This window comes from Gouania willdenowi, chromosome 3, assembly GCF_900634775.1.
Source record: "Gouania willdenowi chromosome 3, fGouWil2.1, whole genome shotgun sequence".
NCBI classification, from domain to species: Eukaryota; Metazoa; Chordata; class Actinopteri; order Blenniiformes; family Gobiesocidae; genus Gouania; species Gouania willdenowi.
Window position 1 is genome coordinate 32,310,971 of NC_041046.1, and position 228,750 is coordinate 32,539,720.

At 38.1% G+C, this 228,750-nt stretch overlaps 1 protein-coding gene and 1 long non-coding RNA gene across 2 annotated transcripts; one reads left to right on the forward strand and one right to left on the reverse strand.

Moving 5' to 3' along the window:
- Positions 1-25,970: 25,970 nt before the first annotated feature.
- gpc5a (glypican 5a) lies at positions 25,971-226,598 on the reverse strand. Its single transcript, XM_028476307.1, has 9 exons — positions 226,254-226,598; positions 219,291-219,452; positions 192,300-192,760; positions 191,996-192,229; positions 190,643-190,776; positions 190,411-190,536; positions 141,961-142,081; positions 103,351-103,513; positions 25,971-26,359 (listed from the first exon to the last, which is right to left on the reverse strand). The coding sequence occupies exons 1-9, from the start codon at positions 226,411-226,413 to the stop codon at positions 26,187-26,189; spliced, it is 1,734 nt and encodes a 577-aa protein (XP_028332108.1). The 5' UTR covers positions 226,414-226,598; the 3' UTR covers positions 25,971-26,186.
- On the forward strand, positions 153,687-159,193 carry LOC114481567 (uncharacterized). Its single transcript, XR_003676252.1, has 3 exons — positions 153,687-153,842; positions 156,598-156,603; positions 159,183-159,193. It is a non-coding gene; the product is annotated as an uncharacterized LOC114481567 (long non-coding RNA).
- Positions 226,599-228,750: the final 2,152 nt, after the last annotated feature.

A 228,750-nucleotide genomic window follows, 5' to 3' on the forward strand; every position in this document is an offset into this window, starting at 1 on the left:
TTTGTCTAAATTTTCTTTCTTTTTCATTATTATTTTTCGTTGTTTGAGGGCATCATTCCTTCTTGTACATTTTGAAAACCAAGAAGAGTTTTTCAGTGTTTATAAGGTGATTATTAGAGCCCCATGTTTTTTTGTGAACTCTTGTCAATTTGGATGTTAACTGTTTGCAGCACTTTTGCTAAAACATGCTGTGGGTGTGGCACTTGTAATTTGCTAAATGGGATAAATACAGAGCACATTTTGGATTTGTAATGCTGTCAGTGCACGCTTGTTGAACTGTTTTTGGGGGGAACTCAATGGTTTTACAAGCAGACATGCCTTACCATTTTTAAAAGACAAAAAATTGATTGCTTATTTGGCTTTTGTTACACATTCTTGTATAATGAAAAGATACGATGGTAATAAAATAGTTTTAATTTAAAAAAAAAACTGTTTTTTTTTATGGTGTTTGTGTGTATTTATTTAACCAATTTCTTTTTATAGCAGAATTGTATTACTCTTTAATGCCAATGCCCACAGATTAGAGCTGGGTATTGCTAGGTAACGATACAATATATCGCAATATATTATTTCTAAGGTTGTGTGCCATCTGATGATATTAGATTGTTAAAGATTAAAACATGATGACGATCTCCCAAATCACGGAGATCGTATAATCGTCTGTAGTTCACATTTTAACCCTTGCGGTGCCGTGTCTGTGTCATGTCTCTGTGGTTCATACCAGGCACATCCAATGGGGTTTTTTCTCTGCCAAATCACACATTTGCTAGTCAGCATGTCATCATTACATACAACGAAAAATTATTAAGCGCTTCCCCCTCCCCCCCAGTGCACGGACACACAGAGTTAGCTGTGGGATGCAATATGGATGCAAGTTATTCCTGAATGAAAAAATACATAAAATACATACATATATAGCTTGTTTTGCAAAAGCTGTTGAGAAGAACAGCAAAATGTACACTAGTGCTGTCAAGAGATTAAAGAAATTGTGCGATTAATTAATCATTATCTATTTTATAATTGCACCTAAAAATTGCTGAGGAATGCCCTTGACTTGAGGTATTTTCAATTAAATTATATTATTGTGGCAGATCAAAAACGATGATATATAACAAAGTGGCTTATAAAGTCATTTATTGTTTGTTTTTTAACAGACTACAATAGATGCCTTACATTCCTCATAAGTTAGCACATCATAAACAGTAAGAACACTTTTCTGACACCAAACTTGTTGCTTTCTCTCTCCTTCAGATATTAATATTTATCAGTTAGTTTGTTCATTTGTGGCATACTTGCAGCATGTAGCAGTTAGCACTGTCTTTGTGTCCACACTAACCGCTACATTCAGGTGGTAGTACAGGCTGCAAAAGTTCTGGTGATAAATGGACTTGATTTATATAGTGCTTTATCCCTACACTTGAAGTAGTCCCAAAGCACAATTCTCACACAACTAGGCTTTTGTTTTCCATCCGGTGTTTTTAAAAGGCAAAATTAACGCAAACAAAGCTAAGGAGCACAGCAGTCTCCTGTCTTGTGCATCAGTGTTATGGGTATACCGGGAACTCTTAAAATAAGAAAGGTTCCGGGCTGTTTGAAGTGCTAAAAGAAATGCAATTAACACAGCATTATTTTTTAGCACGTTTATTTTTCCTGTAATTAATGAATCGCAATTAACGCGTTAAAGTGATAGCCCTAGTACTCTCATCTTCATCAAAACTTTTCAAAACAGTGGCATGCAAGTTTTTTTTAAATCAGCTGAGGTAAGATTAGTTACAGATTATTACTGTTCAACACACAAACTTGACTCAACACATTAAAACACCCATTCATTGAATCTTTAATAGTTTAAAACATCTTTAAAGGAAGCAAAAAACTAATGCTTTAAGTGTCACCATGGCATGGGTAATGGATTTTTAAATCACTAAAACACATGAACCACCAGGCTAAAATCACATGGCTTAATTGAAAAGTGTTTGATAACCTGCTTCATAGTACAGCTGCTCTGTTATTTGAAGCCTGCTAGCAGAGAAGAATATCCCGGATATATTTATCCAGCTTTGTAGTACAGGCCCCTAATGTTGAATTGTCTCCTGATATTATTTGCTCTTGTGTGTTAACATTAGCAGCTTGTAACTGAGCAGTGTCATATCATACTAGTTAAGCTTATGCAGTAAAAAGAAACATAAAATGATATGAACTTACATTTACCACGTTGTGCTTTATCCAGAGTCTTTGAGCTCAGCTAGCTTTGTGCAGGCCCATGTTTTCAAAGCAGTCCTCAGTAAAATGCCAAGCCCCACACATACAAACATTTGGGAATGTCTCTTGGTACACAACAGCAAAGATAAAATTCAGCCTCTGGGTCCTGAGAGGCTCAGCTGAGGGGAGGAAAAATAAACTTGTGCGTGGCTCATACTGCCTTCACCATGTCTGTTTACCAGTCAACTAATAGTGAGGGTGGAGCTCACCTCCCTGTGGGGAGGGGCAGTAGGAGGAGTTATTCCTCTTAAGATATCATAAACGGAGCAAACTCAGACTTGCTTGTCTGAGCACACATTTCACAAATCTGGGGCAACCAAGGGAGGGAGAGGAGGAATCATAAATGTTCCGTTTGTAGCCCCATAATGAGGCTATGGAAATACATATGTTAAAGAGTAACTAAACCCCAAAACCAAATGTAATTGGGCATGAAGTAGTGTTTTTTGATTTATCCTGGTACAACTCTCAAAATTTTAGTCACAGTATTTAAATTTGTTGCATTTTGTTGTAAAATGTGTGAGCTCTCTTTATTGGTTGAAACCTGGTTATTACAATTGGATTTTGCCATTGGCTGAGATTCTGTGACATCATTGGACCATCGTGCGTCACAAACAAGCACAGTTAGCCCCGCCAATTTTATAAAAACTAGCAACCTGTGGGCTCTACAATCTGTGGTCAGTATGTTGGACTGAGAAAACTGTGAATAGAGAGGTGCTGTATATTTGAGTTAGTTAGCATAGCATAGATTGTTCTTTGGAGATTTTATAGTATAGAGTGGACATGTCTTAACTGCTCCAAGAGCCACGCCCATATTCAAGGCATTTTTTAGATGTCCCCCTAGTGGCAGGTCAGCAAAAACCTGGGGGTTTAGTTCCACTTTAAAACAATGAAACTTGTATAATATGGGACCTTGTGTATGTCTTCACCAACATTATGACCATTGGCAGGTGCATAATATTTATCAATGTGCCTGACATGTCAGAAACTGGCAAAAAGAAAGAAAGTGACAAATTAAATGAAAATGACCAAATTTGACTCGAGGGGCGGGGTCATGTCCAACATTGCAGCCCCTTGAGTGTGTCATGATCAGTAACCAACACGTGCATCAAGACCACGGGATGATAATGTTGAAATGTGGTTTCTTCAACAAGCTTGTCGTCAGTAATAATTGCTTTGGAGTGCAAACTTTGGATTGTAGAAACACACTGAAATGCAAATGTTGAAGCTCAACACAAAAAAAATCTGTTAACAGCACCAAAAGATTAAGTGTACAAGAAAGCAAAGTAGACACAAAAATGGTAGCGTCAGGCTCTGTTAGGCGTAGCAGAGATTAATGTATTTGCAGCTACCTTTCCTCGAGAAGCCATCAAAGCTGGCTCAGTGTCACAATTTGTCAGGGGAGGCAGTAGAACGTCTGGCAGGCGGAAGAGAACACACACACATACTCACACACAGTTTCTACATTGCCACATTCAATAAGTCTTCATAGCCTCTTTCCCAAAACATCCATTTATTCATTTTCACATGACAATAAAAAAGGAGGACAACGTGAAGCAACTTCACATCTGAGCTGGAATAATTCATTTGCATTCTCTCTACTTGTTGTGTATAATTATTTATGTGCTTTAATTATGGATAGAGAAGTCCGTAAGGGCCACTGTGGATGAATTACAGAAAGTTTGTGGGTTTAAAAGAGTTCAAATGTCGTACCATCCTAATAGTTGGGATTTGCTCTAATTAATAATAATATAATAATTGCTATTTCAAAAGCGCTGAAGTACAGTATGATTGCTGTTAACCTTAGACGTAATTTCTGGTCTTGTGGCGCTTTCAGAAAATGAATTGAACCCATTTGCTCTGTGCTTTATCTCTGCTTTCAGAATATTTGAACAAACCTCTCAAGCCCTGGCAGCTTTTGCTCATTTTCTGATTAGTAGTTTTTAATACTGCTTTAACAAAGCGCTGCTTGGCTTCATTGATGCTGCCCACATGGAATAAACGGGTAAACATTAAATTGCAACAAGAGATAAAGAATTATATTCGTTTTTTGGTTTTGAAGCCAATACACTTCTAAAGTTGTGTTTTTCAAATAGCCCAAAAGCCTCTCTCTATCTGCATGTCTGTCTGTCTGTCTGTCTGTCTGCATGTCCTGTCTACCTGTCTCTCTGTGAAAGTCATTCCAATTGGTGAGTCACAGCAGCGGAGGATCAAATAGCTGTGTGCCCAAATGGCTAAAAACATGAAACGCAGTGACATTTTACCTTCTCCTGATGATATTTGCAGTGGAGTCAATTTGCTCGTAGCTAGCAAAGAAAATCAAGGACTTAATATGAAAGCATGGATCCATCCAATTGGCCATGTCTGAATGACTAGTTTTACTTTTAGCCTATAAAATGGAGGGAAGACAATTATAAGGTGCCGATTGTAGCATTGCAGATGCCTAAAATAAACAGCAACTTTTTTGCAAATTTAGCAACAAATCACTTTTAAAAAACACGTGAATTTTTTTTTTTTGTTTGTTACTTTGTTACCAGATATAAAGCAGTATTTGTAATATTTACTTGATATTTACATTGTTAAATCTAAATTTTAAATAACAAATCGAAATGTAAATGTTCAATATTAAATCTAAATGTTAAATCTAAATCTAAATGTTAAATCTAAATCCAAATTTTAAATCTAAATATTGAATATTAAATCTAAATGATAAATGTTGCAAAAGGTTGCTGTTTATTTAACATGCGCAACTTTACAACTGGCACCCCATAGAAAATTGTTTCCCTTTCACAGTGCAAAAATCATATATGTTAGTGAAAGAAAGCGTTACTGTGAGATATTTAATTCTGTGTTTTGACCATGTGACCAACTGCTGTAGGCTATACTGTGCACATGAGGCTGGTAATGCCAATGCTACTAGTAAAAAGGCTAAGTGCTAGTTAACTAGTTACCAGAAACAAAACACAATGATCAGGTGGGAGGAGCATACACTGAGGCTTCCTATTGACTCCCCAGTCCAAAATGAATTCAGCATTTAGTTTGTTATCCCATCTGATCCATTTGCACTAGTGCATGAGTTAAACATGTTTCACTCCAATAGAAAACAATAATTGGATGGATGAGGTGTTTACAGTCAAATGTGTGTTTGACCTCATCAATCACGTGATTTCAAAATGACGGAATACAGGATTTAACAAGTAACAGAAACAGTGCTTACTAGTTAGTTAGGGTAGGGTGACCAGATGTCCCCATTTACCTGGGACAGTCCCAATTTTCAGAGTTACTTCCCATGTCAGGGGACACCCTTGATTTGTCCCAGTTTTTCACAAGCTCAGTCTCGTTGGTCCCGTTTATTAAGAAATGAACGTCTGTTGTCGTTGACAGAAAAGACCCTGAAAGCAGAAGCACATTTTGCTTAGAAACGTGATCTCTGTGGCCTGCAAGCTGTCAATCACAACAGTTGCCATAGTATTGCTTGCAAATAAACCAAATAAAAAGCTCAAAAGCCGATGGCATTGACAATATTACTTGTTGGCTTCCTCTCATGCTTTTTCCTTCAACATGCCAAAAAGAAGTTTTTTTTTTGATTATTCAAAACAATTTTTTGTTAACTTAAAATGTTGCTTTTTTTTACCGATGGCCATTTGAAATTTTGTTCAGCTATTGCAATAATGCATAAATAATAAATGTAATTTATGCAATCTTTTTTCATTACAAATAAAAGCATATGCAAATAATTTATTTTGAAAATCTGTCATATTCTTTGGTAAAATTACTGTCCCGGTGTCACGTACTGAGTTCACATCGTGCTGAGATTGTATATGCGCATACAGTATATGCGCATGCGTGCACATGCGCACTACCAAAAAATGAATTTTTGCTAAAAAAAATTACTTTATTTTTGTTTTCAAAGTGAACGGACACGTGTTTTATTTGTTTATTGGATTGGGCTAGGATTAGGGTTAGAGTTTGGGTTAGGGTTAAGGTTATAATCATACCTGTCAAGTTTTGGACTTGAAAATAAGGGACATTTTCACTCACAGCCACTCACATCCCAGCTCTCCCCAAAAGATGCATTCAAAGAACACACAATTATCAGAACCATTAACATTAACATTAGAACAATAACACTACAACTATAACACACTGCAGAGATGTTACAATATGTAAATGTATGCACTAGTTACCTATACAGACCTAATTCATGATTTATTAGTCAACATGTCAAGAGTTTTTACAGTGTGTTTAGGACATAATAAATAATACTACACTTGGTTTTCATAGCACATGATAAGCAGGTACATAAGGTGAATAATGACTAGCATCACTTTTTTTTTAAAGAATTATAGCTATACTGTAATTCAAACTGTATCATCAATTCTTCATTAAACAGAACAAAGGCTAATATTTGTATTGGTAATTATCAGATTAGGGGTGGTCCCGGTGAATAATTACCGCATTGAAAATCTCCTCACTAATGCTTAAATGCCTTGTAGTGCACAACACAATTATTGTAGCAGCATTTCCATAATTAAAGAATAACGAGAGGGCAAAACAGCTTTTCTCCATGTCGGACGAAGAAACACAACAGCAACACATGTATTGTTTTATGTAATATAATAAGTACAAGAGGGGAAGTACAATTGCCTCAAATGAGTCGCTTATTATGACTGATCCGACAATGAGACCCGTGTCTTTTAATTGTCCTTCACAACTCATAAAACTCTGTTAGCCCTGAAAGTAGGGAGGTGACTGTAAATACTACTGTCTGAGGACATTGTTAATGGATTCTCTGATGACACATTTCACCCAGGCTCAGATTGTAATAGCTTTTTACATGACAAGTAATAGTGTGAGGGCTTTAGAGACAGTGAAAAAGTCCCTTGAAAATAGAGACCTATGAAATTAAACTTTGGTTTTCAATTTCCACACCCACAAGAATTAAGCAATTAAATGGCTTTAACCCAGTACTGTATAATATGACATAAATAATTTTCTGAATGAATGAGAGGTATCAGATTTTCTCTGGAGATTTTCAATGAAAAAGTATTAATTTGAATAACAGGGACCATGCTTTGTTTTCTTCCCATTCACTGTCTTTGTGTTTATGCTTCACTTCAAACACGAAAACACCAGTTCAACATACAGACACGCCCACTGAGGTCTTTCTCCTGTTCATGGCCTGGAAAGACTTCTTTGACAACTGACGTCAAAATAATTTCACTCACACAAAAATAATATATTGGTTTCTGAGCTTCTTTATATCACTGAGTAATAAGTATCTAAAGAGATTTGCTTCCAACTTCATCTGAAAAGCGTTCCCTTGCCAGAGCCCTTAAGCTCTTTGCAATCATGTGCAAATGTGCCTCTATTCTTTCTTATTTCATACATTAGTGGTTTTTAAATGAACTTCCCCTCCCCTGTCTTTGTAGCTGTTGTCTTTCCCTCCCTGGGTTTAGGATAAAGACTGAATTACACAGCAGAACAGTCCTGGATAGCAAAGATTCAGACTCCCCTCCATGATCTTACGACAGACAAGAAATAGTTTGGTGTAAATCCCTCCCTTAGGGCCTGGCCACCTTTGTACTGACAGAGTGTGCATTAGTATGCATCAGAGAAGAAAAGGAAAACACTTTTATCCTTTCTGACCCACCGCTTGACTCTGCAATGAGAAGGAACTAGTGAGCCAATGTAGGGGATGTTGGGGCGTCACCACACTGATCAGTTCTCTGGAAGAAAGTCAGGAACAAGGTTTGGCACACTGAACCTATCGACGGCATAAAACCTCAGTGTGCCAAAAAAGTGCAGCATGTTGGCATTTTTTCAGTCACAGCTCAGCTCCCAAAGCAGCTGGACTTTGTCAGTTTTGGAGCAATTAGTGTGTGTACCCAAGCTTTGTTGTGGTATAAATTTCTGTTCTGGTGGTAGTTGGGTGGTAATGGTTGCCCCACAGTTCCCAGATTCAAAATAGTCTAAAATATGTACTTGCTAAGCCAGATGTTGCGCTATAATGTTCTTATTGTATCAATTTGACTCACAGGGTCATAGAAATCTCATCATAATTGAATTTTACCAGTTTCTTAATTAAAAATAATAATACAATAAATTCGCCTTCTGGTTTAGTGAGTTAAAAGCAAGGCCGAATAGTAGCGTGTGACACAATGACGCAATCAAACAACGTACAGTGATTGTGAGTTGGAAAAATGTGTGCACGTTGCTGCACAACCAGCAGCAGCATCTCATCCTTTCCGCTTACATTCGTAAAAAGTTGGAAACCGTCCAATTCCACGAACCCGTAAACATCCCCATCGTATCCTCCTTACACTACATCGGGTCTCGCTGCATAGGCTTGGTGTAGCATTAGCATAGCGTGCTAACAGCTGATGTGTGTAAACAATGGGTCCGTGGCTCCAAGCAGTGACTCTCAACCTATCAGCAGCAGAAAACGTAGTGCAGTTTGCATTTACATATATGGCAATAAAGTATAATATATATTCTTTATTAAACAGCAGTGTTGTTTTAGCTGTTAGATAGTTGGAGAGGGAGGAGCTCACATTCTAGGAGGCGTGTTAGGTGTCGTCACCTACCAACGTGGGCAAAATCTAAATCGCCCATTTGGAGCTGACTTTTTACAAAATGTTGAAATAACAAGGGAGGGAGGAAACAGAACATTTTCAACTGTGGCCCTCTGAATGAGGCTAAAGGATGCATATCACTGTAGCAAAACCATTATAAAGTGGAATGCATGTTTGGTTTTGTTTGAAGGGACGAATATAAATTAAAAACTTTGTTGTGCTTTTTTTGTAGAGCAAAGGGCAACTGGAATATTTAAAAAATGTCATAATATTCAATAAAAAAAAAACATGTCTAAATAGTGAAAAACTTAACAACCGCATTTGATATTCGGTATTCGGCCAAGCGTTTACATTTTATTCAGCTTCAGCTTCAGCCTCAAATTTTCATTTCGGTGCATCCCTAATGGTAATAACATATTCAATAAAATTTCATTTTCAGTCCAAACAAACTGAAAAGAGAATTCACCACCTCACCCTCACACATCAAGCAGATGAATAAATGTAACATTTTTTTCTTTCACGGTGACAAAAGCTACAGACTGTGGCCCCAGTAAGTACATATAAACAATGAAAGTAAACAATTGCACTTAAATATATAAGTTCACCAGCAGTGACCCGAAAATGCTTTTTTTACTCATTCCACTCCACCAGGTTGCAAAGACTTGATTGCGTGCCCGCTTGTGCATAATCAAAAGTCTCAAATGCAATAGCTGCAGAAGCTGCTGTCATGAGGACTTTAGCTTCAGACAGACGCCGTCTCATGGCTGTTTTGATGGTGTTCTTGAGGCTGAATCCACGTTCTGCTGTCACGCTGAGACTAGAATTACAAGTGCCACTTAAGCAAATTCTTAAATCAGAGAACATTTGTTCTAAGTGACATTATCACAAGTCACAATCCTGACCCCACAAGTTCTCGCTCCGGCAGGATGAAATCCTACAGTATAGCAAAATAATATGCTCACTCGCCACCAAGTGGTCAGGAACACAAAATAACGAATGGCATTAACAGTTTTCCATCACCATTTTTAAAAATCCGGTCAACGACAGAAAACATTCGACCCCTGTTACAAGCTAACATCTTAGTCGGCGCAATCAGGCATACTTAAAGATAATGAGTTGCGTTAATAAGATTTCCATAACTCTATACTTTTATTGTAGCTATCAAAGAATTTTCAAAAAGCTTCAGACTTAAGAAGCTAAAATTAGGCCTGGGAGTCAGCCTATGAAATGTAATTACGCTTTCATTGAATGTTGAAATAAACCTTCTAATAAGATATTTACCAACACATACTTTTCAATTTTTTATTTGCATTTATTTATTTATTTTTGTTGCAGGAGTAGGCCACTCAGGTTCATTCAGGTTTTAAGAAGTCACATATTCATTATTAAAATACATCGAGTGTACATCTCACTTGTTAAGATTTCTCTCGCCATCGTCTTTAGTTTTGCTTTAAAGCAAAAAATAAATAATAAATAAAATCCCTCCTTAGAAACTGGCTACTAAGACAAGCATTCAATGATGTCTAACTGTTGAAAATGAAAATATTACAAGCTCAATGAATTACTGTTACACTTTAAATGCTCTCTTGAAGTGGAATACACCAGGGTATATATTATGTGCTTATTTTTTTTATTTTTGGCCACAAATTAAATGTAACTGTAATGTAATTGTTGGAAAATAATGACATAATAAGCAGGTCAGGTGCTGCTGCAAAATGGACAAAGATTGAAATTGAAGTCATTGATTAATATATATATATATATATATATATATATATATATATATATATATATATATATATATATTATATATATATATATATATATATATATATATCTATTAGGGATGAAACGATTCACTCACTCCCGATACGATTCGATTATTCACGATACTGGGTTCACGATATGATTCTCTCACGATATTTTACAAAATGGGACTGTAGACAAATTTTTTTTTTGGGAAAAAATACTGTATTATTTTCCTTTTATTTTTCATTGTCAAAAGAATCCCTTGATAAACTATTCAAAACAATGCAATTAATTAAAAATAAATCTTGAATGAAATAAATAAAGGAATAATACAAATGAAGAAGAAGCCTATTAATTTAAATTCTGGTTCTATAGTAACAATGCAAAACTGCATAATAGTTCTTTTTCCTTTTAAAAGTGCAACTGAAAATGTATTTTGTGCCTTAACAATTGGACTTTAAAAAAAAAAAAAACGTGATTGCACTGATTTACATCATATTTGTTGGGACCAGCAGAGGGTGCTGGTAACACAGTGGTTGGTTGACATGCAGATATCTTGCAGTGAAGAAGAGAAGCTATGCTAGCAGACAGAGCTAATAGAAAAACGTGACTTTTACAGATATTCAAGTAATATTACAGATATTCTTTCGGTGCTACAGGGTAATGAATCATTTATTAACATATTTAAGAGTAGAAGGCAGCCAGAAAGAAAGTATTAGCAGACTCCGCCCGCCGCCTACACTTGTAGATAGCACCCTCTGCTGGTTAAAAAAGTACTGCGATTCAATTTTCAGAAAATCGATATCAACCGTGATACCTATTAATCGATTTTTAACTGCCTTACGATTAAGCATTACATCACTGATATATATATATATATATATATATATATATATAATATATATATATATAGATATATATATATATCTATATATATATAAATTATATATTAAATTTATGCCCAATAACAAAATAAAAATGTTGGAAATGAGAACATCTTGTAAACACTCAGTAATGCCATGTTCTGTACAAGTACTTTCACAGCTCTGAGTTTGGACGCAGGAGATATTGGATGCAGGGAACATCATTTCTCATCTTACCCGGATTATCCGTTGCTATTTTATTCATGTCCAAATGCTGCTCAGATCTGTCGAATGTGCCTGAACATTGTGAGGTGTTCACTGCCACTGGCATTTGGTTCTTATAGTCCAGATAACCAGTAAGTCGAAGCAATCTCTTCTCATACATCATTTAAATGGTGAAAAGAGGAAACTTGTTTTGTGGTTTGTCTCTTATGTAAACTGCATGAGCTGGGGTGAGTTCCAGCTTATCTGTACACCATGTCTAGGGTTTTTTAGTTAAATATTTGATTTAGTTTTGGCATGGTTCGTTGAGATTATGTGGACGTAAATAATGTCAACTAGCAATAAGATAATATACCGTATATACCTAGTTTCTTGTTATTTTCTTTTTGCACAATTGGATTTCTGTTTTTCTAACTTGGACTCATTAACAGCATTCAGTGAATAATATTAACATCTTATTCGTTTTGTATAATCTTCAAATCTTTGATGTGAGAGTCACACTGTGTGCCAGGATGTCTCATGAACATCTGTGTACTTATTTGTACATGATCAGAGTAACAAAACGGCTTGTATCTAAAAATACACACTTCTGTTCCCACCTCTGTCACAGAGCCATTTCTTACCAAGTTTGCTTTAGTATCTGGTGGCAAATTCTTATTGAAAGTGTCGACCTATAGACCAGTGGTTCCCAACCTTTCTTGTCTTGTGTACCCCTTGAGCCTTTTTGTCATACCATGAGTACCCCTTCACTCATACGTGTTCATGATTCTCCTAAAGTAGAACATAACACAACTGAATATTCAACGCAAGTCATTTTATTTCATCTTCACAAATTGAATAATTAATATTCAGGGCATTATCTTCCTATTAACTCAAATTACACATGAAATTATGTTGCCTTCATGGCAATAAAAATGATAAATATAAAAAATTATATTATAGTAAACATTTTTATTAATACTAATATATTATGATATATTGTTATTGAAGAAAAATAATAGTTGAAATTAGAAAAAAAAATAAGAATAAATAAAAATAATAAGTAATATAAATACATAAATACAAAACAAATAATTAACCTGCCTGTGTTATATATAGCTTTTATGACATTTACCACAAAAGGAGCTTCCTTGAATATGTCTCCTTTAAACAGGCATTTAAATTTTCAAAACAAGTCACAGCGCACACGCACCATGTTATTGACGGACTTGTATTTTTTATTATCTTGGAAAAAAAATCTTAATTTTTCCACTTATCCCTTGCAATGTGCTCGCATACCCCTGGTTGGGAAACCCTGCTATAGACCCCAATTAATTAAATGACTCTTTTGCATAAGCTTTCACTTCACTGTGTAATTAAGAGGCATGAATAATATATCAACTTCTGTCATAAATGGAAGTGGCAGAACATGTGACCTGGAAGCAGAGAGAAAAGATGTGTCAGACCTCAGTCAAAAACTGAAGTTAAGCAAACACCCACCTTGCTGTCAGAGAACAACAGTAGAGAAAAGGAAGGAAACAGGAAGAGGGCTGTGATCGTGTGGCTTGCAGCACCGAGGTTTCATTAGATGAAAGATTTAAGAACCAGTTGTGTGCTCGGAAAATTACAATTTTTAAGTATGGCAAATGGGTCAGTGCCCATGGGGAGTGTTGGAGATGGTCTTAGTGGTGGCAACCACGTTTGTGTGAGCTGTGACAAGTAGGTCAGTAAATAAATAGAAGGAAAACTATTTAAAAGTGTTTCATTTCTCTATAGTTCATAATCTTGAAAACATGAATGAAATAGAAAGAAATATTCTGAACAAAACTTAGTTTTTTTATTCAATCGAAAATAAAACAATGCATCACCGATTACCAAAAGGTGTCTTTAAAAAAATAAATAAATAAAAAGACTTTATTGCAATAATGAACAAAAAAGTTCATTTAGAAAATACATCATTTTTTTTTTTTATAACTTTTGATGAAATTATGTAATTGTGTAGTCTCCTCAGTCTATTTTCAGAGTAAATTTCAAAAGGCATTTGAGCATAAATTTAATATCAGTGATATCAACCATAGTTAAGCTCTACTAGTGTTCAAATCTGGAGTACTATTGACACGAGTAAGACTTGTAGATTAATAAGGGGGTGTGGAAAAGCGTATTTATGTTTGGCTCGATTTTGTTATAATCCTTCCTACTTTATAGGGCTGGATGACATATCAAGATTCAAGATATATAGAGTTTTCTATTTTGGCAATTTAGAAAATTAAAATATTGCCTATATGTGTGTGTGTGTGTATATATATATATTGTTTTTTCAATTATGTATTGCAAGTTCAATGAATAGCTTGAAATGGTACAAAGGTATAAGTACTGAACAGCCAGAGGTTAAAATAAAGGTTTGTCACCCAAAAGCTGAAAAATAATGTACATTTCAGAATTATGCAAATAGGCCTTTTTCAGGGAACATGAAGTGTGTTAACAATTTAAAGCTGTTCTGCAGCAATGAAGGTTGAATCAGCCTTAAAAGCTGGTGCTACTCATTCCTAAAGGTTACTTCCAACCCTCTGTCTGCATAAAAGCAGTGTAGGAACACTGTACTTTGATGAGTCAAATGTTTAGAATACATTTTGGCCTATAAATTCATTCCATTATTTTTTTTCAACTCAAGTTGCTTATTTATTCTATGCTTTTATTTCAGAGTGCAATGACACAATAAACTGAATGATATTGTTCTAAAACTATATATATATATATATATATTAAAATACTAATTTTAGGAAAGCATAGTTAGATGGATTGTGTCCTAACCCAGATGCACAAAGAATAAGTCATCTTTAAAGTGATAAAAACTAGTAAAACAATAAAAAGTAGCAAGTTATTTCCCAGTTTTCATACCAAACATCGATCAGTTAACATATTCTCTGGTCATCTCTACAAATCAACATTTTGTTTTGTTTTATAATTGTTTCACCTGTAGGAATTAATTTTCAACTTTTTTATGTACATATTTTGCACATAACAGATTAAAATAGATTTTTTTTTTTTTTCAGATGAAGTACAGGTGGCCATTGCCTGTGGTTGACACGCATGCATCAGATACACAGCAAATAAAAGGATGGCTATTTGTTAGCGTTCCCTTTTCATTGGCCATTTGTTCAGGTGTTGTTTTTCCAGAAGAAATATGAAATACTTTTTTCTCCACACGACAGATAGCCCACATGACATCCCAGCAGTATATCAGATGGCATTTATACAAATGTTACGCTGCCCGCACACATATGTCAAGCTTTTAATGGTCAGTGAGCCTCACACCTGATCCCAGGTTTCTGCTCAGGGTGAATAAATTGAAAGCTCAACTGAGCAAAATTTGATTTGATATATTTCATTTTTTTGTGTGAAACAAGGTCTAATTTTGAGGGAGATAAGCTGTAAATGGGGAGTGATATGGTGGTGATAAAAAAAAAAGAAATCGAGTGAAGAGAAAAAACTAGGAGGAGAGGAGGATTTATTGTTCAAACCGTGCTGCAGTCCTGCCTGATAATCTAGAACCAGTGGGTGGGTAGATAGCAGGAAAACACCATATTGATGGAACTGTTTACTCCATTAAAAAGAAAAAAGCTATGGGGTGGGGGTTTGGAGCATAGAAAACCAGAGATTGCAGAGGCACATCTTTGGAGGCGTTATGTGTACATGTTGAATGAGCCTTCAGCAATCATTAAGATCTGAAAATGCACATCAAGTAATACAAAAAAAAGTACCAATGGGACAGGAAGGAAGGTGGCTCGGTTTGGTGCTGGGTGATGCCAGGTGCTCTCATTCTGTCTGAACTTGAAAAGTGAAGTAAATGAATTATAGAAAAAAAAAAAAGGCTTTGTCATGAATAAATGCACATCTTAACCTTAAACTTTGATTCAAGCTGTGGTTGTTCAGTCAAAATCAGATCAAATCTAGAACTGTTTGCTGGTGACGTGCTGACGTGGTGACGTATCGATCATTTCCTGTTTACGCTCTACCGCTGCTTGCAGCGCTCTACTATTGTGTTCTGCTAACTCTAATCAAACTTGTTATCATTGATATTTTAGCCTTAAAAACACTTGTTTTAATTTTTTACCGTACAGTTAAACGTACGAAGGTTAAGTAAAAAGCAATCTCGCCTCTTATAGGCAGTGTAATCTCCTTTAAACTTCCTTTTGTCCTTAGCTTAGCTTAGCTTAGCTTAAATTTAGCACCTATGGCTTCTCTCTCCTCCCCTCCGCTCTCCTGCCCGGTGTGTCAGATGTTTAGTTACTCCTCGTTCTCCTTTAGGGACAATGGTAGTTGCATAAAGTGTAGCGTACTGTTAGATATGGAGGCGAGGATCAACAATCTGGAGAAGCGGTTCCGCACCCCTGATACCATAACCGAAGCTAGCAAGCAGGACCTAGCCGGTGCGGACCGTGCTAGCTCTAGCTTAGCCTCCCCCCCGGCCAGCAATGACTGGGTTACTGTCCGTGGTAAGCATAGTCGAAGGTCAAAAAGCTGCTCGGGACACCACCATGTTCACGTCTCAAACAGGTTCTCCCCCCTCCGTGAGGACAACACACTCACCGGGGAACAAACTCTGATAATTGGCGACTCCATAGTGAGAAACGTGAAGCTAGCGAAGTCAGTGGGCATCATGAGGTGCATCCCAGGGGCCAGAGCGGGCGACATAGAATCAAATCTAAAGTTGCTGGCAAAGAGTAACCGTAAGTTTGATAGGATAGTCCTCCATGTCGGCACTAATGACTCCCGACGTCGTCAGTTGGAAGCAACCAAAGTGAACATTGAATCAGTTTGTGCTTATGCTAAAACAATGTCGGACACTTCCCTTGAAAGCCTGGTTCTAAATTTATCTCATACCGAATCAAAAACCTGCCAGCCAGTCTTATTTGCGATAATTTACCGTCCTCCAGGCCCTTATTCTGAATTTCTATCAGAATTCTCTGAGTTTATATCAAACTTAGTCCTCAGTTCTGATAAAATACTGATAGTAGGAGATTTTAATATCCATGTTGACAAAGATAGTGATAGCCTGAGCTCAGCCTTTATGTCCCTAATAGACTCAGTTGGCTTTTTTCAAACTATTAATGAAGCTACTCATCGTTTAAATCATACTCTTGATCTTGTTCTAACAAATGGCCTTGATATTAATGAACTAAAAGTCTACCCTGAAAATCCTCTGCTATCAGATCACTTTTTAATATCTTTTAACATTATCCTAGAGGATCTTGCACTGTGCAATAAAATAGTTACGAGTAGAAATCTGTCCAATAGTGCTGTGGCTAAATTTAAAGAGGCCATTCCTGCTGCCTTAAACTCAGTGCACCATCCAATAAATAACTATGATATTAATTATAACCCCTCTCAACTGGATCTGCTTGTCGATAGCTCTGCTAGTCTACTAAAATCCACCTTGGACTCAATTGCCCCATTGAGGGAAAAAACTATTAAACGTCAGATGAAAGCTCCGTGGTTTAGCTCTGAAACTCACACACTCAAACAAACAACCCGTAAATTAGAGAGAATGTGGCGCTCCAATAAAACAGAGGAGTCACGAATACTCTGGCAAGAAAGCCATAGTAAATACATGACAGCCTTACGACATAGTCGATCTACATACTATTCCTCACTAATTGAAGAAAATAAAAATAATCCGAGGTACCTTTTCAGCACTGTAGCCAGGCTAACACAAAGTCAGAGCTCTATTGAGCCCATGATTCCACTAGCCCTCAGCTGTGAGGACTTTTTAACGATAAAATTCATAAGATTAGAGATAAAATTAGCCACTCCCTGCCTTCACCTGGGCCTGCTGTACCATTAAATGTAAATAGGCCTAACCTAAACTGTTTCACACATATAGGACTTCAGGAACTTAACTCTATTATTTCATCCTCCAAACCATTGACCTGCCTTTCAGATCCGATCCCAACTAAGCTGTTTAAAGAAGTTGTTCCCCTGGTCTGCCCATCTTTGTTGGAGACAATAAATATATCCCTATCAATAGGCTACGTGCCACAGTCCTTTAAAGTAGCTGTAATCAAACCCCTTCTCAAAAAACCTACTCTTGATTCCAGCACTTTAGCAAACTACAGGCCTATATCTAATCTTCCTTTTATTTCAAAGATTCTTGAGAAAGTTGTGGCGGCTCAGCTCTGTGACTTCCTTCAAAACAACAACCTGTTCGAGGACTTCCAGTCAGGCTTTAGAGCTCAACACAGCACAGAGACTGCTTTAGTTAAAGTAACTAATGATCTACTCTGGGCTTCAGATGAAGGACGACTCTCAGTGCTGGTTTTATTAGATCTTAGTGCAGCTTTTGACACTATATACCACTATATTCTACTAGAGAGATTAGAGGAATTACTTGGAATCACAGGGACTGCCCTAAACTGGTTTAAGTCCTACCTATCTGATAGGTACCAGTTTGTACACGTGAATAATAGGTCTTCTGTGTACACTAAAGTAAGCTACGGGGTTCCTCAGGGCTCTGTGCTAGGTCCAATCCTCTTCTGTATCTATATGATCCCCCTTGGTAATGTTATGAGAAAATACTCTGTTAACTTTCACTGCTATGCTAATGATACCCAACTGTATGTAAGAAGGAAGCCAGGTGAGACAAATCAGCTATCTAAACTTGAGGCCTGTCTAAAGGACATTAGGGCCTGGATGGACCAAAATTTTCTTCTTCTTAACTCAGACAAGACTGAGGTCATTGTACTGGGCCCACGACACCTTAGAGAAACCTATGCTAGCCTAACTGCCCTAGATGGCATTACTCTGGCACGAAGCACAACTGTTAGAAACCTTGGGGTTCTATTTGATCAGGATTTATCCTTCAACTCTCACATAAAACAAACTTCAAGAACTGCCTTCTTTCATCTCCGTAACATTGCTAAAATCAGATCTATCCTGTCTCAGGGCGACGCTGAAAAGCTAGTCCATGCTTTTGTTACCTCTCGACTGGATTATTGTAATTCTCTTTTAGCAGGCTGCCCGAGCAAGTCGCTAAAGACACTTCAGCTGGTTCAAAATGCTGCAGCACGTGTACTGACTAAAACTAGGAGAAGAGATCACATTACTCCTGTATTAGCCTCTCTGCATTGGCTTCCCATAAAATATAGAATAGAATTCAAGATTCTTCTTCTCACTTATAAAGCCCTAAATGGACAGGCACCAGTCTATCTCAAGGAGCTTGTAGTGCCATACAATCCCCCCAGAACACTACGCTCTCAAAATGCTGGACTACTCGTTGTTCCATTTGTCTCTAAAAGTAGTATAGGAGGAAGAGCTTTCAGTTATCAGGCCCCACTTCTCTGGAACCATCTACCAACCACGGTTCGGGGGGCAGACACCCTCTCTACCTTTAAGGTTAGGCTCAAAACATTCCTCTTTGGTAAAGCTTTTAGTTAGGAACCAGCTCATAGCTCATAGTTAAGATGCAATAGGCATAGACTGCCTGGGGGGTCTGGCATGCTCGGTTGGAGAGAGGTTGGAGAGGGCATTAAGAGAGAGGTCATTTAGGTTAGAGAGGGACCGGAGAGGGTCCCATTCCTCTCTCAAACACTCCCTCTATGTCTGCTTCTTCCCTTGTGTGTTTGCTCCTGTACTCCTTCTGGCTTTTGTCTTGCAGGTCCGTGGGATCCTCAGTGTGGAGTTACAGAGTCTCAACAACTCTGTCTCCACCCTTTCCTCTGCACACACCCAACACAGCATAACGTGGATGGCTGTTCATCATAGGAACGGGATCCACACAAGGTTCCTGCTGCTTAACAGAAGGTTTTCCTTGCCGCCATGATGAATTCATGTTGGGTGTGGGATACATATGTATGTGTATATACGTATATATGCCTATGTGTGTATCCATAAAATGAAGAGTCCGTCCGACTGCTCTACTGTAAAGTGTCTTGAGATACCATTGGTTATGAGCAGCTGCTCTTATCCATAATGTCAATGTATTTTCACACGTTGCGGGTCAACAACAGCACTTAACTCAAGCTCTTTCTACCCGCTGCTCTAAGCACTGTGTGTCTCACTTACATGCACTATTCTCTGCACCCTGATCTCACATGGGCAAAGTGAACAGATAAATGTTGGCTTTGTGTTTGACATGCTTCACTAACAACCCTTAAACAGAGGCTATTTTTTTTTTCTACATTTATGCACAAAGAAAAATAACATTCTGACATTTTTATGCTGTCAGTTGGAATAACTATAGAGTCAACAGTTCAGCAGTGCAACCAGGCTGAGGATTCTTGAGGACCAGTGTGTGCTCAGGCTTCACTTAGCAAACACAGCCAGTATTGACATGCTTATGTCAGGAGGTATAATAATATACTTTGGTGCATGGAAGTTTACCACTGTGCAACACTCACCACGGGGAGTTTTTGTTCAACCTAATTTTTTATGAATACAAACATCCTCTTCTCCATGCATTTCTATGGAAATCTAGTATTGAATAGTGCTGCACTTGTTTTTACATGTGTAAAAGCCTCCAAAGGCTAGTACGAGCTGTGGCCTATACTCTTTTATGACTTCACTGTGAAGTAATACTGGTAGATTGTTGGTCTAATACTGGTTGATATTATATTGATATGATATTGTACATTTATTGATAAAAATTTGTGGTGAGCGGATTCTAAGACAGTGATTCTAAACTGGTGGGTTGGGACCTAAAAGTGTACTGGATGGGTCGCGGACAACTGGTCAAAAATAGATGCTTGTTGTCTCTCATCTTTGACTTGTCTTTTATTTTGGCACGCATGCTGTGAAATGCATGTTGCACAGGAAAATATATAGATTTATGTTTTAAAAAAGATTATATGTGTGTTTTTTGAAAAACTAAATTTAGTTGATTGAATTCTAGAAAAAGTTCTAAAAAACAATGGATTGGAAGAAAAGATTAAACATTTGGATTTGATTAATTCTTCAAGAGCTTTTTTTTAAATCTCGTTTTAGTTTCATGTCAATTTTGTCGTCAATTTTTTTTGTCAGTGTGCTTTTATCACATGCTTGTTGATGTAATCTATGATAGACTCAATAAAATTAATACAGTTTTTCATACCATAGGTAGCCTATTCCTATTCTTTGGAAATGAATTACTTCAAAAAACAAGTTTATTGAATACTATAGAGTCAATTTTACTGGTATATGTGTGTTTGTAAAGCATTTACAATGCAACACAACTAGTGTTGCCTATGGCCAGCCATGCATTTAAAAAAAATATCTGTCGTCAAAGAAAGGGTCTGTGTTAAAATATTAACTTCTGGAAACACTTCCTTTGCCGCAAAGTACTTGAAAAATGATCCGGCACTTTGTCTGTGTATGCACTCTATAGATTAAAGCTCTAAGACGAGGCTAAACGTTAGCCATTGTCAAGGGCAGACTAATAATTTTGAGTGAAACAGAAATCTCATCGCGGGAATATGAAATTAATCTCTGTATATGTTTAAGCCGTGCTCAGCATTATTCTCCTCCGGGGGTCCCAAGAGGTGCAGAGATAAAAAGACTCCAAACTCAACGGCTAACACTATCTGAAGCTTTACCTCGCAGAAGCTAAAGTATACTTTAAGTGAAGAGACTTCACAAGAGGAAAACTACATTTTTTTTTTTTTTTTTTTAAACTTAATGGAATCTCTTTTTTATTTTTATTAAAACGCTCAAGTTTATTCATTTAAATAGTGATTCAAATCTTGGTTCTATCCCATCTCTGTCCACGTTGTCTGTAATAAATGACTGCATGAAAATCAACAAAGGCCGTGTTTAGAAAGACTCAGACTTATGTCATATTATTACAAGATGTTTGATATTAGCTTCTCGTCGCTATCTGATGTACCGATATTGTCCAACACTAAATTTCCAATATTAACCGTTATAATGTACTCACAGACTCAGACTCCCTCCACCCTTACCTAATTTTAGGTCAAAATACATACATTTATGTATATATATATAAATTTATTAAAATAATAGGTTAGGCCTACTATGTAATGCCAATGGATATATTCTACATATAAACTCCATCCGTGCAAGATATCCATACATATTCCACTTTAAATCATGAAAAAAGCACAATTTTTGTTGTTAACATGTCCCAAAAAATTGTATAAAATAAGATGTTGACCGATATTACATTTTATGCCTAATATTAGGTGATAGTATCACCCATTTCTAATAAAAAGGTAGACATCTTACTGATTTATGACACATGTTTAGTACTTGTATCCCACTTTTTAAACAAAAAAGAAATCTAAGCAGATGCATGACTATCCATTTCATGTCTTGGTGTTTTAATGTGAAAGAGTCAAATCAGCTCATGTACAAGCATTAGCTTAATTATTAAACATTCAATACAAAATAGCACAAATGTTTTGCAGGGGGATAAAAAAAAAAAAAAAAAAAAAAAAAAACTCAAAGATGTTGGGTTAAAGTGTCCGATCCAGCAAACACAAGCAGCAGAAAACCCACTTAGGAAGGAAACAAGCTCAGAGACATTTTATTCAGAAGGAAAAGTAAATAGTGATACCATCCACTGCAGAAAAAACTCAATGCAGAACCAACACAAGAACAATGGGTCAAGGTTAAGGCAGGTTGTACATCTATTAGCTGTAATCGATCTTAGCTCTGGACAGTTTGGATAAATATTTAGCCGTCTGGCTTCATTTCCTCTCATGGGCATGTTTTACCGACCCAGAGCTTTGTTTACACCCCATGCTTAACTGCTTTATAGCTGTTACACAGTCTGACCCATTTTTAACAAGGAAGCAGCTTTTCCAGATCTTAACAATCAGTTTAGTAACAATGATTCACCAGGCTTTAAAAACTCCCCCAGAGTGGCATTAAAGGAGTCCAGTGATGGGACACAGGAACGCATGAAGTCCCACTTAGGATGGTTTTTATAAACTATACAGCTCCTCCACAAGCAGAATGTTCCACATCCACAAGCAAACAAATCAATATTTTAATCATTCAGAAATATCGGAGTAGATGTTGATGCTGAATCACTGACACGTCATTAACAGGAGCATCTGGCCTCTGATTCCTTCCTCCTCAGAGTGTCTGCTGCTGCAGTCTACCAACAATACCTAAAAGATTAATGTTTTCCTTTAACTACAGGATCATCAGCATAACCTGAAATCTATATTCAGCCTTAAGGCACACTTACATGCTCCAGCCATGTCTTCAAAGACAGAACACTCTGGATTAACTGTGCTATTAAGTCGTTCAAATGGAAATGGAATAAACTCTGAGGGTGTTAACCTCCAGTATAATTGGTACAGCGAGGACAAGGAGCCAGGAGTTGTTAGGCAGTTAGAAAAAGCATTTGGGCATGTTCTGCAGTCACATCTCATAGAGAAATACAAGCCACATGAAAAGAGCTTCACTTGAATACAGGGAATTATAAAAGGGTTTAGTTTACCATAAACACCAGGGGACAATAGGTGTAAATACTCATTGCTTTTATACTGTATAAATAGACAATGTTTTGACATTTTCTCTAAACAATTAGAAACTTATCTCATAAAACAGTTTAAAATGCTGGTTTTATAGCAACAACAAAGCAAAAAAACTTAAAAGAAGCAGTAATTAAAAAAAACAAAAAAACGAGGGAAATGCTTGCAACACAATGGCTGTAAAATGTTGTGCATGTGCAGAAGACAAATAGGCTGACAGACTGTGTCTTTATATAATGTAATTTGTATTTTTTTTAAATCTATTAAAAGATTAAGTAATCAAAGATGTTGGTTTTTCTTTCTTTAAACATCATAATAATATAGGGTTGGGTAAAAATGGGTACAACAGGGTAAGTATATAATCACTATGCTAATTTCCCTTGGTATAAACTTTATTAAAGTCATCCAAACCCACATCCTCCTTCCTCTGCCAATGTAATGAAGGTACGGAATTAAACATCAATAGAACAGCTTGACTACAGGAAATACCATGAATCTCTTTGTTAGTTCATCTTGGTTGTTTCCTCACTCTCCCTGATGAGACATTAGATGAGCTCCACTCCAGTGCAGTCTGGGTGGGATTCTTAATGTATTTGCTGTTAGAGTCTGGTAAAAAAAAAAAAAATAAAAAAAATAAAAATAAAAAAGTCCAGCAGCTAAAGAGACTAGAATAAACCCTGTATTTAGGTTGCATGTTAAAACAAGGCTCCCTATTCAGTGACACACAAAGCACATTGATTGCATCTTACACTGAAATGTATTGACTGGCTAAAAAAAAAAAAAAAACCCACTTGAGATGTAAATGACTTAATATATTCAAGTTTTTCACAAACATCTCAGTTTTTGATGACCTGCTTTTTAATTATGACTTTCTAAAATCAGCCGCACAGACTGTATTTTCTAGAAGTGACAGGGTGTGGAGTGTGTTTAGGTGTGTGGGTTGCAATAGGCACTTCTGTCAAAGTCATTTACTAGAGGGATGTGAGCACAAGCAGAAGTAGTATATTTTCACAATAAAATACATGGAACTTTAAGAGCACTCAGAGATCGCAAACCTCTGCCCAGCACCAAATATCCTCTGTGTCAAATATTGGTAGTTACCTGGATCAGTGATCCTGATAGTGATACTATGGTCATTCACATTTTAAAGACTCGGAAGAACCTGGTGGTGTCATTGAGGAACAAACCCGACATGAGTCAAATTTCATAAATGTCAGGCAATTACGAACCGAGATATTAATTCTTAGACGTACTGTATCGTTATTATTGGGGGTAGAAATTTCTTACTGTTGTATATCTATATAGTTATTATTTTTTTCATTTGATATCCTTTTATAAGATATCGATGTTATTGGGTACAGCTTTTGAAATGCATCAGGTCACATGATCTAATATGATCTGTATGAAAGTGCAAATGCACGGTTTGTTAGTTCAAGTTAAGAAAAACAAAAATACCTTTATAAAATACGTAATATTGTTGACTTTATTCAAAGTATATTATAGTTTAAATCTTTCTTTACATTAATTATGATACCAACAATCGAGCAGAACGTCTCACTTTCACTGTCATCTATTTACAGAAGCAGCTGGGCTGTGTTTCTTCTACAAATATGAATCAATATATTCCAATATGTACAGAGGACGTATACCCAAACACTTTTCAAAAGTACAACTTTTAGCTTCTTCAGCATGTTACAATGTGTATTTCTTAGCTGCAAGGAACTCAAAGAACCAATTTTCAGTACCACAGAGTACTTTTCTTACTCAGTCACTGAGCAGACATGCATGGACGATGTGAAACAAATCATTTTACTTTTTCCTCAACCGAAACCTGTCTGTAACACATCGGCTGGATGTGGTCAGGCAGCAGGAAGCAGCAGGCAATCACAGTCCTATCCGACCTATGAAGGCAGAGCGGGATTGAGTTTGAAAGATGATAATAGACTTCTGAGGAAACTAATCTATTTTAAAAGAAGAATAAAGGGTTGGGAGTATTCTTACTTGCCCTCTGCCTCCTTTTCTACAGCCATACTTATTGACCATCTCACTTGACAGTAGCTTTAAAGTATAATTTAACAAACCAAATATCCCAATTAAGTAAATTCTGGTCAGTAAAGGTTTTACTGCATTTGAGGAGAGGCAGATGTCTGGTTTCTTCTCTTTTTTTAGTTTAAAATGTACAAAATGTGTTGTTTAAATGACTTTTTGTCAGTGTAGTTTTTTTTTGGTCACACGTCATTTGAAGTTTTATACATAAGGCTGACATTACGCTGTCATTAGCATGGATAAGGTCTCATGAAAGCTGTCATTAAATGTTGTTTGCTAAATTATGGCACCATAGGAGCTATGTTGGCATTTTTTTTTTTTTTTGGATTTTTTTGGCTCTAGTGGCCTTTATATGACAGTTGCTTGACAGGAAGGGGGTGAGAGAGCAGGGAATGACACGCAGGAGAGGGTCCCAGGCCGGGAATCGAACCTGGACCCGCTGCAGGTGAGGAACTACAGCCTCCGTACATGGGGCGGGCGCTCAACCCACTGAGCTACACACCGCCCCGATGTTGGCATTTTTTTGAGTTAGGTGGCAAGATCCAGTGCGGTTAGGGTAATAAACGAAACTTGATGACGCCTTCATGACACCTTATTCATGCTAATGACAGGTGTTAATTATGTGTAAAAATTCAAGTAAAGTGTTATCGTATTTTAATTCCATAGTTCAGGAGAAAAACAGTCATAAATTTGGGTTATCAAGTTCTTCAGCCGTCTCAAGAAAAAAAAAAAAAAAAAAAACACCTACAATGTGTGGTATAATATGAAGGTGAGAGATGAAATACACCTACATATCTACAGATAGAATACATCTGTCTAGGTGTGCTTTAGTTGTCTGTTTTTTTTTTTTACATGATCTTTTTAAAAAGGTTCCACATTTGTAGTGATTGAAATGTTTACAGGTGCCATGTGCTATTTCACATCAGTCACAGCAATCAACAGTGTTCACTTGGAAGTCTTTGCGGTTGTTTTTCCTTCCACTTGCACTTGCAATTTTGGATAAATAAGCTTGAAATCAAGGTTCATGCTGCAAAAAAACACAGCTGTTCCAGAGTCAGGAGGACTTGTAAACAAGGCAATATCAGGACCCAGATGGTTCTTGTCAGTCTGAAGCTCCTGGATGTGCCCTTTATTTCTGAATCCTTGGCAGGTGGTTGATGATATTGATGATGGTCACCGGTCTCATCTGAACCCACTGAGGAGAAAGACATAAACACAGCTATTAGACTGATATGTTGAATACAGCAATGTGCAGAGTACTGCATTCTTTGCAGTGTACATAGAAAAACAACACTGGTATTACTGATGATACTGATAATAATTTGCTAATGTCTTCTTGGTATGATTATATCTTTCTCGTGCATTGTCTAGAGCTGTTTGCTGATGCATAGGTCATCTGATACTGGACAAAAGGCATGGTACAACCTACGTCTGTCAGCCAGTAATCACAAGGTCAAAACAGAAAGGCAATCATCTTTACACATTCACAAATATGGTGTTAATTATTAACCAGTCAGGCTCCGATTTGTTCTGCACATGAAAGCCTGCAGAGATTTCCCTACATATTAAGGGTGAGACTCCAGTACTGATGGATGGATGGATGGATGGATGGATGGATGGATGGATGAGTCAATCTAAAAAAAACCTGTAAATTAATAGTACAGAATATATTTCTCAATAGGATGGTATAGTGACACAATGTTGGGCCCCACGTATTCTCGGTATTTTACTTTAATTTGTTTGGCTCACATCAACGCAGTATTATTTCATTGATTAAGTACTTTGAAAACTGGTGCTGAATAACATCTGTTAACTAGGAAGCTGCACAATAATAACTAAATCAGACAAGGCTAATTGTTAATCATGTAAACAATGTGTTTATTTTACAATTTTAGCCTCTCAAAATGTAATTTTTTATAACCTGTTTTTGATTCGAGGTGCTTATATTATTTTTATTTAATTTTTTTTTTTTTTTTTTGCCTCAGTATTTATGATTTTGTTGCTCCTTGTGTTTATTAAAACACAAAATTATTAAAAGAAAAAAAAGAATGTTGCACCACAGCCAAAGTTAAATGACCCATTAGAAAGATAGTTACTATTCAACTTCCCTATTATTATCATCCCTTTGAGGTGCAGCAGAGAGTATCAGCAGCTATCAGCGTGTTTATGTTATAAACACACAGGCAGCGCTATGATAGACAGTCAAGTGGATTAAATGGAAATGATTTCTAAGCTTTTCACTTGGTGCTTCTGAAGTTGACATTCAGGAGAAAGAAAAATATCAGGTATTGAACAAACCTGAGGAAGGAAAAGAAGAAAACTTAGAAGCAGTAGGCTGTGATCATACCTTTCATAACTTCCCTCAATAACTCCACAGTTTCACTAGCATTGCACGACCAAGGGGAAATCGATCTGGAGTCGGTCTTAAAGAAATGTATGACACGCACTGCTGTTGCACTTGACTGGCCGATCATAATTAAGCTAATGTACACCAGGGGCGGGGCTATGGGTGGGCCTGGATGGGCACAAGCCCACCCAGAATGACAGATTGCCCACCCAGTGAGATTCATGAAAAAAAATAATCTGTTTTGTGAAAATATATTCTGTGAATTAAGAGCTTTGTTCTAGATGTGTTAGACACATTTCTACGTAAAATCTGGAGAGTAAAGGAGTGGAATGGTAAGTGGAACCTTTAGCACTTAGTCTGTAGTGGATGCACTTCCTGGTTCCTGCTGTGTTTCTTCCTCTGAGAGTCTGCCTTTACAGGTCTGCAGTTATCACGAGAGTTCTTCAGCTTGTGCTGAATGTTTATTTTAGAGAAAATCTCTGTATTAAGTGAATGTATCTTGTGTATATTGCTCCAGTTCATTCCTAAGACTTCCTGATGTGACTTTAGTAGAGTTGAGAGCCCAATATGCATTTTTTGTTCATTTTATGTACAGGATATAATGTTAAAAGCTATAATGAGAGAATGTTGATTTATTAATTAATAATTAATGTGTAAATTAAGCTAATGAATGAATGTATATACATGTTTTAAATAAATTTGAGCTGGATTTGTAGACAAAATATAAATTGCAAATGTGTTTGAAAAGAAGTTCAATTGTAAATGTGTTTTAAATTAAATAAGAGACGCAACGTGGAGAAGGATATGAGCGTTTGTGTGTTTCTTCCTCTGAGACTCCACCTTTATTTTACAGGTTTAATCTTTTTGTTATTGTGGTCACCATGCCTGGGAACGGTAACAAAAAAAAACTTCATCTTTAAAGTGATTGACCGATGTCCGGTGCAAAAATCGTTAACATACATCTCACATCAGCTTTAAAAATAATCAGGCCCATCCTGATTTTTCCACATTAGCTACGTTCTGGCTCCGCCACTGATTTACACTAATGATCTAAAAAATTCAAACAATCTTTTAATTTCACAGATTTACATGATTCGTTATATCCTGGATCAAAGAAACATCTACATCTTTTATTTTCTACCACTTTGAGGGGAGAAATCCCCCAGAAGCACATGGGTAACACACAGGAATGAATAATAATGAATTCCAATTAATTGATCAAATATAAAAGCACAGAGAGAACGTACACAGTCAAATACAAAACAGAATCTTTGTTTGTGTGTAAGCTAAATAAAAAAAAATAAAAAAATGACAGAGCATAGAAATTTAGGAAATAGCTCCCTCAGCAAGCGTTTATTTTTTCCCTTTTGCATTATAGATTTAAAACTGCCTGAACACAACACCCATGCAACGACTCCTTTAAGATTGTACCTCAACAAATTCAGACAACTGCAGCCAAAATCCATCTCTCTGTTTACATCTCTTTTTAGAGACCTGAGGTGTTTAAGGCAGGAGGCATTTCTGTGTCCCTCGCTGTGTGTGAAAGAGCATCATCTTTACCCTGTTGATGTGACTTTAAGACAGCTCTGACTCCATCCTTGGTTCCTTCCCACTGGGGGCAAGTGATGCTAAACCTTAATAGAGGACCAGCTGCTTCAGGACTTTCAACTTTCTCATTCAGGTCTAAGGGTCATCACTCTGTGGCAGGCAGGATTAGTCCAAGTCACACCCTTTTAGAGTCCATCAGTGCTGGGCTTTCAAAGTTTATCTGACTATCAGAGAAAATAAGACCAGCTGCAGAAGCCATTCGTACTCAGTGAGTTGCATTCCACTTGTTATAGAGCAGCTAAAATAGACAAGAATTCATTTCCCTCTGCAAAAATCTTTTGTATTTACTTGTTTGTGATCTAATAGCATGTAATAGACCATCAAAACAGTAAAAAAAAAATGCAAAAGTGCTGTTTTGATATCAAGGCAATTTGTAAAATGTATTAAAAAAAAAAAAAAAAAAAAAAAACCTTCATTAAATAGACAATTACTAATTACATTTTTACCTCATAGAACTCCATGATTGTTGTCAGTTGTTGGCTGCTTATTGAGTCACTGCTCAGAAGTCCCCAGGATACCAATGATAGTTTCTATACACAGGAGCATTAAACTTCAACAACTCAATCAATTTATTTTACTGAAGCACAGAGCTTTCGTTCCAGTGCAGAAATAAGTGCTAGACAGAGAGACACCGCGTGGTACTGATGAATAATAGTTTAGTTTCACAGGAAACAATGACAAATGATCAAACATTTAGACAGAAAACAAAGGCTGACCCCCGACTAAACTATACAAGTACATTTAAAAGAGGTAATTACAGGTGTAGAGAAAGTACGGGCTTATAAAATGATGCGCTCTATTCTTGCATGAATTGACCTACAATAACCTGCATCATGCATAATTATAGCATATCACAGAAATTAATATTGTGTAAAATAAATGAATTACAGTCCCCATTAAATACTAAATATAATTATGTATTGTTCCTTTAAGATAAAAAGTGATGAATCTGAACATGCTGCCTAGACCCTCCAACAAGTGCAGGAGCAACAAAAAACCCATTTATCACGAGCATACGGGTGTCAGGTGACAGCCTGCTTTGTATTTGAAGGAGAGCAAACATAGCATTCTAACATCCTGTTCATGACTTCTTCCAACACTTTTTAAGCACTCACAACATAGCACTGAATCTAGAAAGGAGATCACACCGGAAAAGAAGAGGTTAGATGATGGCAGTTTCCCAATTCTAATAATACCAATGAAAGTCATTAAAATGGATCATTGAGCCTAATAAAGCAGTTAGTTAGAGAGTACATCCTGTAAAAAACATTCCAAGTGTAGAATAAATATAAAAATGGATTTTAAGTTGTATAATATTCCTGGTCACAGTAAAGCTGGTGAACAGTAAAAGTAGCAGAACTGATTCCTTCTTCGCGGTCCTTTCACTTTTGATCCAAGAGGGTTTTTTCAGTTCTGAGCTGACAAGTTGAGTTTGGGATTTACAGTGGAAGAGCATTTTGTGATAGACATCTTTCTATTCTGGGATTTTGAGCTCAGAAAGAAACCTGAAGACCCCCCAAAACTTTCTCAAAGCTTTGCTACAGGAGAACGATTGGCTATAAACTCCAAACGCGGTTGGATGAGCAGCTAAAATGCATTGGAAGTTAGCCCATTTCACATGAAAACATAGTGTAGGCAGTTATCTGTGGGTCAACAACACATCACTACCTTTATTGGAGCATTTAGGTGTCTGTAAAGTATTGAGTGTAATTGAGAAATAACCCAAAGTGATCAAAGAGTATTAGGAAATGTTACGTCCACCTGAAGACAAAAGAAACAAACTGTTGTAGCAACGACATCATGGCTGTGTTTATGTTGTTGATGCCAAAAAATAAAGTGGAATTGAAAATACACATCGTCCTGAATATATTAGGTTAGGTCAGGGTCATGGAGCGTGCTGATACTGGTTGCACATTCTGACAAAATGCATCAAATATATCTATCTCCTCAAATAATCAGAGTGCAAAAAAACAAAATAAAATGTCAAAAGATGTACAAATCACATACCCAAACATATTTATTTAATTTTAAGCATCACAAACCAAAACAACTGCTGATATTCGGAGTACACAGGTGCAGATCACACTTTTTTCAGCTCACAAGCTACTTTTACCACTTGGTGATTCCCTTACTACTGCAATGGCAACCGGTGTTTGGGTTTCTGAGAGATTGTGGCTTAAATCAGAGGCTCTAAACCTTTAAAGGTGCAGTCCGCAACTCTCAGATCCTTCTCTCCCCCTCCTTCCCTGCTGTTTTCTTGCCCTACCTCCAAACTTTCCAAAGTCCCTCCCTCAGAGGAGCGAACAAGCTAACGTTAGTCCAATAGCAACATCACAGTAATATAACATGCTCTGTTAAAAGCAAATTACTGCAGTGCTTCTCTCTCTCAATGTGCACACACCTCAGCAGCAGAGGGCAGCAGCAATGACACAGTGTCACTTACACGCACATGAACAACACATGAACTACATAGTTCTAGTGTAACAATTACAAATCAAACATAATGTAAATCAAGCAGCAGTAATTACCTTTCAAGCAGAGAAGTTGCTAATTCCATGTTCTACTCCTTTAGACCAAACACTGTGTAAAAAAGACGGAGCTCCAGTCCTGGAAAGGGGCGGGGCCTGTGAGCAACAGTTGTCAGACAGTCCATCAAACACAATCTTGACTCTGATTGGTTCTTTTTGCTCGGTCGCGGTGCATTCTGGCAATCTGCCAAAGGCTGCAGGAACAGCAGGGGGGACTCAATGAGTCTGTTTTTTTTTTCTCACACAAACTACTAGTTTCATGTAAGGTTGTCCTTACATAGTGACAGCTTTAGTAAATATGACAAAAAGTCACTCTTAAAAGAGCTGCAGACTGCACCTTTAAGCCCACATTTTCAAATACATGTTAGTAGCTGGTCAATTCCTTCTCACCTTTTGCTTTACATTATCCATAACAATAAAAAGTCCACTTGCAGCTTATTAAGTTCAGCCTCATCAAATCCAATAAATGAGGCAATGAGATGTGATATTTTGAAAATAAACTACATAAAATACATAGAGTGAAAATGTAGCCTTAGCATTTCAGCATGGCAGAACCTGAGATTCTCTCTGAGATTGTGATAGTCAACAGTCTCACAATTCCAATCCACAGCAGCACCAAACACAGCTTCTACCTACTCACCAATGCTTGTCTGCATTAACCCGAATCATAGGAGAAACAGTGGTTAATCTACATTTTAGGACCTCAGAGTGAGGTATCAGGTATAAGGAAAACCTCTGTCATTTATCAGACCAAACGGACTCCTCTGTCAGATGTAAAGACCTCACTTGTCCAACCAAACAACATCAAACGACACGCCCTCAGTCTCCAAGATAAAAGTCCTCAGACTCAACAGGCTCAGTCAGTAATACACAATATGGCGTTATATTTTGAAGGGACTGAAAGTACACATGAAGAAGTAAGTTGAAAAGCTGTTCTTTCCTTTTATTTTTTTTTAAAGAGGGGGTATCATGTTTTTTTTCAGGCACATAGTACCATTCTAAAATTACTCAAATAACTATGCCACTCAACATTGTTTGGAAAATGCAGCAAATAAAGAAAAAAATTAAAAGAAATTTCCTTTTGTATAGCAACACCGTTTCAGACGCTTCGATTTTCGATTGTTTAAGAAACTCCAAACTTCTCTGACACGCCCATGAACACTCCCCCTTGAGTATGTCATCCCAACATTCATGGATGCTGTTTACTTCTGTTTTTCTGTGCGCTGTTTTTGGCTACTTTCTACATTTTTACATCACTACAATACATTAGAATGATTATCAAAGTGAGGAATGCTAACGTACGAATGGAGGAGAACTGATCGGCCCTCTCTATCCCCTGCCACCGGCTCCACAGACCGGCAGACACACACATTTCCCTGGTCATCACGACGCTGGAGCGATGAAGAGATAGAGTGACCAGAAAGTGCCACTATGTTCAAGCAACTCATCAAGGGCGAATGAAGTGACTGCAGTCGCTACAGTCGCCTTCGGTGTGAACGCACACTACAACGTTGAGTTACAGTATTGCTTACCCGTGCTGCTGATGGCTCTGAAGAAGTAGTCCAGAGTAGGGATCACATTGCTTTTTAGTGTCAGTGTACATTTTAAGACACTATCAAATAAGGTCTTGTTTTAAAGCAGTCATCTGATAAGTGCCTGGAACAAAACATAGCAGATCTTTTTGGGACGAGGGCCACTTCCAAAGATAAACTCCAACCACTGTTGATGAATTGTTTCATCCAAAAAAGAGCTGTTCGTCACAAAAAAAACATTTTTTGAAAACTAAAGGCAAGCAATTACTACGATGAGCAAAGTAGACCGATCGACACGCAGTTATCTCTCAGGTGATTTTGACGGAGGTGTGTCCTGGAAGCGGGGGGAGGGGTGCAATTTTTTATTTTTTTATTTATTTTTTTCACATGAATTGAGTACAGACAACATAAGCCATGGGTTTCTTACAAAAGTAAAGTAAAGTAAGTAAATTAAAAGCTAAATCTGCAGAGGCGGGTGCTGTGGGCTGAACTAAGGAAGAGAATATAGGAGGAGGCGGAGCCTCGTCCCCTTGAGCAAAACAGCAGGAAAATGGCTGCTGGCAGGAGATTTAAAGATTACTCAAAAATACGTGAATCACTCTAAGCAACACTGGAGGTATGTTTTTCAGGAAGGATTGACACACTAACATGATATAAAGCTTGAAAAAGTGATTTTTACCTGATACCCCACCTTTAAAAGTTAAGATATATCAATATATTGTTTGATTAATAAATGCATAGATAAATTAAACGTAGATATATTGTAACCTTTAAAAATAAATAGGAAATAACAGCTTTCAAGGCAAGGCAAGGCGAAGCAAATTTATTTGTATAGCACATTTCATACTCAAGGCAACTCAATGTGCTTTACATGATAAAACATTCAATTTTTTAAAATCAATAAGAACATTTAAAATCATCAGTAAAATCAATTAAAATCATCATGACATCAACAACATGACTAAAAATCTCTCTCTCAATCATATGCAGTAGAGAAAAAAAATGCCTTTAACTTTGATTTAAAAATGTTCACATGTGATGCTGACTTCAGCTCTGCTGGCAGTTTGTTCCACTTCTTTGCAGCATAACAACTAAAAGCAGCATCACCATGTTTACTGTGAGCTCTGGGCTCCACTATCTGACCTGTGTCCATAGATCTGAGAGACCTGCTGGGTTCATACCTGACTAACATGTCACTGATGTATTCTGGACCAAACCCATTCACAGATTTATACACCAGCAGCAGAACTTTAAAGTCTATTCTGAGGCTGACTGGGAGCAAGTGTAGAGACTTTAAAACTGGAGTAATGTGTTCTGACCTCTTTGTTCTGGTTAAGACCAGAGCTAGCATTCTGAACCAGCTGTAGTTGTTTGATGCTCTTTTGCGGGATTCCTGTCAGAAGACCATTACAATAGTCCAGTCTGCTGGAGATAAAAGCATGGACCAGTTTCTCCTGATCTTTCTGTCATTAAATCTTTCACTCTGGAGATGTTCTTTAGGTGGTAGAAGGCTGTTTTTGTGATAGATTTGATCTGACTGCTGAATGTAAGATCTGAGTCAATCAGAACACCAAGGTTTTTGACTTGGTCTTTAGCTTTTAAAAATCGAGACTCAAGATAATTGCTGACAGCAGTCCTCTTTTCCTTGTTACCAAAGACAATCACCTCCATCTTGTCATGGTTTAGTTGAAGGAAGTTTTCACTCATCCAGCAGTTTACTTTTTCTAAACAGTCACACAACACCTCAATGGGACCATAGTCATCTGGGTTCAGTGATAGATAGTTGTGTGTCATCTGCGTAGCTCTGATAATCAACCTTACAGTTCTGTAAAATTTGTCCTAAAGGAAGCATATAAAGGCTAAACAGAAGAGGTCCAAGAACAGATCCCTGAGGAACCCCACAGGACATTGGTAATCTGTCAGATTCAAAGTTTCCAATGCTTACAAAATAACTTCTCTCCTCCAAGTATGACTTAAACCATTGCATTACTTGTCCATTTAGTCCAACCCATGTTTGCAATATATGCAACAAAATTGTATGATCTACAGTGTCAAATGCAGCACTTAGATCCAACAGAATGAGAACAGATACTTTTCCTGAATCAGTGTTCAACCTTATGTCATTGATCACTTTGATAAGAGCAGTTTCAGTGCTGTGATGAGAACGAAAACCTGACTGAAATTTATCAAATATTTTGTTGAATGTTAAGAATTGACTCAGTTGGTTGAAGACCACCTTCTCAATGATCTTGGCCATGAATGGAAGGTTGCTGGTTGGTCTATAGTTAGCCAGTATAGAGGCATCCAGTGTTCTCTTTTTTAACAGAGGTTTCACAGCAGCTACTTTCAGGGATTTTCCAGCTGACACTAATTCAGGGGCTATCTGATCTGGGGGGGTTGTGAGCTTTTCAATTACAGAAAACAACGTGCGAGAGTTGTTGACATTTTTGGAAATAATTTCAGAAAAGTATTGCTGCCTTGCTTTGAACAAGCCATCATTGAATTTTCGCAGACTTATTTTGTACAGTTCTCGATGAATTTGGAGTTTTGTTGATCTCCATTTACGCTCAGCTCTTCTACAGTCAGATTTCAAATTCTGCATTATCTTAGTCCTCCTCCAAGGTGTTTTCTGTGTGTTTGGTTTTCTCTTAGTTTTGATTGGAGCCACCACATCTATGACATTACAGACTTTTCTATGATACTCATCCAGAAGATCATCAACTGTCTCAGCACTCAATGTTGGTGTCATTGCTATGGCTTCCATAAGCTGTGCACTTGTGTTGTCATTTATGTACCTTTTCTTTAAACACACAGAAGTAGGGGGAACAGATGTTACAGTCTCTAGGTCAAAAAAGACACAGAAATGATCAGATAGAGCTGAGTCTCTTACATCAACAGCAGAGATATCAACACATTTAGAGATAACCAGATCCAAAGTGTGACCTTGAGTGTGTGTTGGACCAGTCACATGTTGTGTAAGACCAAAAGTATCCATTAAAGCATAGAGTTCTTTGGCAGTATTGTCCATGTTATTGTCTACATGAATACATGCAACTCACTCTTGTATCCGAAGCAGCACATATTGATGACGTCATGTGTATTTCCGGTTTCTACAAAATACAACGTAATGTCGTCTTTTTTACGTCCAGAGGCCATTGAGTCTGACTACTTATATTTTGAAGCCTGAGGCCGACTCATTTGACGGAGGTTTTGCTGAGACATGAGTCCGTTTGGTCTGATAAATGAGGTTTTCCTGATACCTGATACCTCACTCTGAGACCTGAGGATGTCCTAAAATAGTACACAGTACACCACAGATGTAAAGACAGGAAAACTCACCAAAATACTCAGGAATGAAATTATCTGGAGTGATAGAACAAGGCTAGCAGAATTGCGACTTAATAGTATTTTTAAGCCTCATTTTATTTGGGTTAGGCCGTGTTAGTTGTGTTTGGTTGTTATTGAGCAGGGCTTCATATTAAGGTTGTAGGAGGAGGTGTTGGATAAATAATTACAGTTAGACAAACTAGATGTTTGAGGAAGTGAGCTTCATAATGGGAATAAAGTTTTTAGAGAAATAGCATAGAGACAGCTATTATTATCTACCACGTCACAGCTGTCTTCAGGCTATAAGTGGCTTCTTTTCCATGAATAATAACAATGGTCCAGTCCAAGCATCACAATATCTCACTAAAAGAACAACTACAAGCTGCTCAGTACATCAACCTAACAGTGGATACCATTTTCTTGTGCTAATAAAGTGTTTTAATCTGTAGCTAATTTAGTGTCCTCCAACAAATTGCCCTAAAAAGAGCGTTAATGCACAAGATAAAGTAGGAATTGTTGATGTTTTAGTGAATCCCCAGCAGGAGGGTGAGGGAGCTGGTGTAGGTGCTCAGGCTGAAGAGAGACATAGGTCAGAAGGCAGGCTTTCGACTGAAGGGAAATCAATACAAGCTGATTCCTGAGGACTTTGACCAACAATGATCAATACCACACTAACTGCATTGGAGGGCAAAAAAAAAAAGAAGAAAGAACCCCAACAACTGCAGTAATGGAAAAAAGCTTTTGTGTGATTTTCACAGTTTTATGTCTACTTCTCCAGCGGCTCTGTTTGAATAACAGTTTCATTGAGAGCAGTCTGATTTCCCGTCTCAATCACAACTTCTTTTTCAAGTTGTGCCAAAAAGAAAACTGGGAGCTCATTATCCGTCACTCGCACTTTTTCAAACATGGAGCAGGAAAGCAGTCAATCAAATTAAATGAATCGTTTCGTTTTACACGCAGACACAGCAGAGTGGGTGTTACAGTTGGTGTGAGGAGAAGCCACTGATTTCTGCAGTTTTAATTTTTTTGTTGAAATTTCTGTGCTACTAATTAGAATATTAGGGAAAATATTTACGATAACGAGTCTACAGTTTAATGTAACAATACATTCTGCTGTGCTGATGAGTTTAGTTGCAGATAGAGTGAGTAGAAAACATAGAAACCAGCACTAATTACAACAGTGGATATGAGCAGACAAAGCTGTTCATTAGATTTACTTCACAGCACATAGACTATCGCTGCTTGTTACCTTTGGGTTTTATTGCAGTAATAGTTGTGCATTCGCTAAAGTTAGAGGTGAAAGTAACAGAAGTACTCACGTTACTGTAATTGAGTTGATTTTATGGGTACTTGTACTTTTTTGAGTACATTTCCAAATCAGCAATTTTACTTGTACATAAGTACGTTTTAAAAGATGTCAAGTAATTTGTTACATTTCTACACTCAACCATCACTGGGTAAAATATTTTTTTGTTTTTGTTTTAAAATGATCAATGGACATTGTGGAAACATTGTGAAAAAAAAAATGACCGGACCAGACATTCAAATGCATCACAATATAGTCGACCAACCAAATTAAACGTACCAGTAATGCATGGCACCTAATGCCTTTCTGGAAAATAAATGAAGTTGCTCAAGATTTTATCTTTTCCTTTTCAAATTTATAAATGAGATGTTTACTATATGCAAGGAAACCATGGCAAGAATTATTACCAAATATAAACATGAGGGGTTAAAGTTACTAGTAACTTTTACTTTGAGTACTATATAATTAAGCTACTTTTTACTTAAACTTCAGTATTTAATGTATGACTTCCTTGTACTTGTACTTGAGTACAATTTCAATCAAGTAACAGTATTTCTACTTGAGTAGAATATATCAGTACTCTTTACACCTCAGGCTAATGTGGTAGTGTTGTGTGCCTTTGGGTAATTTCTTTGCAATCATGCAGACATTTACAATTATATTACAAATTATCTCACAGGTTACTTAAAGCAGAACTAAGTAACTTGCGCTTAGCGCTCCCCCTAAAGGTCCCTTTTGGTTATGTCACTGTCGTAAACACTCTGCAGAGCGCTGGGTGTGTGTGCGTTCCTGTTGATGTGACGACAGTGTGTTTGTATTGTGCTGTCGTAAAGCAGTACGTCTTGCCCCCGGGTCGGAAGTAGAGAAAGTTGCAAGTGCGGTTTTCTGGCCAGAGACAGCAGAGAGAGATGAAAGACCCCCCCAATCACCCCATAAACACTTGTATTACCCTCACAGGAACTACGAGAAGGATTTATTAAGGTGAAAAAGTTACTTAGTTCTGCTTTAAAGCTGCTATCCAGAGTTTCTGAGAGAACGTCTCGATGTCCCGCCCTCAGCAGCTCTACTTCCTCCCAGGCCTCTGTCAATCTACTAGATGCTACGCCTCTACGTTTGTGCACGCGCATTGCAAAACAAAACAAAGTCGCATACCTACAAAAACTACATATTTATTGTTAGAGTGTCATAACTTTTGATTAAAACATGTTTATTACCTGTCCATGAAAATTGTCGCCAAATCCTGGTCCATTCTGAATCCTTTTAAAAGCAGCAAGTCCCTCCACCTTTGAAAAGCTGCTTCGAGATAAATTCTGTTGCGGTCACGAAGACATTTATCCACAATTTTTGTACCCGGACTTTTCTTTTCTTTTCTTAGTAGAAGCTTTATACATTTGCAATCATGGAATGGGTAACTGGAGTTTCAGAGCATTTTTCCATGACGCTATGCTGCTCAGTGATACTTGTTTGCTGTTGTGACGGTGTACACGCATTCACTTTGATTGACAGTGGCCTGCTCCAGGAAGTCAAAGGCTATTGGCTGGGCGAAGTTGGCACTTTCTTGCATTTGTATAGGGGCTACGGAAGAAGGCGGGACTTATATACATTAATGTATATGAATGACCACCGGCAATAGACCATAGTAATAGACTTGTTAAGTATTTTTTCGCATTTCAAAAGAATGATACATAAACATAGATTTCTTAGAAACTCTGTGTATAAAAAAACAACCTTCCCCCAAAAGTCTTTCAAAAGAGGTTATTTTTGCTTCCAGATCCAACAAATTAAATAAAAAAAAAAACTAAGCTATGATCCCTGAGCTGGCTGTCAACTCCAGTCTGAGTTAGGATTGTCACACTTCTTTAACCGCATTGATTTCTTTGTTGCGTGACAGTGTGATTAGAAAGCCTGCTGCCAGAAATAAAACGGAGAGCTGAGAGAAGTAACCAAATTTACCTCCAAGTCTACCACAAGCAACTTAAATTGGAGGGATTACAGTAGAATTATGTTTTAAAATAAAAGAGGAAAAGCGTATTATTTGATTTTCTAATCCCTCTGCGTAGAGCTGGATAGAAGACCAAGAATAAATAATGGCGAGTTGTTCAAATGCAATAAGATTTTAGAGCAAACTTAATCCTTAGTAAAACATAATGATTTAAAAATGTTGCTGTTTGAGTTTGAGGTGACTAATACAATTAAGCTGTGAGCGTGGAGTCAATTTTGGAAACTGAATAAAAATGTGTGAAAAAAGTGATTTCAGTGCACTCGCATGACAGGAGTTTTCTGTCTTTCTCATGTTTATAAATAGCCTCTGCAACAACTTCAAAGGTAAAAGAATAATCTTTAACTGTAAAGTCTATTGCACACATCGCGGATCAGGAGAGTCCGGTCCGCTCTGTGTGCAATGTCAATGGATAGATGTAGCGATCCTTGTCATATAAAAAAATGTTTATATTTCAGGACTGATTATGGATAGTCCTGGACTGATCCTGCCTGTTTGCAGTAGTATAGGACTGCTCTGGATGCATTCATGCTTTAGAAAGCTCGCTGGTCAATAGGAGCAAAGCATAAAGTCACATGACTGGTGTAAATCTAAATATAATTTGGAGATCATGAAAAACACTTGTAAATGATATCTGAATAAAGGGACCAGAGATGGTGTAATGCATCTACTGGTGCTACTGGTTTCTTGTGTTCAGCTTCCGTGTGTGCTAATGGATGCCGTTGGTAGCGCTAGGTATTAATACATGGAATATGTTTTCCTCACTGCGCCAACAAAAGCAGCGTAGTTAATTATTGTAAAAGTCTTTAATCGTGACTTTTCTAACTTCTGTTGTTTGGCTCGCACCAGCAACACACTCAATAGTCAACCACTGGATTATTTGAACTCCTTGGATCGCAAAATGAAACTTATTTGTGCTATTTTTTTAACAAGCTGAAACAACCACAGACTGTTAAATTGAGGTTTTGTTTATTCAGACAAGATTTAACATGACAGAAAATGCTGAAAAAGGAATCTCGCTGGAACAATCACAGACTGTATGAAAACATGAGGTGGACCAGAAAACTGCAGCTAGAAATTATGTGGGATACAATCTGTGTGGTCCAGGACCTGGGCAGTGAAAAGAGCTGCAGTGGACTTCCCAAGACTTTTGGTCCTGTCTGGTCCGACCAGTGTCGGAGTCATGGGCGGGCATTCGCGGGCAGTGTCCCCTCAGCTGACCTACTGTGCCCCCCACACATACACACACTCTTCCCACTATAGGGGGAGCTTTTTATTAATCAAAGATATCTGATTGGCTATCGCAACTGACTGTGTCCATTCACTGACAGCGGACTCCATAGATATAATATACTGTGGTGTGACTGTTTTACATTTGTGCTATTGAACGTACCCTAGAGTTGTTGTTAGGATCATATGTCTATGTGTATATGTCTATGGCCTGCTCTGTTGATTCACATGACGTCACTCACATTGCTGCATCACGACAAAGCGAGAGCGCTAAATTCAGATGGAGGGCAGGAAGTGAAGCTTGAGATTCTGTCGTCTGAAAAAATGAAAATGCACATATTTTGTGGTTTATGGCAGCTCCAATCGTTCTAACCGAGAAAAGGAAAAGAGATTTTATAGATTTTTTAAAGCCACCTCATTTAATACCGCCTGGCGCCGACTCTGGGTCCGCTCTGTGTGCAACGCGTTTAAATGTAGTTGTAAGACTTTCTCAATTTCATCTTCATGATGTATGCATAGCATTAGATTAAAAAAAAATGCAAAAATGAAAAAATAAACAGTTTAGATGGTGCTGAGGGTCATTGTTTTTCTAGTAATGTGTGGTAATGAGGTTGAGGGTCAATTTGCGTTGAATCAGGCGGTACCGTGGTCTAGAATATATTATATACATCAGTGAGATGTTAATCAGGTATAAACCCAGCAGGTCTCACAGGGGCGGGAGCATGCGTGGTGCTCACGCCTCCCATGCAGTAAATATTCTTCCAGATGTGTGAGCACACTGAGGAGTCGAATTGAAAATAAAACAGATTTCTCAAAACATACTAACAACAGTTTTTACTGCAAAGGTGCATCTTATTCTTACCGTTTTTTTGTAAAATATCATTTAGGCCAGTGTTGCAATTGCATTTCATTTAAATGTATTTCTTAGTGACTGTGAATCTTATTTTTTTTGTTTTTTTTTTGCCTCTTATTAATATTATTATTGATATTATCCTTTTGAAATCCAACCAAACTCTAAACATAATACCTCTCATTAACCTGCAATCTTTCTGCAGTGATAATATCAGGTTATTACAGCTTTCATTATGCACACTCATTATCACTGGAATGAAATGGTACGAGCCATTCTAAAATGTTGCATTAGTTCAAATGGAAAAACATCAAAGCAAAAACAACTGTATCATGAGTTCAGTTGCATTAGGAGAGAGAATGAGAGATCACTGGGTTGTGGGCCTGCTCAGATCAATAAAGCCTCAGGCTTTCACTCTCACCTTTACTGTAATCATGCTTTGTGTCACTAATTATTGATGTCAGAAAAATATTTGCTAATGTTTAAAACTACATAACGGCTGACATCAGTTAGGTCAGGTGTTATCCGGTCTATAATTACATCTATAATTCAGTCACTGAACAAACGTTATTCAAAACGTGATGATAACATGTTTGCTCACATAATTTCAGTCGGGCAGAGAAAACAGGATGTTTCTACGTGGTGGTCAGTGGTGACATAAATATATTAAAAAAGAAAAAAAGTAACAGTGTTGAATGCAGTGGGTTGCTATACTTTTGATGTATAGAAAATTGAGTACACTAGGTGTTATAATGCTGTGGTTTCTCTATCTATCTATTACCTAATTCCAATTAGTTAAATAGTCAAAACCAAATATATATAGCGTGATCACAATTATTAACTTAAGTGAATTATGGGAAACATTATTGTAAAACAGCTGAAATGGTTAAGTTTCCCACATTACGGGAATTTGTGTCAGCATTTGGAATCCAAACCAGCATTAATATTAGCACTGTTCATTTGTTGTTTATTGTTTTGTTTGTTTAGTGTTTTTACTGTAAATGACTTTGTTTTTGGTGTCATTTTGTGTATTTTTCTCTCATTTTTTATGTTTTTGTTGACATTTCGTTCTTGTTGCTTGTGTATAACAGTTAGTAAATTTTGATCTCAATTTGCATATTATGTTGTAGATTTTTCTGCTATGTTTGTTTGGTCTTCTTGTCATATTGTGATTTTTTATTTTTTATTTTCTGTTTTTCTTTTTTAGGAGTCATTTTGTTTACTTAGGGGGTGGCACAGAAAGAAGTTGCCTGTGTCTGATATTCAGTATATTTCAACAAAGTACTTTTAGAGCCAAATTCTAGAGAAACTGCTTTGGAACTATTCCTTTAAAATGAAGCACTTTAACCAGTAACCTCTTCATTATGGGTTATCCATGCAAGCCAAAGTCTTTCTTCGAAATCGGATTTTCTCACTTGGTTTCAGCTACGTGTGGGTTTATTTACACATCATGAATGTAACAGTGACCTCGACCAGTGGTTCCCAAACTTTTTGTGCCCAAGGCACACCAAAGGACAAGTACAAATCTCAAGGCACACCTATTGTACAAATAGCCTTTATAACACGTGTTATCACTCATATCATGTACAATATCGAAAGTGCTCCAGGTATAGAGTTTGCCTTTGTATTATGAAATGAGTGCATGCAATGTAGTAAATTAAAATATAATTATTTTTGTGTAGTTGTATTTTGCAATAATAATGTATGTGTCAAGTGTCTTTATAACTTCATGGCTTCCCACACTTAGGATTTCACTCGTTCTTACTTTTATTCTTTCCAGTGACAAGAAAGGTGAAAAACTTTTGAACACAAAACACAATGCAAACATCAAACAAAGTACCAAAAAACACAATTTCAGGTCAGTACATTTAATTTGGTGAAAGTATATTTTAAACTTTTTTTTTTTATTAAATCAATGCAGGTAAGTAATCTGTAAAATTAGGCATTAACCAAACAGAAAACTAGGTCTACTTTTATAACCTGAAACTATTATCCTTATGTTTATATCAATTATAGATATTACAATTTTAATTTTAATTAGGGTTAGGGTTATTTCTCAACAGAAATACTTTTATATTACACTATTTCCATACATAAATTAAATATTTTCACTCGGAATTTTATTAAAGAGAAATTTGCTATCTATACTATAATTCAAGGATGGTCTGTGCATGTGTGTGTGGGGGTGTGTGTGTGTGTGTGTGCAGCAAATATCTCCCCGACGCGGTGTCTGTTCGACCTCAAACTTTGTCAACGGCTTCCAAATACCCCGCGTGTGTGCATCTGTTGTTTTGGAGTAATTTGGTCATTTCCAAATGTTTATTTTCATTTTATTTCACTTCTGGACGGCACAGCGAGTGAAACCTATTCAGCTTTTGACCTCAGAGTGTGAGGGGGCGCTAGTGCACCATCTATATCTATTTCACTGCACAGCTCTTTCCAGTGCGTGCCAGCTGAGTTTGGCCCTGATCTCCCTCCTGTGGACCTCTCTTTTGAGGAAAAATACTTTTTTACTGTTCCTTATTTGGTGATTACGTCATTTCAAAGTCGAAGTGCTCTGTTCATCGTCTCCAAAGATAGAAGGAATTGAACCCTCAATCAGACAAAGTCTTTCTGCAAATCCTTCTTTATACTGGCGGAGGTTGCTGAAGCAGTCATCCTTGAAGTGCTTCGCGCACACAAAAATGACCTTACCCACAGATGTGGGTACATTTCCGTGAAAAATAAAACTCAACCAGGTACTTTGAAAAGGTTCTGATGCTGGGAGACGGTGTAATGAAGCGTGTGGGTTACTACATCCAACAACCGAACATTTTGACTTATCATGTCGTAACTTCGGCGTCCTTGATCTTGGACTACAAAATAAAAGGGAGAAATAAAAATCGAGTCGATGTCCTAATTTGGCAGTTCCGCTGCAAATACTGTGACGTTATTGTTCAAAAAACTTAATACAGAATAGAAAAATTGAAACAGATTGAAAAATATGACCTGAAGAGACTAATTTGAACTTTTCTGTACTTCTAAACACTCTAAATATACAACAAAATGCATTTAAGGGCTAAAAAAGTGGATTTCGCATGATATGTCCCCTTTAAAGTTTTTACTGCTTATTTTAAACCTTGTCAAATGTTTTCTGTTGTACTTTCTAATCATCTAAAGCGCAGTGAATTCCCTTGTGTATGAAATGAGCTATACAAATGCATTTGCCTTGCCTCACAACACATGTATTCTAGCAATAAAAGTATAAGGAAGACATCCGAGTGTATTGTTGAGTTGCTGGAGAATGTGGCTCACACTGTTAAAGAGACGTCATCCAAACTCCATATTCCAGCCCATGTTTGTGCAGTTGTTTTTATGAGAAGCATTCTTCCTGAGACAGCCTCAATCATCTAAGGGAGGGTTGTTGTGCATTTTTCTTTCAAGTCCTCTCTATCATACCGTACAGCAGGATATGGATGTATGCTGCTACTGCTGCTGCTGTGCTTCCAATAAAGATGTTCACACATTGTTTCAGCTGCCTGTGTGCCTAGACATTTCCACTGAACAAAAGCCAGATCATCAGAGAGACTCTCAGAATCCAGCAGCCATGCGGGTGGAAACGCCTCATTTTACACCCCCTGAGTGTTTATCGCGAATGAGTGGAGAAAAGAGCGAGTTAATTACCCATGACACGCTGTGAAACCCACATACAGGCAAACATGTTAACATACGCATTCACTGTTTTGCACCGCCCGCACATTCGTGCTCGTATCATGAGTATTTAAGCCATTTGAATTTCAATGATGAGTGTGAACTCATATCTACAAGCATAATCTGGAGCATGACAAGCATGGCTAAGTGGGAATATTAAGACTGTACATTTCTAGTCAATTTGTTCCCCTCCCCCCACAATTGTTTTGTTTACACAGAAATGGGATGAAATGCAGCAGGAAGCTAAATGAAGAGAAACCACCTGAGACCCTTGGTGAGAAGGCTGAGTGCTGCCATTCTCCAACAGAGCGAGACAATAGAGCTCTGAGCTGGAGATGACATCCTCCTTCAATTACCCCCACCAACACATGGCCACGGAAAGTAGATTAACACTTTAAATTCTACATTGTCCTTTTTTTCTTCTTCTTCTTTTTTAAACACCTTTACTTTGCTTGATTATCCTTGTATTATCCGTGGAGTCAATTTGACCCCATTCAATGTTTATCATTCAAAAACATAATACAGTAGTCCCTTGCTATAACACGGTTCACCTTTCGCGGCCTCAGTGTTTTGCGGATTTTTTTTACAGTGCAATTTTAGATGCATTTTTTTTACAACGTATGAATTCGCATTGTGTTCGGCGTTCTGATTGGCTACTGCTGCATTCACCCACCAGTGACACATCCAATTCGGTGAGTTTTACTGCCTGCTGAAGCTCCTTTTTTCCCTCTCATAAACATAAACCACCAGTGAAAAAAGCTGGCTAATGCTATCCTAGCTCAGTGCTACAGAGAAAAACCTTTATCTGCTACTACCACCTCCTCGCTGATTCTCCTCCACACCAAATCCTTCCTGGTACGGTCACGGTTATAAAGGCCATGTCATACAGCTCCAGGTGGTCACACACCTCTTCCACTCCATGGTTGAATGAGTGACGTGACTATATCGTCAACAAAGACTCTGAATGCGTTCGGCATCAATTTCTGATGTATGTTTGAAAAAGGTTTTATGTTTTAAAATCTACGAAAGTTTGAACTTTGAGTGTTTAAACAAGAGAGAAACGTTAATTCATGTCTGAGAAAAGTGTATAAAGTTTATGGGGAGGGGTTTTACAGAATAAAAACATGTATAACAATTGTAAAAAATAAAGCTGACTACTTCGCGGATTTTGCCTATTGCGGGTTATTTTTAGAACGTAACCCCCGCGATAAACGAGGGACTAATGTAGTTTACTTTTTTTCTTTTGCTTCATGTGTGCTGAACACATATTGCATGCATCGATGTTCCTCTGGGGTCAATTTGACCCCCAGCTGTTTCAGCTGTGCATAACTTATCTGTCTGTGTGTGACCCATGCGTGACCCTTACATCCCCACCCCTGCAGGTGCAGAGTTGATACATGACATCGGAGGGGGTGGACGTCAATAATCTAATGAGAACTTTCCCACACCATGGGCATGAATGTGTGCGTGTATGCATACGCTTGTGGTCATTAATGTTGTTCATACATTTGAGAAGATTTGGATGAAAACTACTGAAGATAGATAAATTCATTTTAATTGAAAAGTTTGGCCTGATGGCGGCGCTAGAGAACAGGTCTAGGTTTCATTATCAAGGGCTTATTAAAGGGCCCATGTTATGCTAAATCAACTTTTCTGTGCTTTAAACATCATAAAAGTGCTATTTGGGCTACATACGTTCAATTTTTTTTTTCATAGAGAAGATGGGTGAAACATAGCATGATATGAAACCCTTAATGCATTTGACAAATAAACAAAATGCCTGTCACATAAACTTGGTCAACAATTTTTGAAAATCATTTTCTGGAGGCAAATATCTCTAGGGTCAGATTGACCCCAGTGGTAAAATGTTTTAGTAATATTTGAGGATAATAGGAGGGTTAAAATGTCTTAATTTTGCATTTCACCCTCATGTTTTCTGTATCCATAGAACATCATATCTTTACATCTCAACATTAATATGAATGCAAAGCAGCATTACATTACATTACTTTTCTAGGTAGACTAGTGCTGGCTGTCTCTATAATGTGAACATTAAATAAAACAGACATAAAAAGTTTATTTAAGGTTATACTACACAGCAAATGTATTTGTAATTCTCCTATTCTATCTGCCCTATAGGATTCCTTCTATGACATCGCTCTAGCCTGGCTGGGAAGATGACTCCAGGGATGATGTGTTATTCATTTGAACATTTTGGACCTGACGGAAATATCTATTCAAATATTTGATGAGTATAGTATGAAATTTTGAAGAGGTAATTGAGTGATTTCTCAAGGACACGTCTAATAACTTTAGCCATCCTACGACTTTACTTTTAGTGCTTTTAGAAGTGACATTTGAAGCTCATAATATAAAAGCTCCGACGGTTACGAAAAACATATGGAAACCTATATTTAATATAAAAAAAATATATACTATATTCCCCTTATATTTTCATACTGTATATTCTGTTCAACACTTTTGTTTGCACTTGTATTTCCCATGAGTCGACACTACTGGCAGTCTTAACACGTTTATAAATGACAAGCTGTTTTTAAAAACACACAGGGAATTGTATAATATATAGATTCCAGCACTTATCTTGGGCCAATGCTAAAAATGTATGCTTTTATAGCCTAATTTAAAAAGAAAAAATGTTTAAAACTCTTAGCAAAATAAGAAATGTACAGCAATCACTTAGCATGTAAACATGTACAAATAAAGGTAATACATTTATTTCAAAAATTGTAATTCAATAATATATGGTCTTAGCCCACTTGTAATCAAATGAAACGACCAAAGAATTGTCAAAAACAAATGAAAAACATAATCAAATAGTTCTAGAACAGGGGTAACAATAATGTGCCCTACTTTGCACTTCCATGTTTAAATGTTGTGAAAAGTATCTAAGGCATTGAAAATATCCAAGCAATAAGTTGCATATCACCTAAATTCATTTGATTTTGTGATTATTTTTTATTTATTTTGGAAGAATTGGAGAGGAAAAAATGCAGGATTTTGGTAAAACTGAGTTCTTTATACAATTTGCCATTATGTGACAAACATGTGATATAAACATGTGAGCCCTTTGTACATATTGTAAAGTTTCATAGAATTTGTGTATTTTGAGGTACTGCGATATCTACAATTGAATTATCATTTACATTTTACACATGGATTCGTCATGTTAATTTTTTACTTTCTCTTGCAGGCCAAATTGGATGTGCGAAGGAGCTGGTATTGGCCTCCAGGCCTTGAGTTTGACACATACATAGAATTCATTTGGCGAGCACATTTGGGCTCCTATTAGTGGCCAACCTTGTGATTCATCAGGAAAAACTAAGAAGGAAACACCTTTCATTGACTGTTTGGATAGGTTGACAGAAATCCTGCCAAAGCTGCCTGTAGCAGCCTGTAGCTGCTCTGTGCTGACACAATGCTGTGTGTCGTTATTGTGCCTGAAACCAAGTCTTTCTAAGCCCCGAAATGTTAAGCTGACAAGGATAGCTGATTGAATCTGTTTCAATCTTCCAAAGGTAATATATTTGAGCTCTGTGCACTTTATACGAGTATAGATAAGAAGTGGCTGGTGTTTGGTATGACCAACATTATCTTTTAATATTTGTGCAAATAGGATAAAGTACTTTTGACATCAAAGAGCTTCTTCATCTTTTTGAAAGACCTTTGGAAATATGACTGTCAGAAGTTACCAAAGTGTTGACTTTGTTTTAAAGGGTAAAACGCACAGTTCACGTCTGCTTTAAAGTCTGTGTAAAGCAAATTCTGACATTTTCTTCTAACCACATTAAATAGGTCATGAATGTATTCTTTATAACATGTACAAAGCCATTCTACTATTTATAATTGAATTGTGGAGCTAGGCTTCACAAACTGTGTTTCAAAATTTCTGTGTTCGGGATTTAATGGGTGGGTGAGAAATCATGACCACGTTACGTAACGGAGCTATCATTACCATAAACCCGACCCTGCTGCTGAAGCACACTAATCTTCCGCGACCTCCAGCGAACGCATTTTTGAACTCGGGCGACTAAAATGCATCCGCTGGTGCATTTTCCATGAAATGAGCACTTTTCTTGTACCGCGATTGTGTGATTCGCCTCCAGATGACGTAGTTCTGACTCTACCCGGCAGAGATGCACATATTCGGACTCTGGCGGAGCAGATTTTTTTCACTGACACCTTGTTTGGCCTGATCCGAGCACATTTGGAGGCACTATTGACGCTGGAGCAGCTTTCACACTGCTCTCTCCAAAGACACAGTACACACAGAGGCGACACTCTTCCCGTGCGTGGGCGTGGCTCCAACGCCTCAAACTGACATGCCCCCAGCGTTTCAGAGCAGAGAGAAGTGCTTGTTTTTCCATGATTTTGAGACCTAATTTTATATACTTAAGAGATTTATTTCACCTTTCAAATTTTGCTCAGTGGTCAATGACACGTTTCTGTGGCGTGACAAACTCATAACACAAATTTCATTTTACACTGACTTTAAACTGTTTCTTTGGTAAAACTATACCTTCTTTTCTTGTCTTTAGTGGCTAAGATCTTGCAATGATTACATAACTGTGTAACACATTGCTGATTATTAGCGCATTCGGATCATGGATGAAGCAGAGTAAAATAATTCAAAGAAGTTTCTAAAATGTTTTAAATTACTTTACTTTCAAATCACAGTCTGACAAATAACTCACAGTGAATGGACCAGCCTGGCTTTTGTCTGATTTATTTAACATCTGTACCCAAAGCTTAAGCATCTTAAATGTCTTGTCTGACCCCTCAATAAAACCAGCATTTATCCAATTTTGAACAGTTACAGAGAAGAAAAAAAGAACTAATGTGATCTAATTTAGCGCAGGCATTATTCTAAAACACAAAGAGCGGTGCATCTCTGTGTGGAGCCAGCAGAATGATTAAGTGCTTGGGTTATTTCCTGCATGGCTCTGCTGCACACGCCACAGAGAGAGTGTTCATGTCCAGGATCCCATCACCCCAGCCTCTATTACATCCTCAAAGCAGTCAATACTGAGCTCGGACTAGCAGTCACTCACTCTCAGGTTACGCACACATGCAGAATACAAAACAGCTCCAAAAAGTCAGCACACAAAGTCTCTTTTCTTCACAGAAAGCTGTTTTGGCAAGAACGATGCCACGATGTGAAGGGTCACACAACAAGCCCAAGATTTACATATGAATGAGGTACAAAGTAGGTGTGTGCACGTGCTGTATACATAAAAAAAAAAACCTCAGCAGCATTACAAATAAGCATCAAAGCATTTGGTTGAATATATGCAATATAACATATACTACTTTATATTAAATTTAACAACTGCAGAATGTAAAACCTTAAGTTCAAATCAACTTTGTATGCAAAGTTATAAAGTCAGAGAGTTTACAAGAAAGGAGGGGGAAGTTTTACATTTTTAATGCCCATTTCTTTTATTCCAGCAAGGGAAACAACACATACAGTTCTCTTGAAAATAAAGGTAAAGATTATTGCAACCTTTGCCTATATGATCTACCCACTTCTTTTCGCACCAACTGTACTCTCACATTTTGCAAGTATTGTCGAGCTCAACATCTCAGCTGACATCAAACCAGCACAAGGTCTTCCAGCTTATTTATCTTCAAATCAATACATTTAGCCGACTCTGAAGAGCAACGTTTAAATAAGGGAAACTGTATTGTATTGTACTGTGTTGTTCTGTTATTACTCAAACCTAATCAAACTGCACTGATAAAACAGGTTATTTGATAATATCTTGTTTATATTTAATAGTTGGACAACTGAAAACATTAACACTGTAGTTTCCATTGGTTATGCTAGAAATCTATTAATTGGAAGCTATCAAAGCTGTCAATCACCATAGAAACATTTTCACCATAAAACAAATACACTATATATTCATCATTTGTGCCTCACATCAACACAAACATGACAATTAGGGCCTAATATGATAAGGTTTCATTTATTCAGACAACTGTTCCTCAGGAAATCCACCTTGAGCTCCTGACATGTTTCGACGGACAACTGCCAGTCTACGTCAGAGGCGTCTGCTGATCGCTTTGATGTTTCCTTTGAAGTTTCCATGACTGCGTAATAATCCAGCAAGATTTTCTGAGGAACAGTTGTTTGAATAAATGAAACCTTTAAGACAAAAACAATGTTGCTGGAATCATTTAGGGCCTGTACTACGAAGCTGGATTTTCTCTTATCGCGCTAATTCCCTGGATTTATTTTGCATATTTTTTGCTACGATGCTGGTTCACTTCATATCAGGGTAAATCACCATGGCAACTTAGGCTGAATGGCCAACCTGATAGGGACCAGGTTAAGATCTGAGTCAGTATAAAAGAACTGCCTCCTGAACAATAGGTTCTCTTGGAAAACGACTATGCCCAAGAATAGGTGGGTCATTCTCTCTACACGTTTCTGCAGGGATTGGATCTAACAGGTGACAGGATGGATAAGGTAATTCATTCATTCTTTCATTCATTCATAGGTTGTGACAATGCTGAGAGCCTCAGCAGGAAGATACAGTAGTTGCACTGCCGTACACAAAGTGTGTAGGGCCCTGTGAAATAATATAGGCAATGAAATACAAAAAATGTCAACCTGATGATGTATGTTTACTGAACAGCATATACTAAATGCAGTCTGTCCCTTTCACAGAGTTCACTGAGTCATCGAAGTGAAACAATACACTCTCATCCTAGTGTGTGAGAAATTGAGGCGGACTACGTGAATATAAAGATGTCTGTGCTGTAATAAAGTGAAACATGACGATCAGAGCGCTGTCCGTTTATCATCTGATAAATTAATATTGTATAATATCACACTTTTATGCATTAATTTACTGCCTGTTTCTTCATTTCTGCTTTTTCGACAGCAACAGTGTTGTTTTTGGTCTGAGTTATGGATTTTAATTCATTTCTATTTTTAAAGAATGATTGTTCAATTGTGACGCAAGTTGCTCTGCATTGTTTCTCCATGTTTGTGATGGGTCAGATGCTGTAATCGCCACCTGTTTTTTTTTTTGAGCGCTCACTGATGCGGGTTGAAAAACCCTGGGTTAATCAAAACTTGTTTATAGCCAGCTTCATAGTACAGCTACTCTGTGACAGAGAATATTTGGTTAAGTGAAGCTTCCTAAAGCAGAGATATCCTGGATATACTGTACTTATCCAGCTTCATAGTACATGCCGAACATGTCCAAAACTTAACAGCATTGGCAGATCTAACACTGCGAAAAGTTAATGATTAAAGTTGCAAGCCACAATATTTTAATCAGATAAATCCATAGTGTAGGCCTCATTGATCAATAAATCAATGCTCGTTTGATCAGAAAAAAGATTTATCTGGTTGAAATTACTGCTGGATGTTTGTTTTCATCTCGATTTTATACATTCAGTGTGTTGACGTTTTCGCACATTGCATTGTGGGATGTAGAGTTGCGCAGACGTGTGCATAATAGAAGTATTTTTAATTCATTACTGATATCACAATACTGGGAATAAACTACTAAAACCACTTCTATGAATCTGTCTATGCGACTCCACATCCCACAATACAAAGTGCAAAAATGTCAAAAAACAGTGCTTACAGTGGAGATTAACTTTCAAGTGACAATTTTGAGTAAATTATGTGCAATTCATTGATCTATGAGGCATACATTATGATTTTATCTTATAAAAAATGATCTTCGGTAGCAGCTAATCTACATACAGAATTTAGCAATTTTTCATAGTCCATAAATTATCTTATTACCCAATTTTTTTTTTTTTTCAGTACTTTACAATAATCTTTATTAGCATACAATACATCATGGTCCCTAAACTGTAGTCCATATGCTACTGTTCTTCAAACGGCTCTAAAAAGAGTTCTTGCTATTTGTCTACATGGGGATTAAAGAGTTTTTAAAACATTGTCGTGTGTACAGGGAATTTTTTTTAATCTGTGTAGATGCTGCCTGTTTTACAAAGTACAGTTTCATAGCCAAAATGTTCGTTATGCACTAATAGTTACTACATGTCTTATTTACTGAATACTGATATATAGACAATCACACTGCACAGTGGCTCAGTCTTGCCGTGGTGTGTTTGCGTTGGATGCTAAGCTCTGTGTGATGTTAACTGCATCAGTAACCAAATGAAACGCACTAGTCACAGTTTGAGTTGTGTTCATAATAAAGCCTGTGCGAACACAGACAGGGATAAGTTGTTTAAGAGGGGAAGAGAACGCTAAGACAAGCAATTACAATTAAGTGATGGGCTTTAAAAGGACCCTCCACTGTTATGAATATGAAGTAAGGAATTGTGGATGGGAATCAAAACAGAGTGGAACGTTGGGAGGATTTTAAAAGTGAACTGTGGTCAGAATATTACAGTTTCTGTGGTTATTGTGTGTAGCTGAGGCAGAAGACTGTTTAAATCCATTATGCTTCAAAACCTACACATTGATGTTAAATGAAATAAAGGCTTTGATGACTGATGATGAGAATGTTGATAGTTTTTGTCCCAACGGGGACTGGGAATGCCTGGATCTGAATGCATTGAATGTTTTTTTTTTTTTTACTCCTCTTCTTCACTTCCTCCTCCTCCTTTATTTACAAAATACTTTAAATATGCAAAATTCTGTTCATTTGTTTTCACAAATATACAAGCTGCTGTATCACCGCATGATGCTTTGGGGTGATTCCTGATGGCAGATCATAGATTCTATAAAGTCTATCTTAAAGGGGAATGTCAAAACTCTTGGGGTACCTGGTATCCAACTTGCACATGCTCTGAGCATGTCGGACCTTGTTTACATTGTAACCAGTGACGTGCCATGAGCACTAGGGAAGGGTAGGCAGGGCGTTACAAATCAAGACCACCAATGTCAACACCAATGACAATTCCAGTTTCTGCTGACAAGTGTTAATTCAATTCAACTTTATTTGTATAAAGCAATTTACAACAAAGTCATCTCAATGTGCTTATGAAAATATAAAATTCATAATATGAAGGAAAAAACCCAACAAGATCCACATGAACAAGCATTTAGCCATCTAACAATATCAAGATCATAAACGACCATTAAAGAAACGTAAACAATTATTCAATAGCAGCCTCTATACTGTCCCAACAAGATATATCTCATGACACGGCAGGGCATCCGTTGTTTGTGTTGGAAACACAGAAACACTGAGAAAATGACGTAAATGGGTTTCATCTTGGGGAACTGACTGCGCTTGCGCAAACACAAAAACACGCAATGGGAACAGAGGCAGAGCAGCAATGTGCTTTTGGAAGAGGGTGTGGCCTCCTCCTGCCTTACAGCGGAGTGAGACTGTGCAGCGTCTCTGATGTACCAGAAAGTTAGTCATTGTTAGTCATTTATTATATGAAAAGCACAAAATGCTGCCACTTTCAAACTTATAGATACTGTAGGCTATTGGAAATGGAAAAATAAATAATGTATAACTTCATTATAATTAAAACAAATAATCAAAATATCAATTCACCCTTGGGTAGGCACTGCCTACCTTTCCTACCCTGACTACACGTCACTGATCGTAACGGTTGCTCGGACATATGATTGGACAATGACTGTTTGTGGGTGGGGTTTTGCGAAAGGTCAATTGTAATAGCTGGTGTTCAACCCTTAGAGGCCAGTAACTCTGACATTTTACAGTTAAATATGCAAAAATACTTTCACCAAAATGTTAAAGGTTGGGCTAGGATCAATCAACAGCACTACTTAATACCCAAATACATGTGTATTCGGCAGAAATATTTTTTTTTGTTTTTGCTTTCTAAACTGTTATCAATCAATCAATCACTCACTCACTCACTCACTCACTCACTCACTCACTCACTCAATCAATCAAAATACAATTAATGGATTCTGGTGTATGATGAGGTGTTTTCTTGAGCTCAGATCTTCTAATGAGGACATTTGGAAGCTTTTAGGCCAAACTTGTAAAAACAGTGGACGGCCCTCATTAATGAAACACCCTGGTCAACGCTGTGATTAATCAGCTCATGCCAGATTAGAAAGTAATCATGTCCAAAACATCATACCTCAAAGGAGGCAATATAGAAACATTTGCTAATTGGCATAGCCAATATAGGTAGACATTACTCATTAGGAAACAGCATATCCATAATAAGGTGTTTGGTTTTCCGCTGTTCCCTCTCTTATTAACCTTCCATTAACCTTTAGATAAACACAAGACGCTCTGAGCAATGTTCCCTGGGATCACACACCAAAAACCTTGGCTGAAATTTTTCAGACCAGCTGTGGAATTGCTCATGGGCGATTAGGCCACTGATAGCTGCTTGCCTCACTGATGATGAAAATCTCACAGAAACTGCACATGAGACAGCAGGATGGCAACAGTTTCGTTCGAATCGCCATGTCTTCCCTCACACATTATACACATGAGCAACATTAGGACAATTTTTATCAGTATGCTAGAGTAAAACATACACACATATACAGTAAGGCAGACATGGACAACTGGCGGCCCGAGGACCACATCAGAATCAGAATTTTTTTTTGTGGCCCTCAGTCTAATTTTTTGCAGCCAAGTTGGAAAGAATATAAAACCCAAGATAATACACAAAATAACTCTCAAAACACACAAATCAACAGCAAATTCCACAAAGTACAGAAAAACAACCCACAACCAATTAAATAAACAAAATGACTACAAAAACACACAAAACAACAACACATTATAGCCTGATTGGCTGGTGAAATGTAATCATCCTTGACAGGTAGTCACATCTATTATGAGTAGAATGGGTGGAGAATACAGCGCCATTCAAATAAGCAAACCTCTTCTCACTCATTCAGCAAGAAGGGCTGTCTGGTGAGACATCTCACTCATATCACTGTATCATAGTGAACCGGGGTTATGTAAATACACTATAGTTCTCGTTCATAACATTTGTTTCAATGTCTCACTGTGAGATATGAAAGCTCCCATATTGCAGCTTATCACGAGGTAGACCAGCCCGCAAGGCAAGCACTGATCCGATCAGGACAGGAAAACCGCCCGTGCCACACAAGGAGCAGAAACATCCAGACCGTAAAAACGGACAAAAGCAAGGGGCGAGGACCAATTTGCCACCGCACAAATATTCTAAACAGACACTCCCCTGGACACAGGGAGGAGTCTGAGTGCTTCTTCATAAAAGGAACGATTAGCGGATGCTGACTTGTATGTTTATCCCCAAAGCCCACGTGACAGGCAGCAATAGCTGGAACACCAAAAGGGGGTGTGTTCTGACCGGTGACACCAGTCCTCAAACAGCCTCCACTTGCAGTCTTACCTAAATACCTAGTGGAGGAGGCCCGAGCGTTTTATATGATGGAAATCACACGTTGTGAGAGTCCCACGGCTGACAGATTACGCCACTCAGGGGCCAAGGATGGAAGATTGAGCCCCCCGCCTGTGACAGTAAGTCCCTCCGCAACGGGAGTTGCCAGGGAGGAGAGCACAGCAACTGGTAAATCTCCGCCAGCCAGTACAAGGCAGGCCATTGCAAAGCCACCAGGATTAGAGTGTGCCCGTGCTCCCTCACCCTAGTGAGGGTGGAGGGTATCAAGGCCAGCGGGGGGAAGGCGTAGAGCAGCACGCGTGGCCAATCATGCAACAAAGATGTCGTCCTCCTCTTCGTCCTCTTACATGAGGAATTCAGAGGCAATATCATCTTCTCGGGCACTTAGCCACCAAGCTAACTAAGGGCCGACACCCAGCGCCTGGCAAGCTTGTGGGGTGGCAAGGGCGTCGAGTGAAGCGGTGAGCCAAACCAAAGACAGGAGTGTCAGCGGTCTGCGTCAAGGCAGCGTAATCCCAAGCCAATCACCAGCCAATTAGGATTGGCGTAATGCAATAGGCTTCTGAGATATGACGCGGAGGCATATTTCCCATAACGGGACATCGAAACAAACGTTATGAAAGAGAACTACAGAAAAATACACACAATTACACAAAAAAATAACCCCCCGCCCCATTAATGCTCTGATTGATCATTGTTCTGAGCCTGACATATATGTTAATAATGTGGCCCATGGATCAGATACAATCACATCTTTGTGGCCCCCACTGTAATAGAATTGCCCATCACTGCTGCAAGGACTGCACATTTTTTCTGTTGTGAGGAGTTTGGACTTTGAAAAGTTATGAGGGATTGTTTAAATATAATTGTGAAGTAGGGGACTTTGTCGACTATACGCTCATATATCTTTACATTTAAGTGAAAATGTATTGTTCCATATTAAAAACCAATTTCAGAAATATAACCACCTTATCTCTGGAACACTTTAATAGGAACCACTGGGGTTTGCCTAACACAAGCCTTCTGCATTTGATCTAAGTGGAAAAAGCTTTGAACATTTTTATATATATATAAAAAAAAAAGACTGTGATTCCCATTAGCTTTGGAAATGTCTGTGTTCCAAGTACCCTTCAAATATTTGAGATATGTTCAGTGGAATTAAACAAGGTATAAGAAGCGCAGAGTTTATTCTTTGGAATTCCTTTGTAGAAATATGCTTTAGGTTTCTTTTTTTTTTTACTAATTAAATACTTGAATGCATAAAAAACCCATTAGGAAACATATTTAAAACAGAACACTTATGAATGCATTGATATGAATTAAATTGATTAGTCTCATTACTATTGTAGCAACACCTGACATTTACTCATGTTGCGTTTATGTTATAAGAGTAACATTTTTCCTAAATAAAGCATCCATCAAACTGTAACAGAGTCAATAATGTCCCTAAAGTAGAAAAAACAACTGATTCTTCAACAGAAAATCAGAATATTTTATGCAAGGTGTTTCAAAAATAGATTTCTAACACCACAAAAAAAAGATTGAGAACTAAACACTTGCTTTAGCAAGGACACGTCTGAATTTGTTTATTTTCAGAATAAAAAACCCACACATCTCATTTAAACCTTGAGAAGCTGTTTCACACCACAGTGGAAATTATGCCCAACGAAGCTTTTACAGCGCAGACAACATCACAATTCTCTCAACATCTTGACAGCAATCGAGAGCAAAACATTTCTAAGAGCCGGTGCACATGTGGTGTTTTACCTGTGTGTGTACTGTGTCAGGCAACAAAGTTACAAATACAAGGAGGATAGAAACCTGTTAAGACTGGGATACACTGTGCGATTTTTTGAATCGTTGTACTGAGCTCCAGCTCAAACTGTGCAACTCGTGTGCAGAGCCCTAATGTGCGCAGCTCACGATGCATATTCTCACACTATACGGATCACTGTACGTTCATACACAACACGTCGGGGTCTTTTTTTCCGGAAATGCAGCGTACAAATTAGAAGAAGAACTCTGAGACGTCACCTTTAAAACAGACGAAGAAGAAGAACCCTTAAGTGGAGAGACACTTGCAAATCTCAGCAAAAAGAGATTTAGAAAAGAAAAGACGGCGATGTGATAGACCAGGAGCTGGCTGGACAGACGTGGGCAGTACAGTCCATCAATTCTACAGCGGCCACGGTGTTCGTGCATGCGTAGTGGGAGAGTTTCGGTATGCCGGTCCGTGGCACTGCTTCATCTGTGAGATACCCTCACGAGGAGCAACTGCATTTCAAACATGTTTGATTTCCTTACGACCATAAGAATGCTGATCTGGAGCTGGTTGTGAGGTGTTCATAGCTTCTCGTGACGCCATGTATACTACACAATGCACAACATGCGATTTAGCAGAGACTCGCACAATTCCAAAAAATGGACACACGAGTGAAAAATCAGTTCAAAATGGGCCAAAAATCGCACAGTGTATGCCTGCTTTTAATGGCCCCAGTTTGTGCAATAACTAAATAAAGAAGAAAATAAAGTAAAAGAAGAGAGGCTCCCATGTGAGATGCCATGTGTGCCTTCTTTTTAAGGGGTATCAAGTATCAATGCTTGATGGCACAGAAGTGTGAAGCTTATAAGCTACAACCATGGCAATTATGTGCATATCCTACAGCGCTGAATACAAATAGGTAATTTTGTTCTATTTTATTTGGTGTCTCATTGTTCTGGCAGCAACATAAGCCCTGCGTGCACTGGATTACAGATGCAACATATACACTGCCTACAGTTCCCACTGCCCCAAATGATCAATTAACAGTAAGCCTGTGGTACTGTTTATCTGCTAAGCTACCTCCTACTGATATTTTAATACACCAACACACATGCACATCTAGCTACTGAGTCAAGCATTACAGGGTACTTTGTAAATTAATGTGCTGTATCTGGTGCACAATTTTCATTTTTCTCTTGTTTTTATTCTTTTAATCTTCCTGCTACAGATCCTCTGACAGTCAAAACGTGATTACTGATAGTATCGCAATGTAACATCACCTGTTGCTTACAATTAGATGCCACTACCAGGATTGGGGTCAATTATAACTGTAATTGCGTAATTGATCATTGATTACAACTATGACATAATTAGAATTGTAATCAGATGACTGAAATTCTACAAAAACTGTCATTTACAACGTAATGAAATAAAACAGTTCTATGGCTTACACATAGGCCTACCTTGGTAACAACTATGGAAATGTTTCACATCAAGTTTACCTGTTAGTTCTCTTGAACATCATTTAAGCCTTTTAAAAAAAAAATAATGAAGGTGGTGTAGTGACACAAAAAAGGCTCAGATGCTGTGGTATCTTGCAAAGTGCGTGATAGCGGCAAAAGATGGCGTGACAAAAGGTCTTCATGACTTCTGAATGGCATATAATAGGCAGTTTATTAATACAATCAGAGTCAAAAAGAACAGGACGCTCAGAGGCCGAGCCTGATGAGATGATGAGAGCATGCTGGGGCCAAAATACAAGTCTGCTGAGCACTAGCAAAGACAACATAGATAAACTTTAACAATGCATGTCATACATTGGTATCTATGTTGACAGAATCATCTCCACCCTATAGAACATCCTTATAAGTCTCGAAAAACTGTACATATCATGTAACAGGGTTGAATAAACATTGTTCTCTCTAACGGAGCTACAGATCATTTTAATGTAAACATTGCATGTACCGAGCCTTCGGATTTACAGCACACAGATGATATTTCCCAGACAGAGAGTCTGGGAATATCATGTCTTTCCAATTTTATCATAAACGCCCCCAAATTCTTTAGAACATAATGTACTTCAACAGTTGAACTTAGTTTAAAGGCCCCATGTTAAGCTAAAGCAACTTTTCTGTGCTTTAAAAATGATAAAAGTGATATATGGGCTTCATACACATGCCCAAAGTGTTTTTATCATTGATTCCCTCAATCGTTAGTTAGAGGGTGATTTGCTCCTTTCTTACTGCAGGGTGAGCCCAAACACCTCGCTCCAATTTGATGCCGCGCCTCCAGGAAGCTCTCTGCCATGATTGATTGACATGTAAACAGACACGCCCACAAAGGTGAGCATGTCAGCGTCCTTCGCGCAGTGCTATGTATGTATTTTCTACAGTCTATGTATGTACACGTGAACGCCCCGCCCCCACGCTCTGTCTCGTGTTTATAAAGCAGCATGAGCTTGGCTACGAAGTGGGTGGGAGGAGGGCGGGCCGTCCTCTGGCCCTACGTCACCGTGTGGGGAGGAGGAAGTCAGTGTCACGTCTATAGACACGCCCACTCATGAATATGCATAAGTAAGCTGCAAATCAGCCTGTTTGTGTAGAATTGCTCAGAAAGTCACTCTTCAGAGGCTAAAACTCTGGAAAACAGACGAGTTTTGGAAAATAAACCTCAAATACTATGTTTTTGGGGTTCTTAGAACAAATGGAGATGGGTGAAAAATAGCATGACATTGGACCTTTAAATAGGGTATAAACCTTTAATACGCACAATAAAAGAGGAACATAATACACCTCAATGTCAACACCAAAAATATTAATACCAATATTTTCATGGCTAAGGAAGTCTAACAAGGTAACCAAGAGATGAGAAACAAATTAGACGATAGATAACGTTTTTAGTGTATTTTACAACTGACATGGTTAAAACTGACCCGTAATAATAAGAGATGCTAACAGAAAGCTAACGTAAGAGGAAGGTTACGTTTAACGGGATTCATTAAAGGCTCAGCAACTGTGATTAATTGTAATTTAACTTTAGTCATTGAGAACGTAATTGTAATTCAGAATCAGAAAAAAACGTTATTTTTCCCTGTGAGGTAATTAGAATTGACTTTCAGGAGGAAAATAATACTTGCTGGTCAAAGTAACTGTAATTGTAATTAAGTTGTAACTGAACATTGATAATTGAAAACGTAATTGTAATTTTAAAATGTAAGTGACCCCAACCCTGGCCACTACCCTAGTTTTATTCTTTCTTGTTCATTTAAATACAAAATGCAAGGAAACTATTTTCTTTTTAAAGACATGAATTTTTCATTGTAGGGTTAAGTGCATTGTTCTGCAACTTTGCCCTTTTTACCTTTTGTAAGAATTACTGTATGAATAACAAGAACACTCAGAGAGCGAAAACCTCTGTCAAGCACCAAATCTCCTCTTTGTCAGATATTGGCAGTTTTCTGGATCAGTGATCCTGATCATGGTACCATCAACATTCACACTTTAAAGGCTTGGAAGAAATTAACATCCCCATTAATAAATAACGATAAAGTAGGTCCACATGTATGGGCACGTCCATTTTTAAATATAATAGCAATGAAATGTGCAATACGGATCAGATCTGGATTAAAGTCAGTGGGGTAATTGAGGAACCAACCTGACAAACTGTAACTGACTCAAATTTCATAGAGATCGGTCAATTAGGCACTGAAATAAAAAAAATACATAATAAAAAGCAGTAGCTAAAAAATTGCACTACATGTAGTGTTGACCATCAAAAGCATGGGCAGACGAGGTGAAAAAATAAAAACATAAATTAAGCTATTTCAGGCACAAGGAAAGATACACCACATACAGTAATAGACTGTAGGCTCCCAGTCAATGATGGAGCAACAAATAGAGACTTTAACCCAAATATGAAAAAAAACTATTTATTTTTTTTAAAATATCTTAATGGAATTAACTTTTGAATAGAACATTTTATCGGATGAACTTTAGTGTTGTCTGTGTGCGTGTGTGCACCGCGCGTGCATGTGTATGACTGAGAACTCTAATATAATGGTTGCACTTCTACTTCCAGTTCATTGAGACTCTCTCCCTGTGGTTCATTAACTTTGTGAACTATTAAGTGGCTTCAGCCTCTCAGTAGAAAGTGGCCTCCACCCTGCCCTCAGAGGATTAGGACAATCCCTTAGACATCATCAAAGAGACTCCAAGCTGAACAACTCTGACACTGTCAGACCAGCCTGCAATGATCAAATCTTAGAAACACGAAATAGATCACATTTATGTCTTAGTGGAAGGATAGAAATGAATTATGGACAAAAGATTAAAAAACAGCCTGTACAGATGAATACAGATAAAAAAAATTTGTATTATTCTTAATATCAAAATTAGACTTAATAATAAAAAATAAAGATATGTACAGGCCCATGTGTGTATATATCTTCTATTTTTTATTATGTTGTTTTTATTTCATTTTATTTTATTTATCTGCTGCTGAAACTGCAAATTTCCCCTTGTGGGACTAATAAAGCTTATCTTATCGTATCTTATCTTATCTTATCCTATCTTATCTTATCTTATCAAACGTCAATTTTGACAATTTTGCTAGTTAAGGACTAACAAGAGTTAAAATGAAAATCCTTTAAATGAATGAGTGAATAATAATTCAATTCAATTAATTTCAACTTTATTTTTTTTATAACAGACTGCAGAAAAACATGATACGAGAATACAGTGGAATGAGAATGAGTATGGGGTGGACATCAGTGTAAATGGTGTGTAAGCAGTTTAATGGGTATACAATGAGGTTCAGAAGTGGGGGATTGGCTACAACCCGGAACAACTTTGTCTGACTGGACTTTACCCATTGCAACCCACTAGAGCTGTGTGTAGATGGTGGATTGTGTTTGAAGATAGTGTTGGTGTTCTACTATAATCTTAGTTTTTAGTTCCTATTCTTTTAGGTTTAGGGCTTTGTTTCTAGAGGTTAACCCTGTTATACGATATACACTTTAGCAAAAAAGTAGGTTTTGAGTTTAGCCTTAAAGGTGGAGAGAGTAGCAGCCTCCCGTACTAAGACTGTGAGCTGGTTCCTGTTCTACTTCTAGACATGTTTGGAACTTCCAGTAGACCAGCAAACTGAGAGCGGAGTGATCTGCCCGCATGATCATGTGGAGCTTTTTATGCTAACACGAGAATTTTAAACTCTATTCTAGATTTTACAGGAAGCTAATGAACGGAAGCCAATACTGGAGAAATATGCTCTCTCCTGTTTGTACCTGTTACCCCCAATTTCACGGCTCCGCTGCATTACGTCTCCGCCGCGCCACCGGAGCTGATAGGTTTCCACTTTAGTTTGTGTTAGTCAGCAACTTTGATTTAGTTCATGTTTTATTGGTGCAGTTTTATCTCTTCTCTGTTGGCTGTTGATAAAAAATGTGGCGATGACAAATCCAGAAAGTCCAACCTTCTTTTATTCCTTTGTTTGGAACACTGACCTGTTAATCTATTTATTGTTGCGTTTATAACGCATACTTTTAACTGCGTTCTCTCGCGATTAAATAAATATTGCAAGAACTCCTCTGTCTCAGTGGTCCAAACGGAGTGCACCGTGGCACATTCAAAACGCAACCGGTGGGTATCACCGGACGGCAAACAGCGGGGCAAAACTGGATCAGTGCCGTGGCGCAGCGGAGACGTATCCAGTGGAAATAGCATTCTGGCTGTAGCATTCTGAATTAACTGGAGACTTTTTAGTGAGTTACTGGGACATCCTGGCAGTAAAGAGTTACAATAATCAAGTCTAGATGCAACAAATGCATGTATTAGTTTTTCAGCATCACTCTGGGCCAAGATATTCCTGATTTTAGAGATATTACGGAAGTGGAAGAAGGCTGGAGTTTTAATAACTGATGAGTTTCGTCTGATTTCATTGACAAATAAAGCTGTATGTCATCTGCATAGCAATGGAAATTTAGATCATGTTCTCTGATAATGTTACCAAGTGGAAGCATATATAATGTAAATAGTATTGGTCCTGAAACTGAACCTTGTGGAACTCCATGAGGAGACATTATTAACATGAACAAAGTAGGTTCTGTCTGATAGGTAGGATTTAAACCAACCCAGCGCTGTTTCTTTAATCCCAAAAACACTTTCCAGTCTCTGCAGCAATAAGTGATGATCCACTGTTTCGAAGGCTGCACTGAGATCTAAGAGTAGCAAAACTGAGACCAACCCTCTGTCTGAGGCTAAGAGGAGATCATTGGTTACTTTTACTAAGGTAGTCTCTGTGCTGTGATAAAGCCAGACTGAAAGCTCTCATATAAATTGTTCCTATGTAGGTGATCACATAGTTGACCTACAATGATTTTTTCAAGAATTTTGGAAACAAAAGGAAGATTGGATTTTGGCCTATAATTGGACAAGTCACTTGGATCAAGGGTTGGTTTTTTAAGGAGAGGTTTGATTACAGTGGTTCTACTAGAAATGTATTAATGCAGTTCACCATATTAGTGCTAATTAGTCCGAAGAACATCTTTAAATAGTGGAGTTGGGATTTGATCTAAAAGACAGGTTGTTGGTTTAGAAACACTAACTATTGAGGTCAGTTCAGATAGACCAATTGGAGTGAAACTATGTAAATAAAAGCTACAAGTTGGTGTTATTTCAGGAGATGCTTTGTTTAAGAAAGTATTGAGCACTCCTGCAGGGGGGGGCATTAGCTTTGTTTCTAATTGTAATTTTATCAGTAAAGAAGTTGAAGTCATTACTGCTCAGGTTGACAGGAATAGAGGGTTCAACAGAGCTGTGGCTATTGGTGAGCCTAGCTACAGTGTTCTACCATGTTTGAAGAAAGCCACTTCCTTTCCAATTTTCGTGATGCCTGTTTTAAAAGATGCAATTCAGAATTATACCAGGGAGCGACCATTTTATGACATATCGTAAGACATTGCTATTGACTGTTTATAACCATGTCCGTATACTTGGTGAGTAGTTCATTTTTCTTTTTTAGCTTGTTAGAAAGGCAACAAATTTCTTCCCATTGTGGATGGCGTTTAGTAGTAAAATGTCTTTCTCTGAGGAGGAACGTCTCCACCGTCTGGAGACACGGCCATCTTGGCCATCAGCCAGTAGATCTTTGATTAGTGGAAATCAAAATGAAGTAATTCAAAAGACACATGGCACACACTACCAAACAATTCCAGATACACGTGAAAGAGCAATAATAATAATAATAATAATAATAATAATAAGCTCTAGCAATCTTTTAAAATAAATGTGACGAAGCAATATTTTTTGGTATTAACAGCGTTGTTGTTTTCTAATGATCCAAACAGTGGTCATATCAAATGTTTATCTTAAAATAAAGACCCTGCCTATAATTTGTAATTAATTAATTATGGGAAAGAGTGGCTCAGGTGGCAGAAGGGTCGTCTTCTGATCGAGAAGTTGGGGGTTCGATCCCAGTGCTATAACTGTCTATGTGTCGATGTGTCCTTGGGCAAGACACTAAACCCCAGGTTGCTCCCAATGGTCGATTAGCGACTTGCGTGAGAGCTCAGTCCCATTGGTGTGTGAATGGGTGAATGAGCTGATACTGTAAAGCGCTTTGGCTACCTCGGTGGAAATAAAGTGCCATTTGCCATTAATTATAATAGATGTAGTCCTTGGAACAAAAGTAACACAGAAACCATGAAGGTCTGATAAACGTTAACTCACGGCCGCGACAAAAACAATTACAATAGATCCTCTGCCATTAGGAGTACAGTGGAAGTAGGTGTAATATGTGAATCTAATTGAGTGCATAAGGCACTCAAGTAGAAGAGTGAGTTTAAAGTGTATTTTCATAGACCTTTTTTATTTTTTTTTATCTCTCATTCCTTTGGATTTTTACTATTATGTTTCATCTATTACATGTTTGCAGGCTTCTAAAAGTAATGGAAAAATGGGGGGAGAGCCATTTACTCAGACCCAGTTGAACATTCATGTCTTTAATGACGTCAACACATTAAAAACGCAACACTCCCAACTTGGGGAAAACCTTGTGGTGATGTGACAATACTGCAAAGTTACATCCAGTTGAATGTTTTTGCTGCTGGCGAGTAAAATTAATCAAGTGGTAAACTTTTTTGATTAAAGAGTTGTGTTCATTGTTTTGTGTGTCATTAATGATAATTTGACATATATTTTAGTCTTATTGCATATCCTGAGTATTGAAATAGTTTGGAAACAATCCTGTCATCGGTGTAATGAGTGACTGTCGGGATAAAAGTAACAATTGTAACTTTAATCCCCCTCTGCTTCCTGTTGAGAACCATGTGAAAGTCATAAATAAAAATAATAATAAACAATCCAAGTTTGTATTTCATTGTTACTCTAAACTGGTTAAGGAATTAAACATTTAAGTAAGTATTTTCTGATTGAGAGAGTGCATGGCTTATTAGCCAGGACATTGTTCTTGTTTATCTTACTAAAAAAAAAATGTAATTTTATTTCATGGTGTTACTTTTGTCCCACTAGTGTGTTATTTTCATAACAGGAATGAGGGTCAAAAGTAACATCGTGCAACATAAAGCCCAGTATAATTTTAATTTAATTTATTTTATTTAATTTTAATTTAATTTATCCAGTAAATGCAAAATTTTACCGCGGTCATTACACATTTGATCAACAGAGCACCTAGTACTGACAAAGTAGTAAGTAAGTAGTTTATCACAATGAAAAGTATGGTAATAATATTGTGTGATTTTACCTGTTGAAATAATCCTTGTTTGAAAACTGTTCCTTTCTTACTGGTTCTCCCCTACATGCTAAATCATCCCTGGAAATCCATTTAGAGAACCCAAAAACACAATGCCTGTGCTCAGCTTTGAGTGAAACTGCAAAGCCATGACTACCATTTTAACTTTTCTTTAACAAACCCAGACAAGGTGTGAATGTGGCATGAAATGTGGAGCAGGAGCAGCGCCAAATGATATTTAATTAATGCTGAGGCTGACTGCAGGGCCTGGGCTCATCTGCTGTATGTCTTCTCCAATATGCATGATTTACAAGCAGGACTCTTGCCACAGCAAACTTTCCACGCAATAAAGAGCATCAATGTAAGTGTTGTGCTCAGCCAGTACACAGAGGATGGAGGTAGTTTGGAGCGAGATCTTGACAAATGCCATGTGAACGCTGCCAATATGCAAAATACCACATTTTTTGCCATCCAAACAAATCGGAAAGCACACATTAGCCCAAGCTGCCAAAGGATCCCTGAGTACCTAGACTTGTTTTGATGATCGTGTGTTTAGCAAAATGAAAGTTTTTGAAAAAAGGCTTTTATAATTTTACGTGAAATATTCATAAGCTAAGTTGAGCATAGAATCCCCCCACACACACATTTTAATTTCATTTTGAGCTCTATGAGGATAAATGTTGTTTTAATTTATATTGTTTCATGGCTTTCTGTTACATATAAATCTGATTGAACTCCTGGCAATGTTACTTCTTGGTTTCAAGAACAATGAATGGAAGCAATACAATGGACATTAGGTAGCAAAAGGTTGACTGTGTAGTTTTCGATTTGAAGCTAGGGTTCAATATTTATATTTTAGTGATATGTTAAAACTTTTAGCAAAGTAGAAACAGTTTGTGTTTCTACTTTATATAAATTGTATATATTTTAATATACAATTTAAAGGTCCCATATTATGCTATTTTTCACCCATCTCCATTTGTTGTAAGAACCCCAAAACATAGTATTTGAGGTTTACTTCCCCAAACTCGCCTGTTTTCCAGAGTTTTAGCCTCTGAAAAGTGACTTCCTGAACAGTTCTAAAAACGGGCTGTTTTGGTGCCTGCTTATGCATATTCATGAGGGGGCGTGTCTATAAGTGCTGACTTCATGCCTCGCTCTTACGAGGAAGATCAGTGATCACCAAAGCAATTTTATTTTGTTAACCTCAGACTGTCATTTTACACACAGCGTTTTCAGACATTACAGTAAAACACATGATGACTCTTTAAGCAGCTATTGTTATTGTGAGTCATTGCCATTAAAAATTAAAATGAAATCCAGCCACTTTCTTCTTGCGTCTTTAGCAGCTGGAGTTTGAAGCAAAGCCACATGTTGGTCTTTGCAACCTAAAACAGAGCAAGTTCTGTATTTTCATTGCCATCATTCCTTCGCTAGCAATAAAAACAATAACGGACTTTTGCAAAAGTTTTCATCAGGTCGGGGGAGGAGTCCATGGGTGGAGATAACAGCGGAGGGGAGGGTATTTTCTTTCTAAGTCAGTGAAGTTAATGAAAAAAAAACTTCATTTTTATGTGATTGTCTGGAGATCTGTGGGATGCTTTATGTTTATATTTAGATGTTTAGTGGTGCAACGGTTTAAGATTTCGTTTATTGTTATGGTAGTTCCTTTGGTGGAGAATTCCAGCCTCTGCTGTGATCTTTTTCTGAATGAGATTTTTTTTTTAATTCTGATGTTTTATAATTGTTTAGGATTGAGGTTGTTGTAAATATTTTTTTTTTTTGTTGTTGTTTCGTCTGTGAATGGGTTACGCCCATTCATGCTTATTGAGTCTTTTCAGTATGTAGAAAGATTGTATACATTTTCCTCTCTCTCACTCTTGTCTCCACACAGGTGAAGCTCATCTGCTTAATTTACCTCGCTACTTAAAGGGGACATATCATGCTAAATCCAATTTTTTAGCCCTTAAATGCATTTTGTTGTACATTTAGAGTGTTTAGAAGTACAGAAAAAATCTAATTAGTCTCTTCAGGTGCTCCGTTGATATCTTTATATTCTGTTTTGGTCATATTTTTCAATCTGTTTTGATTTTTCGATTCTCTATTACGTTTTCTGAACAATAACATCACAGTATTTGCAGCGGAACTGCCAAATTAGGACTTCGAGCAATCTGCCATTTTTATTTCTCGCTTTTATTTTGTAGTCCACGCTCAAGGATGCCGAAGTTACGAGAGGATAAGTCAAAATGTTCGGTTGTTGGATGTAGTAACCCACACGCTTCATTACACCGTCTCCCAGCATTAGAACCTTTTCAAAGTGCCTGGTTGAGTTTTATTTTTCACAAAAATGTACCCACATCTGTGGGTAAGGTCATTTTTGTACGCGCGAAGCACTTCAAGGATGACGCTAGCGCCAAGCTAACGTCCCGAAATGCATTTTACTTCAGTCTTTTCGGAGACAAAAATGGCAAAATGAAATGACTAATGAAAACTTTAGACTTAAATTAAATCACGTAGGCCATATCATTAAGGATCTAAAATGAGCACACAGCGCAAACATATGAAGACGGTGCAACTGCTAATGCTAACAAAACAATGACAGGGTCGTCTTATCATCACACTTTTTAGCGTTATTTACAGCTTACCGAAGTGCTCTGTTCGTCGTCTCCACAGATACTGTAGAAGGAATTGAACCCTCAATCAGACAAAGTCTTTTGGCAAATCCTTCTTTATACTGGCGGAGGTTGATGAAGCAGCGTTAGCTCGGCGCTTGTGTTAGCTCACTTGTTAACATCCATATGAAGACGTTGTTCTGCAGGTTCATCTTCATTTTCATCTCGCTCCGTCGGGTCAGACTCTGGCTCGAACATGTAAGGCTGGGTGGACAAGTCTTCTGTTGTTGACATTTTGTAAATAATGTGTGAAGAAAAAGTTTCTGCGCCGCTACATAATCGTATCTCTTCTATAAAACTACAAAAATGGCCGAACAGGGTGGAGTTGAACCGAGTGTCACCTCTGCAACCTCGAGAGGGGGCGGGGTATGAAGTGTCTCATTTGCATTTAAAAGAGACCGCACCAAAATGAGTTGCTCTTAGAAGCACATCAGAGAAGGGGTAGAAAAGGGGCCTGTGGAGCTATAATGAGGAATTCAGACCCAAGCATTGCAGTTCCACTTTATATAGACCACAACTGTATGATTTATATGTAAAAAGGAAGGATTTAAAACCATGATATGTCTCATTTAAAGAGTGTTTGAAAGTTGTCAGCTATACTTCAGTTGATACCAGAAATATATCCATTCCAATGAACCAGTAAATACTATAGTGTTTTTATAATTGTAAAATATGTCGAACGAAGCAAACTTTTTTTTTATGTCTAAACTAATTTTGAAATACAATAAATTGAAATAAGTGTCCAATTGAGTCCCAAAAGTGGATTTGTATCCCTTGCTGGTTTGCTGTCCAATTATTTCTGTCAGCAGAGGAACCATCATTTTTCTTGCATGAGCCATCTTTCAGCAAACACATTTCAGTAAATAAATGCTTGCCTTTTCTCTGGAGTCCACAGGAGAGATATTAAACTGCCTACATGGGTTATGATGATAGATCTCCCCTAAAGTTTGGACCCCAGAGAACCAAGGTTACCCATAAATGCAGAACATGAAGAGATTACATGTGGGGACATAGGTTTCGAAATCTAGATATCGTGAACATAAGTTTGCATTTTAACAAGGATAACCTGTTCTAGTCTTATAAAAACTTTGAGAAAAGTCTATTAAAATCATCACCAAAAAAAAGCCAACCAAATATCAAAATAAATTATCATGCAGGTATTCCATTTGAGATGTTGACAACCATTTATGGCCCTGGACCCTGCAGGGGCACAAAAACAACATTATTTGTTTGAAACACAAACCATTGTGTTGTGAACAAAACTACATTTGGAAATAATCCTTGTGAAATATCTTCCAATTAAATGCTAATGAAGGATTTTATTTTGCAAGAGATTCTCATTTAAAGTGTTTATTTCTGTAATATGGGTTATTTATGCAGGTCTACACACTGTGTGTTTGCCATTGCCACACTTGATTTCAAATGTCTTCTCAATCACAAATATGCAAACCTAAAGTGTAAAATATCACACGTTCATTTTACCAACATTTTTGCAGTTTTCTGGTTTTCTCTGAGTTAGACTTTAGTTAAAACATATTAACACATTCACTGCCAGCCATTTTCAGAACAGCTATCCCCCTGACTGCCAGCCATTTTAGAGCATTTTGACTGATTTTTAACGACCCACAGAATATTTTGTATTATGATTATGTAAAATCTGAACAAATAGACTCTCTACTTGTATCATCCGCAATCAGCAGTTGAATGTAGTTAAGTTTCACACAAAACACCAGTTTCTAAGCAAAAAGCTGAGAAACAGGCTTTTCTGAAAAAAACTGTCAGTGACTTTGAGGCTTTTTTTTTTTTTTTGCTTCAGTGACACCTCAACATTAGTTTCCTTCTATAAAACAACAAAAACAACACTGAGACCAGGCTTTTGATTTACATTCCATTAGAATGATACATTTTAAATAACCAGACTTCCTGCAAAGCCTTTTGGTAAGATTGTAATGTCTAGTATGTATTTGGGTTTCAATCTGTATCTGAATCTGTAGAAACAATAAATATATTGATGTGCTGCTGCTTTACTTTCTGGTATTTCAAATAGAAAGTGTTTGCAGGGCTGAATTTGTATTTAAAAGTTTAAATAGTGAACTCAGCTAAACTGTGGTGGTGTTTGTTTGTTTATTTTTTTATTGTTCCATTCATCCCATGCTTAGCACCAAATTAATGAGAATGGGGAAAAAAAGTCATGGCTTTTTTTTTTTTTTTTGTTCCAAGAGACAGATTCAAGTTAATGAGGGAGAAATCTCAGAGAGCGTGAAAACATTCAGACTTTAAGCAGTGCAACCAGAGGTGAAAACGACGCAATTGTATTTACGACTATGACTTCTCGTTTGTAACAATGGCTATAACATTAATTTGTAAAACAAATCAACGTCAACCAGAATCTTAAACTATTTTCAAACAAAAGAAAGTAAATCCATGGTAGGTAAAATAATCTGTGTATGCCTTCTGTATTAAACTGGGGCATGGAACACATGTTTACCTTTGATTATTGTGACATACTTACCAGTGATATACATAAAAACTCCCAACCAGATACACCTCAAAATTGTATTAAGATTAAAAGGTACATTTTAAAATTTAAACATTTGAATAAAAATGTGTGACTGAGAAACACAATATCTGTAACATGTTTCGCCTGAGACGTGAGCCATAATCCACAAGACTAATGCATATTACAAAAAGCACATATTGCTACAAAACTAAACACGAGGCCTGCTCAAACACAACAAAGAGGATTCATACATATTATAAAAAAAAGCATACAATGGAGACCATCGATTAAATATGCAGGAGGCTGCTGACAGGAACTAGAGAAGTTAAATCTGTTGCTGTCTCACAGTCCTGACGCTTTTCCAATCTCCTACGGGCCTTAATGACAGGTCTGTGGATGGCGAGCGTGATAATGGATGGTTCCAACACTCGAGCCGGGACCACACATTAGGAATCGGGTCGATCTTCAGTATTGCACACAGGAAGTGCTGCTAGCAATCAATGCTAGTCTAATGTGTGAAAAGGAGTAAGTTAAATGTCAGTGATCTAATCAATAACTATTCATTTTCAGCAACCACATTTCCACAAATAGGACACTTAATATTGTGTGACTGGATAATTACCACGCCCTAATAGGGGTGTGTGACACTAAGCGATGGATGGAGGAATGAAAACATCTGCCACATGGAGCTAATGGAGACACATGCCAGAGTCTGATCGACAGTTGGGAGATGGATGTTGATGTTTCCAAACGGTTGGACGCCAACTAAATCGGCAGGAGTCACATGATACTCTTGTTGCTTCCATGGCATCCAAGATAATGGATGTCCAATGTCTTAGATTTCAATTCAACACAAACACGCCATTCCAAACAACAAGACAGGTCTTTACATCAACTACATTTATGACTTATCAAAGACAGTTTGCTTCACCATTATTTCTTTTTGATAACCTCAGTATTTAGATTATTTTTGACTTGACACAAACAAAGGAAGTGTCAAAGACTCTTCACAGTCCCGTTCCCTGACAGACATTTAACCTGAAGCCATGTACCCATTACCACTACACACTTAAAAAACATAACAATGCAATGCAGTGTTTTTCAACCTTGGGTTGGTGACCCCATGTGAGGTTGCCTGGAATTCAAATACAGTCCCCTGAAATGTCTAAAAATTACAAATGTATTTTTAAAGTGTTTTATTAATCTTTTTCAAATTAAAACTGTATTCTATACTTTCACTTTCTGAAATATAAATCTAGTTCACATAAAACGCAGTATAAACATTTATGAACTGACGTATCTTGTTCCTTTGTGCACTAATCTAATCCTGAAAACAGCAAAAATGATCAAAAGCTAATTCTAATAAGAAAAAAAAAGCCTCTGGAGACGCTAAAAATTTGTGATTAAAAAAATGGGGTCACGACCCAAAAAAAGTTGGGAACCACTGATGTAGCCCTACAGCAAAATTATAGGAATAATAATAATAATAATAATAATAATAATAATAATAATAATAATAATAATAATAATAATAATTAATAATAAAAATATGTAACCAATGCATCGAGGCTCCCGACAGCTGGTCAATTTATATTCTAGTTTCCAATTTTTTATCTTTTATTCATGTACTCCTATGACCCGTACCACACTTTGAGAACCCAGGATCTTTGAGCCAAGCCAACATCCATCCATCCAGCTTCATACCCGCTTATTCCCGTTTATCAGGGTCGCGGGGGTCTGCCAGTGCCAATCTCCAGCTCTCATAGGGCGCTGGGCGGGGGTACACCCTGGACAGGGCTCCAACCAAGTCAACAAACAGTCCATAAAAAGTTCTGAAATACTATTGCATCTTTACGCATTCTCCTACACGTTATGGACCCTACAATAATTCAAAAAGCCGTTTTAGTCCATATTTTTGATCAGTGTTCACTCTTCACAGAAAAGTGCCATAGTGATAATCTATCAAAGGAAGTGAAGCACTGAGAGGGCCAATTGTAATTAAGACTCTTCCTTTTTCACTCTTCCGAGGTTTCACCATGTGGATAATCAGACTCCTGATTGTGTTTCTTCAGCTATAGAAATTTTTTTTAAAAAATGGATTGAATTTATGTTACGAAACAGTTTGACCATGAGATGGGAAATATTTAATCATCTCTAGGACATTGTATAAGACTTGTGTAAATCTCTCTTTGGAGTCCACTGTGGTGTGCATGTGTTTCTGAATATCTGTCTATTATAACTCATAAGTTCAATATTGATTTCCGACAAACTTCTAGATTTATTTCAAAGTTGAAAGAGTAGGAGATCCTGTGCTTTGTAGGTTTGATTCCTGATCCATTACAGCTTCCCACAGCATGATCTGAGATAATAACAAGTTTTTTAGGTACAGCAAGATACAAGCCAAATTACACAGGTTTAGATTTTTAATAAATTGATAAGGGAAGTCTACAACCTAATGTATAGTCCCCTTGAACCATCCCTGGCACAGTTCTGGCTTTAAGGCTTTACCTGGCCATGCCAAAATCATTTTAAATGTCGCATGATTGCAAAGAACTGACCAAAAGGCACACAGCACTACCACATTGGTCTGAGGTTTAAATACTACTGATATATCAAGTAGTAGTATATAAGTACTGTTACTTGGTTGAAATTTTACTCAAGTACAAGTAAGTCATACATAAAAAAGGACAAGTAAAAAGTAGCTCAATTAAATAGTACTCAAAGTAACAGTTACTAGTTACTTCCTTTTTAAGTTTATACTCATGTATAAACTTAAAAAGGAAGAGACCCAATGTTGCACAATTGGAATTCAATTTATTTTCCACAAAGGCATCTGTATAAAATAAAAAGCTTGTCAAAATGTACAATTATTATTTAAATTAAAATAACACCAATGAATTCATTTCAAAATTAGAAATGATCAGGCTTTAAGTATAGCTACATTTATGAACTCTAAAATTGTTGTCTGGTCATTTCAGTTTTTTGTAGTCCCTTGATCATTTTAAAACTAAATATAATAATTTACTCAGTAATGGCTAAGTGTAGAAATGTAATTCATTTACTTCTTTTAAAAGCTACGGTAAGTAAAATTACTTATTTAGAAATATAATTTTTTTTTACAGAAAAAGTACAGAACCAAGCCCTTTCAGGCTCAATATTCTCCTCAACCTTCACAAGGTAATCTTTTTTTTTAGCTGATAATAAATTTGCAACTGGTACATTTATATTCATACAAATAGGTAATTATAAACCAATGCTCTTCTATTAAGTTCAATCCAAAAAGTGACAAAAGATTCAACATCCACATTCAACTCCAGCCTTGTGAGTTTTTTTGCTTCCATTCAACACAACAGTTCTTTTGAATTTTAATTATTATTTCAGCAAAGTGTAGATGTCACTCAGATGTTTTGAGGATTCTTTATCAAGTATTGCAGCACAAACATACACTTTGAAAAGCATGGTGTGTAAAAAGACTTTAGGTACGGCAAGTTTCAGAGAATCGTGCTTCGTAAAAAAAACAAAAAACTACCAAGTCTTTTAAAATTATATTTCTGAAAGGCTTCTTTAGTGTAAGTTAGACAAAAGCTGCTGCCCCAACACTTTTAATTATCTATCTGTGTGGGAGAGGCTATTGGAATAAAACTCAATCCAATTCTAAAAGAATCGTGTATGTGCATTGTTGAAATTGAATAGCTACTTCCTTCGATGGTGTAATTTTTTCCCCCCCATGGTTTTAAACAAAACTGACAGAGAATTACTTTTACATCATTGAGTTTAAAACAACCTCCCACAGGTGTATTTATTTCTTATCATTGGTTTATCCAATTCTCTGACATTCGTGACGTCATTTTTAAGGAGTAGTGGCTTCAACATGGATACAAAACCTTTGATGTGGTGAATAAAGGGTATTTCTTTCTAAACCCTACACACAGGTACATGATAACATGGTCTGAATTAATTGCACTGCTGAGGAGGAAAGAACATAGAGTTCCTTTTTTTTTATTTTACTACCTCTTGTTCTTATTGGGCCATGCAGTTTAAGACCTTCATCAATCTGTTTACAGAGGGTGAACCTGAAAGCATCTATAAAGGAGATATATCTGTTTAGTGGCTTTGCAAATGGCGACAAGAGTGGGCGAGAAGCGTTGCATATATAATTGATGGAAGTTGTAAATCATCAATTAGTTTGGCAACAGCGTGATAAAGGGATCGAGTGCATTTTCTGCTGTATCTGATGCCTACTTGTTATTCACTGCAGTAGTTTATCACAGCTAAGAATTACTGTTTGGGACATTTACTTCTAATGAATTGCAAATTAAAAAGTGTAAATCTGGATATTTTACGACAATATCCATATCCTGCAATGTCAACACGGTACTGAAACTTATATAAAGCAAACTGGATCTAAAGGCGTTTTTGTGAACAGTAGATGAAGAAATAGAAATGTAAAGAAAAGTTACCTGGATTACACAACACAGCAGAGTTGGGGTCAATACATTATTCAATTACAATTACTTCTTCAATTATGCATGTTCAATTCCAATTACGATTACAGAGACCAGCATTTTTAAATTACAATTATTATTTTACTCTGAAAGTCAATTACAATTACGTTCTCAATTACTTAAGTTCACATTTAGTTAATCACGAATTCTGAGCATTTAATAAATAACCCCATCAAATGTACCCTTCCTCCTGTGTTAGCTTCCCGTTAGCATTTCTTGGTTGACCATCTTGGTCAATGAGTCACACCCACTCCATGATGTGCTGGTCAGTCACAGAAGCACCTTCAGCACCATGCTGATCCAATCATATTTGTATTATTATTGTTGTAAATATCTGCATCATATTTGTGTACAAATTTGGATATTTGTATTATTTTTATTATTATTAGTATGAGTATTATCTATCTTACTTTACTTTATTTTTTACTACTGTAATGTGTTTGTATCTAATCCTTATTTTTAACAGTCTTTTACTTAATTTACACTTATTTAATGTGTATTCTTTCTTTCGTCTTTGTTTAACATTTATTCTTTTATTTGTGATACTTTCTGGAGTGGCTATAACAAAAGGAATTTCCCACTGGGATTAATAAAGGAATTCTGATTATGATAACTAACCATCCATGTCTTAAATCAGCTGTAAAATACACGAAAAAATATCATTTAGCATCTAATATGTTTTTCATCTCTTGGTTACCTTGTTAGGCTTCCTATTTAATAAATATATATTGGTATCAATATTTGTGGTGTGGGCGTTTGAGCCTTTTTTCTGCAGTATACCCATAAATATATATACAGTATATACATATTTTTTTTTAAATGGTAAAATGATTCTGAAGAGAAGTGACAGGTAGTGTGAAAAGTTAACCTGAAAGATATTTTAATAATTATTAACTATGTATGTGTAAGCCATAGAACTGTAACATGGTTGCACAGGTTTGTGCTTAATTCAATTGTAGAGAATTTCCAAGTCAATTATCTGAACTCAATTACAATTAAATCATGATTACAACAGCAACAGTTATTTCCAATTACAATTGCAATTACATCATAATTGGAATGAATTATCAATTACGCAATTACAATTGACCCCAACCCTGCAACACAGCCATTGTCAGCTTGTAGACAAAGATTTTCATGTTTTTCATTCATTCTGTGCATGTAGGCACAAACTTGACCGTGCATGTGTCTGCTTGTCTTACAGCGTTAATGGCTGCGACTGGAGAATTGGTCAATCTCAAAGCAGCACCCTGTGCTGTGACATTCAATCACTCTCACGTGGAAGGAGAGTAATTGCGGTTCTTGAGAAGACAAACCTGTGAACAAACACACTACCACATGGGTGGGGCGGCACAGATCACTTACAGATATCTGACCACTGATGCCACTGATGTTGACACAAGTACTGTCACGAAATCTACGTGGCTGTCAATGTCAGAAACGTTTCGATTTTTTCTAATTCAATTTACTTCACTACAATGCAGACACACATAATGGGAAACATATTTAATATTAATTTAACTCGTTTGAAGCCGTTTTGATTGAATTAACTCCAAAACTTAGGTAGAAGATACATATAATTGCTGTTTTATGCTCTTTTTTTGGAATATTAGTTACATTCAAACTTAAATCCTGTGAGCACAATGAATTTAATGGGAACAGGCTTGGTGAAAACATGTCATCAGGAGGGGAGGTCAAAGGAAATTAGCTCCTGGGGCTCCCAGAAAGGCCACAGGAAAATGAATTGAGCCTCAAAGCAGCAGCGAGGGACAGAAGAGCCTGTACTGTCACTTCTTGTTGAACCTTGAAAATGCTTAGGTCAAACTTTCAAAGGAGCTGACAAGACTCTGCTGCTGATTGCTATTTAGAAGCAAATGGGGAGACTAAATGAAAGTGCTCTGCTATGAGGAACTATGAAAACATTTATCATGTGTGAGATGTTCGATTCTTTCAGGAACAACTTGACAATTTCTGGCAAATTGCTCTCTGCATCTTTCCGGCATGTGTCAAAATATAACCAGCAAGTAATCACAATTCTCTGATTGCTCCTTGGCCAACATCATAAAAACCCTATGCCAAATGAGCGTCATTTAAATGCCACACCATGCTGAGCTGCTGGTCAGGGACATCATTTTGTGGCAAGCCTTTCTTTTTTCAAAGGCAAATTTCCAGCAGGATAATGGAATATGTCACACCTATCTACAGAAAGGCTGTGACTCAGACTTCTCCTCTCAACTCACCACGTTTCAACTCAGCGATTACCTTTGAGCTGCAGTAAGAAAACTGAATTAATAGACACAGATCACGCACAACATAATGACCTGCTGCGGAATCTTATGTGGAGCTTTTGCCGATTCAACCAACTGTACTCGTAGTGTATTTAGACTTCTAATTTATTCAGGGATTGAGGTTTGCAACAAACTCTGCTACAATGGCTTGTCTCAAGTGCAAGGGCAAAAGCTTTGCACCAGTACATGTGCTCAGTGGTTTAAAATATATACCATTTCTGAGCAAGTGTGAAATGGTATTGAAGAGCACACTGAATACTACTAAACCCCATCTTTTATTCTACTGCCCTGATCCAGCCTAAGAGAAAAGCAATCAAAAAAATATTATCTATTCTGTATGAATCAATGTGGAGAAAGACTAGAGGTTATTCAGCATTCATGATTTCCACATGTTTTTGTGTTCTTCTGTGACTGGGTTCTTGTTTTGTGCATGTTGGATTAGGAGGTTTTTTTTTTCCAAGATTTACACCGACCTCCACAAAAGAGAATTCAGTTCAAAACCAGCCTTTTTCCCCTCACCTATCCTTCTGTTGTTAATCCTATTTTCATCTAAATATGGGGCTTCGCTCTTGTGGCGACCCACAGTTCTCCCACTCCTGTCTCCCCACAATATAAGTGTTATTTATGCGAGTCTTTTCATGTTTTTCTTGGACGGGATGAAACTGAAATGAAATTGTGTTGCTCTGTAACGTGTGCAATGACAAATAAAGCTTTTCGGGCTGAAGTAGCCCTTTCTCTTATTTCTGATTCCAAGTACCCACTTTGTCTGACTACAACATTTAAAAACAACTATAGAGCATAATGATGGAAAGAATGAGTGATAACACACATTTTAAAGAATCCGATTGTAAATAAGTGGAATGAAACAGTATTTAGTGAGGTGGTTCCCAACCTTTTTTGGTTGGCCCGATTTTGATATCAAGAATTTCTGGTTTTTGAATGTGTTTGAGCTCAGATATATATAAAATATATAACATATATATATATATTTTATTTTATTTATTTTTTTACTGCATTTTAGTTGAACTACGTTTATATTTCACAAGATTTCAAGATTGTATGTTGTTTTAACTAATAAAAGAATAATAATTAAAGAATTTCAAAAATCTATTTAAATTTTTCTGAAATTTAAGACGACCCAATTTAAACTCCAGGTGACCCCACAAGGGGTCCCGGGCCCTAGATTGAAAAACCCTGATGTAGCGGCTCCTGAACAGATTTATTTCTAGAGTTTTTATCATTTTTGGTCATCTCACGCCTAGGATGACACTTTAATTGAAAATTTTCCACTTTCTCTCTCTCAGGTAGCCCCTGTAGGTCCATCGTGTACCCCTAGGGGTACACGTATCCCATTTGAGAAACACTGCTCTGTGGTATAACATAGTAACGGTTAAACTTTCAAACATTACATCAAGCCTGTTCTCTTCCATTTGTGACTGTGACATACATCAGAGTGCTGCACAAATGTTTCTCAATATTGCCCCTTTCCTGTTATTTCCTATTTATTATTACCGAAGGTCAGCACACAACATCCGTCGCAGCAGATTCAGACACCTTGTTCCCGTTGGCCTACTTCGATTTTCACCGGTTCAGCTGGCATGTGTCTCTGCGCGTGCAGATGCGTTTGTGGGTGTGCATACTATTGGTTGGCAACAGAAATAGAAAATGGTTTTTATTCTGCCTGGCGAGGCAGAGCGAGGAAAAGGGATGATGGGGAGAGAAGTGTATTGGTCTGCCAGGTTTCTGATGTAAGAACATCTAAGGGTGACCTTGGAGGTCTGAGAATGAAGGCTGAGTGAAATCTTCAGAGGACATGAAGGAGAAGAAGACAAAAACGGCCTGTCATGTGTCATGATGCTGACAAGTGGTGTAGGTCAAGAAGCGTCTGCTTTCATATCCTTGTAGGTGAAAACAAGGAAAATGGTGATCATAGTCATCCTCAATTGCAAAAAGAAATTCCCTAAAGAGAAGGTAAAAATGACATAATACAAATAGACAAATCCCATTACTGATGTTGAAGAAGTCTCAAGGCGGATGCCACAATCTTCTTTGTTTTTTTCAATCTTTAAAATTGGCTACAAGATGGTAGAGTTGAATTGTTATTCTTACATGATTTGGTGATAGCTTTTATCAACTTGGTTCAATGTTATTCTTAGAATTATGATGATCCTTTAAAGAGTAACTGAACCCTCAAACCACTTTTTTCTGCTGAATACAAATATATTTGGGTATAAAATAGTGTTTTTGGTTGATTCTGATCTAACTCTCAACATTTTAGTTAAAGTTTGACATAATTTGTTGTATAACGTCAGAGTCACTTCCCTCTATGGGTTGAAACCAGGCTATTACAGTTGATTTTTGCTATTGGCTGAGAACAAAATCATGTGATGTTTTGGGACCATCTTGCATCACAAACAAGCACTGTTTGCCCCGTTCCTTTTATATCGTCAACTTTACATGGTCATGTTGTTGATGGTATAAATCAATGTTAAAACAGGCCAAAGCATGTTAAAAAAAAAGGCACTAAAGTCTCACTCTTGTCATTTTCTGAAACTTGGCAGCCCAGTTGATATAATGCGTTAGTTGATGATTGTAATTGATTTTACTGATGATTTCAAATGTTCTTATTGATTTTAAGCTGTTTTCTGTTGCACTAATTGATCATGTAAAGCACATTGAGGTGCCTTGTGTATGAAATATGTGATACAAATAAATTTGCCTTGCCATGTGTGATGCGTCGATGAGTAAAAATGTTTAAGCAGTTGTTTGTTAGTTGTAAACCTCACGGGTAATGCATCGTTCATCTATTTGATGGACGTTTGTTATCAGAGATGGCCTAGTTCAGGGACTGCTCTGCTGTAAATAGGCTTATACTCACCCAACCGGTGGAAAATAGGTACTACAGGTTGGCCAGGCCGGCAATATTTATTAATGTGTATATAACTATGTAGTCTAAAAAAAAATTATATATGGCATGAAAGCTAAGAACATTTATTCTTAAAACTCACTTTTTTTGTTTAGGTATTTAAGACATATTTAAAAGATGAAAATTCCACATGTTGCATCTTTAATCAGGATTTCTTTCAAAAAGTCAGATGCCAGATATTGGGCAAGAAGGCTCAGATGTTAAGTCATCTTCATGTTCAATGAAAACCTGCCCATTTTTTTCTGAAATACTTTTTTTTTTGCACATGGCCACAGGCGTGTTAGAAGGAACAGTTTAATTATCCTTTCCACTTCAAAGTTTTGATGTCCAAAATCACGAGATATGATAAAGGATTAAAATGTTGCTTTTACTGGCCTCAACACAACCCCAGATTACATTTCCTCCCTCCACCAAGTTTTACACTTTCTCACATTGCAGTGAGGCAAAAACTCATTCATCTCCTCTGCCTCTAAATCCAATGGCGGCACAATTTTCCCATTGCATCCACTGCTTTGTATCACTATGGCTTTGAAGCGTCTGCCTGGATAAAGACACTCAGTCAGGGAAATTCTCTCTACAGACGGACCTTAATCTAATCCGAAGGCCACATGAAGTTATGCAACTACTGACAACTGACATCATAAAAAGCTAGCGATATCTACGTTTTGCTGTTACTCCCACTTGGTTGCACACTTGGCTTCTAAAGGCAACACATGATTTAATAATTGTATGCCAAAGCGGTCTGTATGCTTAGGCGTCTGATTTTAAAAACTTGTTTCCATGAAAGTGATTGGAAAAAGAACAGACATAAGATGATAACTTGAGAGCTAGTGAATGTGATGTGTATAATAGAGTATGGAGAGCTAGAATGAATAATGATGGATTAGTTTCAGAGCAGTAAGACATCCTCGATGCATGACCTAATTTAGGAAAAAAATGTTTGAAGTTTCTATAAAAGAACAGGTACTGCTTCTGGTAGGGATCTTCAAAGAGCTTTAAAGCTTTGAGCACATATGACTTTAGTGATTTTTTCTTTACAGAAAGTCTACAGCATTTATATACTCTTCGTTTATGTGTTATGTCATGCTTTCTGTCAACCCACCATCTTCTGCATCACTATTTTTCAACTAATGCAGTGGCAAGTATTCCTACACCAATCCTCATATACAGCTATTTACATTAGTGACTAACTATTTATGCCTGACTGTAAAGTGTGTTTGGTTTGCAACGGCATCTTGGCTTGGTTAGAAACATTGACGCTGTTGATTGAAAGGCTAATCCACAATTCTAAAGAAAAACAGTCTTTGCAATCTGATTCCTTCTAATGGAAAATATACATGCCACAATATAGTGTTTATACACCGTAGTATACAAACTGGTTGATTTTATTATTATTTATTTCCAAGATAATGAAAAATACTCTCAGCCTGTTTAAAGGGGACATATTCAAAGAAGCTCCTTTTGAGGTAAATGTCATAAAAGTTCTATATAATACAGGCAGGTTAATTATTTGTTTTGTATTTATTTATTCATAGTACTTGTTTTTTTTTTTATTCTTATTTTTTTCTAATTTCAACTTTATTATTTTTCTTTAAAAACAATATAATCATAGTATATTAGTATTAATAATACAGTATTAATAATACAAATGTTTACTATAACATTATTTCTTATATTTATCATTTTTATTGCCTTGAAGGCAGCATATTGTTGTGTTTAAGTTGAGTTAAAAAAGAAGATAATGCCTGAATATTAATTGTTCAATTTAAGAAGATGAAATAAAATGATTTGCGTTGAATATTCAGTTGTGTTATGTTCTACTTTTGGAGAATCATGAACACGTATGAGTGAGGGGGTACTCATGGTATGACCAAAAGGCTCAAGGGGTACACAAGACAAGAAAGGTTGGGAACCACTGGTCTAGACGACAACTTCACTGGTTACATTTAATTTTTAAATGCTTTCATTTTAGTTATCCTGACTATTTGAAACAATATTTAATTCCTTTTAGATCTTCCTATAATTTGAAACATTCCTCTCAACCATTCTTTATTGTTCCTATGACCAGAAAAGTAATTGGCGAACTTTCATTTAATTATAAAGCCCCCTCTGAATGGAACGATCTTCCTGCCTCTATCCGCTTTATAACCTCCCTTAATATGTTTAAAAATGCTCTTGTGCAATACCTTCAAAATTTATGTAACTGTTTTTGAGTTTTCTTGCTCATACCTTATATTTGTTAGTTTATTTCTTAAATGTTGTTGAAACTTATATGACCTTCGACAGTTGAGAGCCCTGTGTGGTTGTGTATGACGTGGGTGTGACTGGTGTGTCTGTGTGTGAGAGGTATGTAATATACTGTAATGTTTGCCTTTATGTATTATTGTTTGTATTCTGTGAAACGCATGTACAGCTGCTTCTGTCTTGTGCATCTCTTTTGTGTTTGAATGCTACTGTGGACCCCCTTGACAACAAGATGGTTCATCGCAAGGGGTTTATCCAATAAATAAATGAAAAGAAAAAAAATAAATACATTTGATTTTACACAGCACTTCTATAAAGTTATCACACAATAACCTGTATGCAGACGACTCAATGGTATCTGAAGTAAACAACTACAAGCTCAAGAAACCTTACATATAAGATGAACCCCAGAACAGGCAAAGCTCAAGCTGTGAGCAGCAGTAAAACCAAGCAGGGACATTTACGTCGTATGTACCTTTGTGTGTAACTCTTCACAGAAATTTTTTTTTTAAATCTTTACATAAATCACAATTGGAAGCAACCACACATTGCTTTACACAGGGTTGTTTACTGACCTTCGTGTCTCAGCTATTAGGATTATTAACAATTATTGTCAGTGAATAATGATGAAGTCCCAGCCTCAGGCATGCTGTTATACGGTAGCTACGTGAAAATACTCAACAACTAGAGATCAATAACATGGCATTGAAACTGTCTGAAAAAAAATGATTTGTTGACCTTAACTTACTATTTCTCATGTATCAGATGAGAATTCTTCTTTCAATAATATGAAAAGACCGCGACAAAATGTGTTTAAAAGAGTGAACACAAAGGAATAATGGGTGTAATGAACTATAAATGACTTTCTTTCCCCCCCATAGAAAGAGGCGATAACCTCTAAATCTTTTTTTTTTTTTAAGGATGGATACATCATAAATAATAACACTGCTGCTTCATTTGAGCAACTTTGCTTTATCCTTCTTTATGTTACAGTGGGTGCTGAAAATTTCAAGCTCCATTTTGGATTTATTTTGGCAGGTTCTACTCATAGCTACATACCAGTTAGAGCCCACACCTTTGAGACAATGATTTGGAAATGAAAAGCTACGTTCTCCAAACATGAGTGATATTTGAATCACACACAGGCCAAAACATTGGCGCAGTATTGAAAGAGGCAGCTAATGAATGGAAAGTACAAAGGTCCTAAGACAAAAGCTTTCAAAACATTTTATGTTACAGAAATTAGAAATTAAAAAAAAGAATAAAATAAAAAAAAAAGCTAGATTGGTACATTTGTTTTTATTCTTTATTTGTGAAGCAAAACATTCCCACACACTGTCTCCAACTTTTGCAGTCAATTTGTTACTCCTAATTGGGATTTTTAGTGATTAATTCATATTGTATCTTGAGTATGTTATATCGTGAGCCATATATTGTGTCAAATATCATATAGTAAGTTGACCATTTCGTCACACCCCTAGAATATACACTAGGGATGTGACGATACACTCACGAGACGAGACACAATATTGGGTTCACGAGAACGAGACGAGACAAGATTTTAAGGAAACTACAATGACAAAATATATAATAGACTTTTATTTAACCGAGTTGTACATGCATTTTGAAATGTTTTATTATAACTCTTTACATGCATGATGTAAGCGTGAGCTTTTAATAGACGTATTCTTCCATAAATTTAAACTAAAACTAAAATCTATAAAAGTTCAAATAAAATAAATAAAATGATATATTTGTTTCTTTTTTTCAAGTGCAAACAACATTATGTGCAAACTCTGTCAATACAGAGTGCAAATAGTGCAAACAGAGCCTGACCAAGTAAGTCATTAACAACATGCTGCGACTACACAGCCATGTTCTTTTAACTGTTTATAAACTTCTTCCACAAACTGAAACTAGAACTAAAATTTACTCCTCTTCTTCTTCTTCTTCTTTTCCTTCTCCTGCTTTAGGTTCTGGCAGGTTAGACGTAGCAAAGGCGCATTACTGCCCCCACAGGTTACAAATAGAAGTTTGAATAGCTCACAAAAAAAATTTAAATAAAATCTCACAAGATCTCGTCACACCCCTAAAATACACTGTCAAACAATGTAAAGCTCACCCACAATGATTTAGTCCAGTATTTCTTAATTTAAATACCTTTATGGAGTTACAATAACCAACTCCAACCAAACAGAAAAAATAATAACAACAATGGTGTAAAAAAAATGGATATATTTTTATACATCATTAGCAATTCACGTCAGCACAGCTGTGAATCATGTCAGGACATTGCTAAATCTAACACAAATGCCTCTACTTTACAGAAACGCGGTGAGGAAGAGGCGAGGAAGAGGAGGAGGAGGAGAATAGCACAAGGGTCAGAATTGATTGCCGTGCTGTCAGAGAATACGTTCTCTAAATGAAATGTTCTGCATTCGTGCAGACTTTTGGTAGATGGGCTGTGTGCCTGACACCAAGCTGATTATCAAAACAGTTCACACAATGATGTGTGCCTGCCCTTTTCATGGTTCATTAACACAATGAGATGTCCTTCCACATTCAGGCTGCAGCTCATTAAGCAAGCCATTAAATCATGCAAAGTATGAGGATATGATTGAAAAACAGGAATGTGCTGCTTAAGATAATGACAACTTGCCGTGGTTAAAACGCTTTGTTTAAAAAAACTCAGACACCTGGAGGGGAAACGATAAAGAAAATGCTAGTTTTCTATTTAATTTTTTTTTTTTTTTTTTTTAAAAAAAAGTCAAATCAAAAAGCAATTTGTTTTCTTTTTCTCCCCAAGGATGTTGGAGTTACACAATGTCATGCAAAGCACACACACTTGGTGTGTATTCCATTGAAAACAGAATCCAATCAGAGCTGTGGCCATATGTTAATACCCCACAGATATTAATCTGCATGCTTTCATCTGCTTTTCACCTTACTCATGTGAAAAAGAGAGATACCGCATCTCTATTTTATTTTTTAATTTGCATACAAGCAAACTCCATTTTTTTCCCCACACTTTGCAATCAGACAAACATACATAAAACAAACCACAAAACAAAATACAAAATATTGAGTAAAAAAACTGGCTATATGTGGTTAGAGTTTAGATTCTTGGCCCGAGCCCGACCCAAGTTCGGCTCGGGTCTCATTTTCCTGCTCAGCTGTCGGGCTGGGCTTCATTCTTCACCTTTATTACATTAACATTATATTTTAATAAACACAAAAATACTTCTATATTGTTGTGGTATCATTTCTAAAGTGATTTATGCTAGTAGTGGGATGGAATGTTGACGGCGTTGTGTTGCGTTTAGTTGTTCAGCGTTCACATGCACTGAATATTATTTGCTGATTTTGCTCTTTCCTCACTCGCTCCTGGAGCGCAGGGAGAACAAATATGATAATACGCGCTTCAGTCAGTTCTGCGCTCCACGCACGAGCCGCCCGGTCAGGTCTGCAATGCTGTAACGGACTGGGTTCTATGTTCTGCTTATGTTCCACTTGTGTGTATTTAGTGGTTAACTGATGCTGAGATTTCCCATGGCCGAGAAGGTATCATGGCTATGTGCAGCTTTCTCTGCCAATGTGTGTCTTTGTGTACATGTATTCTGAGAGGCTGGGTAAAGGGCAGGCATAAACGGTAAAGAGTGAATAATTCTGTTCCCACAGTAGTGTGAGTGTATGACGTAAGACGATTCTTTGTGTGTTTGATTGTTCAGTTTTGGCGTGCTACGACAACTTCTATTAAAGCCTGTAAAGCTGTGATAACGGCTCGAGTCACATCATTACATTACCTTTTGGTTAGAGCTGTGGAGCGTGTGTGCGCGCCCCTCCTCTCCCCCCAAGGCACCGCGCTACTAATCTACCGGCAACAATACGTTCAATAAAATAATAATTTATCGGGTTTGCTTCGGACTTGGGCCTACAATTTAAGTGAATGAATCGGGCTTGGGTCGGGCTTTATGCCCGTGGGCCCGGGTTGGTTGGGCTGGATTTTTTGGGCCCGATCTAAACTCTACATGTGGTGTGTGTTGGTTATTTTTATTTTATGGTACACAGCGGTTCATCAGACATAGAGGAATTCAATTCAATTCAACTTTATTTATATAGCGCAAAATACAACCAAGTCATCTCAAAGCGCGGAACAAAATATAAAGTCCATAGTAAAAAGAAAGAACCCAGCGACAGTGGGAAGATTAAATCTCTGTAAAGTATAACCTAGGTTCAGGAGATTTAAATCAAAATAAACAGGTACAGTAAATATTTCGGCGCTGGTTATTTAGCCATGTAAATGAAAGCAAACTTTTCACAATTTGTTTAATTGGATAACAAATGCTTTGATAAGTCACCAGCGCAGATAGACTGAGATCCAAACAAGTCCTATGAATTTGATAAACCCACAGCTATGAGTCACGACGGATTGATTACATAATCTAATCCCACAGCCGAGCTTAAAGCTCAAATGATCTGTAGAAGAGTGGAATGCAGAGGGGTTAATACATGCTTTGAAATCGTTTAGTAGTTTTCGGCATGTTAAATTATAACCTGAATTTAAAAGACGAACCGCCGTGCACAGCAGGATAAAAAACACAAGACTGGATTTGATGTGATCATCAATAAAACTCTAAAGGAAAGGTAAGGAACATGAAATTTATTGTATTTTGAACTGGTTTGAAGTGGTTTAGGGGGAGATTTTTGATGAAAACATCCACCTGGGAGATACTCAGGCAAAGTTGAACAAAAATGTCTCTTTTTTCCAACTGCAAAGCTGTGGATCAGCCTTTTTCTTGTTTAGAGGAAAAGTCTCTGCCTACAAAATTTCAACAATTGTTCCAGATTTAGCCTCTGTTTCAAATAACCACATTGAATATGGAGGATCCTTTTAAATATTTTATTGCTGGTGGTACAAACTACACATTGCCCGGACAGAATACCTAAAATTTTGATTTAAAATGCTCATTATTGTGCGATCCACTTCAGGCGATAAGAGCCCAGAGAGACCAAAACCCATGTTTGCAGCTCAGCTTTCAAAATCAATGTTGTATCATGATAATGGAGTGACAGCAGAGCTTCAATTCAAATACACCCAACAAAAAGGAAGTCATGTTTTATTTAATAAATGATTGACTATCCATGTTTGCATTGAGCCCACTGGGGGCTCCTCAGTCAGGGTAAACCTAAAACCCTCTCAGAGTATTTCTTATGTTTCAATAAACACAATTTAAATAAAGTCTGAGTACTTTACTGCTTCAGCAAAAATGATACATTGAACAAACTCCTGAGTAGTTCTATAAATGAAATTGAAGTACTGTCTATTTGACGGATCAACTGCTTAAAAAATGCTGAATTGATCATTTGCTGCATAAGCTCCAGAAATGGCAGATGGTGTCTTTTTCTAGCCACCTCATCTGTCTGCTGATGACAGGAGCCATTTGACTAATGCACTGGTGAATGCTTGGTGTGTCTTACAGCGTCCTTCATGCTCACCTCAACCGTCTCCAGCTATGGTATATGGGATGATGAACGTTGAGGGGCTCATCCGTACAGAATCTGAAGAATCTCTGTTTACAAATTAGTCTCTATAAAATACAATCGCTTCATATGTGTTCTTGTTTTCTTCCGGTCGCTGAGTATCAGATTACCACAGGGGGAACATTGCATGTTGGCTGGTAGTTAAGTGCCTTGAAAGCCTGCCTCACCTGACTTGAAAGTCCCTGGTTACTGCTACTGTCTTGTCTCCAATCTGCTACGTGGCCTTTTTGATGGTTCGACCCTTGAGCTTTTGTTTTATTCCCTCCATTTGCCTCCAGCTGGCCCCACGTTTCCACTCCACATAGCTTCCTAGTGTCATTTCTGCACATCGCCTTGTCATTCAGCTTGATGGGATACATAAGGTAAAGTGAGTGATGGGAGACCCTCTGCTGAACCTGCATCCACTGCTAATGGGGATCGGACTGAAATGGTGAAGCTAATGCAGAACGGCACATTAGCCTTTAACGGACAAATAAATAATAGTCATTCCCTTGTTGTGATCGACCGAAACAGTTGGTTGGTCCCACAATCATATTGAGTTTCTGATGAAGAACATTCTTGACATTGTCTATTCAAAGGAACCACAGGAGCGTCACATGCTTGTAACGGTTCATGCAGAGTACAGCGTATAGCAATATGGTTCAAATCAATGTTGTGCCTATTCGATTTTCCTCTGTGTACATTCTGTCTCATGCTATCAAGTTATACGATGGTATGCAATGAAATTGATGAATGCTGGCTGAATTATAGTTGTATTATTGTTTTATCAGCTTTACAACTGAAACTTCTGTTTGCCCTCAAAAATGACCCATCAGTTCAATTTAGCCGTATTAATATAATAAAGCACTTTATTTCAATGTTCGTCATTAATAACAGCAGACAGATATTTTTGGGTTGACCCCTCTATCCACTGTAATCAATCAGAAGATGTCTTTTTTGTAATCTGTCTGGCAAAACTAAGGAATCACTAGCATTCTTGTTATTCTAAGTACAAATATTCTACCAGTGATAAAAGATTTGCACAATTTAGAGGAAATTTACCACTATATTGGACCTAATGGTTAAGGCAGAAAGCCTACCTTCAAACATAGTGTCAGTGAGATTCAGGTTTAACTAATGATTACAACAAATCAGGCAAATATTTGGTGAAATATACATGGCGAAAAAATTCATTCAAAATTTAATCACTGAAGTTTGTTTTAGCAGTATGTCAAACTAACTCCACAACAGTAATATAGTAGGTCCAACAATAATTTGTGGATACCATTAAAAAGTTGCTCGAAAAATACATTTCACAACTAAATATGTTAATTACACAGAACTTGATGAGAAATCTCATTTTAGTTCATGGTAACATTGCAGGATTTATCTATCACACTTACAGCTCAGTAGCTACTTCATTGTTATAAATGTAGCCATAATACCAGTCTTACTAATTACACATTTAAATGGGTCTAATTACTTTTATATATACTTTTATAATAAAATTGCTTCGTTTTAGCACATAAGAAAAGCAAATAATAAATAATATCTTTCCAACACCTGCTGTCAATACTGTTTAATGAACCCACTGACAGTAATATGTAATATTTAGATTTAAATAAGTGACAGCAGTAAAACATGTGTGTAAGACACATTTTCATCACTGCGTTTTTTTTTGTTCGTAGTCACATGCAAAATTATGTGATCAAAGTTCTTCTCTGAACATTGTCTTGTTTAGCTAAAGTTAAGCTCAGCAGGGGTTTGTGTGTCTGTGTGTGTGTGTGTGTGTGTGTGTCTGTGTACAGTCATACAGTGACAGCTCTGACTGCAGTAGCTGTTGCTATGGGCCTCTGCTGTTATTTCCGTTCCCTGCTGAGCTTCACTCCTGTATTGACACACATGTCCCTTTAGCTTCAGCGCTCTGATGTCTGACAGCAGATTCCATGTAGGACAGCAGATGAATGGTGCTACTCCCTTGACGGGATCTTTCATGATCGGCATTGTTGTAGCTCTTGTTAAAACAGCCAGTCAGGGAATGTGCTGCTCTGTAACGGGTTCATCTGTGCTGTCGAGCTTTTATTGCAACAATACTTTGATTTCTCCGCCAATAGGTGTGGATCATTTACCCGCCCATCTGCTACAAAACTAATGGCTGTTTTCTGCACCAAAGGATTGCTATTGTCCTCCAGGGGGTAAATTAGCCACTTATGATTGATGTTACTCTAATACTACATCGTACAGACATTTTGGCTGAATCCTAAATTAAAATCCTTTCGTATCGTCCCTCATCATCTATTCCTGTTTAACATAACCTGAGCTGCTCAAGAATAATAAAAAAGCTGTTTTTTTTGAAGATATGTGCTTCAACAGTTGCTAAGTCAATAATCGGTTTATTTCTCGATATTTAAATGCTACTAATGCACAATGAACTGCACTTTTTTGAGCATTGTTCCTTCAAAATTATTACACTCTTAAAGGAACCACTTAAAGCTGCTGGAGAGGATAATTTTCTATGAGATAAAAGCATAGTGTACTGTATGTCTCATAGATAAATGAATCAAACATCATGTACATAAAAAAAGGTAAGAGGTTTGTTTTGGTCTCCACCGTAAAAACAGTCTCTTTGACATTTTCAGAAAACTTTTACACACTACATTATGGGATGTGGAGACGGATGCATAAAAGTGTTTTCACTTCATTATTAAAGCTGATATCCGGTGTTTCTGAGAGGACGTCTCGATGTCCTGCCCTCAACAGCTCTACTTCCTCCCCCTGCCTCTGCCAATCTACCAGAAGCCACGCCTCTACTTTTCTGCACGCGCATTGCGGAACATAACAAGGTCGAATCGGGTCGCATTGATGTAGGTCTATGGGTCAGGTAAGAGCCAAAATCATATTTTTGCTGTTGTGACGAGCGGCCTTGTTTTCATGCACAGTTTCGCATTCACTTTGATTGACAGTCTCAAAACACAGGAAGTTGAAGCCTATTGGCTGGGAGCACTCGGCAATCATTTCCATTTGTATAGGGGTCTATAGGACGAAGGAGGGACTTATATACATTAATTATATGAATGACCACTGGCAGTAGACCATAGTAAAAAAACTAGGTATTTTTTTTCACATTTCAAAAGAATCATACATGAACATAGATTTCTCAGAAACTCCGTATATCAGCTTTAAAGCTCAAACATACTCGGGCGGACACCCGCAAAGCGGAGTCTGCGCGGTGCCCGCCAGAAATTTGCCAGGTCAATTATTGCTCAGATTTTCGGCAGATTTTACGACCGCACGGACTTCGCCGCGTAGTTGGTGTCACATAAAACACTGCTGGACATTGCAGCGACCCGCATTAAATGTAACACTGACCTGCATTTCACCTCCTGGTGAAACAGAGCAGGAGGTTAGACGAGCTACGACAGTAGCAACACTTTTAAAACAGTCCCAGGAGAACAAGGACTACAGAGAAGCACAAAGAATCTTAGGCCATGTCCGATTTTAATGGAAACTACTCAGCGGCGGTGCGCCCAAGTATGCAAGCTCTGAGGAGAGCGGACAGTCCGCGCAGGGTCCGCCCGAGTATGTTTGAGCCTTTACAGTGATGTTTTTTTGCAACACGAGGACAGTGATTTGCTCAACACCATTTTTGTTTTAGTTTGTTCTCAGTATGCCCCATGATATCAGAATGAAATGAAAACACTTCTATTCACTTGTCTTTACAACTCCAGATCCCACAATGCAATGCATGAAAATGTAAAAAACTGAGTGTTTACTGTGGAGATGAAAACAAATTTTCCAGTGGCAATTTCAACCTTTTTTATCTTTTTTTTAACCAATGATCATCAATTTATTGACCATTAATCCCTATACTATGGATTTGTCTGATAAAAAAAATGTGTGTCGAGCAGCTTTATCTTATCAATTATTTTAAAGGAATACTCAAATTTGGTAATATTAGAAGCTTCTTATAATAGAGACTGTTAAGCTTGTTAGCCAAAAGCTTTGGAGACCAATTGCCCCAAATGGTTTTGATCCCATTACTAATGGTTCACAGAAGGGCATGAGTCTCAGCAGGTGACCCATTTTCATCTCATATTGTGAAGTCGATAAAGATCTTCTAATGGGCACAGTAAAGTACTTGAGGGCCCAGTTGGAAAACTCACAACTGCAAGTGATAGCAGTACTGCTGTATATATTCAACAAAGTGGCCTTGATGTAATTTCCTGGCTCCTATATCTCTCACTTAGGCCTGGTACACATACAACACTGCATATTATGAAAGAAAATTGGTTTCACTTATTGTGTGCTTATTCCTCTGCTGAATGCAGTTAGGCTCATTATTGCACCACATTAGATAGCAAAGAAATGCTACACGCAATAGCTATATTCGCCACTCATTTACCACCAGCTTGTGTTGCAGAATCTCAGATAACATCAAACACTCTCCTGCTGTAACTCTATTAGTTAATAAGAGTCGTGCTAAAAGAGGATCTCCTTTTCCACTGGCCGCGCTCACGAGCCAGAAATCAATGTTTGTCTCTCCTGCTGCCACAGTGTCTGACAGATCTCTTTTTTGCCACTCAGCGCTCACTGTGCAGGCAGTCACACTGTCTGCAGCTGAACCATGCCAGGCCAGATAAGAGTGTGCATGATGGGCTCAGAGCAAGGCGGCTGCCTCAGATGCTCTACCAACGCAGGACGGCACAAGATTTCAGATTAGTATTGTTGGATTACAGAGAGCTATTTCTCTTCCTTTGGATACATTTGTTTTAATCAGCAAGCAATCAAAAGCTATTTGGTGTTACAAATACTTTGATTTGGGGATCAGCGAGGGCTTTACGGGTGCATTCAAACTCATTATCTTTAGTTCACTTTAGCCACGTTAGAGTTCGCGTCCTTTTTATTCTTTGCTTGGTATGAGCAGTTCTGACCACGCCCCCAGACTCTGGTCTAGAGATGGTCCTGGAAGCAGTAGTGGTGCCAGGATTTTGATTGTGGGAGGTGCCCCAAAAAACTTAATAGTTTATATATATATATATATATATATATATATATATAAATAAAAACTGAGTTTCCCTTAATCTCCATTTTCTGTGACACTGACTATTCAAGGCAACTCAGCGTTTCTCAGTTGAAAATTAAGAGAAAATAAAGGCAATAGTGTTTGAGTGAGTAAAGCTCTGATTATTCTGAATGGCAATTTTTATTGGCCCAACAAAGCAAGGCAACATTATAAAGCATATTTCAGCAACGAGGCTTGCAAAGTGATTTACGTAAGGATTTAAAAAACATGACAGACGGCTCAAATAAAAAGCATTTTTGTTATGTTCTGTTGGGTGTTTTGTTATTCTGTGTCTTTGTTTATTCTGAGTCTTGTCGGTGTTTCAGGGATTCCTGTTTGTGGCTCCACCCCTCAGTGATGTCTGTGTGCTTGGTTGGTGATTGATTAGCTCCCTCGTGTTTCCACCCAGGTGTGGCCCATTCCCAATCAGGCCTCCTCCACTATTTAGCTGAGTGTTTGGACACAGTATGGCGGTGGGATCATTGTACGTTGTCTCTCCTCCTCGTGTCCTGCTGTGTTTTGTTCCCTGTACCTCCTGCCTCGTTGGATTTAAGTTACTTTTGTTTGGTAAATAAACATGGACTTGTTCCAAGAACGCTATTCCTGCATCCTGCCTCCATCTTTCCCTGCATTTGTGTTCATACCCACAACTAACCGTGACACATTTTAAAAGCATTTTAAAATAATAAAAACAGCTCATTTAAAATCTAAAAGAAGTAACAAATAAAGCCTGCATTACAGTGTTTAGAAATACAGGCTAAACAGCTGTAATTAATTTGTGAACACTGAAAACTGTGTATCATTTCCGGATGTTTTTGGCATTAAAATGCTTTTAATCACTGTTTTACCGCCGACATGTGGTTCTGCACGGTGCCATCGTTGTTGTGGGACGTCAGACAAATGATTTGAGAGAAAGTCAGACTTTCTATAGGAGGTCAGACTCAAGTTGGCGGCCCCCGGTCTATTAAACAAGAGTTCTGAGTCGCATTGAATGCAGCATGACACAAAGACTTCCTGGTGACGATGCAGCCTGTGAGCAGCCTTAAGAGTCCACATATGGGGTGCAAGCTACTGGTTGGCTGAAAAGCTTTCGCCGGTTATTGAATGGACAGCATCTCGTTGGGCCTTGATTAAAATGGGTGGGCTCACTCGGGCCCACCCTTGGCACCACGGGTGCCTGGAAGTAGTTAATATTTCCCAATTTATAGAAACTATAGAATATGAAACTATATAATAGTAAAACATAAAGGCAATTATTTACACAGCATGATGCAAGCAAGAATTTGTAAATATAAAACCAGACAGCATTTAGCTGTTTATTTTATCAGTCAATGTATTCAGGCTTTCTGTCGTACATTATAATGGTGCGTTTGGCTCAGGATTACATTTAAAATGAGCTGCCATCCAGAAATGATTTTGGCACATCTGCAGGATTACCATTGCAACAACAACAACACCACCATCCGGGCAAACCTGCCTCACAATCGTCTGAACCCAGCACCTGTTTGAAATTAGATTCCCAACAACATAAGGAGCAAGAAAAACATTTTTATTTTATTATTCAGTTAGAAAGAATATTTGACTGAGTGCAACTTTCTCCAACTCCAGCGTAATAATGGCTGAGAGCTTTCTCTGAGGAGCAGGGTAATACAGTCTTTAAACAGGCCCTCTCCATAGGCTGATGTTAAAGAATGGAAAGACTGTCGTGCATGAAAACAATTCCCATGAACAAAAAAAAAAGGTTCAAACCAAATCCTTGTAGCAAGTGATGAATGCCTGCTATGTCTGTATGTCTGTAGTTATAACTGAGCTGTGGATGATCCAATGTATATGCTTTTCAATTCAGGGCAATCAGTCAAAAGATGCCCACTCACATCAGAGGGATCTGTATATCTCCTCAGTGTCACCTCTGTACATGGATCTTATACAGCCCTAAAGATAGAAATACAAGGCTAAATCAAAGTAAATGACATTATATTATTATGTAAACAATGTCTCTGTGGGACCTGTTCTAATAAAGTGCTCGGTACTGATTGAGTTCAAGCAATAACGTGTTCAAGCGTCCTTGAACCCCAAGTAGCTTTGATTGGAGGATTTGCACCTTGATTGTTATCTCTGTCAGCGTTTATGTAAAAACCTGTAATTAGCATTGTATGGCACGTTACTCACATGAGATGGAGTGAAATATTAATGTATATTTAACCAGCTTTGCTCTCTAACGGTGCTTCAACACCAACATTGCTACAAGTGCAAAATCTAAATAGATCTATTCATAAAACGTTATTGCTTTAAGTATACTTTTTTAAACAGACAAGTTAAATAATAGATCTGTTTCTGTCAAAATGCAATATCAAAATGACACAAATCACAGCCCAATTATCCATTAAAACCCATTTGACATGATGCTGACAAATGAATGACGTTTCTCAGACTGAAAATCATCTCATCCTGCATCTTAAAGTCTGTTTGACAGTACTCAGCAGATGTTTTATTATTAATGCAAACTTAAAACCTGATGAAACACCTCCTTCTCTGAAAGTTTTCTTGTTACAGTTGGATTCAAACATGTTTTGTTTAGCTTATGCTGCATTCAGTGGTCAAGAAAATGAAGGTCCAGACACAGGGATGACGTCACAGAAGAATTATACATTCCATCTACATGGAAAAGTCACAAGACTTTTACCAGTATTGTGCTGTTGTCCTCTGAGATTGTGAATCAAACCAGTACCAGGAACAACATGTTCTAGTTAGCTTAGCACATAACAGTGCTCATAGCCAAACGCTCAAACAGATCAAGGCTAGGTTAACAGGTCTATGTATCGTATCACGTGTTGTTATCCTGCTATAGTTAAGCAATTTGCCATTATCTGCTGATAAATTATTGGACCGATTATTATCATGTGACCCTGCATGCAGACAACTTCATGCTAGCATCAGACAGCAGCGCTGTTGCGGACATGGTTGGACAAAGAAGTATGTTGCTATGTCGCAGTTTAAAAAGAAGGTAAAATTCTATGATATTGCATTAATATTTCTGGGTTCCTGCCTTTGTCTTATACCATACCAGAATCTCCATTAACGAGAACTAGCAACACACTTTAATAAAAAGAAGTATTTACATTTTAGCTTATTACTAATACATCCCATCATGTCAGATGGTGTATAAAAAATAGAGCTGTTCAATAAAACAGTATATCTGATATTTTTTCAACACTCAATTTTGATTCCAGATATTAACTAATAAACTAAATACAGAGAAGACTATTTCAACTCAAATTATGCCATATTTATTTTTGATAAAGAATCTGCCCTCACTTTTTCAATCATAGTAATAACTTTAACTTTATTAATCACTGTAGTAAAATTCTTCTCTGCATTTTACCCAGGGAGTATACAGTAAGTGGGCTGTCAATTGCAGGTGCCCGGGAAGCAGTTGAATTGGGGTTAAGGGACTTGCTCAAGAGTGATGGAGGGGGTGAGATTCAAACCGGTGACCCTCAGATTACAAGCATGCCTTCTTAACGACTAGGCCACCACTCTGCCCCAATAAAGTTTTCCTTACAGATAGATAGAGAGGTTGCACCACATGTAGTGTCAACCTAAGACAATAAATGCAGACATTAAAGGAAAACAGAAGAAAAATAATAACCCTAAAAAGGTTGCCGATGTCAACCGATATGTAATTAATATCGGTGGTTATTACGGTTCGAGGAGACTGTGAAGTGCCCTACAGACGTACCACCTTTGGCCAGACTGTTCTTTCAGTCAGGGGCTGTAACATCTGGAATAGTATCCCTCTCACTGAGAGAATTACTACACGTTTAACACATTCAGGACTCAATTAAAAAAAACTGGATAAAACAATGTGCTTATTAGACCTTACAGATCTCCTGGTGCATGACTGAGCCAAGTGTCAGGATCCTCTAAACAGGTGTTGCTTTGTAAATAATAACTGTACATATTTATCCTCATAATGTCTTCTGTTTGAACTGTATGACCTGCCCTTGCACTAAAATCACTAATCTATTGTGCAAATCACAAAAAAAACATTCAAATAATGGCTTGGATTTATAAAGCGCTTTTTTCAAGGAGACTCAAACCATAATTAATTCACACCAGTCACTCACACAGTCATACCACAGTGGTGGTAAGCTACAATGTAGCCACCGCTGCCCTGGGGCATGCTGACAGAAGCGTGGCTGCCATTTGGCGTCTACGGCCCCTCTAACCACCACCAACATTCATGCACAATTCATACGAGGCAATGTGGGTTAGGTACCTTGCCCAAGTACACAACGACAATGACTTGGTTAGAGCGGGATTCAAACCCCCAACCCTTCAGTTACTCTACGACTGAGCCACGGTCGGATGTTATTAATGTATGAATTATTGAATTGTATGAAAAAAATGCTATGTTATGTAAGTAGCCTCAACTTTTAAAACGTTGCATATGTATTATAGTTGCATTATACACCTTGCCCAGGGATAACAGTTGAAAACTAGCTTTGCAGCTAATCCTGACGCATTTACAGAAATGTTCATTAATGTGCACTGTCCCTGTCAAATGAAATAATAAATAAAAAATTCAAAAAATATCAGTGGGCAAATAACATTACCCATCTCTAATGTCAAGGGTTGTCAGTATTTAGCAAGGAGTTGTGTTTGTCCTACTTTGCAAAAGTTTCATTTTATTTATATATATATATATATAGGTTAGGGGGTTGCAAATAGTTTGCCAATAAGTAGACGTATCAGTCTGGATTTTGTTTAATGTACATATTATTCATAGAACTATATTGTAAGCACCAACATTTTATTTGTACTTCAAAACACAACTAAATTAAGCCCTAATGTCAAATTACACTTAAATCTGTACTAAAAAGAAGGTTTTCTGCTTAAATAGAGTACATGTAACGTGAACTGTTGATAGCTACTTTGATAGTGACCAAAATGTAAATAAAAAGAAGAAAAATGTGCAGAAAGTCTCTCTGTCTTAGTTTGCTGAGGTGTAATAGTCTGTGGAACCCACTGAGCAATGAGGAGTCTTTGTCTTAACAGCATGAAATGAGAAAATCAATCCCCTGTTTTTGCTGCAGCCTTAAAGTAATCCCAAGGTTTACAAAAACAAAATATAGAATCAGTTTAGCCTCATCACTGTTTTCCCAAGTGACAAACTGGAGTTTGGAGGATTACTCACCACCTTGCTGCAATTGATGAATTTCAATCATTTAAGTCTATTACTGTCACAAACACACAACATATTCAAACAAGTGTGATTCTGCTTCATGTTGATGATAATTTAATCTGCCATGCATTGTCAGTATGGAGTTCATCCCATTTGATTTTTCCATTTACATGTTCTGTTGATAAATATCAAAGACACAAAGGAGAAGGATTAGGAATCTATTTAAATTATAAACTGAATTTAAAGGTCCCATGTCATGATATTTTTCACCCATCTCCATTTGTTTTAAGAAACCCCAAAAACATAGTTTTTCGGGTTTGTTTTAGCTATTTTTGTCTCCTATTGTCAGAAGAATGATAAAATGGCCTCTACAGCAGGGGTTCTCAACTGGTCTCAACCTAGGGCCTACATTTTGCCACGGTCATTAATTCGCAACCCACTTTTTTTTTTTTTTTTTTTTTTTTTTTTTTTTAGAATTCAACCAAAGAAATTTATTTTTTTAAAAAATAGCTGTTGAAAACACATATTTCATCTTTTTAAAACATAAATCTATAAATTTTCCTGTGCAACATGTATTTCACAGCATGCCTGTCAAAAGAAAAGTTTCTTTCAAAATAAAAGAATAGTCCAAATTGAGAGACATTAAGTATTCACTTATTTTTGACCAGCTGTTCGTGACCCACCCAGTACAGGTCCGCGACCCACATTTGGGTCCCGACCTAGCAGTTGAGAATCGCTGCTCTAAAGCATAAAATAATTCTGTGAAAATAAATTACAATAAAATATAGTATTTTAATGAGCAAAAGTACCGACATTTTTTGGTGAATGTATCCAAAATAAAAATTGCCTAAAAATTTACTTGGAACATTGACCGATTATTTTTAAATCAATTGTTAAATCTTTCTGAGATCCCCCTGTAATGTGCTCCTGTATCCGTGTTTTGGAACCACTGATCTATTTTATATAGTAGATAGACTATATTATAGACTGTATAAAATGTTATAGTATATAGCAGAGGCCCAACAGTTGTGTTCTGAGAAGTTCCAGAACAAAACAAAAGAAAAAAATATTTTGTTATTTCTAGTTTTCTTCTAAAAGAGGATAAAAAATTTTGTTACACACAATATTTGATATTTACATATTAGTTTTGATCGACACAACAATATTATCTACAAAATATGGATCACAGTATATTGAACCAAACCAGTTATAACTCATTTACTGTAGAGGCTGGCGATGGGTTGACCATAGTTGTGGTTGGAGATGGTAATTCTAAACATTGGTTTTGAGGGCGGACAGAAAGTAAAAGATGCTCCTCAGAGGTCACAATACAGAGAGGGTCATAAATTTTGGAGACAGGTTGATCTGGACAAGGAAAGGTGGGGCCTGTGCTGTAATGGCTCATAAATGTCAGAGCCTCCTTGCAGCCTTCAATGAGCGATTGTTAATCTGAGCCTTAGAAACTCAGGCCTCGAGTGAGATTGACAAACAGCAGAGGAAACATTTACGCAGGAAGAATGGCTTGTTTAGATGCCCCGCCTTCCTTCCCACTCTTGGATGTGATTAATCAGGTTGTTTGCATGTTTGATGGAGAGTCGAACAGAGGGTGAGTTCTTGGAAAGGAAACAGAACCGCGATAACAGCTCTGCTGCTGTGATTCATCAGGGGTTACAAATCCACTGAAAGGAGCAATCATTTGAATGTAACAGGCCTTGATTGCAATAATGTTGCCCGCAGCAACTATTACCTTTAATGACTATTATTACTGCTGTCATAAAATGGAGAGAGAAATCCTAATGATATTATCCAAATGTACCTTACAGGTTTTCAACTTGAAAACCTGCTAATTCTTTTAATTTACGCATGAAAAAGCAGACCACATGATCTGTAATCTTTTCATTTCTTATGAGTGTGGAAGCGAGGCTTCAAACCAGCTTTAACACCTGTATACTTTCAACTTTTCATACTCTGTAATTTTCTTTTATTACAGTGAAATATAAAAAGGAGAATACACACCTGCACACGATTCAAACAAAGATTAACAGCTAATTATCTGTTTAAAAGTAACTACACGAATAAGATGCCCTGAGATCTTTTCTTACCATTTACCCCACTATAAAAAGCACAGTCAGTCAGTGAGGTTACATGCACGCAGCTATCCAGCTAAGCTCAAAAGTCGAATAAGGACTGTGCGACTTGTCTGAATATACATGCAGGAGAGAAAGTGAAATAATTTACTAGCCCAGAATAACCCTGCCTTGATATCCTTTACAAACCCAATGACCCAAAGAGGAAGCTAAGTTACAAACATGCACTCATTGCTCCATTGTCTATTATCCGGACAGTCGAATTCCAGCCAAGCTAGGCTTTTTACATCCATTTAAAAAACAAGTTATTAACTGTCTAAGTCACATGTGTCAAATTCAAGGCCCTGGGGCCAAATCTGGCCCTTTTGATCATCTAATTTAGCCCACAGGAAAAAGTAAAAATGACAAAGCAAACAATTACCAAATATTTAAGTTATAGCTATCTCTGTCCCTTCAAATACACATTAAATAAAATGACAATGTTTGCGGGGGCTTGTGTGCCTATATCACACAACTACAGTCTTATTTTATTGCAAATTGTTTCTGAATTCCAGATTTTTCCCCACAAAACTCTTCTAATATACAAAATAAATTGGACAAAAAAAACAAGGATTTTTGAAGTGTTGATCTTGCAGGAACTGATATCCGTCACCTATTGCTTGGATATTGCCGGCGCCTTTCAAACTGTATTAATCAGTCATACAAGGAAGTGAAAGCTAGGGCACATTAGTGTTAAAATTGCACTTTATTTATTATTTATTGACCTCAAACTGCACTGTATTTGGCCGCTGGGCATAAATTGAGTTTGACACCCCTGGTCTCAGTCATTTATTTGGTTTTCTCGTGCTGAATTTAACCACACTCACTGTGTGTGTTTGTGTGTATCGTGGATGGGCTGATTGTGCTTTAAAAAATAGGACTTACTTTTAGAGACTCTGAAGACTTTCCTCCTAACACCGCCTCCACCAGAACCACTGCAACCATCCTCATCATCACAGTCCCCGCTGTAACCACCTTCTGCATCTCCACTTCCTGTTTCAATCTGGTCCAGTGATCCCAGTTTAGGAATGGATTTCCCTTGCAACAGCTAATTGTCCGTGGACAAAAAGAGAGAAAAGATAAAACATTACCACAGTGTAAATTGTTTCACTCTGAGTTCATGTGCCCGTTATTCGAGAGGCACCTGCCTCATTACAGTAAATACTGTATATACATTTTTACACAGGAAATTGTCAAAGTAACCTTAATAAACAGCTGATTGAGGAAAATAGATCTTAGCACGACTGTAATCCCACCTGACTGCATTGGCCTGCAGAGCTAAACAATGTGCTGCATTGCTGTGCAGCAGAATCTCAATCAAACACGTGGTGAAGTCAACACTGGGGAAATGCATGCGCTAATTGGCTCATTTAAATTCATTGTGCATCACTGGAAACAAGAGAGAGTGCTTTGTGTTGATTAGAAAGGTAGTGTCTATGCTAATTAGTTACTTCTGTGTGAAGAGGAGAGAAAGGTGTCAGGATTGCTGTCGTTGCCTGGGCACTGAGCAGCAGGATCACGTCTGAGCCCGTCAATTAAATCCTCTGATAAAGGCAGATTAGTTAGAAAAAAAGGAAGCATTGTGAATTTGAGAAAGTTTTTCAACAACGAGTGCAAATTACATTGTGATGATGCCGGAAGTATTTAAAGGGGCAGTATTATGAAAAAAATCTCTTTATAATGGTTTTGCTACAGTGATATACATTCCTTTGGTGTCATTCAGAGGGTCAAAGTTGAAAAAGTTCCGTTTCCTCCCTCCCTTGCTATTTCACAATTTGTAAAAAAGTCAGCTCCAAATGGGCAAGTTGGATTTTTCACGCTTTGTGACATCATAACGCGGAAATTCCTCCTGACAATCCTGGCTCCTCCTATCCTACATAAGAATTTGAGCTCCTCCCTCTCAAACTACCTCACAGGTAAATCAAACATGGCGAAGGCAGGTTGGTATCACAGTTAATATAAAAGTTCACATTTTTACGTTCAGTATATAGATAAACCGAAGTGCAGCTTGAGCGCTCACAATCAGTTTCACTTGCGATGCAGTGGTCAGACAAAACAGTGGACTATTGTTTTAAATTGACTATTTCTGTGGTCAGAAGAGGTGAGGAGGAAAACAAAGCAACTGCAAATGTTTCACGCCTACTCATGCATATGCATGAAGGCCCAAAAAACGGCCTGTTTTTAGGAGCGCTATGAAAGTGACTTTTCAGAAGGCTAAAATTACAGAAAACAGGCAAGTTTGGGAAAATAAACCTAAAATACAATATTGTTGGGGTTCTTGGAACAATTGCAAATGGGTGAAAAATAACATAATACTGGAGCTTTAATACACATTATGTAAAACTATAGTGAATAACGGTTCCTCTGGTGCCTGCTCTAATTCTGGGTCTGTGTTCTGAAATAATTTGAACGCAGGGCGGACCACTGCTCAGCAGGTCACTAAGTTACATTCAAAATATTTCAGTTGTGAATAAAGAGTTAAAATCTTTATTGTGCATGGCAATCACTGTAAAAGCAGCTTTGCAGCTCCGTTATCTTTAAATGTTAAAGAATCACTAGAGAGTTAATTTGTCTTTTGTACTCTCAAGTAAAACTTGCCGCCTTTTCATTCGAAGCACTTTAGAGGAACCAAGTCCATTGAGAAATTAAATAACATTACATTAAGGAAAGAGGAAAAATCTGCATAAAACAATCTTGAAGAAAAAAAAAACACAATCCTACATTTCCAATCGTTCCCATTAAAAAAAAAACCTTTGGATTTCACTCGACCAGATAAGGAAAGGACTAGTGTATAGTCTTTGAGTATATTTGGACTAAATTGAAAGAAGAAAGTAGAATTGAAAGCAATATACTAAATGGACCTTCACACACCACGAGAAAACAGAGCAAAAATATGAAATTAAACTATTCTTCTATTGGCTTTATAATGCTCAACTTTGTTGTCACTTATTTACCTTTTATGAACTAAATTTACTTGACTCTGTTGAAAACATTTCATGCATTTTTCATTTTTCCTTAGTTTATGACATTTCACAGCAAAACAATGCATTCTAAATGATAGGAAATATCAAGCCTGTCAACTATGATAAGTATCAGTGGATTCCTAGTTTTAGTGGAAGGTCTGCTTATCGTCTGATATGTAAAAGCTCCTCTGCCCCGTCTCTGCTCAGAGAGGTTTTCAGATCATATTTCTGCATGACATTAGGTTCTGTCTGATACTAACTTGGTCACATGGGTTTTATATTTACAGTAAACAGTGGTTATGCCTCTTTAGCTGATGCTTTGCTGTGCAACAATTCACCAACAACTGCTTATGCTTAGCGTGCTGCTGGGGGTTTATGTTTATTCAGGATTCTACAGTCAATTAAGAGACATTGTTGTGTAAATTGTAAATGTATAAAAGCCACAGAAATGTCAAGGCAAAAATAAAAAAGATTGATGATAGTATTGGCCATTATTTGCCATAAATTGTAATATCAGTTGACATCAGTATCGATTTTTGCACAGATATCAAAAAACAGACGTGCTGTTGTTTGAGACAGCCTAATAAAAGCAAATATGGGCCTTTTACCATGACTCAAGTTGAAAAATTTTTTTTTTTTGTACAAAAGACATTTATTTGAGGAATACATTCAGGGGGGGCATCACATTAAAAGCAGACGTAACTTATTATTTCTATGGAGCTATATACTGTATCATGTGACCTAAAAGGTCTTTATGTATACAGTAGTCCCTCACTATATCGTGTCTGTGTTTTGTGGATTTTTTTTACAGTGCAATTTTGGATCAATTTTTTTACAGTGTATATGAACGCGCATTGTGTTCTGTGTCCTGATTGGCTGATGCTGCGTTCACCCACCAGCGACACATCCAACTCGGTGAGTTTCACTACCTGCTGAAGCAAGGAGCTGCGCTCCTTTTTCTCCTCTCATAAACATAAACCACCAGTGAAAAAAGCCGGTGTGCTGTGCTAGCTCAGTGCTACAGAGATAACTTTTACCTGCTACTACCACCTCCTCGCTGATTCTCCTCCACGCCTATTCCTTCCTAGTCCGGTCCTGGTTATAAAGGCCATGTCATACAGCTCCAGGTGGTCACACACAGCTTCTACTCTATGCTTGAATGGGTGAACAGACCGGTGTCCGTGTTGATGGCCTGACGTCATCGTCAACAAAGATTCTGAATGCGTTCGGCATCAATGTCTGATCGCTAGCAGTGTGACTCTGAGGTGCTGTATGTTTGAAAACAGATTTATGTTTTAAAATCTATGAAAGTTTGAACTTTGAGAGTGTTTAAACAAGAGAGAAATGTTCATTCATGTCTGAGAAAAGTAGTGATAAAAAAGCATCACTACCTTTCCCAGTCACTACAGTGGAAAAGCTTTACCATGCAGCCCTACAGAGTAAAGGTCCCTGAATGCACCATGCTAGAATTCCATGTCTTCAGCTGTGCACCTATATTTTAAAGCATTTTGCAGAATATATAGAATCTGCCCATGGTTGCTAGACATTTGCAAACAACTGTAGATAACTGATCTAAGATAACTCTTGGCTGAGGCAAACCTTATTGTCAGAGACATATGTTGCATTATTAATAAATGTATTACACATTTCTCTGGATTTAACTATGGCCAATCTTTGATGTTAATGAAAATTGTAACACTTCTCTCCATCTGTTGGTTTAAATATCTAATTAGAAGCAATAACTCAAAACTAGCTGAACTCTGAGTTTGAAAGGAGGAAAAGTAGCACAACAAAAAATGACGACATTGCAGCGACACAAAAAACCATATGTTCCTATTTCTCCGCTCATCCATTAAAGGTTATTTTGTGGTAAACAATATACAATGGTAAAGGGCGGTTTTTAAGGATTCAAATTTTAAGCAAATGTAATTACCATGTCTTATTTGGGGCAAATATCGTTGTGTTTCAAAAGGAATGCGCTAGACAGACATAAATAAATTTAAATATATACAAATTGTGTTTTTTTAACAAGGATAAAACTGTCAAAATGACTCAATAATCAAGATTTCTAAAGCAGTCAATTTCTGTTGGATCAATCATTTTTAAGGCACTTTCATGCTGTGATAAATGTTTGTTTTGTGACTGTAGCTTCTAAAAGCAAGTCCTATTGGAGCATGAAAACAATTTTTAATGCAATACATCAGAAATGTCGGTTCCACAGAGAAAGAAATTCTTTCCGTCACTGTATGGCCATCTGTGATTATGGCTTCTGCAGTGAGATAAAACCTTGGATACCACCAATAGTGCTCTGTTTTATCGAGCAATTTGGAAGAATTGCCTCTGCACATGGTTATTATAACACAGAGGAAAAGTTCACGACTTCTAATAGAACGGGGAGCAGCCAGATAGACTGTGTCCAATTGGATTCTAGTAATAAAGAACGGCAAAACTAACAAAGAGGTTAATAACAGTCTATCACACTGCATGGGGGTTTCCAGGGTTACAACTGTAAAGATACTGAAAGAAACCCCAGATATGGTAGCAAACACAAAACCCTAGTACACTATACAGTATATCCCTTATTGTATGTTAGGCTTCCCATTTCATCAATTCATGCTAATCAACCTCAAAGCCAAGTTAGAAAATTGGGTGCAGAGAGAATGCGTCCCCACCATAACCACAATAGGCATCACCAGATAATACAAGGCAAGATAAATCCTGGCAATCCCTGCGATAGACTGGTGTACTATCCAGAATGGTTTACTTACACTGCCTACACCCAGTCTGCTGGGATAGGCTCCAGCATTAATTGCAACCCTGTAGGAAAAAGCACGCATAGAAGACGAAACGAGATAAATCCTGCTTTATGTGCCTAATTTTGACAGTACCATCAGCACTCAGCCAACCAGAGACAGTCTTCCCTGTCCACCTTAATAACTGCTTGTTTTTTTTTTTGGTTTTTTTTTTTAGCCTGTGTGAATGAGAGCCCTGGAGCTACAAATAAAGACCGCTGCTTTGGGTGAACACGAAGCCTTTTTATATTGATGGCAGCCACACACAAACCCTTCTTCACCGTATCCTTTCATGCAGTACCCACACACCCTCCATGCATGGTCTGCCCCTAGTAGTAACACATGTAACATTCTGGGTAACACTACATCCCCCTTACTGAAGTTAGGTTGACCCTTCTCAGCTGTTAAACACACAAGACACATTTAGAATATCAAATTGTCTCAGTTCACATTGGTCCCCTAACTATATTAGGGCAAATAAAACTTGTTTCCATTTTAGCAAACCCATACCATTTTTTATTTTTTTATTTTTAACAATTATTACATGAACAATATAACATTCTTATGCAAAACATCCCATATTGCATTTTTAAAGCAATTGTGAGAACGTAAACTCAGCATATCAGAAACATTCATGGATAACTTTTACAAATGTATCTTTTCTGGTTTTATCACCTCCCTACCAGGCCTAGTTCGGACAACACCTTGTTGTGCTATAGGCTTAGAAACAGCCTCTGTAGGAATGGTCATCTCATTAGACTGAGTCAGCTGTAGTTCAGTCTGAGTCTCTGACATGGGTATAGGCACAAGATGACTGCGGTTCCTTCTGATTGTCCCATGTGGTCCACTGATGACATAGGACCGTGGGGTTTGGTGGACTGGTGGATAAGCTTCTGGAAGCATTGGCAAGGTGGTAAGGAGTCTACACCCCATAAGAAGCTGTGCTGGGCCGTAGCCGTTTTCCAGCGCTGTGGGCCTGTAAGCCTTCTTGAGCAGGTCCTTAAGCATCCTGACAGCTCTCTCCGCCTCGCCGTTGCTTTGGGGGTATCTGGGACTACTGGTGACATGCTCGAAACAGTATTTCTTTGCAAAGTGTTCCATTTCCTGACATGAAAACTGCGGACCATTGTCTGATCAGCGTCACTGGTATCCCATGACGTGCAAACATTGACTTCAAATGCACAATTACATTGGCAGAGCAAGTTGGGCTGAGCTGGGCAATCTCTACGTACCGAGAGAAGTCTATTAGTAACAGGTAGCTTTTATCTTTCAGAGTGAACAAATCAGCCCCCAACTTCTGCCATGGCCTTTCTGGTAGATCTGTAGGCATTAAAGGCTCTCTCACATTGACTCTTACTTGTACGCACTGTCTGCATTTGAGAACAAGTTCACTGATCTGGTTGCTTAAACCCGTGACTTGGGAGCAGACGCTGTCGGACTGCAGCTGCTCTTGAAGATCGGCCAGGTATTTGCTGCTCGCAGGAAGACCCTCTAGCACAGACTCAACATAAATATTAGTGTTCTCCATAACATCAGTGTCACACTGTTTGTGAGCGGTAAACGTGAGAACGTGTCAGCTGTGGTGAGACTTTTGCGAGGGATGTGCTTTATATGGTATGCGTACCTCATTAGGCGCATGTGAAATTGCTGAATCCTTGGTGGAAGTGCATCCAAAGCTTGTCCTCCCAGAAGACTCACTCGTGGTTTGTGGTCAGTTTCAAGTTCAAAGTGCAGGCCAAGAATAAAGTCATTAAACCTCTCGCATGCCCAGGTGAGAGCATGCGCTTCCTTTTTTTTTAGCTGTGCGTAGCGCTGCTCTGTCAGTGTCAGTGATCGGGAAGCGTAAGCAACTGGTGACCACACATATCCCTCCTGCTGTAGCATGACCGCCCCCAGCCCAAATGAAGGGGCATCTGCAGAGATCTTCTGTGGTTTGTTCGGGTCATAGAGCTGTAGCACGGGAGCAGAGGACAATTCTTGTTTGAGGTTGTAAAACGCCTCATGTTGATCTTGCCCCAATACCATATGTTCTTGGTTGCAAGCAAGTCTCTCAATGGTTTGTCTTTTTCCAACAGGTTCGGAAAAAACTTCCCAAGTTGGTTCACCGTTCCAAGAAATTCCTCCTGCTGAGACCATAAATCCAAGGAATTTTACTTTTCTTTTACCAAACACATTTTGACATATTTAATGTAACACCTGCTTTCTCCGCTCGCTCCAGGACGGCATGCAGTATTTTGTCATGCTGCTCCATGGTGGATCCCCAGACCAGGATATCGTCCATGTAACAGACGACTCCCTCGAGACCCGCTGAAACCTCCATCACCATCATATTTTGGAAATGTTCAGGTGCACTGGAAATACCAAATGGCAAACGGTTGAAGTGGTATCTGCCAAATGGCGTAATGAAAATGGTGAGGGGGGCCGAGTTGTTGGACAGTGGTATTTGCCGAAAGCCCATGTTGGCGCCGAGCTTTGAAAGGTACTGAGCGCCTGTAACCATGCCTAGCGTTTGCTCCACAGAGGGGAGGATGCATCTTTCAAGACACACTGACTCGTTTAAGGGTGCCATGTCCACACAGATACGCACATTTTCTTTGTCCTTTTTGGGAGCCACAACCATGCCATAGCACCAATCTGTTGGCTCCTCGACACGACTAATAACTCCCAACCTTTGCATCCTCTCCAGCTCCTCTTTGACTTTGCCCATGAGCGGTGGCACACGCCTTGGCACCTTGAGTGAAAAGGGCTTTGCATCAGGTTTTAATTTTATCTGTATGGCTTCTGAATGAGCCCAAGATGATTGCATAACCTGGGATACACTTTACTCACTGTCTCTTGGTCTATACTATAAACTCTGGCGATTAGTTTCAGTCTCACAGAAGCCGATCTACTTAGTAGTGCCACATGTAAGTTCCTGACTACATAGATTTTCTCAATCGTGCTTCTGTCGCCATGTATAAGAGTCTCTGTGGTAGACCCTAACACATGCAGGGCAGATCCATCTGGGCCATAAAGTGGTTTTTGTGCTTTCTCCAACTGTTGATTTTTCTTTTGCAGTTTTCAAACGTCTGTTCAGAAATAGCTGTGACATCCTCCCCGGAATCTAGCTTGAAAGTCACTGTTTTCTCTCACAGTAATGACTGCTAGCCATGGTTCTTCTCCAAAATCTACTTCACCCCGAAAAAGTCCATCTGCATTTTCAGCGACCTCATTCACAGTCGGGTTGGACCTACAGACCCTACCATAGTGCCTACGTTTCCCACAGTTATGGCATTCTGCATTTTTACTTCTGCATTTGTACTGGTGCATGAGCTGGTGCTTTGCCACCCTTGGAACATGTCTTACAGTCCTGTTTTGTCAGTTCAGGCATTTGGGACCTGAACTGTTTTTGTTCTTTGTTTTTGAACCTGTTCAGTTTGGCTTTTCTGACATGAACTGTATCCATAGCTGCTTTTCCGGCACTAGATTCACATATTGAGTCAGTCTGTTGTCGTTTTATTTCCTCAGATTGTCTAGCCATTGTGATGGCTTTAGTCAAGGCAAATTCATTTGTACAGCGCATTTTATACAGAAGGCAACTCAATGTGCTTTACATGAACATTCAACTGTTTAAAATCATCAGTAAAATCAATTAAAATCATCAGTAAAATCAATTCAAATCATCAACAAACACATTACATCAACAACATGATCAAAAATCTCCCTCTCAATCATATGCTGTAGAGAAAAAAAGTGCCTTTAACTTTGATTTAAAAATGATCACATGTGATGCTGATTTCAGCTCTGCTGGCAGTTTGTTCCACTTCTTTACAGCATAACAACTAAACGCAGCATCACCAAGTTTACTGTGAACTCTGGGCTCCACTATCTGACCTGTGTCCATAGATCTGAGAGACCTGCTGGGTTCATACCTGACTTACATGTCACTGATCTATTCTGGACCAAACCCATACACAGATTTATACACCAGTAGCAGAACTATAAAGTCTATTCTGAGGCTGACTGGGAGCCAGTGTAAAGACTTTTAAACTGGAGTAATGTGTTCTGACCTCTTTGTTCTGGTTAAGACCCGAGCTGCAGCGTTCTGAACCAGCTGTAGCTGTTTGATGCTCTTTTGGGGGATTCCTGTCAGAAGACCATTACAATAGTCCAGTCTGCTGGAGATAAAAGCATGGACCAGTTTCTCCTGATCTTTCTGAGTCAATAAACCTTTCACTCTGGAGATGTTTTTTAGGTGGTAGAAGGCTGTTTTTGTGATAGATTTGATCTGACTGCGGAATGTAAGATCTGAGTCAATCAGAACACCAAGGTTTTTTACTTGGTCTTTAGCTTTTAAAGATCGAGACTCAAAATACTTGCTGACAGAAGTCCTCTTTTCCTTGTTAGACAATCACCTCTATCTTGTCATGATTTAGTTGAAGGAAGTTTTCACTCATCCAGCAGTTTACTTTTTCTAAGCGGTCACACGACACCTCTATGGGACTCTATCTTTAGCCAGTGTAAGATTTTTGTCAAGCTGCATTCTTTCTGACAGTGACAAATCTTTCAGATCCACTACAATCCTATATCTCAGTAGGTCTTCATGAAGTGCACCATACTCGCAGTTTCCTGCTAGTGCATAGAGTGCTGTTATAAATGTGTCCACTGGTTCTGATGGCTGTTGCACTCTCTTGTTAAATTTAGCCTGTTCATAAATCACATTCTTTCTTGGAACAAAATGTCTATCAAAAGCTGTTTTAATGGCCTAGTATTGCTGGCGCTGCACACTTGTTAGTTCGAGCCCTCTTAGCACGTCGTCAGCCTCATTTCCCATGTAATTGTAGCATTTACGTCGTAATATGTGGTGTAATTTTAATTACCAGTAGTAATTTTTTTTTAGACTTTTAGTAGTATTGGACTAGGGTTTCAGAAGATAGATTCAACTCAAGGAGGGAATGGACAATAAATAAGGCAATATTAGACAGTGGTTTAGTTCATAATATATATTGACAATATTTACACACCCAGAAAACCATCAATTACACACAATATTTACAGCTGCAGTATTTTAAGTGCACTCAGGTTTTAGTTTTTTTTTATGAGTATAGTGCCGTTGTGGTTCCACTTCCAATGCTTGGAACCTTCCACGAGTTCATCAAAGTAGCCGGTGGTATCTCACCACCAGAAGAGAGTTTCTACAGCCTCAAAGTAGTCCATAAAAGCCAGCAGCTTTTAGTTCACTCCTAATACGCTTCCACATGTCCGAAAGCAGCGTGAATGAGGAGGGAAGAACAAGGCTGCAACAGCCTCCTACCAGATCACTTGAGTTGTGGACTGGATCCTTCAGTTCCGGGCAGTAATCTTTTAAGCTCACCATCAGTTGGTACCCATACCAGGGAAACCTGGCCAATTCCTTTTCAAACCTCAAGCGCAGCAGGATTAAATGGCTCCTATCCCTGAGGTGGGTGATGTCTGTTGCAGCAGCTCCGTGTGTGTGTCCCTTCTGCAGAGTGTGAAGAATTCTTAGCAGCAATGCCAAAACTGTCTTTGAGTCTTGATCTTAGAGCTTGCACATACTGAGTGTGAGTTTTGTGCTGGATTTCACGCAATGGCAGACCACACGCTAGGTCAACAGGTAAACGAGGTGTTCTGCCAAACATGAGTTCATAGGGGGTAAAACCTGGAACCTCGTTCTTGGTGTAATTGGAGGCATGAACCAATGGCTTGACATATTGTTTCCATTGTGACTTTTGTTTATTTTTTAGAGTCCCCAGCATACTCAGCAAGGTCCTATTAAATCGCTCCACTGGATTCCCTCTTGGATGGTAAGGGGAAGTACGACTCTTCTAAATGCCAGCGACTTCACACAGTTCTTTTATTAATTTTGATTCAAAGTCTTGTCCTTGATCAGTGTGAATTTGCTCTGGAATTCCGTAGTAGATTTAGATTTTCGGCGCACACAACATCCACAGGTTTTAACTTTCTGCTCCACGTCCAGAGCCATTTTGGGCCAATAAAATCTTGTACGGACAAGATCGAGTGTATGTTCAATCCCCATGTGGCCCATGTCGTCGTGGAGGCTTCTCAGGACAACTGGTCGGAGTTCTGCTGGAAGAACGACTTGATACGAGGTGCATTCATTGTCCCTCCTTCGCCGATACAAAACTCCATCCACTAACTCCAGTTTGGACCATTCTCTAAGTAAGAATGGAAGTTCAGGCAACTCAGCTCTTGCAGTTGGTGGACTTTTTCTCCCGTCTTAAGAAGATGCATTACCTCTCGGATGCACGGGTCAGCATATTGCTTCTCTTTAATATTGAGAGGAGGAACGACTGGCAGCAGTGGACTCTCTTCACAGCTGTATTTCTCTGGAATGGCCTCAGCTTCGATTGTCAGGGACTCAACAAGGGTGATACCAATCTGGCTGGGATCCGCCGGCTTAAGTGCTCTGACGAGGTAACTTTTGCGGATTGCATCCACAACATCTTCTGGAATCATCTCAGTGTCAGCTGTATGCTGGGAAATTAACTCTTCAATAATCTCATGATCTTCAGGTGGTACGTCTCTGGAACATGCATGCGGGTGTCGAGAGAGCGCGTCAGCATCAACATTCTGCTTTCCAACCCGGTACAGTAGTTTGAATGAAAATGTTGATAAAGCCACCAACCAGTGATATCCTGCAGCATCCAATTTAGCAGAAGTAAGAATGTAGGTCAGCGGGTTGCTGTCAGTAACCACTGTAAACTCTGCGCCATACAAATAATCTTGAAATTTTTCAACCACACTCCATGTGAGTGCCAGAAATTCAAGTTTATGGGCTGGATATAGGCTCTCACTTTGTGATAGCCCCTGGCGAGCATAAGCTATAACTCGCAGCTTTCCTTCTTGCTCTTGGTACAAAGCAGCTCCTAATCCAGTCACACTAGCCTCTGTGTGGAGAATGTACGACTGGGATCGATCAGCAAACCCAAGGACTGGAGCAGTGGTAAGTCTCTCTATCAGAGTTTCAAATGCAACCTGGCAACTGGGACTCCATCGTTCCCCAAATGGCTGACTTGGGCTGTAACTTGGCTTTTTGGTCCCAAATGTCTTTGGCTTGCGTGCAGGCGAATATCCTCTTGTTAAGTCATTTAATGGTTTAGCAATCTTGGAATAATCTTTATAAAATCTTTATAATATCCAGCAAACCCCAAAAAAGACCGTAGTTCTTTAAGTTTTTGTGGAATTGGCCAGGATTTATTGGCATCGATCTTTTCTGGATGTTTCCACTCCTCTTTCTGACACGATGTGACCGAGATACCGGACAGAAGTTTGGAAATATTTGCATTTTTCAGATGAAAGTTTTAAACCATAATTCTTTAAACAATCTAGTACTCTGAGCAATCTCCTCTCATGCTCCTCCAGAGAATCTGAGAAGATGATGAGGTCATCAATAAACACCAACACTTCTAGCAGATGAAGATCTCCCATACATCTCTCCATTAAACGCTGGAAAGTACTGGGCGCATTTGTCACCCCTTGAGGCATTCTGTTAAATTCCCAGAACCCTAGGGGGGTAACAAAAGCAGCAATTTGATAATAGCCAGATTTGAGATCGAGCACAGAGAACCATCTTGAACCAGTGAGGGCTGAAAAAGACTCTTCTAAACTGGGCAAAAGATAAGCATCCTTTATTATTTGAAGATTTAGTTTACGATAGTCGATACATAGCCTCACATCACCATTTTTCTTTCTCACCACTACAATTGGAAATGAGAATGGAGAGTTGGATTCCTTTATGGCACCAGCCTCCAGAAGCTCACGGAGATGTTGACGTACAGCTTCGATATCTTGAGGATGGATCGGCCGGGCACGTTGTTTGAATGGCGTAGGATCATGTAAATCGATAGTATGTTTGACTTGGCTGGTACATCCAAAGTCAAGATCATGTTGGGAGAAAACCTCAGGCATGGCACTTAGTTTCTGGGTGACCCTCTCCTTCCACTCAGGCGATATTGGAGACTCACCAAAATTGAAGTTCACTGTGGCTTGAGACTTCTCCATATGAAGGCTTGTCACACTATGTTCAGATAGAATGCATTGGTAGGTTTCAAGTTCTGCTATCAGACTGAAAGGTGAAATAAAAGCATCATGTTCTGAATCATTGGTTATGACCACTGGAACTTTATAAGGGCTACGAGCTGGGAGTGTAATTAAACAGCTATTGACACATAATCCGCCAGGTAGTGCTGAAGCAGGATGGTGTAACAGAACAGACTGACTCAGTGTGTGCGGGAGATTTTTTGTTGAACCCTGAAGGACGAGTGTGCAGCTGGCCGGAATTTGCACAGGGACTTTACTCGGTAGTCTCACCACCCAACCATGGCCAGTGCCTTCCTGTTGATGTGTCAGTTGCAATGTTTTTAACACAGCTCAATAACCATGTCTGCAGGGAATGTTGAATGATCACTGCTCTGATATTGCTCATACAAGGGTTCAAGCGTATTCATTCCAATCAACACAGTAGAGGACGAATCAGGTCGTGAATCTGGAACTACCAAGGCCAATGTAGAAACATCAATATAATTTCCTACAAAATCTTTTGGAAACTTTATTGTAATTTCAATATAACATAGGTAAGGGATAGCGTGACCTGCAGCTCCCTCAACTTGTAAAAGATCATTCAGATGATGGATCGGTTGGTCTTGAAGATAATGATTATAAAAAGACACAGGTATAGTTGTTACTTGGGATCCAGTGTCTAAAAGACAATGACAGTTAAAACCCAAAATTTCAACTTCAGCTGAGCATTTTGACTCTACCAAACCTTGAGGCAATTTGGCTGGTACCTCAGGCCTGGGGTAGCATAACTCGGCATTGCAAACAGTCTCTCTTGAAATAGCGGGACAGTATAGGTCCGGTCCAGTTCCAGTTTGTCCCTCAACAGGAACTGAATTTAGTTTAACTGTTTGAATTTAGTATTTTGTTTTTGCCATTTTTGTTTCTTCTCATTGAATTGCTTTAGTTTCAAACTCACTAATGCGGTGTTTGGCTCATTGTCACATCGTGGTTTAATATGGCCATCTTCCCCACAGCGAAAACAAAACCCAAGTATTGGACTTGAGGTGCTCATGGCCTTTGGTTTCCCACGCGAAGTCGTGGTTTGGGTCATGCTTGGCGGATTGGAGGGTTGACCATATAAGTGACTGGCAGTGAGAGCATCTAGCTGCTTCTGCATAGCAACCATTTGCTGGGTCAGCTGCTTGGTCAGCGGCGAAAATGACGCAAACATCCCATTCTCGTTTTCTGCAGATGCACAATGAGCTTGAGCAGTAACTTTTTGTTTTGTGGAGTCCAAGTGCTGTTTCATTCACTGACTTTTGACAGCTTCTCTATCTTCTTCGGTTCTAAGAAGAAACAACAGCTCAGCAAATGCTGGAGGATTGTTTTTCTTTTGTTTAAGCTGGAGTTCTGAAATTAAAATATTATCCACACAACCCCGGCAAAATTGATTTAACAAATGCTTGGATAAATCACGTTCTAGAACTCCCCCCCTTTTCAGTGCAAGGCTTAATGCTACATGTAGCCGCTGAAGATAGATTGATGGTCTTTCATCTCTGTCTTGATAGGTGTCCATAAATTTCACATACAGCTCCTCCCCATCCTGCACTGTACCATATGCAGAATCTAGCTGTTCAACAAGACTTTTGGCAGACTGGTTGAGACCCAAATATTCTGGAGAATTCATGGATGAGTTTACTGAACTGCTGTCAGTTGTATGCACTGAATACAACTTTTTAATAATAACAGGTGACTTAAATATTCATGTAGACAATAACATGGACAATACTGCCAAAGAACTGTATGCTTTAATGGACACTTTTGGTCTTATACAACATGTGACTGGTCCGACACACACTCAAGGTCACACTTTGGATCTGGTTATCACTAAAGGTGTTATCTCTGCTGTTGATGTAAGAGACTCAGCTCTATCTGATCATTTCTGTGTCTTTTTTGACCTAGAGACTGTAACATCTGTTACCCCTACTTCTGTGTGTTTAAAGAAAAGGTACATAAATGACAACACAAGTGCATAGTTCATGGAAGCCATAGCAATGACACCAACATTGAGTGGTGAGACAGTTGATGATCTTTTGGATGAGTTTAATACAAAAGTCTGTAATGTCATAGATGTTGTGGCTCCAATCAAAACTAAGAGAAAACGAAATACACAGAAAACACCTTGGAGGAGGACTGAGATAATGCAGAAATTGAAATCCGACTGTAGAAGAGCTGAGGGTAAATGGAGGTCAACAAAACTCCAAATTCATCTAGAACTACACAAAATAAGTCAACGAAAATTCAACGATGGCTTGTTCAAAGCAAGACAGCAATGCTTTTCTGAAATTATTGCCAAAAATGTCAACAACTCTCGCACATTGTTTTACTGTAATTGAAAAGCTCACAACCCCCCCCCCAGATCAGATAGCCCCTGAATTACTGTCAGCTGGAAAATGCAATGAATTTGCTGTATATTTCAATGAAAAAAATACAATCAATAAGGTCAAACATCAGAACAAACCAGCAAAATAACAAAAAGCTTGAACAGCTTCAATCACTGAGGGATGAGTCAACTACAATGTTAGTTTATTACAGTGAACCCAAAAACAGCAGATGAATCCATCAACGTGTTGCCTTGACACAATACCCTCAAACTTGTTTGAAACTGTTGTAAAGTCAATTGTCACTAATTTGTGTCAGATAATTAACTGCTCATTCCAATCAAGCACCGTAACAAAATCCCTGAAAGTAGCTGCTGTGAAACCTCTGTTAAAAAAGAGAACACTGGATGCCTCTATACTGGCTAACTATAGACCAATCAGCAACCTTCCATTCATGGCCAATATCATTGAGAAAGTGGTCTTCAACCAACTGAGTCAATTCTTAACATTCAACAAAATATTTGTTAAATTTCAGTCAGGTTTTCGTTCTCATCACAGCACTGAAACTGCTCTGATCAAAGTGATCAATGACATAAGGTTGAACACTGATTCCGGAAAAGTATCTGTTCTCATTCTATTGGATCTAAGTGCGGCATTTGACACTGTAGATCATACAATTTTGTTGCACAGATTGCAAACATGGGTTGGACTAAATGGAAAAGTAATGCAATGGTTTAAGTCCTACTTGGAGGAGCGAAGTTATTTTGTAAGCATTGGAAACTTTGAATCTGACAGATGACCAATGACCTGTGGGGTTCCTCAGGGCTCTGTTCTTGGACCTCTTCTGTTTAGCCTATATATGCTTCCTTTAGGACAAATTTTACAGAACTGTAAGGTTGATTATCAGAGCTACGCAGATGACACACAACTATATCTATCACTGAACCCAGATGACTATGGTCCCATTGAGGTGTTGTGTGACTGCTTAGAAAAAGTAAACTGCTGGATGAGTGAAAACTTCCTTCAACTAAACCATGACAAGATGGAGGTGATTGTCTTTGGTAACAAAGAAAAGAGGACTGCTGTCAGCAAATATCTTGAGTCTCGATCTTTAAAAGCTAAAGACCAAGTCAAAAACCTTGGTGTTCTGATTGACTAAGATCTTACATTCAGCAGTCAGATCAAATCTATCACAAAAACAGCCTTCTACCACCTAAAGAACATCTCCAGAGTGAAAGGTTTAAAGACTCAGAAAGATCAGGAGAAACTGGTCCATGCTTTTATCTCCAGCAGACTGGACTATTGTAATGGTCTTCTGACAGGAATCCCCCAAAAGAACATCAAACAACTACAGCTGGTTCAGAACGCTGCAGCTCGGGTCTTAACCAGAACAAAGAGGTCAGAGCACATTACTCCAGTTTTAAAGTCTTTACACTGGCTCCCAGTCAGCCTCAGAATAGACTTTAAAGTTCTGGTGCTGGTGTTTAAATCTGTGAATGGGTTTGGTCCAGAATACATCAGTGAGATGTTAGTCAGGTATGAACCCAGCAGGTCTCTCAGATCTATGGACACAGGTCAGATAGTGGAGCCCAGAGCTCACAGTAAACATGGTGATGCTGCTTTTAATTGTTATGCTGCAAAGAAGTGGAACAAACTGCCAGCAGAGCTGAAGTCAGCATCACATGTGAACATTTTTAAATCAAAGTTAAAGGCACTTTTTTTCTCTACTGCGTATGATTGAGAGAGAGATTTTTTGGTCATGTTGTTGATGTAATGCGTTTTTTGATGATTTTAATTGATTTTACTGATGATTTTAATTGATTTTACTGATGATTTTAATTGATTTTACTGATGATTTTAATTGATTTTACTGATGATTTTAATTTGTTTTTACTGATGATTTTACATGTTCTTATTGATTTTAAACAATTGAATGTTTTATCATGTAAAGCACATAGTGTTGCCTTGTGTATGAAATGCGCTATACAAATAAATTTGCCTTGCCTTGCCAAGTGTCTTACGATATCAGCAGCAGGGGGCAGTAAACTATCCAGAATGAGTCGGGACTGCTGAATTTTGGAAAAATTTGACTCAGTTAGAATCTGATCCACCCCACAGCGCCATGTATCATAATCAACTTAATGCAGCGGACATGGAATTTTCCCAGAAAAGGTGCGCAGACGGTGAGATGAACGTTGGTGAATTGCTGCATCCTCACTTTTGACAATATGTTCTACAACATAGCGTTGGATTTCTGGTGGATTTATATCAGTGGCAGTGATAGGATTGGAAAACCTTTGCGCTTTTGGTCTTACAGTGGGTTCAGTAGATTGTGATGATGTTGAAGCAGAAGCCATTTCAGGTAACTCTGAACTTCCTTTGTGATCAGATTCTTCAACTCTTTCAGGGTTTCCAAAATGAAGCTCAGAAAGGGACTCGCTGATTTGGGCCATCACCTGAGTCAACATTTCAGCATAGTTCTTTACACTCATTTTAGCTACACGTTTAGGATCATTTAAATAAGTTTTAGTCGTTAAACTTCCTGCACCCATCATGTAAACTTCAGATAAATTTTTAATGTTGCCAATATTTCCTTCACACGTGGATAAAACGAATGGCAATAACGCCATCATAGCTGAACCAGAGGCATACTCTGCAACCAACATATTGTGGTATTCAGAGCCCGGTGAATCTATTGTAACTACACGGTGAACAGCACCATAACGTTCTAAGAACTCTGTTACTTCCTCATCATCAGCATCAGAGACACCACTAATGAGAAATGAGAACAGCGTTAGATATCTTAATCTCAAGGCTTCCAAAAATGTCCATTTTGAAACTGGTTGAGTTTGAATGTTGTCCAGTGAGGAGAAAAAAAAAAATATATATATATATATTGTGCGTTAAATACTGTACCAAACCCTCCTAGCTAGCTCACCACATTTATGTAGCTTTTACGTCGTAATGTGTGGTGAAATTTTAATTACCAGTAGTAATTTTTTATTTTTTTTAGTTTACTATTTTTATTAAAAAAAAAAAATTGTAAAAAAATACATCAGTTACGTAGAGAAATAAATCTTTGCATGAAAACAAATGTTTACGATGTGTGGTTGTCTTCTTCTCAGTAATGGTAGACTCTGATCTGGTTGTCATGGTCCAGGCCCAGTTGGATCAGAGGGAGCATCATAGCGAGTGAGTAAAGGTATGTTGGTGTCTTTCATCCGTGATTCCAGCCACTTCTTATTGCTTTCGATCAGCCCCTGCAGCCTCTGATCATCCATTCCCACTGGTTTTTGTGAGGACCGAAGGCCATAATGACCAACAGGTGTGTACGATGTGGTCCTTGAGGTGCTGGAACTAATGGATGCTGCTGGGAAAATCTGGCTCCAGCGGCTTTGAATCAGCTGCTCAGAGGCCCTCAGGCTGCTGTTGAAGGATGTGCTGAAGACAGGCGCAGCTGTGGAGATGCCATGGGTTCTCCAGTTCCAGGGCGAGTCTGACAGCATCCCAGCAGATGCTGAGACGCTGCTAGTTCCTGCACTTTGTCTGGGACAATGGGCGGAGCTCCTCCATGTGGGATCCACAGCGCTGCTCAGGTCGGACTGTGTCACGTCAAAGGCTACCCTCCTCTCTGCGCCCAGTCCAGAGAAAAACTCCTGGTGTCTGAGCTCCTCGGTGTAGCCGTTCTGGGCGGCCTGCAGAGCTGCCCGTCTATCCAACTCCTTCTCTAATAACACTTTGCTTTTGTGGATGGAGCTGTCGTGTGAGGAGATGCAGCGCTGGAACTCATCCCTGCTGCTGGGGCTGTCTGGCACAGGAGACCTTGGGGGGTCATCCAGGTCCTCCATGTGTAGCGGTGCGTCTTTCTGACCACTGGAGGGCAGCGTCTCCTCTGTCTTTTTGTTGTGCTCTGATCTGGGCGATACGGTCACCCCAATATTCTGTTTTTCCAGTTCACTGACTCTGCAGCTCAGAAGGTCACAGTGTTCCTGTAGCAGAGCCACCTTGCTCTCCAGTTTCTCCTTGTCCTCCCTGGCTCTGTCCCTCTCCTCTCTCAGCCTCTGCTCTTCCACCCACAACTTACTCCGGTCTTTTCTAGCTGTGACGAGGAGATTCTGGGCGCTAAGCTTCTCCTCTCTCATCCTGATCAGATCCTCCTTCAGCTGCTCTGTCTCTCTGATCAGCTGAGGTAAAGCCTCCATCATCCTGTCTGCTCCATCCTCTTCTTTTACCAGTTCCTGTCTCCTCCTCTTCAGATCTGCAGCCTTATTCTGTAGCAAAACCTCTTGGGTATTAAGCTTCTTGGCTTCCCGCTCCAACTGATCAGATCGATCCTGCAGCTTGGATTCCTCATGAGCGTGTGCCAGCTGAATCTTTTTGATCTGTGAGCTGAACTGCACACGAAGCTTATCCAGCTGAACGGCGTGTGAGGCCTGGAGACGTTCTCTTTCCTCCTGTAGCTCGGAGAACAGGCGCTCCCTCTGATTCGTCTCCTCATCGAGGTACTTCTCTCGGATGTGGTTCATCTCTCTCCTGTGATCGTCCTTTAGCTGCTCCAGCTTACACTCAGGGGAAGGACTATCCAGTTCTTGTAGGGGCGCCAAGCCACCCAGCGGAGATGGTAGCGCTCTCAGTGCTCTCGGGGTTGTAAGTGGCTCTTTCTTCTTCTTTTTCTCTTTTTTTTCCCCTGCAGGGGCCGCCTGCTGGTTACACTCACGCTCCTGTACCACAAGGCGGCGGTAGTGCTCGTCGCACGGGTGATCCCACGTGGACTGGCCCGAGGAGAAGTTAAAATAGTAAATGTCGCCGGTCACATCCTGGCAGGGCTTCCACTCTTGAGGTAAAGGGGCCACGGTGCCCTCTCTGGCCAGCCACAGGAGCTCTGGCTCATTGTCTGGATCAATGCCGATCTCTCTGGCATACTCGTAGATCTCTTGTTCAGATGGGATGTAGTCATCATCGTAGTCCTCTTCAAGGATCAGTTGATCTCCTATGAGAGCAGCTGCACTCATGGTTACTTTTCAAACGTAAAAATGCCTTAAAAACAGCTGCTGCTAATGTTACCAGTCAATTGTTTGACAGTCTGCAAACAGAGTAAAATTGGAACAGAGTGAAGCGTCCTTAGAGATGAAAGAAATTCTAGGATTTCTTTCATCTCTAAGGACGCTTCACTCTGCTTCCTTACAGGGAACAAACACAGCTGCTTTGAAAATGTGACAGCTTCTCTATCTTCTTCGGTTCTAAGAAGTAACAACAGCTCAGAAAATGCTGGAGGATTGTTTTTCTTTTGTTTAAGCTGGAGTTCTGAAATTAAGGTATTATCCCAACAACCCCGGCAAAATTGATTTAACAAATGCTTGGATAAATCACGTTCTAGAACTCCCCCTCTTTTCAGTGCAAGGCTTAATGCTACATGTAGCCGCTGAAGATAGATTGATGGTCTTTCATCTCTGTCTTGATAGGTGTCCATAAATTTCACATACAGCTCCTCCCCATCCTGCACTGTACCATATGCAGAATCTAGCTGTTCAACAAGACTTTTGGCAGACTGGTTGAGACCCAAATATTCTGGAGAATTCATGGATGAGTTTACTGAACTGCTGTCAGTTGTATGCACTGAATACAACTTTTTAATAATAACAGGTGACTTAAATATTCATGTAGACAATAACATGGACAATACTGCCAAAGAACTGTATGCTTTAATGGACACTTTTGGTCTTATACAACATGTGACTGGTCCGACACACACTCAAGGTCACACTTTGGATCTGGTTATCTCTAAAGGTGTTGATATCTCTGCTGTTGATGTAAGAGACTCAGCTCTATCTGATCATTTCTGTGTCTTTTTTGACCTAGAGACTGTAACATCTGTTACCCCTACTTCTGTGTGTTTAAAGAAAAGGTACATAAATGACAACACAAGTGCATAGTTCATGGAAGCCATAGCAATGACACCAACATTGAGTGGTGAGACAGTTGATGATCTTTTGGATGAGTTTAATACAAAAGTCTGTAATGTCATAGATGTGGTGGCTCCAATCAAAACTAAGAGAAAACGAAATACACAGAAAACACCTTGGAGGAGGACTGAGATAATGCAGAATTTGAAATCCGACTGTAGAAGAGCTGAGCGTAAATGGAGGTCAACAAAACTCCAAATTCATCTAGAACTATACAAAATAAGTCTACGAAAATTCAATGATGGCTTGTTCAAAACAAGACAGAAATCCTTTCCTGAAATTATTGCCAAAAATGTCAACAACTCTCACAAGTTGTTTTCTGTAATTGAAAAGCTCACAACCCCACCAGATCAGATAGCCCCTGAATTACTGTCAGCTGGAAAATGCAATGAATTTGCTGTATATTTCAATGAAAAAAATACAATCAATAAGGTCAAACATCAGAACAAACCAGCAAAATAACAAAAAGCTTGAACAGCTTCAATCATTGAGGGATGAGTCAACTACAATGTTAGAGTTTATTACAGTGAACCCAAAAACAATAGAGGAGACTGTTTAGCAGATGAATCCATCAACGTGTTGCCTTGACACGATACCCTCAAACTTCTTTAAAACTGTTGTAAAGTCAATTGTCACTAATTTGTGTCAGATAATTAACTGCTCATTCCAATCAAGCACCGTACCAAAATCCCTGAAAGTAGCTGCTGTGAAACCTCTGTTAAAAAAGAGAACACTGGATGCCTCTATACTGGCTAACTATAGACCAATCAGCAACCTTCCATTCATGGCCAATATCATTGAGAAAGTGGTCTTCAACCAACTGAGTCAATTCTTAACATTCAACAAAATATTTGTTAAATTTCAGTCAGGTTTTCGTTCTCATCACAGCACTGAAACTGCTCTGATGAAAGTGATCAATGACATAAGGTTGAACACTGATTCCGGAAAAGTATCTGTTCTCATTCTAATGGATCTAAGTGCGGCATTTGACACTGTAGATCATACAATTTTGTTGCACGGATTGCAAACATGGGTTGGACTAAATGGAAAAGTAATGCAATGGTTTAAGTCCTACTTGGAGGAGCGAAGTTATTTTGTAAGCATTGGAAACTGAATCTGACAGATTACCAATGTCCTGTGGGGTTCCTCAGGGTGCTGTTGTTGGACCCCTTCTGTTTAGCCTATATATGCTTCCTTTAGGACAAATTTTACAGAACTGTAAGGTTGATTATCAGAGCTACGCAGATGACACACAACTATATCTATCACTGAACCCAGATGACTATGGTCCCATTGAGGTGTTGTGTGACTGCTTAGAAAAAGTAAACTGCTGGATGAGTGAAAACTTCCTTCAACTAAACCATGACAAGATGAAGGTGATTGTCTTTGGTAACAAAGAAAAGAGGACTGCTGTCAGCAATTATCTTGAGTCTCGATCTTTAAAAGCTAAAGACCAAGTCAAAAACCTTGGTGTTCTGATTGACTCAGATCTTACATTCAGCAGTCAGATCAAATCTATCACAAAAACAGCCTTCTACCACCTAAAGAACATCTCCAGAGTGAAAGGTTTAATGACTCAGAAAGATCAGAAGAAACTGGTCCATGCTTTTATCTCCAGCAGACTGGACTATTGTAATGGTCTTCTGACAGGAATCCCCCAAAAGAGCATCAAACAACTACAGCTGGTTCAGAACGCTGCAGCTCGGGTCTTAACCAGAACAAAGAGGTCAGAGCACATTACTCCAGTTTTAAAGTCTTTACACTGGCTCCCAGTCAGCCTCAGAATAGACTTTAAAGTTCTGCTGCTGGTGTTTAAATCTGTGAATGGGTTTGGTCCAGAATACATCAGTGAGATGTTAGTCAGGTATGAACCCAGCAGGTCTCTCAGATCTATGGACACAGGTCAGATAGTGGAGCCCAGAGCTCACAGTAAACATGGTGATGCTGCTTTTAGTTGTTATGCTGCAAAGAAGTGGAACAAACTGCCAGCAGAGCTGAAGTCAGCATCTAATGTGAACATTTTTAAATCAAAGTTAAAGGCACTTTTTTTCTCTACTGCGTATGATTGAGAGAGAGATTTTTTGGTCATGTTGTTGATGTAATGCGTTTTTTGATGATTTTAATTGATTTTACTGATGATTTTAATTGATTTTACTGATGATTTTACATGTTCTTATTGATTTTAAACAATTGAATGTTATATCATGTAAAGCACATAGTGTTGCCTTGTGTATGAAATGCGCTATACAAATAAATTTGCCTTGCCTTGCCAAGTGTCTTACGATATCAGCAGCAGGGGGCAGTAAACTATCCAGAATGAGTCGGGACTGCTGAATTTCGGAAAAGTTTGACTGAGTTAGAATCTGATCCACCCCACAGCGCCATGTATCATAATCAACTTAATGCAGTGGACATGGAATTTTCCCAGAAAAGGTGCGCAGACGGTGAGATGAACGTTGGTGAATTGCTGCATTCTCACTTTTGACAATATGTTCTACAACATAGCGTTGGATTTCTGGTGGATTTATATCAGTGGCAGTGATAGGATTGGAAAACCTTTGCGCTTTTGGTCTTACAGTGGGTTCAGTAGATTGTGATGATGTTGAAGCAGAAGCCATTTCAGGTAACTTTGAACTTCCTTTGTTATCAGATTCTTCAACTCTTTCAGGGTTTCCAAAATGAAGCTCAGAAAGGGACTCGCTGATTTGGGCCATCACCTGAGTCAACATTTCAGCATAGTTCTTTACACTCATTTTAGCTACACGTTTAGGATCATTTAAATAAGTTTTAGTCGTTAAACTTCCTGCACCCATCATGTAAACTTCAGATACATTTTTAATGTTGCCAATATTTCCTTCACACGTGGATAAAACGAATGGCAATAACGCCATCATAGCTGAACCAGAGGCATACTCTGCAACCAACATATTGTGGTATTCAGAGCCCGGTGAATCTATTGTAACTACACGGTGAACAGCACCATAACGCTCTAAGAACTCTGTTACTTCCTCATCATCAGCATCAGAGACACCACTAATGAGAAATGAGAACAGCGTTAGATATCTTAATCTCAAGGCTTCCAACAATGTCCATTTTGAAACTGGTTGAGTTTGAATGTTGTCCAGTGAGGAGTAAAAAAAAAAAAAATGTATATATATATATTGTGCATAAATACTGTACCAAACCCTCCTAGCTAGCTCACCACATTTATGTAGCTTTTACGTCGTATTATGTGGTGTAATTTTAATTTAAATTTTTTTTAGTTTACTTTTTTTATTCAAAAAAATTGTAAAAAAATACATCAGTTATGTAGAGAAATAAATCTTTGCACGAAAACAAATGTTTACGATGTGTGGCTGTCTTCTTCTCAGTAATGGTAGACTCTGATCTGGTTGTCATGGTCCAGGCCCAGTTGGATCAGAGGGAGCATCATAGCGAGTGAGTAAAGGTATGTTGGTGTCTTTCATCCGTGATTCCAGCCACTTCTTATTGCTTTCGATCAGCCCCTGCAGCCTCTGATCATCCATTCCCACTGGTTTTTGTGAGGACCGAAGGCCATAATGACCAACAGGTGTGTACGATGTGGTCCTTGAGGTGCTGGAACTAATGGATGCTGCTGGGAAAATCTGGCTCCAGCAGCTTTGAATCAGCTGCTCAGAGGCCCTCAGGCTGCTGTTGAAGGGGGTGCTGAAGACAGGCGCAGCTGTGGAGATGCCATGGGTTCTCCAGTTCCAGGGCGAGTCTGACAGCATCCCAGCAGATGCTGAGACGCTGCTAGTTCCTGCACTTTGTCTGGGACAATGGGCGGAGATCCTCCATGTGGGATCCACAGCGCTGCTCAGGTCGGACTGTGTCACGTCAAAGGCTACCCTCCTCTCTGCGCCCAGTCCAGAGAAAAACTCTTGGTGTCTGAGCTCCTCGGTGTAGCTGTTCTGGGCGGCCTGCAGAGCTGCCCGTCTATCCAACTCCTTCTCTAATAACACTTTGCTTTTGTGGATGGAGCTGTCGTGTGAGGAGATGTAGCGCTGGAACTCATCCCTGCTGCTGGGGCTGTCTGGCACAGGAGACCTTGGGGGGTCATCCAGGTCCTCCATGTGTAGCGGTGCGTCTTTCTGACCACTGGAGGGCTATGTCACAAGCATCATAGGAGATTAATTTCCATGTACTGTCGAGGTCGCAAAATCCGCCCTTGCTTTAACTCCTTAGTGATGAATGTAGTGAAGATGCTCGCAATGATGGCAGTGTAGAAGTTCACGATTATCTTCCTTGGGAGGTTGAACTTCTTCAGCTGCCTAATGAAGAACATTTTCTGTTGGCCATTTTTCATGAGTTAGCTGATGTTTAGCTTCCATTTGAGGTCCTGGGACACGAGGCAGTTAGGGAAGTGCGTGGCCTCCACAAAGGGGGCATTGTTCTTTTCTAAAGTCCACAATGCCCATCATTAAGTGAGGTCAAAGTTGGTCACAGTTAGTATTTTCGTAACCGCTTTTTTCCGTATTCAATTAGTCTGACCATTCTTCTCTGACTTCTGGAATCAACAAGGCTTTTTTGTTTTTAATTCTTCACCTTTTCTGATCACTCTTTGCTATCTTCTTATAGATGAAGGAAATCCCAGATCGGCAATTTCTGACATGCCAATAATAAATAATAATGAAAGTAATGGGTAGGATTTATAAGGTGTTTTTTTTTATGAGACTCAAAACGCTCAAACCAATCAATCTGGCAACAACGTGACAATCAAAGAAATTGAAATTTCATTTCTTGATTATTTCAACATGCAAAAGTCAATTAAGTGGCTGCTATGTAATTTGCTGATTTGCTTTTACAAACTGATAGCGAACCATTGATACACAAAAGCACTTTCATATAGGAGCAGTGTGGATATGTGCAAGGATATATTTATACTCTTGCCTTCTCTGTTGCTACAATTCACGACACGATAAAAAATATCAACTCATTCTTGTCATTTAAATTTAAAACTCTTGTAAACAACCTAAACTTATTCACAATACCTGCTGCGTCCTCCACTGCTCACACAATCACAAAAATGAATCCAGTTTGTGATATATCTCAAAAAGACTTGGAATGGGATTGAGACTTGCCTGTGCTTTCATCATGGCATCTTTGAGAATACACACTCTGACAGGCAGCAAGGCAGCGTATGTGTCGCCATTTTGAAACAACAGGACCTGTAATCTTCTGCAAAACACACTAAGCCCGTATAAAACAATAACTGACAGGTATCTTCTTTGGCTGTATGATATCTTCATTACCCACTGCATAAAGGAAGCTCAAAGCCCTATCAAGGACTTCCTTTCTCTACCACAAACACCATTTTTTCCACTCCCGCCATGTGGAAAATGCTACTGGAGCAATAAATCTCACACCTAGTCTTTCAGAGATCCTTTTTTCCACATCTGCTTTGGAATAATGAACTCATACAATGATATCAATGCACACCGAATCACTGAAGCTGGTATGGTACTTAACTCTGGGTTAATTTTAGGTAATCCCATAGCATCACTTATTTATAATGTAGGGTATCTTAATTGCAAATTCAAGCCCTTGGATGGACACTTGGGTCCTTTCCGTGTGGAGTTTGCATGTTCTCCCCGTGCTTTGAAGGTGTCCTCCGGGAACTCCGGCTTCCTCCTACAATCCAAACACATGACTATTAGGTTGATTGGAGTCTCTAAATTGCACGTAGGAGAAAATATAAATGTAGGTGTGAGGAGTTGTTTGTCTGTGTGTTGCCCTGCAATGGACTGGTGCCCTGTCCAGGGTGTACCCCCGTCTTGCACCCAGTGTAAGCCGGATATAAGCAATGGGAGACCCCCGCAACCATGAAATAAGACAAAGTGGGTCTGAAAATGGATGGATGGACAGGATATGTTATTTTTTCCAGGGTTCAGGGCACATTGGGCCAAATGTTTTCTTTGTTTTCAATTGTTGTTTGTTGGGGTTATTTTTTAAACAACGAACTCACAAAAACTCTAGATTAAATCAACATACTTCTGAATGTGAAAGCATTTTTACAATATCTGCTGTACAAAAACAATTATATAATAATATTCCCACCATGTATAATCTTCACTGTCAACTTAGTTGTGTATTGATAATAATAATCCAATTTAGCTGCTCAGGAGTAATGGAACTAAGGTTGACTGCTATGTTGTTCCTGCATACTACGCTATTAATACATTTTTAGCAGAAAAACAACAAAAACTTTCAACCAAATCAGCTGTTTTTTTAATAAAGTGTTGGTATGTGTCGCTATTAACCTTACTACTATGGCCATTGGCTCCTCAGTAAGGGTTTAATTTAGCGAGTGGTTAAGGGATAAAATATAATTTCTGTTAAACAGAGTGCTGCTTTTTTATTGTGTGCTGCATACGCAACATGTCCTTTCACAATAAGAATCCAAAAAAATACAATATACACTCGTAATCAGCAAATAACTTCTTATTAATACAACTCAAAAGCTGGGACCTTTTCTACCACACAGGGAGCTGCACCTGTAATCCTATTTACAGTAGATCGTCCAGGAATGGGATGAATAAGAGCACTCAGAGAGAGCAAACTTCAGCCAAGCTCCAAATATCGTCTTTGCCAGATATTGGCAGTTATTTGGATCAGTGATCCTGATCATGGTACCATGATCATTCACACTTTAAAGGAAAAAGAAATAAAAATAAAAAATAAATAAATAAATAAAGGATTGGATGATTTTTTTATAGCCTTTAATAAAAATATTGTATGTTGAAATGCTGGGAAGTCTCAATTATTCTGAAAAATCGCAATGAAATGGAATTTTTTTTAACCAATGGCAGATGGCAGATGTTTTTGCAAAGCTTCAATGGGATTTTTCTTGTTGTATAAAAGCCAATAGTGTCACAGAAATAATCATTGTTATAAAACATGTTTTAAATCCTTACAGTATGATTCATCACATTTATGCTTTGTTTTTGTGTCATATCTTTTGTATAGATAAACTGCTCACCATCCGCCAGACTATCTTGAGGTCATTGACATTGAAACTAACCTTGTTTTACCATCAAAGTATAAAAATATACATGGTCAAACTGTTCATTATGGTCATAGGGCAAACATAAAGCAAACCATGAGACAGACATCACCATTTTTGTTTTTAGGACTATTAATGGTCAATTTTTTTTATCTCTTTGGACACAATAGCTATTAGCAAACCTCATATTTGCCAGTCAGAAAAACATTTTTATTTTATTTTTTTAGTCAATACTTCAAAGACATTTCTGACAAATCAAAAGCAACGTTTTATTATTATCCACCTTTAGACCTATCATCTAAAACAGGGATTCTCAACTGGTGGGTGGGGTTCCAAAAGTGGGTCGCGGACCTGTACTGGGTGGGTCGCGGACAGCTGGTCAAAAATAAATAAATACTTAATGTCTCTCATGTTGGACTTGTCTTTTCTTTTGAAAAAAACCTTTGTTTGACAGGCATGCTGTAAAAATGCATGTTGCACAGGAAAATTTATATATTTATGTTTAAAAAAGGATCATGTATGTGTTTTCAACAGCTATTTTACATTTGGTTGGTTGAATTCTAAAAAAAAAAAGAAATTGTGGGTCGCGATTTAATGACCGTGACAAAATGTGGGTCCCAGGGTGAGACCATTTGAGAACCCCTGATCTAAAACACACTAGAATAATAACTTTGACGTTTGATTTTTTAATTGATTTTTTATTGGATTTCTTAAACTATGAACTTTCGAGGCAGCTTGGGCGTATAGTCATCAGCTCGATCAAGCCTTCTTAACCAAGCTTTTTCAGTGGGCTGCAGTCTGCTGTGTCCTGCTTCCACAGCACAGTTGTATTTCCTTCGACCAGTGATTTGATGTTTTTCTTATTTGATCTGAAGTGAGTGTTAAAAAAAATGAGTGGCACACTGTAAAGGGTGAGCCAACAGAAGTGTCTGCTATTGTGACAAAGTATTTGAATTAAACCACATGTTGACTCAGCATGCTTTACCCTTTACGTGGGTAAATGTCATTTATTTACACTACTGTTAATTATGCACGACAATTCCCCCTTGTGCATGCACTTGGCATCAGAAAAATGGTCAAAAAATCTCCTTAACCACAGGAAACCAGAGGGTAGGCAGCAGTCTGGTTCCAGTGAGATTAGTATAAAACGAGAAATGATGAGCCGCAGATACAACGCACGATGATAACTGGGACAGCTGGTGGAGCAGATCAGAGAATAATCTACCGAGACATAATCTGTGATCTCACTCCTACATTAGCTTTATGCAGCATATAAAACAGTAAACAATAAAACAGTAAACACATCACTTGCAAAAGCACATCACAGTTATACAAACATAATCCCCATTGAATATTCTAATAATTAATGTGTGATATTGATACTGTGCAGGGAAACTGTGTTTAAATACACTACTCCATTCATCAGTTAACTAATATTTTTTTTATTACAAAAGGCCAAATCATGTGTCTACAATAGAATCTAAATGATAACTGGAAGAATTCAAATGCACAAATTAGGCAAATTGGATTAATCATTATTCTGCACTAAGTGGAATGTCGGAATGCACAGCCAATTATGCAAAGAGGATTATGCTGCTTCTACATAAAAGCACACGCAATCACTTAGGATGAAGTTATCGTCAGGTATGCAGCATACATTAGATCAGAATTGTCTGAGTTTAAAAAAAAATATATATATATATATACATATATATATATATACAGAACTTTGTTTGTGAGACTAATTAATGACTCAATGAATGTGGGTTAAAACTAAATGAATATTCTGTGGGTTTGTGGGATTTGTTCCTAAACACACTTGCGCATTCCAAACATCTGTGACTTGAATTAATCCTCTCTGCAGAACAAGAAATACATTCATTCAGTCTCCATGTGCTGCATTCTATAAAAACCCTTTTATATCTAGAAACCTGCAAATAAAATAGACCCCACTTTCTAACTGGACTTTCACAGAGAAACACAGTGATGCGTTTCTCTGTGGTATGCAAATTCAGAGGCACAACAAATAAAATGTGAATACATTCTCGGTGTTAATCCTTTGGACTATAAGAGGAGAGAGGCCATGAATAATTCACAAGCAAAACTGCTGGTCAACCACCACATCAATGACTGGTAAATAATTCAGCCAGCAGACTGAGTGAGGAGCTGCCTGGCCCTGATTTTGATTGAGAGACACGGGGACAGGGCCTACTTAACGATTCTTGATGGGTTTTACCACATCAAGAAGAGAGGACAGGCAAAGGAGGAAAGCAGCTCACAAATAATTCATAAGAAAGAGCTGCTGATGAGCAAGATGATGAAATCTACCGTTGGCTCGGATTGCATGATGAGTTTGTCAATAGCTGGGTGGCTGTTTTGTGTTTTGCTGCAACCATAGCAGCAAAATGGTAATTACAAAATTTCCATTTGGTCACGAGGAAACTGATCCATTTCTGTGCTTGTGCTTGTCCAGATCAGGAGCAAAGTGTAACTGAAATCTAACATTTGTACATGAAGACTTATATTTGTGCATTGCTCTATCTTACTGGACAACTTGATGTTTCTCTCGAGCTATCCACAGGACTACACACATTAGTGAGGTACACACGTCCTACAGTGATATACTGATGAAATGTTGATCAAAAAAAACCAAGCGGTTGTTGTGTCTGTCTTTGCTGTCGTCATTTTGTGTATTTTTGGAATTTTTAATAAACTTTGTGCATTTTATTGCTGTGTGTTTTGGGAGTTATAAATATATATATATATATTGGAGTAATTTTGTGTTTGTTTTGTTATTTTGGTTTCTTTTTGTATTTTTGTTTTTGTTCTGGTCATTTTCTGTATTTTTCTGTAATTTTCTGTATTTTTGTTTCCAACTTGTGCATTTTTTGGGTCACCTTCTGTTTTGTTTTTTGTTGTTGTTGTTTTCTGTTCTTTCCTGTCATTTTGTGTAATTATGTTAACAATTTGTGTGTCTTTGGAGCTATTCTGTATTGTGTTGTTTTATGTGTGTGTTGTTTTATGTGTTTCTGTAGTCATTTTGTTTGTTGAAGTGTTTTTTTTTGTTGTCATTTAATGTTTTATGAGTCATTTTGTGTATTTTTGAAATTTTACTTTGCTGGAAATTTATGTGTTTTGGGAGTTATAATGTTTTTTGGAGTCATTTTATGTTTTTCTTTGTTATCATTGTGTGTTCTTGTATCTTTCTGTCATTTTCTGCATCTGTGTTGTCAATTTCTGCATTTTTTGGGTCACTTTCTGTATTTTTGTTGTTGTTTTCTGTACTCTTTTGTCATTTTGGGCCTATGCTACAAATCTAAACCTCTATCACACACACAGGGTGAAGAGCATATTGTGCATGTTCCTGCTGATAATGTCAGCCCCAGCGTGTGAGTGAATGAATTCATTATTGAATGAATTCATGACTTCAGTCATCCGCGCTGTGACTGTAAATCAGTCTATTAAATATAAATCTATATCTTTCCTAAAGGATGTCATCGGTAAATGAAAGGATTGTATTCATAATTAATAATCTTCTTTTTAAACTCAGCTGTCAGATTTGCACCAACCAGGATCATCTAACAATGGGCAGGTCATTTTCTAAGATATGTGATTGGTCAGGAGGCGGGGCTTTAGGACTCCAAACTAACATCCAACCCAGAGCAATACCTGCTGCCAACCAGGTTAGCCGTTCAGCATTAGTTTCCATCGTGATTAAGCTCCAGCAAGGTTTGTAGGACAGCACACACTGATTAAATCCCGGAAGTTAGCGCGATAAGAGGTAATCTAGATTCGTAGCATAAGCTTGAGCTATTATGTAATGTGTTGTTGTTTTGTGTGTTTTTGGAGTCATTCTGTGTATTTTCCTGTTATTTTTGGCATTTTTGTTGTTTTCTGTATTTTCCTGTTATTTTTGGCATTTTTGTTGTTTTCTGTATTTTCCTGCCATTTTGTGTAGTTATGTTAACAGTTTGTGTGTCTTTGGAGGTATTCTGTAAAGTGTTGTTTTTATGTGTTTTTGTAGTATTTTTGTTTGTTTAAGTCACACATGCACACGTATGTTCCAGATAACACTTCCTGGTTTTGATTCAAAATCAAATTTGCCAAACGTAAATTCAATACAATACAATACATTGCATTTCAAAGTGAAATAATTTACCACAGGCTGCATTCTAAATGTGATCCTAACCCACTTATCGCTCCGAGCTGGGTTTTCTCTCTCAAACGACCACACACTACATCAACACCTCTTCCTGTAACTCACTATTGGGGTAAATCTTTCATGCCTCATAACATGTGCTCAACGTCATTTAAACAAAAAAGGAATAAAGGTTTTTTTTTTTTTTTTTTTTTTGTTACATCAGTTATTATAAAACATTTCTGCAAAAAGACTCAAATGGCATGTGCACAGCCCTTTAACAGCAATTAACTGCCAATCACAAGTATTTGCTGATTAAACCCCAAATAAATGATCACTAATTGGTTTAAGGGGTAAGAAAACATCTGAGTCAGAGAACACGTAACAACATAATTATCTACAATACATAAGATATGGACTTTGTTTAAAGGTTTCACCCTCCTTTGATGAATTCTACTATTCTTTACAGAAATGAGAAACTATTCTCTACGCTTTACATGAAAGGACAAACCTTTGTTAGTGGCTCATCCTAACCAAGGACCTTTGTCTTATTACGTGGGTTAGAGCATTTACATTATCCTTTGTGATAATGTCGCAGAAAGAGCTCCTTGTTATATGTATGTAGTATATACTACTCAGACAAAAGAAAACTATTGTATTGACTTGAGTTTTATCTCAAATGCAGCTCAATGTTTGCATTATGGGTTACTGCTGACAAACAGGCACTATATAAAAAACTGTGACCATAAATGAACTATGACATGCACAAGAAACCCTAATTCTTGGCCATGAAATAAATATAACGTTTACACAAAAGTCGCAACCTGGGTCTCGATATTCTGTTTACAATGCCTCTCATTCCTTGCAATGCCAGGCTTTTCTGAATGTCACTGGCCACGGTTGACATATGACATTTTTCAATTCTGAATTAATTATCAGAACCAGAATTAATTATTCTGTAATGATCAATTAATTATTGACCATATAAATTGTTTAAATAAATATATATTTTCCTGCTTCACTTAAAATTTACAAGTAAGAAGAACAGTTTTTAATGTAACTTCTCCTTCCAAATTAATTTCCACTTTCACTGTCACCTCTTATGTCACTTGAATGTGTAAAAACTGTTATTGTGTTGTCAAAAGGTTTCTGTCATGATGTCACCTTCTACCCCGATAATTGGCTGTCTCTCATCCTTTTTAGGTAGCATCTGCTGTGTAAGGTGTCTGTGTGACAGTTCAGTTGTGTATGATGAGTGTCTGATCTTGGGTGTATAGTGTGTTTTTGTGTAAAAGGTTTTTTTGGCTTTCATGAGGAGAAAACTTAGACGATATTGAAAGGTGTCGCAAATGCGCTCTGGAAACACTTTTTCCGCAAATGTACGTCACAGAACGTGACCTGTGGTCACATGACCACTTCTCTCCGAGAAAACATGGCGCGGTACGCGTGAACAGAAGAGGATACCGGGACATTTCTTAGCGTTATACCTAAAAACTATTGCTGCCACATTAAACATGAAACAACAAATGAATGCAGAGTGTTATAAGGAGGTTTGGTCTTCCTGCAGCGAAGTCTTGCGGGATGAGTTCTCACGGAAGTTAAGAAGCTCCTCCCCAAAACAACCTTCAATGGAAACACGTTCAAAGCACCATTATACTTTGTCGACATTTAGAAATATCGCTTTTATTTTGTGATGGAAACACAGCTAGTATCTACGCTGCCCGGAGTCGGTTTGTCTTCGTCATAACCTTGGGTGCAGTCAGTCATTCTATTGGTCGGCCCTCTGTTATAGGTAAACAGTGAGAGCTGATACAGTAATAGTTAGTCCATCGCCTGTTGTTCTTCCTCCAGTCTGTACAGATCGAACGTGAGTCCGCTTGGAAAGCCCACCTCAAGTCGCCCTTTTCAAATCTCAGCTGAACTTTACTGTTCATCAAATTAAAACCTGACTCAAAATCCGTAACCTTTTTTTTTTTTTTTTTTTTTTTTTTTTTTTTTTTTTTTTTTTTTTTTTTTTTTTTACCTTGTCTGCACATGCTTTCGAAGGTTAACACTACAAGAAGTGCAATCTTTTGACAGCAATGCATATTTTATTATTGCAATTAAATAAATTTATTTATTTCATTGCATAATTGTGACCGTCACCAGCCCTCCCTAGGGAAGGGTAAGAAATACTTTATTAAAGGGAGGATGTAAAAAAGAGAGGGCAGTGTTACACCAAGGTGAGGGGTTGGAGGGGGGTGGGGAAGTTAGCAGGGAAGAGGGATACAAGATAGGATATGGAATGGGTGAGGAATAGTTTTAAGTGATGCGATGTGAAATTGTGGTTGTGTATATTGTGTTTATTGTTGTGTTGTCAAGCCAGTTTGGTGACCAGTGTGTGGTTTAGGAATAATGGTGGTGGCTGTGAACAGAGGAAGAGGTGAGTGGAAATTCCATAAAACAGGTATTTGGGAACAACGTGTCTAAGGTTGAGCCCAGTATGAGTGTTATCCCACAGCCCAAGGCCAGTGCATCCATGACAAATGTATTTCCAAGTACCGCCACTGCAAAACCCAAGAGCCGCCCCCGGGCCCGAAGAAGCAGTCAGGCCAGCAGCAAGAGCAGGCAGCCTAAGGGCCCCCGGCGACCACCCCACGGCCAAGCAGTCCCCCGAACGCCCCCAAGATCCCAAGCCGAGAGGCAGCCATCGCCCCCCCATACACACCCGAGAAAGCCCCAAGGAGCCAAGGACCCAGCGCACCACGCCACCGATCCCATCCCCAACCCCCAGACCCCCCACCCCATCGACCCCCCCACCCCCCCACCCCACCCCCGCGCCTAACCCCCCGAGGGGAGGGCCCAGAGAACTCCCTGCCCGAGGCCCCAGCGGAGGAGCCGAAGCCCACACCCAGCAGACGACCAGAACCGCGCCGAACAGGCAGCCAGTGGGCACCCGCCGGCGAGCCCAGAGCCAGCAGGGGCCCGACCCCAGGCCAGAAGGACCCGGAACGGATGCAGCACCAGGAGCAGCCCGCCCAGGGAGGACGACCACACCCCAAGCCGCATAAGGCACCAGGGGGCCGCTGGGAGTCTCCCCGCCGGCCCCCAGGCACCCCAACCTAGCCCCCCACGGCGCCCCAGATCACCCTTCACTGATGCCGCCCGCGCCACGAGCTTCAGTTCTTTTTTTTTTTTTTTTAAAGCCAGGGCCCCCTCCAAGGGCCAAGCCAGACCGCCCCGCCGGGATGTGGCCCCCTATTCCGGCCCCCGACACCCTACCTCACGGGGCACTGCCCAAGCAGGGGCCGCACCAGTAGGTACGCAAGGGCGCGGCACGCGCCACCCGCCCCGAAAGACCCCCGCCAGGACCGGCCCGGCCAGCAGGCCAAGCACCCCGGGCCCCAGGAGCACCCCCCGGGACCAGGACCCCCCAAGGGCAAGCCCCCGGGCCAAGCCCCCCGGGACGCATCCCCCACCCCCGCCCGGGACCCGGCCACGGCCCAGCAGGACCGCACAGCCCCGGACAGCCCACGGCCAGCAGCCCAGGGCCCGCCGCCCCCCGGACAGCGCCAGCCACGGAGCAGCGCCCCCCGCCGGCCCGCGAGCAACCGGCGATCCCCACCGCGGGGACGGAGGCACCCCAACGGCACACATCAAGTGCGGGACAGCAGCCCCCAGCCAAAGATGCCCCGGACCCACCCACCAGTCCGCAAACGGCAGGACAGACCCACCAGGCGGCCGACAGCAACCTCCACCACCGGAACAGCTAGCGCCGCCCCCCAGTAAACAGCATCACCCCGAGGCGCCAAGCAACCCCGCCCCAACCCCGGCGAGGACACCAGCACCCCCCCAGCACACCCACCCCCCAAACCGGCGAGGCAGGCCGCCCCGGGCCCGCACACCGCGGGGCCCGCCCCCAAGGCCACCAGGAGACAAAGCAAGCACCAAGCCACACCCAAAATCCGTAACCTGACTCAAACACAGTCTTTTTCATTTTGCTCTTTTTGCACTTTCTGCACCTAATTAAATTGTGTAGTTGACATTTTATATATGTATAGTTATATTTATATTGTTTTTAATAGATGTGGCTTGTATAACATATATTGTTTGTATATCTGGAGCTGTAACGAAAATAATTTCTCCCTGGCATTATTGATTCTGATTCTGATTAACCATCTTCTCTGTGTCTGACTGAGTAATGGCATTTGATTCCAACACTTCCTGTTTGGCCTGGTTGTGACAGTTTCATATGACTTGCAGCCAAAAGGGAAAGAACGTACTGTATGTGCGTTATCAAACAATATTTGTCTGTTGTCTAGATGCAACAACCACAGCTTCAAACACAAACCCTACAAGTACTTGTTTTTTAAAATTTGATACAAATTGTTAGGGCTGTCACTTTAACGTGTTAATTGCGATTAATTAATTACAGGGAAAAAAAACGCCGTTAATTGCTTTTTTCTCCACTCCAAAACAGAGCGGAACCTTTCTCATCTTGAGAGTTCCCGGCATAACCAAAACACTGACGCACAGACTATTATACAAGAAGGAAGAGTGCCGAGCTTCTCGGCTTCGTTTACGTTAATTCTGGCTTATAAAAACACTGGATGAAAAACGAAAGCCCAGTTGTGTGCAAAGTGCAAGAAAGAGTTTGTGGATCACTGGAGCTTTTGCAGCCCCCCTCAATGCTAAACATGTAGCAGCTAGCACAGACAGCTAGCGCAGACACTCAGACAGTGCTAACTGCAACATGCTGCGAGCATGCCGTGTCTTCAATCCACACTGGACAAGATAACAGGGTTCAGAGCCAAAATGAATAAGTCCATGACTGACAAATGAACAAACTCACTGGATAAATATTATCTGAAGGAGAGAAAAAGCAACAAGTTTGGTGTTTTTCTTACTTTATAGTACTACATACGGACCTGATGTTTAATTTCATTTGTATTTTCTATTATTTGGAGATTGACAAATGTACGCATCAATATTCCCTTTGTATCCACCTATATCTGTTCAAGTCTGTTAAAAACAATACATTACTTTATACAGCCACTTTTTTATATATCAATATTTTCATCTGCCACAATAATGTAATTTAAATGAATGAAAATACCGCATTTTTTAGCATTTTTAGGTGAGATTAAAAAACAGATTCATTAGATTAATTACCTACAGAGCATAATTAATTAATCACACTATTTTTTAAATATGTTGACAGCACTACAAATTGTATCTGATGTATAATGCAATCATGTCAGAAATGGTTCCCTGGTATTTACTGAAGTCCCTGATCTCAGATCTATTTTCGAGTTTCCTGCTTGAAACGTGGCTGGTAAACATTGGCCCTATATTTAAGTCAATAACACCTGATCACACCAGTTGGGTTAGTTTTACCAATGTACAGAACAAGGTCAAGAGATACATTTTAATCTAAAGTTGCTGATGTTAATTTGATCAGGATCTTAAAGAAAAGTAACATGTGCTATCCCAGTGATTTTAATCTATTAAAGACAATATTTGGGGTTTTAGACACCAAACCAAAGACACAATCAGTGAGTGTCAATGCAGCCGATCACAGACTCTTAGTTATAGCACAAATGTATGTCTTCTGACATCCCACAGATGGTGTGAATTAGTCAGGCAAGGAGGTGCCAGCACAAAGTCAAGAAAAATGACCTGGCCTTCAGCCTGCCACTTGGGAGAACCAAAGCAACAGACACGTGAATGTGCTGCTGCTGCAGTGCAACGACCCAAAGGTAGCCAGAGCAGCTGTTACAGAGGCTACTGAGGAGAAAGTGCTCCCATAAACTGCTCTAATCTCATCAACCTGACAGATAAACGGCATCGAAAGGAGACGCAGCAGCACAAACGTGTATAAAAGCAGACTGGGGGATAGGAAAAGCTACATCGATTTTGGCAAAGAGCAAAAAGTTGTAAATACTGAGAGAAAAAAAATAAAAACAGATCAAATGGGTTTTTAAATGTGTAATGATAGATTTATTCTATTCGTGGCCTAAAAAAGATTTAGCATTTCCGACTGTTTTTCAATAACTTGGCACTTACTGTTAAAATAAAAGATGAGAGAAATAATTTATTTGGTGAAGAATTAGAGGAGAATAGTCACTGTTTTTAGAGAACTCAAAATCTAGTCTGGAAATCAGCTAAGCACCACAACAAAACTCAAGACTTTTACAAATCTCGGTCAACCTGCATGAAGGACGAAAAGGTCTCACCTGATTGATGTGCTTCAGTTTGTCAATTATCTGATTTATTACGGGATCAGCGCCCTTCACTTTGACTTCAGGGTTGGTGCTCTGAGCTTTGATCCCGTTGCCGACCACACGGAGAGTGTAACTGCAGACAAAGATGCACAGACACGTCTTTTGGTTAGTGTAATGCACACACACAGAGACAAACTCAAAACTGTTATTTCCCTCTATTGGATCTAACATTTTTACTGAAAGGCCATGGCATACACAGAGGCTGTAGACATTTTTAATTATCTGTCATTTCTAAATAATTCTCATTTCTAAATTGTTTCCTATGCATTCACAGACCAGTAAAGGTGCTTGTCAGTGGCCAATACTTTCACAGGCCTGATCCTTTCCTTTTAACGTATGCGCGTAGACTACGTCACTTCCTTCACTTGCAATCTTTACACCAGAGCTCCTGGGATGTGATATTTGAATGTAAACCGACCATACAATGCTTGTTAAATATTTAAATAGTACACGTGTAAATATGTGACTTTTGTGGTGTTTTTGATTGTTAATCTTTTTTTTAAGACAAAAAGATGGCATTTGTTTAATATTTAAATAGTACACATGTAAATATGTGACCAATTTGTGGTGTTTTTTTTTATTTTAGAAAATAAACTAATTCCAAGTTTTTCCCTCAATATTGCGATTGCGATTTAATATGCAATTATTTTTTCAAGGGCCTCTTGTCATGTACTGTATTTTTCAATGAACACAAGCAATAAATCGATCTGTTTCATAATAAACAATTTTAATTTTTAAATAAATGTAAAATATAAATTTTAAAGCACAGATTACAACAATAAAGCAAACAAATCTGTGGTTTTGCCTCTTCAACTTATCTAACTGACTTCACGTTTCATGACACATGTAAACATGTGGACTGCACTTCTTAAACACTCTCTGAACTTAACAGGACAGTACAAGACAGGACAAAAAAAAAAAAAGATAAAAAAAATATTGCAGCCTTTACGATTAGACAGTCGCGTTTCATGATATCGCGATAACATCGCAAATGCAATTAATTGTTCAGCCCTAGTGTAGACGTGTTTCGCTCATGCGTTGAAAGGAACCAAAAAGATCAGGCCAGTGAAAGAATTAGGCACCGACAGTGCTCATGTTGATACCTTCCACTATGAATAATGGGAATTTTCTTCTCTTCCACTTCATGTATTTGACAATTAGGGTGCAAGCGGCAGAAATAAAGGCACACAAAGAGAATCTGCTACTTACAGTGGCAGCAAACATCTATTAGTTAGGGTTATTAACTCATTATGTAAAGCTTTAAACATGCATTTCAGAGATTACAAATAAAAAGTGCTTACTTAAATACTAAAAAAAACCATAAGAGTAATTTTAGTTGTGATATTTCACCATATAAATCTTCAACTGTTACTGTACATGTTTACACTGATTATTAGATTACTCTTTATTTATAGAATAGATGCTAATAAAATGTTCAAAACCCCAGTTTTGGCATTCAGCTGAAGAAAAATATATTTTTTGCACCAAACAGTTGATAATGTTATTCCAATTTAAGAAATAGAAACTACAAAAACTATAAAGTACACTAAAGAGGTGGGGTGCTTCATTTGTAAACATATAATAGACATCATATCCTATAGTTAAAGTGTAAAGCAAACACAAGGAATCAATGAGATGAGCAAGAAAGGGCAGCAAACCACAAAGTATATAATTTTCTAAAATATTACATTAAGATCAATGCTCATTCACATAGCAAGGCAATCACAAACAACAGTATTACTTCCTGTAAAGCGTCTTTGAGTTTTCTTTGAAAAGCGACTTATGATTATTTATATTATAATTATTATTATTACACTGTAGGCTATGTTACAGCAGCACTGAAGCACTTACTCTTGTTTGAAAAGATGTTCATTGTTGTTAGAACTTAAGAATAAAATTGTTTTCCTCAAGAACTCCCTCGTTACTTTCACTACAGTGTGTCATTGGTAATGTCAAGTGATTGAATGTAATACTCTCACGTTTTATTCTGTCGCACTGAATTTTTAAAATGAACAGATGACGGTAAACTCACAGTATGAACAACAATTAGGGATGTTCTGATGTCGGAACATCCCTAATTGTCGAGTATCACACGCTATACCGAAGAGTGCGCTCATAAAAGTATAACGTGCAGATACCACTGACATAATTCTTGGTTGTAAAAGAAGAATGTCGGCTGTGTTGGAATACTTTAAGGCAGACAAATTGGCCTTTCATACAGTTATGTAAACATAAATGCATAAAATGTCTGTAAAAACACAGAATGAATGAAACAAAAATACAAAAATTTTACAAAACGACTCCAGAAACACATGCAATTATAGCTGCTGTGCAGAAACGGTCTGGGCCAGGCAATTTTAGGGAAAATCAGGCAATTCTGAGTAAATAATAAATGCACTTGATTTATGTAGTGCTTTGACGACAAAGTAGTTCCAAAGCACTGAATTTTCAACAGTTGAGGCTTGAACTCACAATTTCAAGCCTCTGCAGTACATATGTTTAAAACTGTCCCGCTTATTATAGGAATTCAACAGCTGCAAATATTAGTCAATAAATCAATAAGTCAAACATAATTAATCCACACAAAAAAAATCATGGAGTTCACCACACTGCCACATATCAGGTGAAACGGGAACATTGTATTTATTTAAAGGGTACGTGCAGTGAAAATGTATACAACAAAAAACGTGTTTAATGTATTACCAATTAACAAAATATGTGCCTGAAGGTAGACAATTATTCCAAAAAGTCCTTTTAACATGTTTTTTTATAATAAAACTCAGTAAGTGATGATCAGATATACCTCACAACAATGTAAGCTCACTGTATCTAGTTCAAGCAGCATTATATAATTTTAAACATTAATATTTGAACTTGAATCAAAAGTTAACAGACAATTGAATGTCAAAATAAAGGTGGCCCGTGGCAACATGCACACATTAAATTTAACCATCAGGCAACAGATTGGAGGGGAAACCAGCATTAATAAGTAAAGTTGGGACATGTGGGATCTGATTTATTTAAAAGGAGCAAGAGTAATAAAAATATGGATGTCTGAGTCCTGAGGACGTCCTTTTTAAGGTCATTTCTATGGGCTGAGGTTTGTGTAGTTGGTATTGAATTTCAAAGTAACAACTTGAAATTGAATTCACTGTTAATACATTACAAAAAAATCAATCACATTCACTACACGCAATTTAATTTCACTACGCGGAGATACACTTCCGGTCCGCGAGGTTGAGCAATCAATCACTGATTCATGGAACTTCTGTTTACGTCTACAAAAACTCCTTTACAGCCGTTGGGGGTGTGACCATAGATAGCATACGATAAAGGCATTTATTAACTATATTACAGTATATAGCCCTGAAAAAACCTAAGACTAGTAAATTTGCATGGAAGTTATGTTTAGACTTTGCTAATAGACAGGTTCCAAATTGCAATTTGTGCATACGCCGTTTAGTTCTGTCATCTGGACAGAACTAAACGAATCACATACACCCAGAGTCCCCTCTTTGAAAAAAGCTAAAGAAAGAAGAGGATTAAGGATTTTTAAGTTATAAATACAACACCATTCAAACAAGGTAAATGTCCGACGCAATGTAAGTCACTGTTCCGCTTGTGTCGTGTTGAGTTTGTGCGTAATTTTTGCATTTATTTCCGTGTTGTGTTACAGTAGAATGTAATGCTTAGGCATTGGAGGCGTTTCCGTTCAACACATGTTTTCAAGTGAACTAGACGATAAAGCGGGAAAATGTGAAAATATTGTCTGTAATTCATCAGATAAGTTCTACGTGGTCCAACTTACTGCTTCACATGCTTGAATCAGAGCTACACAGTGTGAATGTGAGCTAATGATGGTAAACAACTACAGTATAACTCGTGTCTATTACACACATAGTGTGAAGTTTTGTGTCCAGACACGTAATTATACATTTATACTTTAAATAGCCTTTGCATACATCATACTTACAGTTAAAAAGCAGTCAGCTTTGTTCACTAAATTCCTAGAAACCATCAATCCATAATCATACAGTTTGTCTTTGGGTTTCACTCTCAAAGTTGTACATGTTGTACAAATGTTTAGGAGGAACTAAATGTGTAACCTTGCCTGCAAGATGGATTCTCCTGGTGTTCACAAACACCAGAATCCATCTTGTGCTGTTCCTGCCTTTTGAAACCAAACCTAACCGATTAGAACCAATCATGAGGCAGTGTTGTGGTTTAGGGCGGGATATCCGGTGTCACGGTAGTTTACCTTGTGCTGAGATCGATTATGAGCATGCACACTACCGGAAAATGTATTTATGCTACTGCCGCTTAGCTTTTTTCTACTTCCGCCGTGCTGAGATTAAAAATGTAATTTCAAAGCTAAGGTTCAAAGCTAATGCTATTTGACGAGTGCTGAATGGCTCCTTTTCTTGGGAAAAAGTGTACAACTGCTCAACATACAATGTATTATAATGTATTCTATGCAGTTTTTTATTAATACATGTATTGAGTTTGTATTTAAATTTTTTTTTTTTATAATTTATTCAATGCAGTTTTTTTATTATTACTTGTATTCTGTTTGGATAAAATTAAAGCACATGTTGGAAAAAACATGATTATAATGTACATTGCAGTAAATAACAGTTAACCTAATGTAACTTTATTTTTAAACAATCAGTATAATCCAGCACAGGTACATCTCAGTTCGTAGCAGTCACGTACTGAGATTTTAAGAGAATCTCAGCATGGATGGAAACTCAGACCGTGACACCGGGTGTGACGAAGGCAGAAAGCGTCGAAGCGAAACTGGTGCATGCGCAGTTGCGGGGAGAGGAACTAGCTGGGCTACCGCGATTAGCATAGCTCCAAATCGAAATAGAAAAATGTCAACATAGGAGGATAGTTAACTCGCATGCTCGTGTTGCGAAAAACAACAAAAGTCACTCAACAACATAATGACCGCAGCATTACTATCCCAAAAAAAAGTTTTCATCAGCGGAGCCTTGTTGTTGTTGTAGCAGCGTCTCTGCGACGCATGGCGATGACGACGACATCATCATTTGTTACCATGTGATTGGCTAAAACAAATCATGGTGGACAGGCGCTTCGCCCAGTCAGCTTCAAGCATTCTGTTCATGTAGAATTACTATTGCAACAACACATCATCAGTAGGGTAAAACTAACCTGTCTGTTCAAGAAAAAATTCACCAGACACAGACCCAGATCGATGTGAAGAACTCGTGTTAGAGGGAGGGGCTACACATCAATCTGGCTCTTGCCAGGTTATTAAACGTGTGCCTTTATTATCTTTTTTTTTCATTTCAGATGTCATTGATTCACTGAAGCAGAAGATGAATGCTGTAGCTTCCAGTGGGAGAAATGCTCTCGCACCTGTGTGATACACAATGGATCAAAGTTTACGATCAGCCTGTTGTTCCTTTAAACAAATGACTTCATCATCTGCCTTGCTTCAGTTAATTTGTGGCCAACATTGTTGAATTGATGATCACTTAGAGTTGACACTACACAGATATACTGTATGTATGAATGAAGTGCTTGAAGTAGAGAACGTCACATCTTTACGTAGGCCAAGCATTGTTTTGGGTTGCATATGTCAGTGTGCTAAGAAGAGGGATGCTGGATCTGTGGTGGACACAGAGCTGGAGAAGACTCCATCCATCCTGGAGAACACACAGCACCCACTGCACTGGACCATGATCAGAGGAACATGTTCAGTCCCTAAAAACTACAACTGATAAATGTGTGACAGGTCAGGGGGAAATGATCACATTCACTGCACCATATTATCTTACTGCTGTATGTAACCTTATATACTGGGTTACAACACTGTCACAGCTGGTTTATTATGCTATCCTGAATTTTTGCATATACTGAATGTAGCTGCTCAGATTTAATATTTACAAATTCCTATACAATTTCAGTTTTAAATATGTGTTCACTATGATGCAGCTCTTTTGATCCGTCAGCGTGAAATTACACCGGTACAGTAACAGTGCTCAGGCTGCTGAGGCGTAACAAACGTGTTCGTCTTTCCTTCTCATCTTGTCAAAGTTCGATTACGTTTTTGAAGAAAATCCTTTAATGCAGGAACCTGTCCATAGTCTAATGTCGGCAACATAACCCACGGTGGTTCTCAGTGGTCAGAGAACAGCAGCAAATGGAGTTAAAAGGATTAAAAAGCCATAACTTCCTATGTACAAAAGCACTCTCATAACAAGCAAGCGTGTTTGTAGCAAATAACCCCTGACGTCTATTAGCAGTCTACACATAACTTCCATGCAAATGTACTTGTCTGAAGTTTTTCAGAGCTTTATTTATTATTTTGTGTTGAACATACTTTGCCAGTTACAACACTTTACATTTACAACAACAGATAAAACACAGTAACAAAGAACAAAAAGAAGGAGAACTAAGAAAAAACAACAAGAAAACATTTAGTGATTTTCAGGTTTAAAATGTTTACAGAATGAATGGTACAGTTTAACAGCTTTTTTGTTTTTCATACATTTTATGGTATTGAAAAATGGCTGCATCTCGTTTTCAAAATGACGTCCGTTTGGTTTTGTGCCCAATTTGTTTTATGTATATGGGATTTTGCCAGCATGATTAAAGTCTGTATCAGGACGGAAAAGGACTTTTGGAGTTATAGTATTTTCAAAATAAAAACTGATGTCACTCTCCAGGAGGCCGACCACAGGACCTGTTTTGTTATGAATACGTTTCTGTATATGAGACCAGAGGTTTTTGCTGTGGCTGCAGTGATAGAACATTTAAATAATGGTTTCTGTGTACATATGGCAGAAGTCACATTTGTAATCAATATTAAGTTTGAATCTTTCTAATGTTTTTTTGGCTGGGTTTATGTTATGTAAGATTGTGAAAGCAGCTTCTTTAACTTTATTGTAGATACAGAGCCTCTCACCAACCTGTTCCAGTTTATTCCTCTGTGTGATGAATTCCAGTGTGAAGTAGCTGTTGGTCTTTTAACAGGTTGGATGAGGTTCCTGATGTATTTATTGGTACATGTTTTTTCCTTAATATCGATTTCTCCAACGTATAATTGGTTCTTGTTTTACTATCCTTTTATGATGCTACTCCTGTTGTTTTAATTTCTCCTCTGTTCTGTGCAGCACTTTGTGATTTTATCTGCAAAAAGCGCTTTATAAATAAATTACTTACGACTTCATTTTCTGTGTTTAGATAACTGAGAGTTTTTAAAGAGTTGTTACAGACTTTGTTATATTCAATTTGCGAGATTGGAAGATCATATATTGCAGTGAATTCATGATATGGAAATATATGCCCCTGTGAATTGATAAGTTGACTGATACAATCTCTCCCACTGTCAAAACCAGGTTTTGAGAAATAGTGATTTATTGCGATGTTTGACATTTGGATTGTTCCAAATGTAGCAGCCGGTTGGTGAGAAGCTGCGTTTGTAGATCAGCCTCAAGGAGAGCTACGCCTGTTTTATGATTTACTTGCAACAATTTAAAATTCAAGCACATTTTTTTTTATATCTCTGATTTTCCTGTTATCATCACAAGCACTTTTCTGAGAACCGTGTCTTTTGCGTTTGCATCTAAATCAACAGATCAAGTGAAACCCGAGTGTGAAAGTCAAGGTCCCTTTGGCCAGATGTTGTGAATGCCTGCGGCTGGAGGCTGATATGTGGGGACTCGCATATGCATGAATCGTGATCACTGGAGCTGTGATCCATCTGCCTGCAGCTTTGTTTAATCCCCAAATATACCTGTGATTGCTATTGTGTTGTCTATAGATTGTTAAAGTTCCTGCATTAAAAAAGAAGGAATAAAATCCAAATTAAAAAGCCTCTCTGTTCAATTTCACCTCATCCTGAACTTTGTGTCTATTATTTCCCTATGTCTTTACAGTGGGACTGATAGCATATTGAGAAGATTACATCAAAGCCATCTGTGCCCAGATTTCATAAATTAAAAAAAAAAAAAAAATGCTGCTCGGAACATATTTAAAATTACAGAACTATCACTAAAATTAATTGATTAAAAAAAGCTTTTCCATGGCAATACAAATACATAAACATGCTTACATTCAGTGAAACAGCATCTCGCTGGGATTTACATCCAGAAAAACTATAACCTTTTGCAACAGGAAGCCTAGGCAATACAAATGCTCTCAGGGACCTTCACCAGCAGGAAAATAAAGGTGTGCTGCTGTCTAAAAGGAGCAGCAGATAAAAAAACATCGATCATATTCATCAAATATTCTTTAGGATGAGTAGAAAGCACACAGTCGCACCCAGCACAACCTACGAGTAGATATCAAAGCGCTGAGTGATTGCCTGTGTCTCAGTGGGCCAGCACCAGGATCCTATAATCCATATCACTCCCCCATAGGAATTCCTGGTTTGCATCTCATCTCTGCTCACACTTGTGTTCAGCCCTAGATTGAAAATTTCAATCATTTTATTCATGGCTCTTATCCCTATCTTATTCAACAGTGGTACACTGAGTGTAAAACATTCACGTCTGGAAGAAAGAAAACGACAAGTTCTTCTACGTTTCTTCTTGAGGATGCAGGAAAGGCAAAGATTGGTAGCTCAGAATAGTTTACTCTCATCACAGCACAGGTAGAGGGTGACTCTTCTTCACATCTTACCAACACAATGTAACATGTGTATGAGCGGAAAACTGCATCAGCCTGATCTTTTGTACATCTCACACTTATTAGCAATTGATATGTATATATCGCCATCATATACTGGACAAACAAACAAAACAACAAATTCTTATAGGATTAAAAAATAATTTCTGATTGTTAAAGTGTAAAAAAAAAAAGAAAGCCTGTCTAACAAGAATGAATTTCTAAGATTAGCAAAGATAAAGAAAAAAAAAAGAGTAAATATGTGTAAAAAATCCATCTAAATAAATCTTTCCATCTAAAATTGTGATCTTCACACAGGTTTAGGAAAAGCTAAATAAACAAAAGTTGACGTCAGTGTAGAGAAAACACAGTTTGAACCTTCATTAGGATGTCAGAGCGAGGTCGAGGGGGGTTCACAGGCTTTGGGGATGAAGGGCTTTGACTGTGCACATTGTTTATGGTTGGCTGAGTAAGAAACAGGGCAGGCCTGTGATGACCAGGCTTAAAGGGAATTCTTGGTTTTCCACTCGTCAAAAAGCAAACAAAAGTCCTTCAAGCTTGTTGCGTTGTGAAATATGTGACGGCATAAAACGACAGGTGAAAAAAGTTTCTGTAACATGAAGGAATGTAAACCAGGAGAATGTTTTTCTATCCCTTTGAACCTTTTCAAATTTATTAGCTAATGAATGCCAACAACTTTTAGTATATTGTCTCTTCTTTCCCGTCTTAGTAACCTTGTCTTCATAAATAACATCCCTTTTTTTCTTTGCTAACCTATTTTCTTTCTTTATGCCCCGACAAAACTCATGACAAGCAACTGAAACTGAATATCATTCATGCTTTTTAGCAAACTTTAAACCTTCCCAGAAAAGCATTCCAAAAAGGAAGAATTTAGTCAGGATTAGCAGGTTTGATGTTCAGGACTGTTTACTTTCAGAGGGAGCCATGACAAAAAAAGATAGCAACAGCAGTCTTCAATGCCTCTGGCAAGGATTCAGCAGTAAGCATCACTGCTACTATATTTATTCCAATTACAAGGTGAGTTGTATTGACTTGTGCCACAGAGAAACCGTTGGCGTTTGCTAAGCATAGCAGTTGGAAATATATGGTAGCAGTAATTAATTAATGTAGTCTGGTAAGATGGTCATGGGTAATGGGTGTTTTATGTCTGGGATCCATGTTCATATTATCGTCCCATAACGCAGCTCTTTTAATGAGAAGGACTAATTAAAATTTCATAAAGTTTTAGTGGAGTGAAGAAATGAATGCAATACTTGTTTAAGAGTATGTGGAAGAAAATGTTCTATGTAAACCAAGAAATATATTATAGCTGATGCGCAGCAATTGTCGGGGCCAGGCAATTTCCGGCAAAACAAGACTGCTTTAAAGGTAGGGTAGGCGATGTTTGAAAGACAGCATGATTTTGAATGTAGCCTCCCCGACGGCTCCGCCTTTACGCCCCCTCACCCCTCCGCTCTGTGCTCTGTCTCACTCATATGCATATCTTTATTTTTTAAACAATTATTTATTGGCTCCGCGAGTGAAAAACTGATGTTTCAACATTATTATTTAATTTTTTTTTTTACAAAATTGTATTTTTGTATTTTGAGACAAAATTCTGTATTTTCTTTTTTTTTTTTGCTGTATTTTCTCAAACATCATCTACTATGACTCCAAAATTTTGTAGATTTTTTAATGAACATTGAAAATGTATTTTGTAAATGTTTCAAAATAAAACATTGCCTTTTTCTTTAATCCATTGGTAAAGAAAATTTTCTTGACATCAACACCTTTTAGAGATAGAAGTCATGCAATCAAAATATATATATTTTTGTCTATACAAAAAAAAAAAAAAACATTTATTTGAAAGGGTTTGAATCCCTCAGTGGGCATTTTACGATTGTAACTGAACTTTGTTTATTTCTTTTGCAAGAAATTGAAGTAAAATCATGAAGGCAAATTGTTTTGACTTAATACTTTTATTTTTTCCACAATCAAGGGAGTTCACCATATTTTCAGCCACGGGAATACAACTGTATACATTAAAAACAAAGCAGAGGCATTTATGTTTATAATATTAGATAAACATTATGCTGGGGTTAGGGCCCCATGGACGCAGCTTCTAAACTTAAAGATCTATAGTTTCTCACGCACTCCAGAAGATGAATGTGTGTGTTGGTGCCTGAGATCGTCTGTCAGTGTATGAAGGTCCTGTGATAAAGTGGACACTTGTCTGGTTTGTACCCTGTCATTAAGCCTGCTGTTATCTGGGATAGGTTCCAGTACCCCGCAACACAGATTTTAATAAAAAGGCCAAGTAAGATGGATGGATCCCTGTGTGAGATCTACTCACATGAGATCTCACAATTTAAGGTAAATGCAGACTGGGGAAAGTAACAGTGATGTGGTCGGAGTAAAAATGCAACACAGTTGCTTCAAAAACTGTTTATGATGTCTTTAATTTAAGGCTTTAACAGAAGTGATGTTGGTTTCAATAATCAGAGTCCCTAGAATGAGATTTGAAGTTTTTGAACCCGCTCTAGGCACTTGAACATTATCTCTCAATAAAAGATTTCTTTAATTCAAACTAAACTCAGGAAAGTCTCTTATTATCATGAAATTACACCTTTTCAGTTTTAAACAGAAAAACATCTTGTTTGAGAAGTCCAATATAATGAATTTCAGATTTTATTTGTTAGCATTTCTCAATTTTGGGGAATATTTCACAAGAAAATAACTGAAATGTGACATCTTACATACAAGTAACAAAGAACTTCCTCTTGGGATTGAGGCAGGGTTGGGGTCAATTACATTTTACAGTTACAATTACGTTTTCAATAACTGATGTTCAATTACAATACAATTACTAATTACAGTAACCTGCATTTTTTCAATTACAATTAATCAATTAATTGAAACATTACAATTTTTACAATTACATTCTCAATTACTTTGGTTCAATTAAATACAATTACTGAGCCTGAAAAAAACTCCATATAAAAATGAAGTTAGTGTCTCTTAAGAGAACAGGTCCCAAATCAATTGTAAAATACACTAAAAACAAACACTGGTATCTATCATGTAATTTCTTTCTGATCTATTGTTTACTTTGTTAGGCTTTCTAATCAATGAAAATATAGGTTTTAATATTTTTGGTGTGGGTGTCTCAGCCTTTTTTGTGTCAGTACAGTATACCAGTTGATTTCCATTTCTTTTTATCTTTTTTTTTTAGGTAAAATGTGGGAAAGCTTAATATTTTAATAATTGTTACCTATATATCGGTAGAACTGTACATATAGAACTGTGACATGATTCCCCAGTTTTGCGTTAAATTATAAATCACAATTCTTAAAGAATTTTCATGGCAATTACAATTACAAAGCCAATTATTTATACTCAATTACAATTTAAGTACGATTAAGATAGCAACCGATTTTTGAAATTACAATTACAACTATAATTATGCCAAAATTGTAATTAATTACCATATACACAATTACAATTATGACTGACCCCAACCCTGGTTTGAGGTAAGAAACAATGGTTTTTATGACTTTTTTTGAGGGAAACTGTTCACAAGTAAAATGATTTTTGGCCACGATTATTATAAAAAGGGGGCAAAAACATTACAGTACTTCCTCAAAAAAGTGTTTGTAAAAGAAGTCTGAATGTTTCAATGTGTCAATCACAAGGTTTCTGCACCCACTTTATCAGTTTACCAATAATGTAACAACTGGGGTAAAGCACTAATATCACTTGGTGTTTGTTGACTCATTCATCTCTTTAAAGAACCCACGGCTGAGGGAAATTTATGACCTCCATTCAAAATGACAAACAGTCCCAAGATCCCCACATGAGAGGAGCACAGCTGGGAGAACAGTTTGATACAACAGAGGTCGTGTCAGTACACAACTTTAATCATCCTATGATGGCAATACTTACAGTCAAGGACAAACAATGAGCCATCGTTATTTCAAATATGTGCTGCAAAACGCCGCTAAGGTCCATCAGCTGCAAAATGAGTAGTGACCTAATCGTGTTTGCACAAGGCAGACAACATATCATCAGCAAATACATTTAAACAGCTTCCTTTTGTTTAATTTAAATATAAATATATGAATGAGTATCAACATATGGTGAGATGAAGCGGCACTAATCTCACATAAACATTCTGTTGTTGTAAGCCTGTCTATTTCCCTCTGAATCAAAATGGCTCTAAGCTAACTGCATCACACAGGCAGCTAATGTCAAATTGATATCAGAAGTCCTCAAACAGCGTGGGAATTTTTATAGCACCTCCTAAATATTTGATTTTTTTATGGGAAGTAATGGGAACAAATGGGAAACTTGGCAATCTATGAGATTCAATAGCCTCTCAAAAGCAGATGGTAACCAAAAAAAAGGAAGATTCTAAAGACATTATTGCACCATCAGGGCAGTAATGATCATGATAAAACAGATGTTGTAAGAACAGAGCAAAAAGAAATAAGAAGCTCATCAGATGTTGCATGTTTTTTTTTTAGGCGATCAACAGGCTAACAGAATATAATGTCTGCGTGTATTTCCATACAGTGGTTTAATATTTTATTACTCAGTCAGAATATTTTATTCAAGCATAGAACACAAATAATTCTACTCCCAGGACTGAAATGTCCATTTTTTTTTTTGTTTCAGGTCAGTCTAATTCATCCTTCTTAAGGCTGTGCAATTAATCAAAATTCAATTACGATTTTAATTATTACACCCAATAATTTCAAAAATAATATAATTTAAAAAAAACGATTATTAAAGAAAAAATTATTATTATTTTACATATGTTTCATTTGCTAAATAAAGCAAACTTCCACAATTTTGGACACCTACAAAGAATAAAGCTTGGCACACACCAATTATTAATACTAACTTTGAGTTTTTGAAATCAGGCTCCTCCGCCCCGCCCCCCTCAAAGCTAAAGCTAAAGCTAGCCTATAAGTAAATGCTTGGTAAACAAACAACATCTAGTTATCTTATATGGGAACACTTTGGGTTTGAGGATGAAGACCTAGAGCAAAGACACATTTTTTGTTCAAAAGTGAACATACTTGATTTCAGTGTTTGAAAGATTTTATGGCTGTTAAAAAAATATATTTACCATTGTTTTGTACAAAAAATAAATAAATAACTTTTTGGTTGACAAATAATTGTTGATTATATTTTTTTCTCTAATCGAGCAGCCCTAATCGTTCTGATGAAATAATTTCCCCCTTAGGCAAGAAACTTCAGTGTTAGTCGTCTTTGAGATAATAATAATAATAATAATGCATCAATTTTATATAGCGCTTTATCATAGACACTCAAAGTCACTTTACAGAATTAAGGCATTATTCTTTCACTCCACACTTAGTGGTGGCAAACTACTGTTGTAGCCACAGCTGCCCTGGGGCAGACTGACGGAAGCGAGGCTGCCACAGTGCGCCATCGGACCCTCTGACCACCACCAACAATCACTCACACACTACGTTCATACTAGGCAATGTAGGTGAAGTGCCTTGCCCAAGGACACAATGACAAATACCACTGCAGCGACTGCCACCCCACTGTGGCACCTGGAATCTCCATCAACCCATTTCAACACCTGCTTCCAAGACACTCAGGGGTGGATTTACTAAAGGTTTAGGGGTATTAAAACGTGTGCAAACGTCACTCCACGCACAAATAAGGGTTACAAACCCCAGAGAATCAAGACTGCGCATTTTCAGCGTGCCACAATGCGACCTCAATCCTTTTAGCCCATTTACCTCTGATGAATATGTAAAGTAGGCGGATCTCATAAGGGGAGACGCAAAAAAATGGGAGGAGGAAATACAAATAAAACCAGAAAATAGTACGACTGACATTTAAACAATAGTCCATATTAACATCCACTGAATAAGAAAATGCAAAGTAAAGTGTGTGTGTGAGAAAGAGAAAAAGCTGGATGTGCACCCGTGGCGGCGTGTGTGGAGTCCAGTGGCTGCGGTGCAGAGAGGATGCGGAAATCCAGAGGATGCGGAGATCCATGACTGTCGCTCCGGACGCATCGTTCCAATGAGCCCCTGTGTCTTTCTCTCCATGTTTTGACCGTAAAACTCTCGTGTTGCGTTGATGGCAGGAGCGTCAGGCCAGAATCAGCTGAGCAGCACGCGTAATTTATGCAGCGATGGCACAATATGAACAAATGAGAGTGTGCGTGACTACTCAGCAGCTACTCAGTGCTGGATGATGCTCAGTAGATCATCTTCAAATGGTGCTGATTGATTGACTGACAGACTCTGTTGCTGCATCAACTCAGATTAATGGCATCAACAGATCAATAGGATGGTTTCTGCCCAAATCCTCCTGTTTTAAGAGCGAAGTAACAGGACCTAGCGGAGCACCCACATTAAGTTAGGGGGGATAATATAGGTTTTAGGTTAGGTTTTAAAGTATTTTTTTTAAAAAAACAAGAAAACATTTTTATTTGTTTATTTTGTTTTCTACATTATTAAACGTTTGTGCAGCAGACAGAGAAGTCCACCAGCCTCCAACTGAACTTCTTCAAATGTCATTTTGTGCTTCTGTGCACTCATCTCTCCTCATTGAACGAGCAAAATGTTCATTTAAATACTGTAGGGCGGTCTCCATCACGTCTATACGAGCCACCAAAGGAATTAGGGACGCACCTGGTTTACCACCCTTTATTTCAAATCTTAGTGAATCCGCCCCTCAGAGGAGCAGAACATGGAGGATGAACTCGTTAAAAAAAAAAAAAAAAAAATCCTGTTTACATGCATAAACAAATCCTCCCGCCTCGAGCGAGCCGCTGTTTTGTCGGGCTGGTATCAAACAGTGAAGCCACAGACGGTGTCAGGTTGAAAGCAAACACTTGAACAATGATTGCACATGTCCTCTCGCAGTAGCACCGTTTCATAACAAGGAGTCTGTCTCTCCAGCCAAGTGGAGGAGCATGAAGAAATATTGTAATAAAACTTGAAGAAGCATCTGGCAGCACACTGATGTTGGCTCACATGGATTGAATCTTCACATGCTATGTTTAGCCGTGCAGCAGCTCACACTGTCAGTAAATAGTCAGCGTTGTGTTTTCAAAGGATGGAGCACAATTTTTCTGCTGCAATTTAAAACACATCAGTGTGAGCTCTGACAGAACTGTGCTTTTAAAATCCCACACTTCAGTGTTTACTGAAAAAAATAAACTTAAAAATGTATTTATATATATTTTCTATGATTTTCTACCTATTAGGATGAATACATGAAAGGCTATTTGTAGCTGTGATGACAGAAATGCTGAAATACAGTCAAATATGACGATATAGTACAGTAAAACATTCTGAATAACTACCTTCTTCTATCCATCTCACATCTATTGTAACTTCTCATAATTTACAGAAGCTGTTTGGTAGAAACACTTTCGGCAGTTTGATATACTTCCAGTATTATCCTGACCAGTTATTAACCAACAAACAATTAAAAAAACATTTAAAAAAAATGGCAGGAATCTTCAACTTAAAGAATAACTAAACTCTTGCTTTCTACTGACCTGCCACTAGGAGAGAAAATTAAAAAATGCCTCGATTATGGGCGGGGCTTCTGGAGCATTTAAGACACGCCCAGTCTATACTATAAAATCTCCACTGAACAATCTATGCTGTTACCTAGCTACTCATTACTCTTTGTACCTCTCTATTCACTCTTCTCTCAATCCAACCTACTCACCACAGATTGCAGAGCCCACAGGTGCTAGTTTTTATAAAAGGGGCGGGGCTAACAGTGCTTGTTTGTGACACAAGATGGTCACAAAACATCAAATGATCTTGTTGTTCTCAGCCAACAGCAAAAATGTACTGTAATATCAGGGTTTCAACCCATTGAGGGCAGTCACTCTTACATTTTACAACAAAATATGCCAATTTGAAATATTTTGACTAAAATGTTGAGTCATCATCAATTTTCCCCTTCCATTGCTCCAGCGGGTTGGGTGCCAAGAATTTGCTCCACCAGAGGCAGGAACCTTGACTTCTCTTGCATTTCCCGTTGGAGTTGAATAGAAGAAAGGCCTGTAAGTTTATCGTAGTTTTTCCATATATCACAGGTATACGGTTTATTATTAGAACAGAACAGAATTTGTTTTTGCAGGGCTGAGTTAGGAAGTCTAGTTATATGAGCAATGTACTTAAGGTGTTGGACAAAACAGAAGTTGCAGATCGGTATAGAGTGGGTGAGGCGGAGTTTGTCGAGATTGGTATAATTGAAGAGTTGGACAAGGATCAATCAACAGCACTACTTCATACATTTTTATTCAGTAGAAAAAAAGTGGTTTTGGGGTTTAGTTACTCTTCAAGCAGTTTTTGCTTTCACCACAGTTGGCAAGACGCTGATGTTGATGACTTTGATCTTGGCTTTTGTAAAGCACACACACACACTTTTCAAATTAAAAGTGAAGAAAGAAAGAAACTAAAGCTGAAAATGCAAGGTGGATCCAGTGGGTTGTCATAGGAATACTTTTTGAAAATGTATGAGAGTTAAAATCATTAACTGAGAGAAATCAAATTCGCTGGCTCATGTTTAATCTATTCAAGTACCATCTTTAGTCCTAAGGATAGAAGAAATCCAATACTTGATCAAAAGGTGTGCAACCTATTTCACCTCAAGAGACGGTGGACTGAAATCAAATTTTAAAAATGACGAGTTAAAAACAAGCAAGAACTCTGAAACCTACCAAATAAATTCTAATTGCTCGAATGGAAGATGGGTTTGAAGGGATATTGGATGACTACACTCTAATGTCGTGAAACTTTATCTTTCTCTCACGAAAACAGCAGGAGCTTCATTAGTTTTTTGTGGACTTTATTTTGTGCACACAATGGTCGTGAAAAGACTTTCCAACCATAAAGAGTAAAAATCTGAACCTCTTGTTTTGTGCAAAAAGCTGAGGAAGGAGTCATTGTCAAACTGAATGAAGCTAAACACTCGTTCAGCATTCCAGTGAGACTCTGTTCCAAACTCTAAATTGGAGTATTTCTCAGCATTTATCTGAAAATCTCCTTTTTTACCTTGGCTGACTAAAACAAGTGGCCACATCTGCTGCCTCTCCAGCCTTGGTATGTGGAGCTCACCACACTGCCTCTATACACCTCTGAGAAAAAGCCTGTGAATGTGCAGAAGTAAACAACACTTTGGCAAAAGGGGAATGAAATACCAACAGCCTAATCACCCCTGTGGCACTGTTTGTGGATGTTTGCTCTCAGCTCCATTCCTCTTTTCACTCTGTGTAATAGCTGCCAACAGGCTAAAGAAAAAGCTGCTGTTGATGACAGTGCAGCTTATAAACATCCGCGAGCCTTTGAATGGTCCGAGCCTGCAAGACATCAGTCAGGAAGATGAAAGCTCTGTTCAAGTCCTATTATTAGGAAGTATATGACCGACTAATAAAAGAATGACAATCATCAGTGCAGGGCTGCAGAGCTCGCAATATGTGAGTCAAGGTAACATTAAAACTGGCTGAAATATTAAGTACTACATTACGCAGTATTTTAACAACCAACGAGTTGGGTGTGTTCAACCAATTATTACATTACAAAATGTTCTCTTTGCAGCTAACCCTCATTTCATCTTAAAGGTGCAGTCCGCAACTTTCAGATCCCTCTCTGTCCCTCCCTCGCCGCTGCTCTCTTGCCCTGCCTCCAAACATTCCAAAGTCCCTCCCTCAGAGGAGCTAACAAGCTAACGTTAGTCCGACAGCAACATCACAGTAATATAACATGCTCTGTTAAAAGCATATTCCTGCAGTGCTTCTCTCTCTCTATGTGCACACACCTCAGCAGCAGCAACAACTCAGTGTCACTTACAGCAGCCACACAAAGGCTGCTGCGCACACATGAACCACAGATTTCTAGTGAAACAATTACAAATCAAGCATAATGTAAATCAAGCAGCAGTAATTACCTTTCTTCTACTCCTCCAGACCATACACTGGATGGGGCCTGTGAGCAACAGCTGTCAGACAGCCCATCAAACACAATCCTGGCTCTGATTGGTGCTTTTTGCTCGGTCACGGTGCATTCTGGCAATCTGTCAAAGGCTGCAGGAGCAGCAGGGGGGACTCAATGAGTCTGTTTTTTTTCACACAAACTACTAGTTTGATGTAAAACTGTCCTTACATAGTGACAGCTTTAGCAAATATGACAAAAAGTCACATTTATAAGAGTTGCAGACTGCACCTTTAATGGACTTGATTGATATAACATACTATTAACAATATCAGCTCATTCACCCACGCACACACCAGAGGTGAAGTAATGGATTACAAGTACTCACGTTACTGTAACTGAGTTGCTTTTATGGTTACTTGCACTTTTTTGAGTATATTTCTAAATCAGTAATTTTACTTGTACTCCAGTACGTTTTAGAGGAAGTAAAGTAATCTATTACCTTTCTAAACCCAAACGTTACTAATCATTGTCACCTGTTAGATCCACAGGAGATTAATATGGCCTTTAAAAAAAATATTATGAAGAGCTGTATAAAGCACAAACCACTGTACAATCAGAAGAAATAAATATATTTCTGAATAAATTTGATATCTCAAAGGAAAATGAAAATGATCTAAACTTAGACATGACCAAAGAAGAAATAGGACAAGCCATTGATAATATGAAGCCTGAGAAAGGAGCAGGGCCAGAAGGGCTCCCCACTGATCTATATAAGAAATGTAAAGATAAATTAGTGGGCCTTCTATTGGAAATGATTACAGAAGTTTTTCAGTCTGAATGCCTCCCTTCTACAATAACTACAGCAATTATTGCTCATGAATAAATGTGACAGTTTCAGGCCCATTAGCCTATTGAATTCTGATATAAAAATAATTACTAAAGTGTTGTCAAGGCGACTACAAAATATTCTACCACACATGATTGACCGGGATAAGAATGGATTTATAATGAGTAGGCAGGGCTTTTACAATGTAAGGAGATTGTTCAATATAATTCATTATAATAATAATGTACCTGACATTGCTCTTCTATCAATAGATGCCAAAAAGGCCTTTGATAGAGTGGAATGGCTATACCGTTTTTCAGGTTCTAGAAAAATGTGGCTGTGGGGCAACCTTTTTGAAACATGTCAAGATACTACCGTATATAAGAATCCGACTGCTGAAATTATAGACAAATAAAAATATTTCTGAATCAGTTAAGATTAGCAGAGCCTCTAGACAACGATGTTCACATTAGCAATCAAACCATTTGCTATTGCTTTGCGTTCTCACACTCAACTTAGTGGCGTCTGGGTTGGACTAGACAAGTCATAAAATGTAGCGGTTCGCGGATGATATAATTTTATTTTTGAAAAATGTATGTAAGTCAATACCAATAATTCTGGAAATAATAAAGTCCTTTAGTAAAATATCTGGTTACAAAATTAGCAGAACCAAGTCTTCAATCCTGTTATTAAATACAATGAGAGAGCCAATCCACCTCGTGAGGTACTGCAATTTAATTTACTGTAATTTCACAGTTTGAGTACCTGGGAATTCAAATTGTGTTAGATTTGAAAGAAATAGTTGAAATAAACGATGATCTCATGAAGAAAGACTAAACTAATTCAATTGAAAGATGGATGCCTCTACGATCAGAATAGTCAATATATTGAAACGTAATGTGTTACCAAAGATACTCTATTTGTTCCAAAACATTCCCTTACTGCTTTCTCTAAACTTTTTTCCCCAAATAAAAAAGCTGTTTATAACATTTATATGGAATAATAAAAGGTAACGCCTGTCTTTGCGCTACCTTTCATATGAACGAGGAGGTCTAAAATGCCCAAATCTCCAACTATATTACTGGGCTACACAGTTGAGGTCTTTGATGTTCTATTACACAAATCATTCTCCACATTGTGTGGATATGGAAAGTCAAGGGTTACATTTAAAACTCCATTTGTACACGTACTCCAACACAGTTACAAAATTATTAAAACAGACAAAAAATCCAATACTTAAATATATGATCAGAGTATGAATAGATGTGAAAATACTTAAAAAACAAAATGGTGTATCCCAATTCAGTCCAATATGGGGCAACCATTTTTCGTATCTGGTAGAGCTGATGCAGTATTTCGTATATGGAAAGCCAAAGGGTTGAGAATTATTCAAGATTTCTAACTACCCAACCGTGACACACTAATGTGCTTTCAGGAGTTGCAAGATACATTTCATATCGATAAAAAACATTTATTTAAATATCTTCAACTGCAAAGTTTCATACAGAAAACCCAGAATAATGTCCTCACGAAACCTACTCAATCAAACTTAGAGGAAATGATGACAAAAGATAGTTAACAGAAAGGTGCAATATGATGGGTAATGATTCAGAAGATTCATATGGTCGACTCAAAGCTTGGAATGAAGATTTATTATTGGATTTATCTGAGGAGGAGTGGAGCACTGCATGTTGGTGGACAAACAACAACAAACCCTATACTCTGCAGTGAGAGAAGATCCTTGGTCCTTGGAAGGATTGGCAGCAATGCCATTCAGGAGTATGGAGGACTTAGGGTTATGTAGTAATCATATGGTAATTATTTACCTGCTTTTGATTTAATACTATTAGGTAGTAGTATATTAGAAATATATGTATATATAGTTTTAAAATGTGAAATTGGACATTATTGTTCAAGTTTCTGTATGGATTTGAACAGGTTTTCTAAAGGATGAGTAACTGACTTCTACAAGACATGCTTCAAAAACTGTCACAAATTATTAATTCGTTGAAAGATCTTTATGTTCGATACTTACTTTTGCTTTCCCGTAAGTCAATTTTGCCACTACTGACCTATAATTCAAACACTCTACACAGGGTTTGAATAGAGATTGCTTTTTCAAGCTCAAACAGATGGTTCATATCCATCCATCAAAGCCCTTCCAGCTGCAATGGAACCAAAGTTTACATAGGCTTTTATTCACTGTCACAGCTCTGATTTAAAACATGCACAACAGTATTTACTGCATGAGATCCATTTAATCCTCTCTGACCGCAAGAGACGTGGCTTCAACCACTGAATAGCATTGTCTCACGTATGCGCAGGTTGAGTATTGTACCATCAAAATCACGTGGGACGAAGTCTATAACTTCCGGCTTAGTTCAAGGCAATGTCTCTTTAGAATCTACTCACAAAGACAAAATGATTCTGAATGACTGACTCTGCTCTGGCGTTCATCAAGGATTTATAGAACCGTAGTATATGTAACTTTTGCTTTACTTCCAAGTTGAAAACAAAAAGAATTGGTGTTAAAAAGGCAAGACGAAAAAAGAAAAAAAAACCACAGTGCATGGAACACTGCACAGTGACAGATAATGCACACATTTTGTTTTAGAGATTCAGTCAATTTTATAGTTGACTTATCACACAGTCTTTGTCTCATATCTTTTATGAGGCTTATCTTTGTTTACTTTTCCACAGCGTCTATGCACACGTGGGTTTTTCAAAGACAGAGTTCAGTAAAAGAATATATTAACTACCGGCACCTCTTAGGACACTTCAGGCTACAGCTGTACTCCACTGAGGTCCCTCACAATTACGCCTTTCTTTCAAATTTGTCTCAGTTTGATGCTCAACATCAATGTTTCCTCTCTGAGGTAAAACCCACATATTCTTTGAACACTTTGAGTTTAAAAAATGTGTTTAATGAAACTCACTGAGTTCCCAGCTGCAATTATGTGCACAAAATAAGTTTGGTGTTATGTTAATGTTTAAATGAAGAAATACATTGTGATAGTTAAACTAATGAGGTTAAAAGCTAAATAGAGGTTAAAGGTGCAGTCTGCAACTCTTATAAAAGTGACTTTTTGTCATATTTGCTAAAGCAGTCACTATGTAAGGACTGCTTTACATCAAACTAGTAGTTTATGTGAAGAAAACAGGCTCATTGAGCCCCGCCCCCTGCTGCTCCTGCAGCCTTTGGCAGATTGCCAGAATGCACCGTGACCGAGCAAAAAGAACCAATCAGAGCCAGGATTGTGTTTGATGGGCTGTCTGACAGCTGTTGCTCACAGGCCCCGCCCCTGCCCAGGCTGGAGCGCCGTCTTTTTTACAGTGTATGGTCTGGAGGAGTAGAAGATGGAATTAGTGACTTTTCAGCTTGAAAGGTAATTACTGCTGCTTGATTTACATTATGTTTGATTTATAATTGTTTCACTAGAACTCTGTGGTGCATGTGTTGTTTGTCTGTGCACAGCAGCCTCCGTTTGGGCTGCTGTAAGTGACACTGTGTTGTTGCTGCTGCTGCTGCTGCTGCTGAGGTGTGTGCACATAGAGAGAGAGAAGCTCTGCAGTAATATGCTTTTAACAGAGCATGTTATATTACTGTGATGTTGCTGTCGGACTAACGTTAGCTTGTTAGCTCCTCTGAGGGAGGAACTTTGGAAAGTTTGGAGGCAGGGCAAGAGAGCAGCAGAGATGGAGGGGGAGAGAGGGATCTGAGAGTTGCGGACTGCACCTTTAAGACTAAATAAAAGTTAAGAAATAGTATATTCAACCTGTGTTTCCGTATAACTTTGGGTTTGTACACACTATTCAGTTGTCTCGGTTAGGATCAATATAATTTCCCTGGAAAACAATTGTACAATTTGCATAAATTTGGAATTACACTACAACAACCAAAGTGCAACACTTGCCCGGTTAAATAGCACTTAGCAGGCCACTGGTTTGACGGCTTAATTCAACTCAAGGAAATATTAAAATAACGAGCAAAGGAGTCGGCCGTAAGAATGGGTAGTTTTCTTTCTTCTTGTGTTATTATAATCTGCCATGTTACAGTGCTTTTAACATGTCATCAGTCTCTGCTGGGTGCTGTCTTTACGAGTCAGTGCACTCTCAACAGACTCATTTATCCCTGAAACAAGCTTCTTGGTTTGTTTTTTTTTGACAAAGAAGTGTTCGGCGCAATTCAAACGTCAAAACAATAAAGTGAGTTTGAATGCAAACTGGCAACTAAATTCTGAATTATAAAGCAGAATGTGGCTCTGATACTTTAATCAGAATCAGAAAGGTTTTTCATTCACCAAGTGCCGTTTAAAACAGCACAATGAATACTTGGCAGTTGGTGCGAAGAACAAAACAATGAACACCAACACACCGAGGCAGCCATCCGCCACTTAATGCCAGGATTTGCTTCACTGTATACATACATGAAGTGACAAACATTCTCTCCAAGAAGAAACATCTCCTCCAGAGACATCAGCATCACACAATAGCCTCCATTCTTCAACCTTAAATAGATCAGTAAAAAAAAAAAAAAATCACATTATATCAGATAACTCCATTCTCTCCAGGGATGAAACTAGTTCGGGAACTGAAGCTCGATGAAAAATAAAGGTGACCCCCTCATAGAGGACAAATAGAACATCCAGCATTAAAAATATATTGCCATGGGAATGCAAACAAATTACCAGGAGGCCACCAGAAAATGTGTCAAATGCATTAAAATAAGTCACTGAACAAGTCGACATCAGACTTCAGGAAACTGGATTATGACAACTTTTTGGTATTATGCAGCAAATATGCTAAATTGAGGACTTCAAAGTGGTTTTCTGTTAGTCGAGTACGTCAAAGAACTGATGAAACATTTCAGTTTCAAAGAAGAATCTAAATGAGGAGAAAAATCTACTTTAAAGTGGAGGTTTCCAACTGTCAAGTTGTGATGCCATATTGAAAAAAATGAATATTCTGTGAAGCGTCGTCTGTATCCTTGGCCTTCCATGCAAAGCTATTTAACCAGGGTTAAGTTATTGTCAGGAAGAAAAAAAAATTCACACATCTCAAGTTGAGGTATAAAAGATATATCGTAATGAGAATTCATCTTGTTTTATAACACATAGAAAACGATTTTTCTAGCAATTGTGTAAAACGTCAAGGTGACAAATGGAGCGTGCCGCGTATTTGGGTTTGCTCTATTTTTTATTGGACGTAGTTTGCAGGGAATGCAGTGAGCAGCGGTGCTAATCTTCCAAACATCTTCACACTTCTTCAGATTGTGTCAACAGCCCTGTAAGTCAGTTAGCCATTCATATGCTGCTACAGATGGTCTCATCCCTCTTCTTCTGCTCAGCTGCTGACATGATTCATGGGGCTCTGTGTCTTGATTTAGGGTCTCTTTCATATTTCTACTCGCCCACAGCCAAAAGGCATTTCTCCAAGATACCCCGGAGGCAATGACCCTGGTCAGCTCAGCCTGTCTGACTGAGAGGGGAAAAAGAGCTCTGCTGGGCCCAACTGCAGTCAACACACTGAATGCACACAGTTAAACACACAAAGTAACACACACGTACAGATAAATGTAATATAGACAAATATGCTGGAACTAATTTGTAGGCCCAACAAGTTAATGTACCTTTGCTTTAACCACTCATTCAATCCAGCAAAAAATGATTAATCGTATTAATTCTGAGGTCTACAGATTGCTCGTAGGAGCAAATTGGAATGTCAGTGGTTGTCTGTCTGTTTGTGTCTGTCTGTTTGCCCTGTGATGAACTGCCGCTCTGTCCAGGGTGTACCCCACGCCTAGGGCTGGACAAAAAATCGATTTAATTGTATTTATAGATAAAAACAATTTTTATTTTCCAAATTCAAGTTTAATATATATATATATTTTTTTTTTAATTTATTTTGTTACTTTTATTTTTTCTTTTGATGGACTTTTTCGCATTCCGATGTGAGCCAGCCCCCTCTTTGTTTACAATTGTTTACCCTTTGAGTTGTGTGCCACAGGCATGTTCAATTTTTTATTCGCACTATGCTGAGATGCTAAGGGAAGAGTTTATTATTTTTAATTGTAATGTTATATGTTATAAAATATGTAGTTATCTGATTTCTTAATCAGAAATTTTAAGCTACTGTGAAGTTGCTGCTAGGCAAAATCGCCCAGCCCTACCCCCGCCTAGCGCTAATGTGAGCTGGGGAAGGCACCAGCAGACCCCTGCCACCCTGAACAGAAACAAGCATTTTGGAAGATGGTGGGATGAATATCTAGATATGTTTTGATGGTTATGATAAATGTGTGTTTTATATATATTTAAAAAATTATATATTCTATATTTCAATTTGAATGTTTTTTCACCACTCTTCAGAAAAACCAAAAAAAACAGAACAGAAGTTGATATAAATGATTCCAAAGATATTTTATAATTATCAGCTTTAGACCTATCATCTAAAATACATTCATATGATGCATTATGTATTGCTTTCAAATGTTTCTGGGAGCAGATGAGCCGGTCAGAAAATGCTGATCTAATGGAATATACACTGTCATTTTTTTTGTTTACAGAAAACCATCAAAAAAAAGAGAACATGTGAAGAAGTATGTCACAACTAAAGTGCACAGGAGACCTTCTCTGACTGCACATCATGCTGAAAACACACAAGCCACAGCAACAGAATGTCTCAGTGGGGGCTGCTTGTCAGCTAACAACGTGGACCTGAGGCTACAGTTAGTGGCGGCTCAACAAAATTGGATAATTGAAGATCGGAATAATGTTGGCTTGTGTGATGGATCTCGAATCTTGCTGTGCTAGTCAGATGGTAAGGGTCAGAGTTTGTCTTGAACAACATGAAGGCTTTGATCCATCTGGCTTTGTGGCATTGCTTCAGGCTGTTGGTGATGGTGATGGTGTTATGGCGTTATGGTGTGGGGGATACTTTCTTGGCAGACTTTGGGAATCTTGGCATAAAGTAGAATGTAAATACCATTTTCCAACTATTAAGTAAACTTATGTTTGACCACAGCATACATCAAATGGCTACAAGCAGGGAAATATTCAGAGTCTGATTTACTAATGGTTTGCATGCATAAAAAAACATGTGCAAACATTATGGTACATACAAACACAGGTTGCAGTTGATCTATTAAACTAATATTGCATCTTTTTTATCTACTAGTACAGTGCCCGTTGGAAGTATGTATTCATATAGTGGGAGCTTAAGTAGAGTTGTTAATTATGGCCAAATGAGTATGTGTTTGAAAGTTGGATGTACAAAGAGGTGTACATACTCTGTACTCTGTAGCGTTAAAAAGGGGTATATTTTCGGATGCAAAGTAAAATAGTGTGTACAATTTCCCTGGTTTAATTCTATGGGATATTGCACATGATAAATGTGTTTTATTAACTCATTTTTATATTTTTTTCATTTGGTGTATTTTTCTGTAATATATGTTTTTTGGAGTCATTATGTGTATTTTTGTATCTTTCTGTTGTCTTTTTGTGCATTTTTTGTATAATTATTGTTTTTTGTTGCCTTTGTTGTGTGATTCTGGAGTCGTTTTGTGTATTTTTATATCTTTTTTGGTGTAGTTTATGCATTTTGTATAAATATTTCAGATTTGTTTGCTGCAGTTCAAGAATATCTCTTCGCCTCCAGCTCCATAATTCTGCCCCTCTGGGAATCAGATTGTCTCGTCAAAAAGGACTTTAACCAAAGACTGGGCGCAACACCTCCTCTCGTACCAGTAAATTACCTCAGGATCAGATACAGGCTGCAAACTCGCAGAACCTCCACTCTTCAGACGCGGAGAGAAAAAGAGAAGGATATGGGGAAAAAAATGTCAAGACATGACAAGAGCAGGAGAGTGGCCCCATGGAGACTGATTTCAGCTGCACTCAAAGGCCACTGAATGTTATCTAAAGATCATCTACAGTCACCAACACTCGGTTTTTTTTTACACTCAGCTCAACAGCTGGAGTCAAGCGCCTGTCAATCAAAACCATCAAAACCTGCAGCTGCAACAAAGGATTATTTTTTTCCCCTCTGCAATCAATCTGGAAGACAATTCCTTCTCCTGGAAAATAAAACAGACAGCTGAGAAAATAGAGAATAAGCATCACCTGCAGTGGGTTGTGAAATCAATCATCCGTCTTTTCTGTTTGAGGGATTGTTTTACATGGGCCTCTGGTAAACACACAGTGATGTGACCATCTCCAAAGGCCATGGTAAATATAAATAAAAAAGGTTCCATCCAGTCGATCTTTAGGTATTTGTTTGACTAGCTCTAAAAATGAGGATTACAGAGGTGTTCAATATTAGCTTTTTTTGCCAATCTCCATGCCAGCTGATATTATCAAACACTACACTTCTGATTTCTGTATATTAACTGATATCGACAGTTACATATAATCGCCCTCCCTCCCACCTAGCTTTAAGTCGCATTTCTAACATCTCCACTGAATGAATACATTAAATCTACTTTTAATGCGATTTCTTACTAGATGTAGTCCATGCAAAACATCATCTGTGCAAAATTAATAAAATTTCTATTATAAAATTTTTATAAAGCTTTTCATAACATTCCTTAGGGAGGGCTGGTGGTGGTCACCAGTATGCAATACAATCAATTGTTTTTTTGCGAAACAAAACATGCATATTTATCAAAAAAAAACTGCACTACTAAAGTGACCACGTGTCCTCTTTTCATGTCTTGTCTGGAACGTCCGGCCAGAGTTTACAAACTAGTCATAATGTCTGGGTTTCCCAGGGACCCTGAACGGATCTAGGGGAAGACGTTAATTCAAATGATCGTAACTGCGTTACAGCTAGTATAATGTCATTGTGGTATTTTACTCACAGGTGACACAATTGTTAAAGATGGTGCTTTGTTTTGATGAAATCTTCAAACACGAGGTAAAGAGAAGAGAGACTAAAGTCCCAGATGGATTGAAAGAGACCAAATACAGGTGGATTTAATTAAAAAAAATATCAGCAGGAAGAGTCTCTTGGATAATAAAACCTCCATAGAGGTTCAGAAAGGGATTTGAAAATGAAGGAGCCACTGGGAGAAACTTAGCCTATAAGTTAAAGTAAATTTTCACTCATCTACACGTCATCACTTCATCACCTCCCTGTCTCCACAGACAGAATAAAGCTCAGAGTCAGCATGGGACCATGGGTTGTAATTGTTATTTATTGAAGTGTATATTTAATGATTATGTACTATTCTGTTTTTTATTTTAGGAGAAGATGTTTCCCATTGTTTTGATGATTGAGAGATGTTAAGAAGGTATACATACGAGACAACATATTGTTATAATGCATATTAAAGGTGATTGACTTCAGTCCATTTTTTTCAAGCCTTTGTTATGAAAAAAAAAAGAAAATAATTTTTAAACCTTATGGACAATAACAACTTATTTATCTCCTATATTATATTTTGCCAATACAAGGTAGATAAAGAAAAAAAAAATGTTGAGTAATTTGAGTATGTCGAGGTCGGCAAAAGTGTGCTCTTTTTTGGGAATCTAAATGTGGTCACCCTACGCACTACATGGGGGATCATTTCAATTTCTTTAAATATCGGCAGAAAAAAAACGATACTAATAATAATAATAAAATCTATCGGCCGATAATATCACCCATCTCTAAAGTAGCAACAGACAACAAACAGATTTTGCAGATTAATTCTGATGTGAAGCTTTTTTTTTGACACCGTGCTTTTCCTCTGTAAAATCATTGGCCTTCCCGCTTGATACAGACTCACATTCCTTTAAATATCTCAACACATTAATTATTGAAATGTTAGGACTGCAACAACCTAATTCCCTAGCAGAGATTAAGCAAAATGTCTTAACTTCTACATATGAGGATCTCCTCTTTTTTTATTAGTGGAATTTCCTTTTTTAGCAGAGGAGCAGTTTCATAATTCTCTTCACTCCGTAAAAAGTTTTCCACAAATTTAATTCATACAATAACTTTATTTCCACACTACTTTAAAAGTCTAAATAAAGAGTCAAATAAGAGGAAACGGATTGTGAGAAATATAAAAAGGGATTATACCCAGCCTTGGGGAATAATGAATTATTAATCAAAATCAATATTACTGCATTCTGCAAGTAAAGGTGTTTGCTGTTGTTTTTCTAAAAGATTTATTAGCCCATGACCACGTCGAACTCATTTAGGTAAAATCATGGCATCTCGGATACAAACAGCCGCTGAGACTCATGAATCTGGTCGACTTGTATTGTGAAGAAACAATTAACATGGCTGAGAGTCCTCTGGATGCTTTCACATGTGTCAGGGGACACTGGCACTGTGCTGCAGACATGCCTCGACTCCTTCCAGCAGCTTTTGTGGGGATCAGCTCCAACGTGGTGGAACTGAGCAGATGGTGAACGTATGCAGCGCTCGTGCATGTCATCATCACCTTCATTAGCTGAAGGTGACATATGACATCATCTGTTTTGTGTGCATTGCGGGGGCCAAAAAATGTTGTTTGCTGCTTTTTACTTCTTTTGTTTGTTTTTTTTATATTGCTGCTGCAATTCAAGGTTGTTGATGGGAGGTTTTCTGTGTAATCAAAACACCGTCACCCTCCCTTTTCACTGGCTACTCCACCTCAAACCTCTCCCCCTGCTCCCAGCATTAAGGTAAATAAGGGCTTCCAGCAGAGAGCCAATGAGCATGGACCACTGAGCAGAGATGCATGTTTGTGTTGCCTTCCTCCCAGGACCTGGCTCGTTTATCTTGGCTGTCAGGTAAAGGGCAGGCTCGGGGAAGGTGAAACTTTTTTTCTATTTTTTTTAATAAGGCCGGCTTGGTTTCCATAGAAACAGCAGTACAACATTATGGGACGGTGATCACAGAGCAAAGTCTGATGTAGGGGCATCCTGCAGCATGCCACGTAGCTGTTGGAGACCTTTGTGTTTTCAAAATAAAAGCGCTATTTAGATTAATGATCGTGGAGACTCCAGACTCAGAGCTCTCCCTGTGGGAGGGGGAGATTGATGAGGACAAATCTACACCCACACATTCAGCTTAGGTCAGGAGCTAATCGCGGGGTTTCCAATTATAAAGATGCTTTGAGCCTCCATGATTACAGTAGAAAACTCTTTCTGGAAATATTTCCCTATATTCAGGGAAGCTTTTTTACATAAATAGAAAAAAAAAATAGTGAAGCAGGAAGTCTACCCACAAATGTCCTGATATATGAGACTAACTTTCACATTCAGAATATGTGTCACAAATCCATGAAGAAAAAGCTAACAGGTGAATACGTGATTAATATTTAATGAGGACTTCATTTTTTTTTACTCATGGCAGTATGTGGGAAGCATGATTCGTTAACAGAAGGAGACTGTAACCAAATAGAAGAGGAGGCAGCACGTGCACTGTCAAAAAGCCTGCAGCCGAGAGATAAACGGAGACAATGATGCAGTGATATGAGCGTCTTTGTTTGCAGCCACAATCCAGGGACAGAGAAATTAAGTCTTAGCTGGAGGAGAGCTCAACATGGACACAGTCGCTGAGTCAATATGGAGGGAGGCATCCTCGATAAGACACAGCACAAGTTAATTTCATGAGCTGACAGGAAGAAGAAAAACATTCATTGTGCACAAAAAAACAAAACAACTTGTGTTGTCTATGGCTTAGTTTACTCTACTTACTCTACCATTACTACTGTAAAACTCTTCATTTTCTTCAAGAAACAGCTTTTGCCATCCAACAATATACTGTAGCCAAGTCCTTTTCTATCAATCACAATGAAGGTATTTCTCTGTAACAACCTTTTATGAGAAGTACAAATAGATCTCACTCAAACGTAGTGTTTCCACATTGAGGACGAGACACCTCTGTGGCTCCTTTACGAGCAATAACATCACAGTTTTTTCGTTCCTGCTTTCTCTGAGGTCGCTGCCTAATGTTGGCGCTGAAGTCAAACAGTGGTCCATTGGGACGTGTGGCAGAGGCAGACCCCATCACACTCAAGGATTAAGGCGTGTGCTCCGGCAGCTCATCAGTGGACAATGAGGCCTTGGCTGCTGATGTCCCACTACTTGGACCACTATAGACTCCAGATGCAAGGGAAAGGATGGGGGTGGGGGGAGGTTGGGGCAACTATCAAATGGACCCAGGGAAAAATCACCCACTTATACGTAGACCAGCTGCACCCCACTAAATTTGAATTTACCGTCTCACTGCTGCTTCCTCTAGCAACATCAGGAATATTATCACGGCACAAAATGTGAAATCTCTCTTTTCCTGAAATCCAGATTGAAAATTTATCTGATCAGAGCAATCATGCATACTTTGGGACTGGAGGGCTAAAGCAGACAGAAACATGCACACACACACACACTCGACAGGAGGAGAGAGAAGGAAAGAGAGAGAGAGAGCGTGCACAGATACAAGGGGAGGCTTATGAACTTAATTTAGTGAGCCAGACTGAGTTCTTGATTCTGTCACTTGGGATAATCGTCAGGATGTGGTCCTCTGACCGAGTCTGGGCGTCTAAACCCATGCAGGATATAAGGTCATGTTGGAGTGGAACTCTAGCCATGCAGCACCCACACCTCAAGTGCTCCAGTGGTTTTGTGGTTATCTGCAGTGGCCAGCTGTCGCATTACGGAGCAGCTTTTCAAGAACGTCCCATCTTCTCCTCCTCTGCCTCTCATCCATCTCCCCTTCTCTCTTTCCCTCTCTCTTGCTCTCTCTCCGCCTCGTCGTCTCATCAGCCCACATATCTTAGTCATTCTATCCTTTATCGTCCAACTTATAGGTCTGTACATTGCTATCTGATTCGGCTGCAGCTTTTTAGTTCACAAAGATAGCAAAAACAAACCGATTACAATATATTGGGTGTGATTAGCCTCCGTCCTCAAACAAGACTCAAAATTAGCAGCTCCCAGACAGGATGAAAGAAAAAACTCTCTGTTAAATTAAACTCTATTTAAAAAAAAAAACAGTTTGGAGCATTTGAGTCTTGCTTCCACATTTATTTCAAGTTATTTTTTGCTTCTAAGGCTTGAGTGAGACAACTCTAATTTCCTGCATGAGAGTGTCTAAGAGGACAGCGATGCATAATACATTTGACAGTGCATGTTTAAAAGGTTATTCCTTTCCTTTGAAAATTAGGTCATTTCATAACTGAAGTAAAGCGAGGAGGAAATGTAGGTGGTGGTGAAAGGGCTTCATGTTCTACATTGTGTCTGATTATCATTTATATGTTGTTTTCTGTCCTTCACTTTGAGTGACAACAAGGATTAGAGCGACCCCGGCTCTGTGGGCACAGAGGAGCAGAGAGCCACTGTCTGGTAGCTTTGTGACATGTGTGGAAGCCAAAGTGCAGAGCTCCACCTACTGGGCAAAAGGCCCCCCACCCATCAGCAGTGGAGCATCCCACACCCTCCCAGCAGTTGTAATGACCACAGTCATTTTACTGAATGTGACACTGCAGCATCCACAGCAGGTTTATTAATGCTTGAAGAGCAAGGATGCACCGAATAAATATAACCAGCTGTGATTGTGTTTATTTAAGGCTAAACATCTGGAGCCCTCTTTAATTCATGGTGTTTAAGATTAAAGCTGAGCTAATACTGGTCTGAGATGCCTCGTACACCTGCTGTTGTTTATGCACGATTAGCTCTACTTCTTTTTTTAAGAGTCATTTTAATCTCTTGTTACCTTTTTAAGAGTTAATACTGCTGTAATCATTTCCTGCTTCGACAATCTGGTGGTTTATGAAATTTCAAAAGCCAAGGGAGTGAGTCTTAAGACTTATTGTACATCCATCCAGGGTTGGGGTCAATTATAATTGTAATAGCGTAATTGATATTTAGTTACAATTCTGGCATAATTAGGGCCCAAGCACAACAGTGCGTAGGACCCTATTGTAATGCACCTCATTTTTATTATCTTTATTTTATTTACAGCAAAATTCTTGCATTTTTGAGGGTCTAAACACGTTAAAAAACTCATGAATGTACACATATAGGACTGGTGAAAATGTTGATATTTTGGGGGAATTGCACATGTGAATGGCAAAATGACTCAACAGAGCCCCGAGCTTGAAATGATGGCATCATTACTGTGGAACTTCTGCTGAAGAACTATTACTTCAGTACACTGAGGATTTCCCTGATCTGGTCAAGTACTGTTATTTTCTTAGCGCCACCTATTGGTAAAAGGAAATCATAGGCATTACGTTTGCACAGAACATTGCAAGAAAGTTTGTGATATAATCCGTGAAAATGATCAGCTATGTCTCAACACTTTAACATTTCTGCCACACCCCGACATGCAACACACCTCAACGTGCGTGTGTGTGGTTGCGAGAGCCCGTTCATCGCTGCTTGCAACTTTAATTATGAATGCAATTGTAATTTTAAAAATCTGTTGCTGCCATGATTGTAATTACATTTTAATTGCGCTCAGATAATTGACTTTTGACACTTTTGACACTTTTGGGAATCCATATTTAGATTTCTTTCGGATGTATTTCAGATCAATGTTGAACCGGCCGCAACAACTGCAATATTTGGTATTGTACCTCAATTTTCTAAATTTAATCAAGAACAAAAAGATGTGATCGCGTTTACTACACTTATTGCCCGAAGGCTTATACTGCTTAAATGGAAAGACAAACGCCCTCCATCGCTTAGAATCTGGTTTGCTGATCTTTTGTCTCATCTAACACTGGAGAAGATACGATATTCTATAAGAGGTTGTGTCAGTAAGTTTTTTACTCTTTGGCAACCCATCTTGGATGAAATTAAACAGGTGGATCCCTCACTTATTCTATCAGAATGATGTCGTATTCATATTTCTACTGTATTGGTTAAATTTTTTTTTTCTTTTAGGTGCAACAGGGTGGGAGTGTTCTGCGGGAGGGGGGAGGGGGGTTATATTAAAAAAAAAAAAAAGATTGTTGCATTTCCTTTTCTTCTGTTTTATATCATGCCTACAATAAAAACACTTTGAACAAAAAAAGAAAGAAAGAAAAAAAAAAAAAAAAAAAAAGATAATTGTGTGATTGTAATTGCCATGAAAATTCTATGAAAATGGTCAATTATGATTCAACGCTAAACTGGGGAAACATATTACAGTTCTACATATATGTAGTGAACTATTGTTAAAGCATGTTTCATATCAAGCTTTTCCACATTTTACCATTTAAAAAACATATATAAATCTAAGGCTCAGATGCTCACACCAAAAATATTATAACCTATATTTTCATTGATTAGAAAGTCTAACAAAGATAGGAAATAAATTAGATGATATTATATTTGTTTTTAGTGTATTTTACAGGACTCGTTATCATAAGAGATGCTAACAGAAAGCTAACACAAGAGTAAGGTTACGTTTTATGGGGTTATTTCTTTCAAGCTCAGTAATTGTGATTATATTGTAAAAGTAACTGAGAACGTAATTGTAATTGACTTTCTGAGGAGAAAAAAATATTGTAACTGAATTGTAATTGGAAAGAAGGCTGGTCAATGTAATCATAATTAAATTATAATTTAACATGGATAATTGAAAACTTAATTGTAACTGAAAAAAGTAATTGACCCCAACCCTACATCCATCTATCCATCCATTTTCTGACCTGCATGTTCCTATTTTTAGGGTCGTGGGGTTCTGCTGGTGCCCATCTCCAGCTCTTAATGGGCGTTAGGCTGCGGTACACCCTGGACAGGGCGCCAGTCCACTGCACGGCATTAATATACATTTAAATACATATTTTGGCCGTAAAAAAAGACTGAGAACAAAAAAGAGAGTTTTACAGAATTAAAGTATCTTAACTGTAAAAAAATAATAATAAAGTTCATAAAATATTCTCACATCATACCACAAAAAAGTGGATGAAGCAATAAGCTATAATAAAACAAAGCTTTAAGAGATACTTTGAGTAATTAAAAATGGTCGATACTTGGCCTCCAGGATCCTATAAAACATTAAGTGTTGGTATACATGCTGTGTTTTATTGGTTTTAAACTTCTGGTGAGGGACCTCAAGGAAGTGCGGCAGGTCCTATTTATTTTTCCAAGAGATTCATAAAAAGAAAAATGGACTTGATTTTATTAACTTTGTACATTATTAAGTAAATTACAAAATACATTTGCATGTTGATGTGAGCCAGTCTCAAGAGGGGAGAAAAGCTTCCACCTAGAGGCCACAGCTGGACGGCTCTTATTGTGGAGACTACTTCAAAATAGTTTGAGGGTACTTGTGTGTTTTTAATTTCTGCTGCGTAGGAATTGGAGAGACAGAAGAGGCAGCTTAATGAGCAAGATCTGAGATGTCTCACTGTTCCGTCTGCCTGATAAATAAAGGGCGGGTGTGGTTTTCGCTCTTCCTTCCAGCACAGATGGGTCGTGTTTGGTTGCTGTTTATGGTCTTGTTTGTTGAATTGCTTTATTACGCATTGCTCTAATCCCACACACACCCACTCACACACTGACAGCTAATAGAAATAGCAGAAGCAAATGGACTTGCTTGGAGATATCCTGGAAGACATTTCACCTTCTATCCACACCATGAAGCACCTCTCAACTGTCTGTGTGTTGTTTATTGTATTTATGCGTTAAAAACAATCTGCTGCTTTCCTTCAACAGAAAATATCTTCCTGCCTAAAAGGATTCCAGAGTTTTTAAAATTCAAGCTGGTTAAACATATTGTTCCTATCTGACAATATGTACTGTGTGTATAGTGCTCACCCAACATCGATTTTTGGGGGAATTAAATATTAAAGAGTAACTGAACCCCTGTTTTCTGCTGAGCTGCCACTAGGGGGAAATTCAAAAACTGTATTGATTGTGGGCGTTACTCCTGACTCAGTGAAACACGCCCACTCACAGCATACAGTAACATCTGTGATCAAATACTACAGTCACACAATCCCCACGTGATGCTGCACACACACACACAACACTACGGAAACCATCAGTGGCGTTCCAGCCTCTGTTCATGGCTGAGCAGAGGCTGGAACGCCGCTTACACACACACACAGGAAGACGCACAGAAGAACGTCCGCGCACACGCAGAGACAGACAGGAATACACACTGTGCACACACAGACAGACGGAAGAACCCGCTCTTTATAGAAGAACAGAATCAAAAACGTCACCGCTGAAGAGAGCAGTTCCTCATTAGAACTGTCAATCAATGCTCACTGAGGGCTGTGATTGAAGGAAACCCTCCTCCCTCCTCTCAGCTTTTATATGAGGGGCGGGGCCAAGAGTGAAAGTCGATGACGCAGGGGGATCTAAAGAATTTGTTTCAGCCAACAACAAAATTCAGTTGTAATAGTTCTTAGACCCTTAGAGGCCAGTAACTCTGACATTTTACAACTGAAAACGCAAAATTAAAATACTTTTACAAAAATGTTAAAAGTTGGACTTTTGCATCAAAGCGATCATTAGTCTGAATAAATGAAAGTAACATATACTTGTTGGAATTACTACACAGAAGTCAAGGAAACTTCAAAGGAAACATCAAAGCGGTCAGCAGACGCCTCTGATGAACACTGGCAGTTGTCAGTCTAAACATCTCAGGAGATCATGAACAGTTGTCTGAATAAATGAAACCTCAAGAAGACAAAAAAAATAATCTTGCTGGAAATACTAAAGAACATTAACAAGATGTTTACAAACAAAACACATTTTTATAATTATGTATAGCATACTCACTGTTATTTTCCGTGTGCTTTATTATTGCTATAGAATCGTTTTTTTGTCAGACAACTCACGTTTTTGTTTATCGGTTATTAATTCATTGGTGAAATTTCATTTTCCCATGCAAACCTATCTAAACAGTGAACACAGCACCCCTTGCTATTAGTTATTATTAATACAGTTTAATGTATTGATAATACTGACTCCGAGGGGTAATTCTAAATCTGAAGAGGTATACACTGACTGCAAAGAGGTATACTGAGTGCAAAGAGTTATACTGACTCCGAGGGGTAACTTTGACTCCGAAAGGTTCAGCTTATGCATCCTCATTTGCATTTTCTTCGAGAAATGTGGTTTGTCGAGTTGTATTCATTGGTTAAACGTAAGCTTTTAATTCTTTTTCAATGGATTCTAATTAGCAGAGCTTAAATGTTGTCATTTCAACTAAGCCAGGCCAAGTGAGCTAAGCTGCACATCTGCTATAGACCAAAAACTGGCCAAAAGAGAGAAAGAAAATGAACAAATGAGACACAAAGAGCAATAAAAGAGATACAAACACAAGCCGACCAGACCTGTCGGTATCTGTTACTCTATTACCTATTTACACACACACACACAGCTGCAGTTCTCTTATTTCCATGTGATTAACCTCTTCAGGATTAAGTGGGCAGCATAGACACAGGTAGGGTCAAAGGTCAGCGTTCAGTCTGACCTTCCTCCACAAGGGTTGCCCTTATAAATGAAAGGCCACACTCGATCCCGTCCGCCTGTCTCTAAGCTTGTTTTTGATGCATACTGTGGCAATTATCCCCCCACTTCAAATCTTTACACAGCAAATTCTGCCAGCACTCGGGTGCATTGTCTTTGTGCAAAATACAAGAAACTATTATACTCAATTAGACAAAAAGCTTTTGAAGATAAACAAAACACCTGGTGTGAGCTGGCAGCCATGAGACAGACTGCAGGAGGGGAGGAATTAAAGTGAGCACTACACCGGAGGAGGTGATCATGAATAAAACACAGCACTCTTGTACTTGTTGAGGCGGCGGCTTTTTTGTGCTGCTGCTTATTTTTACTCACAGGGAAGGAAAAGCAAGAAGAAAAAACAACAGGCTTATTGTGGGGTCATAACTGATATGGTTGGTAAATGTAAAACAGAAACACCCACAGAGGATCTCTAAGTCTTCTCCCTGGCTGATGTCATTTTGTCTATCAGTTGCAAAATGAGAGAAAAGATGATGACAGCTCTCGGCCAGGTTGGATTTTTCTCCCTGAATCTGTTGCCATCAAAGCTGTGTGTAAAAAAAAAAAAAAAGTGTGTGCGAGTGCGTTTGTCTGTCCTCTTTCACAAAGCATTTGGCTCATGGCAACCTGGGATCCCCTCTGCGAGCATGAGCGTGCATGTGTGTATCCATGACAGACGAGGAAATCATGCGGGAATAAGTTAACCTTTCCGCCCAAACGAGGTCAGAGTGTCAGTTTGATGGATGTTTAACTGTCTCTTTGTTTCAATTTAATGCCGTCAAAGTGGAATAAATCTGGACAACTTGTTGATTTCCATAACCTTCCCATCAAGCATGGCATCAATTTTCCCGTGGACAGATCTGAACCATATTTGGTCAACAAACAGATGCAGACGGGAACTTGTGTTTCTAATCCACAGGATCAAAATCATCATGTCCAAATGTTGTTGTGTTGTTGTGTTTCCTCCACTTTGTTGGCAATTCTGCTACATCACTTTGTTTTGCTCACCACTTTATTGGGGGAGAAAAAACTTTTTAAGCAGTTTAAGCTAATGCACCCTGCGTTCACCACATGCATCAATGATCCTTAGCAGCCTGTCAGCCTATTTATCCTACACTGCACCAAAGTGCAGAGTGTGAAATCCCACAAGAGATAACCATAGTCATCTAATTCATGGGTTCTCAAACATTTTTAGGCTCAAGTACCCCCCTTTCTCTTACTTTGGAATGCAAGTGCCCCCTTTTGTCTGACTACCACATTTTGCTTAGAATTCAGTGAAAAACTATAAAATGAATGAATGATAACACACATTTTAAAGGACCTAATTTTGTAAATAAGTGAAATGAAACAGTATTTAGAGCCTCCTGAATAGATTTATTTCTAAAGTTTATATAATTTCTGGTCATCTCCGTCCTGATGTGGGACCAAGACTGTTCCTTGTTTTGTAAATGTACTATGTAAGATAATGTCCATCATCATTTTGTGTGTTTTTGGTGTCATTTTTTGTTTATTTTGTTGTTGTTTGTCTGTTCTTTTTATTATTCAGTATATGTTTCTCTTATCTTGTGCATTTTGTTGTTGTTTGTCGGTTCTTTTCATTATTCAATATGTTTTTCTCTCATTTTGTGTGTTTTTGTTGTCGTTTTTATGTGTTGTTGGTATTATTTAAGTTATTCTCTCTCAGTGTGTGTGTGTTCTTGGTGTCGTTTGGTTGTTTCTGATGTCGTTTTGTATGTTTCTCTGTTATTTTTGTGTATTTTGTAGTGATTTACTCTCATATAATGTGTCTTTGCTGTTGTTTTGTGTGTTGCTGGTAATAGTATGTATTTTTCTCTCTTAGTGTGTGTATTTTTGATGTCATTTTGTGTATTTTGTTGTCATTTGTCTGTTCTTTTTATTATTCAGTATATTTTTCTCTTAATATGTGTTTTTGTTGTCATTTTTGAGAGTTGCTGGTAATATGTAGTATGATTATAATTTTTAACTAGCAATAAACATTATAAAACCCCATATTTGTTAATGCTTTCATTTGTTAACTTTCCTCTCTCTCAAGTACCCCAGTAACCAGTACACTGTAGTGCCATTGCGTACCCCTAGGGTTACAAGTACGACTATTTGAGAAACACTGATCTAATCAGCACAGTTTACATCATGATCCTGAAATTAATACTGACATTTTTTTGGGAGGAGTTTTTATGCATAAACACAATGTTCACTTGTTGCCATAATGTCCCACCCACAAAAAAAATTCATTAAAAGAGATAATAAATGGTAAGTCCTTCACCTATCTTTGATCATAATGTTATGGCTGTTCAGGGTGTGTATTTCCCGAAGACGACCATTGGTATTTGAGTGAACTCTATAATAATTTAACACAAGACTGGATCTCAACTTGTTGAAAGAAGGGCTACGATCCCGTAAACAGCACAGAAATATCATCAGCAGTGACATTTCCTCTCCACACTTTAGAGCCTTATGAGCATCTCACAGCCAATTGGTTTTATAGTTCACAACAATTTTCAGCATGAGGAGATTTAAAGGTTTCTGAGGACACTCTCTGCCTAAACAAGACACTGAGAAAGTTGACAAATAGGTGATAAAAAATGTGAAGTACTCAAGTGTTGAAGGACTCAAATATATGCCGTTAAAATGAAACATTAAACGTAATAAGGAAAGGTAAAAAATATACTTCATTTGTTATAAGTTTGATTGAATAACATAATTTGTGATTGGATGAATAGTCAGGACCAGCCTGTCGGTTATTTATCCAAAACGGAACAATTTATTGAACACAGTTTGAGGCGTTTTTGCTCGAAGGTGAAAAAATGTGACTCAAACAAATAATACATTGACTTTTAGCTGTGATACAAACTCCACTACCTGAACTCAATCCCAATAATTAAAACTTGGGTACACAAATTATTTTCTTTAATTAAAAAAAAAGATTCTTATTAGCATCATATCGTATATCGTAAAAGTAATCATTTCTGAAAAAAATGGTACGTCTGCGTGCTGTCTGGAAAAATCCCGGAAGACAATGACAGGATTTAGAGAAAGGAGGGGTGAGCAGAGCCCACGAAGGAGCCTCCTCATTGGCTGCCACGATATATAGTGAAGCACGTGCACGGTGCTAACTTGTTTTCAGTAAAGCATGGCTGCCGAACACCCACCAGGAAAGATCACTATACCTGTGCTTGCTGTTACTGCATATACTGCTAAAAAACCCAAAAAGAGAAAATCAGAGGAAGAAAAGAAAGAGATGCTTTGAATGCAACTTCAGACTGTCAACCTATGCGTGCGCACGTTCAGCGCTTGTGCGTGACTTCGTGCACTTCCAGAGGAGGAGACTGGGAGGGATCATCAGTGTGGGGGGCGGGATTTACGGTTCAAATTCAGCCACGCCCCTCTGTCATGGTTCAAGATTCAGGTAGTGCAGCTTTAAAGCTGGAAGGCAACATTGTTCTATTCCACCTACACACCTCACATTCCGTATCTTTCCCAATTACAATTGGACAAACGTAGAGAACAGGTCGCTGTTGAACCACTACTATCCTTATTATAAACAAACCAGCTCTACCATCCGAAGCATCGCTGCCTTAATACAGGAAGGAACAATGGGTTTGTGTTTTCTTTTGTCGTCGTCGTCTGTATTTTTCTGTCATTTTTGTGTTTTTGTTGGTTTTGGGAATCACTTTGTCCTTCTTATGTCATTTTATGTATTTTGGCCATTTTTCATGATTTCTTCTGCATTTTGCGTATTTTAGGAGTGATTTTATGCATTTACTTTGGAGGCCCCACAAAATTAGACCGAGGACCACATGCTGCCCGTGTCGGGTATAGTGTGTACTGTATCGGTATTACCAAAATATTTTAATGATGAAATGATGTGTATGCGTTAATTCTTACATTGTTTTAATTCAAAGTCAATTCAACATCCTTGAAACATAGAACTACACGTTTAGCCATCTCCCCATAAAACAGGACTTTATTGTCTACGTCAGAGCAACATTGAACTAAAAGCCGCTTCTGTTCCTCCTCTACAATCTAATCTGATTGTTCTTTATCTTTTTTGCTCACCAGAGACCCAGATGAGGATGTGCTTTAAATCTTCCTTAAATCCCACGCTCCTGTGACATGTTTTATACTCGCCCTTTTTTAATAAAAAAAAAAAAAGAAGGGAGTAAAAAAAAAGAAAAGACAAAGCTCCAGCCATCTCATCGCTTCTTCTAGAGCATAAAACAACCCCTGCCCACAACCACAAAGAGCTGTTTTAGAAGTCACCCACACAATCAAATGTACAGTGAACACAAGCATGCACACACACACACACACACACAAATACACACAGCAACCGAACCAATCATTTAAGGTCTCGAAGGCCTCGATAAGCTCCTGTAAATCAGCCGCCATCCGGCAATGAGTTTTATTCCCTCTTTCTCTCAGTGGATGTTGGGTTATGACCCGTAGGCAGAGGGTTATTTATTGCTTTTGTCTCAGCTTGTGTTGACTCCCAGCCACTCTTATAAGGTGCTGGGCTAATAGAAAGCAGCACAGGATTGAATGTCTGCTGAAAGCGGGTTAAGCTGCAGGGACTTCAGAGTCTCCTTGGAGCAACTACTCCCATGATTCCTCATGTCTGTACAACTTTTTAAATTAAAACGGAGCTGAGCAGGGAGTGGACCTCAAGTCTCCATCAATATGTGTTAGTAAGAATGTAGAAAAGAGGAAGGAGGGTTAAATGGCTGAAAGCCGCCCACAGACCATAAACATTTCCCAGAGGCTGCAGGCACAGATGATAGACAGCCTGCAGCAAGCTTTTCTCCTCCACAACATTGGAAACGCAATGAGGACTTGAACAGTAGATAATAACAGGAAAACATTCACAATGCCAGAATGGAGTTTAACCTTGACGCGAGATCCAAATTATGAAGACATTTCTGTCGTATACACCCACCTAATTATTCTTAAATTGATACTCCACTGTTTTCACAAATGTGGAATAAAACCTTTGAAATGTCCTTATTAGAAGATCTTTGCCTAACAAAACGCATAATTTTACACCATATTCATGTTATTAACTTTTAAAAATTGGACTAGTTTACCGATTGAGAGCCTGTGCTCCGCCGTGTTGAGATGATGTCATTGATGACGCAAATCGTCCCTTTTGTCATTTTGACTGAGAAAGCTGCTAAATGATCCTGAATGCTTCACCTCCTATAGAACTCAATGGACTAAAAGGGGCGATTTGAGTCATCAATGATATCATCTCAACATGGGGGCGCACAGGCTCTCAAACGGTAGGGTAGACCCATTTTTAAAAGTTAATAAAACGAATATGGTGTAAAAATAATGCGTTTTGTTAGGCAAAGATCTTCTAATAAGGACATTTCAAAGGTTTTAGGCCACATTTGAAAAAACAGTGGAGTATACCTTTAAGAATCTCGCTTTTTCACTGCTGTGAAACAAAAAAAAAAAAAAAAAAAAAACACGTACCAGTCAAACTCATTGTCCTTCACAATAAAACCATCTAACCTGAAACCAGTAAATCCAACATCACTAGAGTATGAACTAAAGGCTGTAACCTGCTGTATGTACGATGCCAACAACAGATGACAGCTAAGAGGAACACCCTGAGAGTGAGAATATATGAAAGAGTCCTTGAGTGATGACAATATCAGCACGACGGAGAGCTGTGATGTAATGAAGACAAGGCCACTGATGGATACTGGGAAGGAGGTCAGTTTGCCTGCACCGGTTCACAGCCGGTCATATTGAAGATCTATGTGTGTGGAAACCAAAAGATGAAATCCATCCGGTGTCATCTTTGTTTAAGGGGTCGTGTGGGTGCATGTGTGTCATTGTGTGACCCTGGTTAAACTCTGCACAAACACCCAATTTAAAGGTGCAGTCTGCAACTCTAATGAAAGTAACTTTTTGTCATATTTGCTAAAGCTGTCACTATGTAAGGACAGCTTTACATCAAACTAGTAGTTTGTGTAAAAAAAACAGGATCATTGAGTCCCCCCTGCTGCTCTTGCAGCCTTTGACAGATAGCCAGAATGCACCGTGACCAAGCAAAAAGAACCAATCAAAGCCAGGATTGTGTTTGATGGACTGTCTGACAGCTGTTGCTCACAGGCCCCGCCCCTTTCCTGAAGCTAGAGTGCCACCTTTTTTACAGGGTATGGTCTGGAGGAGTAGAAGATGGAATTGGTGACTTTTCTGCTTGAAAGGTAATTACTGCTGCTTGATTTACATTACGTTTGATTTGTAATTGTTACACTAGAACTCTATAGTGCATGTGTTGTTCATGTGCGCGCAGCAGCCTCCTTGTGGCTGCTATAAGTGACACGTGTTGCTGCTGCTGCTGCTGCTGAGGTGTGGCACATTGAGAGAAAGAAGCACTGCAGTAATATGCTTCTAACAGTGCATGTTATATTACTGTGATGTTGCTGTCGGACTAACGTTAGCTTGTTAGCTCCTCTGAGGGAGGGACTTTGGGAAGTTTGGAGACAGGGCAAGAGAGCAGCGGGGAGGGAGGGGGGGAGAGGGATCTGAAAGTCACGGACTGCACCTTTAAGTCAGTTTGTGTCAGCTCAGGATTTTTAACCTAAGGTTTAACTGGAAGAGACACATATGTGTGCGTGTGCAGAATGTTTAGCATTACTATCTCCACCCTGATGTTACTAAAGTCTAAATCACCAGAGTAACTTTGTGCTGACTGAGGGTTGAATCATTTATCAGGCCTGACAGGAAGTCAAGAACTGCACGTTTGAACACAAGACTTATTTACATGCCTTCCTGTAAATTGCCTTTTAAAGAATTTATTCTTTACTCACACATTTCCCTTTGTTTGCTAATGTCTCTGTATTTCATTATTTATTCAAAGGCCTTTAAAGTGTTTACAGAGTAATAAAACCCTGAGGTTTTAGCTAACATACGTCTACAGCAGGGGTTACCAACATGGTGCCCGCGAGCCCCAGGTAGCCTATGTGAGGTGCCCTCAGGAGCTCTCGTCACCAATAAGCTCCATCTAAAATCTGATTTATTTTCCAGGATTAAAATGCAGAGATACAGATGAGAGATGTAGTTAGTACTTAAAGTTAAATACTGCTGCACATGATTTTTAGTTTTAGTGTTAAATTACCGTCTTCAATTGTTTATTTTCACTGTGACAAATATTTTGAAGTGTTGCAGATTTGGTGTATGGTCAGTAGTGTGTTGTATATTATGATTTATAAGATATATTTATAAAAACTTAAACATTTCCTACCTTTTTAAGTTACTGCTAGTAGCTGAAGTAGCTCACAATTTCAGAAAGGTTGGTGAACCCTGGTCTATACGCTAAAAATTGAAAGAATGCCTTGATTATGGGCGGGGCTCCTGGAGCAGTTAAGACACGCCCAGTCTATCCTATAAAATCTCCAAAGAACAATCTATGCTATGCTAACTACATACTCAATACTCACTATACTTCTCTATTCACATTTCTCTCTATCAAACCCACTCACCACAGATTGCAGAGTGGACAGGTGCTGGTTTTTATAGGTGGGCGGGGCTAACAGTGACATAAGAGTCCACCAAAACACCACAAACCACCATTCTCAGCCAACAGAAAAATGTTATTGTATTAACAGGTTTCATTCCCTAAAGGGTAGAAACTCTTACATAAAGTATACCAAATTGAAATACTTTGACTAAAATGTCAAGAGTTGGACAAGAATCAATAAAAAACACTACTTCATACCCAAATACAAAAAAGTGGTTGAGGAGTAATTACACTTTAAAAGTCACAGTATGCGTCAGAAGTGAGCAACTTTTATCAATGGGGGAAACAAAAATGTGATTGTTCTGTTCTGAGAGCCATATTATTAACATTCAAATCAGAATAATAGCCAATTTCAGCATTAATACAGGAAAGAACAAAGGATTTGTGTCTTCACGTTGTTGTTTTGTTTATTTTCCTGATATTTGTGTTGTCTTTTTCTGTATATTTGTCATTTTGTTTATTGTTCTTGTCATTTTGTATATTCCTCTTGTCATTTGGTGTCTTTGGAGTCATTTTAGTGTATTCCTGTCATCGTTTTGAATATTTTTCTTGTATTCCTGTATTTTATAGCCATTCTGTGTGTTCTTAGAGTCATTTTGAGTATTTTTCTTGTCCTCTAGAGTATTTTTATGTACCTTTGTATAATGATGGGTCATTTTGTGTATTGCGTTGCCATTGCTTTGTACGTTTGCTCTGGAGGCCGCACAAAATTAAAACAAGGACCTAAAGTGGCACCCGGGCCTCCAGTTGTAAATGCCTGCTATATGTGATCCTAAGCATCCATTATCTAACATCTATTAGCACAATGGAACTCTCTGTGTGTCACATGATGATCATGGTACCCACATTTTTAAACCAGAAATTATTCCCACCACCTTGACTTTTTAAACATTTTGTTGTTACATACTGATTCTAAGATTGATTGGAGTTTTTTTTTTCTTTTTAATGTAAACAAAATCCCCCATATTTTGTGTAAATATGTTGAAAATGTAAACATTATAGATGAATACGTCTCATTCATGCCTTGACACAAAGCTTGTCTGGGCCATTTCATGTAGAAAACTCTATTCAAACTGGTTATGGAATAAGTCTGTAACGTAACCAAATGTGTGTGTGAATGTGTTCTTGTGGCACTGTAGGTGTGATGTTAACCATTCAATAAGCCAATCTTTTTTGTATGGCCCTTTTCATGCATTGAAGTGTTGCTGTGCACAAAAATTCACCCACTTCGCATGAACCGACTCCTACTTACACCCACACACCTCTAAAATGTTGTTAAAGGAAGAGAGGGCCACGTAGTAACAATTATTTAGAGCCACAGAGTCGAGATGTCAGAAGAAAGGAGCCAGAATGAAAAGCCTGAAATAGCCAACATGGAAAACTGAATAGAAAATGGCATGGAAACAGCAATGAAAACATAAATGGTCCAGAAAGCATTAACCGCAGAATGTACAGAAATCGCATGAACAAATTGAAAACTTTTCAACAAAAATGGATTAATAGATAATAAAAGGAAATACAGTGAATGCTCATGCAATTGTAGTTCACATTTTTTTGCTTTAATCCCTGATACGGGAACAACTGAGCTGTGCTGCTGTAAAGCCCCATTAGGGGCTGAATGAATCATAAGTGCATTACATCCAAAGAAGATGAAAACAATATATGAGCCACTGTGTATTTCCTTCACTGTACAGAGTGCATTTGCACTCCTGTGTACTCCCACTGACATTAAAATGTTATTTGTTACTGCATTTTATATATGAGTGCTATATTGCAAACTTTCAGAATGTAATTCCCGTGATAAACAGTTATTCACTGTACTTTAATCAGAAGGTTCATTTTAGCTGTAACTTTGTTGTATATTTCAGGGGAATTGGCAAAAAAAAAAAGTAATTTCTTCTAAAGCTGCAATTTTGATCCAACCTTTGGTGTGATTTTTTTTTTTTAGAAATGTTTTCAAAGCCAAAAATAAGTCAGTAGTTGCTAATGAGTTTGAATTTTGCTCAAAGGTTTAGAATTTGACAGTCCTGTTCCTGGACGATGTATGGAAAAACAGCGTTTAAAATAACGGCGTTTTTTTTTTTTTTTTTCAGTAACGGGGCATTCTAACTAACTAGTTTTTATGCCGTTACAACACCGTTAACGTTACTGAACGTTAAATGCGATGCGTTACATGCATTGATTGAATAAACTGTTATCTGACAGCACCCCTGGCTTCATACACAGCTGTAGTGAGGAGGTGGGTTAAAAACCAGGTAAGTGATTATGATTGGCTAAGGCGGCGTGATGTTTCATGGTAGCCAATCAGAGCCAGTGTTTTTACACGTGTGTCAGCACACGCGCCACACACACAACCACTACAGATTTGATGAAGCAGCAGAGATGGCGAGCGTGGAGCAGTCCGATGAAAAGGTGGTGATACAAACACTACTTTAAATTAATTGTGGTCAAAGGCAAGAACGTGCATGTGAAGTGTTCATTATATCCAGGAGTGAAGACTTTGTCGACATCAGTTGTAAGCAACACAAATTTAATGAAGCACCTCACGACACACGCATCTAAAAAATCTGAATTATTTGACATATAGCAACTTTTTTTTTTTTTTTTTTGATATAGTTTTCAAATAGTTACTTTCCTTGGTAATGAGTTACTTTTATTATAGAGTAATTCAATTACTAACTCAGTTACTTTTTGGAAGAAGTAGTGAGTAACTATAACTAATTACTTTTTTAAAGTAACGTTCCCAACACTGTTCCTGGACAGCAACAGTTCTGCTTGTTTTAGACATTATTTTCCTATTAAGGTTATTAAATGTGAGGAGGGGCTAATTTGCCTTTTCCGATACTCGTTGATTACATTGTGATTAGATTAAGAAGTGTGTCGAAATCAAAATGCACAGCGGAGGCCCTCCAGGAACAGAAGTAGGACCCCTGTAGCGCATGTTACTAAACCCTGTGTTGTCAGGGTTTTTTTTTTTTTTTAATTCCACTCACATGCATAATTTGATTTTGTTGCGTGACAAACCTTTTCACCATTTCTGTTCCGTTCCAGCAGGAGAGCCCATCAGCAGATGCGAGCTCACTCACACACAGCTGATCTGCCAAGCCACCGTAGTATGTGCGGTAGAGACGCAGGCTGTTCAGAAAGTCTCTGAAAAAGCAACAGTCACGCAGAAGGACATCCATTAAATACATTCATTAAATGTCACAAACTTCCGGTACATGAGGATACTTGGTTCTAAGCGAGTCTCACTTACCGTCTCCTGACTGCCAGAGAGTCCTCGTACTGCCTGACTGGAGCTTTCAGTGGGAGAGACTCACTTCTGCTGCTGTGCTGGTTGCTGACCCACTGTGCAGACGTCCTGCTGGGTGGGCCACACAGTTTGTACACCTGTTCATCATCATCAGGACACAAATTCAGGTATAAGAAGAACAATCATTTTATAACATAATTTATTGTATAAACTCTGATGGCACGAGACACACATTGACCTAATAACAACCAATCTAACATAGGACCTGTGTGTTGTACCAGTCTAACAATAAAAATGTAAACTGACTTCACTTGGGCTACTTTGAAATATGTCTCTAAATCTGGAAATGCTAATTCTCCCCCTGATTTGGTTTTCAATTTGTAACTTTCACCTGTGGTTTTTTGGTAGGAACCATTCTCCTAAATTTAGTTCAAGGTCCTTTTTTTTAAATTTAATTTTTATTGGAGTTTTTTTTTTTTTTAGAGTGACACCTTTTTCTTTTTTCTCTCTTCTTCTTTCCTTTCTTTCTCCGAGCTGCTATCTTTTTCTGTACTTATTCTCAAGGGATGCTAGCAGTTTGAGTGAAAGGGGATTCAATTCATGAATGGAGCAGCAGTCACTCTAGTCGACCACAAGATGGAGTCATAAAGTCCAAATAGGAGAATAAGAAAACAATATGTAATTCAGCAATATCACATTCAGCTAAACATAAGTCACAATCGCAACTCATACTAATGTATTCATAATGATTAATAAAAAATATTTAAATCAGGTGTTAAGCTCAAAACCATAGCTTTTTTTCCCCATATTGCACAAATCAGCATTGGTTATGTCTAAAGCAGTGGTTTCTAAACTTTTGAGTCATGTACCCATTCAGACATTTAATCTGAAGCCATGTACCCTGCACACTTAGAAAACATGATAATGCAATATAATATACAATGTCGTTCTACAGTAAAAGTTGTCCCTGAGTTTTACCTATCCTGTTAAGGAATAATATATAATAAAAATAAATAAATAATAATCTGTAAGGACACAATAAAAAATCTTATTTAGAAGTATCACTAGGTCACTTCACTTTATTTTATTAATTAGCCATATACTGGCATTTTCAGTGAGAAACAATTTTTTTTTTTTTTGGAAAAATAAATCTACCAAACATTTGTTGACCTAGGGTCTATTGATAGCATCATTTTCTGAGCATGGTTTGTGTGGTGCAGCTTTATCTTTATCTTATTTTTCTCTGTCATGGAGATCTATAAGCAAAACTTATTTTTGAGAATCAAAAAAAAATATTAGTATTAAGGCTCTAAAATGTGCTTGTGCAGCATTTCAGATGACTTTTGCGATTCTAACCTGTGTTGAGAGGTGGGGTCCATTTTTTTGAGCATTGCTAATGGCATCACGAAGCATCGTGTGAACTCCCAAAAGCACTTGTTCCAAATCCTGTGGTCCGTGCATCCTCTCCGACAGGCCCTCGAGTGACCTGACGAACTCCCTCCAGTGGGCGTCGATCTCGGCCATGCTGGCCAAACAGCCACGCATGACGTTGAGGCAGTAGCCCATGCAGGGTTTGGTCTGCGTTAAGCCCTGATAATAAAGTCAGAGGTCAGAGCAGCCATTCCAATCAAACCTTTGTTTCTGAACCCTTCATTCATACCTGACAATGAGGGCAGTAGTGCATCTTAAGCAGTGCCCTCCTGCACTCCCGACTCAGCTGTAGGTGGTCTGTAGTATTGATGACCTCGATGCCTAGGTGCAGGGCCTGAAGCAGCAGCTTTCCAGAAACCCCTGCACGTCCAATATAGTCAGCCAGGCTACTGGGCGTCCTGCTGAAAGGCCTCACCTCACGGCTTATTGACCTCACACATTCAGAATAGCCTGGTGATATGCCGCTGAGGCCGGGGTTAATCAGGTGATTGTATACCAGTGGAAAGAGGGCGTCGAAGAAACGCTGCACTAACTCGTCAATATTGAGCTCGGATCCCAGCAAGAAGAGGTTGATGTCGGTGAAGAGTTCCTGAACAATACCCCTGCCCTCGTCAGCCATGCTGCGATAGGACTCCTGAAAGACAGCGTGGGTTTGGTTCTCCGCCAGCCGCATCAGCGCCTCAAAGGTCTCTGTGAGACGAACACAGAACAGAGAAAACTCTGGATGAAATAACTCAGACGCTGCTATCACTTTAACACATCACCCTCTTCAAAGTTAGGTCGCCCTGACTGCTCACTGAGACGCTGAGAGAAAAACAAGTAATAAAAAGAATTACAGTGCCACATACACAATAGAGTTCTCTTACAGAGCTAGCACTTCCATTAGCCCTGAATAAAGAGGAAAGAGAGAAAAGAGAAGAAAGAGAGTCCCCAGGGTTCCCAGCAGGGGCTGCAGCTCCCTGCGTCTTTACCGAGAAGAGAATAAGAGCGGGAAAGTAATTTGTTCCCTAATCAAAAGTTGAGCTGAGAAAGATAAATAGAAAGAATGAAGCTCAGGGACATTAAAGTGAAAACTGCTGTGATCACATGGAAATAAAGCCACAGCATTTATAATCTTTTAATAAATCAACTCGTTTTTTTTTTTTTTTTTTTTTTATCAAATAATGAAAACAGCAGGCAAGAAGCGGAGGTTGCAGAAACAAAGCAGGAATGACAGATTTAATTTCTCCGTTTGTATTCAAACCAAATGTTGAAGGTTTTCTAATAGTTCGAGTACATCTAGAGGATTCAGTGTTAAAAGCAGGCTAATGGAGATGCTGACATAACAGACACAACAACACGTGCATTTATTCCTCCACGAGTGAAGCGTCCACATCCTTTAGCTTTATCCACCTCTGGTGGCGCAGGGATTGTTGTTTTGACAGGTACTTGGTTGTTTAAGAAAATATGAAAATAGTCCGTTGGTGTTTTGGTATTATTTGCTCTTTAATCCTGGAAAATAAACAGGGGATTGTGAAAACAAAAATGTCCAGTAAAACTGAATACAGAAAAACCCATTCACAAGAGTGAATTGTTTCTTCCTGATTGACCACACCTGTGCAATCACCATGGCAACCTAAATAACCTGCATGCCCCGCCCATGTACGGGTCAGGTAGATGCTAAACATATTATATGGAGGCAGCTCAGAAATAAATCATGGCTCCTACGACAAGTAAAACTCTTATCAGTGCTTTGATCAATGAGGTCCAAATATTCATTTTTACAACTTGTTTGTTAGAGCCCTGGGGCTTAGCATTAGTGTTTTAATGTCATAGACTTTAGCATCATTGACTGATTTTTAACTTTCATTTTTAAAAGCTTCTCTAACAAAAGAGCCTGAGAGGTTTAAGGGTCATTTGGTCGTGCTAGAGGAACTGCATGTGTTTAGGGAACTGGTAATATTTAATGTTAATTGTAAGGCGGAAAAAAAATATTCAAATGATTGTCTTAAGTACAATTATTGTCCAGACGACTGTGGCTTTTTCATCTAATATTTAGCCAGATATTATAGAGCAGAAATGGGAAACTTTTATTACAGCAGGGGCCACAAAATGAGATTGTCTGATCTGAGAGCCACATTATGAGAAGTCAGCATTTAGAAGCTAACCAATGGAAAAAAAAGCAATTTTTTTGTAAATTTTGAGTCATTTTGAGTGCTATTCTCTGATTTTGTGGGTTTTGTCGTCTTATTGTGCATTTTTGTTGTCATTTGGTGTATTTATGGTGTCACTTTGTGCGTTTCTGTTGTTGCCGCATGTCATTCCTGGGGCCAGCGTTTGACCATGTCTGTTATAGAGCAACCAAAGCACATTATCAATTACATAATCAGATCTCATTGGTCCAAAAACTTCACAACGTTTTCCCCCTTTTTTTTCCTGTCTTTCCCTCAGCTAATAGCTGAGCCATGGCCACTCTCCCATCATGTGCTTGTCATGAGTTGTGAGGCAATATCGAGGGTGAATTCCTCAAGGCTGAGAAATAACCAGTGCGATGAGGGCTTTTAAGCAGGCCAATACTGTATGATAGGCAGTGATGTGGAAAGATTGACCGAAAAGCCCCCCCCACCCCCGGTGAGTGGGAGCAGAGAGAGGTCTGGCCTGCCCATAGGCGCACCATGTCTGTCCTGCGGCAACATTAAAACACTTAAGTGCCAGGAACTGAATGTGCTGACAGGTCTGATGTTTCACAGTTGCGACAAGTCTAGAGAGATCTGCTGAGATTGACAGATGAGTATTTACGTGTGCGTGAGTGAAAATAAGAGAAGAAGACGACGTGCTTTATACAAGACGCAATACGGTCAGAGTGTAAAAAAAGAAACGGAGCAGGAATGTGTTAGAAAGAGTACAGACTAGAAGAGTGGCAGCTGTGAAGGAGAGGTGAGAGTGTGTGTGTGTGAGTGTGTGTGTTGTGTGTGTTTGGGTGGGTAGCAGGCGGCACACACACACACACGAGCAGAGAAATGCCCAGAAAAAGAAATATGTGCTCAAGCAGCACACTTGGTGGTTATTACAGCCCTCAGGTGCATAAAGCCAGGCAGGCAGAAGAGTAAAAGCTCCCACAGGGATTACAGCACATGCTTCAGAGAGGGGGGAGGGGGGGGGCTCGCCACATTAGATTATGGAGTTAATGAATCCCACCTGTCAAACCACATCACCAGAACCTGTGCGGTAAACACATTTATCTCCATTACATCTGACCACTGCTCTCAGGAGCTTCCTAGGACGTCGATTATTAGCCTACATCACATCACGCCGTTCAACATTATTCAAGTTCTCATCATGGGTGCATGACACTACAGGATTCTGCTGTCTAAACTATGCCACCATTCAAGCAGGGTCATGAATAGTGGGGTTTTTTTTCCACTGAAAATGGAGCATGTAGAAGCCTCGCACTTGGAATCTGTGTCCATCAGCGATGCTTCTGGGTTAGCCTGAGGATGTACAGTATATATCCCTCAGAGCAAAATGTAGAAAAAGAGCATAAAACAGCAGAATACGGAGAACACAGAAGATCTTCAATGTTTTTAGGAGAGATATCAAAGCGTACCTTTAAATATGAGGGTGATACTATATGCGTTCATTAACCTTTTTTCCAGAAAAAAGCTTTGAAATTTACGGCACAAAGAACATATGCAATAATTAACTAACTTAAATACAAAAGTCAAACAAAAAGCCGTTCTTTTCTTTGGTGGTAATTGATATTTTCACATTCACATGTATATACATGTATTCTTTTTTTTTTACTTGCATTAAACATCTTTATATGGTGTAAATTGTATATACAAAACAAGCATCACAGTGGTAACAGCAGTTCTGTTTACAGTAGTTCGCACTTGCTCTTTATCACAGTACAAACATCTGCTCTGTTAACACTTTCAGACAATATGTGAATAAACAGGTATGTAATTATATGTTGTGCATAAATGCATCTTCAGGTGTAATGATTATGAATTATGAAAAGATTCAGTTTAGTCATAAATTGTTCAGTATTGCTGAGAATGAGGACGAATGTGAGTTTTAACATTTGAAATGTATATTTATATATAAAGCTTGCAATGTTTTGTGCTACTTGGCCCCTCAAATCACCAAACTTGAGTTTCAAATGTAAAATAGAAAGAAACCCATGACTATATGGTACTGCAATGTACAATTTAAAATAAAAACGGATATGAAAATAAACTATTGTAGAAAAGTAACAGTTAATTACTTTGATGGAGTGAGGGTCCTCCCCAGAACCTATTACGTTAGGAACAAACACCAATACTGCAGCTCTGACGCCCACATTCAGTCAGGCCAACAGCTTCAAGTGCAAACAATGGCCACCGCCAAGTGAAATAAGTCACAAATTATGAAGTGCAACACAACCATCCGACCATACGCATGATGAAATCTCAGGTCTCCCGCACTGTAAACCTGTGCTCGTCCAGCCAAAAACAGACGTGATCTTAAGCCATATACTGTAGGTGTGTTTTAAATGGTCCTTATGTCTTAATGTTTTCATAACTCATTGCATTAGTCCAGCATGTATGTGCGAGATGTCTGCATAAATGTCTTCGACCAGGAATGTCACACCCCAGGGCTTCCTGCTCCAACACCTCTGCAGAAATGTCTAGTATAGAGCAGTGGTTCTCAGACTCTAATTTTTTAATCCTTTGTCCGACTACAACATTTGACTCAGAATACCAGTAAATAAATAAGTGGAATTAAACAGTATTTATTTCAATTCAATTCAACTTTATTTATATAGTGCAAATTACATCAAAGTAATCTCAAAGCGCTTAACAAGAAAAATAAAGTCCATAGTAGGAAAGAAAGAACCCAACAAGATCCACATGAACAAGCATTTAGCACAATGGTTCCCAGCTTTTTTTTGAATCGTGACCCCATTTTCAGGTGACCCCAAAGACACTTTTTTTCTTCTAGAATTAGTTTTTGATCATGTTCATTTTACTGTGTTACAAATACAGAAGTAGCCAGGATTAGTGCCAAGTGGCACCAGCTCAGATATACTGTATTTGTAGTGCATTTGATTTTAAATAGATTTATATTTGAGAAAGTGAAAGTATAAAATACAGTTAAGATTGTGTCTTGTTTTAAATTTAAAGAATACAATTTTAACAGTTGTTTTTTTTTTTTAACAATTACTAGACATTTCAGGCAAACCCATTTAAATTCCAGACAACCCCACATGGGGTCACGACCCCAAGGTTGAAAAACGCTGATTTAGTGCCTCCAGAATAGATGTATTTATATAGTTTTTATCATTTCCGGTCATCTCCCACCTGGTGTGGGACCAAGACTGACTGTTGTATTTTCAGTTTCAGTCAAAATAATTTCCATCATCATAATTATGATTATCATTTTTAACTAAAAATAACATTATAAAACCCATATTGTTCATGCTCACATTTGTTCATTTTACACTATCTTACACTATCATGTTGTTGATGTCATGATGATTTTACTGATGATTTTACTGATGATTTTAATTGATTTTACTGATGATTTTAAATGTTCTTATTGATTTTAAACAATTGAATGTTTTATCATGTAAAGCACATTGAATTGCCTTGAGTATGAAATGCGCTATACAAATAAATTTGCCTTGCCTTGCCTATCTCTATATGATATAGTGCCATCACGAGGGATACACGTACCCCCATTTGAGAAACCCTGGTATAGAGTATAACAACTGGGCATGAAAACATTTGCATAGAAATGTTAAATCTGCTTGTAAAACTAGTGTTTCAGAGGAAACATCATACACGTAAAGATGTTAACAATGGGGCTGCTGAGTAGAGCGGTGCGTAACAATGATACTGAGTAGTGACATAACTGTAATTGTATGTTTAGATCTCATGCTAGAAAACGCACAGCTTTTCTGTTGACAATAGCTTGTTTTGGCTGTCGAAGAATATGTTAAATCATGACCACAGAAGTGAACGTGTACGTGTTTTACTCTGATTGTTTTGGTTTTTCCTGCTTTTTTTTTTTTTGTTTCTGTTCTTGTAGACGCAGAAGATAAGACAACAGTACGCAATAATGTCAGATGAATAATGATAATTTAATCATTCATTTTTCTATAACCAATGATGCATCCTGTGCGTTATTCTGAATCGGCTGTGAAGCCATTAATTAAGCTTCATGTTTTTCCATCTCTGATATACAAACAGTTAGTGTTGAAAAGCTTTTTGGCCATTAAATACAAATCACAAAGCTAATTTTGCCGAATTCCTCCCTTGAGATATTTGCACATCTAAGAAGCTTTTAAGATGTTAACCGAATTTTCTGTTCTATTTCCATAATTGCAGCAATTCTAATACTTGTAATGTAAATTATGATCAAATTAACTGTGACAGTGGCTCATTGGACGACGAGTTACAACCCAGGGTCTGGTAGAAAATATAAACATTTACCAGATTTAGACACAAAGGCCAAATTATAATAATCAAAGCTTTATTGTATCTAACTTTTTATACATAAAAAAAACAAACAAAAAGCGCTTTAAAAACAGAAATAAATCATTAGAAACAATATTAGTTTAGTATTTATTTATTTCAAATCAGCAACCTAAAGTGATGACAAAATAAGTTAGCCTTCATCTTTAATAGTCTGATAGTAATAAATGGTATAAGCGAAATAAAAAATATTTTGAAGCATATTAAATGCTTTATGCTGCTTGCACCAGCAGAGGGAGACCTTCACTGTGCACATACTAACGTGTTGCTGGGGAGTTTGTTGGGCTTAGGAGTCAATGCAACAAGTGATTACAAGTTTTTCTCAAGTTATTTCCCCCCCTGGTTGCACCTGAGTCAAATATGTTGTCTAAAATAAAGCTGATGTCAAGATTAAATATAACAAAACAGCCACGTTCAAGCAAATCTCTTGTTTTTCCATCATATCATATCTACTTGGTAAATAAAGCAGCAACAGAAACCAATAAACTGGTGTTAATGATTAACTGGTAATGGTTTTATAGTTCTGTTTGTGGCTCTCCCACCACCGTCACTGCTTGTTTGTTACATATAATGTACAAACCTATGTATTCATTCACATATTTAAATCATTAAAGATGAATTTCACATGCTGATCTACGAGGTCAGTGGTTTCCAACCTTTTTCAGGTCATGACCCCATTTTTATATCACAAATTTCTGACGACCCTAGCAAGTATTTTTCTCTAGAATTAGTTTTTTTTATCATGCTTGTTATACATCTTTGTTATTCGTGCACACATGCGCCAGCTCAGATATATTTTTACTGCATTTTATTTGAACTAGAACTATGTTTGCAAAAGTGAAAGTATAGGATACTTTTGTTTGAGACTGTGTGTGGTAAAGAATAATAATTAAACAATAATAATAATACATTTTAAAAATACATAAATATGCATTTAATCAGTGTATTTTTTTATCAAGACATTTTACTAGACATTTTAATGACCACAAGGTTGAAAAACACTGTACTGTGTAGCTGGTTAAAGGGGGTGGACTCAGAGAGAGGATGGGGAGGAGCCTGGAGTGGGGGCGGGAAAAACGGAGGAGACATGCGTTATCTTCATTCGTCACAAAAACTGTCAAAATCATTAGACTTGTGAGGGAGAATTGGATTTTTTGAAAGAGAAACCCTGCGTTAGCATCATTAGTTAATCGTACTGTAACAAGAAAATGCTTAAAATATCCAACAAAAATGTTTGAAATGAAAACAAAGGTTAGCTCCATTAGCCAATCTGATTACTTAGCCTTTTAGCTTTATTAGCCAATGAAGCTAATCAAGCTAATTAGCGTAAATACTTTTGCCATGAATTTAGAAAAATCAATATGAGTAAATTTGTAAAATATCCATTTTTTTCAAAGGAAAGAACACAAGTTTGCTACATTTACTAATAACGACAATTGGCTCATTCGCTTAATTTATTAGCTTCATAAGGAAGCTAATCAGCATAAATATTTTGTTTTGGATTGAAAAAATTTAAATAAGAAAATTTGTCAAACATGCTAAAACAATTTTTTAATGTGAAAAAAAAACCGTGAAATGACGTTTACAAAATATTTATTAATCAGTTCAACCTTAAAATGTTTTCTTCACATAAATAAAAGCCTTTCTGTAGGCCTAGGCCAATCAGGTCAATGTGATTGGTTCCTAAACCCGATTGGCCGAAGCATTTTGAAAGGCCTTTATTTTGAAAGTTTTACCTGATTGAATGAATGTGTGAATTAAAGTGGAGGCTGTGTTGGCTGGAAAAAAAAAACAATGTATGAGGTCAACAGGACTTTGCTTCTGTGTACATGAGTGTGTGCATTCACTAACATGTCATTATGAAAAAAAATCAGTCACCAAGATATTAATATAGACCCGCTTTATTTACAGGTAGAATGGGCAGAGGCACGGCTCTCACAGTGTGTGCATGACACAATGCCACGCATCCATAAATGTTACAGGTAAACAGAGAACATCAATATCAGCTATTCTCTTTGATGTTAGCCGCGTTTTCAGTGTCTGGACTGCTCAAAGGCCACCAGCTGACCACAGAAACGCTGGCGAGCCACCCAAGGATGGCTTTCATTAACGTGATTCATCCTCTGTGAATGGCCGCTGCCACAACAGAGGAGCCTTGTGACATGTGATAGGCTGCAGAAAAGGCCATTCTCCATCCACAGAGGATGAGTCAGTAGCGACTCATTGTTGAGCAAAAAGCCCACAATTAAATTCAATGTCTTCCAGCGTGGCACAGTCTGTGCAGTCAACAGACAGCTATGTCTTCATTGAGGATCATTAGAGGATGAAAAGGGAGCGGTAATACTTATCGTTGTTCCACAACAGGGTCTGATGGCTGAAAATGTTCGCAAACAAGACGGCAAAACAAAAATGATAGCGAAACTCAAAAGTCAATAAACAATGTAAATAAACAAGGCTAAGTACTAAGGGTGTAAGGGTGCGATATATTGCAATACTTCACCATGCGATTATCACATCGATCCAAAAAATTTACAAAGTGATTTTTTTAAATCGTGTTTTTTAACTAAAAAAAAAAACATTAATTGCACTAACATATGCATAGCACGTAAATGTCACTAGCTGTCAGTGAACCACATCAGACCTTGTTAAACTACTTCACTCCTCAATGCATTTTATCATGGAAGTTGATTGCACTTTATTTTCATAAAACATACTTTATAGATGTATGTGGTTACTTTTTTTTTTTTAATAATTTAAAAACTTGACAGAACCAGAATCTGTTGTAGAAGCAAAAGTTGAACTTTTTAAAAAATTTAAATTTGACAGTTTGATAAGCATACCACTTGTTTTTGATATTGGTACTTGAATTACAGTTAGTTGGCATTTACCTGTTCTCACTAGTTTAAAAAAATGAAATCAGTTGTATTTCATGCCATTCTGTACTTGTAAAGGTGAAATTTGTAATACTAAGCAATATGATGTACAGTATATCGTATTGCTTAGTATTACAAATGTGACATGCAAATCGTGAATCGTATTGTATCTTCAGATTCATTACACCCCTACTAAGTACCGGTAGCAACTTAGTTTGAACGAAAAGGTCTAAACTAAGTTACTACTTAGTTAAGATGTTCCTAAAGGAACAGTTGGACATGATTTCTAAATACACACACATGGCAAAAGATAAGACACAGTCTGGAAAATAACAAGCAAAGGAAAGCCTTATACTCAAACTACAATGTGAGAAGCATGAAATTTTCCAGAATGCACTCGCTACCAGAAGCGAACAGAGGATGCTCTGAAAATGAGGATTCAACCTTTAATTACCATATTTACTATCAACTTTCAGCAGGAAGCTTCGTCACACATTGTACTAAATCCTAGGTTCCCAAAGTGGGGTACGAGTACCTCCAGGGGTACGCAAATTGTAAAAGGGGCTACGTGAAGAACAATTAGAAACAGCGTGACATTGAAAACTAGAATAAAAATCTACAGTCAGGAGCCTTCGTACATTACCATAAATTACACATTGGCCTCTATAAGATTAGTACCCTCTAGTACTAAAAGCCTGACAAGAGCTACATTCAAGGGTGGGCAGGCCGTCTGCATCGTCCAACCATCGTCCCGGTGGGCCGTCGACCTTTTTTTTGTTTTTGTTTTTGTGACAAGCGAGTGGAGGCAGACCTGGTAACAGGTGGGCAAACATGGTTCAAAAATGGCAAAAAACATGACAAGAAAAAAGTGTAAAGTGACTAAATTAGGCCAAAAGCAGCCAATGTGGCCAAAAAATGGTCAAATAAAAAGGAACCAGGTGGTATGTAAAGGCAAAGGATGGCTGAAATGGGCAAAATGTGGCAAACAATAATGAAAAAGGGCAACAAAAAGGCAAAGTGTAGGGGAAAAAGGAAACAAGTGATGTTTATTGGTATTTATAGCTTATTTGGATTAAAAGTGGCCAAAAAACATAAAGGACAAAAATTGGATAAAAATGGCAAATGGCAAAATTGGACAAAGAAAGTTGCAAAATGGCCAAAGAATATACAGTAGGTAAAAAGAGATTAAAAAGTGTCCCCCTTTTAAGGTTTTCTGGAGGAATAATAATTCAAATTAAAACATAAGCCACATGTTGAGCAACACTGACTTATTAACAACTAGTAATGTAGTGGGCTGGTCTGGACAGAAAATGCCAGGGCTGAATTATTGTCCCAGTCCACCCCTGGTTACATTGCTTCGTGCTAACCAAACATCTTCGATGCCCTTTGCTTTGTGAAAGAGGATCTTCAGCTTTGACAAACATGAAAACAAAATATAGAACAAGACTTTGCTTGGAGAACAATTAAAGATTCAGACTCTCTCAAATTCATCCAAACATTGCTGAGTTCGTGCATCCTCTCAACCTCACCCTTCTCATTAAAGGTGTAGCGATTTGTATTTCACAGTTCCAGGGTGATGTTGTATTACTGCTATATGTTCAATCAACAAATGTTTGGTAGATTTATTTTTGCCAAAAAGAAATAAATAAATAAAGTTTGTTTCTCACTGAAAATGCCAGTAAACTAATAGAATAAATAAGTCTGATAATTCTGAATAAGATGTTTTATTGTGTGCTTACAGATTTTTTACATTTTTATTATTATATATTATTTCTCAAGTTAAAATTCTGAGACCAATTTCACTGTCGGGCTACATTATATATGACATTACATTATTGTGCAGGAGTAGTTGGTACATGGCTTCAGGTTACATGTCTGAAGGGTACGGTACAGGACTGAGAAAGTCTGGGTACCATTGTACTAAATAAAGCACAGATTCATTTAAATCGACAAATTGCAGGATTGTCAGAGTTTGGATTACAGTTCAAACTAAAAATGTACTGGTTTGTTTTAAACTGTCAAAGTCTTACTCGAGTGGTTTAACAGGAGACGAAGAAAGAGTCTAATTAGCATGCAACACATCACTGAGCTTCTCAGGTATAACGCAACAACGTGGAACGTGTTAGACACTCGTATCCGTTTGCTCAGACATGAAAATAAACAAGAGTGACAGGAAAACAGATCATCCACTGAGTCAGTCTGCCTGAAGATGCCCAAACAAACCAGCAGCTTGGAAGAACGCTCCAGTTTAGCAAGAAATTGGCTCAAAAAGCATGTGTTAGCACAGCACTGCTACCTGTGAATGTTTACATACAAACCATCAAGTCAAACTGAGATGTGTTAGTGAGGAGAGACAATCAAAACAATCAAAATGTAGAACCCCTCAACTCGAACCCTTTGGGTTATCAATATGTTGTCTTTGCAGCACATCAGCAGCTCCAAACACAACAACAACCTTCAGATAAAAGAGAAAATGTATTCCTGAGGAAAGCTAAAAAGGTTTCCCTTTAGCTCTCGGTTTTAAGTTTGGCAGTGGCTTAGAGCTGGGCGATATATCGAATATACTCGATATATCGCAGCTTGTAGTCTGTGCGGTGGTGAAAATGACCATACCGTTAAACTCGCGGACTTTTTTTTTTTTTTTTTTTTTTTTGATTTTTTTTTTTTTTTTTTTTTAAATATCTTAGTGGAATTATGCACAAAAGGTGCACTTAAATTTAATGTTGTTTTGAAATGTCATCTTAATGACAACATGCACAAAAGGGCACTATTTGTTTTAAAATATTGTAGTGGCATTATGTACAAAAAGTGCACTTTAATTTTGTGTTTTGAAATGCCATGTGAGTTGCATCCTGCACTAATGTCTTGTTTTGAAATGTCTCTGTGACAATTTTGCACAGAACGTGCACTTTCTGTTGACAATTTTATGTTTGAGCCACTCACTGTTTAATAAATACAGTTATGTCAACTTTGACTTAGTTGTGATATCCCCTTTTTTGCATGAAAGTTTAAAATTGGCATATATTAATGCAGTATGATCAAGAATGTTTTAATGTAGACATATAGAATCATCATACTGGTGTGATTTTGTGCATCAAAGTGTTAATTCAAGGGTAATGCAAAATATCGAGATATATATCGTGTATCGTGACATGGCCTAAAAATATCACGGTATTTATAAAAGGCCATATCGCCCAGCCCTACAGTGGCTATCCGTACGGTTGCCGTATCAATAAACCGACATTCTATCCGTACGCAGCGCCCATCATTGGCCAGTTTAGGTCAAGTGATAGGTCAGCCATTGGCCAGTTTAGGTCGCGGGACTAAGACTAAACCAAACCGTAAACCTAACCCTAAAAATTGTTGCGATATAGGGTTACAACCTAACCCTAATCCTAAGACGCTATGTACATGTACTTCGGTAAACATACCAACCGGGGGTTGTCCGTACGGCAAGCGTACGAATAGAGACTTTCCTTAAGTTTCAATAAAAGGGTCATTGTTTGAGACCAAAAATACACTCCTGCGTATACGGGTCTCAGAGTTCCTCAGGGGAGGACGCAGCAGGATGGTAGTTATGTTGCAAAATGTGAGAACTTGTAGAATGTGATGTGAGCTTGTGTAGAAAGAAATCCAGAAATGTGAAATAAATTTCATGTCACAAATGATGGGAAAAAAATTATTATTTATGTTATTATTTGCGTGTTTTTTATTTACTTTATTTACAAATTTACACTGTGTGTGTGTGTGTGTGTGTGTGTGTGTGTGTGTGTGTGTGTGTGTGTGTGTGTGTGTGTGTGCGTGCGTGCGTGCGTGCGTGCAAAGAAGAGCTACTGTGAAGTGTACACTTTGTTTTACTTGGCTGTTATTCATGTAAAGTTGATTGACAATGTTTTGTAATTCCTGTGAAATGAATTCAGTGTAGTCGATATATAGATTATCGCAGAATCGCTGTATCTATGTATATAATAATATCATTATTGTGGGCAAAAATATCGTGATATATCGTATCGCGAGATACCTGGCAACACCCAGCCGTACAGGATACAAGCAAGATACATCGATGGAGGACAAGATTGAGATGGCGGTGTTTGTTTTATGTTCAATCACTGCTGCTGTGGTGGAATAATGGTAAGTGGTAAGTAGCGCTTGTTTTTTTTTGTTTTTTTTCATTATATCACCCAACAGACAAACAAAATCACAAAAGATACACTGCGACCCTCCATGAAACCAAGGCAAAACGAAATAAGACAACAACAAAAGAAAAAACACAACAACAAATCTAGCCCTGCCCTTCACCCACCCTAATCTTTTTACTAGGGATTTGGGATATGGATTTAGGGCCGATGCCAATACCAATTTTTTTCCATCAGCCATAGCCGATGACCGATACGGACTGCCAATTTTTTTGAGCCGATGTTTGGAGCCAATAGTACTTTTGCTCCCTCAATTTACATCATAAAAACACTATGATGATAACAAATGGTACGAGTCTCAATTTAAAAAAAGAAACATTTATTGAAATTAACAAAGGTGAGGTAGAATGACACCAAGTAAAAATTATTTAACAAATAATAAAAACAGGAGATGTAGAACAAGTAAAAAATAGAGTGAGACATCTGATGAAATATTATGAAAGAGAACTTTTCGTCCTTGTCCTGAAAATAGCTTTGACAGAAGTTGGCCTGACTGAAGATAAATGTTATTCACAGGATTATTGAGTTTAAAGATCTATAATTATAGTATTAAACACAAAAAGAAACCATGAATAATAGTCCATTCCAACACAACCACAGAACATAAATTAGCAGAGGAAAATAACGTGATGTCAGATGCGCATTAAGCAACAAACTGTTCAAGTTTTGGTTCTAAATTGCATCAACATTAACTGGAATAAATATTCAAACAAGTAGTAAACTGCTTCTCCATGTTTTAAAAACTCTCCTTCTCAGCGCAGCGCTCTCATATCGCTGTAATGTTTGTATCCCACTGAGAGAGAAACACACACACGCCAAACCTCCAGCCAGCTGCTCGTTAAATACAACTGCGACAACAACACGGACCCACGGAACAACGTCAGCTAAATTAAACAGTTAAAAGATGCTTTGAAAGTTCAAAATTTGCCATTGGGGTTGAAGAGCTTCCTTCATGCTCTGCTAGTGGGGGGAGGGGATCTGCACTCTGCACCCTCTGTCTCCTTGTGGCAGCCGCTCTGTATTAAAAAGCGCATCGCAAACGCAGCAGCGCGCATCGGCCAATGCCGATACACGTAAAACACGCAAAAATCAGCCAACTAAACTGATGAGTCGGTCGATCACTACTTTTTCCATTAAAGGAAAGAGTCAAATACTCAACAAATTAGGTTGCGCTTGTGAGTGACGCTTCAGGTGAAGTCACCATCTGACGCGTCACATTGTTCGCTCAACTTAGCCTATTTGGAAGAGTAAGTAGGAAAAAAAGTAAGTGGTTAGAGGTACAATAACCCAATACAGAAGCTCCCAAACTAAGCAAAGCTGAGGTGAGTCAAGTTGAGATGGTATGAGTCGAAAAACACCAATAGTCTTTAAAGTCAGGACAGAAAGGAAAGGAAAAATAAAGGAAAAAGGACCTCTAAGATTGGATACATTCAGTTCCATCTTCTTTTTTTTTGCAGAATCAGCTTACCAAGAACCTTTATCTCTGCATACTTGTTCCTTCACATCAATAAACACGATCCTCTCTTGTACATCCAGTTAACAAACAAATAATTAGCCAGAGCAAATGCAGGCCTCCTCTTTTAAATAACACAAATAACCTCTCTCTCTTTCTCTGCAGAAGCTGTGCCCCCATCAATCCCTCTGTGCCCCTTTCCTCTGGTCTCTCCTTCCTCCACAAGACTCAAAAGTCAATATTTGAGGATCTGTAGCAGCTCTCAAACACTTCAAAGCGCACAGAGCTCCACTGTGAACATGACCTTTAATATGCTGTTTAGGAAAAGAAGCAGAGAGGGTCGATAGAGTGCGGCCTAAGTGCTTCTTGTAGGAAAGGGAACATTAGTGATGCTTGCATTAATCTTGAGCACCAACAGCACCAAAATGATGTGATTTTTTTTTATTCTTAAATTAAAAATATACGTGACCGTGTGTGTGAGCATGGGGGTTGAACTGGTATGTAAAGGTCAATTATCTCCACATACATGCTGCTCATGTAGAAACACACACGAGGCTTAGCTCCACACACAAACACACACACTGTTTTTTAGAAATCCACACCAAAAAAGGGGAGAATCGGCTACAGCTTGTCCAAGAGTCAGAGTGAGTGTAATGATATCATAATAAAGCTTTCATTAGCTTTCAAAGGTGGCTCTGTGTGAGGCTGTTAAGGCTTTCCTGTGGCTGGCCTCGGGGAGTCGTTAGATAAACGCCAAGGAGCCAACAGGCCGTCATAAGCCTGACGAGAAAGGATAATGCACACAGCACGCCAGTGATTACTCTACTCAACTGCACAATTACATTACATCAATGAAGAGTGGAAAAGATGATATGAAACTTTGGCTTCAATGGATAATGAAAGTGTTTACTTCACCCGTTTGACATAACAACAAAGAACGAACCACGGTGGTTATTAATCAGCTGCTGGAGGTTAAACTCATCAGAGAAAACCAGTTGAGAAAAGGTTTGAACATTAAAGTCTTGTTTTCTAACTCATGTGTCAGCAATTTTCTGCGAAAGGTTACGAGTCCTTAGAAAATCTTTAGCCAATTTTGGAAAACCAAGGCCCTAAAACATGCTAACTAGCATTAGCTCGTCCCATGGTTCAACTGCTGTCAACACGAGTAAAAACTGAACTGCTCAAAACAAAGCAACCTTGGTAATACTTTTCAGTGAGCAGAGCTGTAAAGAGTACTGATATATTCTATTCAAGTATAAGTACTGTAACTTGACTGAAAAGTGTTTCATACATAAAATCCTCAAGTACAAGTAAAAAGTAGCTCAATTAAATAGTACTCAAAGTAAAAGTTACTAGTTACTTTCACACACACACACACACACACACACACACATTTATTTTTGGTAATAAATCTTGCCACGGTTCCCTTGCATTATATTTTTAAACAAAGTAACATCAATTAATTAAATTCAAATAGAAAAATGAATAGGCTCTAAGTATAGCTATGTTCATTGACTTAAAAACTGTGAAAATAACCTTTATTCAATGCTGTTTTGGAGCCGTGCATTACCTTTCATCTGATTGGTTGTTGCTAGGATGTGATGCATTTGATTGTTGTCTGGTTATTTCATTTTTTGTAGTTTCACAATGTCCATTGATCATTTTAAAACCAAAAATAATAATTTTACTCAGTAATCGTTGGCTGTAGAAATGTAACAACTTACTTTACTTACTTCTTAGAAGTACAAATAATATTACTGATACTGATAAAGACCCTTAAAAGCAACTCAATTACAGTAACGTGACTACTTGTAATCCATTACTTTCACCTCTACCAGTGAGTATCCCAGCATTGATTGCAACATTATCATTTATTTATTACTAGGATAGAGCATTTTTGGAGCCAACAATATGACAGAAGTATTAAATGCAGGAATCTAATCCCACTATTTACATCATCGACCCCCAGCAGTAAAAACAACACTAACACGTCATTCATTCCAGGATCCCAGCGATAAGCAGAATAACTATACTATTACATTCGCTTTGTCAGGGAGCAAGACAGGAAGAGGGGAGAGTGGGAGCAGACAGTATGACCGTGTTTAGGATTTCAGTGCCCAGACGGCTACAAGCTAATCCCCAAAGACTCCTTCCTTACTTAGGAAATACTTCCTTCCATCTGACTGACAGAGGAAATGATTCGCCTTCTCAAAACAACTAATGTAACGTTTTCAGATACAGAGCTGGAAAAACAGACACTACTTATGTTTTAGTTCAACCTAAAGAATGTGTGCGCGTGTGTGACTAATGCTTGCTGTTTCAAAAAGAAAAGAAAAGCCATTATAGCAAGAAAATCAGATTTACATCAAATGAAGTCTGGTTTCTTTTTAACTGGGTATCTTCATTTTTTATGATGATTAGTTTAAATTCAAGAAAAAGAGCTTTAATGAAGCATTCACTTCACATCCTGACAAATGTGTGTCAACGCCATCCTTTCTACACACATACTGCACTTATGCATTTCCCTCCTGATAGCAAACTGGTCAACAACATATGCGTTTTAAACAAAGAAAAACTGCTTTAAATCTATCATTTGTTTCCAGAGGAGACGTGTGTTCCGTCGTCTAATTCAGAAAAATGGCTTCAAGTCAACCGCCAGCAGCCATATATCTCCATTTCAAACGGGTGCACAGGAGAATAGGCTAAGTGCTGACGGGGGTGTCTATTTTTAGGGGTCATCTCTATGCATGGGTTATGATGCAGTGCATTGTTTGCGGAGGGAAATTTGTGTTGTTTGTTGGAAAGTCAGCAAGTTGGCCTGAATGCTCATGTTCACTTCAGAAAAACCAGGAACAGTCCTGGGAATTTAAAGAAGTGTTGGGATCGCAGGATGCTACGAAATCTTCCCTTTAAGGCAAATTTAAGGATTGTTTAGTTTTTTAGTTCGAACTAAATTGTAACAACTTTGAAAAAAGAAAAAAAACAGACAGCAAATGTGTGTCTGTTGCGTAAAGCACTTTCATTTCAAGCAGTGTTTCTCAAATGGGGGTACGCAATGGCACTACAGCGGGTACATGAGAGAGAGAGAATAGAAAATTAACAATTAAAGTGTCAGTCCTGGTCCCACCCCTGGTGTGAGGTGACCGGAAATGATGAAAACTATAGAAATAAATCTATTCAGGAGCCACTAAATCAGTGTTTTTCAACCTTGGGGTCAGGACCCCATGTGGTTGAATTATTATTTAGTTTTAGTTTGAAATAAAACACATTCTTAAACAATCTGTATTTCTATACTTTCACTTTGTGAAATATAAATCTAGTTCAACTAAAATGATGCAGTAAAAATATATATATATATATATATATATATATATATATATATATATATCTGAGCTCAAACATGATCAAAAACAAATTCTAGAAAAAAAAATTATTTGGGGTCGCCAGAAATTCTTAGTATCAAAATGGGGTCATGATCCAAAAAAGTTGTGAACCACTGCACTAAAAAGTGTTTCTTTCCACTTATTTACAAAATGAGATTTTTTACAATGTGTGTTATCACTCGTTTATTCCATCATTATGATTTATAGTTGTTTTTAAATAGTTTTCTAAGCAAAATGTTGTAGTCGGACAAAGACGGTGCTTGGATTCAGAAATAAGAGAAAGGGGGTACGTGAGCCAAAAAAGTTTGAGAACCACAAATTTAAAGGATGCAAGTACGCAAATACGTTTGTTAGAAATATATTCCAATTCTGTAGCGATAATTTTCATGAACAGAGTCCTGCAACTGATATCTAAGATGGAATCTATTCGTTAACCTGGTAAGAGCCAGATTGATGTGTAGCCCCTCCCTCTAACTCGAGTTCTCCACATGGATCTGTGTCTGTGTCTGGCTAATCCTTTCAGAACCAGGGAGGGACATGAACAGAATGCTTGAAGCTGATTGGGCGTACGCCTGTCCAGCATGATTTGTTTTAGCCAATCACATGGTAACAAATGATGACGTCATCATCGGCATGTGCCGCGAGAGACGCTACAAGGCTCCGCTGGCGAAAACTTATTTTTGGGATAGTAATGCTGCGGTCATTATGTCGTTGAGTGACTTTTGCCGTTTTTGCAACACGAGTATGTGAGTTAAGGGCACGTTAACCATCCACCTGCGTCGACCACTTTCTATTTTGATTCGTAGCTATGCTAATAGCGGTAGCCCAGCTAGTTCTCTCCTCGCAACTGCGCATGCGCCAGTTTTGCTTCGACGCTTACTGCCTTCGTCACACCTGGATATCCCGCTCTAAACCACAACTGGTTCAAATCGGTTCGATTTTGAAACCAGCACAAGATGGTTTCTGGTGTTTGTGAACACCAGGATAATCCATCTTGCAGGCAAGGTTTTCTATTTGTAGCATTAGCCTAAATATCAGAGAGAAGAAACAGTGGAGGGATTATACCAAAAACTAGCTAACCAGCTAATCTGACCAACAAACAGCAATCGGTGAGGGAAACACAGCACAGTTTGTCTGACAACATTGTTTCCTTGCACCACCAAAAAACCACTGGGATTGTTGAAGAGCCTTGACTCTGAATAATCCTGCTTCCCTCTAAATCCTCATCCTCTGACTTCAAACGCTTTGCAAAGAGTCTCAATAGAAACTGGCGTCCTCCCAGCTTTCTCTCCTCCGCGCGGTCATTCTTCCTCACATTCTTCTTTCACCCTCAGTCATTCCCCTGGATCAACTGTCCAGCCTTGAATCACAAAGCCAAGCTAGCATTCTGTGGGAATCTTGAGGAAAGGCCTCTGCGAGGGCTGACACACCCACAGCTATATCCACACACACACACACACACACACACACACACACACACACTCGTACTCCTTATGTAAAAGTGAACACACAGACAGGGAGGCTATGCAGACCTGCTGGACAAAGAGTCTTTCTCCATAAAAGACACAAAAGACTTGAAGTCAGGTTGTAAGACGAAGGAAAAAAAAGTCTGGTGTTGGGGATTAAATCTTCCGACAAATGTGCCCACCTCTGAATATTTTTCGCTTTGGGCCACAGTTCATCACATTTTCAATTTGCAAAGTCTGCAGGGTTAGCTACTCCTGGAATCCTGCTTTTTATTACAATGTGAGTCGTTTCCAACATTCATTTCTCAATATAAAAAAAAGACACCCTCACAGCTTTTATGTTGGCAAAAGGGCACGGAGTGTTAAAGTAAAATGAATCTAGATGTGAGCAGTTCTGGATTTTTCTTTTATTTAGAAAGGTGTATGAGTAAAACGAATACAATACAAAATGAATTACCGTGACATAACATTATATGAATCTGAAATGCAGAAATATCTTGATAAATTATCGCTGAATCATTTATTCTTGCTCTTTGTGTGCCTTTTTACAATTATTTAGAGAGTTAGTCACTCGAACATTATAAACACAATTTGCTTATGCACACTGGTGGCCTAAGGAAGCGGGCTTGTAACCGGAGGGTTGCTGGTTCGAATCCACTGTGAGCCATCAATGTGGGACCTTGAGCAAGTCCCTTAAAGCTACCTGATTCTAGAACTCTCTGAGATGAGAATTTATTGTATTTCTCTCAATCAAACTTTCCTGGATTTCTTTCAATGAGACTTTCGTGGTTAAATAAAGGTAGAAAGAAACAAAATATATTAAATACAAACATTATGGGGTTGTCATTTGGTAGGTATACACAAATAAGGATAAGTATATATGGGTGCAATCAGTTCTCCCAAAGTAATAGCTGTGTTTGCATATTTGTCTATTTTCTTTATAACATTAATCTTGTTTTACATATTCCCAATAGACAAAAGGCATGCAGTGTTGCCACAGTAACGTTGAAAAAGTAATCTGATTACTCCTTTGAAAAGTAGCAATTTCTTTGTTGATTACTTTATTCTAAAAGTTACTAAATTACAGTAAATACATTTAGGAGCTGCAGACAACAACCCCCCATCTCCTCAACATAATGACAACCGGTTACTTTTAAAAGCATCCACAACAATGTTTCTTCTGACAAATTTTAAAACTAAAAAACATAAATCATTTTTTAAAATTAAAAATCAAATAAAAATAGTCCTTTTTTTTTGACCGGTCATATTTTGTCTGAGTATTTATTACTCGTGCATAAAAACGTGACTTGTCGCATACGTGAGGAAAATGACATAAAAAGTAACTCACGGAGATTTCGATAAGTAATTTTAATCTGATTACTGGTTTGGAAATAAGTAGATTACATATTACTGGAAAATAATTTGGAGTATAATGCGTTACTAAGTAACAAAGTTGCCGCCATCTATGACTTTAGTAGGTAATATATCTACTGTTTGTTTTACTATAATATAAATGCTAAGAAATAAAGTAATATTGATGTTTTTTATTTAGCAACAGCTGCTTTCATGAGACATTGTGCGAGGTCAGTTAACTTCCTGTTTGTTGGCATTTCTGGTCCCACGCCGCAACACTTCTTTAATCTCTAGGCTTCATTTATTCTGCCGGCTAATCAAATTAAAAACATTCTTAAATAAGGATCCAGCCCAGGATGTTGTGGCCTACATGCTGCGTTAGCCAATGCAGTGGACTTCACCAGACTAGATACACAGAAATGGAAAGTCAGTTCCAAAAAGTCCTACGTCTAATCTTAGCTATAAAGAGCTTCTTGTTCTTCTCAGACTGATGTCATGAGCAGATTGGCAGTCACACTCTGGATTCACTGCCACTTCGCTACGCTTCGTTTATTGATTCATCAGGTCAACGACAGGCAGTGGATCCTTTAAAAGCTGGTAAACAGAAACACAATCAGTATCTAGGCGTGTAAACGTAACATGACACCATTTTTCCTCTTTGGTAATAGCAGTAGTCCATTCTGTGTCTTTAATCTTCTACTCGTCAGCACCAGCAGTGCTCCTGACTAAACAGCAGCTTAAAGAAAGAAACTATGCAAATAAAAAAAAAAAAAAAAAAAAAAAACACAGACTGGATTCCTGTGTCTCGAGTTGCGAGAATTTTTTTCCTCCCTGGTTAGAAAACCAAAATGATACACCGACTGGCAGGAAGACCACAAGCCACTGAGTGTTAATGGTCACAAACCCTTCATGCCAAACAATCGAGCCACTGCTGCATTTATGTCGCAGAACTCAGAGCATGTTTGTTAGGCGCATACATTTGGAACTGTTCTGTTCTTTTATACAACTGTACAGTATGGAGAATGGAAAAATAAAACCACACAATGCACAGCTTTGACTTCATTTTTTTTTTTTAACAATGTGCTATGGGCTGGGCAATATATCGTGATTCAAGATATATTGAGTTTTTTATTTTGGCGATATAGAAAATGACAATATCGCCTATATCAAGATATATTTACATTTTTTTAACTTGTTTTGATTTATACAAACACACAGCACAAATCACATCATATAATTTTTTGCTATTATTTATATAGAGTACAGTCAAACAGTGTCCTTCTTTACAATGTTTCCATATTTCTGAGATGCAGTACATATTTGTATAGCTTATTTTGTATTAAAATACTTGTTTTAGGATTCGCCGCTTTCCCTACTTCTCAGAACAGCATGAAAAGCACAGTTAGATGGATTTCTGAATGCGTCCGAACCCAGACCTTCCCCTAGATAAGCCATGTGCTGTCCCTTAGAGAAAAAAAAGCCAAAAGTGGTAATAAATGAGCCTGTGTGGCATTTTGCATCAGCAAATTTACCTCAGAATTGTCTTCTGGTCAGACTTTCTGGGGTGAAAAATATAGAGATTTATATCGTTTTGAGGGAAAAAAAATCGAGATATGAGTTTTGGTCCATATCGCCCAGCTCTACTATGTGCTGCTTTGACCAATTGCAGACACATCTCACCCATGGGGGATGAAAAACACGCACTTTCATGAAAACAAAAATTCATCCCCTTCACTTTTTACAGAGGGATTAATTGCTGAAAAAGTATTGGTCCAGTTAGACCGTGGCTCAGGTGGTAGAGGGTCGTCTTCTGATCGAGAGGTTGGGGGTTCGATCCCAGTACCTGACTATGTGTCGAAGTGTCCTTGGGCAAGACACTGAATCCTAAGTTGCTCCCAGTGGTCGACTAGCGCCTTGCATGGCAGTCCTGTCCCATTGGTGAGTGATTGGGTGAATGAGCTAATGTGTAAAGCGCTTTGAGACTGCTTCAGTGTGGCGACGGTTGCCCTACAATTTGAACACCCTCAGTTCTAAAATCTCTACTCCACCCCTGATCAGTTGTGACCTAAAGTCTAATAAAGTTAAGAATGAACATTAAAAAAAAAATGTATTAGAAATTACAAAACATGCATAGCATATATTTTATTTGGGGAATTCTAACAATTTAGCTTTGACTTGACGAGCCTTTCTCAGATACTCATTTAAGGCGTCTCAACAGCTGATTCATGAGGGCTCTGCTGGAGATTCATTTAGGTCCTGCCATGAGGGGCACAGGGATTGCACAGGTTAGTTGCCATGGGTGGAAGACAAATCTATGCAGGATGAAAAGATCACCCTTCAAACCCTGCTCAGCAGGCTGAATATTTGAGGACAAACAGAAGAAACCTCACAACCGGTGGAGAAAAAACATTAAAACCCTCAGAGACTACTGCCCAACATTAAGCATGAGCATCTCAACACAAGCACAGCGTGGGATTAACTCAGCCTTTTTCTTTCTATTTCTAGCTACAAACCAGTTTGTTGCAGCAGTCAGTTTTATTTGACAGTATGTGGCACATTTGTGCCAGTAAAAAAAGAAAAAGCAAAACAGCATGTGGACATAGGATTTTTTTTTAACTTTGTCTGCACATACTTTTGAAGGTCAACACTTCAAGAAGTGCAATCTTTTAAAGACAGCAGTGCCTCTGTGGTTATTGCAGTTAAAAACATTAACTTATTTTATTGCATAATAGTGACCATCACCAGCCCTCCCTAAGGAAGGGTAAGAAACACTTTATTAAAGGCAGAATATGAGTAGAGAGGGCAGTGTTGCACCTAGGTGAGGGGGGAGGGAACAGGGAAGAGGGAGTCAGGGTAGGAATGAAGGGGTTGACTGTTTTAAAGTGAGAGTGAGATGTGATGTTATAGTTGTGCTTATTGTGTTGTGTGATTCGTTCAGCAAGTGTGGAGAAATTGAAGGTGGTGACACAGCACCCAGCTTAAGTATAATGGTGGTGCCGTGAACAGAGAGAAGGAGTGAGTGGTTATACCTAAAACTGGTATTTGGGATCAACGTGTCTAAGGTTAAGCCCAATACAAGTTTATCCCACAGCCCAATGCCAGTGCATCCCTGATCAATGTTTGGGCAAGAACTGCTTCTGTGAACCCAAGTGCCTCCCCGGGCCCAAAGATGCAGCCATGAGCCCCAGGCCACCCCACCAAGACCACCAGAGGGTGAACAGTAAATAAAACAATACAGGAACAGTGTGAGTGCGTGTGTGTGTCATTTGTGTCAGGGTTTAGCCAAAAAGTATGAATTGATTTCTGCACTTTTGCCACTTTCAACAACTGTGATTTACCTCAGGGAACCTTTTGACTCATTTTACATACAAAAATACCAAATGTAATTAAGTCACTGTGACTTAGCCATTTGTTAGTAGACATTAAGCAGCTCTTGTTTTAACTGAAATTAAAATCACCAGTTTTTCAAAGTCCTTCTGTGGAGTTTATGTATTTCATGGAGCAGTGTTTTCATTAGGCATGTTGCTTTTTTCATCGTAAAGGAGGCAACATAGCACTGACTGTCCTCCGTTGACAGAACTCTTATTTAGTACTGGACAAGGACTTTGACGATAGTTACCTGGCTGAACCTCTACTAATAAACCAATCTTGCCTTTTAAGTTCACCACGGGTACACTTTACACAAATACTGCTTCTTAACACCTGAAAAACTCAAACATCTGCTGAAGTATAAAGAAGAAGAATCAAGTAAAGCCGTACTAGTAATGCTATGATACCAAGTTATCCGTTTAAAGTCATGATTTACCCTCTTACGTGAAACGCACTTACATTTTTATTTATAACTTTACATCCAATAATTTGTTAAATGAGCCAATAGTTATAATACATTATCCTAATGTTTCTACTGCATTTTAAATTAAAATTCAACAACAGCGTACTAGTTAGTTAGCAGTTTGGCTACAGCTGTGGTGATAATATTGGACCTAAATGACTGATCGTCTGTTGCCACTTGAAGTTTGCAGCCTGTTTGTTGGCTACAGCCATCCTAGTTTGTTGACTGATGGGAGCCAGTGTTGACAGGGAACTCTGTTTGGTTTGGCAGCAGCTCACACTGGCAGCCATTTCATCTGAGCAACCACGTGATTTACTATGTACCTGAGTTCAAACAGCTATCGGCTCCAGTAGCCGTGTTTGACTTGCTGCCCCGTGTGATCAAAAGCATCCAGTATCTGAACTATTAAGACAACTTTGCAGAGTAGAAAGAAAACACACTAAAAATATGTTGTAAAGGTATCATTTTTGTGGTTTTGTATTTCAGAAAAGACAGAAATGCCACCAAAAAAAACTAAAACTATTAGCATACAATTTGATGTTTGTTATTCCTCGGTTCTATTTTGCTTTCTAGCGATTAAAAAAGGGCATGATTCCAGGTTCATCTTCTTACTACCATAAATATTCATAAAACTATCAAGTGTAGAATGCCACGGCTCCTGAAAGCCTTTTACTTAACACCATGAGGACCTAGTCATTATGCCACGAATACACTTTGATTTTCTTGTGTGTTTACAATCTCAGTAGTCTCACTCGAGTCATTTTCTCTGTCTGAAGCAACAAAAACAAAGTGTGTCCAGATCTTAGAATTTTAGCTTTGCCTCTTCATTGCGAGTCCCGCCATAAGTTACTGACAATGTGGTGGAAAGATGATCTAATGCTCTGTGAACTATATCCTAAATATAACTGAAACAGGCTAACAAAAATCCCAGGGAAATCTTCAATATGTTGGAAATAAATTGAATATTACTTCAGGTAACCACTGCAATGTGACTGCAATGTTCTCAATATGGATGGATGCTTTGTTTGTTTGTTTATTTCACGATATTAAAACAAATGTCTTTCTCCTCCACAATGAATGAATGAAAAAAAAATCATCTTAATCAACAATCACTTAAGTAAATATAACACTGACACAATAGCGTTCACATAAAAAAGAAAAAGTATAGGTCCAAGTACAGACCCTTGGGGTACCCCACAACTGATATTACAAACATCTGATTTTATATTAATAATTTTAACAAACTGTTTCCTGTATTTTAAATAACTAGATACCTATTCAAATGCCACCCCTCTTAGACCGTCTTTGTATATTTTATGAAGTTTTTTTGAAATTTCCTCCGTTAAACCCATGGATGGATGGATGGATGGATGATGGATCTTTCAAACAACAGCGAAATCACTGTGATCATTAAAACCTCACCTATGAATTGTTTGACTTGAGGGCAAGGATAAAAGCAGGTCTTATAATCAGCATCATTTTTGTTCATTGGTTAAATGAAATGTCTTACATCGTAAACATGGGTCAAAAGCTCTGCACACTCATTCACGCCATCACTAGACTTCAAAACAAGCAGAAAAGAGGCAAGTTTCTACGTGTAAGCATTCGATGAGTGAAAGGATGGAGAGGAATGGAAAACAACACCGGTTCTCGGATGTACGTATGTCCACTTCTGTCAGCTCCAAATTTGTCTCAGTTAAATACGTGTTGACTTCAGATCTCTGGATCTGAGGATGTGTGGTGAAGGGAACATTTTGTCGTTATCAACATACAGCTACAAATGATACCTGACACAGGAAGAGAATGAATGGTAAAAATATCCCAGACAGACACCTACTCCTCCAGGCCGTCTCCTGCTTCTCCAACAGGATCTGCAGAGCTAACCTATCTAATCTGAGCATCAGATGATAGTGGTAGAACTGGAAGGAAGACAGGCCTGCCTCTGTTCGCTCTGAAGTGGAGTCACGCACTCAAGCACGCACGCACACGCACACACACATACAGAGAGATGCATACACAGTGATTCATTCACTGTTTTTACAGTATCCCACAAACCACAGATGCACACTGAAGGGCAGCTCAGAGACACACACAGATAGCAGCCTGCATATATCACCATAACAAACAATCGCACCACGGCTCCGTGGTGACACCAATAAAATCTCACCCTGAAAAGCAGCCACGTTGCGTGATATGAGGAACTTGAGGCTGGAGCTGGTGGTCTGGAGGACATTCTGGATGTCTCTGCGAGCAGCAACCTGGTACTTCTCTTCCATCTTTTTAGTGCAACATGTCTGGTTCCTGGATGTGCACACGTGAAGGTCTGAACCTTTGAAAGTATAGAGAAAGATGGGATTTAAAATCAAACTTGTCAAACTTTTTTAAAAGTTTAATGGTTTACTTTCTCTTATATGAGGTAATATTTTATATGTGCAAGTTAGTAAAGGGGACATTCGTGCATCCCATTTAACCTGCTTATCCTGCTCAGGGTAACAAGGTGCTGCAGCCAATCTCAGCTGACTCCAAGCAGAGGGCGGATTAACAGCTCTCGAGTCGATCACAGGGCAAACACATAGAGGCTAAAAATCCCAGAAACACAAACATTGACTTCCTGGGTGAATTTTGAAAACAAGTATGTTCTTTTTTTGGGAATTTGGAGCAAATTAAACCTTCACACACTTCACACAGACAAACCTTAACCTCGACCCAGTGACTGTTAAATGAGTTGCCAGTCAATAAACATAATCCAATTTCCAAGACGTGAGTAAATAAACATTAAGATCGACCAAGAAATGATGAGGCAGTTAATTGCCGAGGTTTAGAGGGTCTGAATGGGACTGTCACTGTGCACAATCCCCTTTAATACAATCAGACCAAGAGATAAATGGAAAAAAAATAGTTTTTAAAGTCTCTATTGAATTACATACAATGTCATTGTATAATAATATTAAGATACAACTCATAAGACCATAGGCAGACCTGACAAAACATTGATTGATAACTACCACTAACCTACGGTTAGTGTATTTCAGTGTATTTGTCTAAACCAAACTTTTTGCTTCATCAAGACACAATTATTTTTCGGGGATTTGAATTGTGCATCACTGTAAGTTATAACTCAAGACAATCTTTTTTATAAATGTCTACAGTCCTTCTATAAGTCGCTCTATGAAAGTGTATTATTGTCTGCTGAATGTTTTAACACAGTAAATCATGTTAAATGAAATTGTTAGCTCTAAACAAGATGCTAGCATAAGTTTCTAGGGGTCTATTGATAATATAGGCCTACTGTTTACTCCTTTAAATAACACTTTTTTTTTTTTTTTTTTACCAGAAGATGAAAAATAAAGATTTGACCAATTTATAGATGTCATTCATTTGTTTGTGTTTTAAGTTTGTATTGATTGTGGGAGGAAAAATTGTTTCTGCAAATGCGCACAAGCTACCTTAGCCTAGCAGGGACGGGCTCACAGCGGAGCCACAAGAATGTGATTGTCTGATCCAAGGGCCACATTATCAACATTCATGCCAGAATGAAGAATAATGACCAATCTGAGCAATAACAGGAAAGAACAAAGGGTTTTGTCATTTTTTTAAATAATTATGTATTTATCTATCATATTTTATGAGTCATTATTTGTGTTTTTGTAATTTTTTCTTGTGTGTTATGTTTGCATCGTGATTATTGTCATTCAATCTGTGCCTTTTTGGAGTTTTTCAGTATTTATGGTGTTGTATGCAATTGTTATAGTATTTTTGTTTCTTTGGTGTCATTTTGTATTTGTGTCATTGTTTTCTGTGTTTAGGTGGTTGTTTTGTGTGTATTATGAGTCTTTTTTGAATCTTTTTGTGTTTTTGTTGTTGCTTTGTGTATTTTTGTTGACATTCTGTGCATTATACCGTTATTTTGTGTGTTATTGGAGTTATTTTGTGTATTTTGTTGGGTTTCATATCACGTCCAATTTCTTGAATTACAATTTTTGGTGGATTTGTTTTGGGGGCCGCACAGAATTAGACCGAGGGCCGCATGTGGCTGCCAGTTGTCTGTGTCTGGCTTACCGCAAATATGGCTTACTTTTCCTTATACTTTGGTGCAAAAGTTGAAACAGACACTTGATATATACCATTATTGACTGAAAACAACAAGTATCATTAGAGCCCCATTTCTCATGGAAACTGCCATCATTGAATGAGGCATCAACAAATCCTCAGTCACAGAGATGATTTAGCAGATAATGTGTTTGGAATTTAACAAGTTTTTTAAAAGACTTTGGGCAAAGTATAACACAAGGTGAAAAAAGTCGATTGAGCAGAAAGAGCATGACTTGGGCATTTCCGCCTTTACGTTAACAAACTTGGTTCAGGAATTGGGAAGATTACAGAAAAAATACATTGCTTGCAAACATTTCTCATCATTGGGTAAAATTACTATAGGGTTAAGGGGAAAAAGACCCATTAGCAGAAAAAAACTGACAAATGTTCTTCAAGATATTGCATTCCAGTCTCCGGGAGGTATTTCTTTAATTTGGGAAAGCAAATACTAGCATGTGTCTTAACCTAATAACGCTCTAACCAAAAAGAGCTGAACTGATGTTTAGAATTTTCTGGCTGTCTTTTCATTCTCTACTTTCCTTTAAACATTCCAAAGACAAGCAGCTCAGATGGATTTGACACCTGAAACTGCCTACAGCAAAGAACGCGCTGCTTACTCAAACTCTTCCGTGAACTATCTCCAAGAAGGAGTCTGAACTGATAATCTGCTGCTGCGCTTTAGTTGCATTTTTCGGCAAAAACCTTAAACTCACCCTTGAAGTTTTTTCTTGATATAAGAGATAAACGCTAATGATTGAAAGCTCACCAGTGGGATTACAAATGACACAGCCTGCGGATTCAAACTCACAACCCTGCAGGTGTGAACGTTGCTTTGAATGAACAGTTAGAGCAACAGGATGATCCTTCAGTCAACAATTTGAAGACATACTTTTCACCCAAAAATGTGATTGTCAGCCAAGAGTGCAGACGGAGAAATCAAGGTCTAACAGGAAGAGACTAAACAATGTGTGAAAAGGACAAATAATGCTCATGTTTGGCCTCCACTGTTTTTACAAGCAGTGCCTGAATCAAACAATGCATGAAAGCAACGTGAAAACTGAGACATCTTGATCCTGAGGTGGGATCAAACTCAAAGTGTTATCATCTCACTACACTTGAGTGCTTGGATTTTTCCAGGAGGGAACAAAAGTGAGCAATCTTCAAACATCTCACCAGACAATAAAAACATCTTAAAAAAGCTCCCCCCAAAAAAGTCAGCAAAGGACTGTCTGACATGCCTGGGCAGCGAGTGCACGGCTGTTGCCAGAGACACTATCAGCTTAAAAGACAGGAGGGAGCCACGGAGACGATGGCACACGTGGAGGAATTCAAAGTCCCTTAGATAAGACAACATGAAGGAGTTTCAATGAAAACGAATGACAGCAGCATTTCTGGTTGAGGTGAAGGACCTCTAACTTGCTGTGTTTTGATTTGACCCAAGCTGGAGGCTATTCTTATCAGGCCAGCAGCAACAACAACAGAAAAAATGAAAGAAGCTATGTTAATCGGATTCCTCACATTTCTGGAGGCATTTTTTCCCCTAGAAAAACATTAAACTATTAATGTATCATTCACACCTCATACTATCATTTTTACACCAGTGGTTCTCAAACTTTTTTGGCTTGAGTAACCCATTTCTCTTATTTCTGAATCCAAGTACCCCCTTTGTCCAACTACCTCAGAATACCAGTAATAGTGAAAACATTTTTAAACAAGAAAACAGTCATCAACAACCTCTGCCAGATTGTTCTCATTATAACTCACAACCTTTTCCTAAAGGTCCTAAATCTAAGAACTTAAATGTATACAAAGGAAAATACTATCACATCAGAATATAAAATTACTAACTATCGTAAACGTTTCAAAGAAAAGCTGTCCCCTTTGAAGATACCTCGAACAGAGTAAAAAAAAAAAACGACACAAGGGCAATAACTCCAGAAAAAATATTTGCACAGTTCTCATTTTCGAACTCCATCAAGGTACTGATACCCTGAAGCCACGCACCAAATTTGGTTATAGTATCTTCAAAGATTTCTAAGAAAAGCTGTCCCCTTTGAAGATGCCTCGAACAGAGTAAAGAAAAAGGGAACAAGGGCAATAACTCCGGAAAAAATAATTGCATGCTTCTCATTTTCGAACTCCATCAAGGTACTGATACCCTGAAGCCACACACCGGATTTGGTTATCCTGTCTTATACGATTTCTAAGAAAAGCTGTCCCCTTTGAAGATGCCTCGAACAGAGTAAAGAAAAACGGAACAAGGGCAATAACTCCGGAAAAAATAATTGCGCGCTTCTCATTTTCAAAGTAAATCAAGGTATTGATACCCTGAAGCCACACATCGAATTTGGTTATCCTATCTTAAAGGTATAGAGGATGATTTTCCCAAAGTTTAGAAAAGAAACGCCCTCTGCACATGCACGACACTCATTGCGCTCTGTCGCACACGCTTACGTGTGCTAGAGAGCTTGCATGAGCCCAGTTTTCTTTGTGCACAGCTCTGTTTACAAGTTGGAGTCGGCTTCCCTCATACAGTATTACCTTCCGAAAGAAGATTTGCAGCCATTCCCACTATGTCAGACTCGCCACCGGTAAGTGAAAACATATTTTCAAAGGACCCAGTGCGCACCGGGCAGAAGCACGAGCACGTACGACAGCCTTACGTAAACATATCATCAGAATGATTGACAATCAGGAGGACCAATAGTCTTGATGATCCACCCGGAAGTCGAGGCTAAAATAACATCGTCCACAATACCTTAAAATAGCTTCTGAGAAAAGCTGTCCCCTTTAACTTTAACTCGGACGGACGGACGGACAGAGCTCAAACCTATATCCCCCTTCCACACTTTGTGACGGGGGATAATAATACCATTGTGTAAACAAGTGGAATTAAACGGTATTTAGCACAATGGTTACCAACCTTTTTTGGAACGTGAACCCAGTTTTATATCAAAAATTTCAGGCGACCCCAAAAACACTTTTTTCTTCAAGAATTAGTTTTTGATCATGTTTGTTTTTCTGTGTTACAAATACAGAGTAGCCAGGATTAGTGCCAAGTTGCAGCAGCTCAGATATATTTGTAGTGCATTTTATTTCAAATCGATTTTTTTTTCACATTTCAGGCGACCACGGTTAAATTCCAGACGACCCCATAGTTGAAAAACACAGATTTAGAGCCTCTAGAATAGATTTATTTCTATATAATTTTATCATTTCAGGTTATCTCCCACCTGCAATGTGAGATCAAGACTGACCGTTGTATTTTGATTTCATGTTCTAATCAAAATTATTTTCAACATCATTATTATGATTAGCATTTTTATCTTTAAAAAATCATTATTAAACCAATATTTTTCATGCTCACTCTCTTTCTCTTTAAAGTACCCCCTGTAGTGCCACTGCATGACCCTGGTACACGTACCTCTATTTGAGAAACACTGCTTTACACTACTAATGTAACGGAGCTGCAGCTCCAGAGACTTGAAGTTGGCAGAAAGGTCAACAGTGCAGCACTTTTTAAACAGTAGCAATTGTTTGACAGAGTTTTGTACAGAATCCTAGGAGCGTATCACTGCTTCAGTGTGAATACAGCGGAGCATTCACCACTCCAGTTTGCAAATCTTCAAAAGAAGCAGCACAGGGACGGTGAATCCACACAGTCACACTGGTTGAGGGCATTGTTGAGGGTTAGTAGGCACTTCGTCTAGGTTTTTGGTTTTTTAGTTTCCCCCCCCAATTCATTCTGTTTCCTTGGGGTGATGGTCTTTATAGGGAGAGGTTTGTGGCAGGATGGAAGTCATCATCATTAAGATTTACTTTTCCAAATGCAGAGGCAGTAGCAGCAGAAGAGAGAGCCTTTCAGTCAATTAGAGCCCACATAACACACCCACATGATTCCCACCCAGCCCTAAACACAATTATCCAAGCAGGCATTTAGCAGGGTGTAGTGATGCTTAGTTTACCTTTTAACTTTTTGTTTTGTTTTACTGTTTATCCCAGAAAATAACAGTAAGTGGACAAAAGCGTCTTAAACTCTTCATCGTAGGAATATGCAATGCAACAGATGGAGTGCACATAACAAATGGACTGTCCAAACCATGATGAAAGGACTAGAGGATACTTTTCCATGGGCTATTGTGTGCAGGCCTATACTTCATATACTTGTATTCATTTTTTTATTTATTTTTTTAAAATCACAATTGTATTTGAACTAGATTTATATTTGAAAAAGTATAGAATGCAGTTCGGGTGTGTGTTGTTTTATTTTTTGAAAGAATGATAATTGTAAAAATAAATAAATACATTTTTAATATATTTTGATCAGTTTTGGGGGGTTTTATCAATTACTAAACATTTCAGGCGAACCCAAGTTTATTTATATTGTGTTTTCCTACTTTTAGAGTGTTTTTATATTGGTGTTTTTACAGTGCTTTATGTGTTTTAAATTATTATGTTTTTAAAATATATATTTCCCATGTGAGATCACTGTGTACAGCACTTTTGTTTATTTAAGGTGCTCTAAAAAAAAAATGGATTAGATTGGACAGTTTTAACAAAGCGTGTAAATCAAATGAAATACAAAGAATTATCAGGGAAATCCCATTCAGATTGGCAGCAGCACAATACAGGGTTATATAATATAAATACAAAAAATAATCAGAATCTTTCAAAATCATTAAATCAATGTACAAATCTACAAACCTAGATTTTACAGTATGTGGCTTGTAGGTTTTAATAAATGTTTAGAATTAAACTCACTACAAAATGCAATGATCACTTTGAGTGTCGTGTGTCTGTGTAATTATCATAACTGCACACACACCCAAAATGTTGTTGGGGGGGAAAAAAGTGCTTTTAGGACTTCAAAGAGCAGAAAATGACAGAGTGAGGATGCTGTTGTGATTGGATGAAGAGAAACATGACCAAACACTAGGAAGACGTTTTTTGCTCCTTCACAAAGTGAGGAGGTAATAATAATAATAATAATAATAATAATAATAATAATAATAATAATAATAATAATCTGTCCACCTACCTGCTCTGGGACTTAAAGGCAATAACTGAGTTGGTCCTATTTGTCTGAGTTGGAAAACTTTGCGCACTTCCTCGCACTGTTTAGGACTTCCATGCGCTGACCAGCAGCAGCACCACACCAGTAGGAAAACACAGTAGGTCCACACATGATCCATTTCCATTAAAAAAAAAAAAAAAAAAAAAAATCCCAGTGTGATGGATCCAGTAAATCAATAGGTGCGGTATCAGGTGTGTCCAGTCCTCATGTCGGGTCTGGAAGTCTCAGTGTCTCCAGGTAGACCTTAGAATGTACAGACGATGGGACTTCCCTCTGCAGGGCGGCATGTAGGCCTGTCTGTGTCTGTGTCTGTGTCTGTGTTCTGGTCGAACCGACAGCAGAGGCGGTACCATAACTTCACCTGGAGCCAGTGGCAGCATGGCTGTGACACAACAGCGCCATCTGCTGGACACTCTTTATAGGAACCTCTTCATTGTGGATAAGACATTTATATGGAAGTAGATTTGTTTCTTTGTTTCTTTCAGGGGTGGCAAAAGTACTAGTCTTCAGTACTCAAGTAAAAGCATAGATATTTGAGGGGGAAAAAAATTGTCTGGTAAAAGTTAAAGTAATGAAGTTGCTCCGATATATTATATTTATTTATTATATATTGTTATCAATATTATTTTTATTTAATCTAGTGTATTCTGTTGTTTGCTATTGCACCTTTTTTAAGCACCTGTAAGCCAAAGCAAATTCCTAATTGTGAATTCTGTTCATCAACAATGGCAATAAAACATTCGGATTCTTACTTGAGTAAAAGTGAATGAATTAGTTAATAAAATGCTCCTAAATGTTTCATTTGTCTCACTTTCAGTTTGTTTCAGTCTAACAAACAAAACAAAAAAAAATAATATTCAAAAACAAATCACAATTTAAAAATATATAACAAGACTGAAAAAGGCCGAAGCAGAAATGCGTATATGCCCAACATAAATGATAACATTAAGGTGACCTTTTCCAATAATACACACAAAAGAAATAATTCAAGCATTCAACAAGTACATTTGAGTTGCCTTTTTTCAAATATAGCAAAATATATATATATATATACATGTACTTTCTTTTAAAACAACATTTAACAAAGAACATATTTCTACTGCTTTACATAAATCTAAAACATGACTTCTTTTTTTTTTTTTTTTATTAAATAGTGTCACTCTTTTTTTTTTCTTTCTTTATCAACAGTGTTGCACAAATTAACCTCAAGATCAGACATATTTGTTTAACTTCTAATCTTGCTTTTGGTAAAATAAACATAAATTGATCTCTTAGGCTGTATTTGCTGGTCTGTAGTGAGAAGTATTTTTGAATGACTTCTGGAAGAGTTTGTATTTATTTTTCCTTTGAACATGATCTGTGTTATTTTTAACGTTTTTTTAATATACATTTCCAATGTGATATCACTGTGTAAAACATTGTTTAAAAAATAAATAAAAATTGGCTGAGATTGGACTGATTTAACGAAACTACAGTAATCATAAGCATGTAAATCAAAAGAAATACAAAGAAAAATGGGTATTATACTGGGAAAATCACATTCAGATATGCAACAGCAATCACAAAAAAACATGATCACTGTCATTATATATAGAAAGATTTAGTTTCAAGTATTCTCATTTTAGCTCTAGTTGTTAATATGTAAATCCTATTTGTATTATTAATATCTATACTACTTTATTTTCTACTACTGTAATGTGTATCTGATCCCTATTTTTAACAGTCTTTCACTTAATTATTCTTTCTTTCGTCTTTAACGCATTTATTCTTCTGTGATTTTTTTTTCTTTTCTGTGGCTGTAACTAAAGCAATTTCCCCCTGGGATTAATAAAGGAATTCTGACTGTGATGATCATTGTTCTACATAGCTCCAAGGGAAACGAGTCATTAGGAAAATAAATGTGTAATCCAACTAATAAATCAAATATATACGCAGAATAATTATCAGCAGAAGATCAATTTATTTGAGATGTAACAAATGACATCCACGTATTTTACATTTAAATACATACAATAATTCACCCCAAAAACTGTTTCTGTACATTGGATTAAAAAATATATATAGTTGAATAAAATTACCCAAACATTCCACTGAAAAGTTACAACTAGCAAATAAAGCTTGAATTCTAGTTTAGAGGGATTGAGCATTTACTCAAAATATATTCAAATAAATGTGTATGTTGATTTCTACATTGCAATAAGAACCCTTTACAACTGTGAACATTTTTTAAAACTCAAATTCAAGACCAATAGTATTATCACCTGCTATTTCAAAACAGTTGTTTATGATTTTCAAATTCAGATAAATTCAAAATCATTCCATGAAAATGAAATGGCTGTGTTTGAGGGCTGAACGTTAACAGCCAATTTTAGAATAAAGCAGATGTTGGAGGATTAGGGTACCAATCTGCTGGAAAGCAATGTGAGCAACAAATGACCAAACAGTGACATATAGCTATTAA

Coding starts and splice junctions, on each gene's coding strand:
- gpc5a (XM_028476307.1), bottom strand. CDS start 226,413: ATGGAAATGGATCATGTGTGGACCTACTGTGTTTTCCTACTGGTGTGG. Junction 219,453..226,253: donor GCCTTTAAGTCCCAGAGCAG/GTAGGTGGACAG, acceptor ATACTTTCAAAG/GTTCAGACCTTCACGTGTGC. Junction 192,761..219,290: donor CAACGTGGCTGCTTTTCAGG/GTGAGATTTTAT, acceptor TTCGTCTCACAG/AGACCTTTGAGGCGCTGATG.